General features: G+C 46.0%; 6 protein-coding genes across 7 annotated transcripts; 3 read left to right on the forward strand and 3 right to left on the reverse strand.

Annotated features, from left to right (window-relative positions):
• Positions 1-4440: 4440 nt before the first annotated feature.
• On the forward strand, positions 4441-23031 carry TMEM39A (transmembrane protein 39A). The gene is made up of 9 exons (XM_038140031.1): positions 4441-4774; positions 14678-14871; positions 16387-16609; positions 17960-18043; positions 19453-19595; positions 20056-20398; positions 21208-21395; positions 21900-22020; positions 22545-23031. The coding sequence occupies exons 2-9, from the start codon at positions 14759-14761 to the stop codon at positions 22776-22778; spliced, it is 1449 nt and encodes a 482-aa protein (XP_037995959.1). The 5' UTR covers positions 4441-4774; positions 14678-14758; the 3' UTR covers positions 22779-23031.
• Positions 23032-23192: 161 nt separating this feature from the next.
• On the reverse strand, positions 23193-40320 carry LOC119702274 (fatty acid amide hydrolase-like). Its single transcript, XM_038140016.1, has 20 exons — positions 40133-40320; positions 39994-40050; positions 38419-38456; positions 37040-37180; positions 35584-35646; positions 34313-34433; positions 33820-33912; positions 32642-32802; positions 31485-31570; positions 31188-31271; positions 30295-30357; positions 30074-30151; positions 29892-29980; positions 29174-29210; positions 27813-27961; positions 27533-27595; positions 27143-27218; positions 26681-26765; positions 26022-26109; positions 23193-25518 (listed from the first exon to the last, which is right to left on the reverse strand). Exons 1-20 carry the CDS (start codon positions 40286-40288, stop codon positions 25408-25410), a joined length of 1839 nt encoding a protein of 612 aa, XP_037995944.1. The 5' UTR covers positions 40289-40320; the 3' UTR covers positions 23193-25407.
• Positions 40321-40361: 41 nt separating this feature from the next.
• On the forward strand, positions 40362-65433 carry CHD1L (chromodomain helicase DNA binding protein 1 like). The gene is made up of 23 exons (XM_038151040.1): positions 40362-40504; positions 42110-42222; positions 42976-43082; positions 44362-44476; positions 44827-44858; positions 46924-47005; positions 48272-48434; positions 48822-48977; positions 50051-50143; positions 50584-50680; positions 52007-52080; positions 53173-53283; positions 54871-54985; positions 55413-55566; positions 56664-56829; positions 58148-58293; positions 58669-58832; positions 59434-59642; positions 60671-60769; positions 61513-61583; positions 61834-61948; positions 62107-62215; positions 62928-65433. Exons 1-23 carry the CDS (start codon positions 40408-40410, stop codon positions 63004-63006), a joined length of 2667 nt encoding a protein of 888 aa, XP_038006968.1. The 5' UTR covers positions 40362-40407; the 3' UTR covers positions 63007-65433.
• A 4622-nt stretch (positions 65434-70055) lies between these two features.
• VANGL1 (VANGL planar cell polarity protein 1) lies at positions 70056-124669 on the forward strand. Of its 2 annotated transcripts, none has more exons than XM_038129802.1 (8): positions 70056-70177; positions 78049-78341; positions 80113-80239; positions 83441-84048; positions 103895-104028; positions 107284-107416; positions 109350-109584; positions 110812-124669. In XM_038129802.1, the coding sequence occupies exons 2-8, from the start codon at positions 78259-78261 to the stop codon at positions 111070-111072; spliced, it is 1581 nt and encodes a 526-aa protein (XP_037985730.1). In that variant the 5' UTR covers positions 70056-70177; positions 78049-78258; the 3' UTR covers positions 111073-124669. The 2 variants fall into 2 exon arrangements, with proteins under 2 accessions (XP_037985730.1, XP_037985738.1); XM_038129810.1 differs by lacking the exon at positions 70056-70177 and adding an exon at positions 70238-72653.
• A 22-nt stretch (positions 124670-124691) lies between these two features.
• CASQ2 (calsequestrin 2) lies at positions 124692-159106 on the reverse strand. The gene is made up of 11 exons (XM_038129821.1): positions 158654-159106; positions 144637-144721; positions 143097-143197; positions 140790-140901; positions 139022-139095; positions 138431-138561; positions 134208-134253; positions 131417-131471; positions 130677-130777; positions 130229-130303; positions 124692-126498 (listed from the first exon to the last, which is right to left on the reverse strand). Exons 1-11 carry the CDS (start codon positions 158885-158887, stop codon positions 126289-126291), a joined length of 1224 nt encoding a protein of 407 aa, XP_037985749.1. The 5' UTR covers positions 158888-159106; the 3' UTR covers positions 124692-126288.
• Positions 159107-192687: 33581 nt separating this feature from the next.
• Positions 192688-197603, reverse strand: NHLH2 (nescient helix-loop-helix 2). Its single transcript, XM_038157978.1, has 3 exons — positions 196673-197603; positions 196409-196486; positions 192688-194455 (listed from the first exon to the last, which is right to left on the reverse strand). Exon 3 carries the CDS (start codon positions 194433-194435, stop codon positions 193998-194000), a length of 438 nt encoding a protein of 145 aa, XP_038013906.1. The 5' UTR covers positions 194436-194455; positions 196409-196486; positions 196673-197603; the 3' UTR covers positions 192688-193997.
• Positions 197604-221492: the final 23889 nt, after the last annotated feature.

The following is a 221492-nucleotide window of genomic DNA, read 5'->3' on the forward strand; positions in this document are numbered from 1 at the left end:
TTACTGTCAGAGTCATTGCACTTGTTCTCAGGGCTATATTATGCAGCACTTTACTTGCAGCACGTGTTCCCTCTCTTGGCTTTATCGCCTTTGAGGTCTGGGATAAGGTTATCGTTTTATTGTACTATGTAATGCTGGCTTCTGATATGATAGAATTACTGGTTGCAAGACTAATCTGGTGTGTGTACTCAGCATTGCTCTTCTCTGTTCTTCGAGAGCCATCTGTTGGGAACTACCAATAATCACACCTTTTTTTTTTCCTCCTCCAAGAGACAACCTATGGAGGAGATACCTTTCCACACTTTCCCCTTTCCTGCCAGGCTAATAACAGTAGTGTTTGAGGATTTTGAAAATTGTGAATGTCCTTGGGATGTTGAAACCAGCACGGTCCTATTTCCAGGAATGTTGAATGTGTTCCAGGTCTTGTTTATGGTTAAACAACTATTCAAAAATAAGACCAAGAGAATTCCCTGAGTTTGGATAGTTACAAGTAGCAGGATGTGTAGGATAGCATGTGGCAAGTACCTAGGACTTGGGCACCTCTAGTGTCTTGGAACCTCCTCCCTGAACAAGTGCAGAATAAATATTTGGGAAAAGAATGCTGTTACCCTGTCAATTCCAGACAGGCACAAGTCACTGAGATGTGCTGGGACCTGGCCCACACCTACTAATCCCTGTTCAACACTCTTCAGTACCTCAAGAGGACGAGATGGTCTGAATCTGATGGTAAAGCATTAGGCACTGGAGCTACTCCAGCCTCAGTGACAGGGACTGCAGCTGAACCAGAGACCCAACCCATGCCAGTGTCAGTCACCCTCTAGACAAGAAGAAATGGACACGAAAGTCTGCTCATTTAGTAAAGGGGGCAAAGCAGGGCCATCCCAAGTAAAGGAGGAAGAAGCAGAACAAAAGGTAACCACCACTCGATCCCTATCACTGAGTGAGTTATGCATTGGAAAAAGATTTCATCTATTGTACCGGTGAACACATTATCACTTGGCTGCTAAAATGCTGGGATAATGGGACTAGCAGCCTGGAATTAGAAGGTAGGGAAGCCAAGCATTTGGAGTCACTCTCTAGGGAAAGGGGCATTGACAAGCTTATTGGAAAAGGAATACAAGTTCTCAGCCTTTGGAGGTGACTCTTGTCAAGCATGAAGGAAAAGTATCCCTTTAAGGAAGATGTTACACGTCACCCAGACAAAATGGACATCTTTAGATCCCAGTAGGTGTGATCAGCAAAATAACAGCCACATGTCCAGCATCTAACAAGAAAGAAACACAAGATTTCTTAGGTTTTATGGGTTTTTGGAGAATGTACATTCCAAATTACAGTCCTCTCTATCAAGTGACCCAGCAGAAGAGTGGTACCAAATGGGACTTGGAGCAGCAAGAAGTCATTGAACAAATTAAACAGGAGATAGTTCATGCAATAGCCCTTGGGCCAGTTTGGGCAGGGCAAGGTGTTAGAAATGCTCTGCTGCAGCCAGGGAGATTGACCTGATATGGAAGCTCTGGCAGAAAGCACCACGGAAGACTTGAGGTCAATCCCATGGCTTTTGGAGCTAGGGATACAGAGGATCTAAGGCTTGCTACATCCCAGCTGAAAAAGAGATAATTGTACTTTATGAAGGGGTTTGAGCTGCTTCAGAAGTGACTGGTACTAAAGCAGAGCTGCTCCTGGCACCCTGGTTAGCTCTGCAGGAATAGATACTCAAAGGGAGGGTCTCCTCTGCACTTCAGACAACTGAGGCTACATGGAATAAGAGGGATACCACTGATCACACAACGAGCTCAAACAGGAAAACCCAGGCACCCAGGAATCTTGAAAGTGATCATGAACTGGCCAGAAGTTAAAGATTTCAGAATATGGTCATAGGAGAAGGTGACATGTGCCGAAGAGGCTGCACTGTATGACAAATTATCAGAAAGTGAGAAGCAATATGCCCTGTTTATTGATGGGTCCTGATGTGTTGTAGGAAAGCATTGGAGGTGAAAGGCAGCTGTATGGGGTCCCCTATGACAAGTTGCAGAAACTGCTGAAGGAGAAGGTGAGTCCAGTCACTTTACAGAGGTGAATCCATCCAGCTGGCTTTAGACATTGTTGAATGGGAAAAATGACCAGTACTTTACCTCTCTACTGACTCAGGGATGATGGCAAATGCCCTGTGGAGGGGGCTGCAGTGATGGAAGCAGAGGAACTGGCAATGCAGAGGTAAACCCACCTGGGCTGCTGCACTGTGGCTGGATATTGTTGCATGGGTGGAGAACCTGGCTGGGAAGGAGCATCATGTAAATGCTCATCTGCTCGAGTCGGGCCACTGCAGAACATCAGAAAAAACCAATAGGTGGCTCAGGTGGATCTGGATTGGCAACATAAAGGTGAATTATTTATAGCTCAGTGGGCCCATGACACCTCAGGCCATCAAGAAGGCAATGCAACTGTAGATGGGTTAGTGATTGAGGGGTAGATTTGACCATGGACTGTCACCCAGGTTATCCATGAATGTGCATCATGCTGCAATTAAGAAAATCAAGTGGTTAAAGACTCTCTAGTATGAGGGACAGGGGCTGAAATATACATACAAGAAGGTCTGGCAGAGTGAATGAATCACACTCCCAAAAATCCTCCATGGGCTTACTGGAGGGCTGGAAACATTCTGGGCCCCATACCACCACTCAGAAAACTATCCTGGGCCTTGAACAGCAAGTCTTGTGGGGACCTGGTAGGCCATAAACAACTGTGTTACACAATAGGACACTTCCAAAACAACCTTGTAGACAACTGGGCCAAAAACATGGTATTGAGTGGATATTACACACCCTATTGCACACCAGCCTCCAGGAAAAATTCAGCAGTGCAATGAACTATTAAAGACTGCGCTGAGAGCAATGGGTGGTGGAATCTGCAAACATTTAGCAAAAGCCACCTAGTTAGTCAGCACTAGGGAATCTGTCAGTCAGGCTGGCACTGCTCAATCAAAACTTTTACATAGTGGAAAATGGGGTAAATTTCCAGTAGTGCACATAAAAATATGCTAGGGGGAAAAGTGTGGGTTGTTCTTGCCTCAGCAAAGGCAATAGCAATACATGGGATTGCTTTTGTTCAAGGACTTGGGTGCACTTGATGGGTAATTCAGAAGGATGGGGAAGTCTGGTGTGTGCCGCAGGGGGATTTGATTATGGGTGGGAATTACAATCTTTGATCTAATTGCTATATAAGACTGTGCTATCCCATGTATGGGGGTGATATGCTCATCAGTGCATTGGGCACTTTACAGCACCCATCTCCACCAGCTCCAGATTTGGGGAACTGAACCCAACTCCCTTCTGATTACCACATTAATAGAGAAAGAGCTTTGATAAATATGGACAAGTGCAATGGTGATGTAATCAGAACTGGCTTCACCATGCAACAGTCCAACATCACACCGTCTTCTCTGCCCTGAGAGACTGTAATGGCAAATGAAGGCCAAGGTCATGGACAAAATGAACTCAACTGACATTTGATAGAGACAGACTTAAGGAATGGTATCTGTGCGTATATACCAAAGGACAGGAAGGGTGATGCGATATTTGAAAGTATGGGAACTGGCATGATGTAAATGATGTAGAATAAGGGGTGGGTACTGTGCTGGTTTCAAATGGGAACACGGGCCTTCTCCACCTCGGCTGAGGGTGGCAATGGCAGAAGGGCTTTTCAGCTGCTGATGTTCAGCCATGGGATAAATAGATGTGCTGGCTGTAATGAAGCAGTTAATTGTGATTCTATGATTTTGTTTTAAATGGCATCTCATGATGCAAAACATGGCAACACCTTGAGTCCTGTGTCTAGTTCTGGGCCCCCCACTACAAGAAAGGCATCAAGATGCTGGAGCAAGTCCAGAGAAGGGCAACGGAGCTGATGAACGGTCTGGAGCACAAGTCCTCTGAGGAGCAGCTGAGGGAGCTGGGGTTTGGCCTGGAGAAGAGAAAGCTTGGGGGGACCTTACGTCGCTGTCTTGGTCTCTTCTCCCAGACAACAAGCAACAGGATAAGAGGATATAGTCTTAAACTGTGCCAGAGGAGCTGGATTGGACTTTAGGAGAAATTTCTTCGACTAAAAGGATCATTAGACATTGGAATGGGCTGTCCAGGGAGGTGGTGGAGTCACAGATCCCAGAGGTGTTTAAGGAAAAGACTGGACGTGGCTCTCAGTGCCATGGTCTGGTTGTCAAGGCGGTGATCAGTCACAGGTTGGTCTTCACGATCTCAGAGGTCTTTTCCAACCTGATTGATTAAGTGGTTCGGTGCGGATCTGTGGAGCCACAGCAGCGAGGCCGGGCCGGCGCCAGCACCGGAGCCCTGCCTGCCACCACCAAGATGGCGGCGCGGCGCGGCCGCCGCCCCGCCCCGCGGCTCCTGCCCTCCCTGGGCCGGCCGCGGCCGCCGGGGGCCGCCGCCGCTGTCGCCGCGTGATGAGAGCATCAGCCCTCACTGCCACGTCTCCCGGGTAGCCGGCGCTGTGCAGGGCCGCGCCGGGGCGCCGAGGCCGGACCCGCCCGCCTGCCTCCTCTTCTCCTCCTATCCCTTCCCTTGCTCCTGCCCCGCCGCGCGGCAGCGGCGAGGTGGGTCTGCCCGGCGGGAGGAGGGACGCTCCGCGGGGCTCCCACCGCCACCGCCGCAGCCTTATTCCCCCCGGGCGGTCCGGGGGTTGCTGGGGCTGGGTCTCGCCGCCGGAGGGGACCCCGCTGCCGGCTGATGTCCGAGCCGCGCCGCCGCCCGCGCTTGGATGTGTGAGTACCGGCCCCGCCGCTCCCGCGGGCAGCGCCGCGCCGGGAAAGCCACGGCGACCCAGGCGGGCGGCGGGCTGCGACCGCCGGAGCCCCCCTCCGAAACCTGGGGTGTGTGTGTGGGTGCGGGTGTGTGTGGGAGTGAGTGGTGGGGAGGCTTCTGCCAGGTTTGTTCCGTCCTGCTGGTAAGTTACGGCATTTGGTCCCGGGCTTCTCCTTTGAGACATTTCCTGCTGTGTTTGGGTTAAAGCAGGAGGTCCGCGCACGCTGCTGAGAGCCGGGTGCTCTGTGGTAGGAGGGTTGAGGATTAAACACGAGGAAGTTGGGCTGGGGTCACGGAAATGTGAGCTTTGTGCTTTTAAAGCGCTGTCCCTACGCAACCAGTCCTGTGGAAGATGAGGAGCTGAGGCAATCTTCTGTAAGTCCAGACAAATCCAACCCGACGCAAGGTACCGTTTGCAGCATGGATGTGGGTGCACATTTCTGTCGCTGTTCTTTTTTGTACCGTAGTGAAAACAGTGTATCAATCATTCTCCCTTATATAGGGTAGCAGTTGGGCACATGATTTTCCCTGTTACGTGAGGCAGCTCCTTCGCTATTCCAGCATCATTTTAACATGTGAACGTACAGCAGATACAGAGGCAGCTTTGTTTGCAATCTCTCATTGCTCTCATGCATGCTTCCCATTGTGAGTAAGAGGCCCCTCGTGTCCCTGTCGTCTGTTACGACTGTAAGTGGAGAAATGAGATGTCTGTGTTACAAAGGGGTGAGTTATAAAATTTTTTGGAGACGAGGCATCCCTTCTGTAACCATCCCTTCTGTCTGTTAACTCACTGTAACCAGAAGAGATTTTCTGGGAGAGGGATACAGTAGTACAAGGGTGGGACTGGAATGGCTCAGCTCCAGTTTTACAGGATGCTGAAGGCAGAGAACATCAGCCCTTTTTAACCCACAGTCTGCTCTATGGCTCACCTCCTAGCATTCCTGCTGTTGGACTGCTTCTGACACTCATTTCTCCTTCCAGCTGCAGCTGTTGGAGTGCAGACTCCCTTAGCCAATGTGCTTGGATGATACTCTGCTGGTAAAATCTGGGCTCACGGGTGTGTGTAGCCAGGCAATGGTGACCCCTCTGGGGTTTGGGCTGAAACTTCATGTGCTCCTTGTTGTCTCTTATCTGACTGGAAGTTCTTCAAGTGTAGATGCAGCTACTCCTTGTTCCTGTTTTTGAGTTTCTTTGACTGGGGTTTTGCTGTACAAACCAGCACAGTGGGTGGTAAGGTTTTCCTGGTTTGATTTATTTGGAACAGCAAGAAGCTCAAGTGATATCAGTGACACAGTGACCTGTGCTCAGCATGTACTCCTGATCTCAAGACCATAGAACACCTGTGTGCCTCCTGTACAGCTCATTCCTGGCTGACTCTTTGCAGCATTTGAGACCTGACTTTCAGAAGCTCTGGGTGTCTACATTCCTACTAATAGAGGTGTCTATACTGCCTCAACCAGAGCACTCAAAATCATTAATAATTTTAAAAATGCAGGGCTTTTATTTCTTACTTTAATATTAGTCTTTCTGGTTGTGAAATGGGGATAAAACATTTGCAGTGCATGTTTCTATTCTGCTTGTAAGATGATGAATCCTTACAAAAACTTTTTGCATTATATAGATTAGCACCTTGCTGAAACCTTACTTGCTTGTCAGAGACACTAATGGCATTTACCACAGTAGATTCAGTGGTAGCTAAGGAAATAAAGCAATTCTCATCTTCCTGGCCTGCTTGTGTTGGCAACATTTGTGCTGATGTAACATTGCCAGTATAGGTGTCCTGTTATGTAGTATTCAAAAGCAGACAGGCATAATCACTTTTTTGTCTGTTCTTCAGACATTCCTCTTTGTTCTGAAATGTTAGATTAAAAAAATAACTTCTGTATGTAGTGTTTGAAGGGGAAGCACCACACCTTTCTGCTGGTTTTGAAACTGAATAGCACTGAACACAAATATTTCTCTGAAAGGATATGTAATGCAGATTGACTCAAACCTGGTTTTCATAAAACTTAACACCTTCTTTCTTTCTATAGGCACCAAATCTGGATGTTTGAGAATACAGCCAAGAGCAAATGTGCTAGAAATGTTTGTTAAGGTGGCTTCCAGTTTCCATCAGCACTCAGTTCAGAAACCAGTTGGGCCACTCAGTACTCCTCAGGAGAGTTACAGTTGCTAAGTGGTAGAGCTGTTAGCAGGTGGATTTTTAAAATCAGAGGTAAATCTGTAGTAGCTGTGTGATTTGGGAAAATAGCTCGTTAGCTTTCACAAACTGCTGTGGAAGATCTCATGCTGTTCTTTGGGGGCTGTTGTCATTGGTGAGTTATTTCCAGCCTTTTCTTGATTTTTTTGAGTATTGCAAGCAAAAACGAGATTTCTGGTGAGAAGTGGGTATTATGCAACCTGGTCAGGAGAGCTGTCCTGGGACAGGGTGCAGTGGCATCCCTTGGGGGGTTTGGAATTGTTGGTTTAAAGCAAAATTATCAGTAGACATCTGCAGCCCAGAGATACATATAAGGGAGCATGGATGCAGATTCAGACAGCCGGATTAGTCTCAGTATAATTAATTATAAGGGATTAATGTATCCTATTGCATTTTCTCAATCTGCTGGATTAGTTGCTCTGTCAACAGTCATGCAAAGTTCTGAGTCCTGCCTACTGAAGTCATGGAGGTTGAATTGAAGACTTACTGTTTTTGGGGAATATTTATATCACCTGAACCTGTTGTTTAAGAGGCAAATAGAGGAGAATCGATGCATTCTCATATGTGGTTTATATTTTAATGCAAATTTATGATTTATACAAATTACAATTTGTTTAAAAATCCCTGCAATACTGTTGCTTTTCTGCAGTGTCAGGGATGTGCAAAGCATTGCCTCACTGATACTTTCTGCTGTGAATCCCAGTGTGATGACTTGGTGTAAGGCTCAAGGAAGTGGCTTTTGTGTTCTTCTTCATGCGTTCAAGCTCATTGCTACTGATGGCAGATGCCTGCCTTATTTTTAGCTATTTGAGGACAAAATAGAAAAATCCTAGTGACTCCCCATGATTTGTCATCATGGCTGATCTCCATTAAATTAAACATAGGGATTGGCAGAGGAACAAAACCAGCAGGAAAGCTGCTTCTGTTTGTTTTAAAAAAAGCTTGTCTAAAGCGCTAAAATAATACTGTAAAAATATCCACTACTACATACAGAGACCCTTGGGAGGAGAAGTACTTGCTGAACAGTTTATCCTGTTTTGGATAAGGAAACTGAGGTCTGTATTGGTCAAGCAAATTCCCTGGAAGTCAGTTGAAGAGGAAAGATTAAAAAGCAAAAGGTATCCTGGCCTGTGCTCAGGCCATTAGACTGCGGGTTTGTGTTCAAGGTTGGGAGGAGAATGCCTATTTTGGTGGCTTGCTTGATGGAAAATTTTAAGATGGGCTCTTAAAGCATGAGCATGCTCTATTTTTTTTCCTTCTTTTTCTCCCATCAGTAGTGATCTGTTTTATTGTGCATTTGCCTTGATATCTTGGGGAAAAAAATTTCAGTGGCCATAACTAAAATTCCCTGACTTTCCTGGTTACTGCCCATGGCATGGTATAATGGAGAGTGATCTGTAGTTGTGTTTTAGCAGAGCTGTGGTTGTGCGTAATGTTTACTGAAGAGCTCTGGTGCAAGATGTACTTAGGAGTGAGTGCGTGTTGATAAATTGTATTATTGGCCAGCTTTGATAGCTTTGCCTGCTGTTGTGTCTGCTGCCCTTGTGTTTCACTTCCCAGCCAGTGTCCCCTTCTAAACAGAAGTTTCTATCAGTAATGTGGAGTTGGAGTTAAAACTTCTATGTTGTTACATACCCAGAGAACTGTCTGGCTCAATAATTCCCTCCAGCTCTTTAGTTCGGGCCTCTCACTCTGGATGAGGCTGGGCTTGATGTCCCTTTCCCCAGACAATTCAGAAGCATGGGAACTCTAGGACCAAAATAGACTGTGACCCAACTGGTCAGGCCTGCATTTCCCTCTGCTGCTGCAAAAGCTCAGCTTTGCAATTCTGTCTTGTTCTCACACAAGAACAAGCCAATGCTTTCTTTATTCCCGGATCCAGTATTTGGCTGGGAGTGTTGCTGTATACATTAGAAGAAGCCAAAGAAAATGTTAATGTCTTGCTGCTAGCTGTGTAATACTTATTGGCTTGGTGAGAAGTGTTATTGGAGCTGCTGAGCCTTGGGGGTCTTGCATTGTGGTTTTGTTTTGTTTTGTTTGGTTTTTTTTTTTAACTTCCTTTTGAAATATAAATTCTCTTGTCTTCATTCATAAAATTACTACAGTCATTCATTGAAGTTTTCCTAAGCTGTTTGTTTTGACCTGCTGCAGCAGTTAGTTGCACAAGGTAATTATATGGTAATATAAGGTAATATTGTTTTATTACACCAGGAATTGTGGCTTTGTTCTCGTACTCGCCAGAGGTTTGTTTAGAGCACTTAGTGTGTGTGTCTCAACTTTCTTGATTCACAAAAACCTGAACTCGCCTGTATTCTGAAGAGGACACTATTGCCTGCATACCTCTGGAGACTTCTTCCTTGCACTCCCTAAAGTAAGGTCTTTGAGGAGATTTTTAGGGAATTTATAGGATTTCTCTGGTTTTAAAAATGGCTTTTTCAGTATCTTAGATAATTTTGTTTATCTGGAGTATTAAGAACTTAAATCTATATCCTATAACATGTCTGCAAAATGAGCTGACTGAGCTTACTGCACTTTAACTTTGAGAGGCTTTTCCTGAAAAAAAGGAAAAGCCTTTTCTTTCCCGTTCCCATTTTTGTATGTGAGTATTTGAAATACTGTGGCAGCTACAAATGGCAGGTGCTGCTTTCCCTTTGTCTTTAGCTAAAACTCCTATTTTTCCCACTTATCTTTCTGCTTAGCTCTAGTCTTCCTTGCTGAAAACACTAGAAATAAGTCATACAGTACATATGCTGTTTGTTAACGCTTGCCATAATCTTGCTGCTTTGACCCTTTGGTTTTGGCATCTGTGTAGAGGACTGATAGATAGAGCCTCTTCAGCCAGAGTTGTGCTGTATCAGAAAAGCCTACACTGACATGATCACGATGGGTAGGTTTTGTTTTTACAGAGGAGGTTATTAGTCACTGAGCAAAAATTAGTCTTCCTGGTGCATCACCTGACAGTGGTGATTCCCCACCCAGCTCTCCTGTTTGATGGTACTTGGGCTGCACTTCAGGGGGGTTTCTGTCTCTCTCTGTGCCAAATCCCCATCTTAATCCATTGCTCTGTATGGCATGAGGACTTGGAAAATGTGCTGACTTGGAGACCTCCCTCCTAACCGGTTTTGCCTCCCAGCTCTGGGCCAGGTGGCGGGTGTGTGCCTTTGGATCCAGTCGGAGTTGAAAGGTTGTGTTGACTTAGCACTGGGACAGCTCTGTGCAAGCCAAATATTTAGCTTTCCATCTGATAACCTGTCGGTTGTTTCCTCCCTTGCAACAACCAAATGCTTATTTTATTCCCAGACCAGTTGGGGCTTTCACAGAAGTTTTGTGTCTTTGTGGCTTCCGGTGTGGCAGATGTGAGGGTGCTGACAAGGTGGCCTTGTGACCAAGGCTTGGGTGCAGCCATCGTTGTTCCTTGGCTCTCTGGTGTTGTTTTCTTTTTTCTTTTTGGTGTTATATTGGGTGAGTCAATTACTAGCTTTGTATCTGTTTTTCCAGCTGTCAAAATGGGGTTTTGGTTTTGTTTTGGTTGTTTTTTATTTTAATTTAAATAAATAAATAAGAGGTTCACACTAAAAGGAAGTAAAAATAACCTATAGTAACTAGAACTCTCAAAGTTCACAAGAAAAATTGTGTGATAATTTGCAAAGATATTAGGATTGCTGGACAACTGCAAGTTTAGGGTTAGGCTTACCAGCTGCAGTGAGTGGAGTTGAGGACATTAGCAACCAAGAGAGCATTTTCAGTTTCAGAAACTAATTGTGCTTTGTGTGAGTGCTCTGCAGCCGTGTCGTGGGGGTGGCTGGCTGCACTTCCCTGCAAGGGAGCTATGCACACGTGGCAGGTGTGTTTCCATAAAGCACAGACACCCTGAATAGAAAGTCTTGCCAGGAGTGTCTCTGTTGCTGTGGAGGAGGCAGAGAGAGTCCCTCACCACAGAGGCCATGTGTTGCTTCACCCCCAGCTGTCACATGCTTCCTCAGCAGGAAGAAGGTTGCTTTAATTGCGATGGTGAGTTGCAGTGAGAGACCTGTGGTCTTCTTGAGCCACATTGCACCAAGGGAGGATGGCCACGTTTCCCTTTCTGCTCTTCCAAGTAACTGGTGGTAGGACTTGTGGAGTCAAGGAGAGCCACTTAAATGTTTTCCAGCCTCTGGGAGTTCTCATGTCTCGGTGCAGCAAGCTTCCCAACAGGACTGGAGAGGCTTGGAGTTTTCTCCAATTAAAAAAATGTTAACACCATCAAAATGACTGACTGGGCTTTGTAGCATTTCCAGCGAAGAGATGGGGAACAGGCACACTTTCCATTCTGATGAGTCACTGACTTTCTCCTGATTGCCTCTTGAAAGAGCTGTTTGGGCAGCTGCTGATGCAGAAACATGATTCTGAGTGATGTGCCTTGGTGAGCAGGACAGGGCTGCACACTGTTTCACCTCAGAATTGGTGAGTAATTCATCTGCCTAGCTTTTTATCAGTAAAGTCTTGCACACAGCTGTGGTTCTTGCCTGCCTTAATCCTGCCATGATCCTGCCTCGTCAGGATAGCTGGGGAGCTGATGGGCAGGAAGGGTGTTGTGGCACAGGGAAAAAAAAAATTACCAAGTGCTTTCTGTGGTCCTAAAAGCAGGAACTGGAAATCAGAGCATCTGATGCCTTGTGTTTCTGGATTTTCTTGTAACTGTGTCACAAATTAAAGTTTTGTCTCTGCCCTGAAGCATGGTCTGCCCTAGGACCCAAGAACTGTCCAAACCCACATCCATTCCCTGTGCATGGGCAGGACCACAGTCTGCTCTTATGTAGTTGCTCTCCAGATTCTGCCTGTGTGTTTGAGGAAAATTGTAGGTGAACTGGAAAGAACAGTGTGGAATCGTATTAATAGACTGAAGAGTCGTGTCAGGAAAAGCTTTTATCTTTCATTACTCACTTTTTCTGCATAACTCCATAAAATATTATCACTGATGGGGTGAGGAATGCAAACAGAGAAGGGAGCAGGGCGGACTCTTCATTAATACTTAATATGACTTGGAATATTATCTGTTGGAGTAAGAGGTGTATGGACACCTTTTTTTCTCATTTTCAAAGTAGAATCATGCCTTTGTTTATTAATTGAAAGCTATAAAACTGCTTTTGCCCCATGTCTTTCTCCTCAAAAAGGAGGGCTGTTGATTGGTTCAAGGCCAAAAAAAGCAGACTTAGAGACAATCTGATCTGTAATCTCACTGCTTTGTTTAGCTTTATCAGTGGAGCTTCAGTTTTGTGTGGCTAGTTTTACAAAATAAAAGCAAACAAAAAGAGGAATGGTTCTTAGTCAGATTTTGCTCCAACAAATGCCTACCTAATTTGATCTAACTCCAGTAAAGTTATTTAAAGCTTGGCTTGAGGAACTGCCCGGTCTATATGTTCATGAATCACTGTGAAAGGGCTTATTCAAGTACATTTAAAATATGTGCACTGACGTTAAGGATGGCTTCTTTCCATGGGCAGTTGTTTTTACTGGTAGAAACCTGCATTTTACTGGTTTGTAGAGCCATGGGCTGGAATTGCGATTACTTTGTGTCCAAGTGTCTGTATTGGCAAGCGTGTGAGGCATACTAATGGGGTGATAATAATGAGACCTGTTAAATTATTTACATGAATTATTGAATGTGGTATAAAATAAGTTCCACTGTTAATAGCACTAATTAGACCACCAACACATTGGATCCATTATCATAAATATCCTGTAGGTCGAATCAGACCAATTGTTTCAGCTACCACAGGCCCTGTGGTAGATAAATTCGGCTTAAAATGGCTTTCAAGTTTGTTCTTTTTGGGGGTTTTTCCTCATTTTTTTTTCCTTCACTTTAGCTGCTTATAAAAAGTGTCTGAATGCCCTAAGTGAATTCTGCACTGTTTGTTGCTGTCCCTGCTCATCTTACACATGCAGGAGAATTTTCTTGTTTATATTTAATTCCCGAAATAGAAATATTTCCAAATAAAACTCTAGAACATCCTAGGGAAAATTGTCTGAAAAGTCTTGCTTGACAAGAAAGGTAAGGAAGGCTTCAGTCTCTGTTGTGCTGCTATTGGGGATATGAGAGTATTAAAGTCTGCCAAAACACACTATTTACCTCAAAACCAAAATTCTCCAATGTTTGCTCACCTTTCATGCATTTTCATATAACTTTTTTTTTTTTCTCTCTCCCTCCTGGATCTCTGTTTTTTTGGTGTGGTTTTTTTTTGATTTGATTAGGTTTGATTTTTCCAACTGACTTTCGTGTGGGTATGCAGAAAGCATTCATCCTTTGAAACATCTTGATTTTTGTTGAAAGTTTGAGAACTGGTATCCTGATTTCAATAATGACAATTGTTTATCGGAGCAGAGATTGTGGATGGGAAATTTTAATACAAAGGGCAATTCTTTGAGGGAATTTTTTAGAGAAGTACTCCTGCACACTATGTTCATAGTGACAGTCCTATGACTCACTGAGAAAACTTCTGGCATTTCTGCCAGCTGTGATTTCTCAGGATTTTAAAGGAGGTGATGACTGAATTATAAATAGACCACAGGTTCCATCTGTACATTTCAGAGCTCCATCTACAGTTTCCCAGAAGGTGGATGTGCTTTTTTGGCCCCTGGGTTGGTTCTGGCTATGATATTTTTCCAAAAGGGCAGCTGATTTAGACTCCAGACACACCGAAGTCCTTGTAGTGGGATGCTCACTTGGTGTCTTGTTCCTGTACAGCACACATGCACTCCAGTTCAGTCCTTCACTCCCTTATGTCTGCTGTGTTTCCATTGGAAATTTCCTGACTGCCAAAACCTTGCAGTGTCACGTGGGAGACCAGTGAAATAGAAGAAAAATTGTATGGGAAGTGATGAAGTCTGTGCCAAAAATGACACTGTTGTTTCTGATACTCTGAGTTGCCCAGCCTCTCTCATACTAGTTTATTTTAAGGAATTGATAGATTTAAGTGTGTCATTAAAAATATATAGGTAAATAAATATGTACATGTTTACTTCTGAATTATTTTTCTTTTCAGGGCTGGGTTATGGGATTGCTTATATGTGCATTTGAAGTACATGCATACATATGTGATTTGCTGCACTTTTCTGCTAACTAAACCCACTTTTAGATGGATGTATTACCTTGGTGCCATTTGGGCATTAGCACAGAAGGGAGCTGGACCATGCAGTTTCCTTGAAGAACACTAGTCTGTCTGTTCAGAGCTCTGCCAGAGGGTATCTGAATTACCTACCAGCATCAGAGCCTGGCAAGGAACTTGCTGGGTGCCTAAAAAGAGCTGTGAAGCTCTAGTAGCTCAACCACAACATGGAGAGGGCTCTTCCCAGGTTTGCTTTTGAAATAAAGCACACGTTTGTGTCGTCTCCAGCTCTGGAGATGCTCAGTGGTGCTTTCCAGCCAGCAATAAGTGCTGTCAGTCATTGATGGCTAATGTAAGTAGCCCCTTTATAGAGACACAGTGTCAGTGGTGTTCATTCTGGGTGTGCGAGCAGATACTGCCCTGCCGCCATTGAAGTGTTTTAGAGTGGTGATGGCTGTCCCACAGGGCTCTGAGTGTATGAGAGTGACTTCCTTCTGCATGAATTTGCCTGGCTGGAGCGTGAACTGGGTGAGTGTGACCAGCAGTTTAAAGCTTAAGTGATGTTTCTGCCTTTGCAGATTTGGGAAGGCTTTTGGATCGTTGTCTGGGTGTCGGGGCACAGCCTGCTGGAGGCACTGGAAGTGGACTGGTTCCTGGTCATGCCCGGTGGAAGGAGGGGACCCAGCCGGCAGCAGCTAAGCCGTTCAGCTTTGCCTTCTCTCCAGACTCTGGTTGGCGGGAGCTGTGGAAACGGTACTGGTTTGAGAAACAGGTGAGGACAAAGGCAGGGTTGTTGAGACATCTGTGGCTGGGACAGCACTGAAGGCAAGGAGCCTTGATCCACCTGAACCCTGTGTGGGAGCACGGCTTTGTGGGGGAGTGGGAGAGGAGAATCTTGGGCCCTCCATTGTGGTATTATGAGATGGCTGATCCAAGAGGGAACAAGTCCTGTGTGACAAACCTCTTCCAGCTTCTCTTCTCAGCTCTGCTGTGGTCCATGCCTCCCTCTGCAGCCCCTCTTTTGGCTTCATGCATTAAAACCAGCCCCATGGAGGGGATTGTGGCAGTGGTCTCCCCCCCTTCACCACTCACTGTGGTGGCAACAGCCACAGTAGAAATCACACAAGGGTAGAAATCACACAATGCTTCATTTGTCTTTCCTGCTGCAGTTTCCAGAGCAATGAGTCCTAGTCTCGCTCACTTGCCTCCACTGCCCTGAGGAATTAATGTGACACGTCAGAGCTGTGACTCCTCCTCCTACATAATAGAAAGGCAGGGCAGGAGGATGCCCATATTCTGTTTTAGACCTGCAGATTGATGAAACTAATTCTTATCGTTGGTAAAGATGACCTGCATTTTCTGGGGAAGTTAGGAGCTGAAACAGGAACACACATGCAGTGACATTGAGATTGCCACATTTGGTATAAAAGTGAAAGGGCCCAGCATTGTTTCTTTCCATACAAAGTTGGCAGACTAGAGAAGCTATTTGCTGCATACTGGGGCCCTGGTATAGGTTCATTCTTACAGAGTAGATCAATCCAAGCCATTTAGCTTTGGTCTTTACAGACTTCTCTGTCAGGGACAGAGGGACAGATAGCACAATTTGAGGTTCTTGAGAAGCAAGTGACTTTTGAGACTGTGGAGTCAGGGCCCCAGGGTCCTGGGAAAGCGTTGCTTATCTGGTTTCAGTCAGACATAGCACAGTTCTTCCACCAGTTCAGTATGCCAGAGCTTTTAGTTGTCCTATCCTCCTCTGAAAGCTAGAAAAAAAGGAAGTGTGAGAACACTTGAGAGGTTAGCCTCTAGGAAGTGGCTGAACTACTCCATTCCATTTTTAGTTATTTGTCTTTTAAAAAGAGGAACTATGAGCAGAAAGACAATGGGCACTTTGCTGTGCTGGAGAAGGAGGCTGGGTGCTACTGTAATGTCCTGGTGATGGGTGGAAAGAGCCAATATTAACTATTGGGTGTAGCACAGAGTCCTTAATGATTTTTGCTCTGTATGTCCGCTGCTCAGTCTGCAAGTTTACTGAAATGTTGCTGGGCATGTCACAGCAGTTCTGACGGATCAAGCTGTCATCCAGAGAAAATTCTGGATAAGGGTTTTGTCTGAGCTAAGAGGATGGAGCTCACCACCAGCCTCATGTCAGAAATAGGAATGCAAGATTGCTGTTACCTCTCCCCTAGTAATGCCCAGTCTCAAATTCACAACCTCAAGCACCCTATCCTGGAAAATGCCAGAGATGATGTAGAATGTTTATCAAGTAAGTGATGTCCATCTGCTTCAGGAATGGTAGTGCCATCAGCCTGTCGGCGCCTCCGATCACAGCACTGATTACTCCAGAGCCTGTGCGTCACTGCCGGATCCCTGAACTGCCATTGGATGGGAGCCTTCTCTTTGAATTCCTGTTCTTCATCTACCTTCTGGTAGCCCTCTTTATTCAGTACATCAACATCTACAAGACTGTCTGGTGGTACCCATACAATCACCCCGCTTCCTGCACCTCACTGGTGAGTTCCCCAGCAAGTGTCATCACTCGGGCTTTTTTATTACACAGCTCCTTTCATGCTTCTTCAATCCAGGAATCACCAAGCATTTAACATTAAGGGAGTGAATGAGAGTTCACATGCACCCCCATCAGTCAGGGTCATGTCATCCCCCATTTTACAGGGGTAAAAATCATGGCAGGAGAGAGAGAGAGAAGTCAGCAGGACTCCTTCAGGGGAAATTTCTTGCACATGTTTGCATGGTCTAGCTAGCCCCTAGGGTTTGTCACAGAGTTGAGACTCCAGGAGCTGTCTCCTGCTGTGAGTGCCTCTTGCTAGTAGAAACAACAGAGCCTGAGAGAAGGAAGATGTGCAGATTTTTGTTAGGATCTCACAGCAGGTCAGCAGCACAGTTGGGGAGAGGGTCAGATCCTCAGCTTATGTAAAGCTCTCGGTTTCAGTGTTCTTGCTGTCCCAATAAGCTGCCTGTGAGCCAGTGGGTCTCAAGTGAGCAAAGCCAGCCTGTGTAGCTGGAACCGTGTCCTAAAGGCTGCTTGGAAGCACGAGGTGGTCCCTCAGTTACCTGTACCGACAGGTGGTGCTGGTGTTCCAGTCACCAGCCTCCTGCTCAGCTCTGCCGTGCTTGACACAGCTGGCTTAGAAGTAAAAGTATTCTGTTTGGGACTCCCTACCCGGCAGGATTTAACGGTCGTTTGTTTTTTCCCATCACAACTCAAGCATTTTTTTTTACCCAAAATGTCCTTGAAGTACTAAAAGCAGCTGCATTCAGAGTCTACTAACTCTTCTGGCCAGAATATATTGGATGGCTTCACTGAAAAGCTGTAAGAGCTGTGTCTAACTTGATGCAGCTGGAGAACTTTTCATGGCCAATGAAGATGAGGTTTCTCAGATCAGCTTGGTTTCATCAGGAAGCACTGGTTGCTACAGACCATTTTTAAGACCAAGAGGGAAGGTGAGCTGGTGTGCTCACTCTGGACTCTGGCTTGGCTGCCCTTTGTCTGATTATTTAGGGGCTTTTCTGTGGAGAACCTGCAACCTGTTCTCCATGGAAGGATTCTGGTTCTAGATGTCCCTTTGACCCCAAAAATACCTTCCTGAAGGGTGGGTTTGTTTTGTTTTCCATGGAAACCTCTCCAAGGGAAGGAATTTCCATCTGGAGGAGATCTTGCTTCTGGAGAGGTTTCTGTGTTACTAATGTTTATTGCTTTTCCTTCATCCCTAACAGAGAGATTTGGGGAATGCTTATGTGAGGTCCTAATGTACTCTCCAGCAGCCAGCTTTCTAGTCCCACCCCATTTGGGTGGTTTCAGAGTCCCTTTTCCTGGTGAAGACCTTTTTTCTTTCCTCCTTCAGAATTTTCACCTCATTGACTACCACCTGGCGGCGTTCATCACAGTGATGCTGGCACGGAGGCTGGTGTGGGCCATTATCTCTGAGGTAACATTCCCACTGTTCCCTCTCCTGCCTGTAGAACTTGCTGTAAAACATGGTCATCCATGGCCTAAGAAAATTCTGCAAGTTGGAAGGTTTCTTCCCTTAGAAGAGTCGGGGTGTGAAGGACTAAGATTTTGAGGATGCCCTTCTGCCTCGGAGTTTTCTCCTTAAGACCAGTCATGTTCTGTAGTATTGGGTAGCTCTGTTGGCTCTGCATCTAGGAGGAGATTCAATGGTCCTACTTGCTTATTTATCTCTGCAGGTACAATACTGTACCCCACTATCTTGTGCTAGAGAAGAGGCCAAGAGAATTGAAGTCAGGTAGCAAAAGGGCAAATAGGGAGGTTGGCCAAGACAAGAAGAATGAACAGGAGATCAGAGGGGGAAGGGTCAGGTCGAAGATGTCTGACTACACTGAAGTGAAATAGGAATACTGGTAGAACTGCTTTTCCAGTCCTGGTTACTCAGTAACTCAGACTCTAGTCATGTCACCACACATTTTGAGACCTTGTCTATGTTTGTGGGAGCAGAACCAGGCAAAATTAAGTCTCTGTAAAAGGTCATTTTCAGGAAAATAGATGTTTTGTCCACTGAAATAGCTAATACAACTCTAGACTAAGCAACTAAGCAGTGTTTAAAAAATAAGTAAATATTAAATAAAGGAACAGTTATGTCCTGTTGAATAGGTAACTGGAGAAGGTGGGAACTCTGAAGGTCTCTTTTCAACTGATTCCTTCCATTTTCATTTAAGTTTACATCCTCTGTAAGACTTGCCATAGACTGAAATTTCTGCATTGAAATCTTCCATGCAGGTTCTTGTGCATCCCACATATTTGCTCTAACCCTTAAAAATCTTTTCACAGTTCAGTTTCCTTCTCTTCTCTGGAGATTGAAACAGGCTTTCTTGCTGTGGTGCCTCCTCACTACCCTGCAGCCTGCACATCCAATAGAGCTAAATTATGGAAATCTGGATTTGGGATTGACAAGGTGCTCATCTTCTCTTCCCTCAGCTGCAAACTTTCACAATGCTGAGACCTGATCCTTCTAAAGAAAAGAGAGAGAGGAAATAGGTTTCAGGCCATCCTGGACTATCATCAGACCAATAAGTGACTTAAACAAAAATATTTTTCTACTTTGCAGCTCTGAATTTTTCTTCAACGGCCTTATTTTAGTCATGCCCCACAATTTATGATTGTTTGAATCTCTTGGATCCTGTCAATCATTAATAAAATTAAAGACATTTATGTTTGTAAGAGAGTCAGTTTCCTGCTTCTGAGAGGAAGAGGGCACCTATCCCTCTTCTAGTACCTCCTGGCACCCCTCTTCCTGCTCCTCCTCCACAGGCATCCCTTGTGCTCATCTTCTAGCACTGGTTGTTATAGGACTGCTGAGGGTTTCCTCTCCGTTTGCAGGCCTCTCAGGTGGGTGCAACATCGCTGATGTGCTACATGGTGCGCCTGGTGCTGCTCACCCTCTGTGGATGGGTGCTCTGCTGGACTCTGGTCAACCTCTTCCGCAGCCATTCTGTTCTCAACCTTCTCTTCCTGGGCTACCCGTGAGTGACACCACTTTGAACCTTCCGGGTAGGGTGGGGGGTAGCACAGCTGCTTAGGGGTGCCATGAGCCACCGTGGGAAAACAGAGTGTTGGCTGTTATGTCTCCTTGATTTAGGATTAAAAAGGAAGGAGGAGTGGCTGGGAGAAGGTGTGAGGAGGTGGCACTGAGTTGATGAAGTGAATTGCCTCAGCTGCTGTTTGTGTGAGGGGCCTTTACTGTCACTTGAAAACTGAGCCTTTGGGATTATTGGTTCTACAAATGGGATTTTAAAAAGCTTCTCTGCACAGCTGTTGAAGCTGCATCCTCTGGCCTTTTAGTGGGGACAAGAGTTGGCTGTTAGCTTCTGGAGTGGGGGTTCCTATGTGCTGTCACTCTTGTCAGGGCCAGTATCTGTTGGGGAGGTGTCCCCTGTCAGGATGGCTGTTATTTCAGCCATTTTTTTCTTTCCTTCACGGCAGGTTTGGTGTCTACGTCCCTCTGTGCTGCTTCCACCAGGACAGCAGAGCACAGCCTCTACCTGCAGACTGTGGTTACTTGGTACAGGACCAGGTGGCGGATGATGGGGCTTCAGCTGTCAGCAGCCTGGTCAAAGACTTCTTCTCGCTTCTGTGGGAATCCCTGAGAGAACAGTTCAACAATCCTACGTCTATCCCCACCCACAGCTGCCCCCTTTCCCCAGATCTCATCCGCAATGAAGTGGAGTGCCTAAAAGCAGACTTCAACCGCAGGATCAAGGAAGTTCTCTTCAACTCTCTCTTCAGTGCCTACTACGTGGCATTCCTGCCACTGTGCTTTGTGAAGGTAGCTGTTGTCTGGCTCTCTCTGTGCCCCTGCCCACTGTCTCCTTCTGAATGTTGTGTGAACTGCTGCCAGGCCAGATTCCTGGTTAATTCCCCTTTTCTCTGTCTCCCCTTTGGCAGCCCGGATAGCGGAGCATGGCTGCATCCGGAGTGCACTAGTACTGCTCCTGGTTGGCAGATAGGTATTGCCATAAATGTGATGCACCTCTAGTCCCATCACCCCACTTACTAACTCCCCTTCTCCCACCCCCTGTCCTAGGCAGATGGATAGCTGTGTTCTTCCTAGAAAAGAGAACCTGTTGTTGCCTGTCTCAGATCCAGCATCGTGGCTTTTGAGTGCTTGGATCAGAGGCTTTGGTGGTCAGCCTGTTAGAGCCAACTAGGATGCTTGGCAAACTAAATCCAAGAACCTCTTGTCAGTGTAGGGTTTATATTTCTTCATCTGTCATTTCTCTAACTTGAATAAACTCCAGTTCATGCAGAGAAATGGGCAGGGCTCCACAATCCGTATAGTTTTGGTGCAATTGGTGCTCCTGGGGCAGTTCTGTGGCAAGCAAACTGCCTTGTTACCTGCTGCTGGAGGAGGAGATGCACCAGCTGCAGCATCGTCCCCTGCCCTTTCTCCTGCAGCTCAAGGAGAAGGGAGCCTTGAGTGCCTCCTAAGACGTAGCCCTCTGAAATCACCCGTCCAAAAGCGCATGCCTGTAATGTGTGGTGTGGGTCTGCTGGATGCACATGCAGTATGTCCCTTGTCATTCCTCCTTCTGCTTTGTGACAGTGGTGCCAAGTTCTTGTCCGGTCTCTTTGCAGAGCACCCAGTACTATGACATGCGCTGGTCCTGCGAGCACCTCATCATGGTGTGGATCAATGCCTTTGTCATGCTCACCACACAGCTGCTGCCTCCCAAGTACTGTGACCTGCTCCACAGGTCTGCTGCCCACCTCGGCAAGTGGCAGAAACTAGAACACGGCTCCTACAGCAATGCTCCACAGCACATGTGAGTGTGGGGATGGGCAGGGCTTGGCATGCCTAGCAAGGGGCTGAGATGTTCTAGTGGATGAGCAAATACCAGCAGTGTTTATCTGCTGAGGATGCAGATAAACACTGCAACTCCCCATGTAACTCTACTGGCCTCGTTCACTGAAAACAGAAATGGCTGCTCTAGAGACCTGTCTGAGCTCCTCCAGTCACTGCTGCTTCCTTCACAGAAAGGAATGCTGAGATTCTTCTTGGCTACTGGAGAATACCTTGAGCAGAGGCAGGGGGTGGCCCCCTCCACTGCAGTGGACAAGGTTCTAGCACTGGGAGCCATTTGTTCATATTACTTAAGAGTCCATTGAATGGGCTTGTGATCAACCCTCTGTGCTTTTCCAGTGGGAGCTAAGACACGTCCTTGTGGCAGAGGCTTTGGTATTTTTCAAGATGCAGTCCATTCCCATGAACCCTCATTCAGGGGGTTGGGAGCACAGATACTAACCACTCTGGCATTGTTTCCCCACAGCTGGTCAGAAAACACAATATGGCCACAGGGAGTTCTGGTGCGACGGAGCCGGTGCCTGTATAAAGCAGTTGGGCCTTACAACGTAGCAGTGCCTTCAGACGTGTCCCATGCCCGCTTTTATGCAAGTATCTCTTCTCTTGCTTGGTGCATTATGACTGTGGGAGGGAGGAGAGGCTCAAACCCAGCTGCAGCAGGAGAGAGTTCAGTGTTCTGTGACAGGCTGCTGCTGTTGAGCAAAATACATGTTGGCAGCAGTGGGGCTTTCCCATTCTGTCTTACAGTGACCTCTGGGCAAGATGGGAGCCATGGCTGCCTTGTCAGTGCTTTGTCATTGAGGTGACACAGCTCTCCCATCAGGCAGTGGCATTCCCCTGAGAGGGTTCTAGTTAACACCTTTCAGGGAAATGGGAAAGTGTGTCAGCAGGCCAATAGGTTTAGTTCACCCACTTCCCCTTCTCGAGCAAAATGCCACTTCTACACGCCTTGTTTATTACTGTTTTCCCTGAGTAGCAGCTAGTGGTGGCTGGAGCACAAGCACTGCTTCTGCCCTGCAGTGGTCCCTGACAGCATTATGTCCATATTTCTCCTCACTTGAACCCAGCAACAAATGACAGAAATCTCTCCTTCTCCACTCTTTCCCTGCAGTTCCTCTTTCACCGTCCCTTACGGCTGCTCAACCTGCTGATTCTCATCGAAGGCAGCGTGGTCTGCTACCAGCTCTACTCCCTGCTGCGCTCAGAGAAGTGGAATCACACCCTCTCCATGGCCCTCATCCTTTTCTGCAATTATTATGTCTTATTTAAGCTCCTCCGGGACCGGATAGTATTAGGCAGAGCATACTCCTACCCACTTAACAACTATGGACTCAAGGCACACTAGGCCGGCCAGATGTGTACCCCTTCTCTTCCTCATCCCACAGGGCAGGGAGGGAACCTCAGAAAAAAAATATTTTCGTACAGTTCTATTTTTTTCTTGCGACGTTTATAAATATTTAAAATATTTTATATTTTGTATACTATTGTTTTTGTGGGGTGGGAAGGGAACCAGTGGCAATTAAATGTCGCTTTATAAACCAGGTGTTATTTTATATATATATATATATATATATATATTAAAAAAATCCATGTGTATATACAGTATATCTATACCCATACATATATCTATGTGAAGCAACAGGATTGTGTGTGTGGTCACTGTGTCTGCTTTGCTCACAGAACTGCTGGTAACTAGGAACTGGTCTGCTGTAGAATTCGGATAAACTAACAGCCAGGGGAAAAAAAGGAAACACGGGCCTTTTACCAGGATGAGAAAAGTTTATTTTAGTGACCTCAGTACTAGGAAATTTTTGCACTGGAAATGTGCATTGATGAGATATGTTTAGGCAAAGGGAGGAAGCAGTGTTACTGTCAGCCAGTAAAAACTCAGTTTGTAGTTCATTCTTCTTCCCACTGTTAAGAGGATGCAGGTATTTTTAAAAAATAACTGTTTACTTTAGCCTCTCTCCTCCTAGCAACCTGAGCTCCCTCACCATGCCCACAGAATGAACAAAATATTGAAATTAAAATTTTAGGATAGTGTGGCATTTAGGAAGGGATTTGAAATAAATACCTTTATCTAGCAGGATTGTAACTGAATATTTTAGACACTCATCTCTTAATTCCTTGAGTAATATCATTGAATTAGGAAATATTCAGTTATTGCCTTCAAACAGTAATGTTCCTAGCTGAAATTTATTATTGTGAAACTCTTACTAACTCCCTTATTGCTAAGCAGTACCTTTCAGCAGTTTCATTGTAATTTATGTTGGTAGTATTAATAACTTATCATTAATAACAAAGGAAATACCGTGCTTTGAGACTGTTCTTCCTGAAGCTGAGCTATACTAGACTCCAGTGAAAAAACAGTTCTGGCAGCATCCAATTCAAGATAAAAAGCACTATCAACCATACAATTAACTGTGCATGCTGGTGGCAGCTGATGGTAGGAGTTGATGTTTTAACTCGGGTAATTAAGCAGGGGACAGCAATGCAATGCTCTTGCATTCAGATGCCATTTGACAACTTCAGCCGTTAGTAAAGTGCTAGCTCTGGTCAAGGAGTATGTTGGTATGGGAAAAAGAAATCCCAAAACTGTACTGAGTTTGGGAGAAGCTGCAACTACTTTCTGTTTCTTCTTTCCTTCCAAGCTACCTAAGAATACAGTGATCTCTGCTGTCTGTAGGACAGCTGCTGCAGCAGTCTGATCATAAGGTAGACAGCAGGAGATGCCTCTGAGGATTCACCCCAAAATGAACACAAATGCTTAGGTTTAGTTACTCCTAAGCCTTTCTTTTCACATGACCCTTATGTTGCTGGCAGGACAAAGGTACTAGGGAAGTTACAGTCTGGAGCCTTTCAATAAAACAACATGGTGGCTTACAGCCATGTCATGCTTTATGTAGTAATCCATGTCTACCTTGATTACTTTCGGAAGTAATTTAAAGATAAGAGAAGGCTGGCTTCTTATCTAGAGCAGGCTCTTTCCTGGATATGCTCTTTTGCTCTTTGTGCAACACCTTTGTTGCATCCAGCTTCTATTTTGCAGTAGCTCAGTAGCATTTCCTACAAATTCCACCTGTTTCTAATAGCTGGCTCAGCACCCCTTGAACAGTATTTCATAGCATTATCCAGTGGTTTCTACCATTTGGACACCTAGATGATAGTAGGCTTATATATAAGCAACCAGGAGGAGAAAAGAGGGTCTTCAAGGCTTAGCTTGGGAAATGGAGATGTGCAAAAGAAAGTCAAAACACTGCAGCAGGGCTTTGGGGTGGAGTCAAGGAGGGTTCATGGTGTGGCTTTTCTTCTCCTTGCATGCCAGGCTGAAAGGGAGGCAGGACTCTGGGGAACTGAGCACACCCAGAAGCTGTGCAGCCGTTGGGCTGACCTTGCACTGTTGGCAGCACCTCCTTAGCTACAGGCTTTATGGTTTGCTCCCACTGTCTGAGTACAGGGCCAAAACAAACACTGCCTAAGTGCAGGTGGGTAAGATCCTCCTCATTCCAAGGGTGCTAGACAGTGTTTGCTATCTTTCCCCTTCAGAAGCAGTACCTTTGTTCTGTCCTGGAGGAGGAGGAGTTCCATGAGAAGGTTAAGGTTGTACCTTGCCATGTACAGTAGTATGAACTGCCTGCATTCAGTCCTGCAGATGCAACTGCCTTCCACCCATACACAGGACTCCTACATGGGAAGAAATTATAGAAGATAGTTGCAGCTTCCCCTGTTGGTAAAAACCCAACTAGCTAGCACAGTTAGTCTCTCTAGTATAAACTGGACCATCCATCAAGCAGGGAGCAGAAATTATGCCCGCTCAGCCTCAGTGCCTGATTAGATCAGTGGTTTGTCCCCATTCCTCAGATGGGCCTGCTACTATGCCTTATTCTGATGATCACTGAAAACAAGTTCACTCTAATACTTGGTCAGGTCAGACTAGGAAAAAACCAGACTTGTTCCCCATCTTGGTTGCTCCATCATGCGAGGACGTCATAATAAATGGATGGTTTTTTGGTTTGGTCACGGAACTGCTCTAGCTTTAGGCCGATCCTCAGAAGAACAGCTTCATCCCACCATTTTGCCATGACCTGGGAGAAGATGAGAGGCAGAAGGAGAAGGATAAATGTAAAAAAAAAATAGCATCATATAAATGCACTTGAAAGCCTTGGAAACGATTTCCCCTGCCTCAACATCCTCAAAAGATGTTTCCTCCTTTTACCCCAGTAAGTATGGCATCACTGTATTTGGGATAAAGGCAGCTGTGTGACTTTCAATTGCAAGACATAGATCTTTCCTTTACATGAGACCTGTTTAAAGGGGAAAGAATTAAAAAAATTACAGAAATGAGAAATAAGAGAGGAAAGGGTAGCGACGAATACTGGGTATTGATGCAAGTAGACCAGGAGACAGAGAAATCTTTCTCTAAGATACCTCTGCCATTTAGAAGTGAGGCAAATCGCCCTCAAATTAAAGCTTTTATTTCCAGTACCTGCTAGTTCCTCAAGTGAGCTGTGTGAAACAGGTTGTGATGCTTCACGACAAAGCCAGCTGGGATTTTGTGCCCCAGCATTCACAAAGAGGAAATACTCACCTGGAGGCTAATTGGAAGCCCAGCAGTAGAATATCCAATGGGGACCACAAGGCCTGGAATCCCAGTGAAGTTACCAAGCTGCATGAACCTAGAGAGAAAAAGCTGTCATCGGTATTCCTGGGGACAGCAGCAAATTCATCCTTTTTTTGGTAGAGGCAGCTATGATTAATCTCTCCCACCTTACAGTCTGAGCTTCTTTTCCAGCTGTTCCCAAATGTTTGTTTCTGTAGTATTACTGTGGGTCTTTTGGGTAGTTAGGACTTGGTGAAGGGAAGGAGAGATCTTGACTCCATTTCAGAAGGCTGGTTTATTATATTATGATATATATTACATTAAAAAAGACCACACTATAACTATACTACAAAGAACAGAGAGAAAAGAATCATCAGAAGACGAGACAGGAATAGAAAGGAATGAATAACAAAGTTCTGTGTCTCCTAGAGAGTACAAGAGCTGCTGCCTCCTCGACTGGCCACTAAGTAGAAACATTCCACATTGACCAATCGAGGAAGCACCTGCTGCATTCCACAGTAGCAGATAACAAATTGTTTACACTTGAAGCTGAGGCCCTCTCAGCTTCTCAGGAGAAGAAAATCCTAGCAAAGGGATTTTCACAAAACATTACAACCACACTCTAGTGCAAGTAGCATTTTCCTTACCTCATGGACTGGACCGTGAAGGACATATCGCTGCTCCCAGTCAAGAGGTCAGATTCATAAATTCTTGGAGCAGTGCAAGGAACAGCTGTGGAGGAATCACAAAATGACTGAACTTGAAAGGGACTTCAGGAAGTCATCTTGTCTAACCTTCTGGCTCAGGAATGGTCAGCAAGTGCAGGGTGCCCATGACCATGTCCAAATAGCTTTTGAATATTCTTAGGGATGAAGATCCCACAGGCTCTCTGGGCAGCCTAATGCAGTGCCATGGATATAACCAGTAAGTCTAGAAATAGACAGTGGTCTCTCTAATCAGGCTGCATTATCCTCTAAGGGTGCAAGGCACAGCAAAGTGCACAAAAGTCATACTCTCAAAATTGAGGAGGGAAAGTTAATAAAGTGACTGCTCTTAAAAGGCACCACACAGCTGTTAAGGACTGTCTCTTTAGCCAAGAGTGCCAATACCTGGTGTAAGAATACAGTTCACAGTGCCGAAGAGCTCTTGCAAAAATCTCATGCTCCGAGTTCTCTGTCGATTTGCCTGCAAGCAGAGAGAATACTGTCTGATGGGCCCTCCTGGCTCACAAAATTCATGTTTGATGTTGGCAGACTCTGCCCATCAGCATCTCTTCCTTTGCAAAAGAAGACTCCATTCCTGCAATTTGGAATCAGGGTACAGGACAGGTGGCATGTCCTCTGTGGTGCCCTACCATCCAGCATGCTTTCACAGCAGAGGACAGATAAAGCTGGGTGATATATTCTCATGGGTATGGGGAGGCTAAGAGAAGCCCCTACCCCACCTTTACAGTTTCACTAAGTGCCTCCCTTCAGCCTTCGCCCCAGTATGTTCCTTACCTTAATATAATCCAGAGCTGTGAACTGGCAGGCCAAGGCCAGGCTAGCCCGAGTTTCCAAATTCTGAAATAGAAAAAACTGATCAAGGCTCTGCTTGCAGGAAACTGAACTGTGACAGCCCAGGAGCTCTCTTCCAGGTCTGTTCTTCTATACCAGTAGCCATCCAATAGGTAGTTTGTCATAGAAGAAGCAGGAGCACCTCAGGTTTCTCACTGACATGACATTTGATCGGTATCAGCCAGAACAACTACTGACACTGCTCCAAGCTGCTGCTACTTACCATTTCATGGAAATGTTTATTGAAGTCAGGTTGCAGGAAGTCCCTCATCTCACTGAGAATGCAGATCACATGCGCCACTCGGGCTTCCTCCATCTCTGGAAGAGAGACTTCAACCACACTGGCTCCCAAACTCTGCAGGTGCTTCACCGCTGTGTACAGGACAGGTAAAGCACAGACAGCGTCCCTGAGTTCTTCATACTTCACAGAAAGGCTGCAAATCCCCAACCCCTGCAGAGTGAGAGACCCCATATGCCACTGCAGGGCAAGCATCTTCAGTGCACTGTGTGGCACGCACAGCTGCAGCTGCTTCCCCTAGGGAAATGCTTTCAACCTAATTACATCTCAGTATTCCAACAGGGCAGGGGCTGCAGACAGGTTCCTAACTTACTTCTTGTATTTTATGCAAATTCATCTCACCCCTCTAGCCTCCCAGTTAAGCCAAAGAGTAAAAGGACTGACAATGTTTCCCTGAGCACTTCACATGACCAGTGTTCTATCAGCAAGAAGTGATTATTTAGCATCAAGAGATCACATTCAAAGCCTCTTCTGAACCATAATGGCAAAGGAACTAGGGGATACTCAAGAGACCAGGTAAACAATACAGAGCTGCTAAACCTTGATGCACTTTAACAAGGGGGAACACCAAGACTTTGGGAAAAGTGAATCTTGTAGTCTGAAAAGAATCCTATTCTTTCTGTGACCCCAGCTTCTTCATAAATACCCAAGCTTGCCTATGATCCATCTCTACTAAGAAAACTCTATAAATGTAGAAGTGTGTTTGTGGAATTAAGGAGGGTGAAGAAAATCCAGGCAAAGCCTGAACACTCAGCTCCAATGCAACTACTACACCACGCATTGTAGACGCTTTCTCCCCTGCCCCCAAGTACTCACCAGGGTCAATTTTGCTTAGTCTAAACTCTGACAAAGGCACCCTAAAGGCACCACTTGGCAGATTTCAAGGAAATATCAGAGGACTGGATATATCACAAAGACCCAGTACGCTATTACTACTGAGCATTATGTTGTGAAACAAGGCCTTCCCTTAAAAGTCTTTTACCATTAAAGCTTGCAGAGTAAGTATTACCAAGAACAGATCTGTCTTTATACACACAGAGGCTGAGCACACTGGACTGCATTCTTCCATTGTAATCTGACAAGCCTACAACTGCTGAGCTTTTTAACCCTCAGCAGTCAGGGGGGCTTCCCCAACACAAAGTTACTGCTGTTTATCCAGCAGACCCCTTTAAGCAACTGCCTTTAAGGACTTCAGACAAGAGCTATTTAATGCATACATAAGAGGAGCACTAAGTGACACCATAACATCTGGCACAAAAAGAGACTTACAGACTTTCCCTGTTTACCTTTCTCACAGGCAGACAGGACTTCAGCATCACATGCCTAAAGAACAAGAGTAAAGAACTTTAGTAACTGCTCTCCTCATCTTGGTGAGCACACTCACCAGGACTTCAGTCCTCATGGCGCTTTCCTTGTTCCTGTCCCTAAGAGCAGGACTTAGGTCACATGCTGCAAGAGAACAGCTTGCAGGTCACACCCCTAATGAAAAGGAAAGGTCACCTTTTCCAGAGCAGAGAATATTCCTTGCCCACACTGTGCCAGAGCCAGTAAGTCTTTTTTGTACCTTCAGGAAGAAATCCTGAGTTCATTTGTCAGGCTGTATTACAATTTCCAAGCAGTGCTAGCTTTCAAGCCCCATTTCTACATTGGGATAATGAAATAACATTCAGCAGCTACAGTACTGTCACCAAGTGGATACACTCCTTTTCCTCATTTGATTTTAAACGAACTGCCTTTTGTTATCAGTTCAGAAGCATTGCTTCCAATAGAATCAGCAGTAGTTATTACCTTTCCTCATGCCTCCAACAGACTCTTACTCAAAATGCCGCCTTAGAAAAAAATATTGCCGTGTTGATGTTTTCACACAGGCTGTATTATCTTCCAATTACAGGACTAAATATGAGAAGCTTTAATTATGACAGGCAAGAGAACAATGAATGCACTGGGCTCCTTTAAAAATCTTATTTTGCAAAGCAGCAGAAAGATAAGAGATAAACCAGGCACCTTAAAAAATGTCCAGTCCACTCCCAGTTTTAAGCCTTTCAGGTCAGGAGCACACATATCCGATAGAGTTGCTTTAGGCTGTTTTAGTCCTGCAGGGAACAAAGAAGAGTTCCTCCTTTTATTCTAGGATGCCTCTAGGAAGGGAGAGCATCTGGGCTCAGGGAGGGAGAGGGCTCACCTACCATATGGATAGAGCAGATCTGGCTCAGCAAGGATACTATAAACAATGGCTGCATCGGCCACTGATGTACAGATAGGGCCTGTAAAAGAGACCAGTTACAAAAAAGTGACAAGAGGTAAATAGTACCTTCCTCCCCAAGTCTTTTCTAGGAGGAAATTGCCTCCCCTGTGAGAGAGAGCAGCACACAGCAAGGTCCCTGAAGTGGAGCACAAGTCCTCTTACCTACGCTGACTGTGGAGTAGGAGAGTGGCAAGCTGCCATGACAACTGATGCGCCCAAAAGTGCCTGGAGAACAAGAAATGGGACTTAGCTGGTATCAGCAGTCACTGGGAAGAGCCACCTAGATGGCTCTGGTGCACCCAGGGTAAACAGCAAACCTGTGCCAGTCACTTTTATGTCTGCTGTTTCAGAGCCCAGTCTCTCATCCTTCAGTACCCTGTTCTGCTGACCCCAATCTGTCTCATCAGTGAAACATGTGCATAGTGAAATTGGTTTCCCCACGTAGAAATTATCTAGTTGAGGGGAAAAATGTGCAGGGACATTTTGGAATATTTGTATTTAAATATGCAGAAGCAGCATTTGTGGTACGGAGGATGGGGAGGCAGGAGTAGGATTATCAACAGCAGGAGACAGCACCCCATGGGAGGTTCCATCCACTTCACTGGTGAGACTTCATGCCTAACACCAGCTGTATTCTGCAAGTACTCATATCACCTTTCTGACCAGTTGCATTTTGTTATCACAATCATCATCTTCCTCAGATGAATCAAGATTTGTCAAGTTGACCAGATGTGAAGGACAGAAAGAGAGTGACGGCTGAGTATCTGGTCTCAGATGAAAGGTAGAAAGTAAAGGGTAGAAAGGAAAAGCAACATGCATATTTTGTTTAGTATTTGACGTAAGTAAGTTAGGGTTTTGGAACATGTGTTCAACAGAGAGTAGAAAATACTTCCATGCTGCCATGCTAACCCTCATGGCTCTCAGGGTTATATTTCAGAGTTTCTCTGGTCAAATTTTACTCCACAGGAATTAATAAGTGTCTGACTTGTTTGTGGTATTCTATCTGGAACAGCAAACAAGACAACACACACCCCTCTATGATTAAAGGGCTCTACCTTTCAGCCCCACCACACCACAGAACGAAGCAGGAATCCTCACAGAGCCTCCTCCATCTGTGCCAATAGCCACGGGGCAGAGACCTACAAAAAACCCCACACATTGGCCTGTGATCAAAGACACAACATGTTGCCCTGTCCATTCTACCAGCAGCTGTATCCAAGACAACACACGAGCTCTCTGTTTAGCTACAAGTTCTCTCCAGCTGCTAAACCCAAACCCCCCATAAAAACTAAATGCCTGAGGTACTCTGGCTCAGGACTTTCCTCCCACCAACTCCATTTAGGACCACCTACCTGCTGCTACAGCTGCTGCTGACCCACTGGAGCTTCCACCTGTGAAGTGGTTAGGATTGTAGGGATTCCTAGGGATCTTGTGGTACCTGAAGCAGACAAAGATTGTTTAACCTTTTCTTAGGAGGACTGTGTGCACTACAGGGCAGGAAAAGATCCAGAAACACAGCTCAGGGATTCTGATCTCTTGGTAAAGAGACGTCATTTAATCTCAGAAAATACCTGTCCCTAAAAAACAGGATGCATAAAAGACTTCTGCCTCAGAGTCCAATCTCCTGTGAGCATAAGCATCCTACCCAAAAGAGGCTCAAAGCAAGAGAAAAGATGCCGCTTTAGCCCTTCTGTTGGCAATGGCACCCTGCCATTACTGCCTGCCACAGTGCATGATGCAATTCCAAAAGGTGGAGCAGTTGGTGGCCAGCAATCCTTACGGACAAGCAAGTCAGCTCTGCCCTTTATCCCCAAGTAGCAGCTCCCCATGTCTCCAGCCTGACCACAGCCTCAGCCAGCAGAGTCCTGCCAAGCCACTGGGTATCCAGCTGCCCTCCCACGGTGAAGAAATGCTGGAAATGCTGGCACACTGCTGCAGCCGAGGGGGAGCCCTAGTTCCACCCAGCTGCACATGCATCAAGTGTGGCTCTACACAAGGCTTATCAATGCTGTGAGCACCCCTGCTCTGGAGCCGAGTTCTCAGCTTGGCTATAGCTGGAGAATTCACCACAGTAAAGTAAATTCAGTGAACCTGTTTTAGCTAGGAAGTAAAACCACTATGTTGTTCTGAGATGACTGTACCTTTTTCTCAATGTTCTAGGCCTCCAGCCATCACTGAGGCTGAGTATTACATGAGTATTTATTTGTTTTCTGTCACAGCTTTTGTGTACTACTCATACTATAAACATTCACACCTCCAGGCCCGTAAGGCCTGACAAACCAAGTTCCTTACTCAGTAGACAACACTTGGAGCCTCTCCTTCCTTTGGTTTCAGGAGCCTTCAGGCTTCCACAGCTACTCTAACCCTCAAATCTACAGTCCAGGATTTTCATAACCCCAGGGTTCTGTCATGCTTCCCCTTATTTTTGTACCTTTTCCCTTTCCCTGTGAGTTCTGGAGAGTCATAGGTATTTCTAGACTGGGAGAAGAGAGAAGAAAGGGATTTTTACCTATTAGGGTTGCATCCAGTTGTTCCAGTCCCTAATTCATGCATGTTTGAGACCCCAATAATGATAGCCCCAGCCTCTCGCAGCTTCTTGGCCACAGTAGCATCTTCTGTTTCTGGCTGTGTCCCAAGATACACTGTTCCCACTCGGTGATGGTAAGGTACCTTAGCAAGAAGACACCTAATTATTCATTCTAAAGCCCTGGCAAAGGAGCATAAGCACACTTCATCATCACAACAGATCACAGACATTAGGACCCAGGGAGGTAAGCAAGGGCTAGGGAGCAGCACTCTTCAACTTGTCTTGTGTTGGTGTCTGTCAGGACTTGACCCTTCAATATTTGGTCCTTCTCCCATGCGGAGGAGTCCTTTTCACACCATGATACAGAAGAGCAGAAACAGTAAATGATCAAAGCCTGCCTCCCTGCAGCAATGCAATTGCTATGCCCAGAGGCTGAAGGTCACCTTGGCCCCATGGCACACAACCCTGTGTTCCATCTTTCTATGGATAGAGCTACAACATTTCAGATTTGCATGCTCTGAAGCCTGGCATCAAGATTATTCTAATGCCAAAATAACAGATGGGCTATTTTCAGGATATGCTAAGTACTCTTTACTTCGAGGCAGCAACAGAAGAATCTGTACGTAAACAGGACTCCCACCATAGGGGTAGGTCTCTGCAGAGCCTACAACAGCCTGTTGGCACTGCCACAAGTATTTACTGCTAGCTGTTCTAGCTGTTGTTAGGCCACAGGTAAAAATCTCCGTGAGTAGGAATTTTCAGAGGAACTTGTGTATTTCTGGCATGTGTATTTTAAGGTGAGAGGGATGTTTGGCTAGTGGAGCAGAATCAGTGCCTGAGAAATACAGACAGTTACACCCACTTTACAGATGCTTTTATACATTCTCATTTCATCATAAGAGACTGTTTCCCACACCCACCCTCTACTCTCCATGGATTAAAAAGATCAGTACAAGATAGGGAGCACGTCTGCTGTATGCAAGATCTCTCTTCACCTTGCAAAACTTGTTAATCCTACTCACTACAAACCCACATACAACCCCTAATTACAAACATATTCTCAGGCTTCTGCTGAGAAGTTGGTCTCAAAACCTTGTCACAGTGAGTTGTCCAGGTTAACCATTTGGAGCAGGAACTGGCAGTTAGACAAGGAAACTCACCACCTTGAACTCTTCTTTCAGGCACACTGGGATGCCATCCAGACAAGACAGGGTACACTTATTCCTGTAACGAGTAGTGGAGGCCTCAGCCATCTGCACAGAGAAAAAGAAAAAGCATAAAGCATATGCTATATATATAGACATACACAGCTGAGCTGAAGGTCATCACCATTATTGGAATGGATATAGAAAATGGCTTTCTTGGCCAGACTATCAAAGTTTCCTTCTTCCACCATATGCTGGTGGGAAACTACAACTTGGAACCATCTACACTAGTGGATGCCACATAAGCACTGAAATCCTATTATAAAAAGTCATCCAGCAGGAAACAGATTGCTTTAATGCTACCTCTCTTCACAGGAAGGAAAGCAAACTTGTTTGTAGTCCTCTACAGAGAGTAAGGAAAAATGTACTTATTTTTCTGTGCATATTGGCCCTTCTAATGGATGCTTGGGGTGGCAGAGGCCCCTTTCCCGCCAGAGGCAGACATTACCAGCATTATTTGCTCCTGGTCCCATTGCACTATGGCTCTGAGTGGCGGTGTGGATTTGTCACACTCCTCCAACATGGCAATGATGTTCTTGGCTACCTGGGTTGGGGTCAGCCTCCCACTCCTACAGGACAGAAGTTGGAAGTTTGTTACAAGACCTCCCCTCACACACCCACTCGCAGGGTTTGTCTCCCATGCAGCAAGATGGCAGCTGTCGCAGCTTTAAGCAAGAATCAGATAAGAATCTCTCTGTGGTGATGACACAATCAAGACAGGAAATTTTTTTACTTAAGGGGAGAATTTGCCTACACAGAATGCTCCTTAGAGGAGAGGTAAAAGCTAGGAGAGTAGTCAAATGTTCCCAAACCACCAGATAGATAAACAGGGAGAAACAGCTGACAGCTATACTGAGAGCCCTCAAGCTCCTGAAAGCTTGGAAGCTATCAAACTCCCAGTATAATGAGCTAAGACCAAGAGGTCAGACCCCTTTATGCAGGTCTCCCATTACAGAGAAGGGGCTGCCAGCAGTACTGTCATAACCCACCTTTAATAAACCTTCCCTCCCTCCTGGCAAAGGCTGTGTTACACCACAAACACACAATCTCCAGCTGACACAAAAGCCTGGTGGCCAAAATGCACCTGTAACAGCAGACTGCAGTGTCAGCCCTTTGCTCTAATGCCACAGCTAGCAGGCAGAGGTGGCCCTTGAGGAACAAGTTCTAGGGGTGCAAGAATATTTTTCCAAGGGCTCCACTTCTGGCACATGTCCCAGAGGAAACTAGGATTTACCAGGCAGCCAACAGCTCACAGAACCCCAGAGCCAGGGGGGTGTTTTCAGCTCTTTCCAAGCTGGACACATTTACTGGGTGAAAGCAGATGTCATGCTCAGAGAAGCACAAAGAACTTGGGAACCAAGGGATTCATCAGAGACCCACAGTATGCACAACTGGCATAGTCCAGATCAACCTTCATCTACTTCTCACTCATATTTCAGAAAACAAGATATGTAGAAATCTCTCTCAGACAAAACTGACAATAAGCCAAAGAAAATGGCATTTAAATATCCTTACAGGGCTTGTAAAGTTGTGCCAGCTCTCCCAGCCGACTTTCCTTTGTTATTCTGCTAAAGGGAAAGAACAGCAGGAAGTGATGATAAACAATGGCACCTCAAGGACAATGCTAACAAAGAGATGCCTGAGAGCCCGTGGAACAGTGGCAGCCCACAGCAGAGGAACATGCGGGACAGGTTGTTTCCAGACTGCAATTTCACCTACCGGTAGCATTCCAGATAGTCTTTGATCCCTTTGAAGCTAAAACCGTTCCTAGCAGAATCAGACCTGCAAAAGAAAGGATTAAAAGGTGCAACTGTGAGCTACCACAGCCAGGTTTGTTCAGACCTTACAGTATCACTGTCCAATGCAGATTTGGGCATCACTCACAGCAAACCATGTGGATTGCCAGTCCCTGTATTGCAGCTCACACTCTGTCAGACTCCTTGCACACAGGCCAGGCAACAGGCACACTACGGATGCCACAGAAATAAGGGACCAGTTTTGCCAGTATGTGTAGCTGCAGTTCTCTTAGTAGAGAGCAAGCAGGCACAACTTCCCAAGGATATTTCCTGGGAATCGCAGCAAGGAACCTCAGAGAAAGAAAAAACCAATTCTTATCTCTGCTTGGTACTCCTGGTATTTTGCACATGTGGAATGTGTTGGGAAGGTTGTTTACCTGAAGGAATTTGGTAATTGGATTCTGGTGGAATTGTTTGTGTTAATTAGCCTATCAGGTCCAAGCTGTATGGACTGTCGGTCTGGAGACAGTCACAGATTTTTCAGTAGTAGTTAGAAGTAAGTATGATATAGTATAGTATGTATCTCTTTAACAAAGATGTAATGTAATATAATACAGTTTTAATAAAGCGAGTGTTCAGCATTCCGAAGCCTTGGAGTCAGATGCCAATCATTTCCCAGACGTTGGGGTTGCTTGCAAATACCATATGTTCTAGTTTCTTCATATTCCTACTGAATACAGCAGTCATTAAACTCTTCAAAATGTATTCCAGATTTACATTTGCTACTCACCACTACAACGTTATAGCCTAGCCAGAATATACTTGTGAATCTGCTCCCAGGACTTCTGTCAGAAGTTCAATGCAGAGACAGCCAGCAGCACATCTGGGTGTGTAATGCAGGAGTGGGAAATGGCACCATGCAGCACACACAAAGATGCACACAAGCAAACTGCTTCAACAACAATCAATGGCTCTAGCACATGAGCAGTAGGCCATTTCTCACCACTAACAAAGCTAATTTCTTGTGCATAATTTTCTTTAGAACCTGTGCTGCTTCTCTCCTCCAAGCAAACCTGGTGCTCTCTTTGAGATTCCCTGCAGGCTAGAAACAGCACTCCTGTAAAGTCACTTAGAGGAATCTATTTACTGGCTAGCCAAACACTAAGTGTACCTGCTCTAATAATGCAACCAGAGCCCTGGTAAGGGCAGAATTTGGTCTCTCCCCAATAGGCAGACTTTTCCTTTTCACATTGCTTGTAATTACTGGTGATTTGTAAGTTACAAAAGGCAAGATGACTGACAGCACTATTTGTTTTGTGAAGTGGCTGGGCATGGAAACAAGAATTCAATCTAAATTGCTGACAATGACAGCTTCCCACGAATGTAACAGTGCCAGCACGTGTATTCTTCCACTTCTCTCTTACACATCACACACTGACCTTGCATCTGTCAGCTGCTTGATAACATCTGAAGGGCTTTTAGCTTCAGACTTGTCTTCCGTAACCCCCGCAGCAACCTCCGGGATAAACGTGGGATCTTCATGAATGTCAAGGGAGCGCATAAGCGAGAAGTTGTTCATTCTGAATAAGAGAGAGTCACTGCTGGAGTTTTCAACCTCAACTATGACTAATTTTTCAGACTGTTCAGAAGGAACCTTACCCAAGAACATTTTGTCTTAGCAGTCTGCTTTCACAGCAGGGAGTCACAACAGTTACAAGCTAATCTCTCTCACTTATTTCCTAAAGGCAGCATCAAATCTATTCTGCCTGTTTAACAAAGCCTCCTACCTCTTGATATAAGGCCAGCCTCTGTAAACTCGAGCTGGGAAAGAAATGGTGGAAGTTTTTGATTCACTTTAATTACACCTCTCATTCACAGACCAAACAAGACAGGAGCAGAGAGGAAAACAAAAGGAGAATGTAGTGTAAACTATATATTCAACCACTAATCCTGTTAAAACAAGCACCTCTTCAGACTTTTCCATTATCTGCTTGAACACAGTTTGTTTGCAATCAAATACAATGGGGATTGCAGCATAAATCCATAGCTTGGACCACACAAAGCAAGGAGACCAAAATCCTGTCACAGATACCCAGGAATGATCTGCAGTATAACAGCAGTGACACTTGCCTGGGTTTGATTTGCTCAAAAAGCCCACATCCCAAGTCAAATTCAGGGGTGACACAGCTCTCAGTGTCCTGGGATCTGCACAGATGACCCTTCAAATGATGGGCAAACTATATGAAAAAAGCATGACGAGGTTCCTGAACCTCTTACCCAAGTGTCCTCTTACACCTCGTGCAATATATGAACAAAAACAGATGTGAGAGAAAGAAGAAAGGCTGACCTAAAATAGAGAACATCATTGAAAAGAACTTACCAAAACCTCTGAACTTTATATCTGACCTCGCTTCCCCACTACAACTTTTCTTTTAACCCTATCAGCGATAAGAACAGCATATTTGCACAGCCACCAGCTTTGAAAAAAAGATTGTCCTTTAACAAAAGAGCAAAGACAAAGAGACATAAAGGCAAACAAAAGGCAAAAAGAAAAGCTGGCGAATACAGTCTCTATGCACCTGCATGAGTGTGAAAAAAGGTTAATTTCTTCTCAGAGAGACCCACTCAAATGACAGTAGTTAAAAAATAATCTAGCAAACATCTATGAAGTAATCTTATTCTCCAATCAAATTATGCATCTTTTCTCTTTAATAAATAAAATTTCAGATAACCTACAAGCAGAGTGCAAAGCAAGTACCTTAAACCTCAAAAAAGAAATAAAAGAAACTCAGAGTGGGAGAAAAGTCCCCATGCTTACCTCATTAAGAACGGCAGTAAGCAGATCTGTCCAAAAGCCTAGGAAAAAAGCAAGCAAAAATGTTGGTTTGCAGCAACTTTGACCTGAACACCTTCTTTCACTAGACAAGGAACGCTGAATATGCTCACAATTGCTACAGGCTCAGAGCACCCTAGAGAGCATACAATGCTGTGCTGTAAACAAACAGCACAAACACTTGTATTTTACACCACAAAAACGGCCTGAAAGGCTTTCCCCCCACCTCTCATATTTCTATAATCATAAAAACAGTATTCTTCTGCCTTTGTCTTTCCCTGACTCACACAGAAAGCCTGCATCTGCAGCTGCAACACTGTTAAGAAGCATCTATATAGCTCCCATCCATTATTTTCTTCATGTTCCACAGATTATGCAAACATTGGATAAGGCAGGAGCTTATTATTTTATTTACTATTAGGACCTTGCCCATCTTTCAACCAGCTCCAGCAGTAACGTGAGTCAACTTGGAAAAGTGTGAGAAATTTAGAGACTCTGTGGTAGCAGGCAGCAGAAAACAGTGTTTCAATATCCTGGCTCCCAGAGTAGCAGCATCAACAGTCCCAGAGAGACCAGCCTTGTTCTGGCCTGTCTTAATATCTTAACAATGGACTTCAGAAACACATTGCAAGATGTACAAATACAGTACAAGTCTGAGGCAAGGCTCACACTGCCAGTCCCACAAAGCGGTGTGTTACCTCACACATTGCATAAGAATTACAGCACCTTTTTAAAAACACACGGCTCCTAATCTACATCTAATCTAACACAGCACAATCCCGTAGGAGATTGAGACTCTCACATCCCCCTTCCAAGGGAGGTATCAGGAAAGGAAAGAAGTCCTTCGCCATGCACCAGAAGCAGCCGCAAAGCAAAAGATAACAAAGTACTCTGGTTGTTACATCTTGACAGAAAGCCACTCCTAAGATATTCTCACAAATAAACACAGCCCATCAAGCTCTTTCACTCCAGGCCCAGCCGGACGCCAGGCTTTGTAACAGGCGACACGACTGAAAAGAAACTTTTGTGCCTACTTTGCTCAAAAGGAAAGGCCAGGCAACAGCAGCAGCAATCAGACCCAGCTGCTTCCAACAGAAGCAGGTGCGAGGTGGGCAGTGCAGGGGACGCAGGCTTTTGTCCCCTCTGCACTCCGACACCGAGCGGTCCCAGCGCCACAGCGGGATCAGCCCGCAGGCTCCCAAACACGCCGGAGCCCACCCGAGGGAGCACGGGCGGCACAGCTGCCTTCAGCACCCTGCTGGAACCCCCCTCAGAGGGCTGAGGGACCCGAGTCCTTTAACGTCCAAGGAAAGCTGCTGGCAGCTCTATTTCGAGTTTGATGTCAGCTTTGGGCTCTCCACACCCGAAGACAGACAGAACCCCCTCAAACAGAGGCCGGCGCTCTTAGTGCCGCGGCATCACACCTGTGGGGCCAGGAGAACCCGAGAGCTCGCAGAGAGCCACAACCTCCCCACCGAGCCCCGCTCCCTCCGGACCCCTCGCCCGGTTTTCCCCGCGCAGCCCGGGGCTCCGCCGCCCCGTCTGCCGGCCCGCACTCACCGTGTTAGCCACATGGACGAAGAGGCGCAGCCCGGCGCCGCACAGCCTCGGAGCCCACTGCGGAGAGAAGGCGAGAAGTGAGGCGAGCGCTAGCTCCGTCGCCCCGCGCCCGCCGCCCCCCGCCCGGCCCGGCGCTCACCGTGTCCCGGGGCGGGCTCGGCGGCCCGGCCTGGCGCGGCTCCCGGCGGTGCAGCACGGCCGCCGCGCTGCCCGTGTGCCGCCGCCCGCAGCACAGGTAGGCGGCGGCGGCCGCGGACAGCAGCGGCAGGAGCAGCAGCAGCAGCGGCGGCGCCATCGCGGTGCTCCCTCCCAGCGAGCCCTCCCGCTGCCGGGGCGGTGCTGGGGCTGGCCCCGCCCGCAGCCGGCCTCAGGCGGCGGGAACGGGGCGGCAGTACGGGTGACTGACGTCCCGCCATGTCCCGCTTCTTCCAGGCGCTCCGCCGCGCCGGCGGCGCCCGGGCCGGGGGTCCGGGCGTGCAGGAGGCGGACGTGCAGCGGTGGGGGCTGACAGGTCAGCGGGGAGCCCGGGGAAAGGGTCGGCAGGGAGCCTTAGGGGTGTGGGTGCTGTCCGAGATGGCGGGAGGCGGCGGAGGGGCCCCGCGCTGCCTGGCGCTGCCTGGCGCTGCCCAGCTCATAGGATGGCTTGCGTTGGAAGGGGATCGTGAAGATTATCCAGTTCCAACCCCCCTGCCATGGGCAGGGACGCCTCCCTCTAGACCAGGTTGCCCAAAGCCCCATCCGAGTTGGCCTTGGACACCTCGAGGGATGGGACATCCACAACTTCCCTGGGTAACCTGTTCCAGTGGCTCACTATCCTCACAGTAAAGAATTTTTTCCTAATATCTAATCTAAATATATTCTCTTTCAATTTGAACACGTTCCCTCTTGTCCTGTCACTGCAGGCTCCCTTAAATAGTCTTGCCCATCTTTCCTGTAGTTTCCCTTCTGGTACTGAAAGGCCTTCATTTAAGTCACCTGGAAGCCTTCACTTTTCCAGCCTGGACAACCCTACTTCTCTCAGCTGTAGTTGTCTGACCTCTGTGCTAACAGCTCTCAGGTCGGAGATAAATAAAAGTGCAAATAAAGTGGTCAAAGTGAGCTGCAGCTGCTGCAGAGATGGCATTGCTGCTGCGCTCTCCACTCTGCGAGCCTTCCCCGGATGCTGCAGTCCCTGTCCTTGGCTTTGTGGGTAGGTGGGTGTTTGGGTCAGGGCTGAGCTCGGCTTTAACCCCCCCAATGGCTCCGCACAGCCTCAGACAGCTCTGTGCTTCAGGACAACACGATCAAGGGTTGGCCTGTTCAGTGGCCTTGAAATGGGCGTGAGTTAAAGTGCTTTCCACTGCCTGGAGGATGATGTTAAAGGGTAATGCCAGGGCAATCCATCCTGCCCGCACATTTTCCTTAGCTTGGTGAAAGTCCTCAGCTCAGTCCGTGGGCTAATTTGGGTTTGTGTATCCTGCGGGCTGGTGAGTTACTTCATGCACTCAGTGTGCACATTGTCCCAGAGAGGAGAGGGCAGCAATGCCACAATACACAGCACTTGAGTCCAAGCACAAGGAAAGGTCTTGCCAACTCCTAAGTGACTTGTTTTGTATGCATTTTGACATATTGTGCCCCACAATAAGGATTGCAATGGTGGTAGTAGTTGCAGTGGCCCATAGTGGAGGTCTGCCTTAGCTTTAAGTACAGAAAATCTAGAAAACGTCTTGTTGAGAAAGTATTATTATACAATAATAGATTGTGACAAACATTTCTGGTAGCCTAAAGCGTGTCCCTGGCTCTAGTGCTTATATATTTAAAAAAGTGATTCAAGCTGAAAATCAAGCTGTCTTTTAGGAATGCAAAGTACCAGCCTAATTATTAGATCAGGTTCCTTGTACAGTCTGTTGCAATGGCTCGGGGCATTTTTATGTAAGTTTCTGAACATGCTTTAATTTAATTGCTATAACATTGGGTGTTTGCTGTCCAGGAGGACAAACCAGCTTCTGCTGTAGGCTGCTGTGCTTTTCCTGTAAGGCAGATGTTTGGGAAGGCCTGTTCTGGGCAGGAACTATTTCTAGTGTGTGTAGGAGTGCATTGGGTGACTGTAGGTGTAACAAATCACGTCTATTCCCAGGCATTAAACTTCGTCCCTATCAGTTAGAAGGTGTGAACTGGCTGGTGCAATGCTGTGAAGTCCAGCATGGCTGTATCCTGGGTGATGAGATGGGCCTTGGGAAGACTTGTCAGGTGTGTCTTCTTCTTCTGGAAAATAATCTTTGCTTAATTTTTTGATTTTTTAGCCTAGTGTTTCTGCAGAATGAAAATAAAAGGTACCCTAATTATTCCCCCCCCACCCCTTCATGATTCCATACTCAAGTGAGAGCTCATTGTCTCTTTTGTCACTCAAGTCCTGAGTTAAATCCTGTGTAACTCTAAATAGGTTTCAGGGTTTTGTAAAAAGATGAGTGGCCATTTTATCCAAACATCTTAATGCATAATACATAGTGTGCAGAGTTGAAGGCATAATACACAGCCAGTACAGGGAAAATAATGTCCTTTTGATGCACTTGCACCAAGGGGATTTTTGTGTTTGTCAACACATGGATTAAAATTTATGCGTCTAATTTTTTCAGAGGTTTGTTGGATTGGTTTTTTTCAAGTATTTCAGTGGGTTTAAGTTTTGTTGGAAAATGACTGTTTGTGCTTTGGATCAGCTGATTTTATTCCATAGGTCTTAAATTACAAATAGTTTTAGAAAGTGATGCATGGTAGAGACCTGGTTTGTGACTGTGCAAGGAAGGGGCTTCATATATTGAGGTCATGTTTTAGGATCTAAGCCTTTTTGTCTGTATCCCACTTGATATTCTGTTAACTCTGATTTGTGAGAATAAACCTATGGAAACTAGCTGCAAACCTCAACAAGGGGACAGCTTATGTAGGATCAGGCTATCGGGTTGAACCCTTCCCTTGTTATAAAAAAATATTTTCCTTGCCTTTTAGACCATTTCTCTACTTCTTTATTTGACAAAAAAGTTACCCAACAAAGAGAAATTTCTGATCCTTTGTCCTCTGTCAGTTCTGAGCAATTGGAAGGAAGAGCTGGAGAGGTAAGTTTTAACAGTTGTCTGGCTTACTGTATTATTGCTCAGACTTGCAGTTGCAAATTTTGCAAGTTGCAAGATTGCAAAGATTGTTTTCAAATGTGCTCACTTCAACACTTTCTTTTTATCCTTTCAAAGGGATAGAAAGTAAAAAGGGAAGCTGCTACTAAACCAACAAATCAATGCAGACTGTGCAGTTAATGCATAGTCTTTGCAATGCTGTGGTGTACATTAATCCATCCATCCTTTATTATTGGCTGACTTTCAGTCCAAATGCCTCCACTAGCTCCTTGCTTTTTATTGATTTGTAACCCTCCCTGCTCAGCCTCTCTTAGGCAAAATCTGCTGAAGACAGCCAGGAATCTTCATAGTAAAAGATAAGACCCAAGCTGGGGGGCATGCTCACATATGCACACAAAATACATCACACCTGTGCATGCAGTCCATCCTCACTGGGGTGACAGCGATGCTGTGTATCAGGGTGACAGGCTGCTGCGCCTGAAATATGTACATTTGTGGTCTGTAGCCCACAGATTCCTTATAAGAGGAAGGACTAGAAGTTAAAGGTTAGAACAGAAGTCTGTCTTTGTGGTTGTCAGCTGATGCTGTCTCTCAGCGTCTGAAGTCATCCAGGTTACATTCTGAAATGAGCTGGCCTGATTTGGATAGATTTTGGGTTGGAATAGTTGGGAGAAAGTGCATTCCTTCATAGATCAGCAGTGCAGCTTTCCAGAAGGAATATTAGGTAAATACCAGTGGTGGGATTAGATGAGGAGGAATTTTATGGTCTCAACAATTGGAACTGGTTTTATCTGCTTTTTGACTGAAGGAATATAATTTCGAGGCCCTGACTTAGACCTCTTTGCTGCAGATATTTTTGTCTTTATTGTAGTATGTGTCAGGCAAATTTTTTGGCCTCATCTGGTCCAACTGTATTCATTCACCTACTTCTTATGAACTTTTTTCAGTTCAGAATAGCAGTTAGGTCATGAGACTGATTTTCAATCATCTGTCTTGGACTCTTACACGTAAAAGAATGCAGGTTTATTTAGGACTTGCCCAAACCAGAGCCAACAGCAGAAGTGCCACCCTGAGGTGAAAATCATGAAGGAGTGAGATTGAAAAGCTGAGAGCCAGACACATCTCACAGGAGTGTAGGGTATTTGGATAGGAATTCTCATTATCTGTGCAGTGGCTATGTTTGGTAATGAGGTCCAGGGTCATAAACACATGAAAAGACTTAGCTTTGCTCACTGTTTTGGCTCTGTCTTTCTCTTAACAACAGGTTTGCTCCAGGTCTTTCTTTTATAACATATGTAGGAAGCAAGGAAGAGCGACCCAAACTGCAGGAGAATCTGAAAGGGGACTCTCACTTCCATGCACTCCTGACAACATACGAGGTACGTGATGTCTTTGTCACATGAAAGGGGGGCTCAAGTTTTCCTCGCCTTTTTGATTCCTCTGTACCACCCAGTTCATGCCTTGTCAGCCCACAAGTTTTCTCACTTTTACCCTTCTAGTTCTTTTCCCTTGTCTCCCTGGGTGGAGTGTGAGTAAGAGGGTGTGTGGTGTTAAACCATGACATGCTGAAGGTGTCATGTAGCTGTCATTTTTTTCCTCAGGTAGTAAGCGCCTTCATTCCACTCTGTTCCATTTCGCCATAGTTTGCAAGCAGACAGAAAAATGCTCTATTTCTTAACTGATGTATTTACTTAAATCATAAATCACAGTTCATTTTCTTTCATTGCAGATTTGCCTGAAAGATGCAGCGTTTCTAAAGTCGTGAGTCTGGTTTTAGTTTCTTCAAATTTAAGTCTGGATATCTGTCAGCGATTTCTTAAGTGGATATATGTATGTGCAAGATTCTGTGTTGTTTCACAAGAGACAGGGATGTTCTTGGCTTGTGATTAGAACTTTGCCTTTTCCAACTTTCAGTCTTTAGTGTCAGCTAAAATATATGTGAACTTCCCCCAAGTTCACATGGACAGTTTTCTAGCCAGTTAACTCAAAGCAATATGACACATAGTGACTTAGAGCAGTACATTAAGTATCAGTCCAGCAGAGGACTTCCTCAAGAAGTTGCAAAATTCACTGAAACTGACCTGCATTATATAACAGTGATATTGTGCTATCATGTCCTGAAGTTTATTGCCTCCAGTCAGAACTGTGGAGGGCTTGTGAAACATTGCACCTTCTACAAAGACTGATTATTCCTCTGAAATTCAGCCTGTACAAGGTACTGTCATGGTCACGCAGAATTCCACAGGCATCTGCACTTAAGATGGGGAGGAATTTTCCTTTTTTCTTAGCAGTCGTGCCAGTGCCTTGCAGTGGTTTCGTGACAAATGCTGAGGCCAGCTATACATAATGAATGGCTCAGTATCTTTGTAAAAGCTCAGTATCATGTAGAAGCACAAATCCAGTGGCCCCTGCTGGCACAATTTTCTGTCTGTCAGGACTAGTCAGGCCCACAATGGGCACCCTCTTGTCTTTCAGCAAAGCACCTGTCCTTGGTCACTGCTGGAAGTAGCAGACTGTGCTGCACATCATGGTCTAATGAAAGGTAGCCATGACTGTATTGTCCCTACAGTTTCATATCGTGTTCTGCATTGCTGCATATTATTCTATTTATTTTAAAGTGTTGCCCAGGTATGTAGCACCCAGGGAGAGCAAGTAGCCAGCCCTAGTATCACAGAAATGTCAGCTCCAGTGTAATTTTCTACTTCTGAAACTAACAAATAACCTCAAAGCCATGTCACTCTAATTTAGGGTTTTGCCCTTTAGTCTTCCTTCTGGAAAAAAGTGGTTGCTAATCATTTGTACCTTGTTCTGTGTGGGAGCATTTGGAGCACTTTGTAAAGGAGGGTCAGAGGTATCAGATGTCTCCCCACCACTACTCCTTACAAGCAGTGTACACGAATGAGTTGAGCAAGAGCCGTGCTCTACTGGAATAGATGAGGGATCAGACTGCTCTGCACATGAGCTGCAGTGCTGCACAGTGCAGAGTCCTTCAGCAATTCAGCTCCTGAGCTCGTAGAATAAGAGTAACAACACTTGATTGTTCTGGCAATGGAGAACCTCTCTGATATAGCAGAGAGGGAAATCAAGGCAAACAAAAAGGCTTTTTAGGAAGAACATAGGTCACTGTGATTTCAGATGTTGTATTCCACTGGGAAGAGAAGTGTGTGGGTGAGAAAAGATGGAGGTTCATGCTTTCCCTCCCCTGGAAATGACTCTGATGTGGAAGTTGAAACCCTAGTGATAAGGAGGCACAAACACTGAGGGTTGAGAAGATGTGGAGTTTCAATTAAGCCTAGTGGATCTACTGGATCACCAATGATTCTGCAGCCTGCTAGAGGATACTCTGCATAGAGCTGTATGATCACAGAATAAGTTGGATGTTTTGGTAAAACCTTGGGATCACTCTTACATCACTGCCTCATGATCATTGCTGCATTTTTGCACAGGTGCTAGGGCTTAGTTTCATGTCTCTTTTCTCAAAACAATGACCTCCTTGAATGTTCAATGAACTTGTGTTTATATAATTTTCCTGATAGTAACAGGGGTGGAGAGAGAAGCAAGAAATTCAAGTGAATTTTGTTAGTCTTGATTTCAGAAAAAACTCCCCCAGAGTATAACTCAAAACCTCTGTCAGCTCTTCAAAAACAGTACCTGTGAATTCCACCCCACTTTTGGTGCTTGCTTGTTGTTCATGTGGTGGGACCCCACCTCACGTTGAGCCAAGCAGAGCTACCACTTACTTTTGTCTTTTTGTACTTACAAGAATGAATTGTCAGCCCGTAACTGAAGATGCTTTTTTTTTTTTTTTTTTTTTTTGCTTGTTCAGCTTTAACTGGGCTGCCTTGGTTGTAGATGAAGCTCACAGACTGAAAAATCAAAATTCTCTGCTTTACAAGACACTTTCTGAGGTAAAGGAACTCATCTATCTTCTAGTGTCTTAAGACTTTTTTTCCCTTTTCAGATTCTTTGCTCCCAAAGCATTAAGCTCTGAATCATGACTTGTTTCCATCAGAGCTGGTGAAAAGATTCCCATATTTAGTGGCAGACAGAGAGATAAAGGCCTTGTTGGCTTTGCATGGCAGTGGGCAGTATTTGGAGCTTCCCTCTCATTCTGCTTCATATTTGGGCTTGCCATGTTGGAGCAGTTCGAAAGACTTAAAAAAGTAAAATACCCAGACCTGGTGCTGAACCACAGCTGTGCTACTGCAGAAGTAGGTGTCTGGCTGACCGAAGCAACAAGAGGCCATCTCCAGCTCTGGCAGGGTGAAGGAGCCCTTGCCTAGCTCATGAGACCTCAGGTCTTGACCTACTGACTTCCACTGTCCCTTTTAATGGAGCCCCCCTTGTTTACAGAAATTAGGAGAATTACTCCAGCTCCCAAAGCACCCGGCCAGAGTAGCCCAAATGCCTGAGTGAAGGCTGCGCTTCTTTTCATGGCAGTGAAACATCGGCATTTGGTGTGTGCTGGCATCAGCAACAATGTACTACATCGCACCTTGGAAAATAGGGCGTTTTATTGAATTCCTGAAAGTCTTACATATTCTGAACATATTGTCCATGATGTCTATAATTCAGGAGCTTTGGTTATAATCACAAAAAAATAGATGTGATTCACCTCATCTCTCCTCCTAACCTATTTTCTATTACCAAACTTCAGAGAAATTTGTATCTTTCCAAAGGTAAACATATTTCTCAAGTCTCTTTATGGTGATTACTGTGAGCAACATGGACCTGGTAATTTTCCTGTGTTTGTCAGAGTTACTCAGCAAACAGAAATGGAACTTAGTCTGAAGCAGTTTCATTTCACTGTCCTATTCCAACTGCGTTTTCCAGTTAATCCCTCCTTATCTAACATCTAGTGTGCAGTATTAGACTGTAGACTGCATAGACCTGAGCATTTTAATGGAGTCAGTTTTCTGCTTTGTTCTTATTTGGCTTACACTGAATTCCTTGCACTGGTGCCAGCCTAGTCAGTTTGGAGCTGTTTGACTGTCACACCATGCCTCGTGTTTGGATGGTTTTGGCAAATCAGCAGCATAGTGCGAGCAGTTCTGTGCTGCCACTCATCTTCTAAGTTAAGCCTAAGAGTGGTGTAGGTGGACTTGTATATGAATTAACTTTTCATTACAGATACTTTTTCCTAATAATTTTGTTTTATTGCTGGTTTTTTTCAGTTCTCAGTAGGCTTCAGCCTGCTACTCACAGGCACTCCAGTCCAGAACAGCCTCCAGGAACTGTACTCCTTACTCAGCCTTATTGAACCTGACATCTTTCCCCAGGAACAAGTGAAAGAGTTTGTTGAGTATTACCAAGTTATTGAAAAGGAGAGTGAGCCAGGTCAGTAATAAGCAACATTGTACTTCAGTCAAAACCAGGTTTTATCCTGACTAGGAAACAACCATGTTGTGTCCTCTTTATTTGCTTTGTTTTAATGGTGACAAGCTTTAAAACAAAGCCGCAAAAACGAATGATTATTTTTAAGGCAAGAGCTTTCTTAATGTAGCTCCCAAGTGTTGCAGGTATGCAACTATATTTTGGTTTCTTTGTCTGTAAAACATGGCTTGAATGATTTCACCAATAGATGTGAGATTCCTTTTACATTTATTTTGAAAGTGTACTTCTGAAGGTATTGTATAAATTCCTTACCTTTAACAGAGTATTCTCCTCCGGTTTTGTCAGTTATGGGTTTTGGTTTTTTTTAAATTTCTCCTTGCCTCTGCAAAGCCAAAGAATTGCACAGTCTTCTGCAGCCATTTCTGCTTCGGAGAGTCAAATCTGAGGTGGCTGCAGAGCTGCCAAAGAAGGTGGAAGTGGTTCTGTATCATGGAATGTCAGCTCTGCAGAAGAAGTACTACAAGGCCATTTTGACAAAAGATCTAGGTAACTGCATTTTGAAGTCTATAAATTATTTTTAAAAGCAAAACTAATTCCTGTTGTACATGCATGCTCTGTTGTAAAGAAGCAGAAGTTCCTTTGGTCTGCAGAGTATGTACAGAATAAATATGCCAAATTTGGGTTGCTTAATTTCTGGTTTTAGGTTGTGGCAAAGTAAGAGACATATGTATTGATCTATTGCATATGTATTGATCTATAGGTATTGCAAGCTAGGAAGAGTCAGATTGAGGATCTGTTTTGGGCAGCCTCAAAGTAATTAAAGTAATTAAAAATACTTATCACAAGGTAAGCCTGCTTAGTCAAACAAAAGGGTGGTACAAGAAACTTTGGATCTATGGTTCTCTAAAAATTTTCTAATAGTAGCACAGATGCCATAAAGCAAATTTCAATCTACTGGATGCAGATAGGAGTTTTTTGGGAAACTGCAGGATTATGTAGACAGTGCAACCACTACTATCATATGGTTTGTGAGTGCTTATTTGTTGTAGGGAAATTGAAACTGGAGAGTTGCAGATGCTTTGTTCTTCTAGGGCTTTCTAGCACTTTGCATGAGCATCACCCGGAAATCTGAAACTTCATCTTCTACTCTAGTCAGCATATGTGCATGCTTTTTTTTTTTTGTTCCTCACAAAAATGCAACAAGGAGATCTTGTTGCCCAGGAGATCTTGACTGTGCTGTATATATTTTATTTTTTGAAAATGCAAATTAACTGCACTAAATTTCTTTCACTTATTTTGATGATTTCACTCAGAAAAATTACAGTGACCTTTTCCAGGGAGTCCAGAAAGTTCAGTGAGTCTGACAAGGCAAAGTAGTGCTTATCAGGGTCTACTTTCTAAAAGCTTGTCTAAAAAGTGTGAGGGAAATTTTTTTTGACCCATGAAAACAGATGTTAGTCTTGAGATAGGAAATTCAAATCCAGATGTGATTCACAGAGAGAAATACTCCAGTGCTGAAGCACTTCAGAGCAGTGCTTAGTACCAAGACATTCCCAGTCACAGCCATTAATGGAGCATGGGCTTCCCTGCTCTGTTTTTTGATCTGCTCTTTGTTCTAGATGCATTTGAAAATGAAACGGGAAGGAAGGTTACACTCCAGAATGTCTTAATTCAGCTTCGGAAGTGTGTTGCCCATCCATACCTCTTCAATGGTAGGAAAGCACTGTTCTCTTTTGGAACAGAAAAAATAACTTTCTTGATTTATACAGTGGTTTTCTATTATTAGTGTAATGCTTAGAAGAAGCAAGTAATAAGCACTTTTGTACTTGCATCAGTAGCAGCTGTGAGTTTGTGACCAGTTCCAACACATGACAGTTCATCAATAATGACAAATAAAGCAGGAGACTCTGTGAAGTCTTGAGTTTCTGACTGTAGCTTTCTATTTCTGTCTTCTGTCATCTAAACAAAGAAATCACAATGCTTTGTGAACTACTGAGGGTGTTGTTTGGAGACAGAGAAGGACCATCACTTCTCAAGCAAGCATCGTGTGGCTCTGCTCAGCAAAAGCAACAGTGCAGACACACTGAGGTTTACCACAGATTTGTTATTTCTGTGGTATTAACTCTGCTTTTGAAACTCCTTTCTGTTCCAGGTGTTGAGCCAGAACCCTTTGAGATTGGAGACCATATTGTTGAAGCCAGTGGCAAGATGTGTTTGTTGGATAAACTACTTTCATTCTTGTATGCTGGGTATGTCATGTGGGGATGGGGTTGACATAGGGAGAAAAAGTAAACTGGGAAAGCAAATTACATTATTTAGCCATAGGCTGAGCAGTTATTCTTCACAATACGAGCACTGACTTATTTATTCCACGTTACTCACTACCTGAAAGAAGTAAAACAAGCTGTATTGGAGATGGTAGAGGAACCATGAAGATTACTGCACACTGCTATGTCTGGCCAAAGCATCTTGTATTCAGCTGGGAGCAGGTGTGCTAACAGTATTGCCATTGTTGTTATATTATGGACACAGATTTTCAGGTGCATTTTCACCAGCATTTCTCAAAACACTTGACTAACTCTCTCACATGCTCTCATATTTGCCATATTTGAGAATCTGGGACAATAACCACGTGACTTGGTATTCAGCATATCTGCTTTGATTGTGAGTTTCCTGAGAGTGGTTTCTGATGCCTCAGTTGAGTTCCTTTGTGCTAGCATATCTGTGTTAGCCTGGGAGGCACAATCCATGGCAAATGGGAAAAAGAAAAACCCAAGGATAAACTGAAACTTCAGAAGTTTTGGGATTGATGTTCACAACCCCTTATGTTGTGCTCTGGTGAGTTCAGAATGTGGAATCCAAAGACCAAAGGACAGAGCTTCAACAGCCCTTGTGAAGTTCTGATGTGAGTTTGTTGTCTTTGTCCTGCTGTGTAGCACCTTGTGAGTGGCTACCTCACCACTGAATGTGTTTGCTGCAGGACCAGCCCTGTGCAAATTCTGGACTTGAAAATGTCTGTGTTCTGCTCTAGGGTGAAGTCTGATTTAAATAGAGCACTGTCTGAGGCCTAGGGCTGGGAGGGAGGAGAGTTGATTTCTTAACACACCTTTGTAGGTAGAGCTTGATCTTTGAAGGTTATTTGCTGGAGAAGGAAATGCTCTGCTGTTATGAAGATGCTGATATTACATTTTCCCAGAATTTCAGATGCATTGTAGTCTGTGATTTGAGAGCAGTCACGTGGTGAAGAAGACCTCATCATGCTAGGCTGAAGCTGGGGGTGATTTTAGACAAGCTCCTCGCCAGCCTGTCCAGCCAGCAGCAGAGCTGTGCCAGAGCCCTGTTACTTCTCTGACTCCACACCCTGGACAGGACAAATGATAATGGCAGATAAAGCTTAACTGATGGTATTTAGCTGTGGAGCTGAAAATGTGGTGAGGGAACTGGCTGTGATTCTGGGAGGCCTTGCTGTGTAACAGGGACTGATAATGACTGCTTAAGCTATTGTGACCCCCAGCAGGCTCTGAGATGCTGTCACAGTATGCTGAGGATCACAGGATTTCATGTTCTTCTTGCAGAGGCCACCGAGTGTTGCTCTTTTCTCAGATGACTCAACTGCTTGATATCCTGCAGGACTACATGGACTATAGAGGTATGTTATGCACACTTTGATAGGAGATGGCTTATCCTAATGATCTTTGCCAGATATTGTTCCTGTGATTTTGGTTGATCTGCCTGGGATGGGGAAAGAAATGTGATGAAGATTTATTGGTTCTTAGTAGATAGGGACCATATTCCTGCAGCAGCTCTGTGAGTTGAAGTGTCTTGAGTTCAGCTCTTTGCTGTTACCAGCTTCCTGAAATGAGCTGGCAGTTAAGTCTTCTTCAAAGTAGCTTTTGTGCCTTGATGAAATGGAGCTAGCAAATGGCAGGGTAGCAATGTTTCATTATATACCTGTGTTCAGTTGTGTACCTGTGTCCTGAAGTAATTGCAGTAAAGGCAATAGGCTTGCTCTTGATTCACTTTGTCCAGCACAAAACACAAAATGAGCTATAGTTATACCAGGAAATTAATTTTTGATTAAAACAGTTGTTGACAGTGGGGCCCCAACATGTCTGAGGGCAGGTTGGATCAGACCATTTTTGGCAAGGTTAGCAATGTGTTCTTGGGACGTTTTCTTTTGTTTCAATCCACGTGGCTCCATGCCTACTTAGGATTTCCCATGAAAGAGGCTTTTGTTTGGTGTTTATGGTTTTGGACGACTAATAATGTAGAATAAAGCCAAATGTAGTGCCATATCCCATACTGCATGCTCACAGCAAAGCACACTGAGGGCTGTGGGAGTTTGGATAAGGAGGATCTGATGGTTCTTGGCCTGCTTTGTGAGGCCAACAGCCAGCACAGCATAGTCTGAAATGGGACTGTGTGCTAATCTTCTTTTACTTGGGTTCTGAATTTTCCTGTTGTGTTTCCAAGCAGTAAATGAAAAGCTAAGAGTCTCTGCTTCAGACTCAGCTGAATTACTCTTTACCAACAATCAATCTTGAAGTCAAGGGTCATTACCTCAGTTTATACAAAGTTTAACTGGGAAAAAATGAAGGAATTGAAGGCAATTAAATGAGAACCAAGTCAGGAGGATTTGGCACAAAGAGATTCAGGACAGCAATGAGACAATAGAGAATGAGGTAAGAGGGTAAGAACAAAGGCAAAGTTTCAGAAACATTCATGCTGTTTGTTTGGAAAGGCTACAGCTATGAGCGGCTGGATGGCTCTGTTAGGGGTGAGGAGAGACACCTTGCCATCAAGAACTTTGGTCAACAGCCCATCTTTATCTTCCTGCTGAGCACCAGAGCAGGTAAGTAAGGAGAGACAAACAAACGATCTTGCTTCTGCACTCTTATTTTATTCCCTCTGGCAAGGTTTCAGGGAATTCTGAATCCTACAGAGCCTGCTTGTGTGGGGGATTTTTGAGGGAGACAGGACATATCCTGAACTTGGGTCTCTCATCTAGGACATCTGGTTTCTGTGCTTTCCTTTTGGCAGCTGATGCCAAGATCCTTTTATATTGCAGGCTCTTGAGTTTATTTTATTCCAAGTTCCATAATGCCTGTCTCTGTGCCAGTTTGAGCTTAAGGAATCTCACTACCATTTTATTTCTGCAAGCATCAGACTTTAGGCAGGAACAGACTTCCTTTAAGTAAGCTGGTGGAATTGCTTCTCAAGTTTGCTGAACACGGACATGCTATTTAGCTGGCAGACAGACTGAAACAAGAGTCTTTTACTGTCCCAAGGCTGCAGAGAACTCCATGGGACTGCCATCTGTGCTGCTTCCCCTTTTCACACCCTGGGCAGATCTGTGTCTTCTACACAGTTTCAAACCTCCCAGTCTCTCTGTTCAAACAAGCACAGAGCTAGGCTTCTGCTTGTCTCCAGAGGAGGAATCCACACTGCTTGGTCTCAAACATCAAACTGGATCCAGGTCTTCCTTTGAGCTTCTGGTTAGACTTGTCTTTATGAGGTTGTGCCACAGTGCACAGAGGAGACCACACAGCATTAGTGAAGGGGAGACCCTAATGCTGGATGTGTGTCAGGAGCGTGTGTGTCTGTCACCACGGTGCCTGAGCTCTCCCTCCCATGCCAGCCAGACTTAGGGTTGTTTTTTACTGCACATTGCTATGTCTGGCCAAAGCATCTTGAATTCAGCTGGGAGCAGGTGTGCTAACAGTATTGCCATTGTTGTTATATTATGGACACAGATTTTCAGAAGCATGACTCTCTCCACTTGCAGGGATATTCTGATTACAGTGAAGGTGTCTTGTCATGAGCTGGGGGAAATGTAAGGCAGCAGACGGTTCCCTCTTTAACTACACAATGTGGTCACAGTAGAGGTATTTTAAAATGTAAAGTTAACTGGGTTTTTTTTTTTAATCTTTTTATTTCATGAGAGCCCAAGTTCTCACCTCAAAACCTTTAAGTCTCATAAATGCCTGGTCTCTGGTTATTGTATAGTTTGGTTTGGTGTTTTCCACTGTTTCGTGGTGTATTTACAGCTGGTTCTGTGCTGCAGCCAAGTCATGACTTGGGGCTTTAGGGAAGTCAGTCCCTGCAGGGATATCTGCCTGCCAGCACAAGAATTATGTCTATGTTCATCAGTCTTGACAATCAGTCCCTTTTGCATTGGTTCACTCACACCCTATGTTTTTTTATTACATTGCATTGTACAGCTTCTTTTTTGGACTGTTGCAGAAACCTGGAAGCTGGAAATGGAAGGTTCACTCACATCTGTCTAGATCCTTATGAGAGTTAGATTTGGGTTTGAGAGATGGATTGGATTAGATACAGTTGATCAGATCTGACAGAACTTTGCACAGCATAAATTCTCCAGCTTCTCCTTTATTTTATGTTGGTGATATATTTTATGACCTCCTTCTTTTGTTTGTAGGTGGAGTTGGCATGAATCTGACAGCAGCAGATACAGTTATTTTTACTGATAGTGATTTTAACCCACAAAACGACTTGCAAGCAATAGCAAGAGCTCACCGGATTGGGCAGCACAGGTGAGAAATGTCACTACTTGTGGTTTGGTTGCTGACTCTCTCGGCCTCTCAGTATTACTTTCCCCTTCCATAGGCAGTGGAAGGTTAAAGTATGAGGACAGATTGAAGATCAAAGGGCAGCAGAGAGGATTTTGTGTCTTCATTTTCCAATTGCAGCCTCATACAATCTTGTCCTTGTCATGTATCCAGGGTGGGAACGTTGTAAATTTGGAGTAGGAGATGGAGGGTGGAGGTTTGCCTGCACTTTTGCAGTGAGCATTTGTCCTGTGTCAAGCAGAATTGTATCAGCATCACATTTCTGCTGATTATTCTTGCTCATTTTGTTCTTGCCTTCTTTACCTACCAAAGGAGTGGGTGAGTGGATAGCAAATACCTTAGTGCACCTCAAAACAAAGTAAGTAAAAAGAATTTTCTTAAACTTTCCAAGGCCTGTAAAAATTATCCGTTTGATTGGGCGAGATACAGTTGAAGAAATAATCTACCGAAGAGCTGCCTCGAAGCTCCGGCTGACCAATGCCATTGTTGAAGGGGGGCAGTTTGCTCTGGGAGCACCCAGGCCGCAGGGAACAGCAGAGTTACAGGTAAACCAGGGTTGTATCCTCAATTTGACTCCAGCAACCACCTCTAGAAATGTCCCAGAATGTTTCTGTGTTTACGTTGGATTTGAACCTCTGCAAACAGTTGTGCATTGACGTGACAACTTTTGTATGTAGGAACCAAAACAACACCCCGGGTCCAGAAGCATCTGATGTTTGAAGACAGTTATTGCAATTTTGAAGTGTGTTCACTGTGGAAGAAGAGTGTGTTGTCTTGGAGAAGAGGGGAAGACAGAACCTTTCTTTGTCTTACTTGTTTTTTAATTATAATTAGTGGAAATTATAAAAAGTGGAAGCTGGACTCATTGTTTCTCAAACTGATCTATCTCTGGTGCTTTTTTCTCACAAACAGAGCTGATAAGAAGTCAGGTGATAACCTAGTCAGCTTTTGGTTGTTAGTCTGAAACTCGGTCAACCTTCTTTTGGCCTCTTGGCAAACACAGTGTCTCAGGAGTCAGGGCATGATTTATAATTCTGACCTGAAAGCTGAGGTTTGTGTAGAGAACTTGGCTTCAAAACATCAAGCGAAGTGACATTTAAGGGAACATATCCCCTGTGTGCAGCCAAACCTAGGAGAGGTTTGGATTTAGTGTATCCTTTCCCCCTCTGCCTGACCTCCCTGTCCCATTTGTATGTATCTCAGCAATTAAAGTTTCTGTGGGAGAAGTGGAACTGAGCCCATAGGAAATTCCATGCTGTTATTTTTCTCCCCCTGGATTTTTATGGTATTTAGGCTTTTGTTTTCAACGGGTTGAGGGCAGAAGCAAGCCTGGCCTTTCTGCCTATGAAGAAAGCTGCTTGAATGCAGTCAGTACAGTGCTATTTTGTCATTTAGCCCTGAAGAAAAACGACTGTTCAAGTCTGGATGAGTTATGATTATGGGAGATATGTTGTTGGGGCTTGTCCTGTCAGGTGTTGGGAGAATGGGGCATGTTAAAAAATAAGTATTTTGACAGGCAGCCTTAAATCTTAGGTTCCACCACTCATACATCCTTTGCATTTAGCCTAAGAAGCTTGAGACACTGGGATTGACATGGAATTAGAGGATAATAATACTGAACTTCCCCTTCTCTTTGTTAAAGCTGAGTGAAATCTTGAAATTTGGCCTGGATAAATTGCTCTCCTCTGAGGGAAGTACTGTACAGGATGTGGAGCTGGAAAACATCCTTGGAGAGACAAAAGGAGGGCAGTGGATAATGGACACTGTGCTACCACAAAAGGAAGAGAATGAAGAGGAAAATACAGAGAGTAAGTTAAGAATCTAAATGGCTGTGTCACTTGAGTGCTGGTAAAGAAGGCTTCCCAGGCAGGGGTGGCATTTTTCAGGCAATAAGTAGAAAAGCAGAATTGTAATTAAGTTACTTGAATTTTGTTTGTGGCCTATCCACAAATTTTACTTCTGAGTCTTTATGAGTTTTTTTGTTCTTTTTTTCTGTCCTTATTTGCCTGTTTGTAAGATAATGTTAACAATACTTAACCAGTTTTGGTGGCTGAGAGTGGAATTCCTTTTTTCATATTTTAATACCTCAGATGGAAATTCCTGAGAAATGGGGAAATATGAACATTGAAGCTACTGCTTTTCCCACAGAGAACCATCAACATAGATCTACAGTTTTAGAGATGTTATAGTAAGTTAAGGAAAGGCTGTGTAGCAGGTGTTTAATTTTTTATCTCCCAATAAAGGATTATTGGCTATGAAAATCCAAAAGGTGAGGTAAGAAATGCAGAGTGATGGTGTCTATAGATCTGAAACAAAACTACTCTGTCTTCAAAACTCTACTTTCCAGCCGAAATGTCACCCAGTTGTGGTTAGTTTTTCATAGCCCCGTACTACCTGAAAATAAATTCTAAGGATACTCCCCTCCTCCAGTGCTTTCTTTCCCAGAGAAAGACTGAATTTTTGTCTGGGTACACAGTAGCACTTAAATATAGATTTGTGACTGAAGCTGAAATGTGGCTCTGCAGGACAGTTATTGTCCATCCAGCAGCAGTTGCCAGCAATGAGTAATTATTTGCTGAGAGTTAGCAAAGAGTGGTATTTTCTGGTGGTGACTTCAAAGAGGGGCAGTGGTACCACACTGTGTAATAAGTATAGGGAAAATAGCTCACGTGGTGATCAGCAACCCTGGGCTGCCAGAGTTCTGTGCTTTCATTTCATTTGGGAAGTCAAAAGCAAAGATTTGCTTTCCCTTTTCAAGAGCTGCCTGTAACTATATAGCAGAGCTCAACAAATTCTCCCCTGGCAGAGATGGAACGACCAAAGAGAACAGTGATGGAACCACAATTTAAAATAATTAATTAAATGAAATAGGAAGAAAGCTTCCTTGCCAGTCTAAACATGTTAAATTATCTTAAATTAAAAGCTTTTGCAGAGAAGCAAATCTTGATTCTCCTGTTTCTACATGATACTGTACTCTGGTCATACCAAAAAGTTGTGAGAGTGAAGATCTTTCTCTGCTGAGGGTAGAACAATGTCACAGAACAGCCAGATTTTTTGATCTCGCTGTACATTTTGGGTGTTAGTAGGTTGCAGTTCCTTTTCACACTTTTTAATTATTTTTTAAAGATCACATGTACGTGTATGAAGGCAAAGATTATTCAAAAGAACCCAGCAGAGAAGACCAAAAAGCATTTGATCAGCTTTTGGATCTTCAGAAAGCATTGATTGAAGAGACCAGTAAGGAAGGGAGAGCTCTCCGGAACAAAGCAAATGTAAGGCAGATGTCACAAGGAACATGATGCTCTTTCATTTCTTTCATGCTTGTGGAAAATGAAACTTTGCAGTTTTCTCTCTTTACCTACAGCTTGCAGAAGTCATGTTAAAAGATTTGGATGTCAGTGTACTAAAGCTGGCTCTGGAATCAGGGCTTGACAATTCAGCAGTTCTGGTAACAGATCTGATATATGCTGTAGAGGGCACTTCTATAAACTCAGGTCACAAAACCACATATTATGTGACAATTGAATTCTGATGATTAAGACTTCTGGACAAGTAAACAAATGGGAAAGGAATGTAGGTTAAGGAGGGCATCAGGCATGGCTTTAAGATGAGCAGTTTGCTTTTGTGATACCTCTTTCTTTCTCCAGGCCCTTCTCACAGGCCTTAGGGAACAGTCGGCCAGGAGGAAGCACTTGCTGAGTGAAGAGGAGCTGGAGGCTCGGAGGAAGAAGCGCCAAGAAGCAGCAGCAAAGAGAGCAAGGCTCATGGAGGAAAAGAAGGCAGCAAAAGCAGAGGCAGAGCGCAAGAAAAAGTATGGTTTGTATTGCATCTACTAGTTGTAAAATGGTGTCTGTTGCACTGTACTCTTGGAATGCGTCTGATTGATGGAAGTAATATGCTCAAATTGCATAACGTAGGGATATGAAGGTGGAAAAATGGCTTGAGTCCCTAGCAAGGGTTCTTTCCTCCTGAATACCCTGCCTGTCTTTAGATCGTAGAGGATGTCCTGAAGAAGAGCCCCATGTCTGACTGTACAGTCAATGAGTGTTTAGGAGAAGCTTTCTGAATGTCACAGTTGGCCCCTACAAATTGGTCTGACATCTGTGACTCTCTGGCACGTCTTAACTTTCTCCTTCTTGTTTCCCAGGTGTTCTTCCTTTTCACCACTCCAAGTAGCTCCTTGCCCTTTGCTATGTGCTCACTTTTTCCATGCCGGCAATTGGCTTACTACATTAACACGTGGCTCTTAATATTATAAATAAGAACTTTGGTAACCATTGTTCTGGCCTAAAATGGGAAGGGACTAAAGGGAATGCAGGTCTAGGTCTCCTGTGTTTCACTGCAATGATTTAAACCAAGCTGTGTGCTCCCACCTTTGATTTTCATTGAACATCCTCTTCTCTTGGTTTCAGGATGGCCTGGTGGGAGGCCAATCATTACACATCTACCTGCCTTCCTTCAGAGGAAAGTGGCTCCGAGGAAGAGTTTGGGGAGGATGAGTTGGGGCAGAATGTGGATTTAGATTACAAAGATGGAGACCAGAACTATATTAAATACGTCATGGGAGATGTAACCCACCCCCAAGCAGGAGAGGAAGATGCCATCATTGTCCATTGCCTAGGTGGGACTTGTGAACAACAGGGGTATTGTTGGGTGGGGTGAACAAAGGAGCTGAATTGTCCCTAATGGTTCCATAGTTTCTAATTCTAAAATAATTTGGATTTGAGTCTGACTTAGTCTCAAGTGGTATAGAGGCAATGCAGCCTCTACTCCAGCCTGTATAACCCACATAAGTACTAGCAAGGTGTGCAAGGGTCTTTGCATGCTTGCTCTGGATTTATGGGGTAAACTTCTTCAAAGGGGCCTGCAGGGCTTGAAATTTTATACCTGTGGCTAAATTATGACAGTTCCTGAGAGCCTTTTGTTTATCCTGTGTAAGCTGTAGGAATCAAGCTGAGATACTGAAATTCATCATCTTTTTCTGGTCAGCAGAGAGAGACAGACACTTCCAGAGGCTGAGGTCAGAGTTTCTTGGTGGTTGTCTCTCAACACTGACAGTACAGAGGCTCTAGGCTAGATCCCAAGTTAAGGCCCTCTTTTAAGGCATTAAAGACATTAAAAGGAGTTCCTCCTGAAGCAGTGTTGGAGTTGCTGTCTGTTCAGGGCTACAGCAAAACATCAACATCTGCTTTGGCCTATGTTACACTGTGCATGAAAGCTCATGTTTGAAGTGCAAATGCCAAATAGAAGTGAAAGACTGCAAATATCAAACACCTGGTGTGGGAAGCCCAAGGCACCATTGCGGGGACATACTACATGCATGCTCTGTGTATATATGTATGTATATAAGGATACTGTCAGGTTTATATGCTCAGTGCTATGGTTAGTGCTTGTTTCAGCATTCTTGGGGAATAGTAAGGAATTTTTCTGCAAACTTTTTCAGGGAACTGTGATAAGTTTGTTTTTCTCCTGGGCTGAAGTTTATCCTTTGGGATAGTCCCTTGACTAGTGGTTGACTTAAATTTGTATGTAGTTCCCATATCTGGTTTTGATAATCATTCATTGCCTGTGTACAGAGCAGGTGCCTTTCCTGCAGGGGTGGTCTCAACCTCACTGCTGAAAGGAGTCTAACTTGTTATTTCATTCTAGATGACTCCGGCCGCTGGGGAAGGGGTGGTTTATTCACTGCTCTAGAGGCTCGCTCTGATCAGCCAAGGAAAATCTATGAGATGGCAGGAAAGATGAAAGGTAAGAGATTAAAATATGACCTGAGGCCAAGATACTTGAAAGAGGTAAAACCTCAAGGACACTGCAGGAATGAAGTGCCTGGATACCTTGATACTCATGTGTTTTACTCCTTTGCTGGATATGTGCATCCCTAGCTCTGAAAGTAGTACTTCAGCAGGTGCTTTGACATGGCTTATTTGGAGTGTGAGAATTCTGTGTAGGGGTTGATCATTCCAATCCATATTGCAAGCCATAAAAAAGGGGAAAAACTCCAAACTTGTACATTATTCACAGAGTGTTTTTCACTAAATAAGACAGAGCACTGCATCCTCTGTCAAAAGTGCTTTCAAGAAGGATGAAACCCACCTCAGGCACCATTCAGATGAGCCTTTGCTTCCCTCCAAGCACTAATCTTTTCCTGAGCATATATTAACAGTTTTGAGATACCTGCACCTGGTTAGGAATTAACATCTTGCTATAAGATGGACCTGTTGATCTTTCTAATTTCCTGCAAGATTCTTTCTTCTCATTTCAGTTTCTCTCCATTTGTCTTTAATTGGGATGTGTGTGTGTGATTGTGTGGCTCAGGGGAAAATGTTTGTCTTGCTTCCCTGGGCAAAGGATCTAACTGCTGAAACCATCATGAGGAGATACAGTCTCAGAGAATAATACAGAATGTGACAGTGAAATCACTGCTTCATTGACTGCTTGTTTCCTCTTCAGGACTGATTTTTTATTGTTGTCCTGTTCTTTTTTCTGGACAGACCTGGAGTTAGGAGGAACCCTGCTATTCCCTATTGATGATAAAAAATCCAGGAAAAAAGGACAAGATTTGGTGAGAATGAGAAGCTCTTTCCTGTTTTGCTCTATCCATATGTTTTTGAAGCTGTGTGAAATGAACCTTATGTCTTTTTCACAATAATGGCACTGATTACTGAACATGGCTAAGTTGCAGTTAAATATTAGACATAATGAGTTATTTTCTTCATTTATTAAAGGTAAAAGTTAGTAATGCAGTTTTCCAGCACTGTCACTGTGTCTCTCATATATAGATTGTATTTCAATTTAATGTGTTTTCTCCTTAGCTGGCCTTGATTGTAGCTCAGCACCGAGATCGGTCCAACAACTTGTCTGGCATTAAGCTGTCAGCTTTGGAAAAGGGCCTGAAGAAGATTTATTTAGCAGCCAAGAAAAGGAATGGTAAGTGTCTGTGCAGTGGAACAGCGAATCCGCACCTAAAGATGATGACCAGTTTCCATCTTCTACCGTTTTTTTCTTAAGTGAAGTGAGATCTCCATTGCAGATAGGCTGCTCAGAAGTATTTCTTCTGTTCTTTATTGTCTCTGTTCCCTCCTCAGCAACAGTGCATCTTCCACGGATTGGGTATGCTACAAAAGGCTTCAACTGGTATGGCACCGAGCGGCTCATCCGAAAGCATCTGGCAGCTCGGGGTGTGCCCACTCTTATGTATCCTTTTGGAGTGTGTCTCATTCTGTTCACCATCTACTACTGAAATGATCCTGTAAATATCTTTGCAAAGATATCTTTTGTAAATGCAAAGCAAGGAAGTAAGGCAAGGCACAGATGCCACAGTCCAGCTAAAAAAAACTGGTTTCTTTCACTTTGCTGTCAGTATCCAGTATTTCTGACAGCATCCAGGTACTCAAAGACTTAGCATTTTGGGTGATAATGACAGATGAGTGTGATTCAGCGTGCCTGTCAGGATTTGTTAGAACCAGGTGCTAGTCTTCTGTTGACAGCATGGACTTACCTGTATATGCCGCATCTGTGGGGGGACATGACTGGAATTTCAGATTAATGGAAGTGACTCAGAAAGCAGCAAAAGTGAGAATATAAAAAAACATTACAGTGTTCCAAACAGGTGATAGCCTGCTTCCTTGGCTGAACATGATGAAAGTTGGTGTGTTAGGACAGGCTTAGGAAGGCTTTCACCTTCCAGTAAAGGAAGCAGGTTTACAAGGAGGCTCTGTTTTGTCACTTCTCTTGGAAGACATACATTTGCTATACTGACACTGTCAGTAATTCCGTGAAACCGAAAACCTGAAACAAAGACAAAAGCATTCAGAGTGCTCTGGCTCTCTTCCTTGGTAAATCTGTTAGTGGACATGTTGTCTGGTACTTGTTGACACTTGACAGCATTTCCTTGACATTCTATTAGATACTACTTCTCTAGGAATAAAGGTTCTTCCTCTGCTTCACAGCCATATTCATCTTCAACAACAGTCTCAAAGCCATGAAGATGAAGTAATTTCACCAAGAACATGCACAAAAAGTGACCATCACTCAGGCAGTCCATGTGCAGAAACACGGGTTGCACAGCCATTATTCACACCTGTACCTCTCTGCTGTGACTGGCCCAAACTTTTGCATGTTGTCAGTGGCTCTGGAGTGGAATGAGACTCTCTCTGGCTTCAGAGTCCAAAGAGGAAGGATCTTGGCTCAATCCCAGATCTCTTTCGGAGATGGAAAATTAAACTTTTAACTGACGGCCCATTGTTATCCCTTACATTAAGTTATTGTTAGGGCTTGGAATACAGTATTGTTTAGCTGTATTTTCCTGCCCCCTCACTCCCTCTCAAATTTCATACCTTATCTCACTATACCTCTTTTCAATCAGCTTTTTAGTGATTACCTGGCATTCAGTCTACATGTCCTCATATAGCTCAGTAGAAAGGAACCTGTCAACTGTACGATAACCACACAGGATAAATTGTTTATACTCTTCTCATTTCTCAGAAATCTATTTGACTTGCATTTGTTCAAATAAAAAATTTAGGTGCCTAATCATGTGGTTATAGTATAGCAAAATGCTGACCAGTATCCTTGGTGAAGGTGTGCAAGGCTGCCAAAATTTGAGACTGACTATAAAATGATACCTTTCCTTCTCCCACAACTCTTATTTCATTACACAGCTTTTTATAGCAGCTGTAGGGCAAAACCGGTTCCTTACTGCTGTCTAAAAAACTGTGTGAAAAGTTCCATGATCCTTTGATTCGCTTTATAGGGCAGAGTTTTTGATGTTGGCTTTGCTCTACTGCAAGAGAACTTTCCTGTTTTTCACACTGTTGACACTATTATTAGCCAACATATTTTTAGGGTGTTTTTGTACAACCAGGCAATTAGTAGCTCTCCTAATAAGTGCTGTGACCAGGGAGACTGTGAGGTGCCAAACTTAATTGAATCTGAAGTTCATCTTCCAATAGGAAATCACCCCACAAGCAGTGGAAAGTATGTCCCTAAATATCTCATTGCCAACATACCTCTCACTGGCTGTGTTTACACTGCCCCTGTAGCACCATCTGCTTATTTAATAATTCCAGGCCTGCCATGGCTCATCATGCTGACGGGTGTGCTCCACACGAGGAGAAGCCCTCCTGAGCTGGATACTGTCCTTCATTCTTGGCTGTACCAAACAAGCCCATGGGATTCGTTACCTCCTTTGACCCTGCTGGAGCTGAGGGCAGCCAGTGCTGCACAGCACCTCTGTGGGTAAGACCTTTCTTGTAGCTGTTCCCATGAACAGCCTCCTCTGCATTTGGCAAAGCGCCTGCAGGATCAGAGTATGACTGTGAGGGCTTCGAGAGGTGAGAGGTGGTGAGTGGATGTACCTTGTTTTCCACAGTCTTTCAAACTGGCCCTCTTCCAGCAGGCCGGCTGGTGGCACTGTTAATCAGCTGCAGCAGCTCACAGTGGTTCTTCAGCCTGGAAAAAACACTCCCTCTTTCCCAGAATTAAAACACCAATTACGCTTTTTTCTTTGGCAGCTTGACTGAACGCATAATTTCAGTCTGCAGGCTCAAGGCTCTGTACCTCCACCTCTTCTTTTTCCTGCATGTTTATTGCCCTTTGTTAAAAGCTTTAGTTCCCAGGTATTCCAGTGCATGCAGTCTTGTTCCTCAGCTTCATGCACACCTAAGGGTTCTCTGGCCACCAGTTGCACATGAACAGAGGATTTGTCTGAGTCCCCCAGAACAGACTGAAATGGTGTATGTGCCCCCACTATGGCCAGTCATTCCTTTTTGAGGACTCTTGCCTTCCTTTGTCTCAGCCTGTGTTCTGTGCCCCCACCCTGCTATGATTGACTAGAGTTACAAGAGAGAGGAGGGCTGAGTGTTAATGCCCCTTACCCCTTAAGGTATACAGGGAGCTGAGGGGTACCTGTAACATAGAGGAAAAGGCATGGTATGTAACAGATTCTAGCCTTCTGACTCAGGGGCAAGTAAAAAAAATCAGGTTCTTGTCCTCTCTTGTCCTTTTCAACTGTACAGATGAAATCTACCTTATTTTGTTCCCTTTAAATATACTTAGGAAATGCTTCTGGAGTGTGGGGACTTTGTTGTGGGGTTTTTGCTTTCTTTTTTTTTTTTTTTTTAACAATGTTCTTTAGTAGTCTTTAAATCTGCTGACCCCAAAGAAAAGCTCTACCTCTGTCTGCTTTGAAATGGAAGTGAGATTTCAACTGAATCCGAAATTGGGCAGAATCTGAGCAAAGTGAAGTCTTTCTAGTGTTGCTACCCACCACCTTTTCTCTTTATTTGAGCAGAAATCATGTATTTCAGATAATTAATTCCATAAAGGGCTCAGCAGCTTTTATACAAGTTGCTATACAAAATAAATGTGTCATGCTGTTTCTTCAGCTGTGCAGTACTATGCATTTTCCCTTTCTAAATAGCAACCACCCCAAAAGGGAAGGAAGGAGTTCTTTTGTAGTCATGTCCCTCTGGCCTCCCTCTCTCTCCCTCTCTCTCTCTCTCTCTCTCTCTCTCTCTCTCTCTTTCTTCTAAACAAGATTTTTTGCAGTAGAAGAGCTGAAAAGTGGCACCTTGTGCATATTTCTCCCATTGCACATTTACTTAAACTTTGGATGTAAGCTGCTGGAGTGAGGTCAGCAGCTGAGAGCACGATCTTGCACAGCTCAGATTGACTGTACAAACAGTTTCATCAGATAGGACCTATGAAGTGACATCCACTCTCAGGAAAAAACGTTGCACCCCATGCTGGAGGCTCCAGCTGATGCTATATAAAAGCAGGCTGTAATTCAGAGTGACACGCTTGTGTTTTTTGACAAAGCATTGCCTCTGATTCTCAGAGCATTATGCACATAAATTCTCTCTTTACTGGCCTGTAACTTAAGAATGATCTTTCCCTTCTATTCAGGAAGTAGTAAAAGCAATACCAAGCACAGAAATCAATCAGGTTTTATGGACATATGTAGACATGTGATTTTGTCACTGAATTTTGTCACAGACAAAAATTATCCGGATATGCCACTGTGTGTTGCGGAAGGTGGAGCCTGGATTTTGAGGAAAGAAGAAGACTGGTTTCCAAGGTGATGGAAAAAAAATCTACACTGAATTCAACCTCAGTATCTTAACAAAAATAACGTATGTGTGTGTATCTCCAAACACAGCAGAATCTGACCAACAAAAAATGATCAATAGAAAAATATAAGGTTAAAGAGATTGATTAACTTAAAAATGAGTGAAGCCAAGGTCCTGGAGGAAAAAGAAAAGCAAACTTTTGAGCTGAGAGATGACTTAAAAGTGTAGCATACATGTCAAGTTGTGTGGAAACTCCCATCGCTTTACAGTATATGATCCTGGAAGAGAGAATGTAGACCTTTATTCAGATGATTTCAGTGCATAGCAGGTTGCTGATGCACTGTGATCAGCAAATCAAAGTGTAAGACAGAATGATTCAAAACCCTAAAGGATTTGCCATAAGAAAGGATAATGTCCACATTTCAGAAAGTGCCTCATCTCTCTCTGGTTTTTCTGTCCAACTCACACTTTTCTCAGTGAGAAGTCCAAGCCTGAGGAATGCAGTAGATGGATTAATAGAATTACATATGAGTGTCTTCTCTAGAATGCAGATGTCTGTATAATTTTGAATTTCCTGCAAGTGTGTGTATTTCATGTTGGACTACACCATCCACCCATCTCGGCCCTGGTCAGATGGTACTGCATTGGTAGGAAGGCACGTAGACCCTTCAGAAAATGTGATGAAGACAGGAACTGTCTGGATCCTCATGTTTCAGGCAGGAAGAGAATGTTCCTGCTTTCACTTGTAACATTTTCCTGTGTGTTTCTTTAAAGCTAAGGATAGAAACAACCCTCTCAAGGAGCTGTATGAAATGAGAATGCTAATCATGTTGCTGTTGAAAAAAGCAAATCAACAGAGAGTTAAGGAAAGACAGAAGTTGCATTTTATAAAATCTGGAAAAGGCTTGGGTTTTGGAGGCTTAAGCAGAAACGAATTATTTAATTAACTTGCTGAAATAATTGCAGGGCATCTACTATCCTTTCTCTGCTGCTGCCAGTGAATTTGAGGTTGCAGCATTGACATTCACATGACAAGGATTGGTTTTTTTTTTTCCATAGAAGAGAGACAACTTTGGAGCAAATCAAAGGTATTTATGAATTCATAAAATGATCTCAAGTCTGCTATGGAAACAGATGAAGAATCTGAAATCATCACCCTTTCTTGTGTGCCACTTCATGAAACAGTTTGGGGCTTCGTATGTGTGCCCTAGCTCTTCACCTATCTCTGTGTGCATCTAAGATCATGCCATAAAGTAGGGCCAGACCATATACTTGACCACTTATAAATCCTTCATAAAACATCTCCTGGCCACTGTTCCAGCAGAAAAGATCAAAGCAGAGGAGAATGGAACAGTGAAAGTGTCTTGCATTACAAGCACACTCTGGACCAGAGACCAACTTTGTTTGACACGGACATATTGGAGTCCACTAACATGATTCAGGTACTGGCACATCTGACACACCAGGAGCTGGGATTTTTTTAGCTTTGAGAAGAGGTTTTAGAGTGGAGTTGATGTGTGTAAATGTATATCACTATGTGTAAGTATCAGTTGGAAGGGAGTAAAAGAGTAGAGCCAGACTCTTCTCAGTGGGACCTAGTGAAAGGAAAAGAGGGAACAGGTGCAAACTGAGATGCATTTAAATGTGAGAAAAACCCCATTTTTACTATGCATGTGTCAAACACTGAAACAGGTTGTTCAGGGAACTTGTGGACTCTTTGGAGATGTTCAAAAGATTGCCTGGCACAGCCCCGAGCAACCTGCTTTAGTTGACCTTGTTTTGACAGGAAAGACTGTACCTCCAGAGGTCCATTCCAACTGAAACAATTCTCCTGTGAATCTGTAAGATCCATTCAGGTACCTTAAAGAAAACCCTAATCAACTCTAATATTACCTATTCAGTAGTGTACAGGAGCAGAGCACTTTACAAATTTCTGAACTGTGACCCTACTACACAGGTAGCTTGACTCATATGAAACATTTTCTCATGTCTCAGAGGTTTAAACAGATGATGCGAGATAAGCATGTAACAATATCTCAGAATCTGTCCCGAGCCCATCTTCAGTGTATTCCTCCTTTGCCAGTCTTCTGTGTAACACCTTGACCTAGTTAGGTGTGAGGGGCTTCACTGCTGGGTCCAACAGGTATCTGCACCAGGTCTGGGCAGGGCATGGGAGCTGGTTCTCACTGAGGCTTGTGTACATCCCTAGCAACCTCTTTTCCGTGGGGTACTGCAACAAGTCCTGCTGCTCTAAACCATGAAACAAGTATCGAGAAATCCTCTAAATCTTCTTGAGCAGCTGCTGGGGCAACATGGTAGGAAAAGAAATAGATTTAGCACAGTTTCTTTGTTGCTTTCAAAGAAGTCTAGTTAAAATTTTTGGTAAAGGTGTCTTTCCCTTGTTGATGTTCTCCCCTGAGTTTCCATAGCCTTTCAGGCAGGGCAGTATCTCCCCCACATGGCACAGGTAAAACCTTGCTCCTTGGACCGAGTCTCTTCCCTGCCCCAGATGGGTGTCCTGCTTAAACTCAAGCCTGTTGTCTTTTGTCACATTTCACCCACCTCTGAGCAGAGAGCAAGCCTATTAGCTGTGGAGGGCCCTTAGCAGGCAGTGAGACTGAGGCAGGCTTTCAGCAGGGTGTCAGACGCTTTTCAGGGCAGAGACAGTCCCTGGAATGCAGCAGAGTACTCAGGCCTTGGGCAAGTTTAGACACATGTTGATGCATAATACAAGATGGAGCCTATCAGTTGATATCAGACTCTTCCAGTCACTCGCAGGGTTGGGTAAGCATGTATGCCATGCAAAATAGGAGGTAATGTAACTACCAAATCAGAGTGATACTGAAAGGTTTCTTGTCATTCCTGGTTGACTGTTTCATTGTGAAGTCATTCCATGGGCTATGGGTGTTGAGTAGGGGGCAAGCACCACAAATAAAACCGTGGCATTATTTTGGAAAAAGGGAGGGAAGGAAAAGGGCTGGGGAAAAAGAAAAGATGCCATCTACAGAAGCCACAATAATGCAAAACATACACTATCTCATAGGAATAACTACAGTTTCTTCTGCATTTGTTGCATTTGTGGCCTGGGTCATTCCTGAGCAGTTCAAAGTGCAGGATTGGAATCTAGGAGGTCTAGATTTTCTTCATACATTCCCAGTTGCTAGCTCATTGTATGTCCTGAAAACTTAAGTATTTTTAAAGGGTAAGACAACCCAAAAGTGAACTGAAATAGAAGCAATAGTTACATGTAGAAAAAGTGGCTTGTGCTAACATAGGACTCGCCTGTTTCCTTCTCACCTGCCCAGAGCAAGTGGTGCCAGGAATTTAGTGCCCAAGGCAGGCTTCAGGCAAACCAGGCCCTTCTCCCTGGGCGGCGGGAGGTCCTTCCTCATGGCAGTCCTCTTGTGACCAGGGGCAAAGGGCGCTGCAGCTGCAGGCTTTGGGTGGAGGAACAAACCAAGCCGTGCCAAAAGCAAGGCATTAGAGTGCCTGGCAATACACTTAGCCTTACAGGAAACCCAAGGACACCGTCGTCTGGGATGAGATAGCTCCAAGGGACTGATCTTTCTCTTGGAGGAGAAGGTGACAGCAGAGGACAGGCGAGGAGCTTGGCTGGGTGCAGGAGAGCTGCAGAGCCTTGGAAGAGCTGCGGGGCTCATGGGCTGGGCACCGGGAGCAAGGAGGGCGGCGATGGGGAAAGCAGCGGCCGGAGATGTGAAGGAGCGTGGGTACGCCCCGAGGTGCAGAGGAGGCTGAACTACGGAGAGAGGTTCAAGCGTCAAATCAGGCCTCGGGGGCTGAGCAGCGGGTCCCGCCGCACAGCCTCACCAGGTGCGGCCGCAACACGGCTCGGCTCCAGCGGGATTTGGCCACGGGACTCTCACCGGCCGCTTCCAGGGCAGGCGAGCCTCGCCCGGGGGCGGTGGCTCCGGCGGGGGAGAGGCGGGGTGCGGGGCGGTGCCAGGCACAGGAAGCGGAAAGCGGCAGCAGCGACGGCGGCCGCCGCCGGGGAAGGTGGCGGGGAGCGGGGCGGCGGCGGAGGGTCGGGTCGGTGCCGGCAGCAGCATGGGACGGCCGCGGGAGGGAGGTGAGCCCGTCCATCTGCCCGTCTGTCTGTGTGGGGCGGGCCGCGGTGCGGGGGGGCGATGCCGCTGCCCCCACCACGCCCTCCCGCCGCCGGGACCCCGGTGCTGGGGCGGCGGGAGCGGCGGTGTGGCAGCCTCCGGCTCCCGCGCCTGGCCGCAGGGTCCGTGCCCGGCCGGGTGGTGCGGCTGGGAGCCCCGGCGGTGCCCGCTGCGGGGCCAGCCCGCCGCGTCCCGCTGCCCTGCCCGGCGCTTTCCGGGCTGCGCGCTGGTTCCCGTGCCTGGGCGGAGGTAGAAGGCGGGCGGGGGCCTCCCTCCTGCCGGCCGGGGCTCAGCCTGCCCGCGGTGAGGCTGCTGGGGCGGCGGGTCCGCGATCTCGGCATCCCGGGAGAAGCCGCTCGGTGCCGGCGAGGGCCGTGGGCGCAGCCCCGCACGGCGAGCAGCGCTGTGCTGCCGAACCTCGCCCTGCAAGGAGCCCGTGCGCTGTTTGGTGCGAGAGGCTCCGCGCTGGTGTGAATGCTCTGCTGATGGTGCCTTGCCTGCCCACGCCGTGCGAAACAAACTGCTCTGTGTTTGGGCTCATCCCGCTGGGCAGCACGGGAGGGGGAGCAGAAGTGACGGGAAGGAGAGCTGCTGCGAAATAGCACAGGGGGTTTGGTTTTTTATTCAGAAGGTTGTGAAGGTGGTGAACTGACTCTCTTATGCCAAGGGTTGAACTCTTTGAATTATAGAGCCGGTGAAAGCACAAGTGACTTGATGGCAGGGTTTTCGATCTGCGGAGGCAGGTGGGCGATTCTGTGACTGTTTGGAGCAGTGGGATTTTTTTGACCCCGGGTTTGTCAGTAACGAACTGCCCACAAGATCTGTGCAGCCATAAAGAGTTAAGAAATGGAGTCACGCTGGCTGGAAGTGCAAATTAGGATGTTATGAAGTATGTTCTGTGATATCATTGCCTCTGAGCTCAGCCTGTCTTCAAGGAGGAGAGTTGTGGAGAAGGAAGCTTCAAAAGTGCTTTGCCACCTTTTGAAAAGCTTCGTTTTGACCATGCTTGGCTCTTTTCCCCCACTGGGGTTTGGCTATTTAGCTGGCCACAGCTACGAGGCCGGTGTTGGCTCAGTGATCACTACAGTTGTTAATTTTGAAAAATAAATGTGAATGGAGTCTTGTAGAAAGCCTCCTTTAAAAACGTTCCCTCTAGCTGAAATTTTGGAATGATCCCAGGCTGTACTGCAAGCAGCCAGGCAAATATCTAACTGCTCCCAGCCACTGACCAGCAGCTCCTAGTGGTTGCTTCTGGCCTTTTGGTTTTGGTTAGTAGTGGCAGTTGTTCCTGGTGGCTGTTGTCTTATGGATATGTGTACCTGGAGAGGGCTTCTTGTGATTGTGAGACTGGGATACAGCACTAGGACAACACTACCAAATGACTGCAGTTGTACTAGCAGAACTGCATGTTGTGTTATTGTAGCCTGCCTTCTTTACACCCCCACCTCTTGCAACCAAAGCAGAGGATGGAATCAGAAATGTGACTTTGCTGCTTCAGGGCTTATGCTGCTGTGTGGGGACCTGAGAGGCAGACCTGAGTGGGGAATTGTGATGTCCAGTTCTGCTGGTGGGAAATAGTAAACTCATGTTTCTCCATGTCTGGTACCGTCAGAAAAGAAGAAAATGAACCTGTGTAAAAACGATCTTAGTACTTCTTTTAATTTGTCATTAGCCTGTATGTCAGAATTTTCTGACTTGGGTCAAATTAAAAATCAATGGTTATTTCCTCAAGGGTCAACACCTTTGCCCTCTCTCCTTCCAAGGGCAGAATGGCATTGGACTTGTACAGATTTGAGCATGAGGGAGATATAGAAAGACTCCGTTCTGTGGAGTCCCGCTGTGCTGTGTCCTGGGGATTTTCTCAGGGTCTGTAGACTTCTTTTTTGTTCTAAATTTAAATAGAAAATGCAGGCAGATATGAAGTGTGATAAAGGAGGGCGTGCTCTTTCAGTAGAGAAACCTTTTCCAGTTCATACCTTTTAATGCTAACTCAGTATCTAAGTGCTATGGCTAAAAGCAAATATTGAAAATGAGGTACAGGTGCTGCCTGCTGGGATAGGCAGAATCAGCGGTGTCTTGTGAGATCTTTTCCCGTTTGTTTTGTTTTAAATATCAGTATGGAAAACTGTATTCCTGTGCACAGTCCCAGGTGCTCTGGTGTCCTGAGGTTGAGGCCACAATACCTTGTGCCATGTTGCATGGCTCTGGCGTTAAGAAGAGCACTTGAAGATCTGGCAGCATGGAACAGACCCATGAGTGAGGAAGCACAAGCTTTCACCGGTCTGACAGGATGGCACTGAGGTGTAGTTTGCATGACTGAGTCTCAAATGCTTGTTGTGCTTCAGAAACTTGGACAGCACAGATGTGGCTCTTGGAGTGGGCAAAGGACACCCTCCAGGGAAGTGCTTCGCAGATGGGCCCTGTGTAGAGAGCTTCCAGGTGTGTAACAGGGGGACAAGAGGCTGGGGGGTTACTGCTTGGAAACTCCACTCAGTTGAGTGGTGGTTTTGCCTGGGTATTTCTCTTGACAGTTGCTGTGTTTTCAGACCTGTGTTGCTGCATGTTCTGATTAAACAGTGGATTGCTTCAATGAACCAAGTGGCTTTTCTTTCTGAAATACCCATGTCATGGACTAATGGTTTTCAGCTTTGGGGCTGGAAATTCCAGGGGATCTGTGAAATCTTTCTGAGGAGCCTCTGAGAAGCAGAAGAAAAGAGAAACTATTGCTAGAGGGCTTGAATTTGCTGACTACTAAATGGGTTTGTTTAGAATGGGGGGCTTGCAAATTAAGAGCCTCCACCATTGAGTAAAAGCCATTAGTGTTTAGTGTTATATATATTATATATATATATATATATATATATATATATATGTAAGACCAAAATTTACCTTATTTAATGACATGCAAAAATAAATACAAATATTTTAGAAGAACCTTGTTTCCCAAAGCTTGTTTCCAGTTAAAACTGGAAGTCTTGGCTGTGTGAGTAGATGAGCATGGATGAACTTATGTGCTTACAGATCAAGTTGCTGGACTGGGGCCTGCTCAGGAAATTCAGAAGCAAGAGGTTCCTGTGGCATTGCTCATAGGTCTTACTATGTTTGCAGTTGAAGTTACGCAACTTCTCGTTTTCCTGAAGTGAATAATGGGAATGTGCTGCAGCAGTATTGTGCAGCCAAGCCAATGCTGGAGTTGGAAAAGCTTCCTCACTGCTTAGCTGTCTTAATTGTTTTTACTTTTGAACCCTCAGCGCTTGAGGTTCAGTGTGTTTGATTTGCAAAGCTCTTCGTTTCACTAAATGAAGGGAAAAAAGATTTCTCAGTGCAATAGCTTGTGGGCATCCATTACCCCGTAGACAGCTGGTGCTGTTTAACAAGTGAGGCGTTTGGAGCTGAATTCTGCGCACATCCTCACAGACACTTGTGGCTGCTTTGCGCTCCAGATGGCACTTCCAAATACATACAACTTCATGAACTGACTGGTAAACCAACTCTAATTGATTGCAAGTTTTAAACAGAGCAAGATTGAAACTGTGCAAAGATTTCAAAGATGGGCTGCTCTGGAGTTATTTGCCTCAACTTCACAGGGGAAAATCCATTGGAAAAGCATGGGATGTAAAGGGAGCTGTTGTTTGCGTCTGCCCTCTTTGATTTAAAGATGTAACTTGCTCTATTAAATTTCTCTTGGGCCGGGAGCCAAACTGCTCTCCCTTGAAGATGATCACAAAGCAAACTTCATTGGAAATAGGATTGGGCTTCCAGTGTGGAAAATAGCAATTCAAAAGAACTCTTTTTGAGATTTATGAGCATATGAAAAGAGGGAGTTACAATGAGTTGTGTAGCTGCGTAGAAACTGTAATTACAGTGATCTCTGCGGTATTCAGCGGTAACTACATTTCTTCACCGTCCTGCAGGGTGCGGCAGTCCTCCTTGCCAGCACAGGGTCCCAAAATTTACTTTGGGGTGCACTTACCGTTGTTTTCTGTCTGGTATTTGTCTTCTTTCTGTCATCAGTGAGTAGGGGAAAGGCAAAGTGAGAGTGCTGACCCTACTGGGAAAAAAGTTCTGGGTGTACAGTTTATACAACTGTCATGGTGGAGCAGAGGGGCATTCCCATCTCTCCTCTAGCTGTTCGCTTGTGCTGCTATTCACCCTGATGTTGGTTTTGATGTTTTGAGCTGTGCTGTGAACTAGGTCACGGAAAGGATCCAAGACAAAAGCATGGCAGGGGGGTGAAAAGGGATTTTTTGTTTTGTTTTCCAGCAGTGCTGTTTGCTTGCTGAGAATTGTGTTGACACAACCGAGAGTGGTGAACCGTGGTGTGGAGGTGGAAGCTACTTACACCAGCTTTCTTGTCAACGCTGAAATACAGTGCAACTGTACCCTCAGGCCAACAGAGCTTTGTTTCATGCAGGGCCAGAAGCTCTGCAAACAGATCATGCCTTCAGCAAAGTCCTGCAAGATGTAATGATCTTTTGTGAAGCCATTTTGATTGGCTACGTTTTACTCTGAATTCTGAATTCACACCCTTTTGTGAAGGGATGAGGCCCTAAATGATGAGGCTGCTGTTTTAAGCAGAACAGTTGTTCTTGCCCAGAGGGGTAGAGTAGGAATCATCTTTAACAGGGATTTAATAGTGGAGGTGTGTGAAGACTGTGCTTAGTTTGGATATGGTTGTGTTATGAAGGACACAGCTTGTCTTCTCTAGGTCTCCTAAGGCTCTAGTAGTGGGCACTCTTGGGGTGGTGGCCAATCCAGTGTTGACTTCTGTCTATGCCATTGGAGGAGCTCCAACCCAGAGATGTAGTTTAGCTTGTTAATTGTCTTTTGGTCCCTTCCTTATCTCTCCCACAGTAGTTTCAGGAGCTTTTGTGGTGTAAGGCTGCACTGCCTTCCTGCTGTGAAATAGACCAGGAGGTGGGTAGCTGGCTTGGCATGGCTGTAAGGAGTGTGTGTTCGGACTGTGCTCCTCTCCCTTGGCTGGGAGTGGTGTCTATCTAGCGATCCAGGCTACCCTCTGTTGGACAAATCTAAGAAGCCTTCTTGACAATCAGTCTCGGTTGGGCACCAGGCAAAGTCAGTGGTCTTCTGCTTTTTGCAGCTGAGGTTGGGCAGAGGTATTTTGTTCCTGACTGGCTTGTGAGTGCCTCAACAGGAAGATCTATTTAGCTACTGGCCTATCCTGCAGTTGGGGCAAGGAGGAGGTGCAGAGTCCCTGAGTTCATCGTAGAATCATTTAGGTTGGAAAATACCTCCAAGATTACTGCTTTTGATGGTGATCCAAGAGACTTGATGGTTTTTGGGGGCCGCCTTGTTGACTTTTCACAGAGCTGTGTCAAAACCGTTGCTCTTGCTTACACAGAAAAGGAAAGTTGGCATGATCCAGCCTGTCCTGATGTTCCTGTGTTGGTCTTTTCTGCCTGGTGCCCAAGCACTGCCTTACTTCACTCACCATCAAATGGCCACTGTTTGTTCATGGTACCTGCCCAGGCAGCCTGTGCATTTCCACAGCAGCCTCTAGCTGCCGAAATGTTCCCAGAGGCCTCCAGAGAAGTATGATTCTGTGCTGATGGGGTGAGAGGGGTCAAAAGAGGAGCTCTGTTCCCAGTCCCTGCCTCAGCTCTGATTCTTTTACCTGGGATTTGGGGGGAAATTCTTTCATGTGGTTAGAGGAAAAGGGTGAGAGTTTATAGTTTTCTAGAGGGCTAGGAAAAAATACATAACTCTTACTGATGTATGCCAGCAGTTCTCCTTGCTTTTCCTTTTCCTATAATGCAGTGATACGTATCTGTAAAGGTAATGGCTGTTCTCAAAGGGACTCCAGTAACATCACGAACAGTGGTTTAAGACTACAATATCTTGCCACCTTTTGTTCAGCTGAGGGTGTTTCTGGTCTGTGGTGCCTAATCACTGCAAAGTCCTGTGTAGCCATCTCCTCATGGTGCTTTTTGAACGTAGCGGGGTCGTGGCCTCATCTCCATTTATCAGAGGAAGACAAACACAGAGAAAGGATTTTTCTGTGTTGCCTAGCAGGACAGTAGAGGTAAAAATCAGCTTTAATGAGCCTATTGCTGGAGCAGTAAGGTACAGGCTGTGTGCAAATCTAGGGAGTTAACGAGTGTTAACATCACATCCTAGGCTGGGGGATTTTTATTCTTGTTACAGTAATGATGCCATTTTCCAAACTGTGCTGTGCCTTGGCTTTGTTTTACTGCATTTAAATCCATCCTCATTCCTTTCCTCCTGAAACTGGGCCTTATGGTCCCATCCTTATTTGTCCTTTCCATATTCTCTGAGGCACAATATGCCCTTAGAGCTTAGGAATCCTGTACACAGAAGGTCCCCACGCCTTTCTGCTTTCCAAGAGCCCTGGAAAGCCCGAGTGTTGTGCAAATACCTGCAGCTCTGCATGCAATGGGTACGTTGCTTTGCTTTGGTGCAGGTTGCACCTCCAGCCAAGGAACCTTGTGGGGAAGAGGCTTCCTTCTTTGGCACTGCTTGCATGTGGCAGATCTCTCTGCTCTGCTGTGAGCTTCTATGGAGGTGTTAGTGGAGGAATCTTACGGCTCACAAGAATAGTTGACCAAAGCAGGATTTCTGTTACTGTCCCTCTGTCTTTGGGGAAGGAGAGGGATGAAAGCAGTGGTTGCCGTTTTTTATTGCTAACAGCTTCAAAAACTGCTGTGAGCAGAAAATTATGGAGGGATCGAATTTAATTTTAAAGTGCTCTTTTGCCCACTCTGAAAGCATGGCAAAGCTTTAGTCCTGTGTTGGCTGGAGGCAGCAGTTACCTGGGCAGAACGCGTGTGAAAGTGCTCCTGCATGCCACAGGAGTGCTGGGCTGTGCCAAGGTACCTCTGTCCATAGCTGCAACCCTTCCCTCTTCCCTATTTGCATGTGTCTCCCCAAACCTATGATTAATTTCTTAACTCCCCTCCTTTCCATTTCTCTTCTCACCTACCACAGGATGTGGATTTGGAAAGTGGGATGATGTCTACCCTTCCTTCCCACAGGGCTCAAGGGTTTTGACGTGTTACTGTTGGGAACTATTCTAATGTTGCCCTGCTCTGAAAAACATGACCCTCTTCTGCCCTTTACAGGTGTGACTTCAGCTACTGTTCCAAATGAAAGTACATTGTAGGAAGCGTTGGCCCATATAAGCTAGACGTGATCGCTGATTGACTCTCCCCAGTGTTATTAGTATGTGTATATATAGAGATGGTTTTTAATAAAATGGAATTCTTTGAGGCCTGAATTAATTTCTGGATGCAAAGGTTACAGTGAGGGGAGGTGTTCACAGTGCCATTGATTGTATAGTAACTAACGCCTGTATAATGGGCACACCTTGCAGTTATGAAAACAAAGCAGGTTCAGACACAGTGGGCTGATTCTCTCCAGCATTTCTTCTAGGGAAGCTGCCCTCACCCCCACCCCTTCCCTTGTAAGTAGGCTGTAATGCTGCTGTTCTGGATTGGGGGTTATTTGGGCTGTGTCATGCAGAAGAGATGTGGTGTCGAAGCCAAGCCTGGTCATTTTTCTGTGGGTGAATCTCAGTATGTAAGGCTGCTGTGCCTTCTCCAAGTCACTGCCCCTACTAGGTGACCTAGACTGTCTCTTCCAGATTTTTGGATGAAGGGGCTAAACTCTGCAAAACAGATGCACTGAACTTGTTTAAAGCTCTTCAAATGCATATATTTCACTAGATCAGAAAGAGAGGCTGAGCAGGACAGGCTTGATGAGTGTGATATGTGGCCAGAGTGAGGGAATTCCTGCATCAGCGATGATGTCTTGCTTTGCTTAGAGTGCACTTCCATGCCTGTTTCTCGTTTCTTAGGTCGATCGTGAGAAGCCAAGCACCCTCCCTCCCCACCCCTCTGATCAGATTCCTTTTTAAGTGAAGCTCACTCAATCTCTGAGGACCATATCTCACCGATGACTGGGAAGCAAAGAGTACCCAGGAAAGCACTTTTACCACGGACTCCACCTCAGGAGCACCAGGAACTCATCTTTTAAATAAAATCTGTGCCCCTTCTGTGCACACCCGATGTCTGCTGCAATGGATACAGAATCAACATATTCGGGATACTCCCACTACTCAGGTCACTCCAAAAAAGCTCACAGACAAGGGTAAGGAAATGTTTGTTTTTAATTACTTACTGCTCTAAGTTAAGATATGTCCTATGGGAAAAAAACTGTAAGCCAGGATACAATCAGTGGACCCACATCTCTGGAGGAGATAGACGTGGAAAGTCCTCGTGGATAACACAGTGAGGAAACTTGAAGCTGCTAATTCAGTGATATTCAACCTGTTGGATGCATGCTGGAGTTATGTGTGGCCAAAAAGATTGGGATAGTGCCAGCAGAAAGAAAGGATCACCTAACTCCCCTCTTAAAGAGTGAGAGATGAGTACAGTATCTAGGGATGAGTACAGTATCTGGGGAGAAGACGTGTTAGACTTCCTAAACTGATGACTACTAGTTGTCTTCTGATGCCATTTCTTTATTCTCTAATAATGAGAGAATCTGCCTCTCCCCACCCTCCTCCAGCCTACTCTGTTAATGGTGTGTTGAGGTTTTTTTAAATAGAATTTGAGTGGTACTTGAGTCGGCAACAAGTCCTTTATCAGCGTTGATTGGATTAGAAGTCGGGCTTTTCTGAACTTGAATAGCAAGTCCTCTCTGTTGTGGTAGTTCAACAGCCTGAAAACCCATCTGCTCTGAAACTGCTGGTTATTTGGAAACATTTTATTTTCTTTTTTTTCCCTACATTATACTTAGTTTTACATGTAAAATATGTGCCACTTACTGTTTGCAACTTATTAGTGAGCTGGTCCAAAATAATTTTGCAGTTCGGAAGCAATTACCCTGTGTGGTTGGAAAAAGAATTCTTCCATGAAGTCTCTTTGCTCACAGTCCAGTTATCGAGTAAAACATGCCTTGTTTGCCTTTCTTCCCTTCTTTAGCATCCAACCCCCAATACAGATTGCCCTTTGAAACTTAAAATGCTGTGTGAAAAGATGCCTTCAGAGTTCCAAAAACAAAATAAAAATCCTAGAGCCCTTAAACTGAAAAAAGTGTCATCCCATGAAACCTTTGGGCTTTGGTAATTCCAAGAGAGAGGCAGAGCTGGGATACTCGTGAGTGTTAAGCCAGTCTCTGAGCACAGTGAGGGTTTCCAGTGCAAAGGCTGCTTTCCTGTCTGTGTGGGAACGGGGAGAAAAGCATTGGCAAGCAGATTGGTGGGGCTTAATTCATTTTGAGATTTTTTCAGATGAGAAGCTGTGAGGTCTGCAAGGGTGCTCTGGAAATAAAGACTGGCCTTGTACCCTTGATGTTCTTGCTTTCTTTGTGAGAGGTTAACTTGAGGTTATTAACCAGTGGAAATAAACTTCACCAATTGTCCTACAGTGTTAAGGTCAGAGATGACAGGAGTCTGCTTTGCAGGAACTAAAGCTCTATTGATTAATCCCTCGTGTTAACTGGGCATGTCCCTGCAAGACGCTTTCTTGTAGGTGGAGAACTGTGTAGACCAGTAAATTCCAAATGGAATTGCCAGTTGTTTGGGGCATGCGGGTTTTCCTTTTAAGCACAGCACTGATGGGAAGGTGTTTTAAGAGAATGTGAGATGGTGGGCATGGATCCCTGTCCTCCCCTTTGCTGTCACTGAGGGGGTGGTCTGTCACAGCCTCCAGGCTGTCAGCTTGTCTGGGCAAGGTCCCTTTCTACCTCCTCCAGAGCTTGTTTTGTTGCAGCATGAGTCTATGTCGCTCAAGAGAAGGATAACCTTGGCTGATCTAATGCTTGGGGCACCTGTTGCAGGTAGAGGTGCAGCACCTTTCAGGCCCTGCTCCACAGAGTAACTGGTAACATTGTTTTCCTCCTCCTCTGTTTGAAAAAGGAGCCGGGACAGACACAAATCTCCCCGCAGCAAAGATGGCAGTCGGTCTGAGAAGTCCGTCACTATCCAGACACCTCCTGCAGAGCCGCTGCTCGGGAATGACGCCTCTCGGGCAGAGGAGGGCCAGGTAAGGAGGGCGTGAAAACAAACGTGGGGTGTGTGTTGGGGGACAGAGCATGTGGCTTGTTGGCTCATGAGTGGGAACAAAGAATTACTTGCATGCTGTTTAGTAAAGAATCATGGCTTACGGGTGCCCTTTGCTCGTGCATACAGCCAAGGTCTCAGTCAGTTCTGTCTTGTTCTGAGGGTGCTGTTTCTGACACCACCAGTGCCGATGCGGCAACTCCTTGGGCACTACTTTGACTCTCTCTCCAGAGTGTCATCTGTCAAGCTCTATACAAACATCTGTTTCCATCTGTGCATTGTTCATGTCAGCCCTTTCAGCTGTATGTGTATTTCAGTTTTTAACCAGGATTTGCTCCAGGTAATCTTGTAAAGTGCATTAGAACCAGGACTCCAATAGGGAAAGGAATCAAGGGGTGTGTAACTAGTGTGAAATAGCTGTGAAGGAGGGTGGACTCAGAAAAAGCTATTACATTACCAGTGGGTTTGGTAAAAACTAGAATAATGCTGCATTTGGATTGTACCTAGGAGGGATCCAGTGCTCTGCTCTAGCAGGTGATGTAAAGGTGCATATTCATTTTCAAAGAATGCCTGGTGCTGCAAGGCCTAGGATGCTTCAGTACCTCCTGGGCTGGATTTGGATTTGTTAATCCTTGGCTGTGGGGCTCCACTTCTGCCTTTACAAAAAAAAAAAAAAAAAAAAGAAAAAAATCAGTGTGTGGTTTCCAGCCAAACTGTGTGTGGTGCTACTTGTAACAGTATTTGTGTACCTAGGGGTGTGCTCATTTCATGTCCTGTAATTTGGTATTTTGTAATCAGTTGCTTCTTTTCATGAGTCCCAGCTGTTACTTCAAATAGTTCTAAAGGTGCTGGTGAATTCCTAAGTCCTTGTTTTCATGCAGCTCTCCTCAATTAAAGCCAAAGCTAAATTAGTTGATGGGTAAGCCAGACTTTTCTCCTAGGGAGCAGAGTGTCCTCAGTTAGGTCCAACAAGCGTGTACCACTAGAGATTTAGCCTCATATTTCCTCTCCTGTAAGGAAAGGCTGAGAGAAGTGGGGTTGTTCAGCCTGGAGAAAAGAAGGCTCTGAGGTGACCTTATTTTTTGCCCTTTCAGTATCTGAAAGGAGCCTACAAAGAGAGCCAGAGAGGGACCTTTTTAAGGGCATGCAGTGATACGACAAGGGGGAATGGCTTTAAACTGAAAGGGGGTAGGTGTAGATTGGATATTAGGAAGAAATTATTTGCTGTGAGGGTGGTAAGGCACTGGATCAGACATACAGAGAGGTGGATGTCCCATCCCTGGAAATGTTCCAAGGCTGGGTTAGATGGGGCTTTGAGCAACCTGATCTAGTGGAAGATGACCCTGCCCATGGCAGGAAGGTTGGAACTGGATGATCTTTAAAGTCCCTTTCAACCCCAAGCATTCTCTGAATCTGTAGTTCCATATAAATGTGCATTTTTTTGCATTAGGCTGTAGTCCACTCTTTCAAGTGGTGAGAGTTGTAAGGGCTAAACTGTGACTAGGGTTGCCTGTTGTCTTCTGGGATGTAGCCTTAAGCTGCCCTGGTGTTCCTGTTCCTTCTCTTTTCTGCACAATTTTGCAGCTCATCAAATGGAGGAAACTATGCAGAACTACTTAATTCGTAAACGTTAAATAGTTGAAATGCTTGAATTGCAGAGGTGCTGTTAAAGAGTACAATGTGGTAGGAATCTGCTGCTTTTCAGGATATACTACAATGCAGATCTCTTCCAGGGCCTCTGCTTTGGTGAGAAGTGACTCAAAAAACCCCTCATATTAATTCAAGATGCTGACTATTTGTGGTTGGTCTGTCTCAAAACCCTACTGCTCTAGGCATGGGAGGTATTCATGTCTTGGAGTGCTTCAGAAGTTTAATCCATGGAGTTGGGAGTTGTTCCAAGTAGTTGTGCTGCTTCAGTCTAGTCCTTTCCCAAAGACTCTTTCCTCTAGCTCTTAAAAAGAAGTGAATAAAGGTTTAAAATTATGCCTGTCTCTTTCAAATAAGTTGTTTTGGTCAGCATGTGCAGTTGGAGAAGTCTGAGGGAAGTTGTAAATCCTAATAATGACACAGGCTGCAGGAAGATATTCTTTAGAAGAAAAGCAAAAATGTGGTTCTGAATGAGCATTGTGGCTACAGAGGTGCTAGGTGCCAAGCAGCAGAGCCCCATGCATTGCCACTCTTTGGCATGCATTTGTGGGAAGCATCAGAAGCCTCCATGTGCATGAGTCACTCCAGCAGCAGCTGTGAGTCAAATCCATACATGTCAGTGTAGCTCTTTGGCTGTGCCAGCGGCTGGAAGGAGCAATTGGAGGCATTGTAGCATGGGAGAACCAATGCAGACATTGTCTGATGTTAGCCAGGGAAGAAATTAGACTTTGAGAACACGTAATGTAATCTGAAACTTGCTAGCATGGTGACTGTGTTTCAGGTAAGCCTCTTTGTAAGTGGCTTCTGACAATGGCCTGGATTGTAATACCGGAGCTACTTGGCAGTCTAGGATCCTCTAAACTTAAAAGCCCCATACCTGAAAATATCCTCTGTGATCACCTGTAATGTGCTGGTTTCACGAAATTTTATTAGACTGTCATCTACTGAGGGCAGTGCTACTGTAGAGCAGAATAAAAGACAATGAAGTGGAGGAACTTGCTGGAGGTGTGGTTGCTTCTATTACGGATGGAAAAATAATGTGTGAACATGCTTTTGATTGTGTAACAACAACAACTGGCTTGAAACGCTGAAGTGAAAATTTCCCTTCCAGGTGCTTCTGTGGTGCAGTTGCACTGCAGAATTTCTGGGCTGGAAGAATACTAGTCCTTGCCCTGGACATGGGAACTGGTAATTACTACAGTTTCCAAGACTTATGTCATGTAACTCGTTAAATGTGCTGGAAGAACCTCTAGGGATACAGTGAGTGGCACAGCAAGCAGAGCTACCTGCTCTGCAGTTATGGGCTTTTAGCACCTAATGTTTATAGTCACTGGTTTGGACAAGTTGCTGTTTTTTCCAAACCTTTATTAATTGTCAGGGTTGATTATCCACTATGTTTAAGGTGCTGCTTTTGCTGTATATTTTTTCTGGAACATAAGGCTGTCGTAGCAGTCTTTCCAGGCAAGAAAAACAGAACATCTGAAAGGAACAGCCTGATTGTTTCAATGTTATTTCTATTTATCTCTCCCTCCTTCAGGATGACAACTGGGGTGAGACCACGACGGCAATCACAGGCACCTCTGAGCACAGTATCTCCCAGGAGGACATTGCCCGGATCAGTAAGGATCTGGAAGACAGCGTTGGGTTGGACTGCAAACGTTACCTGGGCTTAACAGTGGCAGCTGTTCTCGGACTCCTAGTCTTCCTTACCCCCATTGCCTTCATTCTGTTACCCCAGATCCTGTGGCGAGATGATCTGGAGCCATGTGGTACTGTCTGTGAGGGACTGTTCATCTCTGTGGCGTTTAAACTCCTCATTCTCCTGATCGGGACCTGGGCTCTTTTTTTCCGCCAACCCAAGGCAGACCTACCGAGGGTGTTTGTGTTTCGGGCCCTTCTGCTGGTCCTCATATTCCTCTTTGTGTTTTCCTACTGGCTCTTTTACGGCGTTCGCATCTTGGACTCGAAGGACACCAACTACCAAGGGATAGTGCAGTACGCTGTGTCTCTGGTGGATGCCCTGCTCTTCATCCACTACCTGGCCATTGTGCTGCTGGAGCTGCGGCAGCTGCAGCCCATGTTCACCATCAAGGTGGTTCGCTCGACGGACGGAGAGTCGCGATACTACAGCTTGGGACACCTCAGGTAGGTGCAAGGCCTTGGAGTCTGCTGGTGTAGATAAGTGTGACTCTGCTGTGGCGTGAAGCATCAGCTTTGGAGTCTGTGTTGTTGCTGGTTCATGAATCTTCCCCCAGATGAATTCCAGAGTCCCTCTGAAGTTACCAAACTGAATCTCTCTGCCCCCTCTCTAAGTGGGGGAGAGGCTGTACCTGCCTCAGAGGAGTCCTGTGCGTTTCAGTAAATGAAAAAAAGCTGATGTCATAACTTTTGGCTGGTCAATAGCCCAATGAGATCTTTAAAATCCTTGTCTGGGCTTCTTTCCCTGTCTCCTTACTGGAGGAAAGTGGTGAGCTCTCTTTGTGTGGTTGGGGCTGCCGTGTGCGTTTTGATTGTAGGGGCCAGGCACTGCTTTGGGAGCTGCCCTTCAGGCTGTGCAGAGCATAACTGCTCAGAGAGCCCTGACAGCAGGCCAGACCATGTGGCAGGAGCTGAAGGTTTTATGGCATGATGCTCTTTTTGCCACTAGGTATGGATCAGTTTGCTGGGTTGGCTGTATCTGGGAGTATTTGGGAATCATAGGTATGACACAAGCATGCTGCTTCCACCCTCCTGCTGGCATTAGTGCTTCCCTCAGCAATGGTACAAAAAAGGACAGGTGTCTGAATTGCCTTAGTTCCTGTGTCCTGCAAAGCTCTCCAGAAATCCCTTAGTTCCTGTGTCCTGTGAAGCTAGCAGCTGAGCTCTGGAGATGATTCCCTAGGCTGAATGTGCGCTTAAACATCTGTTCAGCTTATCCTGTCCAGACCCCAGTTGCATGTGTATCTGTGGCAGATGAAGAGATTAGCATCTGCTGGTTTAAGTGGATGTAGGAGCAGTCTCCTGCAACCATTAGCTTAGCAGTGGAATTGCTTTGAAGCAGATTTAGTGGCTGAAGCTGAAGTCCAGGAGTTTTCTTCTGGGTAAAGAAGAATTCGAGGCCTGTTGGGTGAAGTAGGTCTGGACTCTGCTTTGTTTTCCTTCTCTGTAAAATGTGAAGGGGAGAGCCCGTGGAAGTGCACCAACTGACTTAATTGTCTCTTTCAGGATTTCAAAAATCTGTTGGTTTTCTTTTGAAATCAATTTTTTTGAGCTTAATTGCTCTGTGGTCACTGATCCAGCATAACCTATATGATGAGAGAGATGGAAAGATGACTACCAGAGTTTCCCTGTGCTACCATATTGTGCCTTGAGGTGTGATGAGGCAGTTCAATCCTAAGTGAATTCAGCAGAGAGAGTTTGGTATGTGTCTGTATTTACCCATATATACACACACAGCAGATTTGGTATGAGAGAGTTTGCTTGGTGGTAGATTGTGGGCTTGTGTTCAGAGGAATTGAGATCCTACACCTGCCAAAGTCTGCATGTCTAACTTGCCATTGGAGGCAAGGAATTTGCTTGAGAATCAAGGCCTGAATATTTAATAGTGCGTCTATTAGAAGCAGTGTTTTCTCCAACTCTTTCTTTGCAGCAGGGTTTTGAAATGTCTTGGGTGATGCTAAGGCAGCAAAGAGTTGTAAAACTTAGGATAAAACCTGAGATGTATGAAAACTTGTAACTTCTCGTTTGTTGGCAAGCTGATTTCAGTTTTGTTTGGTACACTGAATGCAAGCCGTGCAGCACATGGATGCTCCAGTGTCTTGTGCTACAGAAGAGACTCATCAAGCGTGTCTGATAATGTTAAACTAGTGTTGCTTTTTCCTTTGTTTGACAGATGAGCATGATGTGTACTGACATGTGTTTTGAAACCTGTGTGTCTTTCCACATTTACTGCTACAAAGGTAAAACTGTAGGTTTGATCAGGGGCCAGGTGGCTCCCAGCTAAGGAAGAGTTTGTCCTCTCTGTGCGTTACTTGTGTGTAAGTGGTAAGAGCTTCTGATCTTGATAAAGAGCGTGGCTCCAATGTGACAAACTGTAAAAAGTGAATGTAGTTAATATCTCCTTCAGCTTCTAACAGCCTAGGATTGTGAGATGTTTGTGAAAAATGAACAAAAAAAAGAGAACTTGATCATCTTCACAGCATAATTTTGCAGAGTTTCCATTAAGGTCTTGTCATGCTTGTTGATGAAATGTAGGTCGGGGTCACAAGATGCTGCCTCCTGCCCCTGATTCTCTGGCTGAGGCATGGGAGTGGAGTGGGAGGTCTGTTGATGGGAGAATGTGAAGACATGCAAGGACAGTCTGGATTTCAGGAAGGCTGGAGATGCAGCCTTGTGGGTGTGCTGGAGAGATGGTTCTAACTATGCTGGAGTAGGCATGTACCACTTGCTGCTGCCTTTGGACTCCTTTTGCCACCATGCATACTTGTCTCATCCTAACACTTTTAAAGGGGTCTTGGAGAGGTTTTGAGCTGCCACCTAGAAGGAAGCAGCTTGCTTTTTCAGGTATAGCAATCTGACTGTCTCCTGAAATCAAAACCTTTTGTCTCTTTCTACTCTCAAATATCTTAAAAGTTTTGATCATCAAGAATCCATGGAGTCTGTCTTCCTCATCAGTCTAGTGTGCTCTGGAGAAACTGGTGGTGAGAAGGGACTTCAGACATCTTATGTTGTTCACTGTTCTTCTTGGAGCGGTTCTGGGTTTTTTTCTTCACAGCAAAATTGTTGATATCACCCTTTTTCATCCAGGATGGAAGTTTACCAATTCTAGGTGTTTTCTGGTGAGGCAGAGGGAGCTGCTATGTAAGTATGAGAGCAGCTTGTTTTCTGGGGCAGAAGGGAAGAAAATAACTCAGCCACCCTTCTGGCAAACCATGTTTTTGCGAGGCAGGGTACAGACAGGATTTTCCACCCTCCTTGGCTCCAGATGCAGTAAAGAAGTTGAAAGTGCTGAGTTAGGTATTCCACTCCACCCCTGAGAGCCCTAGGTCCAGGAGGGTAAGCATATTTGGGACTAGTTCCCCAGATTCATATTATAATCAGCCTATTAATAGGCTGTCTTGGTCCCACCCCCAGCACTTTGGCTATAACTTTTCTTCTGGGAGACTTGACTGCCAAAACGAACGTTCCCTTTGGCATTGATTCAGGAGCTTGGAGGGGGGAGGTAAAAATTAAATAGGAGTCTTGATGAGTGTGGTGCCAAGTCTCAGTTCACTGACTGCTCTGCTGCTCCTGGTAGGAAGGGTTGCCACACAAGGCAAATGCTTTCTGGTGGTATGTGTGGATAAAGAGCAGGGAGCAGCAGAGATGCAGGAAAGGTCAAGCCTGGGAGAATGCAAGGAGGTTGGGTGGGAATGATGGCAAGACTCTGAAAGCAACAGCAAAGGGAAACAAAGGTGAGGGAGCACAACAGTAGATAACTTCTCAGTTGAGAGGTCAATACTTTTGCAAGTGGAGGCTTGGATTTGTAGCGTTGGTTTTTCCTTGTAAATAGGGATGCTGATGACACTTGTCATCCAGAGTTCAGTGCTGTCTTTATGGCTCAGAAACTGTGTAGGAAGGATCTTGCTGGAGAAACCCTCCTTTCCTCTAGTTAGGGTGCTAACCATATTGCCTTCCTATCCAGTGAATACTCTTTCCCACCCTTGAGCTTTGCTAGTCTAGACAGATCAGGAAAATGAATGTCTTTTAATAGACATGGTAATTACTGATCTTTCACGCAGATTCAGTGTTGGGCTGCAGTATAGTTAATCTTGGTTTTCTGAGGTTAGAAATGTTTGAGAATGGATCCTTCTCCTCCCTTTTGCTCATCCTTGCAACAGGTATGTGAGGAGCAGGGCTGTGATAGTTCATCTTGTGTCAGGCTTGTGTTTAAAGGAGTAGGAGTTTCAGTCTTCTTTTCTGTCTGTCGTGGTTTACCCCAGCTGGCAGGTAAGTATCACGCAGCCCCTCACTTACACCTTGCTCTGTAGGATGGGGATGAGAATCAGAAAACAAGTAAAATCTGTGGTTTGAGATAAGAACAGTTTAATATTTTAACTAATGTATAATTTAATACTAATTATAATGACATTGATTATAGTAATTGTAATGAAGAGGGGAGAGAGAGGTAAATAAAACCCAAGGAAGGCAAGTGATGCTCAATGCAGTTGCTCTCCACCCACTGACTGATGCCCAGCCTGTTCCCAGGCAGTGATTGGTGGCTCCTGGCCAGCTGTCCTCAGTTGATACACCAAACATGATGTTCTGTGCTATGGAATACCCCCTTGGCCAGTTTGGGTCAGCTGTCCTGGCTGTGCTCCCTCCCAGCTTCTTGTGCAACTTGTCACTGAATGGCAGAGCATGAGAAAATGAAAAGTCCTTGACTTAGAGTAAGCAGTGCTTAGCAACCCAAACATCAGTTTACTCGGAAGAAAATTAACGCAATCCCGGAGAAGACCAGGACACTGTCTTTTCTGGCGTGGGCTTGCCTTTATGAATCAGATGGCTAGGAATCTGGTGGAGAAGCCTGTGAGACCTTTGGAATCAGGGTTCAGGTTTTGCAGATGGCTGTGAGGTGGCCAGTGTTCTCTTTGTCAATTAATCAAGAGAAGCTTGGTACTCAGGAATAGTTCTGTATGGTAAAAGCATGCGTGAACATTCCCTTTACCCCTGTTACCCATCTCTGTTTGCATGGGTGTTTGCTGAGCTGTGGTTTAAAAATTAATAAAACTGTGGTTTAAAAATAAAGGGAGCAGCTGCTTCCTCAAAACAAGTACCTGTCTCTGAAAACCCCATACCTTCCCTGCAGGAATTATCAGTGCCTTACTGAGGGACCTGGTGGCTTGCACACACTCACAAAAGAAAGGAGGTGCAGACATGTTCCGTGGAAGGGGATCACATTCAGTCGGTCTCCCAGCTGCTTTGGGTGTTTGTTGGACCTGTTGCTTATAAAGGTGATCTCTAGGTTGTCAGTATTTACTGATTAATCCGATGAGAGCTCTCTTGTCAGGCATTCCTTGGTACTTTGTTTGCTTCTGAGAGAGTGTGTGGAAGGCTAAGGAGTGGGAATAGGCTTCTCCCTATTCCAGCCTGCATTTGTAAGCCTTGACATCTGATCTTGTTGCTCAAATACACCTCCCCATATCTAGGGTGCTAATGAAGAGCACAAGGTCAGCATTTGAACTGTAAAGAGTCCTCTTGTCTGGAGTTGTGTCAACTCTTACACTGTTTTTAAATCTTTTTTCTCCTCAAAAGGAAAGCTTCCATGGAATATAGACACCTTGGTGTCTGTTTCTAGCATGGGTGTAACCATGGGTTTAGGCAGTTAGATCTCTTCCCTGAGCAAGAGCTGCTGACATCTTGCTGGTTTCTGGCAAAGGACTGAGCCCACACATACATTTCTGGGATATTTCTCTTTCCAGTAAGGCAGTCAGAAGGGACTGCTGGACAAGCATTGGTGTACCATAGTGCAGTGCTCTACCTGCCAAGCTAAATCCTGCTGGAGACACTCCAGTCTTTTCCTTCTCCCCGTGTGCAGTTTGTTCGCTCTGTGTTCCCAGGGACCTGAGGAATTACACTGACACTCCTTTCTCCTTGGGATTTCTTCAACCTCACCATCTTCTGTAGTGATACATGCTGATGAAACAGATTCAGCTGAAGAGTTTTTACCTTGTTCTGTAGCAAAACGTTATTAAGTGCTTTGATTGCAGGAACTTGCTGTAACAGCATGTCACACAGACTTTGCAGACCAGCTCTGTTGCTGGGACCTCTGGCCTGTGTGAAATCAGCCTTGTTCTTGAATAAGTTTTCCCTGTCCTGAAATCTGTACAAGGTGTCCTGGTGCCCATTTGTGTGATTTTCTACTGCCAATCACCAAGCGGGATGAGCACAAGCTTGATCAGTCTCCCCTCCCAAGAAGTTCTGGGATAGCCGGCTAAATGGGTGTTAATTGCATCTGCAAGTGTGAAGCTCCTGGGGAAACTGAGGAGTCTCCTCCAGAGCAGCTTCTTTAGCACGGAGAGGTGTCAGACTTGTAACCCCCCCAACCCAGTGTCTCTCCAGCAGCACTTCACAAAACTGCTTTTACGACCACCTTTTTGCAACTCATTATCTGCTCTAGTTCTTGCAGCTCATCTGGGCTGCTTTTCCATGCTCCTAGTCCTGAAAGTGCTGAACTTTGTTCACAGGGGGCAGTTGAGCATTAGCACCTTTCAAACACCCCGTGCCATGAAGTAGTCATGGAGTAGGGAAGAAAGCTCTGACTTGTGGATGAACTGATAATGACTTATACAGGAAGAGATTTTCAGCCACATTCTTAACCATTTTTAGTCACAGGCCATACTTTCCCCCTCTGCCTGTGTCTGCTGTCTCACCTCTGGAGGATGGTGCTGCAGAGATATGATTGCTCTAGCCAGGAGGGTACCCTTGGAATTGCAGAAGGGAATTTTCCAGTAGCCTCTGGAAAAAAAAATGCTGTTCCCTGCTGAGTAGGGAGCAGTCGCCTTTGATGTTCCAGATGAGTTATGGGAATGGTGCCTTGTTCTGTTTTACAAGGGTCTGTTTGGTGGTGCAAGAGGTGTGTTTCCAGCAAAGTTCAGCTAGGACTTACAACATGGGTCAGAGCAACACCTCATTAAGTGTCTGCTTGTTTGTGACAGAAGTAAACAGCAAACTCCAGGTACTCCTCATTAGAGGTGAGGGGAAGTCTAGGATGGACTGTAAGTATTGACAACAATGCAACTTGTCTGGGAGTTTCTGATATGGTAAAGTCTGTCTCTGAAGCCATGGAGGGTGTGCTTTTCTGAAAAGGAACATGTTTTCCTAGCCTCTTACCTTTCTGTATACAGTTTCCAGATTTTACATATGGCTTTTCATATGGAACTGCTCCTCCTTTTGATAAAGGGGAGAGAGCTGGGGGAACTGAAGTGCCCACATCTTTCTACCCTTCTCTCCTCCCTTCCTTGGTCTTGATCCCTGATCACCCCCAGTGCCCTCTGTGCACACACCATCTCTCCTCTCCTCCTCACCGGGAGGAGCGTGAGCTGACTGCACCAGGTACCAGGCCAGGTACCAGTCTTATCTGTGCTCCTGCAAATGCAGCAGGCAGCAAGGGCAAGTGGTGCAGGCTGATTGTTATACCCTGGAGCAGTCTTGCATTTTTGGAATACTTAATACTTTAAAAGTTTACAAGCCTGCTTGCAGGTGAAGTGCCCGCTGTCAATTATTAACCCACGTGGCCAGTACAGTGTTACTAGCTCCCTGGTGAGGAGCTGCTCGTCTTTCTCAAAGAGATGGTGTGGAGGAAATGCCATTGGGTTCATCTGCAGGGATTTCCTTTCTTGTTGGCTTGTCTTTCAAAACCAACACTGCCCAGAAGTCCAAGAACGGTATGCACTCCAGCCTACCCTGTACTTAGGGGGCTTGTTGTGGAATTTCTGTTCCACTGCTGTCTGTGGCCTCTGAAGTGCCTGTGTGTACCACCCACAGAGACAGATGGCCTTTCTAAGCTGCTGAACAAATTTTGTGGCCATGAAGGTACTTTTATCTTCAAATGCTGCAAAAAAATCCACCCCCTCAACCTTTGACAGTCTGTTTCTTGTGGTAAATGATGAAATACAAATATTCTGCAAAGAAATGAGCTCTGTGCCCTTTGGGGAAAAAGAGGAGGCTCACGTTTTGCTAAGAGGACAAGGATTTGTGAATTTACAGTTCTCATATAGCACAAGTCAAGTCCAATAAATATGGAAGCTAATTCCCAATTCTACCCTGAAAAAGTAAGGAAAAGTTAACAGGGAGCTCTGTGGTAGTAATAGAAATTTAAAATATTTTTAATATATCAATGGCCATAAAATTGAGAGCAATATTTTCACTTATAACTTGATTGCCCCTCCAGTACATGCTTAAATGAACTTCAGTGCTTAAATTTCTTTTGTTGAGTGTAGGTCAAGTGGGGACATCAGCTGACAATGTGGGGAGAGCTATTCCCTGACTGACAGGAAAACAGATTCCTGGCACAACAGTAAGGACCTTGGCTATGGTTTGGAGCTTCAGGCTGCTGACTCTGGCTTGCATTCCTCTAGTCGTGGTAGAAGGTTATCTGCATCCTTGCTGGGGCTGGATTTTTTCTCTCAGCTTGGAATTGTCATGTCCCTGTGGCCCCAGTGTTGTTCGTAGGGTTGCTGAGTGCTGGTTATAAAATCAAGTGGCCCTTGCTTGTGCAAAGCTTGCTGGGGTGGAGCTTTTTGGGGGGTGGAGTGATGCTGTGCAGGAAGACTGGGCTGTGAGCTGATAACCTCTCTGTGTGCAAAGGTCTGCTAGTGGCTAACATGGATGCTGCCTCTTTAGGCCTGTCTATGCGGCTTGCAGGAGAACAACATTCCCAGGTGTTTTTAGAGGAGCCCTAGAACAAGTTAAAGCTGCTCTATTGACTCAAAAGACAACCTCATTCAGAGTCCTGCCACATTAATTCCATCCTCACCTGGGAATCAAAGAAGAGGTGATCCTCTTTCTTGAGAGAGCATCTGACCAGGCAGCTATAAGATCAAGAGCTGAATGCTGATGTTTCGTGGCTGCAGCATCTAAATGTAAAGTCCTATTACAGCACTGGAGTTTCACTGCCAGTAGAAGCTTTGAATACTTCGTTATTCCTTGGAATTAAAGCTGTACTTCTTAGCTTTGACTTAAAAGAAACACTCTAAATCAGTAACTAACCCCTTCTCCCACCCTCAAAAAAGCTACTAACAAAAAGCCCCACCCTTAGTTACTTCATCACTATTCATGTAGCTTGCAGAATTCCTTGGCTAAAGACTGGCTTTGTTTGAAGCATGAACAGGCTTTAAATTATCTTGTGTAAATGCAGACTCTTACAAACCTCTTGCCATACCTGCCAGTTCCTGCATATACATTTTTTTCATTTGAGGTTCAGACTAATCAGAGGCATAGCATGTGTGTATGCTGGGAAGAGGAAATGCATCACTGTCATGGATTATGCTGCTGGAAATGATAATCCAGGTCCCATATGTTCCTGACTTCTGCAGGGTTCCTGGGTACTTGAGCAGGATGCAGGCTTGAGCTGGAAGCTGACGGGTTTCCTGTAGCTCAGGGCTTGGGGGTGTCTGGTATTTCATCCCTTGTGTCTGCACTGAGTGCCTGTCTTAACCGACCCTTGCATGCAGGGTAATCTCGAGATTTTGCTCCTAACTCCTGTGTTCAGAAGGTAAAGCACACCTTGGGATTGTTCTGTCCCTCTGACTTGTTTGAAGCTCCCTAAATCCTAAATACAACCTCAAGTGTGTAGAAACTTTTGAAAGAGGTTACACCTCCCTCAGAAATACTCAGTACACCCCTCAATTACATAAATGTTTGATCATAGTTCTGCATCACTTCTTAAGCTAATGCTGCTGCACAAAAAAATTCTGTCAGCAGCCTGATCCTTCCTCACCCCTCCCAAAGAAATATTGTCTGGTTGCACAGCAATGCAGTGGTGGAATTGGGGAACAGGTAATTTATATCTCTATTATCCATGGAGCTTTGCAGTTTGTGTGCGTATTTTTCTACTTGGACTATTTTGCTTAGCTTAATTTCTGCAGTCTTCTTAACTACCCTTGTGGTGTCTAATGGTTGCAAAGGCTTGTGGTGGCAGAGGAAAGGTTTACTGGAGCTAAGGGAAAGATGCAGGATACAATTCTCTCATGGCTGCAGACTGACATTCAACTTGTCATCGACCAAGACCTCCAGGTCCCTTTCTGTGGCACTGCTCTCCAGCATCTCATTCCCCAGTCTGTCTGTACATCCAGAATTGCCCCATCCCACGAGCAGAATCTGTCACTCTCCTTTGTTGAGCTTCACATGATTGGTAATTCTCCAGCCCTGTAATCTGCCCAGGACTCTCTGCAGGGCCTGCCTGCCTTCAAGGGCATCAGCTGTTTCTCCCAGTTTTATATCATCTGCAGAATTGCTTAGTATCCCTTCCATAAATGTCCAGGGCATTTGTGAAGATGTTGAAGAGCTTGGGGCTGAGCATGGAGCCCTGTGGAACCCCATTAGTGACAGGTCTCCAGTCTGATGTTGCACCATTGACTGTAACCCTTTGTGCCTGATCCAGTTGCTCACCCATCATGTGATGTGTTTGTCCAGCTGAGTGCTGGACATCCTGTCCAGTAGGATCCTGTGAGAGACAATATCAAAAGCTTTACTGAAATCCAAAAAGATGACACCAAATGGCTTCCCTTGATCAACTAGCTGGGCTACCTTGTCATGAAAGGAAATGATGTGTGATAAGCAGGACTTTACTCTCATGAAGCTGTGCTGGCTGTGAGTGATGACTGTGTTCTCATCACACTTTCAGGTGTTTTTCAATATCTCCTGGAATAATCTTTTCCATCACTTCACTGGGCACTGAAGTGACACTGACAGGCCTCTAGTATCTGGTGTCCTCCTTCTTGCCTTTCTTGAAAATCAGGACAGTGGCTGCTCAAAAATCCTTAAGAGAGGCTTTGCAATGACATCAGCCAGCTCTTTGAGGAGTACTGCATGAATCCCATCAGGCTCCATAGATTCCTGCAGTCCGTGGGAGCCCTCCTTGGTGGGGCATGGCTCCGTCTGCAAAAGTTTGCTCCTCTGCTGAGCCTTGGGGAAATAAGAGCCTCCAAGTCCTTGCTTCTTCTCCCCAATCCATCTGACCTACAGGAGACAAGCCTGGGCCAAGCATGATGCATTGATCTGGAGCACCTCAGGTCATGTCCTTGAAGATTCAGAGCTGGACCTGAGGTGCCCAAATGGATAGCAGCTTACTTCTGTGGATTTGGTTTATAGTCGTATCTCCAGCTGTGAGACTGGACTTTGTAAATTATTACCTTGGGTCATGCAGGTCTCCTTCCACAGGGCTCATTGGCCTCAATAATCTCAGCTCTTTGCTCAGCTGGGCAAATGTTAACTGTAAGATCGGCTTCAGCAGTATCCCTGACTCTCTCAAATTGGTCATGGGTCTGTGTCAAATTAGGTGTGGACAAGTGGATCCCTCTGGACTCCTGGCAGCTGGATGCAACACCCACAGTGCCTGGGCAAGCCAACTTGTCCCTTCTTTGTCAACACCTGTGCTTTTCTAGGTGCCTGTGTCTACCGTGCTGTGCAGGTTTGTGGGGAAAAATCAGCAGCAGTTTCTTCCCATCACCTTTTCACTTAAGTTGTCCCTTTTGTGTTCTTCTCTCACTTATTTCCTTCCCAAACTGCCAATTTGCTCAATAGATGAAGAAAGTCTTTCACAGTTTTGGTTTTACTTCAGTGTGAGCAGACAATAGCTGGTGGTTTGCTTGTGGTTTTTTTTTTTTTTCTCATGAATAAGCAAGATCATATTCTCATTAGCTCCCTGGAGGATACACCCACCAGCTGGCAAAACCATGTCATGGAGACAAGTGTTTGGTGTGCCAGCAGTGCCCTTGGAAAACCCCTTTCTGAGCTCTAGCTCCTGGATCCTGCTGCTCTCCAGGTCCAGTTAAACTACTAGTGGCTCATGAGGGTGCTGGGTGGGGCTTGAGGTGTGGATGTCTGGCCAGGTGTTGTTTTGGTTCACTGCAGGTGTCTGGGACATAGCAGATACATGGTAGAGCACAGGCAGCTCCTTTGCCTCTCATGTTTCTTGTCTGTGTTGCAGCAGACCCTGGAGCAATGAGATGCTGGTGGCAAGTGTTCTCTTTCTGTTTGATGAGAAGGTAGTGCCTTCGCCTGTTTGAAGGTGTTGTATGGCATCAAAGGGAAGTGGGTGTCTAGTTTGAGAGCTGTTGGGGCATCTGCATGTGATTATTGGTGTCTGAGGAAGTGGCTGAAATGCAGCCCAAGCTGAGTGAGTGCCTGAAAGCTGCTGTTGTGCCCTGGCTAATCCATGAGCTATACCATTTGGGTTTAGTGGTTCTGCTAGGTATCTGCATGGTGAGTAAGTGCTTGACAACACCTCCCCACACACGCTGCTCCCCTTGGAGAGGTGGTCTTGATGTAAGAGGATGTGGGCAGTTTGCTGTGGAGCCTGCTCTCCTGGCATCTGGGTTCCTTAGCTTTCTGAGGGAGAAGTTTGTTGCACCACATGTTCAGGCTTTCATAAGCTGCTCTTTCAGATGCAGCTCCTGAAGCTGCTCTTGTACACTCACCCATCCCCATGGATGGGCTGAGGCAACTGGGGCCATGTGAATTTGCCACATGTTCAACTCCCTTTGCTATTCTGTGAGGGACTGGAAGGCAACCTTTCCAGTTACCTAGGCTGACATGCTGCAATAAAGCATCCTATTATTGTGTGCAGGGAACCTGGCAAGAAGCTTCTCAGCAAGGAATTAAATATTGTTTTTTTCCAAAGAGAGTCCTCTGCCTTGAATAGGAAGCTCTTCTGGTGCTCCAGAACCTCCATGGTTTCTAAAACTCAGGTTAGACTTTTACAGCTTATTTAATTTTCTGTCTGTTGAATATGATGTTGGAGGTAACAAGCATCCTTATGATCTTTGTGTCCCTTGGCATCACTGCATACTATGAAACTAGGTATTACTGAGGAAGAGAAGTGTGGTGCTGTCACAGCATCTGACCTCAACACAGGGATTGTTCTTTCCTTGCAAATCATATTATTTGGCCTTTTGGACCACTCCTTGAATGAGAGGACTGTGCTCTCCTTCTCTTCCTCCTCCTCACTACATATTACCAATAGTTGTCTGGAGTTTTTCCTAGGCTATTATACTAGCTTCCACCTTCAGCTGTTGGAAGTGGAAGGAAGGGCAGTGCAGCTGTTGGGAAAGCATTCATTAAGTCTTGAGGTTCCACCGATAAAGGTGACTGGGGAAAACATTCAGGCTGTGTGCTGGTACCCTGAAGACCAGTTAACTTCCTGCGGTAAAAGGCTTGGAAGTTTCTCAGAAGGAGAACTACAGTGGGAGCATGCCATTGGGTTTATTTGGGGTTTATAGCTGCTGGCTAAAACTTTGTGCTCTGTACTTCTGTAGCAGCATCTTTTTAGCGCTGGCCTGGGAGTACCTTTATAGGATTCCTTAGGAAGGCTTAAGGAAGTAGCTTGTTTGGTTTGTATGAGGTAAAGGAGTTGATTTCCCCTCAGCCCCCAAGTTTGGTCATTCCCTCCTGTAAAATCCTGGTTTTTAAAAATGCTCACAGCTTCCCTTCAAAACAAAAACATTCAAATGTAACAGCAAAGTTAGTAGTAGACTTGCAGAGATCCTTTTTTTTTTCACCTGTACTGGAGGGTTTTGACTAGGCTACTTTTGAGGTTTGAGGAAAACAAACTGAAAACCCAACCTGAAAATCAATTCTACTCCTCTCTCTCTCTCTCATTCAGAAAATTTCTGTGTTGAAATCCCTTCTACATCAGCAGTGAACTATTGTATTGCTCATTTGGTGTGTTGATTCTGATTTTTGTCTTGCAAAAGATGAGACTTATAATGTCTGTTATAGAGCAAAGTGTCTTGGACTGCACAGGGCAGAAAAGGGGAGATCTGTGGTTAGAAACTTGGCTGGTGCTTTCCTGAAATTTATGGCAGTCGTGTGTTGTTCAGATGTCCAATGTTGGATATAGATGGGGACACCCTTTAAATTCCTATCCTTTTCCTTCCATGTAGTTAAAAAAGGCCGTGAGGGGAGGTAAAAGATGGAGATGGGTCACTGCAAAACTGGGGCAAACCTTGTGTGTGTTTGGGTTCCATATAAATTACACCATTAATGGATGGATGTTCACTTCCTTAGGGGCAGCAGCTGTGCTCCTGTCAGGCTGACAGCCTGCTACTATGATGAGGTATTCTTCTCTTCCCTGATAAAGGTTTGACCTTGCAAATTCTTTTCCCTGCCTCACCAAATGCCAGAAGTTGGGTATCTAAAACAAACCTGCTGTGTCCTGGTTGCCCGGTGCCTGTTCCAGGGAGGGCGAGGGTTGCGTTTGCCTGCCTTAGCCAAGTGGAGATCTCAGTTGTGGTTGTCTGACAAGAAAATGTGGTTTTCCTTTTCCTAGGAGCTGCAGTCCTGTTCTCTTGACTGTACCAAACTGAAATGCTCTTGTAGTTATGACGATCAAAAGGCATTTTTCTGCTCTGCTTGTTTGGCCACAGCTGCTGGAGAAGTTCCTTGTCTTGGCATCTCTGCTGAGATCTGACTCGGGCTCTGTTTACTGGAGAGGACAAAACCGTAGTCAAGGCATTTGTGCTTCTGCCAGCACTGCAAAGTGCTTCTGTATGACCTTGGTCTTCTTGGGAGCCTTGCTCCGAGGTGTTGCTTTGGAAGGACAGAGAGTACCAAATTCCCTGCATCTTGCCAGTTCATGGCCCCTGGTGTGGCAGTGCTGCCCAGGGTCATCTCTCTGGGCAGACTGTGCTGGCCTCACCTGTAGCTATGACAGGCAGAGCAGGGAGGCAAGTCTGCATTGAGGATGGTGGCAATCCCTGCTGTAATCATCTTCTGCAGGGATGTTGGTGTGGGAAGCATTTTGACTTCAGTTGTCTAGTTCCAGTTTTATTTCTCATTCTGTTGACTTTACTCTGGGAAAGCAGTCCAACAGGGTGAAGGATCAGGAACTTGAGCCCTAGCTCTGTGCTCTGGCAAATGTATGAGAAAGGAAAAAAGGGAGTTTTCTGGGAGGGAGATGTGGTTGTACTGCAAGGGAAGGCGGAGCAGTCCTCTGAGCCTGTTGGGTGTGAGCTGACCGTCCTGCTAGAGAGTACAAAGTGCTTTGCATGGGCAGCTCAGTGCCCCAGGAGGCCTCAGTATCTCTTGCAATAGGCAAGCTCCATGCAGTTGTAGGCTGGAGACATCTGGTAAGGCAAAGCTGGCTCTCCTTGGAAAGTTGTGTTGTGGAATCTTTTTTGTAGCTTTTTTTTTGAGGTGCCAGACTTCCCAGTTGGCTGTGGCAAGTGTTTAATGTGCCCAGAGACCTTGGCTTGTTTTGATACTGTGACTGTTTTGAGGAATGTTTAAAAAATGTTTGGAGGAGAGGAGTCTGTGCTGGGAACCATTTGATTAAATAACCCCAGGCTTCCTCAGCCCTCAGTTTGCACAGCAGTCATCAAACCTCTGACTATCCCTGTGTATTTTAGGTTTGTGTGGCTCACTATAAACCCTGATGCTGCAAGATCTGCATCCATAGCAAGAATGCTCTGGTAGAACAGCTCAGCTCTTTCTGGATGTGTACATAGATCTGTTGCAAAAGTGAGGCACTCCTCTGCCCACAGTGATTCTCAGTGTCTCCTGATGTTTGGTATAGTACCAAGGGCTACATTTCTAGCTTAGCAGGAAAGCACAAAACTGCTAAAACCATGTGAGTGACAGGTGCATAGAGGTGTGGCTTCAGTTTTTAGTCTTTTTTCCTCTCTTTCTTTTTTATTTTCACTAAGTCTTTCCCACCACTTCATAAAACTCAACCCCCTTTTCCTAGAAACCACCAGTGTCCAAAGCCAGTATACTGATGATATAAACAGGCTTCTTTCCTTGTGCTTTGCTTCAGTGTAGTACTGGACTGTTTTCCTAGAAATACACTAAGAAAAGCCAATTTCATGTTGATGTAGTCGTGTCACAGAAAGCAAACACTAAGTGGCTTCTGAGGTGCAGTGTATGGCAAAACTGCAAATATTCAAATCTTTTGTAGCAACAAGTACTCAGGCAAAACTGCTCCTGACTTACGAGAGAAAAAAATAGTTGCTACTTTTGTGTCACATAGTCCCCTCCTCCACTTCCTTGGATGCTCTGTAAAAGTTAATTCATTACTCTTACTAAAGCGCTCTGCATTTCTCTTCTGCCAAATGCCACTGGGGTACCGTGTGCTTCTGCTGGGTCTGCTTGTTTGCTTTCCCTCTTGGCAGCATGCTGTGACACGGCCTTCTCCAGGGGAGTGAAACTAATCATGAGGAACAAGCAGCCCTCCAACTGCACAAAATGCAGAGAGCACCGAAGCCTAGAGCCTCGCTGACACTGTCTGCGAGCAAAACTGTTTCCAGTCGGCTGCTGGGTTGTGCAAGACGTTTTCCTCTTGTGCCATAAGTTTTGAATCTCAGCTGTTCCATGGAAATGCTTTTTGTGTCCTGATTTTTGTACTCTGCCCATTGCGGGGGTGGAGGGAGGTGGAGATAGAACTAGATGATCTTGAAGGTCCCTTCCTGTGATGATTTTTATGTTTCTGTGATATGCTTTCTGTGATGATTCCTGTGTTTCTGTGAAATGCTTTTTCTGCATTCTGGTAGTTTGCTACAATGCCTGAAATATGCTGGGCTGCCAGACCCTCCCGATGGGACGTGAGAACAATCCTCACTCTGACCTCTTTCATACGGCCGATTAAATATTGAAACTTTCTGTTCGTTCTCTTCCTGCCCCTCCCCATTCTTTCCAAGCGCTGAACAAAAGGAAAGCCTCGGCGCAGCTCGCTGAAACAAGGGGCGAATGAATGCAGTGACCGACGTGGTGCTGAACTCTTCCCGAGACGGCGCTGCAAGGAAGCCGCCGCTCCAGGCGTGGCCTCCAGCACGGCTGCCAGTTCCCATTCCCCATGGAGCTGCCGTGTGGGTGGCGAGGCGGCTTCCTGCAGCCGCTTCACCTTGCTCGCAGGGCAGCGGAGGGTCTGCCCTGCATGGGGAGCCCAAAGATTGCTGTCGGGAGACTGCAGACTTCCTTGGCAGCTTCTGGCTGCTCTGGGTGCTGCCGTGCCTGCGGTTGCGCTCCTGCTGGCGTGGTGCTCCCCGGAGCCTCGGGTGCCCTCCTGCCCTGCTCGGGTGCCCTCCTGCCCTGCTCGGGTGCCCTCCTGCCCTGCTCGGGTGCCCTCCTGCCCTGCTCGGGTGCCCTCCTGCCCTGCTCGGGTGCTGTGCCGGGTCGGGCACAGGTTCTTGCTCTCTGCAGCTCCCGCGGGACCAGGGCTGGCTGTCCTGCGCCCTCCAGGGCGAGGCTTCCCCTTGATGTGGGTGAAGAGGTTGAGCAACACAGCCCAGGAGCCTCTGATTCAGCCTTTTCCTTGCTTTTGCAAATCATTGTGGCCCTTTTAATTTACTTGTCTGCAGCTTCCAATTTTTTTTTTTTCCCTGTAACAGAGAATTTGAGGAGTTGAGTTGTAGCTCTCTTCCTAACCTGCCATGCTTAGGATGGACTACATGGGAGACAGAAATGGACTGGCAGAAATTCAGGAAACTGATGTTATTACATTTCTCTTCCAGAAAACAGACTGGGGTCTGTTTCTGGGTGTGACTGGGGTATCTCATGTGTGGGATTGAACCCGTACTGGATTTGCATCAGCAACAAATACCTGGGCTTTAACTTTCAGGACAATAATCGTTGCTTGCTGCAATGTAAAAGCTTTGTTATGTTTGGATTTTATGTTTGGATTTTGAGTGCACAGAATTGGTGGGGAAGGTTATTTGATGAGGGAATGGAAGGGATGTTAGGTGAGGAAAGTTGGCATCCTGATGATAAATGCTGTCGGTGGGGTCCAGGGAAAAATGTGTATATATAAAAATAAATTATTCTCTGCTGCGATGCATTGTGTTTTGTCCTAATGGAGCTAGTTGGTCAGTGGAGCTCCCAAACATTTCCCACTGCTGGGATGGAAGTTCCAGTGCCGTTTGAAATGAGTACAGTGTATTAACACAGAATAACTGTTCATTTTTATCTTCCTGTTTTGAGTTGGTCCTAGTTTTCCAAACATTGTGTTTTGTGATGAAACTCTATGGAGTTTTATCTTCCTGGGAAGCAGAGATGGAAAAACTTGATCATGTTTGAATGCAGTCAGAAGGGGGATTATGTGGTTTTTAGGGTAGTTAGGACAAGAGTGAGAGATGGAGAAATTTTGATTCTATGTTTTAGAAGGTAGGTTTATTATATATATTAAAAATGTCACACTAAAACTATAGTAAAAGAATAGAGAGAAAGATGTATTAGAAGGCGAGATAGGAATAGAAAGGAATGAATAACAAAGGTTTGTGTCTCCTAGAGAGTCTGACTCAGCTGCCTCATTGATTGGTTATTAAGTAGAAACATCTAACATCGATTAATTAAGGATGTATTTGTTGCATTCCACACTAGCAGATAATAATTGTTTACATCTTGAAGCTGAGGCCCTCAGCTTCTCAGGAGAAGAAAATCCTGACAAAAGGATTTTCATTAAAATGTCATAGTGACAGGATTATGTGCCTCTGCCACATTATTACTTTTATGAAATTTTGTATATAGGCTGCAACAAATTCACAGTAGAATTCAGAAACATTACAGGGAGAAATAAAATGGCTTTCACCTGTTCTGCGTCAGCATCTACGTGTTTCTGGCAGTGGGTCAGTCTGTACTTCTTTATCAAAGGAAAATTGTTTCCTTAGTTAACTACTGGCTCTTTATCACAAATCTGTAGCTGAGTGTATTAGTGGAGTTGCTTTTACCAAATGTAAGGTGAGGAAATATGAAGGAGTGGCACCTGAAAGGTAAAGCTTCTTTAAGACGCTCTAGCTGGATCCCTCCAAACAATCCTAAGGATGGAATTTGCTTCAAAAGCTAAATTCATCATCTCAAAGGTACACAGCAAATGAATGGTGATGTGCCACGATACAGACTGATGAAGCTACTCAGTGAACAAGTCTGGGTTTGTTCTTCTTTCTCAGAATCTCTTGAATGGGCTGGCATCTGTGCTTAATTCACTGATCAGTGGGAGTGTGGCAGCTGTAGAGTGAGGATGATGGGGAGTGTTTGTGTTTAAATTACTTGGGTGTGATGCAGAAGTTTAATATTAGCACAAAGCACAGGAAAATTTAAATTGCTCCTCCGGGAACACACACGGAATCTGTGGCAGCACCGAGCACTGAATTTAGGGCTTAATTTGTTAATGTCTTATTTTCCCATGTTACCGTCCTTGTTATGTTTTCTTCCTGTGTTGTAACATGTGTGAGAATACCTTTTTGTTTTCCTTCGGAGAGGATTACCTTGTTGGTAAGTGTGACCTTTCCAATTAACTGGCAACAAATGTGTTGCCAGTTTCACTTCAGTTTTGAACGCACAGAAATTATTTTTAGTGTGGCTCCTTGGCAAACTCCCTTTGGCCGAATGGGTGATCTTGGTGATTTGCTGAGGGTGCCGGTGCCACTCTGAGGCACAAAGCCAGAGCAGCATGGCGAGAGCTGTGTCCTATTCCTGCATCTTTAAACACCGGAGCTCGTGCTTGTTTTGAAGTGCTGCCCTGTTTGTTGGTAACAGTGCCTACAGACATCTCTCTCTCTGTCTCCGTTGTCAGAATGATCGCAAAGGAAGATAGCTCTGGGTTGAGCCTTTCCTGCTGCTGGCGCGTGTGTTTGTTTTGCTCCCATGTGTCGTCATTTTATGTAGATGCATCCCATCAAAGGGATGGAGGGAGTGTCACTGCTCCTCATGCTGTCCCTAGCCAGGGATTTAACGAGCAATACTGAGGTAATCCCGTCTCTGGCAGCCGTACTCCTCAGTCAGCGATCTTATCTTGCTGTGAGAGCTCAAGAGATCACACTCTTGTCAGTGCTGGGATGGAGGAGGTCCGGGAAGCTGCGAGGTGCGGCTGGAAGTGACTCAGAGGGAAGAGCATCCATGCGGAGCTGGTGCCTCCATCCAGGCTGGCCAGCTACAGCAAAACCCGTGTGGAGCTGTGGTCTTCAGCCTGGGCAAGGTCTCTGCAGCACAGGGATTGTACTGCCGAGGTTCTGTCATTTCCCGTGCTGCAGGCAGCCTAGTGCTTCACTTCATGTGCTGCTCCCCTTGTTTAGGGATTTCCTGACATCCTCCCATTGAGCTGAGGGCAGAGATACTTATCTTGCACCTCGAATGAAATTTCAGGTCCTAGAGAGAGTAATTAATATTCTGTGTATTGCACGGCCCTGTAGGTGTGACAGCTCTGTTCCACGTAATGCAACTATTCTTCCTTCCTTTTTTTTTTTAATATTTTATGGAAACAAGAGCGTTTATTTCAATCTGAGGGGATTTATATTATTTTGTTTTTTTCTTCTTTACCCAGCATCCAACGAGCTGCACTGGTGGTTCTGGAAAATTACTACCGAGATTTCACAGTCTACAACCCAGCCTTGTTAACAGCCTCCAAATCCCGAGCAGCCAAGCACATGGCTGGCCTGAAAGTCTACAATGTTGATGGTAGGTGAGGTAAAATGTAATTTCTGAGACTGAGTGGGATGGTGAAGGGCTGGATTTGCTTTGTGCTTTGTTATGCACGCATTCTCACCTTTTTGCTTTGCCAAATCCTTGTCTCTTGCTGGAAATCTTCTTAGTAGTGCTGAGTTTGCCAGTTCCAGATGACTTTACAGATGTGTTTAGCCCACAATAAGGCTTTTGTCTTTCCCAGGTGAAATGGCCAGGTTTTGGGTCGGGTTTAATTGTCATGTGGCTCGACACTTTTCAGCACCGCTGCTTGTTTCAAGTAGCCTTTGCTTTTTGTCACCCTTGGGTCATCTTCTTAGTTGTGATAGTGTAATAAACACAACTTTTAACTTAAATGAGTTCCCCAGTCGTTTATTGTGCTGCTTTCATATACAGCCTTTAGGAAGGTGGAGGAGCCACGATAAAAGCAGCAGTTGCTGATGAAAGTGATGCTCATCAGCCCGCAGCCTCAGCACTAAATGAGCCTGGCTCACCCGTGGCCATGGAAATTCAAACACAGATAACGATCCCCATTGAGCTTTGCCTGTTCTACAAACCGTTTTCAAGCTTTGGGGCTTTAGAAAAGCGGATGGATGGGTGGATATGTGGATGCTCAAAGCAGTGAAAACTGGACTTAATCATTTGACACTCTTAAACCCTATCGGTGAAGGCCATGCTTGCTAAACAGGGTGTGCCCAGCAGCCTTCATAAAGGTGCACATTCCTTTGAAGGAGTCCAAGTTGAGTAGCAAAGCTTTTATGGTGAAGGATGGCTGAAGTTGCGTGGCAAAATGTGGTAAAGGCACGTCCTGCCCTTGAATTTGTTAGCGTTGAAAGGCTTTGAGAGCTGGGAAGAGGAGACTGAAGGGACTTAGCTGGGTAAGGTGGCTCAGTATGCATGGAGTGGAGACTGAAATACGAAAAATATCTGTCATATTGAAAAACATGAGACATGTTTATTTTGCTGTCAGCAAAGTTTCAGTGCCTTATGGGTGTGTAATTTGTTTTCATTTTCCTTTTTGGTTTGTTTGGATTTGTTTTTTTCATTTTTGGTGAGTTTTAAAGATCTTCTCCTAAAGGCATCACCAATCTCATGCAGTACTCCTGGGTCCATAACATTAATTGGAGGTTTAGATCCTTACAGTGAGATATTCCTATCCTGACAGAGGAATTGGAAGGACAGGTTGCCATCATATGTCCTTTGCTGCCTGGAGTGCTGCGCATGGTTGAGTTGTGTTGCAGAGGAGGAGGAATCAGACATGCAAACAGAAATGCTCTGTGTCTTTCTAGAGGTGAAATCATTCATTCCAGCTGTTTGCTCTCAGTGAGGCCTGCTGTAGGGAAGGTGAGGGCCTCCTGATGCCACAGGTGTCTGCACATTATTCAGACCCCACAGCCTGCCAGGCTGGCTGCAGGATGTGCCATTCTGATTGCTGGCTGGTCTTCTCCTGCACTGCAGCATCTCTTCTGGAGTTGGCATGCTCTCTTTTCCTGCAGCACCTGCTGGGACAGTGGGACTCCCAGGTTCAGAGAAAGACTATCAGTCTAGTAGTGTGAATGGCTCAGAAGCTGCTAGCTCATGAGGCTTTGTTAGAAGAGAAGGAACCAGAAGCAAGCTGCAGATGTGGCTGGCAGCCTTTCCAAGTGTCAAGCTTGTGAGCCTGCCAGGGCCTGGAAACTCCTGCCTTCCCTTCTGGGGCAGTACTGGTTGCCTGGGCTGTTCTGTAGCTGCCTTTGTGGACATGGAAATCTCAGGCTTAGAAGCATGTCCTTAAGAAGATTCCATCCATCTTACAAAGCAGAGTGTAGTTCTGGCTGCAGCTTATATCCTGGCAGCCTGACAGTCTCTTATACCCTTCTAGTCAAGAGACAGTAATGCTATTAAGGCAGCCTAATTTGTTGACAGCTTTTGTATTTGATACTGCAGCAGCCAGGAAAGAAAAACATATTGCTGTAATCTCTCTTATGCAGAGTGGGGCGGTTCACCTTCAAAACCGGGATTTTCATTGCCGGGTGTAGTCAATGAGGCAAATTGCAAATGTAACCCAAATTTGGGAGCTAGTGTCTCCCTTGAGTCATATCCTCCATTTCAGGGCTGTCAAACAAAGTCTGAAATGTTTAGACTCTTAAGCTATTTGTGCTTGTTCTTCCCACTGCTGAGTTTCAGGCTTCTGTCTTGGAATCTGGTTTGGGCTTTTTAGGAAAAAAATTAAAAAGAGTTGCCCTTGCTTGAGCAGAATAATTTTGAGCGTGTCTGTGCAATTGATTCGCCTTAACTGCTGCCAGCTGAGGGTGTGGGCCAGAGCAGTTTGGCACAAATCAGCTCTTGGTGGCTTGGAGTTAGTCCTAGACTAGCACTTAGCTTTGGGTAGAACCACCTCTGCCCTCTATCTGGATAGAAGACTCTATAAACTCTTCTGGGGCAACCTTTTTCCTCTCCCTACCTGAAAAGCCAGAGCTGAGGGCTTCATGGGAGAGTGGAAGAACATAGTACTGTATTTAAAAGTCACTAGTTAAGGGCTTGTAGTAGACAGCTCTGTGGGCTGACTGGGTGTTACAGAGCAGTTTGCAGCTTCCCTGTTCTGTGGCTCTGTAGGATCTGTTAAGAGCAGCAGAAGCTCTAAGGGTAGGCGCTGCTCAGAGTGCCATGAGAAGCTGCTACACATATAGACCCCATCTGTGGGACTGCTGCTCTACCAGCACCAGCCCTTCTAGGAAACCCTATGCTTTGTCTGAAGATGACCCTGCTGTCCCTTGCATCCCGTTTCCCCTTCCTGTGAATAACCGTCTGGAGTTTGGCTTTCATTTATTCATCTCCATGTCTCATTATATTCTTGTGTTTGTCTCTCTCCTCTTTCCAACTTCTCACTTTTTGTGCTCTCACACTGTCTTGATGCTGAAATGTGATATGCTCCAGCTGCCCTTGCCTTCAAACTGAAAGCATATGTAATGGGGGGTAAGTTGCATCCTTGGCATGTCCACCTCACACTGCCTTTGTGTATGTTTTGTGAGACCCTCCATCCCAACTAACTTCCCCTGTCCACGTGCCAGAACGCCCTCTCTAAGCCTGTGCTGCCTTGCAGGGTTTCTGCCGGAGCTCCTGAGGATCGGGGAAGGGTTTATAGCGTTGTCTGGGAAAGCTGGAGCCCCAGAGCCCAGTGACAGCTGCTGTGGGTTGCTGGTCTGTCCCAGCCCCAGCCCTGTGGCACTGACACGGCCTTTGTCTCCTCTGTGCCCGTCCTTACCCCCGCAGGCCCAGGTAACAACGCGTCGGGGCAGTCCCGGGCCATGATCGCAGCTGCCGCCCGGCGCAGGGACTCCAGTCACAACGAGCTCTACTACGAGGAGGCCGACCACGAGCGCCGCGTCAGGAAACGCCGGGCCAGGTAAAGCCACCCTGTGCCGGGTGCTGCTGTGAGGCTCGGCCGGCCACGTGCGGCTTGCCGAGCCTGGAGGGTGCCCCCGACCCGCCACGGAGGGCTGGCTGTAAATCTGTCACAGGGAGGGAGCTTATGAAACACAGATGCAAAAGGGACAGTGGCAGCTTGCAACTGGAATTACCTGAAGAATGTGCATGCAGCTGAGCTCATGTATACGAGGCAGATAAGCTAATGCAGTGTCGTGGATTAGGGAGCAGTCCAGTGCTTGACAAGTCTGTAGTTACTTGCTGTAGGAAATCCCATTATTTTCACTCATGCCCAAGTTTGTCAGCTGAAGTAATCCAGAGACAGGATCGGTTGTGTGCTTGGTGTTGCCTATTCTTAGGTGAGGAGAATATTTGTGTTTGCAGGCTAGTCAGAAGGACAGTTTGACTGGCTTTCAGTGAGTTGAGGAAGAAAGACTTAACCACAAGCAGTTATTATTTTGAAACATAGATATATCTTCTGCCAGTCGTGCTAAGGCTGCAGAGTTGATGCTTTGTTGAGGTGACCCAAGACAGTGCCCCTGTTTGCTCAGGAGCCTAATTGCAGTCTGTAGTTAACATACTAACAGTTTGAGGTAAGTTGCTTATGGGCAGGCTCCCCTGAACTGAGCTAAGTTTGGAAGGAATGTGTCATAACTGGAAGGAGCTGACTTGATTTGAGTTTTCTTTTGGTAGTTTGTTTCACTGGGAAAGTGCTGGTGCTACGTCCCATCCTTGCCTGCTTCAGTCTGACCTGTGCTCTATAGCCTCTGTCTTTTAGGCCCTCTTCCAGCCTCAGAGCAATAGGAAGTTAAACTTGTCCTTCTGTGAAATGTGGCATCCTAACTTGGGCACATCTCCTGTGCTTGCTGGGTTTGGTTAGAGCAACTGCTTAGTCAGAGGGGAAACCATCAGTCACTAGATAAGGCCAGATATTTCAGGCCAGGAGTTTAAAACTGATTTCCACCCCCACCTCCCCCATGTCAAGTTAAACAAAATGGGCAAAGGTCAGGACTTCTCGTGCTGTTCCTCGTGTACAGCCTGAATGAAGTATGCTGTACCTCTGCTTGTGGTGAGGCAGTTGCCCCTGGCTTTAAGATGTGTTTGATATTGAGATCATTGTGGACGGTCATCGGTGACTTGAGAGCAAATTAAGTATAAAACAAGTCCTTTCTGAAGGGGCTGAAGTGTTCTGTTGGGTGGCTCTTCCGTTATTGTTTTTTCCTCACTAGCTGCAGTGTAGCCCCTCACTTGCAAGCTAGCCCAGTACGAAGGAATGAGTGTCATAAGACACCCTTTTATCGTGTGGGCTTCGTGTTTGCTCACCTGTGCCAACACAGGAGTGGTTTGCAGATGATGCCTTAAGCTACAGTGTTAGGAGTGAAGATGGAGGAGTGATTTCACCCTTGCTATTCCACCCCAGTGGAGGGGTGCAGGGCAGTCATTGAGCAGCACGAGCTCTGTGCCCAGCAGGTGGAAACAGGAGCAGACTGCAGCTTGTGAGCACAGAGTGTCTCGGAGCAGGCTGTGTCCTGGATGGACCCTGGGGTGTGGTCAGCCTCCCCGAGTGCTTGCCTGTCCTGTGTGCTGGGACCGCTGCACTCAGACACGCGTTAAACGCGAGGGCAGCTGTGCCTTGTTTGAGTCACATAGCTGATGTTTATGCTGCGCTGGCAGAACCAAGTGCAGTGCTCAGGGCTTTACAACCTTAATCCTGCTTTATGGCCCTCAGTTGCTGGATGGCTTGGGCAAGGAAGAAAAAACTGCTGTCTACCCCTCAGTAGAGAAGATTTTGTGTAAATTGATGGCAGGTGGGAGTAGGGGGCTTGTAAATCCTGTCTCCCAGACTCTCCTTTAACCACAGACCCATCCTACTTCTTGTTATGACTCTTGCTGCCCTGATTTTCTTGCTGCAGGCTCGTGGTTGCAGTAGAAGAGGCTTTCACTCACATCAAACGCCTCCAGGCGGAGGAACAGCAGAAAGCTCCAGGAGAGATGATGGACCCCCGAGAAGCAGCCCAGGCCATCTTCCCCTCCATGGCAAGAGCTCTGCAGAAGTACCTTCGCACCACCCGCCAGCAGCAGTACCACAGCATGGAGAGCATCTTGCAACACTTGTCCTTCTGCATCACCAACAACATGACACCAAAGGTAATGAAAGCTTTCTCTAACACTGCTGCAGGAGGGAGGGAGAAGGGGATGGCACATCTGTGTGTGCAGACAGAACAGAAAGTTGTCAAGGGAGGTGAGTGAAGGCTTTCATAGTTGCTCCCTGTGAATTGACCAGTGTGGTGTAGGTTGCATCAGTATTGAGGGGAAGTAATATTTCCTCTGCAGCATCTTCTGTCTCTTTTTTTCTGAAAGTACTTATGAGGTATTTGTCCTTGAATCCAATTCAGCAAAGGAAATACTCAATAAATGTTTGAAAGGGTGGCTTTGTGTCACAGGAGTTTTCCCATCTGGCTTCTGGTAGCAGGATGATGCAGGTGGCAACCTGCAAAGGATCTTTTTTGGTTTTCTGCCCCCTCTGCCTTGCTGCATTTTGGACTGCTAATGATTGCCTAAATCTCTGTCTCTCTGACAGTGTTTCTAATTCATGAGCTGTTTGATCAAACATAGTTTGCTGCTTCATACCTAGGCTGTAACTGTTGGCTTGCAGACGCAGGGAAAGACTGAATGATAAGGGAAACGGGTTACACAATTCCCCTCCCACGCTCTACCTTCCTTTCTAAGAACACCCCACAGTCCTAGGGAAGGGTTTATTCCTGGACATTCACCCCGGACTTACTGCAGTAAGAGCAGAAATGCTGTCAAGAGATGGGGCTTAGCACCCTCTCACTGTGAGCCACCTGGGACCTTGCCCAGGTATGCAAGGGAATTTCTGCTGCCATTAGGATTGCAGAGGGACTTTAAAATACAAGCAAGGCCAAATGACATTTTGTATTCTGTTTTCAGTTTTGCACCCTCAGGCTGAAAACATGGAGACATCTGTTTACCACCTTAGCTTGGCCTGAAGGAGAGAGCCGCTATCCTGTCTGACTGTCTGGGATTGTAGTTTTGGGATCGGTTAAGGGGCTGGTACAGGAGAAATGACCTCTGCTCTCCTGAACTGCTGCCAGATGGTTGCGCTGATGGCAGAAGTCAGAGCTATAACTTTGCAAACTTGCTGGGATGGACTGAAAGAGGATCTCCTGATGCTTGTGTCTACTCCTGGGTCTGAAAAGCTGAGAGGGACTGGGGACAAGATGTCTTCTGAAGTGTTAAAGCTGAAACAATTTGTAGCATGACAAGCCCGTGCTCACAGCGCTGTATTTGGGGGTGGGAAGAGAGCAGGACGAGTTGTGGGGCTGGTGCTAACATATGTCCCGCTCTTGGCAGGCATTCCTGGAGCGTTACCTCAACCCAGGCCCAACCCTCCAGTATGACAGGGATCGCTGGTTCTCCAAGCAGTGGACGCTGGTCAGCGAGGAAGCGGTCACAAGCGGCTTACAAGACGGCGTCGTGTTTGTCCTCAAGTGCTTGGACTTCAGCCTTGTTGTTAATGTGAAAAAAATCCCCTTCATCAAACTCTCAGAAGAGTTCATAGACCCTAAATCTCATAAATTTGTCCTCCGCTTACAGTCTGAGACTTCAGTCTAAGGGATTTTGAGGGTGGGTTGTTGGGAGATTTTTATTTTTGTTTTTTTCAATATCGTGCTTTTGGGTTTAATTTCCCCAATGCTGACTGAAACTGGCAGATGATGGACCAGTAATATTTGACCATCTGCACTTTATTTGGAAAGGGGAGGGGGGAGTTGGGATATCTTATCTAGGAAGAAGTATCTTAAGAGGCAACAGGGCAACTTGGCTCAGTTAGCTCAGCCTTGGAGACAGAACAGATTTTTTTTCTTTGCCCCTCTTTCCAGGCATCTTGTAACTCTCACGCTCTCTTTCTCTGCACAGCTGCAGTGTCAGAGTTGTTGCTGGAGCGCTGCCTTACACCGTGCACGCCTGCACCCTTGTGTCTCTGCTTTTGCCACCCGTGGCTGCTCCCAAGGGCTCGTTGCTCACCTGTCCCTCACAGAAGTCTCTTGGCACAGGGTGCCACAGTCCCTGCTCACTTGGGGAGGAGGGGATATCAAAGGGTGGGGGTGTGAGGGGACTTGAATTCTTTGTTCTTCTTCTCCTCCTTGCCACGTGCCTCTTCTGTCAGTGCCAGACCTGTATAGGCATAATGGGATGGTTTCGCCCTCTGTGAAATTGCTTGTCTTGAACTGGATCAGCCCATTTGCAGCTCTTCAATTTATTTTTTTTTCCTTATCAGTGCTTGTTAGTGAAGCTGTTCTTCATGTCACAGCTCCCTGTTACCTCTCCCCTGCTTCTCTCTGTCCTGCTTGTCAGCATCTTTCTCAGGCAGGCCCAAGGCTTCCTTTTTCTGTCTCCTCTGTCTGGCTCTCTGAATGTTTCTCCAGGCACTGCCGCTTCCTTTTGCACCTGCAAGGGCTGTGTATTTGCACTGGGACAGGGTCAGTAAGTAGCTGGCTCCTCCTTAGATAAATCACAGACCCTCCCTACGTCTGACAGCCTCTTTGAGGGGAAGGGGGTGCAGGCAGGAATGTGCCCCTCCCTCTCTAGCCAGCTTCAAGTGCGTCTGGAGAAAAGAGGGGCAAAAACACTTCCTTCAGGAGAGGAGCCAGGGAAAGGCTGACCTTTGCCCCATTCACCTGCTTTGGAGAACTGTTGTGCTCTGGAAACACTGCAGTGAGTCCTTCCCCACCATACGCCTTCAGCTGTAGCTAAGAAATACCAAACAATGCCTGAATGTTGAAAATCTGCCTGCCTTTCTTGGCCTTGCTGTACTGTGGGAGTTTCTGCTCAGCGTTGGGATCTGCTTCTAAAAGATGCAGTTTTGTTTGTGAGGCTGCCTTTGCCCACCAGTGCAGCTTTCATGTGTGAATTTAGTCACCTGAGTTTGGAAGGTTTGTTTTTAATGGTGAGCCTAAATCGCTGTCTGAAGTCTGATTGCCAGCACAGAGCATGGAGTGATTGGAGCCGGCTGCAAGGCTGGCAGTGACCTGAAGGTCCCTTGAGATCCATGTGAATGTAAATGATCAATTTATTCTGCTCAGTCTTTTGCCATGCAAATATTCCTTATCAGGCAGGATCTAGCCTGCCCTCCATATGGATGTCTTAACAAGGCCCTAGTTCCAGCAGTGTGAGTCAGTGCCTTTCATTGCCAGCCTGCTCAGTCTTCTGAGGAGGGCTGTCACTGCCCCTCCTGTCCCTTTTGGCCTTTCCCAGCTCTTCCTAGGCCGGCGTGGGCTGGCTGGTTTCCACAGGGAGCAGCCACCTTAAACAGGGATGCTGGGAATGGGGCAGGAGGGTCCATCCTTTTCCAGCTTCAGCTGTGGAGTTGCATGTCCAACAGCAGCTATGGGTAGTCCTCTTGGGATCGAGGGAGCGCCCTGGTGAGTGAGGGTCCAAAGTGATGATTCCCCATCCAAGTGACGCCTGCAGTTTCCTTCACCTTTCTTACATGCACGCAGTGGTCTCCTGGATCCTTTTTAGTCTGTGTAATGTGCCAGATGTGGTTGTCAAGAAACTGGGTGGCACAGCACATGATGGGATTATGCCCTTTGCCCTTAAAGGATGGGAAGTAGGTAGTGTTTTCCCCTCTCTAAGCTCAGTGTTTGGGTTTTTTGGCAGGCTTTCAGGTAGTCTCCATGGCAACTCCTTTATTGACTGTGGCCTTTGCAGTGTTTTACTTTGGAAAAATAGGTTGATTTATTCCTTTAAAAGGAAAAAAAAAGGAAGGTGAACATACAATATCTTACACTTGGCTCTCCTGAAGATGCCTACACCTGGCTTTTATGATGTGCATAACCAGCAGGGTGGGAGAGACTGGGAGTAGCTTGGGAGACTGTGGAACGCTTAATACCTGTGTGGAGGCTACTGCCTGTGGCTGAGTTGGCTCATTTCTGTGAAGCCAGAACAAGAACCACCTTGCCGAGGGCTTGGGTGTGCCATGTATGTGAGAGCACCTTGTCACAGGCACATCTACAATACTTTTTTACTTTCCCAGCATTTCCTTCCCCTTTCCTTTTCTCTGCCCCATGAGGAGGGGTGGTCTGACAATATCTGCTCAGGAAACTCATGTCTTAATTTTGTTGAATCTTTTAACACATGGAGAACCAGACAGAAGCAGCGTGTGTATAGTCTGGGTCTGCTTCTTCATCTTTGTGCTGTGGTTCAACACTGCCTTTTCTGCCTGCTGCCAAAAAGGACACTGTCAACAGGGGCCAACTCCTACATTAAATGCTCTTCCTTATATCAGCAGCACGAATGCTTTGCCTGATGATATCTGAAGGAGAGGACTCTCTCAAATGGTCTCTTTAGAGGTGCAGGCTGCTTAGAGGTGAGGACAGACTGAAAGGGGAATCATGATTCCTGCATATTCCCTGTTCTGGTATTTTTAGTGAAATTTTTTGGGGTCTCTCTTGCTTCCCTTCTCCATGCAAAATCAGGGGACCACTGTCATACCTACCTCACTGGAGTGTTGTGAGGCAAAACTCAACTTGCTTTCAAGTGCTTTGAGATCCACAGTTGGATCTGTGGCATCTGTAGGAATTCAAACTCCATTAAAAATACTGAGCGGTGAGTGCGGACTGGTTTGTTTAACTCTGTTTATAGCCAGCTAATGAGTAAGAATGGAGTCATAGGGATGAAGCTCTGCTCCAATTCCTGCAGCCCTTACTTCTGCCGAGCTTGCCAAGAGCTGAGCATAAATACAACTTGGAGGGTTTGCCAGCCAAGTTGCAGGCTGTTCGTCCAAATGCCTCTCCTTTCCTGCACTGTCTCCTTGCACATATTTTCCTTCCTCTCTCCCAGTCTGGATGTTTGTACCTGGTTGGGAATTGTGGGGGGGTTTATTCGAATTCAAGTGGTTTTTTTAAGACAGCCCTGTTGGTAATGGAGTGGTCAGTATCCCCTTTGGAGATGATCCTTGCACTGGACGTCCTTCACTGGAAGCTGATCCATTTGATAGGGTGCTGTGCTGCCCAGACAGGAGTGGTGGTGCCCCACTCCTCTGTTCCATGTTGGCACGTTTCCTGTAACTCAAGTATGCTGCTCAGATACTTTAAAGGCTATGGGTTTTTTTGCTCTCAGATTTGTTACAGCCTAAATCCAAAGCCATGCTGAGATCTTGCAAAACCAGATGCAGCTAAGACTTTCAAGTGTTCTAGAGCAGATGGAAATGGCTGTGGGTTTCTGTGAAGGCTGGCTTTCTCTTTCCTGACTATAAATTGAAATATTTGAATTTCTTGCATCTTCCAGGAGTGTAGGGGCAGATACTACTCCTAATACATTGCCAGTCCTGTGACTGGGCATGCGCAGGTGTTGTCACATCTGTTGGCCTCTCACTGCCATGTGACTTCAGCTGTGGCTGCAGACTCTGTGAGGCTGCCCTGGATCTCGGTGTCCTTTCCCACACCTGGAAGCTGAGTAGGCAGCACTCTTGGACCTGTAAGCATTATAGCACTCCCCTCCGTAGCATATCTGCAGGGCTGGGAGGTGTTGAGGCTGTGCTTGGAGGCTTGGAGGCAGTGCACAGTAAGGCTCAAGTTTGGAGATCTGAACAAATCCCAGCCCTTATGAAGTCTCCAGATGTTTTCCTTTGGGATGGGGCTCTCTGTGCAACACCTTGGGAATCCACTGTTGTTGAGTTCAGCCAAAAGCTGTAGAGAAGGAATATCTGGAGCTGGTCCTGCCTCACATAAGTAACTTTGAAAGGTCTTGTTTGAGATGTGCTCACTTCCAACACTTGCGGCTGAAGAAATTGAAAAGATCCTTAACTTGCTAAACATGGAAACCTGTTCAAGCCAATTTCATCTTGCTCACCAAAACTTGTAATTCTGCCCTTTTCAAAGGATAAACAAAAGTCTTGCAGTCTTCTTCAACAGTGCTGTAGTCTGGTTCCAAGCTGGCTCCTCACATGGGCTCAGTGCTGCCCAGCTGTGTGAGAGCTACTCACGACTGTGTGTGCAGGTGTTTTGTCATTCAGCTTGTGTGTGTCTGTGTGTGCTTTTCCCCCTCTGTTTGCACATTATATGTGTTTAAAGCCTCAAGCCAGACTTGTGGCTTAGTGTTTCAGCTGTCCTTAAGAAGGAAGTGCTCTTGGAATTGAGCTGGTTTTAGAAAACAAAAAGGAAACCCCCCAGATTTCTGTTCTGAAAGACATGGCTTCGGGCCGTGATGTCTCCTACAGGAGTGTTACTCCTCCTGCTTCCAGGCTGCTGCCTCCCATCGATGATGACCAAAAGTTGCCGTTTCCATCAGCTGTGAGCGGTGCGGATCGCTCTGGGCCCGTCCCTCCAGCAGACTGCGTTGTGTTATCCCTGGTGCACATGGAGCCCTGTGGGCAGCAGGCAGCCGGCCCTGCCCTGGATGTGCTCTGCCCAGGGAAGGAGGGAGGGGATCCTTCCTTCCCTCTGGCTGCTTCCCGGGCACCTCTCACCAGCACTGACCATGCTTGGGGGTATCTCGTGTGTGCACAGTGGGGAGATGCTGTGGCCACTACCTGAACAGGCATAACTGTGAAGGAATCTTACACTCTCCTGTGCCTGTTTCTTTAATTCAGCATTATTGTGTCTTGGGGCAGGGGGTGGGAGCGAAATGCCCTTCCCTCACCCTCCTTTATCACTGTGTAATACTTTTTCTACACACACTGTGTATAGTAAGAAGGGTTTTGCCAAGGTTTTCTAATTAATAGACACTAACCAGCATTTCTTTCTTTTTTCTCTTCTTTGCACATGTGACTTTAACTGCAGTGGTACATGGTCTTTCTGTTCTTTTCTAATTGTGAACTTAAGTAAGCAAATTCCTGGTGTCTGTGACATTAATGCACTGTGGGTTTAGCCTTGTAAATTGTTCTGTTCCAAGCTGGGTTCTCTTAAGTTATAGCTGGATGGGGTTTTGTTGTTTTTTAAACTGAAACATAAAACTGTTTTACACTTTGCATATTTTGTACAGTAAAATTCTGGAAATAAACTGAAACCAGATTTGATTGTCCCACTCCTTTCTCTTACCCTTTCAGATGAAAAAGCTCTTCTGGTCTTCAAGCATTCCTTAGCTGTGGGCAGAAGGGGCCCTGCAAACATGTGGTTTAGCTTTTTTGAGGCTGTCTTTTTGTCACCCTCATTTCCAGGCATTTCTGTTCTGCCCTGCCACAGTAAAATGCAAACTCATTTATCACTCCTGAAGGAAGACTGGTGACTGCTTTGAACACCTGAAATCTCAAATGATGGGGAGCAAAAGCAGCTGGGGAAGGGGGGTGGTGGGGGGGCATGACTGGAGTGGGAACAGGTTTTTCTGCCTCCTGTGTTCACATAGTTTGCACACAAATTATGAAGTGTAGGATTCACTGCCGAGTTCCTTATTTGGCTCTGGTGGGGAGGAGGAGTGGCGAGAGGCAGAAAAGCCAGTGCTCCTTGTTTGTGTGGATGCAAGCCTGTGCTCTGCTAAAAAGAGGTGCAGGGAATCTCACCTCAACAGCCTGTCTGGGTGTGGCTTTCCCCACCATCAGTTTCCATCTCCAGCCCACCAAGAGCTCAGAAGGATCAAGAGCTGTGCCCAAGGAAATGTGGGAGCAGCTTTTTCTACATGTTCTTTGGTGCCCCCCCTTCAGGCCAGCCCAGCAGCTCTCCTTGGTAGCTTCAGCTGCTGGAAAAATCCACAGGATGCTGCTCTTCAGCGAAAAAGAGTGCAGCAGTTGTGAAGATAAGCAGCACAGACATAAATGTCTCATGGGTAAATCTCTGCTTGTATTTGGGCTAGAGAGAGCTGAACTGAGGCCTGTGAGGAAGCAGGAAGGGTGGGGTGGGGGTGTTCTCTGTTCTGCCTCCTGCCCTGCCTTGATCTTTGCTTTTGATCTGTCCCTCTCATCCCACTGTTGCTTTGGCAGTGCCCAGCCCTGCAGTGTTTGCAGGTCAGCTCCCAGAGATGGCCAGGGAAAGGAAGGAGCGCTGCTGCTGCCCTGCAGAGGCTGAGATGGGGCTGCAGCTGTTGCTGGTGCCCTCCTGGCCACCAGAGGAAGACCTGACTTGTTGGACCAGAGCCGTGGAGGAGAGGCTCTGTGGGAGTCGGCCGCAGGTGTGTCATGGGAAGGTGTAAGCAGCAGGAATTTGGCATAAACAAGATACTGGGCTTGTCAGCCTCGTTCCAGGCTCTTAGCCTTGAGAGCTGTGTCTTTACATGTGAGTTCAGCATGCTCTGTTTCATTTCTGGGATAGTGCTGATACCAAATCAACACCTGACTGCTGCCAGTTGTGGTGCTTTCTGTCCTGCTGTGGGCTGTGGAAGCTGATGGAAGGAACAGGCTTTGCTAGAGGGACTAGTTCCCTTGGCCTTCACCCAGAGCTCACATACCTGAATCATAAAGGACTGTGGTATGTAGCTCAGCAGAAATTAGAGCTGAGGGAGCTGATCTGGTTTGGTCAAGTCTTTTTACTGAAGTTGCACAGACCTGTGAGGTGTGGTGGAGCCTCAGGTGCAACACTGGGTTATGTATTACAGACCCAAACCTCTGAGAGAAAGGGGATGGAGGTTTTTACTGGAAAAAACCAACCTCTTGGAGGGACCTGGTATTCTGAACCAGAGGTAAGCACCTTTTGCCTGAGGGACATAATGGACTTGAGAAGGAGATGCCTCTCCTGCAGTGCTCTTCTTGACCGTATGGGCATAGGACGCTGGCTGTCCTGAGACAGCACAGCACCAACTGCCTGCTGTGGGTATTTGGTGGCTGAGCTGTGGCTTAATTCACATGAAGATAGATTGGTTCTGGTAGGTGATGGCACCAGACCTCACAGCTGTGGACACCGAGAAAGCATTAGCTGTGGGGAGTGATGTAGGAATCTGTGGGGCAAAGGGGCCATATCTAGTCAGGACATAATAAATGGGGTAAGAGAGGGATTTGTCACCTGCAGCAACAAGCTCCAGAGCCTTGCTTGAAGCACTAGCAGCACCTCACCATGTGATATTGTCAGCTAAATTAATAGTTCAGTGAGACATCTGGCTGTGGAGGTCGGCAGGACTTCAAACCCCTAAGCACCTCCTGGTGCAATGAGCTGGCTCTGCTGTGTCAGTCCCAGGTCTCAACTCCTGGGAAGTACAGGAGGGGTTGAACTCCAAGGGCTTCCGAGGGGTCCTGGAGCTCAGAACAGGTGGGGTAGGTGCGAGGGAAGGGGATCTCTCAGCAGGACATGTTGTCTCACAACAGCGTCCAGAAAGGGAAGGCGTGCTGGGAGTTGGCTAAACAGAGTGCTTTGATTTGGCTTTCAACAGCACTCCTGAGTTTATGTTGGACTGGGAGGGGGATGGGTTTAGGTTACAGTCCTTTCCGGTACTGACAGAGGACATCCATTCCCTTTTCACGTGTGCACGCATGGACTGCTGGGTCAGGAGGTGCTGAGAGAAAAGAGGGCACTGAGCACAAGGTGTCTGCAGAAGCAGGGATGGTGTAGTGGAGTGATGGCACATGCATAAAGCATTAGCTGTGAACAAGGTTACCCGAGTTGCTTTGAAAAGCTGTAACAAGTTTTACAGCCCTGCTGTGAGGTGATGTACTAGTTTATGCTGACATGATGCTAGGAAAGCGGAGAGCACCTTAAACGGGAAGAAAGCTGTTTTCCTGTTTGACCCCATCTCCCTGTCCCTCTCCATAATGAACTTGTAAAAGGCTGTGGAGTGTTTGGGTTCCACCCCCCCACTCCCCCCTCTGCCTACTGCTCACATTCTAGTCTGTGTTCAGGTTGGGGCGTGCTGCAAAGCCTGCTCCAAAGCCCTGAGCCGATCTTCCCTTCCTCCAGAATCTGGGGACCTGAACGAAGACACTGGACAGGACCTGGGGCTTGCTCTGGTTCCAGCTCAGTTAATGTGAACAGCCTGGGGCCCCCAGGAGCCCTCCCACTGTGGCACTGCTGCTTGGTGGCCTCTCAAAGTCCAAGGGTGCTGCCTGCAGGAGAAGACCTGGTTTTTGTGCAGAGACCTCAGCCAGGACAGAGGGAACAATCACTCTTCGGGCTCTGTGTGGGCAGCACTAAATACAGCTTAAAGAGGAAGGAGGAAGAAAATTTTTACCTTGTGGATGTGCATTTGAGGTAGCTGAATGAACCCACCTTGCTTATGTATCAAAATTAGGAGCAAGAAGCAAAGCCTTGAGAGACAGTAACACAAGGAAGTGTCAAGTCAGTGGAAGAGACTTTAGAGATTAGGGTATGGGTTTTCCCTCCAGCATCCTTAGGAACATGAAGGCACAAAAATTTTTAAAAAACTGAGACACCACAAATTGCTCTAGGCATGAAGCTACTCTGTAAACTGAAATATTTTAAGTATCTTCTAAAGGCAAGAATCATGTTTAGAAATGCTTAAGCATCTAGTCTTGCTTGTCTTTCTTTCCTTTTTCTTTTTTTTTTTTCTTCTTCTTATTTAAAAAGGTAGCTCAAATGAAAAGTGGATGCATGGGGAGAAGGGAGATGTGTTTGACAAAACACATTTGATTCAGCCTCTTTGAAAGTTTTAAGAGACATTCAGAATGGCATGGCCCTTTGGACCTCTCTTCAGCACAAGTCAGATGCTGTGGGCATGCTTTGGAAGAGGGGAACAAGAAGGAGCTGATTATATCTGGGCCACAGATGTGAAACAGATCTGCAAACCTTTTAGCTTCTATTTTGTAAAAGCTCATTCTTGAGTACTCATAATACCAGATCCAACAGTTGATTATAATTTTGCTTTGTAAGTGGTTGTGAGAAACTGGTTTAGTAATTCAGTAACTAGACTGTGGGAAGCTGTGCAAATTCCTTCAGCAGCTTCATCTTGTGGGGACTAAAATGTTCCTCAAACATTTAGCTACTTTTGTTGTTCAATAACCTCTCTCTTTGTCACTGGCAAGAGCAGTGAATTTGAACATTCTTCGAATGTTGAATTGAATTTTAAAGCGAAAATCAAAATCCAACAATAGGCAAATTTCAGGGCTGCTCTCTGGTCAAACATCACTTTATTTTCCAACCGTGTTACTGAGGGAGGGACCTAATTCAAACAGAGCTTTCTCCAAATCCAAAAGCACATGAGGTTGCCCACGGTTATTTAAGTGATTTACCTGCCACCCACGGCCAAGGGAGGGCTCAGTCAGGACAGCCACTGGTAGTCTCTGGCAGAGAGGTGGCTCTCTGGCTGCTGTTGATGTGGGATACCCCCTCCAGCAATCTCAGCTCGTTTAACCCTCAAGGCTTATTTCTTGTATATGAAGCCATGACACTTGTCTTCCGCTCAGATGGTGTGGTGGTGTGATTGCTGGTGGCACTGGGTGTTACTGGTCTCTTCCCACAGTGACAGCAATTAGGGCTCTGTTGCAGGGTTTTAGTTCCTCTTCTAGATTTTGGGACAGCGGGAAAAGAGGTCCACCAAAAGATTCTGCTACTTCTGCCTAGGCTGGTGAAATGGCTTTTCCCTGAGTATGTCCCACCTGTCCTCCTCAGAATAAAAGCCAGTGACAGCCTTGTCTAGGCATCTTTCTCCTCAGAAAGGAAATGTCCCTCCTCATGTTCACAGCTGTGGGGACTCAGCACAGGCTTGTGGCAGTGGTGTGAGGGAGGCTGCTGTCTCCCTAGGCTGGGGAAGGAGCAGTAGGGGCAGGGAAGGACTCTGTCCTTCAGTGACCCTCAGTACCATCTGCTGTGGGGGTGGGTTGAGAAGAAGGAAGGAAGGAAAATGGGCTACATAGAAATGGAGAGAGAAAATAAATTTGGGGACCCAGTGAGGATCAGAAGAGTAGTATGTCAAGAGGCATGAAAAGAAGGTGAAAAAGCTGTTTTCTTGTTTTCCATAGCATTAGGGACAATGCCCTTTGAGTGCTTTGCTGATCCCCTTTATCACAGGGACTTGGCAAGAGAAAGCCGGGAGCGAGGCACCGGAAGGATCTTTGCTTCCATCCCAAAGGCAGTTTGTAATCTGATTCCTGAAATGGGTCTTCAAGCTGTAAGGAAGCTCTGTAGGTTTTTTTTTTCTTAGCACCTTTTAAACCTGGCAGAGTAGAGTGTTCTGGGAGCTGGGCCAAGACTCTGCCCTGGGCCCTGCCCCGGGCCCTGCCCCATGGTCCCCATTGTCATTAGATGTCATTTTCTGCCAAGGAGGAGTGAGAGTCATCCCACGGCTGTCCCCCAGGAGTACTGACAGCCAAGGACTGCTTTGCTAGAGGTCAGTGGTACAAGGGAGTGGGGAGAAGGCAGGGGACGCTGCAGTGCAGTGGGTTGACCCAGAGTCTTGGGTTCCAGGTACAGAAACCTGCTGGCACAGCCTCGTTACTGAGGTCAGTTATCCATCCTGCTGCGCTCTGCTCTTTCCAGTTTCTAGCAGCTGCTCTTGCACTGCGTGGCATGGATGTACCTGGATTGTGAAAGCAGCCAGGAGGCAGTGAGCTTTGCCTCAGAGGCCTGGCGTGCTTCTTGCCTGTTTTCCATCCTCCTCTTCAGCCCCTCAAGTCCAGGCATCAGTGTGCAACTGGCTGCGTGTGGGACTTCCTCAAAGCCAAAGCTTGGCTGCAGTGGAGAGGAATCCAGATGCAATCTTGGCCTCTTTTCACAAGACTGTAAGTCAGTGGCAGCTGGGAAGTGGTATGTTCCTGTCTAATTAATTATTTTCCAGGGAAAAAAAGGCGATGTTTTCTGTTTGGTCTCTGTGATGGATCCATCATTCCTTTAGGTATGATGTGCAGATAGACACGGAGAAGCAGCCGGTGTCCTTGGCTCTGTGTTCACGTTGGTGTCTGGCTGAGCAGCTTCGTTCTGGGACAGGAAGCAGCTGAGATCTCTGGTTTCACTATGGGGCTGTTCCTTTTCCAAGGGAGGCAGGAGACTCATCACTCCTCAGAAACATCACAAAAACTGCTGACCCTGAAAACATGGAGTAATCTGCGGTTTCCAGAGTGCCTCCCTTGTCCTTTCCTCCTGCAGCTGTTTCCCAACGGTTGACATAAACTCGGAGCACTTTTGGGTTCACAGAGCCTCTACATCAGTGACTGCTGCAGAGGCAGAAACTTTCTCCTCCATGCTGCAGTATGAGAGCTTCAGTGTGCTGCTCCTAATGGGTTTCCTTCTCCCTTGATTGTTGCCCATGAGCAGCACAGGGTGTGCTGTGGTACAGCACCCCAAACAAACCCCTCAGCTCTGCCCTCCAGCCCTGTGTCTGGGAACTGGGAGAAGGTGCTGCATAACTTGGTGTTCTTGCCACATATAATGTGTTAGGAGGGTCCTCACTATCACTGGGGATGGATAAGACCATGTGTTGGAATACTTTGGGTAATAAGTTGACAGTGGTGGGTTAATGGTCAGACTCAATGATCTTAGGGGTCTTTTCCAACCAAATGATTCTGTGAAGAAACTGATCAGCTTGAAGCACTTGTCCTTGGATGAGGGCAAAATACAATTCCTGTCTTTATCTGTATAAAGACCTGTTCAGTATGTCTAGTTAACATGCAAAAGAACTATTTGTGAAGAGAGACGTGCTTGTCAAGCACTCAGTGCTGCCCACGTACACAAATTTGTATTTTTTTATTAAAGGGGTTTTTTGCAGGTTCCTCATCCAAATGTGCTGACTCTTTCTTCTCAGTGTATAGTGGGCAGGGTTAGGCTGGCTTTGCTCCTCAGGGCCACCAGTGCCTTTCAAATGCCAGGTGTTCCTACTTGTGACAGAGGAGCCCAGGAGCACCTGCGATCCTGTGTGCCATCCCCATACCACTGTCTTACCTGCCCCTGCAAGAAAAACACTCATATTCAAGCTGCCCTCTCCTTCACAGGGGGCATTGTGTCCTTCAGCTGTTTGGTCATTAGGATCTTGGGGCAGACAAGTCGTTACAGTTAAATGGGAAAAGCTTTGCTGCCCAGCCATCCTCATTGCTGCAATCCTTCCTCTGTGGCAATGCTTTCCTAACTTTTTATGTGATTGTCCTGAAAGCTGACGATAAACAGTTCCTGTTTGTGGGCAAAGACAATGCTGAGAACTGTAATGGCAGACTGAGGGAAGAGAGAAAGGACAGCCCCATCCCTGGCACCATGAAGGAGTGGCAGCTGTAGGATTAGCTCTTTCCCTGCATAACTCAAGGGAAACTTTCCATAAACAACTGGCACCACTCCCCAGTATGAGTTCAGCCTCTACACTTCTACATTATTCATTTCTTTTCCCCCTAGAGGTCTCTTGCTTTGACATGTTCAAGTGCCTGTGAAACACCTGTGCACTTGAACAAGTCCCTAGTGCTGTCTGCAGGGTCTACCTGCTCTGCCTGGGTAATCTGTGCCTCTCAGAGCATCTAGAGTGGGGCACTTCAGAACAGAGGAGCATCCACAGTGGGAGAGGAGCACACAGAAAGCACTCAGGCACTCGGCACGTCTGGAGATTGTGCCAGTTAGCAGTAGAGGAACTTTTCATTATTCTTTGTGTTTGGAGCGACTGATGGCCAGTGCAGGCTGTTACCTTATGCAGGGTGAAACTGTGCATGTTTTGCTCCTCAGATAAAGATAAGCTAGTTCTTTTCTCAGGTCAGTAGCAGTCCCTTAATCACAGGCCAGGAGGCTACCAGAGGGCTGCTTCTGCCTCTTCTTGCTCCTTACCAGTGTGGGTGAATGAGACCTTGAGTCCTGCTCGCTCCCTCTCTGAGCTGGGGTCCTCCACCAAACCTTGAGGAAAAAGCAGAAGGAGAGTGCTGGGCACCCTCTCAACCAGCAGAGAGTAGGGTGTGAGTGGAAGAGAGGAGGACACCTCCATGCTGACAGCATGCTGAATTTCAAGACTTTTGAAGGTTGTTCATCATCCCAGAGCAACCAGTTGATTGTTCTCCCTGAACAAACTTGGTTCATCTTCTAGGCAACCATAAGGAAGCATGCAAGAGCAAATGGTTGACCTGAGGGCTTTGCTGCCTTGTCTATTCTTCTAACAATCTGTATCTGAAAAGCACGTGTTGAGGGTTTGATGCTCAACAAGGAGCTAACTTGGCCTACAGTCATCTACCATGTTAGCACGGTATTCATTCTAGTGCATAGAGACAGAGAGAAATCCAGCCATGTGTTGTTCATACTGGTATTTTCCACCAAGGGGATATGGCACATATGGGAACATATCAATACTTCAGCTTTCTCATACCAGTAGTTTCAAATTTCTATTTCAGCTAATGTTGAGAGAGGGAGTCAAAGAAACTGATCAACAGGCAGGGGGAAAAAAAACAAACTATAAAATCTTGCTTTGCAGTTCATCTGATAAAGGAATATATAGTGTGTAAACCTTGTTTCTCATCAAGATTCACATTTGTGTAATTCTGATTCTTCTGTCTCTCACACTGTTATTTCCCCTTACATCACGTACCTCTGTCCTAAGCCAGCATAAGCATGGTCAGATCAATGATTTTTGTTTGTAGCAAGAGAGGAGATGTGTACACTACCTATGCTAGCAACTCTGAACAATTGCAGAACATCTTTATGAATGTATTTATAAAGATAACACCATCTCTGAACTCTCCATTCATTGCACTATTGCCAAACATAAGAAGCTAAGGCAATTGAAATCTACCAGCATGGGAAAGCAGGGAGACCTAATGCTGCCACAGTGACCTGCACATGGGTGGTGCTGCACTCGCCAGGACCGTGGTACCAACCCTGGGCTTTGTGAGTGAGCCCCTTGACTGCAAACCGGGGCCCTGAACTCCTTCTCAGCCTGCAGCCAAAAGAGGCTTCTCACATGGGATATCTGAGTCTCTAGGCAGGGAGTAACTGTGCAACTAAATACTCAAAAGCCAAACAGCTTGAATCCCTCTGCTGCTCACACCCCAACCCACCTCATCCACTATCTAATATGTTTGGATGGATGTGTTCCCTCCTGACGTCTTAATCATGGGAAAAGATGCTACACGGGCTTTGGGTAAAGAGTCAGCAAAAGCTGGAAGGTCATGGGGAATAGGAGTGCTTCAGGGTGGGTCCTTGTGGACGTTTCCATTGGCTTGGCTCAGTGCCATGATCTTCAGACTCAGTGCTTTGGACTCACACTGGGCTCAGAGCTGGACCAGCCTGTCCAGCAGTTCGGGAACTCATGAGCTTTGTGTCTCATATCAGGGTCCCTGCACTGACTCCAGCTGTGGCCTGAGCTTTCAAGAAAAAAGAGGTTCAGACAGGGGACCTGGTGTTTGATTTTGCATTGCACTGCCAGACAAGAATATCCTGTCATTATGTGGAATCACTGAAAACTTTAATAGCATCCCTAAAACCTCCCTCCCCTCCCAAAGCATTTTTCTGGCTCTTAGCATGTTAGGGAGTAGCTACAGACTCCCACAGCAGAACTTGCAGGATTGAGTGGTCTTGGCAGAGTAGCTGCAAAGGGCATTGTGTTTAATAAAAGGGCTAGACTTTACAGTTAGGGTTTTCCCTATGTCTTGAAGTGAGATTTGGTCTTTGGATGTTAAGTGCTGGGCTGATGAACACAGAAAATACAAACTGGCTCCCTGCGTCCCTCTGGCAGCAAGCAGGCAGGCACTTTTCTCCTGCCCTGGGACACTCGGGGCAGATTCCCTGCAGATTCCTACTGTCCTTACTAAGGAGGCATGATTTGCAGCGGTGCTGGGTGCCTGAGGTGCTGCCCTCCACAGGGGCAGTCCCAGTGGCTCAGCACCGCTGGGAATCAGGCGAGGGGCTCCCGGCAAGGGTGAGGGCAGGGGGAGCGGGGCCGGGGGAAAAAGAGGAGCAGCGGTGCTTGCTGATGCTCAAACATAAGTCTTCCAATGGAGGGACCTGCCGCAGGGCCAGGGCTCTCGGGCCCCACAAGTCAAACTGCACAGAGTCACAGTTAGTCATCATCGTCATCATCATCGTCATCATCGTCATCATCATCGTCATCGTCATCATCATCGTCGTCATCATCATCATCGTCATCTTCATCATCATCATCATCTTCTGTATTTATCTTCCCAGAAAGCACGTCCTCTATCCAGTCCTCCAGCTCCTCGGCTGTGGGCAGGTCGTCATCATCTCTGATGTCCATCCAGACACTGTCAGCCTGTGGGGACAGGTGATGAGGGGTTAGCTGCCCTCAGGGACACAGGGAAGAGGTGGGACACAACTATTGGAGGGGTGAGGGCCGGAGCACGGCTGGCATGCAGGGCATTGGCTCCCTCTTTCTACAGCCTGTGGGCAGGCTCAGCCAGAGAATCTCTCGGCCCATGCATTGGGATCCCCGCTTCCCCCTGGAGCGCTGCTGTGTCTGACCAGGGGAGCGGGAATGGTCAGGAGGTTCTCAGGAGTGCATAGTACTGTGTGCCCTGATGAGACGTGTGTCTGCTGCATAGAGCTGTGAGCAGGAGCATTGCCCACTTGATGCATTCCTCACTCTATCTGGACAGTTCTGTAGACTCCAAGTCTACGTAAAGAGATATCAAAGAGACCGCTGCCAGCACCCGCTGCATCACCCCAGTTTGCAGGACATCACAGTGGTTCCCTCCTTCCATCTCCTTGGGGAGAGGGGGCCTCTTCCTTGGAGCCTTCACAACCCCCTGTCAGCACCCTTTCTCCCAGCCTCTTTTACAATCACCTTTGCCTCAGGACCTTGCTCTAGACTCTCCATGTGTGATAATGGTTCCTGCTGTTGGAAGACCCTTCCCTTAGATCATCTCAGCCATGTTCCCATGTACACCATGGATCTCAGCTGAAGAGTGGTGAGAAACACCAATGCCCTGGACTGAGGTGCCCCTGCTCTTTCCCGCCAGCTGTCTGCATTACTTCCATAAACCAAGAGGGATGGGAGAATTTAGTAAGACGACAATGACAAATTTGTGACTGTTACCAAGGGATAGCAAGATTATTTGGTCTTCGAGGTCTGGAAATGAAAGTTTTCCTCTCTGCTTTGCTATAGGTTCCTTGGATAAATGCCTGGATAAGCCTCTTTCTGTTCACTCTCTCCCCTCCATAAAACAGGATCAGCCTTCTATTTTGCAGAGGCACTGTGAGGTATCTCATTCAGCATTTGATGTTGCAGAAGCAACTTCACGTATCAGAAGAAAACTACCAGCTTTTGCAAATGCATCCAGCTACTTTCCCTGTCTGTGGTATTCAATTTTCTTTGATTTATAGCTTGCTAAAAAGCCAGACCAATTTCTGCTCAAGGAAAGCTGTGTCTCCCATATAATATTTTCCTCCTAAATCACCAAAACTGCAATAAAAAAGAACCCTGGAGAGGCATGCAGTCCTTGCCTCACTCAAATGTTAATGTTCCTAACCTCAGGACTGTTCATGCAGAAAAAAGTGACACTTTTAAATAATGGGAAGAGGAGTGGCTCCATTTCACCTCAAGAAGGTGGTGTGCAAATAAAGCAGTGATATTTTGCAGGGCATCATGGCCCTAGTCCTGAGCCACAGTCACCACAATGTGATGAGCCAGCTGGGGCTGCTGGGAGCTCTGCTGTTTGCACTGGCAGGTTTTTGCAGAAGTGATGGGGTCACGAGGGTTATGTCCACTGAAGCCAACAGCAGTGTTTATTTTCGCTCTGTTGTGTAAGTCCCGCTTTGTACCTGTGTAACTTGGCTGAATGCAGTGATGTAACACTGAAACAACAAAATGAGCTCAATGTTTGTTTTAGATATCACCTGCCAACCTAGAACTTTCTTAAATCTCTCTCGAGAAATAAAGAAAGGACTTAAGAGGAATGAAATAAAACCTGCAAATACTGTAATCAACAGCCTGAAACATTTACTATATCAAAGCCAGATAATGCATGAGTTTTTTCAGGTCTCTGAATGACTGCTGAATAATAAGGCATATGTTCTTACCTAATTCTGCTTTCTATATGATTCTCATGCCACTAATAATCCCACTTCCATGAACTTCCATTGAGTGCTGTTCAATGTAGCTTTGACATGACTCAAACATGACTGGTCACAGTAAATACAATGAAGGGAGATACCGTATTAAGGGCTAGTATTAAGGGCATAAGACTGGAAGACTTGGGATCTCTTTCTGGCTTGTCCATTCGTTTCTCTCACGGTCTTAGGTGACAGCTGCTATTTTGGCCCTTTTTCCTTTTATCTCTCCCTTAACAATGCTTCTGCTGAAGCATTAACTCACTGGGTCTTTACTCTCTAGGTGTCTGCCCCATGGTCTGGTGGAGTACTGCTCTATTACAGGCAAAAAGCTCACATGCAGACAGGGCTGAAACTACTCCCTGACTCCCAAGTCAGCCTCTCAACCACCTCAGTGGGATGAGCAAGATCCAAGGGCTCTGCTTTCTTTAGGACACCATTGCTTTGCCTTCCCCACCCCGTCTCCCATGTTACAGCCTTGCAACATCTGTTGTAACAGGAGGCACAACCATCTAGTACACCCTTGCTGTCCCTCTTTTTCTGGGGCAGTATAGGAGAGAGGATGTGGAGGCTGGAAGAAAGGTCAGTGTTGAGCCAAACCAGGACCCAGCCCCACACATTTGTCCCAATTTTAAGTCCCTCTCTGTTCTCTTCTGATGAAACATCAAGTTCACTTATGACTCTAATTCTAAACGTGAAGTCAAGCACCAATTTACAAACATTTCTGCTGTGGAGAGATTTCTGCTTCTAGAGACACTTATGTACCCACACAGATTCATTTTAAAGAGATTAAAACAAACACCTAGCACTTAAACATTAAAAACAAACTAAGGTAATAGTTTAGGCAGGAGCATGATTACAGGCTTTCTGATCATCTGGACTGTTACTGTCAGAAAGAGGAAAGAATGGTTTCTCTCTGTGTCAGGGCTGTTACATTGCACTCAGCAGCTCTCCTGAGATCTCCACTGGTGAGGGTCAGTTGGGTCCCTCTCCCATCTGCCGTAAAAGCTCACAGTGTATGGGCAACATGAGATCAATCCCATGATTTCTGGTTCGAAGGCTACCACAGTGAAAACAGTAGGTGCTAGAAAGTTGTCCCAATAGCACCGCTGTGGGTACTCTTGCTCCCTCAGCTGTGCCAAAGTAGCACGTGCCTCTGCAGGTCTCCCTCTGCAGCTGCTGCCTGTGGGATGGTGTGGAAACCTTCACTGCCACCAGGTGTGGGGCAGGAAGGTCTTCTCTTCCCACCCAAATCCCACCAGCACTACCTGCACAGCAGTGGCTGGAGGGGAGGAGGGCCTGGGTGAACCCCAGTGCACCCTCCTTACAGCAGCAGGATCCCTTGATTACCAGTTTATGCTGTACTTCTGTTAAAGCTGTGTATTTATTTAGCTTTTTTCAAGCTGTGCAGTTTCTCCCTGTCATCTGCTGGGGAAAATCTTTCCCTCCTACACTCAAGCTGTGTCCTTTTGCTTCTGTAGAAAACAACAACCTCTTTTTACTCCTCTTCTCCTCCCCTAAGCATGGCTTTCTTTTCCCCCTACACACACTTTTTCTTCACGAAGCCACCCAAGCTGTTGGAGCAGGGAATCGACAAAGGTGTGTGCTGTGAGTCAGGGTGAAAATGCAAGACCTTGAAACCAGAACTGGGCAAAGCTCTGAATCCCAGGCCACAGAGGCTGGAGCTGTCCCCAGCAGATGTGGTTTGGGTGTGATTTGGCAGCAGAAACACACTCAGACTAAAGGCCTCAAGCCTGACATCAGAGGTGTTACAAACCCTGTGGCATGTGGGAAGGGTGAGCCCTTCATATTTTTACCCTGTTCTACCTGCACTTAACAGTGGAAATCCCACTGATTCCAGTGTCCCTCAGGACCCAACCTTTCCAGCACCCTAATTTTGGGATCACTGGATTTTCTGGGCACGTGCTACTCACATCTGTGACGTTCACCACCCCGATCTGTGGTCTGAACAGGTCGATCTTGAAGGTCTTCTCCCAATAAGTGATGAGCTGCAGGAGTGAGACACAAGGCTCAGACAGGGGTGTTTGCAAGGCCCTGTTGCATTAGTTCAGTCAGTTGGGCTGGGGAGTGAGGAATGTGCACCCATGTGTGCACGGGAGAGAAGAGCGCAAGCTTGGGCTGCCACACGTGGCAAAGGGAAGTGCCGACTCCAGGGGTGCTCCCAAGACAACACCTGCTCGGGAGGCAGACCCAAACAAGCAGCTTTCAAGTGCCTGTGGTCCAGTTTCCCATCCTTCTCTGTCCCACATTCCCTGGGGTAATTCCTGCACTCGTGTGTGCACATGCACACCCCCCCCACCCCCTCATGCCCTTCCCATCCATGAATTAAACCAAGAAAGGCAAAGAGCCTCTGCCACTCACCAAAGGAAAGTCATCAGGGTCAATCCAGACAATGCTCAGGTCGGGATTATCGGTGTTGTCCCTGGCAACCTGCTTCAGGATTTCCAGGAACTCAAAACCATCTGAAATGATATACGAACCACTGCAACTCTCCTGCAAATGCACAGGCACTTTTTGCTTGTGGGGTTTCCAGCTTCCCTGGCTCCCCTGTGCACACAGGAGTTGTTTATAGTTCTCATTAAAATGCTGTCTCCCAGCGCTTTCTTTTGATAATAAGGCTTTTAATTTCAAGCATCCTCCTCGGGTACCGAAATTAGTTACACATGAATTAAGCCCCATAATCCTTCCGTGGAGTGAAACAATGTCACTATTTTCTTGTGGTGAGGAGAACTGAGCCCCCAAGAGGCCAACGCTTTCCGATTTGCTGATGGCTCTGAGAAGCACCGATGCCACGGATTTTCAGGAGTTGGTGGCTTTGTGTTTCCCACATGCCTATCCCACACCCAGCCCTCAGCACTCTCCCAGAGCCGCACAGCAAGATGGATGCAGAGTTAGGGAGCAAATCCTGGTACTGGGGTGGAGGGAATGACTTTTTTTTTTTTTTCCCCAGGCAATCATCCGTTTCTATCCAAAATTTGAGTCCTGGCTAGCACACCTGCTAGCATAAACACCCAGTAGGTATTTACAATGCAAACAAAGCATATGGAAATACACTTTTCTGAAGGATGGAGAGTCACACAAAGAAGAAAATGGGCTCCTACCTGGGTCATCTTCTTCAGCAAAGGCTACAATGTGAATACCCTCCATGTCATCCTCCTGGAAACAACACAACTATTACTGATGGGCCAGGGAGGGAGGACAGAGTCTGGGTGGTTGCTGGAGATAGGAGCAGTGGGATGCCTTCAAAAAGGGCAATTACAAAGGGAGGCTTGACTAGAGTCCCACTGAGAAACCAGAAATGGGAGCTGAGGTGAGGCTGACTCATGATGGTATTTAGTGCAGAAGGGGGTAGTTTGGGTAGTGATGCTGAAACTCTTCAGGTAAAAATTAGGTGGGCACCATGATGGCAATGGCAAGGGAGCTTCTGATGATACGAGACAAAAGCTTCTCTGCAGAAAAGGTCAAGGGTTCTCTAGGATGAGAATAGAGGCTCCCTCTTCATGCCTGAGACCACCTATACTCATTAATTTTCAGCTCCCAGGGGATGGTTTGCAAGGAAACAAGTATCTGCCACCATGCTCAGCTCCTTTGGGGTCAGCAAAGGAGGTTTTCTCACAATATGAGAGGCAAGGTGGCTCATTTGGGCCCCTATTTGGAGGTGAAGGGTCTCTGCTTTAGGTGAGGGTCTCCGTGAGCAGTGAGGGAAATTGAGTGGGGGGGCTCATTTCAGGGCTCCAATGAGAGGAGGACAGAAATTACACCCTGGTGGATTACTTTTCTCCATGAAACACATGAGTAATGATATTGGCAAAGGCCAATGGATCAGCTGGCCAGTTCATCATCCGCCTGCTATGAATGTCATCTCTGAATTATCCCATGGATCGGTTTTGCCTTCCTCACCCGCTGTCGGTCCCAGTCTCCATTTCAATTGGTTTTAATGCAAGAAAAAATTCCCATCTAAATGCTAATTTCTTTTCCCTTCTGAGCCCAGAGGTGACAAAGCCACCATCAAATACTGAAAGGGAAAAAAACCCCTGAAAGATTAAGTGGAAAACATTATCTTTAAAAACAATAGCGGGTGCTCAGCCTTTGTTGACGTCTCCAGGGAATACGTTTTCACCGGGACATTCCAGGCAGATTTACTTGGGATTCAGACCACTTACAGCTGGCAAAATTTACACTGTTGCTTTTTCTTCATATTCACCAGCAGCATTGTCAGACAGCAAAATAAAAACTATATATCTATATGCCATATATAATTACATGTATGCACTGATATAATGCAGCTCTATTCTGGCCTACGAGGCAGAAAACAAAACTGGACTAACTCCAGTGAAGGCAGTGAGGATGTTGTTGTGAACTGGCAGTGAGATCAGAATCCAGCCCCCTGCCTTCTGTAGTTATGAGCCCACTGGTCATAGCAGAGGCAAGCTCTGTATTCCCAGGCTGCTGGTTGAGCAAGCATCCCACCATTGGGAATTCACACTTTTCATGAGGCTGTTTCAGAATATGGTCAGTATGAAAGTGAAACCACTGCTTGTGTAATTTGGGTCTCACTGAAGCACTATTAAAAACCTTGGAGGAGCTTTGGTGGATCTTGGAAGCTCTGTTCTATACAGAATCTGTATTTCAAAACAAAATGAAAAGCTATTGTGCCTAAGTGACTCATAACTCCTGGATCAGTTTTATTACCTCTTGCCTTGCTGTGTTAAAGACTCCCAAGGTTTTTTGCCACTTTGGAGTCCGGCAGCGTTTCATGTTACACAGCCAAGAATGGGACATCTAAATGCTGTTATAAATGTGTCAAGTCTTTTGGAAGAATGACTGCATCTTCCTTAGTGTCTGTAAAGCACCTGTTCAGCTTTGTTTTTCAGCATTCATCTGGCACTTGAGAGCCCCTGACTAGCTTTTAACACCATATTCACTCACAGTGAAGGGATAATTTTGTTATACACAATTTTTCTTTCATTTTCACCCTTCTCTTCCCCACCCCTGCAGACCCCAAGAGTTCTCTGTGTGCAATAGAGGCCAAAATGCAGGTTAGTTCTTCACAGTTGCTGATTTGCATCTTGCTTGCACTGTGAGAAGTGCAGACAAGGCATGATATGCTTTGAAATCTGTATAATTAACTGTACTGCCTGCCTTCACTTCCATTTTGAATTGTACAAGTGCTTTGGTACTTTTACAAGGACATGTAGCGACAGGATGGGAGAGAATGGATTTAAACTGAAAGAGGGTAGATTTAGACTGGATGTTAGGAAGCAATTCCTTACTGTGAGGGTAGTAAGGCACTAGAACAGGTTGCCCAGAGAAGTAAGTGTTGGATGCCCCAGTCCCTGGAAGTGTTTAGGGTCAGGCTGGATGGGGCTTTGAGCAATCTGGTCTAGTGAACGGTGTCCCTGCCACAGCAGGGGATTGGAACCAGATCATCTTTAAGGTCCCTTTGAACACAAACCGGTCTATGATTCTGTGAGTTTCCATGAGACATCGGCACTATCTCCATAGCTCACCCAGCGAGCAGGCCGCAGAAATCACCCCACCAGCAGCTCTGGTGTCCTCAGCACTTAGCTGAGATGGAGCATCCTTGGGCAGGATCACTACACAGGCCCCACACCTGCCTGGCACAGTGCTTAGCTTTCCCTCTTCCTTCTGTGAAGCGAGCAGGAGCCAGCCCAGCTCTCCATCCCTGCTGCACAAAGCCTTCGAGCGCCCTGTTTGAAGTGAGGCACTAGGCAGCGCAGACAAGGCTTTCCCTTTTGCCCAGAAGAGAGAGAGTAGCTTTGCGAGGAAGGAAAGGTAATGTTTTGCCCAGGCAGAGGCTGCAGCTCTTGAGCAGCAGTTTCTTGTTGGAAGCTGGCAGGGGATATGTTGGTTCCCACCACACCTGCTTACCCATGTCTCAAACATGTCCTCTGGGCGCAGCTTCCTCAAGGTGGCCCTGAAAAAAACCCAGAAATGCTCTTTGAGGACATATCCAGCTCTGCCACATGTGACACTGTCAGCATCACGGGAAAGGTCACAATGGCATGTTTGGCTGGTGGCTGGAGTCAGCCACCACATTTTGAATGCAAGAATAGGGGCACTGTTTGTCATTTTGCGCCTTTATTTTTGGTGATAAAACCCTGCCCATGGCCCCACTGGAGTCACTGCAGCCACTATTTCTGCTTGGGAAGATGAGACACGTCTCTGTGCTGGGATGTGCTGATGAATTAATCCCACACATGTTCTATCTGTGCTGAGAGCATGAGACAACATTCACTTTTGTTTTGGAGTCCCTGGGACATACCTAATAGGCTCTGTCCCCCCTTTCTCCTGGTTTCACCCCAGCATACTTTCAGAACAGAAATCTTTCCACCTCTGCTGAAGCAAAGAAGATATTTAACTCTGGGAAGAAAATTTGGATCCTAACAACTACTGACAAGAAAATTTAAACCCTAAGACTGGTCAAAGCAATTTTTTTTTTTTTTGAGAAATACTTCATAAAGGAAAAAAGATGCAGAGCAAATTTTTTCAGATACATCTGTAGCAGGAAGCCTGGTAGGCTGAGAGTTGACTGTGGTGTTAGAGGGGCACCCAAGGAACACAAAGCCATAGAAGACAAACACAAATCATCCTTTGCACATCTGCTTGATGTGGTATCAGCTGTTTGGGGAGGATGCCCCAGCAGAGTAGGACTCCTTGGCTGACCTGCCCCAGGACCTGCTGCAAAGAGAAGTGTCAGTCTGTGAGGTTTTAGAACAGATTGGTAGGAGTGGCAGCATGTTGCCAGACCCAGGTGGAATAAGTGACATGCGTAACCTGACGCTTCAGTTTGCCTCACAAACAGAGCAATGGAAACAAAGGAACATTTTTTAGAGGTTCCTAATGGACCTGAGGAGCCACAGAACTGAGCTTGAGTTAGATCAGAGGAGGAGAATCTCCTGTGGATTAATAACATTGAAGGGTGGAAATGAATGGTCAGTTTTCATGATGGACGGAATTCACCAATTATGATTCATAGCATATTCTTTGGCATGATCATATGCATAACATATCCTCACATAATTTGAAAAAGATGGGAAATAGGAATATGGCAGCATTTGCTTATCATATCCAATTCGTTGGCAGCCAACAAAGGCCTGACTATGAGTTGATACAGAAGATCTCCTGAGACTTGAGTGTCTGCATGATAGACAGTCATACAGCAAGTAACACACTTGCAGAAAACCAACCCTGATTGTACAGGTGCAGCAATTGGTTCTAAATTAGTTGTAATTAATTTTTGCCTCTCAGGAAAGGGGCCCAGGTGTCACAAATTGAGAAAGAATCAGCTCCAAAGGAAAAAGGCCAAAAAGAAGGTTGCAAACAGTTGGGAAATGGCCAAGGAGTAAAAGAGACCATTATGGCAGTGGACAGCTACACTGTGAGCCTCCACAGAGCAGTTATTTGCAGTCCTGGTCATCCCATTCCAGAATTTATATGGACAACTGAAAAAGGCACTTGGAAATGTGGGAGTGGTGAGTGAAGGTATGGAAGGACCTCCATTTGATGAAGATTAAATAGATAAGAATTCTTTATCTTGTGAAAGAGATGACTGAAGAGGGTTTTGGCAGGTATTCTAAAAGATGGGAATGGTAAAGAAAACGTGAATAGCTTAGAGCATGGCCAGGGCTCTAATAATGTCAAGGTTGCAGATTTCATCCCTGCAGAGGTCATTCACTTAAGAGTTGGGCTTGATGATCCTTGTAGGTCCCTTCCAACTCAGAATATTCTGTGATTCTCTCCCTACCTTAAGTACTAATCATGGTTTCTCTTAGGACAAGAGTTAGTAGGAGCCCAGAGAAATTATTAGGTAGGAGGTATAAACGAAACAAGTAAGAGTGGTCTTTTGATACAATGCATATTTTAGCTGCTGAACTCATTACAATTTGGTACATTCATCATCAAAACAGAAATAAGGTAAAAACAGCTGTAGAAATTGAAGAAATAGCCGCTAAACACAAGATCAAGGATACAGTTTTTGAACCAGCAAGTCCTTTCATGGTTGATGGTCCAAAACTAGAGATTAAATCAGGTGAATGCGTATTATGTATTTAGGCATACTTGTACTTGGCTTTTAAGACATTTTCCCTAGCTGTTCTCTAGGGGAAGCTCTTGGAGAAAGGAAACTCAGTGGGAAGGATCTGGGCACACCCACATGTACTGATTGCTGTGTTGACTCCAGATACTTTCCTGTGTTGGAGAAGTGAGGCAACTGGGGTTTGGGAAAGTAAGAGAGAGCAAAATCCAGCCCGCATGTGGCTACACCAGAACTGCAGACAAGTGGGGGTCCAACCCCAGCATTTTGCATGTGAAAGAGGCATCAACCCAGAGGACTGCACCATGTAATTTGTATTTGTGCAACTGAGAGTGAAATCTGGGCTGAGACCTTGGAGTGGCAGTGACCACCGTGCTCAGATGGACACCCATCTGTGCAGCCTTGGATGGGTCACCCCATGGTGCTGAGCACCAGCTTCCTGACCTTCTGTGGACAGGATGAACTTTCCCACCACAGCCTGCAGCTGCCCAGCTGAGCTGTCTGTAGGGAACCAGCACATGGCACCTGCTGAGGCTGCTTCATTTTAATCTACAGATCATCTCCATGTCTGACTAATTCCAGCCTGTGGCTTTAGGTCCTTTACTGGTGGCAAGGCAGGATGAACCACTTCTGCTCTGAGAAGCACAGCATGAGCTTCTGGGAACATATCACTGTCACTACAGGCTTCTTCCCCTGCCATGGCAGCACCTTGGCAGGTTTGGGATTTCAGACATATTGTTTTATGGACTCCTTTTAATTATTTTCTGAGCTTTGGCACTTGCAAAATACATGCCCACCCCCTTGCTTCTACCAAGCACCACAAAACATCCTGAAATATCTAAGACTTGGAGAAATTCCACTGCAATTTTGTGCTGGTGAAGAGTTTGCCTTATTAGGATAGAATTTAGATGGCTGTGTTTAATCAGCCTTCTGATGCCGCTGCTTGACAGAAAGGACTTGGGGAAAAGAAAATGGGAAGGACTAAGGCCAAGAAGCCTAGTTCAGCAAAGTGAATTGTGGGTACCTGGAAGATAGAGGAGCCCTTCATATTTCAGAGAAAGCAGAGAACTGTTTCTGGTGAGTCTCAGATTCTGGATATGGTCTCCTGTCTGTGTGAATACAGACCTCCAGCTGAGCCTGATTTGAGATCCCCTCTCGATATAGATGGCCTTGTTTTCCTCAAACTCATCTGGCCCCTTGATTGTCTGCTGAGAAGTGCAGTTGTAGGAGCAGCAGGTAGCCTGTGTCACTCTCCTGAGGCATGTTTCTAAGGGTATAAAAATACAGCACCTCTGGGAAGTTGTGCCCCTATACTTAACTCTGTGCTTTGACACAGGATCAGCCTCTGCAGTGACTTCCAGACTATTTTTGTAGCTGAGTCCCTAAGCAACTGTGCAATAAACCTGATTGCAAAAAGCACGAGCATCCACAGCTCCTGCTGAGTTCATCAAAGACTGTAGGTGCTCAGCATCATTCCCACATGAGGCTCAACACAGCCAAAACAGTTGTGGCTTCTTCTCTGTGCCCATGGTCAGCAGGAGCCTCTTAGGCCATTGTGGTTCCTCTGAGCTTGGTCTGAGATCAGAGACTGCTTCCAGACATATCTGACACCAGGAGAGGGATACACCCATTAGTAAAGCTGCTTTTGGAAAGGAGAAGATTGGACAGGATTTGGATTTGGCTTGAGAGGCCTTGGAGAGGGTCATCTTCTGTACAGACCTAAATTAAAAGCATGGGCAATTAGGGCAAAGATTTCACTCTCCACTGCCTTCCAGCCTTACTGCTTTTTGAGTGAGGACTAACGAGGAAGGAGGAAGAGCATGAGGAGGGAAGATGTGTTATCCCAGCTCCCTTGTGGTGAACTATGACTGCTGCACAGATACTTGCACCTCTGGGAGTAGGGAAAAAACAGCAATTTCACAATTTCAAACCTGGGTCAGAAAATCACCAAAAGTAGTCATCATCCTAATGTTTTTTGAGAGTGATGCCCTAGAGAGGCAAGGTCACAATGACAGACCCCTTAACTCCCTTGTCCAGGAGCATCCTGCATGCTACATACCTTCTGTGCTCTCTCACAAAATCAACCAGCTCCTCTTCTGAGTAAGGCTTATCAGGGATGTGAACAGGCTCATCCATAAAGGGTTCATAGAAGTCCACCTCATTCATCTTTAGGCCAAGTTTCTTGGCAACCTGTTGCAGTGCAGAAGTCACAGGTGAGAGAGCCTGATGAGCCTCTTTGCCTACCCAGACTCTTTGCTGCTGGCAGAGCTGAGATCAAGGTGCTTCTCCCAGACCATGCACTCCTAGGGGTGGCCCACAAAATAGAATGGATCTCTCCTTGTTTAAAAACCCATTGATGTCCCCTACGCTACTGGTGTCAGGCACTGGGGCAGAACAAAGCCACAGCCCAGGGCCTGCAACCTAGAGGGGCTGGGTTTCAAACCCACATCAGGACCTGCCTCCATGCTGCAGAAATTGCCTTCTGTCCTGCAACAGGGCCAAAATATCAATGCAGACACCAACACCACAAAATCCAGGAACGCTGAAAATGAGAAGCTGAAACCAGACAATAGATCTGGGAATATCCTGAGCACTCAGCAAACAGGTGGTGGCAATATGTGAGCTACCCTGAAAAGGTGTGGATGCTTACCCCTTTGTCAAAGGTGGCAAAGAACTTGACATAGGGCTGGAATTGTTCAGCAGCTTCTTCAAATGCCTTGAAATCTGAAAGGAGAAAAGGGGAATGAAGAAGATATTTCACAGACAGCTGGCCACACTCTGATCAGCCCAGAAGGTATTGGGGGAAGAACAAATACAAATTACTGCAAACTCAGATGTTTGCCCACTGTTTCTTCCACTCTTCCGGGGTTTACAAAGAAGAATGATTTCATGTGCAAAAACATTCTGTGCAGTCCCACAGTGTTCAGGAAAGCTGCAGAGCCCAGCATGCTACACTTAACTGGGGCTAAAATCAGCAGCTCTCTGAAGCAGGTCCAGGGGTAGTTCAGCTGGGAAATACATTGAGTTGCTCCAGCATTAAGGATTGCTGCCATTCCCTAAACAGTCACCAAGTGTGATCAGGCAGGCTTCTCCCACCGCAGGAGGATGGGGCAGGAACCAGGTAAGTTTTTACTGTAACGGCTACCAGGTCCCTCTGAGCCTCAGGGTTCAGGAAAGATGCTCTCAGCCTGGCAGGGGATTTTACAATAGGCATTTCCCACCTTTCTTCCAAGTCGTTATTACTGAACAGTGTTAGGATCACAGCCCTGCCCGAGCTGCCCTGCAGCCCAATTTGAGAAAGATGAAGGGAGAGGTGGGTGGGCTGTTGCTTTGCAGACCTGGTGATATGTGGTTTGTTCACTTAGGAATACCTGTCTTTCTGCTAAAGGCAGGGCATGCCAGCATGGGGTGCACACTGCCAGCACTGCCCAGATAGCAGGGAGAGCAGTTGGAGCTGGCAGATGAGACTGCAGGCTTGACAGGGAGATTCTCACTTGAGGATTTTTCTAGGCTTGTGAAAGTTGGGTTTGCCCAGAATGGTCCCTGTGTAGATGGGACAGCCTGGTCAGAGAGTGAGAAAACAAGATTAGTTTTCCCACAATGGACTTGTGAGACCTTTTAGGGAGTTGTAAAGAAACAATGATAACTTGTTATTATAAACATCTTGAAGGTAGCATTTTCTTACTCTGTTTTTTTGTTCTTTTTAGGGACTGTTTGTGAGAAAGATGTTTTTGTTAATTAGCTAAACAAGTAGAATGTATAGAAACTGTTTATAAAAAGAGAAGAGTTTTTCGCATTAAAGCTGCTGTTGTGCAAACCAGCCTGCTTGGAGTCCGTGCCTCTTTCTTACTCAATAGCGACATCCCTGAGTTGCACATCCCTCAGGGCATGGCACCAGCCTCTACCCAGTCTTGGGGGTCGGCAAGGAGGAACATGTCAGTGCCTCTGCCAGGCTGCCCCCAAGGGCCCTGCTTACTGCTGCTGTATGTTAGCTACTGTAGTATTTAATGCGTGTCCCCCTTTCCCTTCCCTCCTTCCTTCTTTGATCCTTTGGGCTCACTGGTGGTCACGAGAAGGGGCTCTTTGCTCCTTTTAGTTGCTCTCTCAGTGTAACCGTAACCTCAGCTGATTTTTGGGTGAGGTAAACTCACTTTTACTGCAGGAGCCCCTGTACTATGCCTCTCTTCTCTTGCCAGTGGACACCTTGCAGAAGGGTCACCAGTGTTGGTGTAGGACTGGGTTCACGCATTACACCAGCAGAAACTTGCCTGCAAACGCACTCATCCTCCAGCAATTTTCACACTGTTACAGGCTGCCATATACCACACCACCCTTCATGTTCATGCAGAACAACCAGTGCCCAGCCCCTAGAGCTCCCAGGCAGGCTCCAAGGCCCAGGAGAAACACGTTTATCTTACGTTCTGAGTCTTCTCCCTTGAAGTAGCCGATGAGTTTGATTTCATCGTCGATCTGGTCAAAGGCCTGAAGCTCCAGCTTGCTGTTTATGACCTCCACGGGGTCTTCTAGCAACTGCCATGACAAATGCATGTGGTAACGCAGTGATTTGCAGCACCAACCTATGCCTGGCAGGGTGTGCCACAAGCAGCCTAAGCAGGGAGAAAGAGGTCACCCAATTTCTCTGCTGTTGGAAACCCTGCATAGTGCTCTCTGCCTTAATGTGAGGAGCCGAGAGAAGCAGGTCACCTTCAAAGGGAGATGTTAGTAGGTTCACTGCAGAGGTGGAAGCATTGAGAGGGAGGCTGATAGAGGACTGGGTAACCCAAATGAATGCTGAGGGACCTACTTTGATGAGGGATAAGGAGTAGCAATTGCAGCTGGATTTGAGGAGGCCAAGCTGAAAGGAGCTGGTATGATCATTGTGACCATTTGTGAATGATACCTGTGTATCTAAATGTATATATACTTTTTTTTCAGGTGTCATTTGCTGGAAGAGGTCATTGCAAAGACATTGCTTTTGAAAAACATTAAAACCAGCATGCTAGAGGGTGATCAAACAGTGGTTTGGAGCAATAGAAAGTGTGGATGTGAATTTTCCTGGCTGATCCTCATCCTGTGCAAAATAGTTTAAACCTATTCTTTGGTCCTACACACATCACAGTGTTAATGAGGAAGTTGGAAGACCTCTCTGGCAGTTTGGACTGTCACTGATCCAACCTTTGTTTCTCTTTTCTTAACTAGTTACTGCTGGTGAAAAGGTTCAGTCTGATTATTTTGCCCAACATAGTGACATAAATCAAGTGTGTTTCTTCAAGAAGAAACAAAAAAAGCCGGCAAGCCACTGCCTACAGAGGAGTAGAGAGCCTCTGGGTTTCTTTTACTTTGCAGATGAGGCTGCCAAGGCACCACAGACGTGTTGTTTTATTTTCTTTCTTTGCCAGGTATTTTCTTTTCTGAGTGGAAAATGCAAAACCGGAAATCCTCGTTCTCTTTCTTTTTTCACAGAACTTGATTTTTCAGTGACACACTGCATGGCATAGCAAGGAAAACCTCATGAATTGCCTTACAGCATCCAGAGTGATGCTCTGGTGTGAGGCTGTGCCTTTGTTGTGCCTGCAGCAGCATGTGCAATTTCCTGTTGCCAGAGTGGAGGGGCCTGAGCCCTGAGAACCTGGGATCCCACTGCTGCAGGGTCATGGCAAAGCTCTGCCCTGTCTGTGGCCCTTATGGGTGGGGCAGATTCCCATTTCTGTCTCTGAAGCCACTTGCACGTGTTTTGGTCGCAACACCCAATGCATGCAGCCACAGACGTTGTCATGGGAGAGCTGAGGTCCTAGGGATTTGTTTTAATTCCCCAGCCATGCCTCTCCTCACCAGCAGTCCTGAACCACAGGTGACCATGAAGGCAATCTGCCACCCTGGGAAACAAACCCTGCCAGCTCTGCTGCTCACCTTACCTCCCTTATCTACATTACTGCATGGCCACTTACAAAGAAAGCCTCACTTCAAAGGAAAGCCAAGCCACTGCAAAATGTTTTCATTTATAAAGCAAAGACCATGGGTTTTGTTGCCTCTCCTAGGAATAAAATGTAAATAAAGAGAAGTGCAACATACAGATGTGGGATTCAGCATCACTTTTGCATTTAGGCACAAAGGTGAGTACATCATTGTGCCCATGCACAAAATGACCCAAGACCATTTAGTTCTAGGACCCTGATCTCCTCTCACTTGTGGCAGTGCAATTTGGCAAGTTCACTAAAGAGATGCTATGTTGCTTGTGTTTAGAAATGGGCAAATAGTTTGCAACATAAGCCTTTTTCAATGCACTGAGCTCTTTTTAGTGCTGTATGAGACTCCTACTGCTTGGATATTCTTTTTTTGAAAATAGCTCTTTTTTAAAAAAAGAAAGAAAAAGCGTGAAAGATTTTGCAAATGGCAAAGTGTTTGCGCACAAACTTGCTAACTGAGGTGGGTGAACAGCAGTCAGGTATAAGAATTGTAGCTGACTTCCATTCAAATACTCTACTAGGAAAGAGGGGAGGTTGTCTCTAAGATATAAAGTGTTTAGTGGCATATAAGGATACCACCTTTCCTGGGATCTCATGGTCAGACAAGTATTGGGGAAGACGTCAAATTCCATCTCTACCAGTAAATAGCAAGCAGGGATAAAATTTCAAAGAAAGGTACACTTGTTTTTTTAGCAAACTAAGTATTTGCAGGGTCTTCTCTGAGAGGTTTTATCTAGCTCTGAGCTCATCTGTGCTTACATCCAAGAGGAATTCCACCAAGACATCTGCAGACAGTTCCCCATCAAATTCAACCAACCGCTCGTCCTTAAAGACATAGAGACTTCCCTCTTCAAGCAAGCCTGAAAGAAGAAGAGAGGAAACAATAAGTGGTTAACATGTTTTTAAAAGCATTTTTTAGTGCAGAGTGTCTCACTTGTTATCCCAGCTATTCCTCCTGCAAAAATGCAGTTGCCAATTTGCTGTGTTGGTCCAGTTAGAAACAACCTGAGTGATCTCCTGGCTGATGTTTCATGACACAGGGGACAGACTTCAGCCAGAACTGGTGCTAACTTCTTCCCAAATGTTGAACTTTTCATTCAGGTCACAGTTTGGTCTCAGCTGGAAAAATTCTGCAACAGAAACTTGTTTTAGCTTGGCTGTCTGTCTTGCAGTAAATACTGGGCTCCAACTGTCAGCTCAGATTTTAACAACCTGTCACTAGATGGAAACTGGATTTTGATTTGGGTTGTGCTCACTGTCCAGAGAAGGCTGAACTATGTGAGCGTCACCAGTGACCTGAAAGTGAGCTTCAGACTCTAGACTGTCTGAGGCTTAGCTGGCCTTGGCAAAAGGGTTAGAAACCAATGATAGAGATACCACAGACTGCAGGGTGACAGATTTCGATGCTGTATCACTGGACTGAGAACTGAGTGCCACAAAACCTTGTTGGAGGCTCCAAAATCAACAGCACTGGTCTCCTGCAATGCAGGATGGCAGAGTACCTCTGGCCAAGGAGGTTGATAGTTTGTTCTTTCTTGGAGAAGCTCTTGTCTTTAGCTCCTATTAGCACTCACAGCCTCTAATTTAGGAAAGAAAATTACAGTCCAGTATGCTTAAACCTTAGGTTTAGTGGTATATTTGTGTACTGTTGTATTAATGTGACACAGCATTTCTGTATTGCTTCGTAGGCTAAAATATGAAGGGACTGCCAGGCCCTGGAAGGCAGCTGTGTCCAGGATGGGCAATGCAACAGTCTTCCACCTTTAGAGCAGATTTCCTCTTTCACTCTGGGGAACAAGCCAGAACGATTGGCACTTGACTGCCAGACCATTGCAAGGCTGTGGCTGCCCCAGTGGTTGACAGGGGTCACTGGGTGATAGGGCTGATGACATTTGGGGGACTAAGTGTTTCCCCCGTATGCTCTGATTCTGCACTGCTGTGTCGGTCCTGACTCTGTATTGGAAGAGCAGGAAGTTACTCCATGGCACCTATTTACTATTTCTGCACAGAAAGCTGTGAACTTACACTCTGTCATCATTGCAGTATGAATTTACTTTCTTTTTCACTTGATTTGGTTTGGTTTGCTTTTTCTGGAAGGGTCTTGGCTTGTCTCTCTCATCCTCACCCACGCCCCTGATCCTGCCCCAGTTGGGGTGGGCAGGTGGTCAGGATGCAAGTGCCACCATCATCCTCCCCATCCTAGTGACAAGGATTTGGCTGTCCTCTATGGGACTCCCATAGGCACATCACTCCCACAGTCTCTCCAAGCTATTCTAGAGATGTCAGACCTGGGACTCACCTAACTTCTTGGCGAGCTTGGCATCCTTCTTGGAGTCCACCATCCCAAAGCCAATGCTCCTGGGCTCCAGGACCTGAGCTGCCAGCTGTGGGAAGAAGCAGAGAGCCCAACATTAGTAGTGTTAACACCGCAGGGTAGCTAAAGGGCATCATGCCCTGCTAGCGTGACGTGACAGACACAAGTGACCCATATTCTGCTGTTGAACAGCACCAATGGGTGGGATGTGTCACATGCTGCCTCTCTGCTGAGATAACCCAGAGGTCACAAGGGTTGGGTTTGTTCCCATTGTGTTGCAGCAGGGAATTTGCTGGCACTATTGTGTGCTGTTTGACACTGGCCTCAGGAGAGGGCTCCTGAGTGAACTGGGGACACTAAAGCAGGGGGGATGGCTGGAAGGAAGTCCTGTGCCGCCAACACAATGGAAAACCTTTTTCCTCTGTGGTGCCTTGGTGGCCTCCGCAGGGGAGTGTGATGTGGGGACCATGGACATTTTAACTCTGGAAGTGCATGGTGCCAGGCAGCAGTGCATGCAGGACTCTGCAGCATCATGTTTTCTTCATGCATGTGATGGGGTGGCCAAAGCAGGCTCTTTTTCCTATGAAGTGCTTGAAGTCATGCCTCTTGTCCAGGCTTCAGTAAGCCCCCAGATCCTGGTCCCCTGTTTTTACTAAAGAAATGCATCTAAGCCCAGCCATGCTCATGTTCACCTTCTCACAGCTTTGCAAAACCACTGCACCCTGTTCCCACCATCTTTGATGAAGGGGCCTCTTGAAGATATCGAGTTCCTGCCTGTTTTGTGAAAATAGATATGTGAGGAAAGGAGAGACGCTCTGCAAGAGACTGGTGATGAGAGCGACCCCGGGCGAGACCCTGTGAATTCCAAATTGGCTCCTAGAGATGCACTGACCGTTGTAAATGGATCCACTTATGCACTGGATAACTGACAGCCTCACCACAAGCATACTAGAGACCCTACAAGGTAGTAATGATGCTCTGAGAACCACCAAGCAGCTGTAAGAGGCTTCTCCTCCTCTCTCTCCCTTCCTGCTGCACAAATGCCTCTGATGCTGATGGTCTTCTTGCTGTTCCTCCTCCCAGCCCTGCCGGATGGCGGGGGATGATAGAGATGAGGGGTCAGGCGCCTCTGGGGCAGGAATGTCCCTATTAGGGCACAGCTGTCAGTGCTTGGCAGCAGGAGGCTGGAGTGGGGCAGAAGAAAGCCATGGCCAGAGAGATGGTGGGTTGATTTATGAGGATCTCCCCCCCTGCCCCAGCTCATTTTGGCTCCCTCCCCCAGACTCAAAGCCAGTTTGAATGTCACCCAGCAGCGCTGCCACCGTGGCCACGTGGCCCCTTGGCTCCTCTGCTATAAATAGCTTCTGCCTGTGCCAGGCCTCGGTGAGAGTGAGCGGTGATTAGAGGCATTAGGGAGCAAAAGTGGCGGGGCAGTCATCTCGCCTGTGCAACGGGGTGTCACGGGGCCAGCCAGCTCCCTGTGCTGTCAGTCAGTCCCTGAAATTCTGGGGGATGGTGGCAGGCACCCACCCTGGGGACCAGGACTCCGGGACCTTGCTTGAGCAAAAGGGAGATATGGAGAATGTAGTTGTTTTCTCCATTCCACCAATTCCACCTCCTCAGGGCTGTCCCAAAGCCCTCCAGGAGGAAAAAGACTCCACCCACCACCACAGCATTGCTGCAGCTTTGATCCCCCTGCAGCCACCTGCCCTGTTGTCTTTAGGGGCAAATGCCACCAGGGAAGGCAAAAGGGGTGCCTGTGTTACACAGGAAACAGGGGTGTCAGTGCTCTTTCCCTGCTCTTTGCCAGTGCTTTGAAATTAAGGTAAGGCTGCAGATTCAGGGCTTGTGCTTACAGTGGACACTGTCTGAAAGGGGCAGAGCACTAGTTTGTGTTTGCACATCCATTGATTAGGCTGATAAGGCACTGATCTGGTTTGACATCCTATCTGGTGGCTCAGGCCACCTTAGAGCACCCGAGAGCAGCTGGAGCCCCATATTTGCAGTGAGAGATGGACGCCTCTCGTGAGCTCTCTAGACATCTGCAAGTGAGAGGTGGTAAGAGAAGAGATTTTCTTTTTCCTGTTATGGGGATCTGCCCTGACTGGACAAAAGGATGGAGCCTGTAGGACTATCAGCTTTCTAGGACCTTGTCAGCACATCCCTGCTTGTTGGTGGTTGTGTACACCAGGAAGAGGCTCCTGAGAACCACCACTTAAGACTCTGGCTGCTGTGTGACCAGAGGAAAACACAGAATGGCCAAGGGAAGAAGACTTGTTTAGTCATGTCCAGTCCATACTTGATTTAGTTACTTACAGTTCTGTCAGACACAGGGCAGTTTAAGCCCAGTAGTTCTTGACTCCTGCACACAGGAGATGGTTAGGGTTTCTTGTGAGTGTTTGAAGGTCAGAAATATGCAGAAAAGCTGCAACACCTGCTGTAGACAAGTGGTTGAATGTGAACAGGGATATGTGCAAGGAAGGAAGCATTGATCAGAAGTCCTGTATGTCAGCATGCAGCACACACATGGTAGCTCTTCGGAGGGGTGTGGGTGCAGTTCTGTAGCTGTGAGCATGGAAGCTTGCTGGAAAAGAGTAAAAGGATCAAGAAAACGTGGGTGATGTGATGAAAGCCTTTTTGTGTGAGACTGCGGGAGTGCTCAGTAGTCAAAAAGGGTCTCAGTAGTTCTGGAGGTGTGCCTGTTTGTGTGGCAGGGCTTGTGTGACTGTGTCTAGCAAGACTGTCTCCTGGAGGTGTATGTATGGTGGGTGTGAGTGTTTGGAGGTGTTCTTCTAAAGAGGCTCATCCCCAGAGATGTGCAAGAGTTTGGGCATATAGGAGAGTGCTTGTGCATGGTGTGTGAGTGTGCCTGAGGGGGCAGAGCTGGGAGCTCAGTGGGCAGCCTTCCTCCTCTGCAGGGACCTTCATGCCAATGAGTCAATGAGGAGAAGAGTACAGCCTGAACTTCTCTCCAGAGCAGAGTCTCACAACAGGGAGGTCTTTGTGCAACACGAGACTTTCGGGAGCCCTTCCCACTGTGGCAGATCCTGGAGGCAGGAGACTTTGCAGGCTGTTTATGGAGGCTTTTGCAAGTGCATGCCATGCAGGGGCTGGGCATTGCTCCTGGCCTTGTTTTCCACTGCAGCAGGAGAGTCTAACCCGTGCATAGGTGATGACACATTCCCACCCCTATATCTGAGCCCCAAAAGGCAGCAAAATATGGAGCATGCCAGAGGCACAGCAGTTCGGCTAATTTCCCCCTACTCATTACAGTATCAAGCATTTATATATCCCCTTACAGTATTTTCTGATTCCATAATGCTAGTGGGATTTGAATGCAGATAATGTTTCTAATCCTGACAATCCTCTTGGCTCAGGGCCTTGGGACAGAGGCATCTGTAATCTAAGAGCACAGCCCCTCCTCCTCCTGCCTTTAAATTCATATTGCTCGAAGTCTTGGCCAGCCAGAGCCCGGCCTTTGTGTCAGCCTCTATCTCTATAGCATGTAATTTAGCTTCAACAGCTGCACAGAGACACAGAGGGTAGAAACTGCCCTGGAAGAACTGGACATAACAGATCATGCAGTCCCTGAGGTAGGGCAAGAGCTTTGGGCTGGCAGAGTTGGCTGAGAGCCTGAGCAAAGAGCCTGTACAAGTTCATGTCCCATCCACATTTTGCAGCCTTATTCTGACATTCATGAAGTCTTTGCAATGCATACTTTCTACCCATAGGATCCCAAGCTGTTTCCTGTGCGGCAGTGGGAAAAAGAGGTGGGAATTTGGCAGCACTACTCCTTTCTCCCATATCCCTCAGGTAATAGCCATACTTGAATTTGGGGGAGTGTGAGGGGGGTGAATGGTCCTCTGGGATGTGTGGAAGGTCCAGCCCAAAGTGAAGTTTGACTACTACCAAGTATGCAAGAACCCTCTCATCCTGGATGGTGTCAGCAGTCACAGGCACTCAGAATAATGGATATGGAAAGGCACAGCTCCCTGCCCAACATCTCAGCTCCACACCCACTGTACCTATCCGAGCCTAGGTGTGATGCTGGGAAGTTTTGGGAGATTTAAGCAGTCCCATAGGGTTATTCTGAAATCCTAGGTTATACAGCTGCAGAAATGCCACTGTCTGCCTGACCATGCTCCTATTCCAGCTATAGGCAGCACTGATTGTGCCAAACCTTGCACTTGTCAGTTTTGCTGCTAAATGGCGGACAAAAATCCCTCAGAGAGGGTTAAAAATGAGTGTTGGAGGAGTGGCTGCCTCAGCATGGTCGGTTTTCATTGTGAAGTGACATTATGGCATTCTGGCCTGGATTTTCTTCCCACTTCTCTAACACCTGCCCAGAGCTCCCACAGACAATAAGGCTCATCTTCCCTAGCTGCTCAGGCTTGGGAGGAAGAGGTGGGGGCATTTGGGTGTCTCTGAAAGCCATCATGAGTACACTTCTCTTAACCATGGAGAGCCATCTGTTTTGCTATTTAGCAGTGGAGGAAGAACAAAACTCCAGCAATGCAGGGAGAAGAGCAACAGGAGATGATGAGGAAACGTCCCTCAAGCAATCTACACTCTTCTGCTGCTTCTTTCCTACTCTGTTTAATGCTGCAGTGGATGCTGATGGTCAGAACCTGGTTGATGAAATGATGATGATTTTATATCCCAGAATGTTAGGTTTTTATTTTCAGAAACAGCAGGAGGAGATGGCAAGTTTTTAGTGTATTCCCCTGAAGTTTTGAATCCTTATGCAGGACTCCCACCTACATACTATAGTTGGCTATTCTGTTTGAGACACTGGGAAGTTTCTTGGAGAACAGAGGCCATTATTTCTCTTTCCTAATGCTGTGATATCCCCACTAGCACCCCCTGGCATACCACACTAGTAATATCTTAGGTTTTTCCATAGGTCAGAGTGTCCTGAAGCACCGTGGTGATCAAAGAGCAGGGCCAGAAGCCTGCTGAGCAGCTGCCATTCGAAAAGTCACTTTGCTGGCAGTGGAGACTGAAGGAGAGTATCTCGGCCCCACCTTACTACACTTTTGCACCACCTGAGCTGCTTGGAGAGGCTGAACCTCCCCTCCTAGGGATCACTACTCCTTGGACTAAAAGGCAAGTCCCCAAATATTGAACACACAAAGGTCACTCCCTCAGAGCTGGCTTTCACAGGTAATGCTTCAAAAATGCTGCCCTGGAGCTTTAATTGTTGCGCAGCCGCTCAGCGGGGTCAGCCATACGGCAGCGTGCTCTCTGGCTGCCTCTCTAAAGGTTTCACATAGCTAGGGCTGTATTTTTATCTGCTCCAGGCATCCCTAATTTTAGCCAGCTGCAAGGCAAAGCATAGCCTCCCCAGCCGCCAGCTAACCGAGGCTGGTGCCCGTGCCACTGAGCACCCATGGGTGCAGGGGCCACCTGCCACTGCTCCCAGCCAGTCCCTGCTGGCACGACAGCGCAGATGTTTTGGCAACTCCGCTGTGCAACTTGCATGTCAAGGGCAGACAGGGACGTGTGTGTGTATGTGTGTCTCTGTGTGTGTGCGCTGCCCCAGGCGTCTGAGACCGGGCAGGGGCCACCCCGCTAAGCTGCCCTTTCCAAAACAGAGACTGACAGTGTAGTTTGGGGGCTGTCCTTGTCCTTGACAAAAGTGAGGCTGTTGCTCCCTGGTTCTCTTTCTGGCCTCAAAAAAGCTGCTTTGAAACTGAAGGCTGGATGTTGCTGTGAAGCCCATGAAGGGCAAAAAGCTGGGTGCTTTTAGTGGGTGCTGCAGGAGAGAGGCATGCTTGTGCTGTTCACCCACACATGCCCATGTCATTCCTATGCCTCTGGCTCTCAGGAACAAGCCAGATTTCTCCAGTTTCTGACTCAAGTGAGTGTAAGCCAACACCTCTGAAATCCCAGAGAGTCCAGGATGCTGTGGGAGAGAGCTGGGAGCTCCCATGAGGCATCCACAGGAAGGATCAGTGAGGCAGGGCCCTGGGGGAACAGAGTGGTCCTTGAGACAAGAAAGACCTTTTCCCCAAGGAGTGAGCGGAGAGAAATAAGAACTGAAGAAAGCTTTAAATATACACAGCCCTCCTTGCACTGGGTTTGAGGTGTCAGAGGTCTGCTAGCTGATGGCAGTGTCTCCTGCCAGGGCTGGACAGGGTTCCCAGAAAAAGAACATATCATGTACAGCAGCTGGCCTTCACCGGAGCTGTGTCAGAGAGCACGCAGGAATGAGCACCATCAGCACTGCTCAGAAGGGAGCGCTGACCCTCCGGGGTGCTGGGGAGGGGAGGAGTGACTGCCTGGGAATTGAGATCTTGGTTGCTGCTCGTTCCATTTCCTTGGGCATATTTCTTTTCTCATGTATGTAGGTAAATCCCAATGTGCAAAGGGAAATCTAAAAAAGAAAGGAGAACTTGGACCTTGCTAAGTCACTTCTTTCCTAGGCCATGGAGTTCATGCCTGGTTGCCTGTTATTTAGGCACAGAAGCTGCAAAAGGACATCTTCGGTCATCAGACTCAGAATCGTGTCATTCAATCTCTGTCACAAAGCAGTCAGTGTCCATTTAAGACTCCTTGTACTGTTCTCCCCTTGTTGATTAGGGACTTTGTAGTTCCAGACTTGTTTTATTCATAGCCCATTTGTCCTTAGGCTTTGCGCTTAAATAGCTCTTCTCCCTCCCGGGTGTTTAAAAGGAATTATCATATCCCCTTTCCATTCTTCCCACAAATGAAGTTCAGGCACGAAGGAAGGGCAGTCATGGGCTTTGATTAGTTTGGTTTTAGATGAAGGGCACTGGCAGACCAGGCTCTGGAGTAAGGTCAGGGTGGGCGAGCATGGCATGGCCACCCCTACCCAGTCTGCCTCACAGAGCAACAGCTGCCCCAGCCTGCAGTCAGCTCCTGCAAAATGTCAGGGTCCAGGGCAGGGAACTTGAAATGGTAACTACAAACACCACACACGTCCTCTGAGTAGGTGAGTGCGAGCTCAAGCTAGCCCTTCTTGGACCCCTCGCTCAGAATAAGGCCAAGAAAAAATTCTCCATTGTGAGCCTGGTGAGACAATGGAACAGATTGCCCAGAGAAAACATGGATGCCCCATCCCTGTAAGTGCTCAAGGCCAGGCTGGAGGGGCCTTTGAGCAACATGGTGTGATGACCCACCCTGAAGAGGAAGTCACACCTCATTTAGTGGAAGGTGTCCCTGCCCACAGCAGGAGGGTTGGAACTAGGTAATCTCTAAAGTCCCTTCAAACCCAAACCATTTTGCATTTGTATGAAAGGCATCTCATTTTACAAAAGTGATACCCTGCCTCCTGAGGACCAGCCCAGCAGAAAGACACCGGGAACCCTTGCTGGCACTTTTAGGGGAACCTGACTAGCATGGCAGGATGGCAAGACCAAAGTGGATGGAATTTTCCACATTTTTTCTCAATTGTATTTCTGAAGGGAGGAGTGGCTCAGAAATTTCTGAGTCTCCATGCAGCTCAAGGTCTTAATAGAAATGGACTCAAATTGCACTAGGGGAAGTTTAGATTGGATATAAGTGAAAATTCCTTTGCTGAAATGGTGGTCAAGCCCTGGGATGACTGCTCTGGAAAGTGGTGGAGTCACCATGCCTGGAATTATTTAAAAAACATGTAGATGTGGCACTCAGAGATATGGTTTAGTGATGGGCTGTGCTGGGTTAGTGGTTGGACACAATGATCTTAGAGGTGTTTTCCAATCTAAATTATTCCATGATTCTATCACACCTACAGAGGTTGTCTGCAACAGCTGGACTGTGATAAAAGCTCCACACTTCAGGGCCAAAAAAGACCACAAAACCTGAGAAGACTTGGCCTTGTACTCTGCCAGCAAAGCAAACCCAAGCTCACAGAGTTCTGCCATGTCTCCAGGAGACATTTGCATTCTTTAGATCCTGGGACTACACCTGGTTTCTGCTCATGTCATAAGAACTCATGTTGGTACAATCCCCTCCCCAGTCATAATTTAGCAGATGAGAAAGGTGCCTTTCAAAGCACATTTATGCCTGTGAAAGTGCAGTTTTAGGAGAGATGCTTCTCATGCAGCCTATCCAAAGTCACTACTTGGAACTGACAGAGGGACTTCAAAGAAAGAAACATGTCAATAATAGGTAATTCAGCCTTGGAAATTATTTTGGCCACACTTACACAGAAAGATCAAGGCACACAGTTGTCCCTAGATGTCAATGTGCCCATCTGTGAAACAGGGAGCTTTCTGTAACCTGTTTTTGTGACTGGCATGTCAGGGAGTGAAACCCCCTGGGTGCTACTCCTAAAAATCAGTACTCTGCTGGCTGTTGCTGAGTTGAGACCTACTTACATGGCCTCAAATGGGAAGTAATCAATGCACACTTTTTCTTTTCCCGCCTCCCTTCCTTATTTTCTACATTAATTTATCTGTAGTGGAAGCACTTCTTTTGTAGACATAGAAGCCAAAACACCTCTTTTATTACAGGCTCTTGCACACATGCCTATCCAGCCAGATGTCCCTCATCTCTCACCTTGAGGACTTGTTCTGTAGGGACCCAGAGAACTGAGAATTTTTGTGACACTCATTGAAGATGTCTTGTATATCCATATTTATACTCATACCTCGACTAAATTGTGTTGAGACACTGTCCCATAAACATGGCCACTTTCCAAAGAAAATGGCTGAAATCTGAGTTTGTGAAACAAGCAGAAAAGGGTGCTTAAAGAAAGGGCTTGGGTTTATATTTCTATTTTTACTGATATTTTATATATTTTTAAGATTTTATATTTTTATACTTAGAGATGGGGATAAAGTAGAATCTCATTTCCTGGTTCCTATGGATTTTGGGATAAAGTATACATACCTAAACTGATAAAACTTTATTCTGTGTTGCATCAGAGGCAGAGAGAGACTTTTTGCTATGCATTACATGGCTCTGAGCTCTTGTGCGAATATCTGCTCTCAAGAGTGTTCAAGACCATGAGTGAAACTACCCCCAAACCATCTGATCTTGTACTACTTTTTCCATTCTGAGCTGGAAGCTGCAGTAGTTTCAGCACTTGGAAATAAATGAATTACAAGGTAGAGCTTACACACGGTTTAATCCTTGCCTGTGACTGGACTCAAATTCCTTCTTTCCCTTTCACACCACAGGGAGATACTGGCTGTGTTTCCATGTGTTACAGAATTGGCCAGATATGTTCAGGAGTTTCACTTTGTTCTGCCATTTATTGCTAGAGGCTGGACTGATCCTAGGCCTCATCTGGAGAGGGGAGTACCACATCCCTCTGCTCTTTCCTCTTATCAGACTGGCTTGTGCTAGGCCAGTTCTCCACGAACTTTCAGTCCAGGGGCACTGTTGCATTGAAGGTACTAAAATATCTAGGCTTGATGAGCCTCTCTTTTTTAAGGCTATTACACATGCACACAGATGGCAAGGGAAGAATGGCAGGGGACCTGGGACTGAGAGAGTTTCAGCAGAAAGAGGATACCAGAGTGTATCACAGGCAGCCTGCTATGACAGTGAGAACCCCTCAGCTGCTGGAGAGAGCTTCTCAAGTGCAAAAGGAAAGCCCCTAACACCAATACTCATTTATTCTTGCTACATGATTCCTAGAGACAGGGGCTGGCCTACTGGAAGGCCAAACTACCTATTTAGGACATTCAGAGATGAGAAGGGAGAAGGTCTTAGAAGTGATGGTAGGAGACAGGGTGAAACACAGCACAGGAGATAGAGAGGAGAAAAAAAAAGCAGAACAGCTTCACTGCTTTGATCTTTTCCCCTCTTAAACCTTCTTCATTAAAGTTGAGACCATCTAGGACAAGCAGATTTTTCTTTTACTTGTCTGTTAAACAATTATTGTGATTGCTAGACGTTTTTGTCTTCTTCGCTGTGCTCACCTCATGGAGCGTGCAGAGCCCTTGCAAACATCACCACAGGGTGATGGCTACTGTTATCTCTGGGACTGCTGGGATCAAACTCTGCATTGCCCTGTATGGAGGCTTTTCCCTACTCAAGGTGCAGGTGCTTTCCAGTAGCCAGTGGTGCAGAGTGGAATCATAGGAGAAAGGTACACAAAGGAAAGGAACCCTTTAACCTGAGCTGTGAAACAGCCTGTGCTCATGATATCTCTGCCCAGGGCTTTCTTAGAACAATCCTTCCCCAACTGTTTTCCATCCTAGCCAGAAAGCAGTAGGCATCTCAAATCAGTCCTTTGGCTATTTTTCCTGACAGACCAACCCAACAGCCTCCATCTTTCCAATCTGGACCTGAGGGGCTGGCACTGCCACCCCTGGAGCTGTTGTCATGAACTAACGATGGTCCAAAGAAGCTGCTTTTGTTGCCAGAGGGGTTCAGCTGTCCCTGGAGCCTGTTGTGACCAGGTGGCACCCAGCAGTGTAGGTGGTAAAAGCTGCTAGGACCACTTCATAATGATCATCACCTTCATTCCCCTTCTAAACTGGAAAGTGACCCTGGGCTGCATGGGAATTTGTTGATCCAGTATACCTGGATACAGGGAGTTGAACACCCTATGTGCTGTGCCAAATGCAATATCAGCTTAATGACATCATCCCTTTTCTGGTGACAGTGGGTGTGCATCCTCAGCTTTCAACAGTGTCATTTAGTCCTACATGCTTCTCTTCTTTCTTGGGCAGGAAATTTTTCTTGTCATATCACTTCTTGGTCTGCTGTACATAGTTATGGTTTAGTAAAGTTCTTAAATAAGTGCTTAACTTTACTTATGTGCTATCATGCTGTCAGTTTGATTTCCTAAGTAAATGAGAGCACTGTGATTCTCTTCTCTCTCCCCTGTCTATCAGCTGCCTTCCCTAATAAGCTTTCTACCTGTTGACCCTTTTAAACCAAATTTTCTAGAGTCAGTGATCTCAAACATAATGAAGCTATTGCAAATTTTATGAAGAGCAAAGACTTGGAAGAGAAAAGGCTGAAGTGCCCTGAAAGAAGGAAATATTGCCATATGAGCTGAGCCCCCATGGAATTTCAAAGGACCCAGCTAAGAGACAGCCTCACGTGTTCTTTACTCCTGGGAGAGGCCCCAGTCAGAGCTTGTTACTGATGAGCTACATATTTCAAGGAAGTCATGGTGGATCCCTCTTGCTCTTTTCTTTGGTGTCTAACGTAATTTTTCATGTCTTTGATCTTTGGAATTGTACATTTCTTATAAAGCACATGTGAGAGAAGCAGAAAGGATGGACTATTTGGGAGTTTTCTGGACATAAATTCTTTAAGCCCATGAGCCCACCCATGCATGTCCATGAGACAATCTGATGTAACAACCCTTAACCACCATCTCAGACCTTTGCTTTGCTCCACACCTGCCTGTGTGTTGGATGGAGGCTCACTTTTATTCCTAAGGATGGAGACTGATGACATTGTATGAAAGGGGGCTAAAGACACACTGTATTGCTAGGCTGTGAAAGCAGCATGTCTCAATGTGAAGCAGCAGGAAAATTGTCAGTAAAGTTAGATGGAAAAAACATGAGGTGCTCTAGAAAGCAGCATCTTATCACAGGCAGCGCCCTGTGCTGGGAACCTCCCAAGACAGCTGGCAGAGAATAGTGAGGGCTGGAGTATTTACCTCTTAGGTACTTAATTTCAGGTGTAAAGGACCTCCAGCACTCCAAGTCCTGACCTCTCTACTGAAATTAGATATGTAAAACCTTCCTGAGTGAACTTTTCTCAGGTTTGGCTGGAAGGAGAGCCCTGTCACTGCTCCTGTGCCTACAGAGCAGCTCACTACTCTGACTTGCTCAAATTACAAGAGACCTGGGTTCAGCTGCTGACTGCTTCCAGGAATAATGATCCCAGGCAGTTCATCTCACAGGCAAACAGCTCCACATCTCAGTCAAGGAGCCACTGCAGATATTTCTTTCCTTCTCCCTGTGCTGGTGAACATGCAGTGAAGTCCAGCAGCTGAATGAGCTCTGACAGGGAAAATTGAGTGACCCCCTATGGTACAACACATTATGGCTTGAACTGAGGGAGTTGAATGCTCTCACAAGAAGGAGCAGATTACAACCTGGCTTGCTCACTCCTTTCAGAGTGCTCCCATGGTTAAATTAGTACAGAAATTGGGAACTGTAGTGCCATTCTGGCCTGTGCCATATCTTCTCTGTTGCGTTCTGAGACCCTCTCCCCTTCTGATTCCCTCTGGGTGACAGAAGCAAAGAAGTGCTCAATCTGCAGATTTCTCTTGCGCTTGGGCTGTCAGATTGCTGCTGCTGCAGTTCCCAGTCCAGGGGAGGGACTGTTCTGAAACTGTGATACATGCACTGAATCAGCACTGCAAGAGCTTTGGAAATTCTGAGGTCAAAGGCACAAGTGCCAGCGGTGTGTGGCACCATTAGCTGGAAGCTGAGCACTAGGGGACTGGAGCACTACAATTATGTAAAGTCTGCTGCAGGTCTAACCCTCAGTCTCTTGCCCAAGGTCACATAAGAAGTCCATAGCAGACAGCAATTGGAAACCAAATAAATCACCAGAATCCTAAGCTAATGTACTCATGGCTGAATCCAATCTTGAAAAATAAAAGCTTAAAGCCAGATTATATTGCAGCTGTCGCACCCTTGATAGCATGGGTAATGGTGTCATGAGGACTCAAACTGATGGTAGACATAAGACCATAGAGTCATGGGAACATGGAATGGCCTGGTTGCAAGGGACCTTAAAGATAATCTGGTTCCAAGCCACTGCCATGGACAGGGACACCCTCCACTATGCCAGGTTGCCCAGTGCTCCATTCAATGTGGCCTTGAACATTTCCAGGTTTGGGACATGCTTCTGTCAGGTTTCTATAAATATGTATCTAGGAACTGTTTGACACCTATCAAGCACAAAACAGCTATCCTATTAAACAACAATGTCATTATACTACCAGCAATACTCATTTCAGCTGGAGTTCAAGCATTACTTTTTTCTTTTCTTTGCCAAATGTTATTTGATCACTCACCTGCAGAAAGTAACCATTGCCTGACAGGTGAGTAAAATCTGGTTAGTTTTTGGGTTTTTCTTTCCAGCAGTCATCAGGCTTGCTGAGGAGGTCAGCAGACCTTGAACTTGGCACTGAACTTTTTTGGGTCCTATCCCTCAGCAAGCATATTTCCTTATTCACATTTCCTACACTCTCAGGGGTGCAATGCATTTTCTCTCCGGATCTGACAAATCAAGCTGAAGAGTTTCTCCTGCAATTCTGAATTCGCTTTCTTTTCAAATATGTCTTTTAGTTAAGAGGGAATATTTGCAAGCTCCTGGTAAGAAATATGCACCTAACAATCGAGGCTTGCAGCTGTATGATTCCCTGGATTACAGCTACAATATGAGAAAGAATGCTACAAATCTACATTGTCACTTTTGCCGTGATTTATTTTACTGAGGATTAATGAATCATTCGTTCATGAAAGAATTAACAACACTCTTTTTCCAGCACAGAAGAGAATGGTTGCATTAACAAGCAGCTATAGACTGATTCCAAGCAGGCAACCAAGTGTCAGTAAAACAAAAAGGGATTTAATGCTGCACCAGCAGGGATCTTTTGAGATGGGGAGCTAGGACACTCATTTGCTGCACAGCTTGATAAGGTTTCTTGGCTGACTGCTGCTAGTGGGATAAAAAATGGGACTCAGTCCAGAATACAAGTGGGATACTGGCTTGCACAGAATGAGAAAGGATCAAAAAATTTCAAGCTACGGACTCAGGTGCTGAGATTTGGGAAAGCTGAGCTGAGTTCATGTTTCTGAGGTTCACAAGGTTACTTGCTATTGCCTGAGTTTCTGACAGACAATCCAGAAAAGCTATTTCCCAGCAAACTGAGAAGAGCACAAAAGAGGCTTTTTCCTGGGCTTTGCAGAATTCATGCAGAGGCTAACTGAAATCCAACTAAACAAACTTTTGGATGCCCAACCTCCCCTGCCTGAGACCATTTGACTCTTCTGTCCTGTGGCTCCTCTCCACGACTCTGAGCAGTGCTGTGGAACTGACCCTGACTGGGACATGCAGCGGCACTTACCTCCAGGACCAACTCTGTCATCTGGAACTGCTTCTGGGAGACCTTGTCAGAGCTCACAGGCTCATGGAAGAGCAGGCAGAGCATGTCATACTTCTTCAGTGCCTGCTTGTAATTCTTCTCGTTCAGGTCGATCACTCGGTCTTTCCCATCGTAAGTAGGGAAGTTCAGTCCCTCTTCTGCCTTGCAGCAGAAAAGCAGGTAAAAACCTGCCAGGATCCAGCAAATTGCCTTCATAGGGGCACCCTTGGAGTGCAGCAAAGGGTGGGTAAATGTCCCCCTCTTTCTTAATTTGAGACTCCAGGTGAAGTTTCAACTAAGTTTCTCTTAGTTTCTCTCTGCTGCTTTCCTAGTGTTGAGCCCAAGCACTGCAAGGCTGGTGGGGAGCAGCAAACGTTGCTGTCCTGTACTCACAACAAAGAGAGAGACAGACGGGAGAAGCTGTCAGGCCAAGCCCTGGATACCTTACATAGCTGTGTCCAGCTCCCGTGTCATTAGGAACTCCATTTTTAGGAAGCAGTTGTTTCAGGCTAAAAATAAACCCTGCAATGAATAAAAAGGACAGATATGACACCATTGAGGGACTTGCTGGCACTCTGCATCATCTGAGAGAGAGGGAGTCGGCAAGAAGGAGGGAGTGGAAGATGTCAGTCCTGGGAATATGTAGGCAGGGTTTGAGAAGGGACAGATTTCACTTGCACAGGGAACCAAGGCACAGGCTGTCCTACTAGGAATTTACAAAAATAGAAGATATTTACTGCAATTTATAATAACGGTATCTCTCTTTATATTCCTTTGGGCATCACAGTGATTAAGCTTTTGATAACAGGTCTCAGGTTAAACAGTTTCAGAACCTCATCTGCACCACTAGAGGAAAAGTCCTGTTTCTTCAGCAGCAAAGGAGGTGAACACTCCTGGGACTTCTTTCTCCTGCCTGGAGCACCATTTGGAGCTGCTCACTGACATTCAAGGTGCTTTGTGAAGCATGTTCTTGGCTTGTGGGGCAGCAGGAGAATTGCTGGCCCTTGGACCTGCAGTCTAAAAGCAGAGGGAAGCTTATGTTGCAGCCTCCCATTTTCACAGCAGTTCCCAAGCCACACACATTTCTGAAGAGTGGTTGTGCCCAAGCCAGTGTCTTGGGGCAGGAGGCAGGGCTGTTCTCAAGAGGATGGTCAGATAGCACCATCACCACCAGCTGCCCTTTCTGGGATGTGTCTGTTGGACTGGAGCAGGTTTTTCACACAACCCTCTTGCATTTCCCAGCAAGCTGTCCTGCTTATTTCTCCTTCTTCATGTCCCAGGAATGGTGGCCAGTTCCTTCTTCTGTGGGAGCTGAGCACCAGCTGCTGCTTTGCTATATCACCTGCACAGTGCTGCTGGGGAGGGCTGTTCAGAGGCACAGTCCCTCAGCTCTTCCCTCCTCTGACCACGGTGTCACCTCTGACCCATGACTGGCAGCAACAGGCAGATGGAGGCAGGCCAGCTGGCCACAAGCCAGCCCTGGGGCTGGCATGGATCCACTGGAAAAAGCCTGCTGAAGGGCTGGCAGAGAAGAGCTTGACAGGGGGCACAGCTCCCTTCCCCCTGCCAAAGTGATGTGCCGACAAGTGGCCTTATCAGGTCTTTTCCTTGCATGCTGCTCCATCATAGCTTTGCTCCATCCGCGCCAGGGAAGAGACAATATCCCTTCTCAATGCAGTTGTTTCCATTTAATTGTATGTCTGGGATTGTTTCAACTTTGGGGGAAGAGGTGAGCATTACTTAGCAATTACAGAATCATAGAATCATTTAGGATGTAAAAGACTCTGAAGATCATTGAGTCCAGCCATTAATCAAACACTGCCAAGTCCACCACTAAACCATGTTCCTAAGCATCATATCTACGTGTCTTTTAAATACCCCCAGGGACGGTGACTAGAACACTTTCCTGGGCAGATTAAACACATCTCCTGGGTGACTTAGGAGCACACATCCTTTTACTTCTATGTTAGCTTTCACTTCCCACCTGAACAGCCCACAGTATACTGATTGAAACCCTCTGGGTAATAGTCTCCAAATCTGTCTGTTTCTGATCTCTTATTTCCAAAGCCTTTTCAGAAGTTCAACATTTGATGTCAAATTAAGTCCTAATGACAAAGCCTGAGGAATCTGGGTAAAAGCCAAAGCAAGACAAGCCTCCAAAATACACTTCTTAGAGGCAGACTTTAGGGGCAGTCATTTTAAGAGGGAGGGGTAAGTCTGAATTGCTTTCAGTGTGAGACACAAGTCTTGTGTCAGTGTGGGTGGCAATGGCTTGTTAGGTTTATGCCGAGTGTTTAGAAGGTAAAACACAAAACCAAGTTTGTGGGATGATTAGGCATACTTTAAGCTGGTTGCTTGCCTTTGAAGGACTCCCATGGATCTGGGGTGCAGGAGCAGGCTTCACTGGTGTCACAAAGTGTTTTAAAGCAGAAGCACATTAGACAGGGTGTAGAAATGAAACGTTCGCAGATACTCCAAAAATTATGAGGCTTATGAGGCTCCTGACCTCCTTTATTCTTGTAGATCTTCAGCAATTGCTCCACTTTGATATTGCTCAAGCTATTTTTGATGCACTTTTTCTCTAGTCTGAATAATTTTTTAATCTGCCTAAAAATAGATACACCAATTTTCATTTTCTCCTCCTTTTTTTTCCTGTCAAAAAAGGAAAAAAATGCTTCTTGTTAACAAAAATTGTTGCTTCATTAGCCCATTAGCCCCACATGAATCTCGTTTATCTGCTTGTGGCATGAGTAGCAAATATTTGTGATTTTTAGGCTTCACCTCTGCATCAAAGGGAATTCTTCCAGCTGACCAACCCTGGGTGTCATGGTCACCAGTTAATCCATCTTTTTGTGTTTCCAGTCAGAACCTGAGTGGGGCTGCTAGAGCTAAATCTAGTGGACATTTTCTGTGGTCTTCTAGCTCTAGCTGCATCTATATGAAATTCAAGACACCTTGTTCACCAAGGCAGAAGTAATGGTGAATTCCTCAAAGTCGGAACAACTTCATCAATCACCTGAAATTCTTAATTCCAATAAACTTTAGTCAAAGCAGATGTTCTCCTTGCAGTCCTGCCAATACAGGTCTGAAATTCTGGATCCATGTGTTTTGGGATGTTCAGAGCAGCAGTTAAATGCTTGAATCTGAGCAGAGCTGCTTTGGTTTTTTCCCCTGGGGAATAGCAGAGCTGGGAGTGAAGCAGATGCTCCCACAACCTGACAAAGGCCGTAAGTGTTGTACCTTTCTCTTCATTAATTCTCTTGGTGCTAACAGCAGCACACTGAAATGTGCTCATCTCAACCTCAGAAGTAAAACTCCTTGGAATTTCAAAGCGTGTCCATCCACTCTCAGATAATGTTTCAAATTTTGAATTTTGGGCCAGGCTCACTGTCAAGAAAAGTTTAGTGTGCAGATCCCATGCATTTGGGCAACCTGAGTTTTGTTGAAGACCCATTTCTACAGAACACTGGCATAAGTTTTCTGTGCACGTCAGATCTTCTTTCATAGGGTAGGAGCAATAGCAGTGCCCCTTAGGAGGAAGGATAAGAGGAGCAAAGAAATTTCACAGGCTTCTCTGTGAAACTTCAGATTTTTGCATTCTTCTGTTCACTGAAATACTTTGTGCCCTCTTCCTGCATAGTCGAGTGTCTTCCTGATCCCACTTAACTGCCTGTGGTTTCAACACATGTGTTTCTGTGGGCAGTGTCACACGAGGGAATTATATGGTCTGAACTAAATCCTGGGACACTTGCCTTTCAGCTTAGATATCTCATTTCCTGGCAAAGCTGGCATCTGTTAGTCTCTGATATAGGCTGACTGCAAGGTTCAACCTCCCAGCTCTGATTACTTAACCACTGACTCCTTCATCCATTCTGTTGCTGCTTCTCTTAGCCCTGCCTCAAGAAACCAGTACAATGTTTTCCCCCAGCTAACTATCCCAGAGATGTTTCCCTGAAAGCTTTCTGAGGAATGAGCTGGTAGGGGTCACTGCCTGTCCACCCTGACAGGTGCTCATGTTGTTTAAACAACCTTCAGAACTGGTTCAAAACTTTAGGCAAAGAAAGACATAATTAAGAGGAAGCACTTGCTGTTGCTTTATTCACTTTATTCACTGTTGGCTTTCTGGATCCATCCATCAAGCAAAATCCTAGCTCCAGGGATTTAGCTTGCAAACCCAACCCTGACATTCATTGGAGAAGGATTTTACTTTATTTCTTCCAGTTTTGTGAGGATAGGTAGTCAGTAATAGTGCTCAAAACAGTACAACCTCATCCCTCCAATTCAGGCTTGCAGAAATGCAGGATGGAGATGTAGGACAAATACAAATCTCCTTCTTCTTGATTTTTTTTCCTGCTTGTATTATATATTAGGGATATACACTTGCTGTTCCTCCCTCCTGGCCCCTGCAGCCGCACTCCATGCTGCTGTTCTCACCTTCACTGTCCTTTCTATCTCACACAGTAAAAGACCTCCCCAGCCACTGCTGATCCAAATGCTTCAGCGAGCCTTTTTTCCAGGGCTTCAGGATTTAGGGTTCTGCTTTAGCTAATCTCTTTTCAAGCTTCTAAGACCTTGTATGTTTTGCAAGATAGGAGTATTCAGAAAATATGCCTTTTGCCACCAGCTAGCGAAGCAAGGTCAGAGCGGGTAACGACTTGCAGGAAGGATACTGCTCTGACCAGGGTGGGAGCCTCTGAGACACACTGAACTTTCATAAAGAGACCAAGGGGAACACTGTCATCCTAAGAAAAGCTCTGCAGTGTAAAAAACACACTTCGCTCTCCCTTCCCTTCAGCCCTGAAAGGTGGTAAGTCCTTCATGGTGCTTTACATTGCTTGTACTCCAGTGCAGTCGTGCCAGCGATGGCAGGCAAGGACAAGGCAGAGGAGCTGTATCATTGGCACTCCCTGCCTTTTTCACCTGTTACAAAAAGCCAGAGATCTTTGTAGTACCAGACAGTACTTTGACTGAGGTGTCTTGAGATCTGCTGCATGATAAGAAGATGCTATAAACCCTTTATGACTCATGGACACTGGTTTTGATGAGGAAAAACAAATACAGGATAGAAAAAAGCACTTCTATGAAATTATATAGAAGTTGTAAAGGTAAGGTCAGGAAGATAATCCAAGTGTCCTAGCTCATTCTCAGACACATAGGCATTTTAAAAAAAATCTTTTTCTTTAGGCATTGTGTCCCTCAGAGCAAAGTTGGTCTGTGCCACGTTAGGGGGATCATTGCACGTCTCTGCCTTTGGGACCTTGTCTGACACCTATGACTTGTACATGTCAAGAAGTAATATAGAAGGTCAAAACTGGGACTGTCCCAGAAGGACTGGGATAGTTACCTCTTAATGAGCTAATAATCTCTACACAGCAAGAAAGGATTTAACTAAGACATCACTGTGGCCAAATGGAAATGTGCCCATTGGCATATATGGAAATAGAAGGGAAAAAGAATGAAACTAATTGAAAATGAAAAGCGTTAAGAGAAATTCTGGAAGGAGACAAGGCTGTTGCTTCATGCACAGGTCTGACAAGGGATATCTGAGGGCATCCTGTTGTGGTGGTTGGGGAACCCATCAGGTGGACTGGAAAAGTTGGCAGACAGTTTGCAACGGGACACAGAAGCAGTGACCAGCGTACCCCTCCCAGCTGGGCTGGGAGCTCTGCCAGCCTGTGGCAGCAGAGTTGTATTTGTCCACATGCAACTCACCCTGGAAAGGGCAGAGGGGCTCCCTGGAGGGCTTCCTGCATGTAGCACCAGGATGGGAGAATTTTGTGCATGACAGACTGGTTAGTAAAATCTTTGCTTTGCTGGTAACCACAATGAGTTGGGGCCCTCCAGCAGTGACTCAGAACTATTCCAGCCAGGCTGCACAAAACAGCCCACACAGAGGCCTAACCACAGTGCTGCCTGCAGTGAGCTCCTGCATATCTTCTCTTCTCCAGGACCTGGGAGCAAGAAGGGGTCTGGCATGTGTCTGGTGGTAGGACTTTCAACCTTTGTTTGATGTATAAACTCCCAAAATATGCTGGTGTGTGCAGATCCCTGCACAGCAATTTTAAGCTGACTGATTAGAGGTACTTTTTTTTTTTTCCTCAGATACCTCTAATGCACCCTACTTTGGAAAAACCACAACACCATTTCAGTCCACCCTGCCCTGTTTAATGCCACTTTCTTCTGCTGAGATATCACAAGTGACGAGTTAAAGCAGTTGCCCCTGAGACAGTGGCATAATCTCCCCTCGAGTGGAAAGGTGTGGGTGAGTGCTTCACGAGGGACAGGAAGGGGCTGTGGATAGGAGATGGACGTTCAAGTTTTCCACAGTGACAGGCTTCCCACAGGGGTTTGGAAAAACCTTTCCATGTGAGCTGTGCCAGCAGGGTCCAAGGATGATATGATGCTGCAAGGTGCTTTGACATCAGATTCACAGGGTTTAGTGCTTTAGGTAGGCAGGGAGCCTGGGTCAGGTCTGGGCTCCTGAAGGTTTTGGCATCATGGAGAGCTGGAGAAGGAGATTCATCTGCTGCTGACCATGTTTTCAGGAGAGCTGGCTCAGAAACCAGGCCAGGCTTATTCCTATGAGAGGTGCTGAGATCTCTGTGAAAGCTCAGTGATCCACAGCCAAGCTGTGAGCCAGTGTGAAAGTTTGGCCCAAAGATGGTGCCCCAAGAACTGGGGTGCAGACTGAGCTCTGACCCAGGGACCTCAGCAACTACAAATGATACCATAATAATTTAATCATTATTAATAAATCAAAGAAATAAAACACATGATTTGACACAGTATGTTCCCTTCTGAAAAAATCTTAGGGCATGTATAGCCCTGCCATTTCCATCAGTCCCCTGCCTTTTACTTGGAGGAGATGGGATCACTGGACTCTTGCCCAGCCTTGGCCATGATCGGTATGTCCGAGCATGTGTCCATGTGTCTGTCTGCACGCACCCATGCACGCACGCATTAACCACTGGCACTGCTTCCATCCAGCTCTGCCAGGACAGACTCTAAAAGATGGATCCCACATGGAGCACACCCACTTGGGGTGGACTGGTCTGGGGTGACACCAGCACCTCAGGTTTCTCCTAGCCATGAGAGCATCAGCATATTTAATAACATCTTGATGATTGGAGGGGTGTTTAATTTAGTAGTGTGGCTCCTGCTGCTGCTGACAGAGCTCTTCCCAGCAGATTTACACCTGTTTCTGTGGAGTGGCTGCTCAGCTCTCCTCTGCTCTCAGCCTCTTGTGTTGCCCCTCAGAACCTTCCTCCTCCCCTGCCTGGACAGTGACGCCTGTTGGGGCACAGCTGACAGGCTGGGAAGCACTGGGGTGAGCTCACTGTGCCACCAGGAACCTCATTCCTTTTGAATGATGAGCCAGACAAGCTTAGTGCGCTTCTTAATTTTGTAAGGAGACAGAGAGGATTTGCTGCTCTTGAATTTCTGCTCCATTTTTACCTTCTTCTCCTCTAACTGGGTTTTATACTATCTGGGATGGCCCTGAGTCTCTCTAAAAAGGTAATTTATCAGGTACTTGCATTTCTGGGGTGAATAAGTTCCCAGGCAGTCCAGATGTCTTCCAGGCAGTCCATTATGCATCCTCTGGGCATGCTATTTATTTTGGTGCCAGGCAAATTTTGCAAAATTTTCAAATTCTTCCATTTGAATAACTCCTATCGGCAGCAAACCCACCATGGATATGGGTATGTAGCTGGGTACAGGTACACAGTGTTCCCAAGAATTCAGAAGTAATGACTCAAGTACCCCTTCCCTTGGATCATTAAGTTAGCCTAGAAATATGGAGATCAGAAAAGTGTCTTGCTTGTGACATCTTTCTCTGGCAACTTCAGAGTGCCTCTGCTCAAGCTTTTACCTGCAGTCATAGAAGAGAGAAAAGCTTCTCTAAAAGCATCTCTGTTTGAAAATTGAAATGTTTGGGTAATAGCATGAAACCTGTCCTGAACAGACACAGAAGGATCTGAAAATCACAAACTGTATGATGATATGGGGGAAGGTTAGCAAGAAGTTGGAGACCTTGCCTCCCTCCTTAGGATGGGTGCAAACTGCTGCTGAAGCTGATGGTGGGAAGAGGCATGTAATAGAATCACAGAGTCATAGAACAGTTTGGGGGGTTGGAAAGGACCTTAAAGACCATCTGGTTCCAACCCTCTGCCATGAGCAGGGACACCTTCCACTCGACCAGTGCTTCCACTCAGAGCCCCATCCAGCTTGGCTTTGAGCACTTCCAGAGATGGGGTGTCTAGAGCTTCTCTGGGCAACCTGTTCCAGTGCTTCACCACCCTCAGAGTAAAGGACTTCTTTCTAATAGGTAATTTAAATTTACTCTCCTAGTCCTAGCACTACATGCCCTTGTAAAAAAATCTCTGCCTTATTGAAAAAATGCCTCTGCCGTACTGAAAATCAGCCACTACCCACATTTCATGTGGGTAGCAGAAACATTTGGGCAGCAGAAACATTTTGCAGCTTCTTGTGAATCTTTTTGCCCCCTCCTTAGAAATTCCCACTCACTCTTGAAGAAACATTGGCTTGCCTTGATGAAGAGTCTCTTAATCTGGACAGAGCTCTGGCCCATTGGCTGTGTCTGCTGTGGGAGGCTGGGAAGCAGAGGCTGGGAAGCAGAGGCTCCACCTGGGTAGGCTGGATGCTCAGAGGAGCCCTGCTAGAAGGAAGATACCTCAGCAGCAGCTTCCTGCACCAGCTCTGTCCTGAGAAAGAAAGAAAAACAACACCCCCAAAAACATGCAGCCAATGCTTTCCTGGAGGAAAAAGCAGTAGCTGTGTCTCTCCAAGCCTGGGGCTAGCAGGTGTTATACCAGAGCATGGTTTGGCTTTTCTTTCTAACCCGAGGTTTCTAGTTAAGCACCACCTGGCAGCACCCCTGAGCACAGCCTGGCTCATGGTTTCCATAAAGGGCTGCTGGGTTCACTCATATTTATAACACTTGCCCCGGCACGGCGTGTCAGCTTGCAGAGGTCAGCTCTCCCCGGGAGCAGGGAGTCGTTCCACAGGCTGTACTCCTCTTTCCATCCCCACCTGCCAAAGGGCCTCCCACCCCTTGGCAGATGGGATGTGGGGGTGGCTGGCTGAGGGGCATGGCAGAACAGTCTGAGGGGTGAAGGGCATGAGGAAACAGGGTGCACAGGAGATACAGCGCCTGGTTTCTCATGTAAACTCTATGAGGGAGGTGTGTGGCTTTCTCTAGTGCTCCAGGGAAAGTGGGAACCACTACATCCCTGTGGGAGACAGGCTGTCTGCAGGCAGGTGAAGAGTTTTCTTCTTCGGGTGCATTTTAGTAGGTACTGTGGGTTAGGAGAATCACAAGCATCTAAGACATGGCTCCAGCTTGGTCCCTTCTGCTCTGAGTTCATCAAAGATGGCTTCAGACTGACTGTTAGAGCTGCCAGCTGTACCACATGGTACACTCCAAACGGAGTTGCACCAAAGAGAAGATCAGACCACCAGATGCCAGCCTGTGGCCAACATTCAGACATTCCTCATGGCTTGGCAGCAAGCCATGACATTGCTCTCAACAGGTGCCTTGCTGGGTGCCGTGGTCGTGGTGAATGCTGAAGATCCCTGACTGAGGGGTATTTTGATGGGCAGGAGACAAAAGCCAGCTTGGAGGATGTGACAGGTTTTAGAAGTCAGGCTGTATGCTGATAGTGTTCCTCATCCTCTTGTGTCTCAGAGCACATGTGTGGGGTGAGGAACCAGCACTGCAAGCTCGGCTCTTCCGCCTCTCAGGAGCCGCACGTCACAGCTGTGTGTAGCACCCGCACGCTGACGGCTGCAACTAAGCTCCTACAAAGCTCCCTGGATTAGCAGGTGTGGATATACAGGGCAGGGATGCAGTAATTTGAGCTAGAGTAGTTAGTGCAGTCAGGGAAATGTCACATGTAAAAAGGGGACCTAAAATGATCTAACACAGCAGTTTGTGCTCAGGTCTTACTGGACAGTAGCAGGAAACCAAGATAGCTTTATTTTAGTAAATATAACTGATACCCGTTCATCCTTGGTCAGTGTATTTTTCTTGTTGGGTTTTTTTCTCTTTCTTTTTATTTCTCTCTTTCTCCCTTCCTTTCTCCCTTTCTTCCTTTCTTCCTTCCTTTCTTCTTTTTCAATCCAGTAAAAGGGAGGGAAAGATTTCCAGGAGGATTACAGAGCTTTCATTATGCTGTCTGAGATGTTTTGACAAAGCCACAAATACCCACCTCGCCGTAAAGTGGTGTTTTCTGGACTTCTTATATTACCGTTTTGCCAGAGTTAAAGCCTGCAGATTTATGACGAATTCTTTAGCTGCTTTTAAAGACCAATTTCAAGCTGCAGTCATTTCGGGATCATTATTTCATTTGCAAGTAGCAGATTTTTGGGGTTTAAACAGCCAGTTAGTTACTTAAGGCTAGTTTTGTGAAGATGTGAAACCCTGCTGTTTTTTCCTGCTCCTAGAATTTGTTCTGATTGCTATTTGTCCAGATCAGACCCACAGAGGAGAGATTTAGGCAGCTAAATGAATCAGAACAGGGCCTGAGTCACTGATGAATTTAAAATTTTTAAATCTGATGAGGAGACTGAGTATTTAAGACTGAAGTTATTCCTTTTGACTTCCACGTGTTGTGATCATATACTGAACTATGTGGCTGAACAGCATCATTTATCCTGACAGTGTCAACCCAAATAACTGAACATGCTGAAAAGGAGACTACCCAGCAATCATCTCAGGCAGGCTTTCCGTGACAATAATTGAAGTGCTAATTGAAAAAAAAAAACCAGCTAAAACTCTCCAGTGGCAGAAACCACACATCCTGCCACATAAAGTACTTTAAAAGTGTGTTTTAATTCGACAGAACGGCTTGGACTGAAAAGATGTCTTTTGATGTTTTGAACTGCAATATTTTCATTTTCATTTTTATCCAAAATTCCCTTCCTGTACCTAAACTGTGTCTCAGATGAGAGCTGGGAGACCACTGCTTGAGGATCAGGCATGCGCGCGCGCACACACACATATATTTTTTTTCTGGAAACACTTTGAAGGAAACCTGGGGAGCCTGATACTCAGGAAGAGGTTGCAGGAGCCGCCAAACCTGCCCAGAGTTATCCAGCCCTGAGAGATTTCACTTATTAAACTCTAGTGAACCAAACACTATGACCAGCTGCTGTCTTATAGCTATCCAGTGTCAGTAGCTTGGCTTTTTTTTTTTTTTTGGCTTGTAAATTACTGTACACAGGTGGGGAATTTATTAGCATAAGTAAAATTAGGAAGCAGCACTCCATCTATCTCCCCACTGACACTGACAGGCTGTGAGATCTTGACCTTCTCTGAAGTGTTAGTCGGTATGGCCCTGAACCCAGCGAAAACACTTAGGCCTGTGCTTAATTTTGTATCCCATTAGGTCTGCCCTTGTGCTAGAAGTTAAGTATGTGGGTCACCGTTTTCCTGGATCAGAGCCCAACTCCTGAAGGTCCTTCAAGATTTAGCTGGATAGAGCTTCTTAAATGATATGATGCAATTAATGGAATGAGATTCTGCTCTCTTTTCTGCTAGTGACTGATTAGTGATGGGGAGACTGGGCTGTGCAGAAGTATTACAACCAGCCATCAACAGTTTCTCACAAACTATCAACTATAAACACATTAATAAATTTTAATTATCAAAGTCTCTGGGAGATCAGCCCTTTTGTAGCTGATATAGGCTGTCCCTCCTTGCAGACCCAGAATGCACATGCTGAAGTCTAAATTAAGAGCCAAACTCTGAAGCTCAAAAGCGACTTTGCATTAGCTAGGAGCTGTCAGAACACTGAGAGCAGCTACTGCAGGATGATCAGGTCTTCAGATTGAGCTGGTGGCTCTTGAGTGTCCTTGTTGTTGGGGTATAGCCCCCTGTATCACATGTACGGTGGTGTGTCTGGCATGGCAGGAGACAGGGACTGATCTTTCCATCTCCTCTGACACAGGCAAAGGAGGTGACTGTGACCTAGAACCACAGAATCACAGAATGGTTTGGGTTGGAAGGGACCTTAAAGATCATCTAGTTCTGGGGACCTGAGAAGCATCTTGCTCATGATATTTCTCTGGCATGGCAACTTCAGGGTGCCTCTGCTCAAGCTTTTACCTGCAGTCACAGAAGAGAGAAAAGCTTCTCTAAAAGCATCTCTGTTTGAAAATTGAAATGTTTGGGTAATAGCATGAAACCTGTCCTGAACAGACACAGAAGGATCTGAAAATCACAAACTGTATGATGTGGTGGGGGAAGGTTAGCAAGAAGTTGGAGACCTTGCCTCCCTCCTTAGGATGGGTGCAAACTGCTGCTGAAGCTGATGGTGGGAAGAGGCATGTAATAGAATCACAGAGTCATAGAACAGTTTGGGGGGTTGGAAAGGACCTTAAAGACCATCTGGTTCCAAGCCTCTGCCATGAGCAGGGACACCTTCCACTCGACCAGTGCTTCCACTCAGAGCCCCATCCAGCTTGGCTTTGAGCACTTCCAGAGATGGGGTGTCTAGAGCTTCTCTGGGCAAGCTGTTCCAGTGTCGTGTTTTTGAGACCCTCAGCTTTTCCTCAGCTTTAGACGCTTGTGTCCAGCCGGTCCCGTTTTCCCCCTCCTCCTTCGCTGCCGCTGCCGTGCCCGCCGCGCGTCCCCGGCCCGCGGCCGCCGCCTCACGGGGAACCGCCAGGTGGCGCTGCCGCCCCGCGCGTGGCGCCGCGCGCCCCGCCCGCCTTGTGCCGGCAGCCGCGCGCGGGGCGTGAGGGGCGCCCCGGGGGGGACACGGGGACAGCCCGGCGGGGACAGCCCGGCGGGGACAGCCCGGGTGACCAGGGACAATCCCGGTTGGCCAGGGACAGCCCGCCATGGGACAGCCCGCCATGGGACAGCAGGGCAGCCCGCGCCTGATGCCGCATGTGCCGTGGCCTGCCTCGCCCGCTCGGTGCTCCCGGATCCCTCGGCAGCCCCGTTCAGAGGGCGGGTCCGGTTCTAGGGGCACCTTGGCCGTGTTTCGCTGATGGTGCCAGCAGTGTGCTCTTATGGCCAGGAAGTCCAGGAGTATCCTGGGGTGCTTTAGGAAGAGCAATGCCAGCACGTCGAGGAGGGTGATCCTATCCCTCTGCTCAGCCCCGGCGAGGCTGCATCTGCAATGCTGTGTCCAGGTCTGGGCTCCTCAGGACGAGACGTGGATATCGTGGAGCAGGTCCAGTGGAAAGTTGATTAGATGATTAAGGGACTGGGAGCACCTGCCTTGTAAAGAATGGCTGAGGGAGCTGCACCTGTTCAGCTTCGAGAAGAGAGGACAGAGGGAACTTTATCAACGTATTCAAATATCAGAAGGGAGGATGCCAAGAGGATGGAGCCAAACTCCTGTCGGTAGTGCCCAGCAACAGGACAAAGGGCAACAGGCAGAAACTGGAACACAGGAAGCTCCACCTGAACATGAGGAAAACCTTCTTTACTGTACAGGTTACTGAGCACTGGACAGATTGCCCAGAGAGGATGTGAGATCTCCTTCCATGGAAATATTGAAGAACTGTCTGGACACGATTCTGTCCAGTGTGCTCCCCACCCTGCCTGAGTGGGGAGGTTGCAGCAGATGATCGACAGTGATCTCTTCCAGCCTTACATATGATAAAATTCTGTATTTTAACTAGGACCTATACAGAGGTCTGGGCTCCAGAGTGATCCCCATGGATAGTATTTGTGCAGCTGACAGAGTGTCTGCAATGTACAAAGGAGTGGCAGGGAGTCACAGGACTTCAGAGGTAACTGCTAGAGTGCTAGAGTGAAATTCAGGTCTTGGCTTTCCACTTTCAAATTCTGAGGCTCCCCCTGGCCCCCAAAGTTGCAGAGGGCAGCTTGAAGCCATGACCTGTGGCAGGGCTTTAAAGGGTCAGAAACCAAAATGTAAAAAAGCTCACCCCTTCCCAACCAAATACACACATTAAAGTCTATTTATGTAAATGAAATCTTATGATTTAAAAACGGTCCTGTAACTTAGGCAGCTGCAATTTTTGAACAGGTTAAGATGGGTCTGCTGTGTTTTAGGGGTGGGATAAACCCTTCTCCTAAGGCTGAATCTAGCACCAAGGCACACCCCCACCTTCCCCACGGTGGGATGCTTTTTGTACGTTCTTCCAGCACTGATGGAAACAAAGCTACATGACCAGTTGGACTCAGGTTTAGCCTTGTCTGCTGGGGCCCCTTTTCATACCAATTCAGACAGCCTGGCATCAGTCCCCCTCTTTGTACACCGGAGAGAGGGGCAGGTCGGGGCGCACAGCACAGCGAGGAGCGGCGGGGTCTCCAGGCAGCGCTGGCGGGCACAGATGGTGTTATTTCCCCCCGAGGGCCGCGGGGTGCCCGCAGCGATGCTGGTGCGCGGCTGAGCAGGGCGCTGGGATTTGCATGTGCCCTTTGCACGCCAGGCGCCGGCTATTTAAATGACAATGGGGCGAGGGGCAGGTTAGGTGTATATATACAGACAGAGAGATATTTCTCTGTCTGCATGGGCTGCTGCTGGCAGCTGCAGTCCAGCAGCCATCCTCGCCTCCCCTATCAATATCCTTTCCCCTGAGCTGGAAGGACTAAGGGATAATTTAGTCTTTATGCTAGTTTGGACTTTGTCTGATTACCAGCTGAGCCTGATTACACAGGCCTTGCTGTCCCTTCTGGGAAATAGTCCAGACAGCACAGAGGGCCCGCTGCTCCTCCTGCTTGTTTTGCCACTGCCAGTCCCTCTGATTTTATTTTGGATTGCAGGAGGGGTGGCTGGTTCTCTCTGCTGTCTTCCCTGTGCACCCACTGTCAGGGACCAAAGGACCTAGTTTTTCTTGAGGACCATAAATCACATTCACACACAGGGCTTGAATACCACCATGTAGAGCCAGCTGGTGGGGAGCTGAGCTCTTGTGACTACTGGTGACATGGAGCTGGGTCCTGCAGCAAGGAGCAAAGTGGGGCCCATCTTCAAGTGGGCCTCCTTACTCACCCCAGTTTCCCTTTTCTTTCACCCTTTCTTTCACCCAGTATGTGTCAGTGTGTGCCTTGGATATGTGAGTAACTGGGAGCAAGAGTGAGCTGTCAGGTAGAAACCAGTCCAAGCAGCAAGGCTGAAGATCTGTTCCAGCTGAGCATCCCAGCTCCAGCTATTTCACTGAGAACAGAGTGTGTCAGGCCAGGCAGCATTGAAGTACTGGGAACTGACAGCAGCCAGCAGTTGCAGTTCAGCAGCCAGCCATTCTCCCCCACCACTTGCCACTTAGGAGCACTTGGATCAGCCAGACACAAGATTCAGATCTCCATCCATATCTGCCGTTCTACAGACTTCAGAGGAAGTGAAGTTTTGGCTTTGGGCTTATGCAATTTTCAAAGCTAATGAACAGATGGTGTTTTACTTGCTGTCTCCAGCCCCTTTGTATTAGCTGTGATCCAAGTCTAAACACCATAGATGAATTAGGATGGTCATGTTCCCACATTCACTTGGAGAGGAATTATGTGGGGAGATGGAGGGACATAATGCAAAAAGTCCTAGAGCCAGGACCAGTTTAAAAACACCTCTGCACAGCTGGAGCAGTGTGTGTTACACAGAGGAGTCACCACAACTTCTGAAGCTCAATGAAAACACTTGACCCTTGACTTGAACTAAGACCTCTGGTTATTGATCCCAGGAAAACTTGGGAGAGAGGGCTATTGCATTCTGCCTGCAGCAGCTCTGGCTCCTGAATGGCTCCTCCTGTTTTTAGGAACTGTCACACTGAGCTCTCCCTTCAGCCTCTCTGCACTGTCTCCACACCTTGTGGGTGACTAGGACTGTACAAGAGTTTGGCTTCATTATCTCTGTGGCTCCGTTTGAAATAAGTGTAGGCTGCTCTTGTATTACCTGGTAGCTTCTCTTCAACAGAGCACAAGCCCAGCTCCTAAAGCCTTTTCTCATAGGTTACGTGCTCCAGGACCCCCACCATCTCAATTGATTCTTTCAGGTTTTTCAACATCCCTCTGAAACCTGGGAGGTCCAAACAGAACAGAATATCTAGGCACAGTCTCACCAGCACTTAGGAGCAGATTGGGATAATTTCTCTCAATCTGCCGGCCACTTTCCTCCTGATGTAGTCTAGAATGTGGATGGCATTATTTACAGTAAAAACACTCTCCTTGGCCTCCACTTGTAATCCCCCGGGGCCTTTTCAGCTGTGTATAAACAGGTATATCTTCACTGACAGATCATACAGGCCCAAGGAGTGCTCCTGGTAGCATTGGTCGTGGGTCTAGGCAGCATTTGGGATTTGACCCCCTGAGTCCCATAGGTGATGGCACCTTGGCCATTTTTCTGTATCCTGTTCCATGAATCTGAGACAGTATGAGAGCTTGGGGAACAGCAGGGTGCATCCAGCTGCTGAGAACTGATGCAAGCGTCAGAGAATGGAGCTCAATTATTGTGGTTTGTCTGGTGGCACCAGGCGTTCTGACCTGTCCTGTGACACTGCAGGCTCAGGTAGCACAGTGCTGTCCTGTGCTCTGAGGCACAGATGGTCTGAAAGAGACTCTCCAGTACATGGTGGAGCAAAACATCACACACAATGTTGTGACAACTCTATTGGACCAAAGAGCTGTCTGTCAGTATCCTGTTTCCAAGCATGACTAGCAGCAGCTGTGTAGGGTAAAGGTCTAGCTGCCAGGAGGAGGATCACTGTCAGGCCTACCTTTGTAGCTTTGGGACATTTTGGAAATGTCCAGAGAGGAGTTTGATCAATCTTTCCATGACACAGAGTGAGTGAAGCTGGATAACTCACAGCCTGAAACATTTGCTGATTTTGCAGTGGCAATCTGAGCCCCTTTTCATTGAACACAGATACTTGTGCCCTCATAAGTAATTTAAAGGTGCAACATCTCCAAGTTATTTAAACATTCTGTATTAATAGTTCATTTTCAAGCAGCTTCTTGCTTAGGCTTTATTTAAGGTGAAGCAAAAAGTTTTCATTGATCTGAAGCTTACTTCTTTGCAAAGATTTTTTTCTAAATGTGTAATTTCAAATTCCAGGCTGCTTTTCTGGTATGGGTTGAACAGAAGAGTTGAATTTTTAAAATTGCCTATAGGCAAACTGAGGAAAACTATGAAACCTCAATACTCCTACACTTCAGTTGATCTTCCTGTTATGTTTGGAGGGGTGGGTTTGTTGTTGTAATGGTCTGGGTGAAAGCATTGCCATTTCTTGCTAAGAAGAGTGCAAGCTGCTGAGCTGTTTGCCAAGCCCAAACTTCAAGTGTTTTGCTTTGAAGAGCATGGGGGCCTGTGTTCCTTGATTGGCTAACTGGGATTTTAGGAATAGAATCTATTTTCGATAAATGATGCCATGTAGACATGCTAATGGGCAAAGTGTCAGCCTCCAGATAACAATATTGTTCTTTCAGCCTGCTGAAAATGGTAGTTGGTGATTTGGTCTCTCCTGCCAACCATTGCTTGCCTAAAGTGCAATTAAAGCTGATGTGAAGTCCAGTCCTGGGCTGGGAGCACTGGGAGGTGTGCTACAGAGATCTAGGGGTTTCTCCTGAACATTGCCTTGTTGCAAGTGATGTGTCCTGGCCCTGGCTCCTTTTGCCATGCTATTTGTGCTGCCATCACTGAGGAGAGCTGTGCTACACCTGCTTGCTGCTGGTGTGGGCCCCTCCAGGTTCATTAGCTGTGCTCTGCACTGTGCTGAAGTCGTGCTGCTGCAGGACACGAGCCATGCTTCAGCTGCTGAGAGCAGTTGTGCCTGAGGTGCTATGCCATGGGGCTCGGTGCAGGGCCTCCACCTTCATGGTGCAGCTCACATGCAACCTGCATCCACTGCCTGCAAGCCTTTAGCTTGCTTTGTGCCAGTGCGTGGTTGGGTAGCAGGGGGCTGCATTTGGGCTCTGCCCCCGGCTGCTGTTATTTACGGAAACTGGGCAACTGTTCATGGAAAAAAGCTGGTTGGTGCCTTGCCAACCACTCTTCTGCGGGCAGTAACCTGCAGAGCACGTGTGTGTGTGTGCAGTGGTGTTCAAAGGAGGTGTGCGGCTATGGAAACCTGCCTCTGCATGCCCAGAGAGCATGTGAGAGCCTGCAAACAGAGGTACTAATGCTCCTCTGCCTTGGCTCCCCTGTGATCTTCTGCAAACAGCCCTGCGGGGAGAACCACTTCATTTTCTGCTCTGCATTCCCTATGCTCACAATACCTGGGGAAAAAAATGACAGCTCTCTTTTCTTGAGACTACATGTCAAATGCCCGGGGCTGTAATAAAATATAGATCTACCTGATGCTGGACATAATATACGGGTGTTTCACTCTACACTTGAGGAAAGAGCTTGCCATGTCTCCAGCTCACTGCAGCCTACTGCAGCCGGAGGAGAGCCATTCTCTATCTTCACTCACTTCGCTACCAGACACCTAAAGTAATAATATGGTGCTCTTTAGGGTGTAGTGAGGTTCCTTGTGAAATATGGTGAACTACAAAGATCAGTCACAGGCTTTAGCCAAAGACCCTATTTGGGGAATAGGCTCCTGACTACTCATTTCACCAGTGCTTGTTTCAGAGCCACCTTGGTGTCTCTGTTATGCTTCTGGTCTGGGAGGTCCTTGTTAAGCAGCTGCGGATGTCTGGCACATCTTCCTTTCAGGCCTGATCCGTTTAATACTGGGGAGGACAGATGAACAGAGCTGAGCCAGAGCTGACCTGGAGAGGAAGGAAGAGGCAGGGAGACCTGAGTTGCCCGGAAATGCTTTCTGCACTGCAAGCGATAATCACCACCCAGAAAGGGGAGCAGAGGAAACTCTGTATCTGGAGGAACCTGCCATGCTCAGACAGAGACCCATTCTGCTGCAGCTCCAAGTATGGCTTGAGCCCAGTGTGTGTCTGCAGTACAGCAGCTTAATGAGTTGCCACATGTCAGCCACACTGCGGTAGCCATCTGTGTGTGATGGATGTGTGGTGTGTAGTGGGGTGCTGAGGAAGCTACCTCACCTCCCCATCTCACCTCCCCATCTTTGCTATTTCAAGCTGCTTTGAGTTTGTCACAGGCTGCAGGCATTGATCTCTGCTCAGCTGCCATGGAGTGGTGAGGCACCAGGCTGCAGAGCTTGGAGCTGCTTGCCCTTTTCCAAAGTGAGGAGTCAAGCTTTGCTGGAAGGAGACATTTCCTCACATACTGCCCATGAAGGCATTCACTGTGACAGGAGATCACTGAGGCCAATGACTATGCCCAATGCAAAAAAGCATCAAATATTTATTTAAGTGGGCCTTCCAAGTGATCTATCAGTAAATATGCAAAAATATGCAAGAGCCATGGGGGAAATGGAAGAACCCAGCTTTGAAGTGTTACAGCCTACCCTGGCCACAGTGTTCATGAGATATTCTTAATGGACAGGTAGTCCATCATGGTGGACAGCAGGTTTTTGAGCACCTTTTCTAGACAAGGCAACCTTGGCCGATGCCAGGAGAGACTGAGCTACACAAACCTTGTCCTTAGTCTGGCAACTTCAGCCTGAAACCTCTTTACACACCTCACATCAGACCAAGACAAAACCAATGCTCCCAGATCAGGTGTTAGGCTGATTTAATGACAATCTTTTTTTTAAAACAACCTCAACACCACATTGGTGAAGGTTATTTTTTAAATTGGGCAGCTGAAAAAAAAAACACTAAAATGAATTACCTATAAGGACTTCTATTAAAAAAAAATTAAATAGTTGCTGAGGAGTCATCTTTGGTAAATGCTTAGTAGCTGGCTCGACATGGGTCTTCTGTCTGCCTTTGTGTGCGGGTACATATGGTCTCAGTGGATATGTGTGGAGTGGAAGCAGTCCTGTTCTGTAGGTCCCCTGTGCTCAGGTTTGTGTTTGTGTACTGGGAGCGTTAATGAGAACAGACTGCCTTTCTTTCCCTTCGTTCCCCAATCCCATCTGTTCAAACAAAAGGCTGAAAGGGAGAGAGAGCTGAGACCCTGCTGGTCAAGAGGGGATGGATAATAACACATATCCTTGGGCTACATTTCAGCACATGCAACCCTTTCAAGCTGTGCTAAAGCTTTTATTCAGGCAAGAGAAAGAACAACCAATATAAAATAAGGATTTTTTTTCTTCTTTTTAGAAAAGCTGCATCAGGCCTGAAGGATGCTACATTCCGTTCTTTCCCTCTAATGTTTTATAATGCTGGATTATCCAAAAAAAGGGTCTAAACCTGAACTGATTATATATTTGTGTGTGTACAGACAGAGCATGATATTGGGCTAGAGCGAGTGACATATGCAGAGGGGCCAGGGATGGCTTAGAAAGTCAATTTTCACTCTGTTTGCACATGGTAACAGTTCCAGATTCGTGTAATTAACTATACATCAAAAGGGTGTGAAGGAAGATATATTCCTCTCCACCTTGGGGATTTGATAGGTACTTTGCAATTCATGGTTAACCCCCCATTCACATATTTGTCATTATGGTCGTGCCAAACAACTCATCTGAAGATCAAAACAGCTTTCTTGGGGGCTGTAACAGCAAGAGAAGCACAAGAGATGGCACCTCGAATCCCAGAGCGGGTACCGAGTGGCAGAGAGGGATGCAGCCCTGGATGGTGGTGCTGGTGTTCAGCCCTCTGCCAGCCATTCCAGGGATGTCATAATGGTTTACGGGAGAAAAATGGTCTCAAATGCCATTAGTTTAATGCTTCATAATGTCGTTGTGTCTGTTTTAAATGCAATCACTGAGCTCAGGGGACACCCAGGACTAAAGTAAAAGAAGAGGAAAAGCGCTTCCAGAAACGTAACGATGGAAAAGGAGGCAGGGAAATCTTTGGCAAGTGAAGAAACGAGATTCACTGGTTCTTTTCCACTGAGCAGGTAGTACATGAGTAATTGGTATCGGACGGCTAGAGGGATATTCATCATGAGAACTGATTGCACCCAGGTGGTAATAAATACACCGAAGTAACATAATCAGCCTGGAGGCAGAGGAGAGTTTTGCAAAAAACAAGACCTGATCCTGGCTGAAATTTTCAGATAGAGTAATTTCAAGTAAGATTTCTAGTGCTGTGTTACTGTCTTTGCCTTGTTTTCAGAAATGGCAACAAATCCCACCGAATGCGTCCATCATACCCTACCCATCCAGCAAGTTCATTGAAATGTACGTGAGTGCCTAACTCCAGGGTGCACTGTCTCAAAGAGAGGGAGCCAGAAAAAATGAAACATATCAAAACCAGTGAACAAGCTAAATCTGATCTGTTCACACTAATAGCAATGCAAATAGATAAATTTCAAAAGCAATGAGTACAAGCAGTGGCTGTGCTCATGCAAGCTTTAGAAATCTTTCTAAGTGTCTCATATCTTATTTCAATCACACAGGTGGAGCTGTTTCCTTAAGGATGAAATTCTCTCTTGGTTGACATCTCCCACTCCAAATGAGGCAGGGATATGTTCCTTTCAGACAGGATCTGCTCAGTTTCAGCAGTCATCAGTTATTCTTCTCCAGGGAGGGATTAAACAAGGCGAAGGGATCGTGGGACCATCTAGCACTGCTCCTTTGTGTCGTTTTTCTTTGGAATCCTAACAATTGGGAGCAACCTGCTTCTAGCACTGATGCTGGCAGCTAATCTAATGTAGAAAATATACATGAGCAGCACATCCCCTCTCATCTCTATACTTCTTCTCACAGGGCGTCCATCTCACACGTAGGTTGTGCACTGCGGCTGCCCTCATGTCTATCATTAGAAAGCCGGCCCCTGAGCCTGGCCTAACTGTGCCCCATTGATGTATTGCAGGACAGGCCTCTGCTGAATTCATCCATCAAGCAACCGCAAGAAGTGATTTCTGTGGATTAATGTGCTGGTGGGTGCATGCAGAGGTTGAAAGAGGAAAGGTTCATGGTAGTAGCTGGCTTACTGAAAAGACAGAGAAATGAGTGTGGCAGAAATAGGGTCCTTAGCATTGCAGATAGGTACAGATCAATAAGTTGTTGGTTTCAGCTCTTGTATTTGGTTTCTGCTACAGCTATTGGTAGAAAACAAGAAAAAGGAGTTTTTGACAATGCTTTCTACAAGGCTGGATTTAAGAGTCTGTTCCCAGAGTCTTACAACCCAGATGAATGTAACTGTGGAGGCTGAGATTCACCATGGTGGATGTCTCTGGTGGTTTGGGTTGAGGGAGCTGAGTTTAATCTTAGAAAGAGGTTAGAGAAAATGAAACAGATGTATCTGTAGTTTAAAATTGACTAGCAGTGCCTTTCTTTGAGAATATCTAAAGTTTCTGTGGAGCAGAGATTAGAAATTTGGCTTGAAAGGAGCTCCACTGCAAGGGATATGACTTCTGTCATACCCTGAAAAATTGTCCCAGTTTGGCCAGATTGCGAGTCTCCAAAGAAAACCAGATTAAATCTCATTGGCACTTGGCAATAGAGTTTTGTCAGAGTTTAACAGCTGAACTGCCTGTCCATCCTTGACATGTATGACCAAAGTGCCTAACCCATCCCCTCGTAACACAGCTCTGAGCTCTGTTTTCCTTGGAATGCGCTTAACTGTGTGGGATTACATTGGTGATGGGTATCACAAGTGCAGACTGTGGGAATACAGCTGAGAGGGACACACAGAAAAGTTTCTTTTGCATTTCACCAATGGCTAAAAGTGTAACCAGATGGACTTAGAGCATCAGGAATCACTGAGAAACATCAATGAAGTAGCTATTTGCTGTCATAGATGAAATAGATAAAATTCTTCCATTAGTTCCTGATGTGAAACAAATAAACTGAGGGAAGTGTTTTTCACTGCAGGCCATCAGAGACATTTTTTGTTATCCTCAAATATATTCCCTGGGTGTGATGTACCAGCAGGCTTCCGGCACAAGGCTTTAGAAAAACAGAGTTTTTGTTGGCAATGTGTTCAACACCCTTTCTAGGAAACATCCTTTCCTTCTTCTGACATTCAGGTCATGTTTCATATCTTACCCTGCTTCCTAGGAAAATAACAGCAAGATTGGTGATATTACGGTGCTTAGGTCTGCAGAGGTGGTATTTGGGTATGGGAAAGATCATATGAATAGCATGACTGGTGACTTGGAGTAACTTTGGAAAAAGCTGGAGGTTGCAGATGAACTAGCAAAACAATCTGTTTCTTATGATGGAAACTGTGTGCCTGAAAGAGAAGTTAATACAGCCAGGTAGGCAAGAATAAATAAGTTCAAAGAATTACATCAAAGGTGTTCAGGAACTGAAAAAAATCAAAGAGAAGAGCCAAAGAAGTTTCATGCTGGCATCAGAAGGTCAGTAGCATCAAGGAAGCTGGTGAAGCTTGTCAAATATCTAGGGATAAGTAACAGAAATAGTAGGGTTACCATGAGTGAAATAGTAAGATTACTGTAAATGAAACATGAACAAAAATACTAGTTTGTGTGATACCACAAAAAGCAAAAAATAGAGTGAAGGTTGTTAGACTGATCTGTATTGAGCATTAAGGGTATGATTTCAGCAGTCAAACTGTAGACACTAAGGAAGATGCTGTTTATGTCAGGCCTGGACAGGGCCCCAGCACAGACAATTCCTCAGCAGGTACCATCTCTGATAAACAGGAGTATGGCAGCAAGGTTGCAGCACATTGAATGTGCCGTTGTTCTTCCCATTATCCCAAAAGGAAGGTAGGCAAGTAACCATGAGATGCTCAAAATGAGAATTCAGAGGTGGTGTGTGCCAGCTGCGCCTAGGGTTTATGGAGGCTGAAGTGAACAAGACTGTGAAGCAAAATCTGCTCCCATTGATTCTGCTGACTCTGAAAAAAAGTATAAAAGACCCATTCCAAAACCAGGTAATTGTCAGCCAGCAAGGGGGTTCCAAAAGCATGGAAGCAATTTTTCCTGGATACAATATACCTGATACCAAAATATCTGTACTTGACAATCTATTAGACTGGGTACTTAAGTACTTACTGAGGACGGACACAGACCCAAATTCAGACAGATGATTAGCACTGCTGCAGTTCAGAGTAGTACCTCAGCAGTGTGGGTGGTCACATGGTCAGTAGGAAACTGAAGAACAAGAAAAATCCTGACAAGAACACTGAGAATCAGAGTCCCTGGGGACTCTAATGTAGAAAAAGCCAAAATAAAAAAAGTAATATGTGATTCATGGACCCAGGAGTTGTTATTATGCATCCTTATGATCAGAGGTAAAGTTGCAAATGGTGGGTTTAGCCCTGCTACTATGGAAGGCAAGTAAATACATCCAGTGAAGAATAAGGAGCAGCTTCTCACAACACAAGTGAAAATGTAGCTGGAATGATACACTCTCTGTTCTGGAAGGGCCTCAGACAAAGACAGCAGGATCACAAGGAGACAGTTGATGTTACGTGACCACAACAAGCTTACTGCTGCTTGCCAGCCGTGCCATTGCTCTCTCAAAGGAGACATTAAGACACAATAGACTCAGCATTGTTGAATCAGCTAATCCAGAGGCTCACTGGATATTTCTGCTTTTTGTAGAAATTTTTTCAAAGTTCTGTGCTGCAGGGATGTCAAGCAGGGATCCCATTATATGGTGAAGCACATCAGTAACTGGCTTTTGTGACAATCAGCTGTGGCGCAGCACATATGGAGACTGAGGTCATCCTGTACCAGTCCTTCCAGGAGACAATGATGGTAACCTCCTTGCTTCTGAGTGCTTGCTGAAGAGTGAAACCTTTTACTCACACTCCATAATTAGAGACAGTTTCTGCTCTCATAAAGCAGTGGCCAGCAATAAAGCAAGGGTAACCCGCGGCTCTGAATCAAAACAGCCTGGGATGTTGATCTGTTTGAAAGCTGGCTCCTAGTTTGGTGGATGAATTTAATGCTTTAACAAACTGGCTGACTGCAGATGGGCATACACAGGCTGCTCAGCTCCCTTTTTTAATCTCTTTCAGATGTCACTGCTAGGAACGGCGATTAAATCCCCATGTGATTACTTTCAATCAGTAAGAGCAGGACTTGTTTCTCCAGAGGCACGTACCAGAGTGGCTCTGTCACCTCATGGCACTGAGAGAGCACCTGTGTTAGCCAAGGATTTAGACACTTCTCATTGTGGGATGAAGCTAGATGAGACTGGTCAGCTTCACAGACCGGGTGGGACTGGGCAGGTTGCAAATTCTCCTGCTGTGTGGGTCAGGTCCTTATACTGCTGACAGAGCATTTGCAGTCTAAACACGTAAAGGGTGGAAAAGGGGAGCATATGTTGCCTCCCAGGAGGATGTGAGACACAGAGAAATACCAGACTGGCTGTGAGATTCAGAGATTTAGAGAAATGGCTTTGCTGGTGTCAGTCAAGCCAGAAGCTGCAACTCTTAGAGAAACTCAAGGAGCCGCCATGCAAGGGAAGAAGGAGCCAGTCTGGTGTGGACGCTTCTCTTGAGTGTGACAGTAGTATAACTTCCACAGAAATTCCCCTGCTGAAGATGCTATTGTTTTGAACGCAATTATCTTTTACAAGGTTCTTCCAATCCACCTAATCATCTTTATCTTAATGTGCTTTTCCTTTCTACATTGTAACATAAAATCCATTTCCTTTCAATTTACTTCAGATCTATCTGCATCCAGATTACTGTAACTTGGACGCACAGTAATTAAATGCGGTTTGTCTGACTAGACAGGCAGCCTGTTTATGCTAGCAAGCAATGCAGGTTTCTCTGTGCCATCCCACCAGCATGGTTTAACTCTACCCTAGAGAGTCTGTGTGCTAGGCCATGTGCGAGCTTCACCATGCATTTGGTCCTTGGTTCATGGAATGACATTGGTGATTAATGCTCCTTAGGTTTCAGATTCTGAGATTTCAAAATACTCATCCCACTAGGATCTGCCTCAATAGTTCAACCTGGGTCAGCTCCCACCTGAACCTCTCTTTCTGGTGGGGGTTTTTAAGAGGCTGATGACAATATCTGCATGTTTAAAAAAGGATACAGGTGTTCTACCCTTTGGCTCTACCATGCAGCCTTGTACTAGAATCCCTGTGAGACTGACAAGATTTGACCCTGGCCTTGGCTCCATATAACACTCTGCATTCTGGGAGTTTGTTAAATATGTACTCTGAATCCCATTTCATGTTGTACTTTCACCTTTTGGATGCTACTGGGAAGCAAATTGTGTGGCAGCAAGAGTCCTGGATGTCTTGAAATGATACAGAGGAGGTATTATAAATGTCTGTAGTTCAAGCACGCACTGTAAATGCACCATTGAGAGGTGCTTTAAGAATGATTCAAGAAAAGATCAAGTGAGGTAAATTCACCTTTAGAGAGTAAGGTTCAAATCTTGGATACTCTTACAAGGCAAATGGAGTAGGAAAGTTTTGTGCTAATTTACTTTGCACATGGTTGGGAGATACTTCATGGGTCAAGAAAGGTGGGAGGTCTCCCTTAGAAATCCTTTGGTACTGATGAGCCTTGTGTGGGGAACACTGAACTGGGAGAGACAAGGGGCCTGCTCTACAGTTTTTAAAGACACTTTCTTTGAAAGCAATGCTTTCCCTGATAGAGCCTGAACTAGAGAGTGTAGCCTTTGAGGCAGTCATATGATTATGTACAGCAAAGTCACTTTAGCATTTAAAGATAATTTCTGAATCTCTGGATCCTTTTTGTGTTCTGTGTCCCCATCAAAAAAATGGGGTGAGTGCCCCCAAACCACTTTTGAAGACTCCCTTCCTAGCTGGTCAGCAAGACCTGGCTCATACAAGAGGTGGTCTCTGGCCACAAGATTTAAGCTGCTCTGTAGTGGGATTTTCTGAATGACTACATATGGGGTCTGAGACTGGTTGTTTGTCTGAGACACCTTTGATCACCCAGAAAAGCCCCAGTGGGATGAGCTTAGAAGATGATTGTCCGTTACTCCCATAGTTCATGAAAACCCTCCTCTCTTTGTTATAATTTTAACCTTCCCTTCATTTTCCTTGTTTCTTCCTCATTTTTGAGGTTTGAATCTAAAGTATGTCAAAATTTGCTAGGTTTTGATGAACACAGTGGCTGAATTGAAACTCTTCAAGTCTCTCAGCAGTCCTTTCTTCTTTCAAACACTTTGCTAGATCAATATTATTTAAGGTCTCCAGAGCTTTGATCTTCTTGGGGCAATTCAAGCAAGATAAGAAGCTGTGACCCTGACTAATAGGACCTATGTGTTCAGAAGGCAGTCCTGTCTAAGTACAGTCTGAAAAATATGTCAGGACAAGGAGACTGGGCAGGCAGACACAAGGCAGGCCCCATCCTACCCACCTACCATGCCATGGTTATCTTCAGGATCCTTCTTAGGATTGTTACTCTGGTGACAATCACAAGTAACTCCTTTGAGATCATGGAACTGCTGTAAGGTTACCTTTATGTGTGTGACATTAAACTCCAACCTTTTGACTTTCAGAAAAACCACATTTGTTATGCTTATTGCCCCAGGGAACAAGTCCTCCTCCCTCCCTTTCTAAAAGATTATATTTATCTTGTCACATTGGCCCACTGAGGACTCACCTTACAGACAGCTTGTGTGGACAGCTTTTGTGTCAGGTCCAAAGAGACCAAGGCTTGAAAGATGTTGGCATCTGTCAAAGATCTATTTCCTTCAGATCATGAAGATGGAGACTGAGCCGGTCTGAAAATCCATCTATCCCCACATCCCAGTGCAAATGGGAGCCAAAGCAGATGCCTGGGGAATATCACAATAGCAGAGGTCTATATGATACTTCCTGTGGAAGGTCTGCTGCCCTTCAGCCATTTGTGGTTTGAGGAGAGACTGAGTTGGGAGGAACTTCTACACATTTAAAAATCCTCAGTAGATTTCTATTTTGTGAGTTTCTGTCCTTGAACTTGTAAAATATTTTTGCTTTCACAACATCCTGAGGAAGGAGTTCCACAGTTTTACTGCACATGGTGTGACAAGACACCTCCTTTTGTTTTGAGCCTGGCATCCAACAGTTTCATTTGACGCCTCCTGTTATCAAATTATATTGGATGAGACAGGGAACAACTGATCCCTCTCCACCATTCCCTTGTTAACTGGGATATGATGGCTTTCTGTAAAATCACTGCCGGCTCAATCCTTTTCACTTAGTCATTTGCTGCATGGAAACTATTCCATGCTTTGTATTATCCTTGCTGCCATTCTCAGATGCTTTTGGACTTTAAATTTGCTCTTACTGAGACTGAACCAGAGCTGCACATAGAGTTCGGGATACAGACTTGCTTTGGTTTTATGCATGGCATAATGATGCTCTCTGCCTTGCTCTCTACCTGTTCTGTTCTATTCTCTCAATGGTGATAATAATACCTTACATTTCATTTTCTTTTTCCATGACACGAAGACCCAAGCTGATGTTGTCATGAAGCAATATATCATAGCTACAAGATCTTGCTTCTGTGCTTGGCTCAGGACTGATCAGTTATATGTGAAGTTAGAAATGTTCTTCCCTGCATGCATCACCTTATCACTTTCTTTAGATTGAATTTCATGTGCTATTTTATCAGTCTCACACAGTCCTCCTGCAATTTTTCATGGTCAGTCCTTGTCTTTATTATCTTGAATAACAAAAGTCCAATACAGCTTTGTGGCTCTATCCTGTAGGGGTCATTTCTTGGATAGTCTTGAAGCCTGTCTTAAATCTTGAAACTGCTTAAATGGTCAGAAGACCCTTGGTATTGGGAATATTTGGTCTGATATGTGGGATAGAGTTGTCTTTTAATGCTGTGACTACACACAGTGGAATGCTGCTTTCTCCTCCTCTGTTCTGCATTTCTTTTCTTTCTTTCTTTCTTTCTTTCTTTCTTTCTTTCTTTCTTTCTTTCTTTCTTTCTTTCTTTCTTTCTTTCTTTCTTTCTTTCTTTCTTTCTTTCTTTCTTTCTTTCTTTCTTTCTTTCTTTCTTTCTTTCTTTCTTTCTTTCTTTCTTTCTTTCTTTCTTTCTTTCTTTCTTTCTTTCTTTCTTTCTTTCTTTCTTTCTTTCTTTCTTCGCTCTAGCCCTAGGGTTTGCAAATCTTTCTGCCACTTCTATGCACAGAATCATTTTGAGCAAGGAGACAGAGAATTTCTCTGGAGGATAGATGTTATATGACAAACCCCTTGTCTTTTGCTCCTTGAAAAAATGTTACTGTGCCTGTCCATCCCTCTGGCCATGACTATAGTTGTGGTGATTTCTCCTGAGTAGTTTTGAATGTCTAGTTAACAACTCTTTCCAGTTCCCTTCCTGTCTGGTTCCTGTCTGATCCCAGACTGAACTCGCTTTTAACCCCCAAGCAAGCTGCTCCTTCTGATTTTGCTGGAGCATCTTCTCCCCATCCCCCCTACCAGCAGCTCTACCCAGCCATTCATATCCTTCTCCTTTCTCACACCTCCTGCTTCCATCTCTTCCTGTGTTTGCTGCCTACCTTTTCAGATGCCTTTTGTTCCTCATTATGCCCTGGTGTAGACCTCAGGTTCATATGTACATCCCACCACCCTCGTGGAAAATCCTTAATGTTATGCCCAGTTGCTGATTGATGAGGACCCTCCACCTATGACACCTGGCTTCTTCTGCCATTCATTCACTCCACGCTGCTTTTGCTTTGATTTAAGCACCCCTAATGACACCTTTTTTCATGCCTTCTTCTGAATCTCCTCTGAGTTCTCCACAAATTTCTTCTCTGATCATCATCTTCTTCTTCTTCTTCTTCTTCTTCTTCTTCTTCTTCTTCTTCTTCTTCTTCTTCTTCTTCTTCTTCTTCTTCTTCTTCTTCTTCTTGTTTTAGTGACAAACAGCAGAACAACTGTCACCTGTTGCTTTTCAAGTGACTCTGTACCCAGCCACTCCGAGAGCAATCATTGCATACATGAATATGTGTGTGCACTCATATCTAGGAAAGTTTGGGATGTAAAAACCAGCAAAAACAAGGGGGGGTGGGGTAGATAAGGGTCTTTTATTAATTTGTTAGGAATGCCTTAAGCAAGTAAGTGGGTTTGAGAAGTGTAAGCGTGTAACATCACCTTTCTCAGATCACTTGAGTAGAAGCCTGCATGGATGAGAAGTGAGACACCAGTCCTGGGCTGGAGCACCCAGCAGCTCCCTGTGAGAGCAAGGACTGGCTGCGCTGTAGGGCATGGGCTGGTGGGGTGGCAGAGGAGCAGAACCACCTCTGCACAGTTGTGCCTCTCTCAGGGACCTTGAAGGGCAGGGTGGCTGTGGGAAGGCCAGAAGGGGCAGCTGGAGGGAGGGGCGCAGGAGCTGCTGTGAGACCTGGGCTGTGAGGACTTGGTGGAGAGCAGTGGTGGGCAGAGGAGCCTGCTCTGAAAGGACAGAGGAGGTGATATCAAAGAGCACAGCCGTAAGCTGAGAAAAACATCAACTTTGTGCCTGCACTTGTGTCTGAAAGTGGACAGGGTCTGAGTTCTCTTTCATTTTGAGCCTGAGTTATTCCAGCCCAGTGACTCAATTTATTTCTGTCTCTGCTCCTGACATTTCTCTTTCAGGTGGCTGCTGCATGGTTTTGGGTGGGGCTGTGGGCTGGGGTGACTCGTGTTTTCAAGCTCTTATCGGCATCAGTATGATGTTCTGCTTTTCTTTTCTGTCGTACGGCATCCCGCTCCCCTCCCCTTCCTCCCCTCCCTCTGCCGGCTCCCAGAGGAGGCGACAGACGGTCCTGTAATTTGGTTCCATTCGCTCGACTGGAGCAACACCTGCCCCCCTCTCTGGGGACAGGAGGGTCTCATCCCAAACCGTGCAAGGAGCCAAAGATGAATCTGAAGCTCACATGCAAATAGAGCTCAGGATAAAACAACATGGCCATTCTGGGCAGGAAAGGCAAAATCTGTCACCAGGGGAAGAGGCAGGAAAAACGAAATCGGCTCTGAAGAAATAAATAAGAAGCGCCAGGAGATTGCTTTTTCCTTTTGGGTCGGTTGCTATTGTGGTTATTGATCTGTCCCACCCTGGAGAATAAACTGAGAGTACTGAAAAATAATGGCTGATATTAGAACACATTTATTCACCCTAAAAGAACTGGGTTAATTGGGTTACAGGATGGCTAGATGGATAGATATGTGAAGAGATAGATAGAATGTCTCTGCTATTTCTTCACAGCTATATAATGAAAAAGATCCATTTCTTTGTTGAGTTTCATATACAACATCCTCTTCAGCTCCCCACCCCCCATCTCTTCCCAATCACACACACATTCCCTTTGCTAGAAATGCAGCAAAGGTACCAAATCACATCGAAGACCCTCAGAATTTATCTGCTGTAAGTATCAGTGGTCATATCCTACCTGGCTCAAACACTTTTTAACACAAACAATAAGACACGACTTTGTGGCTGGGGAGTGATGTGATCCTGAATGCACAGTACCATGCACTTTGCTGGACAGTAATGAATGATCTGTACCTACAAATTCTTCCTTTTGTATGTGCATATGTAATAGCAGCATAAATTCAAGTCTATATTTTGGAATATTTTGTGCTCGAGATCTTTTAATCCCTTAGGAAACTGTATGATACTGAGATACAGTTCCCCCTTAGCTGTACAGTCCTGTCAAAACCATTATGTTTATTTGGAGGAGTTACTTTTGGCTTGCTGTCTGTCCTCGTTTGCTGTATCAGGGTCAGGATCTGTTCCCAGGGTTCAAATGAATACATTAGCTGCCCTGCTTCCTAATGATACCATGTGAGTGTGTATTGCACCGTGTCCCTGTGAGTCCACGTAGGCCTGAAAATGTGTCTTAATAGGTGTATAACCCAGTGTTAGCAGACACTGGATATCCCTTGAACTGGGATATTCTAGGTTTATCTATTAGCGCTACTTGCTCTCTGCGAATGCTGGAGGTTTCCATTCAATGTTTTATGTGTTTTATATAATGTTTTAAATGTTTTATATATTGTATTCAGTTCAGGCCTAAAGTCCCTCTTTTTAGAGTCAGCTAGAGGTCCAGAGGTAGTGCTCTGCCTTCTCTGTCTTTAAGTGCACTTTCTTTCGTGGTTTGTGGGATGACCTCCTCTTCAGTTGTGAAGGAGAGGTATCTGAATGTAGCTAAAATACCAGGAAATAATAACTGTGTCTCTTCCCTTGCAATTGTTGTAATGACTGAGTGGGATATAAACTTCCATTCAGCAGTTCCAACCCTATTCCTCCTATGGTATTGTCATTCAAGGTCATTCATTTCTTATTGCTGAGGGAACATAGACATAGGCAAACTTTGATTGTATAATTGACTTTATTGCTATCTAACCCAGACTTGCAATGAGATGGAGTTAAATGTGTTTACCCATTCTTCATAAATCCAGACTTCTGAGCGTTTAGCCATGCAGCCTTGTTTTTTTGCATGGTTGCATGGGCCTTGCAGCTTCTGCATACGACTCAGCTCCTTAAGAATAAAAAAAAAGGTGTGGAATGTGGGAGCAAAACCTACATTCTGTTTTCAACACTCATCAACTGCTAGATGAGAATGAGCTTCCTTCTTGGTGCCAGCAGGAAAAATAGAAGTAATTGGGGTGATGTTATGGTGAGGACAGGATTTGAACAGGGTGTTGAGTGTATGGAATTGAGACAGGACTTGTAGGAAAAAGCAATTTCTTCCATCAGATAAAACTTGGGAAGAAAAGGACATCTCTTCCAGTCAAGTTCCCTGACCCTTTTGCAGGTTAAACTTGAGATCTGACCCTTTGGATACCACCAAAAGCAAAACCCTTGCTGCTCTGTGTCTGAGTGCAGTCAGGCTCTCTGTTATCTCAGGGATGGTAAGAATGGAATAGCCCACAAGATTTTCTGACTTCCTGAGCCTGTTCCCACACATCTCCATGCTGTGCTCTTCTTTGCTCACAACACAGCAGCCTTTCTGGCTTATCACTTGGGCACAGGATCACGTGGCTGGGAACCTGAGACTCAAGCATTATCTCATCCTGTGCCTCTGACACGTGTGCGAGACCCCCAGAAGGGGAAGTGAGGCCGGGGGAATGTGGGGTTGACACCTACAACTGCCAGTGACTGCAGCCATCCTACTTTAGTCAGGTGTTGCAGAGCACTCTCTCCCCCTAAAACATGTATTCCCAATGGTCAAGAAGGAAATAATATGTTTATCTTCATTAACTAAGTCCTCCCAAATGCTGGTAGCATGAAGGCTTTTTGGGTGGCAGGATTTATAATATCACTCAGGCAATTACATCAAACTCAACACAGCGCCGTGATATTGAACCTAAGAAACAAGCCTGTCCCAAAGGAAGCCAACTCCAAACTTGGTGGAGTTATTTCAGCCCGGAAATGCAGGATTTGAAACCTGTGCATTGAACTACCAAACCAGTGTGTGCTCCCTAGGGACAGGGCAAGCATGTATTTGTAGGAAATGGAATTAACAGTCTCTCTGACAGGTTTTCTGCATGGAGCTTTTCAGCTGGTCAAGACCACACTTAATTAAATTGCTGAGCAAAGTGTCAGCCATAAAAATGGGGTAGAGGGGAGGGTTTTATCACTCCAGCAAGTAAGAATGGATGATGCAGCCACCAGAGTCAATGGCAGTATTCAAATTACAGGTAAAATTAACCCCTTGTGGGAAACGAGGAAAGGGTTTAATAAATGACACCGTCTCACATTACTCAGGTAATAACCTGTCTGTCATTGAGTCTGTATCTGTTCCATGTTTTGAATGACAAGATTTGGCAATGAAGCCTTGTATGAAAGATTATAGCTGAGGTTTTCTAAAGTAGGGAAAGGGCACAAGATTTTTCCTTGGTTTCAGTAGAAGAAGACCTGGCCAGTGAGGGATCAAAGCTGAATTTAAACAAGAGAAAGAAAATCCAGTGCACTCAGGCAGGACACAACACATGCATTTGGGTGGCAAAGCCAGACATTTCAAAGAGTGAGGTAGCAAAACAGGTGCTTGCAAGCATCAGATTGGATTGTACAGCTTGAACTTTGGAACATGTGACCAGATGCCAGTCATGATGAGACTGGGAGAAAGTGACAGCAAGGGTTCTGTGTCTCCTTTGCATTTGGGCAGGGCAGCCAGCTGAGAGCGGCTGGAGCAGGGGAGCTGTGGTGGAGGGACTGCAGTCTGAGTCTCCCTAGGAAGAGGCAGGTAACCTGTTGAAGCTTCCCACGCACAACTTGAGAAGCCTTTGCAATCCTTATTCATAAGGACAAATCATGTCTGTCTTACAGAAGGACCAACAGGGAAAAATAATTAGGAAAAAACAGCTTTTATTTGATACTTTTATTTATATGCAAAACAGCTCACCATTCATGAGAGATATGAAAAACGCATCAGATAGAAACCAGATTTATCTATTTTCACTACAAAATATTGCATTATATAAAGCAACATAGACACACAAAAAAACCCTGAAAAAGACTAAAATCTTTGGATAGCAGATGTGGTTTTTTTTCTTTTTCTCCTTTGTCCCTAAAATGCGCTTCTTGTTTTAAGAGATTCACAGCAAAGAACATGAAACATTTTCAGGTTATAGAATTTTTTGGTTGTCACAAAGGAAAGCAGTCCTGGATTTACTTTTCTTTCTTTTTTTTTCTTTTTTTTTAGGAAAAAATGTCCTTTCCTAAAAATATACCACACACATACACACCCACGCTCACTCCCACACACATGCATGTGTACACACACGCACATATACACCCACAAAGAAACTACTTCCCTTATAAACGATTTGCAAAGTACTTTTCAGACGCAACTATAGATCAGAATAACAACAAGTTTAAAAAAAAAACAACAAAACCTCTCCTAGTTAAGTGCTAGTGGTTGTTGATCCCACACAAGGAAAGAAAGAAATAAGGTCAAGAACAAATGCCTTGATATATATAAAATATACTTATAAACAGGGAGGGAGGGGAGGTTTCTGGTACACAAGTGCAATATAATTGGAGGAAAAAAAATAAATTAAAAAGAAAATAAAATGAACACTGTATTGATCCCAACAAACACTCATAAAGTCAAACATAATATTCCACAGGAGAAATTGTAAACACCCGACTATAGAAACCAATTGGCACGAAGTATCCAAAGTAAAATTGCCACCACTCTGAAAAATAAATAAATCTTGAAAAAAATAAATTGTCAACTCCTTCTACCATAAATAAAAAATAGTTATTTTTAACTGCACCCATGGGTCACACGTTTAAGGTCACAAGTAGATGTTTTTGGATATATATAAAGGGGCACTTGACAGCCTGAAGAGACAATCCGGTTTTACACTTCTCTTCGAAAAGCGGGCTCTCGACCGGGAGAGAGCCCTCCGGAGGGGAGCACAAGCAGCGGGGACCCCCCGCCCCGCCGCCCGCCCCGGGGAAGGCGCTGCCCGCCGCGGCCGAACACGGGGCGACGGGACTGGGGGTCCCGGGGCTCCGGGCGTCCGTCGGGCGCTACACGTCCAGCACGTGGTTGAGATAGGAGATGTAGCAGATGGCGAGGCGCAGGATCTCGATCTTGGAGAGCTTCTTGTCGGGGGGCAGGGTGGGCAGCAGCTTGCGCAGCTCGGCGAAGGCCAGGTTGAAGGCCTCCACGCGGATCCGCTCACGCGTGGCGTGGGCCGAGCGGTACTTGGCCGTGGCGCGGCGCCGCCGGCGCTTCTCCTCCCGGCTCAGCGGCGGCGGGTGCAGCCCGGGCCGGCCCCCGCCGCGGCCCTCCCCGCCGCCGCCGCCGCCGCCGCCCCGGCCCTCGCCGCCGCCGCCCTCGGCGGGCTCCGGGTCGGAGACGCAGCAGCTGAGCGCCTGGGCGTCCGCGCCGCCCAGGGACTCCGGGTCGGAGGGCGCCGAGGAGGGGTGGTCGGAGTCGGCAGCTTGGTCCGGGCTAAGCATCATCTTGGAGGGGGCGGAGGAGCCTTCCCGAGACAGAGAAGCAAAGAGAGCGGGTCAGGGCCCCGGCCCTGGGATACAGGGGCAAGGCGGGGAGCAGGGACACGGGCAGGGACACGAGGGACATGCCGGTCCCCGCGCCCTGCCCCCGGCGCCGGTACCGCCCGACCGGGGCGGGGGAAGAGCCGGGTGGACGAGTTGCGGCTCCTTCAGGGAGTACTAATGAGAGCAATATCGGGGATAAACGATACCCCGTCATTTAACCATCCCTTCTCTAGCGTTTGACGGCAGCTTCAGCGGAATATACTTCCTGCCGTTATTCCCTGCGCTTCCTTGGGTGTTGAAACAGGCCCAGAGAGCAACAGAAGATTTTTTTTTTTTAAAGCAAGCTAATATCCAGTGTTTCAATGATATGATGATTCCCCGTACCCTTCCCTGTCCAGGCCCCCACTTTTAATATTGTCCTTTCTAGCCTGCCAGTTTCTGCATAGCTGTTTCTCTTTCGGAAATGCTCTATGGGATCCAGGCTACAGACATGATACTTTTAAATACACAGCTCAAGGCTCCACAAATATAACAAGGCCAGTGGGGAGATTTATTTCCCCAATCCCTACGGGATCCGATGTATCTGCTAGGCTGTCCCCTCCACTGTTTCCTCTGTGCTCCTTCTTTTTTTCTTTTTCTTTCTTTCCTTTCCTGCTGCTAATCGTGCAGGTAGCGATTTGCTAGCGATCAATTGGGAACGTTTGGAGAAATTCCGTTTCCTAAGCGTCGGATTCAAAAAGAAACAAAACCTCAAAGCAGAGGCCGAACTTTTCCATCCCTTTAAATTTTCCCTCCTCTCCCCTCCCTGCGCGAAAAGAGGGGGAGGCTAAATAAATAAATAAATAAATGCGGACGTGCCTTTCAAAAGAAAATTGAATCGTATCTTCTTGCGGCCTCACAGAGCACCATCTGTCATGTAGACAGCAATACAAATCCGAGCGCGTCCGTGGACATGCCGGCATGTAATAAAACAATACATCAGGCAACTAGTGAATAACCTTGGACACAAATGTGTGTGTGTGTGTGTGTGCGTGCGTGCATGTGTGCAGCTGGGATGTCGAGCGAGGTGGGGAGCGAGCCCGATGGAGGAGGGAACATCTCATCCTCCCTTCCCCCGAATTAAGATTGCAAAGTATTTCCACAAAAAGTTTCCAGGGAAAGTCCCAGTCCCGGGCCTCAGAGCCGGCTGGGAAAAATAAACTATTATTATTATTGTTGTAATAATAATAATAACAACCACATGGGCAGGAGGAATTCTCCCCAGGCAGGGCTAGAGCCAAGCTGCCCCCAACGGGGCGAGATGCAGGGCACGCGTGGCGGGACAGAGGGGCAGAGGAGCTCCTCCGGGGGCCGAGGCTCAGAGCTCCCCGGGGTGCGCAGGGAGCCAGGACTGGGGAGTGGGAGAGGAGCTCTTCCTTCTCTGGGAAAGGGCCGTCTCTTGCCAGGGCCGTCGGAAACTCTTCCTCTTCGATTTTTAATAAGGAGCGTTAATCAGGCCCACAAGGCAAGGGGTAGGGAAAAAAAACCCCATTAGCGCGCAAGTCAGGTATCAGTGATCTCGTGGGGCAAAAAGATACAGAGGAAAGGTTTAAAATCACCTTTCAACTGGCACCCAAGCGAGAGGGCTTATGCAAAAAGCAGGTTAGAGAGGCAGGATTTGCAGGGCGATTGTACGAAAACGGGCAATTAAAGCGGCGGTTCCAGAAGAAAGTTGCTTAGAGGTTTCTCTACCGGTGTGTGTTGAATTTTTCGCGTTGATTTGGATAAATCTGTACGGTGGGGTTTGGCAAGCTGATCTGGAAAGAGGCTCTTTCCCCCCTTCCCTCTCTCTATTTAAAAAAAATATTATTACTTTTATTATTATTATTATTATTACAGTAAACCCATGCCCCCTGCTACCTGCAAAAGGGAAAGATATTGTTAAGGCTGCTTACCTCGGTGGAGTCGTTTGGATAGCTTCTCTCTCCAGGTTCCCTCGCCCCCTCGGCGATTCCTTTACAGTTCAAATGACCCTTCGGGAGCGGAGCATGGAAAAATTAAAAAATCAAAATCAAATGAAATTAATTACGAGCGAAAAACTGTCCTGCTCGAATAGGGAAAGGCAGATCTCATCCCTCGCCGCGGCCTCCAGCGCTCCAGAGATGGGAGATGTTATACTGTCGTGTTTGTTTGTGGAGTATAAATAACAAGTTACTTACGATGCATCAGGGGAGAAAAAGCGTTTCCCCATCAAAGTCCTCCTCCGCCCGCTTGTCCGGGGCAGCGGCTTCAGCGCACCGGCGGCTTCGCCCGGTCCGTTTTAGAGGAGGAAAGTGCCCTCTCCCCCGCTTTTCTTCCTCCTCTTCCCCGACCGCGATAAATAACAAAAGGGATGCGGCGACAGCACCGGCACCGTCCGGGATTATTCCCTCTCTCCCGCCCCCTGAGCCTCTCCTTCCCTGCGGCAGCCCCGCCGCTCCCGGGCCGGGCCGGTCGCGGAGCCCGGGGCGCGGAGCCCGGCGCGGCGCTGCCGGCTTTGTTCCGCCGCGGCCCGGCGCACAGGCACGCCGCGGGTCGGGGTAACAATGCGTCGCTCCCTCCTTTCTTCTCTATTTTTTTTTTTTTTGGGGGGGGGTGAGGGTTGTAACGTGAGGTTTTGTTAATTCACCGGTCCGGCGGAGAGGGGCAGGAGCGGGGGAGACGCCGTCGGAAAATGAATGTTTGGTTTAGTTCTTCTTCTGGTCCTTCAAGAACTGGCAAGGGGAGAAAAAAAAGGATAAACGAAACCCCCATCCGTCCCTGAGCTTCCTAACTCCTCCTGCATCTTTCGAGTGAAAAATAAAGGAAAATATGCCAACGCTGAAAAAGAAAAACAAAACGAAATAAACGAAAATCTCGGCGCGGGTTCGGAGCGGCTGTGAGAGATAACGGCGGTGCAGGACAAGGTACGCTCACATGCATAAAAAGAAAGTGCAGTTCCTCCTCCCACCCCTCCCGGAGTGGCAAAGAAGCCAAGGAGGGGTGCGGAAGGTGGCAGGGGCGAGACAGACAGACGGAGCAGAGAAGCGTGTGGCTCCACTTCTGGTACCAAAGCGTTTCGCCTAGAGATGGTCGGAAGAGATAAAGGCTCGGAGAAAAAGGGGGCGGCATTTTTTCCCTCTTAAATTGGTATTTAATGGGAAAGCCTATTGGACAGAAACCTGGACATGAGTCACTTAATTGGACTTGACATCTGTCACAGTGTGGGAGTTTTCACAGCCCAAATATTTTCAGCAGATCAGATTCTCGCTGAATCTGTGCCACAAATTATAACAGTCGAGAGCAGCCCATGATATAAACCCTAGCCTCTGGATATACAGTCTCTAGCCATGCTCGCTCCCACTGCCGTCGTCTCCCCCCGCCCAAATATTGGATACCCACTGATCTAGAAAAACACCGCTGGCATTTCACATGTAAGCTAATAAATAAGCTTTAAACATCAATTTGCATCATGTATATCAAGCTTGCGGAGAATCATCAGACTGGTTTCTTAGTTCTTTTATTTTGGTGGTCCCTCTGCCCTGTCTCCCACCCACCCCCAATCCCAGTGTATGGCAGGCATGAACCTGTCAGAGCCAGGGGGACAGAAAGGCTCCCTCACTCCCTCTGCCTCCTGCCCTCCCTGCTCCAGTGCACAGACAATGAGGCGAGGGAGTCAGCCATGAGTCTGTGGCGTTTCTGCTCTCAAGAGACTGGATGGAGCCAGACCCCTTCGTGCCTGAGTCAGGGGATGCCTGTGACCAAAGTGACTCCTCTTGCTGTCACCCTGCTCCAGCCCCTGCCAGATGGCAGTGCCTTCTCCACTCTGATCCCCATTACCCTCTCTGCAGATCCCTTCAAATGGGTGCCATAGCCACTTTTTTGGGTGTAATCATCTTCTTTCATGGGGACTTTTCTGTGCCGGGAGCCTGTACTGGTAGGCTCCCTTTGGAGCCCCCAAAAAGGGACAGCAGGAGGGGTGGGTAAGACAGAGCAGAACTGATTCTGATGCTCACCAGCAGCTCAGTGGGTGGTTCTGGGTCCCATCAGCAGGAAGCATGGGGGAGAGGTGGCAGGAAGACACTTCAGGGATCCCTGAGGGTCATCCATATGCAATGGGCTAGAAGATTTCTGAAAGGGGATAGATTCTGCACTTGATATGATTTATAGGACCTTAACAAGAATGAGTAACATACCTGAGTAATTTTGGGTTTTGTCTATTTTTTTTTAACAGTGGATACTGTCGCAGAGAATATAACCCCCCTGCATGACACCTGACCCACTAGGGAAAGAAATGCCTGAAAGTGGATCCTAATGAGCACTTCTCCCAAGGAAATCTGGGGATTTATCTCTCTTCCCCTACCCATAACAAGTCTCCAAGGCAGCAGGAGGCTATCACTTGCTCTGACCCCACATACTGGCACTGGTTCCATGGATAACCAACATGACCTCAGCAGGGCTTCTGGAGATTCTTGGCTAATCTATTCTTGCCTGCAGTGGGACATGCCAGGAAGATTCAGATGCAAGTCACTGGGGCTGTGGCACATCCCCAGTCAGCCCACCTTACTGGTAACCTTCACAGGTGCTTTTTGGAGATCAGGATCTGTGCTGTTCAAGGTCACTGTGCTCCACATTTCAAGACCCAAGATCCCATTCTATCAGATGACCATGATCCCAGACTTCAATGAGAAAGCTGTGGAGGAGACCTTCTCCAGCTCTTTTTTGACTGTGGCTCAGTGCTGGGGGCTTTGGCTTGCAGTGCTCCCCAAGGTGTAAGTCTGAAGCCTCAGCCCACAGAAGCTGCAGGTGATGGAATAAGTAGCTGGCTAAGGCTGCCACAGATAACAGCCAGGAAGCTGCTAATTCATGCAAGCCACCCTGCTCTCTGCTACAGATGCTGTCATCATATGGCTTGCTTTTTAGTTTTAATTTTCAGGAAAAGACCACACAGTTGCTTCACAATGCTGTTCGGTTATGATGGACATTTTTGACACCTCATAAAGCACTGGTTACTGCCCCTGGGGTTTGATAACCCCACTGCTCCACTACCAGATATGTTAAATCTGGAGGATACCAGTTTGCCCCTGGGCACGTCAGGCCTGGGGTGTCTTCCCAAACCTCTCTGCTGGGATACTGCAAATCCTCTTACATCAACTGCAAGACACAGGGTGTAGTCTGTATTTAGCCTTAAAAGGACAGTCAGAAATGCTGGAGCTGACAGCCTGGCTCTTCTTTGACCAAATAAAGCCCCAAACCCCAGAAGCAGGGCGAAATTCTCCCAGCAGAGAGCTCTCCTGTCTCTCACCACTCACACCTGGAGCAAGAGGCTGGTTTTGAGAGTTCAGCGTGCATGGGGCCAACTGGCCCAAGCATGGAAGTCACCTGGAACAATCAGAAATCGAGGGACAAAAGTGCATTTGATGGAAACGAAAAGTTCCACTTTGACAAAGGAAGGATGACTATAGCTCTCCCTCAACCATTTTTTGTCTTTTCCCTAAGAAATAGCTCACAGCGAGTGGAGACCTGCATGCTGGCAATAAGTAGGTCCCAAAGAAAGCTGCATAGATGCAAAGCCACCTTATGATTTATATCCCCAAACACACACAGAGCCAGCCACAAGTCTATGGTTTGCCTCTTTACTAAAGAAGCACCTCACTGGCATCAAGGCAAGCTAAGATTCCTACATGGTTTCAAAGATGCCCTCAATGGCGTGAACAGCATTGATTTGGCTTCTCCATAAAAGGTGAAACTGCAACCTACAAGCTGCACCTGCTGAAGAGAAAGTGAATAGGAAAAATAGTGGCACAGCAAGGGTCTCTGGTCTGTACAATGGGCATCCAGGGGTATTGTATGGCAGTGGTCTTACTGCAGACTAAATCCAGAATAGTGAGCCTTGCAGCACAGGTGGACATGAATCTCCTGAAGGATAATGTGGGATTTCATTTTGTCATGCTGGAGGGCTGCAAGGGAGTCAGGAATATCTCTTCTTCTTTACCTGGCTTGAGATGTTGCCTGGCTGGAGGTACAGGAGAAGGGGAAGTGGTTTCCTGTGGACAGCACTGCAGCTCACACTGCTCCTTCCCAGCAAGCTCTTAAGTTTAATGAGAGTGAAAGGTGTCCAGAGAAAGAGTCAATATAAACAAAATCACACCCAACCTTTGTTGGGGCCATCTCACTGAAAAGCAAGATGAGAATCATTCTATTTTGACTTCCAGGGCTTGCTGACAAGTCAATAAAACCTTATGAACTAGACTACTCCCTAGGTAAGTCCTAACACAGAACTAATATTGGTTAATTCATTAATGATAGCCAATAAAAGTTGCCCACTCCTGTGAGACTTACAGTAAAGTGTCACAGGCCACCAAACAATATCAAGTTATAGGTGGTACTGAATTTGTCACAGAGACTCACAGTGGAATCAGACTTTGGAAAGGCAAGATTCAGAAGAGGATTGTCTTCAGGATGTAGTATAAAGAGACAAGACTGAAAACAGTGCTGCCATGTGATGGTATTTTATTAAAAGAGGGCACTTTCTTGTGTGAACATCTCATATTCATATCAGACAATGATTTGAAGGTGATGTCATTTGTAAGAATAGTCTGGTTTGGTGTGTAGCCTCTGAAGGTCTAAAAGGGTGAAGCACTAACACCCTGAAGTGGCCATATGTCCCAAGGAGGTGTCCTTCTGGCCTGGAAAAGTAGAACAATGAAAGAATCCAACTGCTCTCTCCAGCGCTGGGCCAGGTATTAGGTAATAATTTTTCACTTTCAGCTTGAACAAATCTCTCAGTTCTGCTGTGGGGAGACATCAAACATGAGAACCCAGGATGCTGCTTTTATGGTGTTGCTTGTCAGAGCAGAGCTGCACTTCCATTACCTACATGTCCTCTGTCTGCCGAAAGGACAGCTTTCTAGGATGCTTGAGAACATCCATTCTCTTTTATAGCATACGCCATTCACGTTGCTGGCATATGCTGCCCATTGAAATAAATGGAGCTTGTCACTCTTGGATGTGTTCCTTGGAAACAAACGGTCAAACAAATTAGAACGCTGAGCCATGAAAATCCTTGTCCTTTTGAAAAATCTGTGCTGGATGTAGCTCATGGTTTCCTTAGACATTTGGGTGATATTTTTTGTTTTTCCATTGGTCATGTTTACTTTCTCTGAGGCTGTTTTAATAACAGGTTGGGAACATTGAGGCTGCTGGCAGGAACAGCCTGCAACTGGGTAAGGGGAAAAAAATAGTGTCCCATGAACAGAGGTACTAGGGCCACCAGGTCTGGATGTGAGCTCACCCTGCCTGAGGTCTGCCAGTATTTGTGGGACAGGCAGGACCCTCAGCTGCTCCATCGCAAATACGAGTGTGACTTCCCTGAGAGTGGCTGCTATGTTTAAACCAGAAGTCTTCAGTTGAGATGTATGGCTTTTTGGACAAAATCCTATTTTTTTTTGTCTGATTGCAGCCTTTGGCTTATGTCTCTTGGTCTCCACTTCCAGTCTTTTCCTCTGCTTGCTGGACTAGAGGAGACATGGCATTAAGATCCAGCTGCCACTGTAAAGAGCCAGGTGTGCTCATAAGGATGGTCATGTCCCTTCACTACCACATTGTCTTGACCTCTCCAAAGATCATCCTTGTGATGTCAGTGAGTATTCACAGCTCTCCTGAGAGAAGGGTATTTTGAGAAATGGAGGATGATGAGGAGTTTTTAAAGGCAGAAGGGACCACTGTGAGCATCTCCCCACAGGTTGAACGCTACAGGACTTCCCTCTTCATTTTCTTTAGGAGCATTTTTCAGATATAATACCCATTCGTGGTTTCAACATTGATAGTGGTGAAGGATTCCCAATGATGCCTGGAAAGTTACTCCACTAGCTGTTTCTCCCCACTGCTGGAAACACTGATGTGAAAAACGAGTATGCACACCTTCAGCATCCAGCTATGGGATTTTCTGATATTTGGCTGATATGTCTTATACACGAGTTATTAGCTTGGACTTTCTGGTCATGCAGAGCATAGCTACAGTTATTGCTGCTGCTCAGGTCAAATGGCTGGGAATTTTGGACAAATAGGAAAATTCCACCTGGGCAAACATTTCATACAGAAAGAGAAGACATGCCTGACTAAACCCAGACATCTGTTGGTCCTTCCTAGGTCAGTATTCATTAGTAGTGGCCATATCAATTCTGCAGCCTTCTTTTTGTTAAACTGAACAAGATTCAATGCCTTGTCATTATGCAGAAGAGACCCAGTCTTTTCTATTTCTAAGGTTGTTCTGATAATGGGATATTTTCCATTCTTCCTGTCCATCTTCTTGGACCAGAAATGTGATGCTTAGCATGCCAAGCTCTGAATGTAGAACAAGAAATACTTACTGTGCTCTACAGTGTGTTTGCAAGACCCTAATGCAGTCTGGATGATCCTGGAATAGGTTTATTAGGAAATCATATCGCACTAAAGTTATGGAAAACATATGTAAAAACCTAAGAATGTCCACAGTGGGTTAGATCAAAGGTATCTTGTTTTCAACATTACCAAAAGTGGGAAACCTGTAAGAATAACATAAATCTACAGGGATACTGCCCTCAAATAGTTCCCTGACATCCAGTTAATTAAAGTTTAATGCACTGGATAAATTTTCCTTTTCTGAATTTGTCAAGTTGTGGTTTGAATGCATGTGACTTTTCAGTATCCATTATTTCCCATGGAAATGACTTCTCTGTGAGCCACGTGATTTAGGTAAATGAATAAAGAGATGCTTGTAAACATGTTTGCAAATAAAGTAGCCAAGTTTGCTGAATTACTGTGGCTTCTATTGCTGATGAGCACATGAGGAGTAGCATTGAGTATGTGGGCAGTAGTGCCTTATGTTTTCAATGAATGAATTTGGTTGGAAGCATAAACAGTGGGCGGATTAAAGCCAGTGAAGAAAAAGAGGAGGAATCTCCTGCAGTCTGGATAAGAGGAAGGAAGTAAGACCAAGACCTGTTCCTTGAAATTGATCACCTTTAATTGATCTGGGCCAGGGTCTGAAAGTGAGACTAGTCATGCACAAGCACACACAATCATTATTTAGGTTGGAGTCATGGAAAGTGTCCATGTGGATCAAGCACTAAAGGAGTTAACGAAACAAGCCAGAAACAGAGATGTGTTAACCTTTGCAATGAACTCGATAGCAATCCCCCACACATAAATGACTAGCGAGGAATTTGTGAATTAAGTAGGACAAATAGGAGGAACTTGGTGATTTTTACACATGCCTGATGCACTAAATGGGGAGTGTGGGTTTATGTGGCTCCCAGACACACACAGCTGGCAGGCTGCAGTCAGTGAATTGAGGGGGAGGCAGACACCGTGTGCTTTGCCACTGAGGACCTTACCTGTGCACATGTGTGCAACTGCTGGCTGCCAGGGTGAGGAAAGAAAAAGTAGATGTCAAGTCTAGCTGGCAGCCAATGCATCTGTCTTCTGTCTTTCACTCACCCACAGTCGAGGTGGAACTTGGCTATTTTTAAATCTGATGTCTGTGTGTGTAGCCATGGGGAATGCTCTTTCCAATGAAAAAGAAAAAAAAATAGAAAAAGAAAAAATTAAGACTTTGCAGCCACCTGCATTCCATAAACAGATGTTTCTCCCTCTATTGATGCCAAGCACCCCAGCCCACAGGCGTCCTTTCTTCACTTGGAAGCAGAACTTGTAGAACAAAACCCAGTGATCGTTACTGGACTTCTTAGGCCAGTTGACCAGGGAAGAAAAGCTGCCATGCTCTTCTTACCTTACATGCAGGGTAAGCATGGCCTCATATGAGGTTCCAGGTACTCTACCCAGTTCAGTGTCTTTTCCGCAGCCGTGGCCATTATCAGCATCTCCTGGAAGGAGCAGGAAGGCTTTCACCAGCACGTGGAGGGTTCAAGACCATTTTATTTCTACTTGTATAGCTTAGGCCAGCTGTAATTGGCTTTATGCTGGCTTCTGTGAGTTGTATGGTCATTACCTCCTGGTAAAGGAGGAAAATTGATTTATTCTAAGAAGTCATTCAGGCCTAAAAAATTGTTTTTCCTATCAAAATGTTTCCGGGGAATACAATCAGGTATCTGAAAAGCCACTCGTTTCCCACAGAGGCATATATCATATACTAGGCTCCATCCCTGTGCAGGCTTAATGTCCTCCAACAGCTGCTTCTCCCTCAACTTCCAAAGCTCTGATTCTCCAGTCCTGAGCATGTGGAAGGTGGTTGGGTCTTCTGTGTCTTCAGTCATTTCCACTGACCACCTTCTCCATTTCACTGAGGCTTTGTAGCACTGGTGTCCTGATTTTTGAGATTCTCTCTGAACTTGAACCAGCTAGGTCACTAACTGCTGGATGTTCCTCTCCTTCTATTCCCACAGTTTTGAACTCTGTCTTCTGGTGTGAGCTCTAGAGTTGGTTTTGCATCCTCTTCTTGGAGATGTTTCCTCATATCTTTCTCAATATGAAATTTGTCCATTGGACACTGTTATCCTTCCTGCCTGGACCCCCTATTTTCCCTTGTATTTCCCCCTGCTGTTATTTGTTATTGTTCATCATGAACTATTCTCAAACTACCTAATTTGGGTGGTCTCTTGTTTGAAGGAGAGAAGTCTTCACAAGAAGACTGGCTGGTGACGACACAGTCCAAGCAAAGAACACAGCCTCCCTGGAGGATAAAATAACCTCTGTTATCTTTTCAGGATTTTCTCATGAACTCAGACCATTTCTATTTGTATGTATGACAATGCTTGATGCTTATAGGAGCTCTACTGAAACATCCTAGGGCAGTAACTCATTATATATATGTATACATACGAATTCAGATGGGCACATTTGTAAGGCAGCTTCTTTAGATTCTTCTCAGGTTCCAGATTTTCTGCTTGTCTTCTCAAGAAAAGTCTACTTTAGGGCTTCAATTAAAGATAAAATAAATAAAGCAAAGCAATTGCATGTGCAGGAAATTTCATGTTTTAATTCACATTCTAATTTATTCCTTCTCCTGTGGCCTCTCTGTTCATGTCTGCAGGGTTAGTATGAGACATATCTGGTTAGGGAGTCTGGATTTTTTTCTGGAGTCATGATTATGTAAAATTACAGCATCCCCTTAGAAAAGTGCTTCTAGCCCTCATGGTGTTGAGATGAATTTGAAAGTGTGCCTGGAGAGTGTTAGATGCAGAGAAGTATAATGTGTATGAAGAGTACTGAGGTCAAAATTCTATAAGATACTAACTATCTTGCATCATTTTGATGGGGCACAATTTCATCGTTCACAGTTACTGACAAGATTTTTAATAAGACTAGAGTTGTAGTAGGATGCTGTAAAGCACTTGAAAGCCCATATGGCTTAGCAAGTGTATGAATTTCTAGGAGGTGAAGAGTGCCTGATGTTGAAGGCTGTGGGATGGAAGATGTTTCCATTTCTGCATATTGTAGTTAAATGTTCAGCTTTGTGTAGCTCCACTTCAGCAGTCTTTCTTATCCCTGCCAGGGCTGTGCCCGTTGCCCCAAGAAACTCTCACTGAATGACTGGAAAGGGACTTTTTGCAGGGTGTGTAGTGACAGGACAAGGGGAAATGGCTTCAAAATGAAAGAGGGTAAGTTTAGATATTAGGAAGGAATTCTTTACTCTGGGGGTAGTGAGGCACTGGCGCAGGTTGCCCAGAGAAGTTGTAGATGCCGCATCCCTGTAAATGTTCAGGGTCAGGTTGGATGGGGCTTTGAGTAACCCAGTCCAGTGGAAGGTGTCCCGGTCCATGGGGCATTGGAACTAGGAGATCTTTAAGGTCCGTTTGAACCCAAACCATTCTATGATTCTATGAGCCAATTCAAACCTTTCTTCACCAAGACTCAGATGTCAGGAGCTTTTATGCAGAAGAACAGTCCCCTGCCTACCTCCATGAAGTGGTTTAGGATAGAGCGCTAACTAATGGTGCTCTGCTAAACCAAATAAGCTCACACTCTCAGGTCTACTAATGCTGTCATTCTTTGATCCCAGTGTTTGGAGAACATTTCCAAGGGAATTATTCCACAGACTGGTGGTAGTTACAGTTTCCATAGGGTCATTTACAAAGCATGGCATCTCTGAGTCCTTGGTTCCAGAAAAAATGAAGCCTCTGAGCTGGTTTCAGTCTGTAAACAACCTTGCTTGCTATTGACCATAGTTTGTTTGTATTCAGGGTCCAGGTTTAAAGAAATAAAGTTAAACTTTTGGCTGTCTTGAAGTCCTTTTCTGATTTTCTCAGGTCAGGTCTCTCCACTGCTCACTTTCTCCAGAGTGTCTTAGAATGAGGACTTAGTTGTGAGTTGTCCCCCTCTGTGTAGTGGGTATGAACTTCCTGACAACTGCTGCTCTGCAGTATTGAGCAGAAGCTAATGCAGTTTGATTCACCACTCACTTAGGGTTGACAGAGGAACTGGCCAGTATTTTTGTGGCAGTTTAGGCTACTTTCATATCCAGCTGTCTGCCTGCTCCACCAGCCCCAAGTTATTGCCCCTGTGACAGAAAGTCTCAGCAGCTCCAGTTCATCATCTGGTGTCTCAGTGCTTTTAAGCTAATGCACCAAACTTCACCATAGCAGAGCCACAGGAGGATGCACATTTCCATCTGCCAATTCTGCAAAGGGAGTAATGGGAGGAGGGTCACCAGGAAGTTCTTAAACTGCTACTGTGGGGCTCATCAAAATCTTCTGTCAGAGCACTAGAGTGAATCAAGTTACTGGTAATTGAGATCAGTATCACTGTTCTGTGCCTGAGCAGACTGCAGCTTGCAGGGTATGCAGGCTCCAGCCCAGCTCTGGGTCCTTAGAGCCTTAGATCCTAAAAGGAAAAGTCTTTGGTTTTTTGATGGATTCAAGATTTCATGACCAAATCCATATTTTATATGCTATAGCTGGAAAATGAGTATGCTGTTCATTCAGAGGTTGTCATCTCAAGGAAAATTACAAGATGGGTCACAGGAGGAAGCAAATTATGGACTGCAGCTAATAAATGGCCATTTACTAGGGCTGCAAAGACTCAGGAGATGGAGGGTCTTCCAAGGCTGCAGTTTCACAAGCAAAATTAACATTGCTGCATGGAGCTTGACAAGTTTATTCGGGCTCTTTATGTAAATCCCTCAAGAGGAAAGAGATCTCCCTTTTTGTGAAATGGGGGAGCATGGGCAGGTAGCTGGGGATGAGAGAAAGATTAAAGGCTACAGATTGAGTCAGGCAAGGCTTGGTTTTGTCCCTGCTCAGAAAATTTGGAGGGAGACCACACTAAGGAATGTAGCCTGGGTCTGGAAGCATGCCTTCCCAAAAAGCTCAGCCTGGCTCACGTTCCATTTGCAGGAAAGCAGGAGGCGGGCCTGCACCTGCTGTAAGCATAAAGCACGGCACCAGTGTGGCAGGTGGCTCTAGTCCCTCTCATGGCTGCTTGGACATTTCCCTGTGACATATCCCTATAAAACCCAGAGGCATCCTAGAGCCTCAGCAGAGACTGAGACTTTGCCATGGTGCAGACATTGGTGCTGGGCTCCCCCTCACCAGCTGGACTGCTCTTCCAGCAGCCAGGAAAAGCAATCATTGGCAAAGGTAATGAGATGGAGTCAGGCACACTATGTAAATACTGTTTGGGCTACATTCGTAATCCCACACCATGAGCCACATTTCCATGAGAGAGGCAGTCTGGCCCCCTTGGATAATTTTAATCATTTCTGACATGAAGACTTCTTCTCCTATTTCATGACTTATTTCCCCAGTATCATTTAAATGTATTAAAACACTGTTAGTGTAGAAAGTAGGCATTATGTTAGCATAATATCTAATCAGAACTAGTCTGCCTGTCCCCGCAGGGTTTATTTATTTATTTATTTAGTGTCTGTTTGTGCTGTTTTCTTGTTAGATTGGAAAGCCCTTCCTTGACATACTCATTTGTTCTGCTGTGTAATAGAATAGGATCCTTCAGAGCTGCTGACATCTGCTTTATTTTTGAGATCTGCAACTCTCAGCCCACAAAGCAACAATGATAACAAAAATAGCGGTAATAATAATCACAGTGCTGGGAAGCCTGAAAAGTGAAGTTAAGCAGGAAGAGGAGAAGACAAAAAATGGATGAGGAAAAGAATGGTGTGGCAAAGAATGTTTTGATCACTGGGAGTGTATTTTTATCGGCCCTGATTCTCCACTGATTTACTCATGCCTTATGATTGCACCGCCCTGTGGACTGCAATTAATTTCTTTGTGACTTGCAATATTGCAAGGGAGAGGGGATCAGGCACCGTGGTGTATGTGATCAGGACACTTGTTCATGAGTATATTCTGCTCTGCTCTCACTCAAGTACATTGCTTTGATTTCTCAATGGCATTGCAGTATTGATTTTGAAAGGAATTAGTTTCTTCAGAGCTCCCGAAGATCTGGTCATTGTGATTTCTCAGGGACTTATTCAGCCTCGTCCCCCACAACTTTATCCTCACATGTCACAGCTGAAATAATTGGCATTGCACTATATCAAACTGGCAGGATGCAGTCCTGAAGGCTGGGGGGAATCAAATCCATAGCAAGCCTTGACAAAAAGCTACATGAGGAAGAGAGTCGTTGGGCTAAGCACTGTCCGAAATAGTGCCTGACTGTTCACTCCAGGTCATCTTGTCTGAATCCTGCTCTGTAAAAGGCTTTCTACTAAGGAGAGGAGACTGTACTTCAAAGAGGTAAATGGTAAGAAAAGGTATGAAAAGGAAGGAGAGAAGAAATGAGTAGGAAAAGAGGAAGGAGAAATTACTAAAGAAAAAGGAAAAAATGAAAAAAGAAAAAAAATATTCTTAGCAGTAAGATCAGGTCATGTTGAGCTTTGAGCATCCTAGAGGGTGGTGAACTTATTTGAGTGTGGTAATCTAAGTGGTTGCCACACCATCCCCTAATGTAAATTATTCACACTTAGGAATTCTGCATGATTTTTTACTTGAGATGGAAACAAAACTTAGGACTTGTGGTATTGAAAAGTTAGGTTCTAAAGACAAGTTTCAAGGCTGATCTCAATAATTGTGGCCAGTCGATAGGCAGATAAACCTATTGCTTGAAATTGGTGAATTTACCTCATCCTGAGCAACTGACAGCGAGTGGCTCTCTTGCTCTTTAGCCTAAGGCCTTCTGCAGTAAAAACAGGGTGGCTGAGCAAGTACAGAGACCTAAAGAAGTCTAAATAGCTTCATTAGCAAAGGCTCAAAACCACCCAGGGCCAGAAGCAAAACTCAGGCTCAAACATTTGTTGCCCTCCACCTTTCAGAACAAAAGTCTGGGCTGAAGACTCTCGCTAATAATGGTTTTACCAAGTCCCACTTCTTCTGGCCCAGAGCTTGGGTGTCCTCAGAGCCCCCAGTGCACACTATCACTAGCACTGGTGGCATTATTTTTTACACCAGATATAAGTGTGACATCTTGCAAATATTGGCAGGGTCACCCTTCTGCTGAGTTCCTTATGAATATGACGTGCAGGCATAGGGTAAAACAAAATGGACTTATAAAACTAGAGATGGAAAATATTTATGAGGTCCTGTCTGCTCCCTTCTTCTCCTGTTGTATGCTTATAAAGGATCATACTTCTCTTACTGTTTTGCCTGGTTTTAAATACTCTACCCACAGGATTTCTGTGTCTCATGGAAGGCTTTTCCATCTACCAGCAGCTCTCATATGTTCAAAAGGTGCTTCAGGAGACCTTCTCCAGCACCCCACCCTGTGTCAGACCCACAGAGGATATGCATGTTCTACAGCTTGTCTGATTTGCCACTATTTGACCTACATCAACCTCAGACACTGTGGCATCCCTCAGACACTAAGAAGCATTTTAGTACCATTCCATTCCATTCCATTCCATTCCATTCCATTCCATTCCATTCCATTCCATTCCATTCCATGTGACCATTTTCTTTCAGGAAGCAATAGCAAGAGTGGTTTTCCCAGGAAGCTACTGGATTCTTACACTTCTCATGAGTGACACTGTGCCACCAAGCTGTATGGGCCAGCAAAGTCCTTCACTGGCATCGGACTGTGCTCACCAGCCTTTCACACATCGTGATTCAGGCCTGTGGGAGTGGCCACAGGCTCACTGGATGCCTCTGTCTTTACAGGTCCAGATCACATTTTCCTTCTGCTATGTCCTGTATGCCTTCTTGTTTTGCTCCTTAATGCAGTCCCACAATACTTTCCTTGCTTTTGTGATTAATCACTGTCCTGTTCTCCACTGGTTGCTGGCAAGAGCTGCTTGTCCCATGCTCTTTCCTCAAAATAAAACTCTTCTTCCCAAATTTAGGGTTATTTCTATTGTTCCTCAGTTTCTCCTTGTAGTTTGCTCTTGTGTCTGTGCAAATCAGACATTGACAATTAGTTCACTAAGCCAAAAAGCTGTTTCGGAAATATTTAAATTGTATCTGTGCTTGTACTCCTTAGTGAGGCAATGCTTTTGAGATTGAGAGCCAGAGGATGAAGTAATAATACTTTTCGTGTCCTGTTGGTTAAATAAGACTTGGAAAAGCTCTGAGAAATTTTAATATGCCAGTGGTTCTTGGCATAGGAGAGGCTGGAGTGGGCCACAGTCTCTGGAGGCAGGTGGGCTAAGTGTGCAGACAGAAAATGAGCTGCAAGATCAGGATGCAAATTTATGGTAAAACATGGAGTTTGGCTGGAAAAAAAAAAAGAAAAAAAGAAAAAAGAAATAAAAGTGGAAGGTATATCACTTCCACTGAAGGGAGGAGAAGCCTTATGGCTTACAGGCTGGCTGATAGGACTCTTGGAAATGAGGGCAGGTGATAACAGGCTATAGGAAAGTACTTTCTTGTGAGAGAAATCTGCTACCTTTCCCAGTTTAACCAAATGGGAAAATATTATCTAAAGAGCAAGAAGAGAGAGCTCTGTTTGATGAGAGCCATAATGGATGTAATTTCAAGAAGAATCCTCATAAGCACTGTTAATTACCTATCCAAGCACAGTGGCTCATATTTTTATACCTGAGTGAATAAAATTAATCTCAGATCTTAACATCTAAATAAAAGTGTCATTTATCTCCCACAGCAGCTAAGGCTAGAGAATTTATGGATGTACAGAAGCTCTGAAGATAAGACCCTATTTGTTTCAGTGTGTCTTCATTTTTGGGAACTTAACTATGGTGACCCAAACCAAGATGTTCTGTGCTCTGTTCCTACGGATATGATTATGTAATCCACAGCAATTTAGCCAAAACAGAGAAATCAACTACTCAGAATTTCACTCAGACATCAAACATGCCAGTTTTCTTGTACTCCTGTGTCACATCATTATGGGATATTGATTTCCATTACCATGTATTTCAGAAAATTCCCTGGGTAATGCTCTGGTGATTTGCTCCAAACAGGGCACCTCAGTAATATTTTGGCAGGCAGAAGAAACTGTCAAGCAAAACCCTGTCAACCCAACAGATCAAATTGAGCCCACTGCCCAGTTTCTGTTCCTCTTGCAAAGTCTCTGAGGTGGAATTGAGCCGGTTTTCATATTTGTTCACTAATCAAGTGAGATTCGGGACCATTTGCTTAAAAATGCCGTATCACATGTTGCCACGTCTCGGTGTGATAGCTCAGTGAGAAAACACTGCAGTAATAATGGTGCCCTCCAGCCCTGAGGATAACAAATACCCAGTTCTGCTGGGAGATAGATGCATTGGTAATTAGCAAATGTTTGAACATGCTGCGCCCTGCCAGCTTATACCCAACCTGATGATAGGCTTCCTATTTACATTTTACATCTATCCTTGCTGCTGGTGAGGATCCCTTAAGCATCTCTTACTCTATGAGCAATGTCAGTAAAGCTGTGGTACTTCTCTTAAGCTACATCAGTTGACACAATATGGGAAAGGTAGTGGAGAGCTAGGAAGCTTGATATGAGCTCCAGGTGCACTCTTAACAGAATGAGAATCATCAATTCTGTCATGGGTTTTGGACTTGTTATACCAGAAAAAAATGTCATGGGAGCTGGCCATGAGTACCAAACTTGTTTAAACACCAAACACTATTGAAACTCTTGCAGGAGAACAGGGAAACTGAAAAGTACACAGAGACACTGATGTTTAGGGGGGTTGTCATTTCTGGTCATATAAGGTCAGAGAACATTCTGCTTTTTATCAAGTAAATAGAACAATTTTTTTTTCTGAAACAATACTTGCCTTTAAACATGACACTGCTCTAACAGTCCTGGAACTCAGCTCTTTCTGCATGCGTGATCCAGTTTCTGTTCATTTCAACAATCCCACACATGATAGGTGGACTTGGACCTTCTTAGGGCAATTTTATCCCTCAGCTAGTGACACTAATCCAGTGTCACTGCCTTACACTCAGAGACATGCAGTACACTCCTGGTGAATGACAAGGGTTCAGAGGAATAACCAGTGTGGTCACAGGGATTACATTAGACTTTATCAGACTGCCATGAGATTACTTGTTAGGTTGCCTTTTCAGTTTCTTCATTGCAAATTAGAGCAACTTTATTGTTGCAGAAATATTGTGTGTGACTTTTTACAGGGGTGGCTGAGAATAGAAGATGACTTTGTGCCTTCATCTTCCTTGAAGGCATCTAGAAAAAAATACTTGCAGAGTTGTAGTTCACCATCTCCAACATCTTGGCTTTCTGATTTGCTTCCTTTCTATGCTTCCTTGAGGATAGGTAAATAAACCTTTCTTTTAAAAGGACTTATTCAGAGAAGAAACCAGGAAATCTGACATTTCTGAAAATAAGGATTTCGGCTGCCAGCCATCTTCAGGATTTGCAGAACTATTCTCTGAATTTGATAATGCTCATGGCTATTTTTCTTTGCTGAAGTTTGGATTGTGGTGCCAACTGGAGTAAAGGTCAACCTATGAAGTAACGTTAGATATCAGTGGGGTCAATATCCTATTTCAAATGTTCCACAAAACGCCAGGAAAGAGAGATCATGCACATGATTTATCTTTATGGAGCATGAATATAGATCTGGTCCTCTCTACCCACTCCTTAAAGTAGAGGCACATGAGAACCTTCTTGAGAGCTGGTCTCAAAGAAGCCCTACTTCAGGCAACCATGAGTCCCTGGCCCTCTCCTGCCTCTCCTGACATCAGACAGGTACCATATTTAGGAAAGGATGATTGTCATTTCAGTACTTAAACTAGATAGGATTAACTTCAGGTGCTGGCAGTTACCAAATTTTCAAGTTGCCCACTGTTCCTGAGAGCAATTTTCAAGGTCACCTGAGTCCCCATGTTCTGAACATGAGCCATTTTTCTCACCTGACAATGTCTTCACAATGAAGGTATCATACTCACCATTCTTGACATGCATCCTAGGAAGGGATTCTTAGGGATGAACTGCCATTTGCTGAGATGTGATTTCATGTGTCTCTGTAAAACAATGATGGAAGGGATAAAGATGAGCTATTTAGCAGGAGTCTTGGTGCCATTGACATGCCTGGAGTGGGGTTTATCTCCATTAACTTCTTATGTCCCCACTTCATCTGAGATAGTTCCTCCTGGCTCCCTTTATGCTCACTGGAGAAAAGAAGACACGATGATGATGTGACACATCTTGCCTATTTTAGATGTTTGTGGTAGAGGGATGTGAAATACTCACCAGAAAGACCTGTTTCTCCCCAGTAAGAGTAGTTCAGACTGATGACTTGAGATGCTCAGCACTGATCACATAAATCCCACCCCCAGCTTCCAAAAGAGGCCCATGCAAGTCACATACATAGGTCTGGCCTTCTCCCTAACTGAGATTCTGCACTTTGCACCTCCATGCTGGGCCTATCCATTTTCAAATCAGTTAATACTGGGAAGGAATTTGCATTTCTTCTACAACTGACAGCAGCAGAAAAAATGGACACCCTTGCTGCAAGATTTCAGAGAGGCTCTAACCTGTTCCATTTTGGTATCTCCCTATCAAAGTGATGATACAAACATACTGGGAAGGAATTTGCATTTCTTCTACAACTGACAGCAGCAGAAAAAATGGACACCCTTGCTGCAAGATTTCAGAGAGGCTCTAATCTGTTCCATTTTGGTATCTCCCTACCAAAGTGATGATACAAACACCAAAATTTTTTGATATGCTGTTGGGATCTTAATCCAATCCTTTGTCCTACAATTCCAAGACCCCTTTGCGATTTCTTTGCTTATTTGGCATTTCCACAGGGGCCTTGAAGAGACCCAGTTTTTGTAAGCGTTGTACAGACGTAGGAGTTCCTGCTGCGAAGGATTTCAGCAGTTTTGCTTCTGCCAGTCACCTCCAGGCTAGTGAGAATGTCCAGACAATGCACAGGTCCTCAGAGGTAAGCTGCAGGTGAGGTAGCTCCTCTGGCTCCATCTCTCGCATCCCCATAGGATGTCCAGAGGGTAGCAGTCCTCTTGGTGGCATAGAGCTGGTGCTGGAGTTCTCAGATTGTACCCCCTCTGGCCTGGGGAGGGGTGAGAAGCTCTGATTTCTGTTTAGAGCCCTTCTCACATCCTTACAGAGAGACCTTGTTTGGCCTGACCGATTGCAAGGAGGGGTCAGCTGTCACAGGGGCAGAAGAGCACAAAGGCACATTTACCACACTTCTGTGGGCTTTCCCTTGGATTTGACCTGGTATTTTTATACTTCTATTCCTTGATCTCTCTCAGCCTCAATCTCCACCCTCAGAACAAGACAGACTTGTAGGCAGCGCAAATGATTGCTGCTCCACCCAAGGCAGTCCCCCAGAAATCACAGCAGCTGCAGACCCTCTTCTCACCTCTTCCCTCTTTCCTTTCTTTCTCCTGATCTCTTCACTTCTTTGTCTCCCTCCTCCCCACTTTTTCTGTCTTTGTTTTTTTACCCTGTTCCCTCATGGTCTCCCTCTGCCTGTGTCTCTCAGTCCCTCTCCCCGGCTCGCTCTCTCTGGAGACAGGTCTAGTGGCCTGGTTGCCATCTGCTGCCTGGGTTGTTTTTTGTGTGAGTGCGTGCGCGTATGCGCGCGCGCGGGTGCACGTGGGGCTTTTTTTATGAGGTTGAGATCAGATGGCATCTAATCGATCGTCATGGTCTCCATGGTAACCTGGGTGACAGAGTAGTTGGGAGAGACACATACTCCAGCCTGGGGCTGTCAGACCATTCCTGAGAGAAATAATAAAAAAAAAATAAAAAAAAAAAAAAGAAAGGAGAGAAAAAAAAGAAAAAAAAAGAAAGAAAGAAAGAATAAAAATCAAAGTGCTTCCATCACATTTTACGCATTTACATCTTCCTTAGATCCAGGAAAACGTAGCCTGTGCTTCTGTTTTACATCGTCACCCTTTGACTTGGCTCGAGGAGGAACAAAGCAGACTTGTTTTTCTTTCTGCATGGCACAGGCACAAAAGTGAACAACATCTTTGGGAGAAGCTTCCCTTTCCCCTTCTGCTTCTCTGAAAGGTTTGATTTTTTTACTTTTTTTTTTATCCCCCCCAGTCACTGTTGTAACCATAATGATTATTTTTATTCTTCTAAATTGGTTAGTCTCTTGAATTGACTAAAGGCAATTTCCCAGGTATTCTGGGAAAAGAATTACAGTTTATTAGTATGAGCAGTATCTTTTTTTCCCTGTCCTCAGCCCTTATCACTAGACCATCTTCAGCACTTGTAAAAGATCAATCAATCTGTATATTATTTTTTGTTTGGAAGCAAGTGGAGTGTGATCCTAAGGATGAATTATGGAATTAGGTGAGTTTCTTGTCTTTAAAAGCAGATTGAGTTGGGCATGGCAACATCTCTGACCTTGTCAATTAGTGTGTCAGGAGCATGGGAACTAAAACCACACAGTGCAGAATACGAACCTTCATGAATCAGGGAAGGAGAAGGATACTGATGCATTTCAAGCAATCCCATTGTGGCAGACACCCCTCAATAATCCAAGAATTTCACAAAGTTTGCCTATAGTGCACCACCCAGGTACACCCTGTCTGGTTCCCTGATATCCATATTCTGCCTGGTCCAACACAAATTTGTGCTTGATTTGACCTCAGCATGGCCCCAAAAAGGCAATCAGGTTACATCTTCTGTTGTCTGGTTGCAGCCAAGCCGTTAATGCTCATCAAAACTCACCCATTGCAGTGCTGGGACAGCTGCTGCCTGGCCATGTTCCTGCTCGTCCTGCTCGTGGTAGCACACAGGGCTTTGGAAATGGCAAATGTAAACACAGCCAAGGGGAGATAATAGCAGCAATGAGCACGGCTGTGATGGGCTGAGAGGCTGGTGACCCATCAGAGTTCTCCAGAGATCCAGAAGTGCTGACTTAATGCTGATAACTATGAAATGCATCAGATCAGAGCACCTCTGGACAAAGATTTTTTACTTTTCCCCAGTTCTGAATTAAACTGACTTTTAGTTGGAGCCTGCGGTCTTGCTTTGCTCTTTTGCCTTCCTGGTAGAAGCACAAGGTGCCCAAGTTGGGTTACTCAGTTCAGGCTGCAGATAGGCACTGAGGATGGTATTAAGTTGTCTAAGGGGTGTCACTGCAGGTGACATCCTATCCAGTGTGCATGCACCACCCACAAAAGGCACAGGTCTTAAACAGTGCTTATGTGTGATCTGCCAAACTCCTTTGTTTTAAAAAAAATCCATGGTCACGCCTATTTGAATTCTGATTCTGCTCCCTCCCAGCAGCATAACATCCCTGCTTATAACCAGCAGGGTGGGAAATCCTCTGCTCTTCAATATTCCCTAATGTTAAATAACATGGGCCTCCTAGATTTTCATACTGTACAAACACAAACTAATTAAAGTCGTACAAATACATCCTAGGCAGAGAATGAGAATCTGCTCACTTGAGGGAAGACCGCTGGCTTCCACGTCCCAGTGAAAGCTCCCTCACAGTTTACATTGTTCTTTTTGCAAGGGATAATTTATGGTAAAGCCAGTTTCCACTGAAACAGCAGACGTGCACAGAGAGGGGAAAAAAATGTAAACACAACAGCATCTTTGTGAATGCAGCAAGGTGCTGGTGCCTGCCTCTGCATGCTCCATAATATATTAATACACACTGGCTGGCCAATCCCACTGGAGCATTCAATCATGCCACATTATAATAGAATTTAATGGAGTTGACAGCTAAGACCTAGTTACTGGAGACATGTGAAAGACCTTTGCAATGAGGATAACAATTAATAAAGGAAAGCGCCATAGATTTTTGGAGAACCTCATAAAAAAGTAAAATATCGACATTGATCACGGCATGCAAGGATATTAGACACGTAAATCGAGCTATTGCCTTTATTTATTTATTTGCACATCTTTAATATTATAGGCACAGGTTTCCCCAAGGCCAAAATGCAATTTCTCTCTCCATTTCTCAGCAGGAGCTTTTCATCTCCCTATTCACCAGGTTTTGAATTGCACATTTAATAAGCGATAAAGAATTCCTGTCTCTTTTCCTTGGGCTTTCAGCCCACAGTTTTTCCCTCCCTTCTGATGGAAACAACAATCCCCTTTACCTGGCAGTAGGTTGCTTGGGGATGTGGGGGTGGTGTAAAAGGGGACCTGGAGCCCACAGGGAATGTCTGAACTTCAGTGTCTGCTGATGTGTTTTGTATGCCAGGTTGCAATGGGTATGGAAAAGGGTGCATGGGATCAACATAAAAAGAGGGAGAAGGAGTCTACAACACTGTCTGTAAACCAGCATTTCCCCATCTGCCTCACCAGAAATTCTTGGTAGGAGAAACAGCTTATGTCTTCACTGCCCTCATCCCTGTTTAGGAAGAGACACTCTTCACCCTTCATGGGATATTGTAGTAATTTTAAAGAATCAATCCTGTGGGCAAACTGCACCTAGCTCAATCCTCTCCCTGATGGAGGTGGCAAAAAATTCATCAGCCTGCAGCTGGGAGCATTGCTGGGCTCCCACAGGCTCAAATCTCTCTGGATTTCCTTGGCTGTGCTCAGTTAACACACTCCCGAATCAGGGCTGGCTTCTCGCCTCAGAGAAGTCCTGAACAGCACTTCCAAGAGTATTTAGGTGTGAATTGGTACCTGGGGGGATATTTAGAAACACACAGGCTCCTCACTGCCCAGAGGTGTTGCCCAAGCCCCTGATGCTCACTGTCCTGCATCTGTAAATGCCCATGTAGCACTGGAGAGCTGCCCTTACAGAATGACAGGCTTTAGCTCCTTCTGCCTTCAACTTTACACCACTACAAGCCCACTCATCTCATTGGGATTCCTCTTAACCTCCCCTGATGAACACCAAGGACAGGATCAGCCCCAAATGAACTCAAGACTCTGGTAATGTAAAGGTCCAGCTTTCTTAAGTTAGACTCAGTGGGATCCTTGTGGGATCCTTCCAATTCATGATTGCTTCATATGATTCCACGAGTCCAGCTGTGCAACCTCAGCTGCCCTGCAGCTTGGAGCATTGACCTCACATCAAAGCCCTTTGGAGCAATCAGGAAAAAAACTGAGGGGTCAAATCCATCCCTGGTTTAGGACTGTAGAGGCTGATGGTGTTATAAAATGGATGATTTTAGCATCATCTTTAGAAATTAAAAACAACTGAAGGGGTACTTGAATAGGCATGGTGCAATTGTAAAAAAGGGATTAAATAATTAAATACTTCCATTTTACAACCAGCTGCAGTAGGTTAATTTCTTGTCAGGTAAATCAACCTTGTTTTTCTTTCACTTACCTATGCACAGATGCACTTCCTCAGGACAGGTGATGTCTTGCTTGGAACAAAAGAGGCCATTTGTCCATATCACAGCAGCAGCGACTGCACCGTGTCATCTCATGCTCTCCTCCAGCAAATTGAGTTTGTCAGTGCTCAGCCACGCAGCTGAGTGGAGTGCTGCATGATGCCTCACCTCTCCTGGGAGAGAGAAGTTGGCATAAGCCATATCATAATGGGATCCAGAAACAAAGAAGCGTGAATGAAGTGCTAATTGCATTCATAAAGACATTAACAAAGGAATTAAAATGGCAGAAGCTTCCTTTCCCCCTCAAGGTTCATATAAATAACCAAAAATATATTAATAATCACTGAGGTTTGCATTACTTTGAAGGGATTGTACTGAGATAGGGCATCAGGGCTTGGAAAGACCATTTCAGTGGTCTTTTTTATGGGATTCTGTATCAGAGATGAGACACTCCACTGCTTCTGTTTATCCAAATTTGTTCTTTTCTTTCTGTCTTTTCTCTTGTCCTTATGCTTCCTTCAAAAAACAGGAAGACTGCTCATTTTCCCCTGAAACTTTTAATATGCTGTAAAAATAATGACATCATACTAAAAACTGTAAATATTCCTAAAAACTCCCCAAAACAAAATGACCTCAGAAGTTTGGCCAATGGCACAATGGAAGTTTCTTGTATAAACAGCCTGAAACATCCTACCTGGGTTTTTAATCTCATTCAGTTCTGCTTACTTTTCCATGAAAAAGGGGGAAAAAAGTCATGCTTTCTGCGTTTTTCTCTTTCCGTTTCTACATTATTTAATCCTTCCATTACCAAACTCTAGCACTCTGTTCTTATTTGCATTGCTACTACTGAGAAAAAACATTTCCTGTTAGAATTCTCTCCAATCAATGGGGTATTTTTCCCCCCATGAGAATAGTACTATTAGCCTTAAACATGGAAAGAGCTCATTTCACAGATCCTAAATTCTGAGGCTACTTTAAATCGCTTGTATCAGCAAAATCATAGCTCTTGCTTTTTCAACTACTTAGCTGTATTTATCACACCTCTCCAACTCCTGCACTCACCTCCTTTCCACCTGATAATGTGGGTGTTGTGCTAGTGACAGCTACAGCTAAAGTCAGCAAAACAGTTTGTTCTGTTCACTAATCTTCAGTCACTCATAACTTTCTAAAATGTTTGTTCTGGAGGCTCCAGTCTGCCAGTTTTTCATGACCACTCAAAGGTGTATTTCTCTAGGAAAGATGAGTCCAAGCCATTCAGCAGTTCTGTAGAAGAAAAACACTTCTATCACCTCAGTACTGAGGCTGAAGTGCCAGAAGAGGCACCATGCATGGAGAAGAGGACCCTGAACCAACATAGGGAGGTTGCCAGCCCTGTGTCTCTATGTTTATTCCATCCCCATCTGAGACTCAGGACTTGTGTGTGCCAGGATTGGTGTTTTCAGCTCTGGAGGGCAGAAGGCAGGGAGAATTAGGGAGCACATCAAGGGAGATGAGATGGGATATGCCACAAACACCTGAAGGAACGAAGCTCAGACCTTCATGCATGTGGGAGGTGTGTGGGAGCATGGGGATGGGGTCCAGGATGGGGTTATGCACCTGGCTAATACCCCAGCCCCTTTAAAGATCTGAACCATTCAGGGAAGTGTCCTTGTTTCAAGAGCATACCTCTTTCCATGGTGTGCACAGTTCTTTCCATGAAAGCCAGATTTGGGGTCGTTAGGACATGAGTACTATTGGAACTCAAGAACAAACAATGGTGGGGTAGTTGGTATTAAATCCTAATTCTGAAGTGGATTTAAAGCCTGTAGACCCTCCCACACTAACATGACATCTCCCACCCCTCACTTCCCCCTCTTTGCTCCCCTTCTTTACTCCCGAACACAACAAAATCCCTCAGAAACAGAGTCATAGCCCATCCTTTCTCCTTTGCCCCTGTCCTGTCCCCCCACAAGGTCCTGCCAACACCTCTGTGGAACCTCCATTTGTGGGGCTCTCCTGGCACCTACTGCACTGCATCAAGAGCTCCTGAGGTCATGTGCTAAAAGCATCATGGAAGGAGTGATAAAAATAATTGGTGCTAGGATGAAGAATGAGCAATGCTCCCACATGAAATGCAAAAATTGAAATTAAAGCAATTTTCCATGTTTCAGACAGCTACAGGAAAGCTGATTACCAGTTAGCAGCAGCAGGAATTTTCAGGAGATGCTGGGAGTCAGGATGGGGCTCAGCTATTATTCTCATCTCAATATCCCCAGCTCAGGAAGGAAACATACCCCTGGCTTTGACTTCAGTGCAGGTGAATGGGTGCAAGAGCAGCCTCAGCCCAAGTCTTGTTTCTGAATAAATGAAATGTGTATCTTCCACATTT

This window comes from Motacilla alba, chromosome 1 (assembly GCF_015832195.1).
Source record: "Motacilla alba alba isolate MOTALB_02 chromosome 1, Motacilla_alba_V1.0_pri, whole genome shotgun sequence".
Classification (NCBI taxonomy): Eukaryota; Metazoa; Chordata; class Aves; order Passeriformes; family Motacillidae; genus Motacilla; species Motacilla alba.

Coding starts and splice junctions, on each gene's coding strand:
- TMEM39A (XM_038140031.1), top strand. CDS start 14,759: ATGCCCGGTGGAAGGAGGGGACCCAGCCGGCAGCAGCTAAGCCGTTCA. Junction 14,872..16,386: donor GGTACTGGTTTGAGAAACAG/GTGAGGACAAAG, acceptor CATCTGCTTCAG/GAATGGTAGTGCCATCAGCC. Junction 21,396..21,899: donor AGCAATGCTCCACAGCACAT/GTGAGTGTGGGG, acceptor GTTTCCCCACAG/CTGGTCAGAAAACACAATAT.
- LOC119702274 (XM_038140016.1), bottom strand. CDS start 40,288: ATGGCGCCGCCGCTGCTGCTGCTGCTCCTGCCGCTGCTGTCCGCGGCC. Junction 35,647..37,039: donor AAGCAGCTGACAGATGCAAG/GTCAGTGTGTGA, acceptor TTTCTTTTGCAG/GTCTGATTCTGCTAGGAACG. Junction 31,571..32,641: donor ACTGGATGCAACCCTAATAG/GTAAAAATCCCT, acceptor TGTCTGCTTCAG/GTACCACAAGATCCCTAGGA.
- CHD1L (XM_038151040.1), top strand. CDS start 40,408: ATGTCCCGCTTCTTCCAGGCGCTCCGCCGCGCCGGCGGCGCCCGGGCC. Junction 48,435..48,821: donor TGAAAAGGAGAGTGAGCCAG/GTCAGTAATAAG, acceptor GCCTCTGCAAAG/CCAAAGAATTGCACAGTCTT. Junction 52,081..53,172: donor GGACTACATGGACTATAGAG/GTATGTTATGCA, acceptor TTGTTTGGAAAG/GCTACAGCTATGAGCGGCTG.
- VANGL1 (XM_038129802.1), top strand. CDS start 78,259: ATGTCTGCTGCAATGGATACAGAATCAACATATTCGGGATACTCCCAC. Junction 84,049..103,894: donor TACAGCTTGGGACACCTCAG/GTAGGTGCAAGG, acceptor TTCTTTACCCAG/CATCCAACGAGCTGCACTGG. Junction 104,029..107,283: donor GAAAGTCTACAATGTTGATG/GTAGGTGAGGTA, acceptor TTACCCCCGCAG/GCCCAGGTAACAACGCGTCG.
- CASQ2 (XM_038129821.1), bottom strand. CDS start 158,887: ATGAAGGCAATTTGCTGGATCCTGGCAGGTTTTTACCTGCTTTTCTGC. Junction 131,472..134,207: donor AGGACATGTTTGAGACATGG/GTAAGCAGGTGT, acceptor TGTTGTTTCCAG/GAGGATGACATGGAGGGTAT. Junction 130,778..131,416: donor TGCTGAAGAAGATGACCCAG/GTAGGAGCCCAT, acceptor ATATCATTTCAG/ATGGTTTTGAGTTCCTGGAA.
- NHLH2 (XM_038157978.1), bottom strand. CDS start 194,435: ATGATGCTTAGCCCGGACCAAGCTGCCGACTCCGACCACCCCTCCTCG.